At 39.1% G+C, this 288,358-nt stretch overlaps 2 protein-coding genes, 2 long non-coding RNA genes and 1 pseudogene across 5 annotated transcripts; 3 read left to right on the top strand and 2 right to left on the bottom strand.

Annotated features, from left to right (window-relative positions):
* Window positions 1-72,878: 72,878 nt before the first annotated feature.
* Window positions 72,879-85,612, bottom strand: LOC131920935 (uncharacterized). The gene is made up of 3 exons (XR_009381804.1): window positions 85,507-85,612; window positions 80,178-80,270; window positions 72,879-73,742 (listed from the first exon to the last, which is right to left on the bottom strand). It is a non-coding gene; the product is annotated as an uncharacterized LOC131920935 (long non-coding RNA).
* Window positions 85,613-101,619: 16,007 nt separating this feature from the next.
* LOC131920370 (uncharacterized) lies at window positions 101,620-223,381 on the bottom strand. Of its 2 annotated transcripts, none has more exons than XR_009381640.1 (4): window positions 223,341-223,381; window positions 221,697-221,791; window positions 124,333-124,460; window positions 101,620-101,696 (listed from the first exon to the last, which is right to left on the bottom strand). It is a non-coding gene; the product is annotated as an uncharacterized LOC131920370 (long non-coding RNA). The 2 variants fall into 2 exon arrangements; XR_009381641.1 differs by having other exon boundaries at window positions 124,333-124,411.
* LOC131920369 (mitochondrial import receptor subunit TOM22 homolog) lies at window positions 167,859-168,382 on the top strand (annotated as a pseudogene).
* Window positions 201,910-203,818, top strand: Gk2 (glycerol kinase 2). Its single transcript, XM_059274706.1, has one exon. It carries the CDS (start codon window positions 201,985-201,987, stop codon window positions 203,647-203,649), a length of 1,665 nt encoding a protein of 554 aa, XP_059130689.1. The 5' UTR covers window positions 201,910-201,984; the 3' UTR covers window positions 203,650-203,818.
* Window positions 223,382-263,987: 40,606 nt separating the features above from the next.
* On the top strand, window positions 263,988-275,058 carry Naa11 (N-alpha-acetyltransferase 11, NatA catalytic subunit). The gene is made up of 2 exons (XM_059274705.1): window positions 263,988-264,776; window positions 272,459-275,058. The coding sequence occupies exons 1-2, from the start codon at window positions 264,100-264,102 to the stop codon at window positions 272,496-272,498; spliced, it is 717 nt and encodes a 238-aa protein (XP_059130688.1). The 5' UTR covers window positions 263,988-264,099; the 3' UTR covers window positions 272,499-275,058.
* Window positions 275,059-288,358: the final 13,300 nt, after the last annotated feature.

Genomic DNA, 288,358 nt, shown 5'->3' with positions numbered 1-288,358 from the left:
ATTTTTTTTTACTGTTTGTTTAGTAAAGTAATCCCAAAAGATTTTGTAAAGAAAAACTTATCTTTCAACTATACATGGCAGACAATCTATACTGCCTTTGAGAAAAAAAGTTTAGTGAGGAAATTTTCAGAGTTTATGTAGGTTAATATCTGAGGCATCTTATATATTCCAAATCTATCTTAGATGCATGTAGGTATCTAAGACTACATATATACTTCACCTCTCCACCTTTTACCTTAGTCAATGACCAGCAAAGGGGAAGAGGCACAGCTCCACACTCTTGGCCACAGATGCCTGAGGAGTTCTCTTAGTCTTTTAGGGACCCAAACTCAAATGAAAACAGACCATTGACTTCGTTCCTCATGAGCCAGTATGAAACAGAGTTAGAGTTTATTAAAGGAATTTCCAGCATAGATTTAGGCATAGTTGTCAATGGGGAAAGGGCACTGAGAGAAAGACTAAGGCGCACCTCAGAGAATACCTGTGGGCTTCTCAAAGAAAAGCTGTACTTCCTTGCTTAACAATAGACGCCTATAGGATTTGGGTAGCTTTTGAGTTTCCTTCAAAGGATGACTAAGGAATATAAATGAGGATGTAAGATAGTCCCCAGGGGCACCTGGAAGGATTAAAATTGCCAGATAAAACTGTACCTAGCATACAGGAAGGCTGAGGCTAGCTTCCCATAAACAAATGTAACTGGTGGAGCATAAGATTCTGAGAAAATATCTGGGAGAAGAGTGAGGCCCAACCCTGGTCATCAACATTTGGATCTGAAGTATGTTCTACTGCTATTTTAGCATTTTGATTTGAAAATATTCTACATAAAGAAAAATATTGTTTTCGTGTGGACAATCTTCACAGAAAATGTTAATTGTGCCGGAATTCTTGGTTCCTAGCTGCCAAGAAGCTTCCCACAGACTCTGGTTCTGGGATTCTCTTCCTCCTCAGGTCTCTAAGTTTTCCTTCTTTGACCCTGTCTCAGTTCAACTTGTAAAACTATGTAAAGTATTACTCCAATTGGCCATTCATGATTGATGTCATCCTGATTCCCAAGAGAGTCTTCTGTGTTAAAGAAGCCCCACAGGTGACAAGCCAGTGGATGAGATTTTACACTCCATCCTTCAGCTGCCCCAATGCCTGAAAAGCCAGCACTGAAGTCCTTTGAAAAGTTTCAGTATCAAGCCTTTTCTTATGGAAGAAATGAAGATTCCAGAAGAAATGGGACTTTGCAATATTCTGATGACTATTTGGTTTTCTCCAAGGATTTTCTTATTAACAGACACTATATGTATACATTTTATTGACAAATTATTGCACAATTGCCAAATTAATATGCCTCTTTCTAATAATTCCCCACAAACAGCAAAAACATTGACTAGTGAGGGGGTCATCTTACACATAACTTAAGCATGTTTCTGAACAGAGAGGACAACTTGCTGGCTGCATGTGGACCACCTACCTAATGAGAAAATGAAAGGCACCAGCAGAGGACGTAAGGTGACAGACCTTGGGGAAACACCACTTTTCAGGATGTGAGATCCTACCGAATGTTTGATCAGAAGGTCCCATGTTAAACTTTTTGAGCACATGGAGGGGACGGCTCTGGTAAACTGCTGTGGCTCACTTTATATTTAATCACTGGCGATTGTTTTAATGAGACAGGGTAAACACCCAGCTTCAGTGAGCATTCACATTTGAATGTGCTCAAAAACGTTTAAGAGATTTAGACATCAGGAATTCAGAATTGGATAGGAAGAGTCCACCACAGGTGTCAGGGAAAACTCACCATGTTTTCAGTCCATTTTACCACTTGGTCTACTCCTGCCCTCAGTTTCTCCAAGTGCTGATTTTTTTTTCTTCAAGTGGACCCATAAAATAAGAAGATAGCATATAATCCTATCTATAGGGCTAATTTTCAGGCCTAGGTGGACCTAAGTCAGAGTTTACGCAAAGCATTTCTAAGATCAAAGTATTAGATTGTTTCTGGTGGAGGTAAGGAACTTCACTTCCAGTTTGTTTAAATGAAGCTGAAGGAAAGAGGAAATTTTTTTGACATTCATTAGGAATCTAAATGGACCGAGGAGGGCTGTAAAATACATTTTATTGGAGCTCATTTAGATTGGAAGCAGAGGAACATCTGTAAGTACTCTGACGGGAACTGTGGAAGAACTTTCTATGTGTAAACTGGGATCTTTGCTTTTAATTATTTGAGTGCATAGACTACTGAATTGTGTGTAAAGACTTATTTGGGCACCACCTCTAGGCCACGGCACTCAAATGCAAGCCTGCTCCATTCAGAGCACTTTGCTTGTACTCTGTTATTCAAAATAGGATCTTTTTTTCTGTTAAGAAATTTTTTATTAATTTTACATATCAACCACAGATCCCCCTCTTATCTCTCCTCCTGCTCCCCTGCCCAGCCTTCCCCGCTCCCCCCCCAACTCATCCCCCATCCCCTCCTCCAAAAGGTAAGGCCTCCCATGGAGAATTAGCAAAGCCTGGTACATTCAGTTGAGGCAGGTCCTTCCCCTGCACCAAGGCTGTGCAGGGAGGGTGTCCCACCATAGGCACTGGGCTCCAAAAAGCCTGCTCATGCATCAGGGATAGATCCTGATCCCACTGTCAGGGGCTGCTTAAACAGACCAAGCTACACAACTGTCTCACTTATGCAGAGGGCCTAGTCCAGTCCCATGGAGGCTCCACAGCCGTTGGTCTAAAGTTCATGAGTTCCCACTGGCTTGGTTCAGTTGTCTCTGTAGGTTTCCCCATCGTGATATTGATGCCCCTTGCTCATAGAATCCCTCTTCTCTCTCTTCGACTGAATTCCTGTGTCTGGCTGTGGATCTCTGCATCTGCTTCCATCAGTTACTGGATGAAGGCTCTATGATGATTGGTAGGGTATTCACCAATCTGATTTCCAAGGTAGGCCAGCTCAGTCATCCTCTCCACTATTGCTAGTAGGGGAAATAGATGAGATCTCCTGAGTAAACTGGGGGGTGGGGGGGACAATAGAGGGTAGGGGATGGGGGATGAGAACATGAGGAAATGAGATGGTCGAACTGGAACAGGGATGGAGTGAGAGCAATGTAAGAGATATCTAGAGGGAGACATCATAGGTATAGAGCAATGAAAGAGATATCTAGAGGGAGACATCATGAGAATAGGGAAAAACCTGGTACCAGGGAAGATCCCAGGAATCCACAAGGATGACCCAGCTTAGACTACTAGCAAAACAGGATCTTGAAAGCAAAAGAAGCAAGCAGAGGTTGATTTCTCTGCAGCTCTGGTTTGCGGAGGGTTCTCTTTGTGGATTTACTGTCCCAGGTGTGCATGCCTTCCTGAGAGCACCTAATCACAGCTCACTGGCTTTGTTCCACACCGCATTCTGAAGGCGTGAGAGCATTGTTTTCCTAAGAACCACACACATGTTAGCTTGTACTGGATTTCTCCTGAAGGAATTTCCACAAAGTGAATATGCCAAGCATTCTTGTGTTTGCAAAATGAAATCATATGCCATTTAAACTAAACTCTCACGAAGTATTTTGTTCCTCAGGAAGTTGACATCATGATTCCAACATTATAAAATTCCTTTAGTCTCTAATATAACATTGCAGAGGACTTCACAACCTCCACACACTTATTAACCATCTTTCTATATTGTTCCGTTGTTTATTGGATGGGAAAACATTTGAAGAATGAAAGGTCATCAAGGTTGAAAAGGCAAGACAGATAATGACACATGCTTCTCTTAGATGTAATTCAAATACTCACTCTTCTTTAGGGGGGCTGGATTCATCTAAATGATTTAGAATTATTCTAAAGGTAATGCTACATAGGAAAGCATCAATATTTTCAGAATAAAGCAAGGATAAAAGCATTCTCATTCCAAATTGAAGACGTTTATCACTTGGATATACTCACTAAACAGCCACTGAAGTCTGAAGTGAGCAGCTCACACAAGGCATAGCTAAAATGGGAATAATAATTTGTGAACAGTCATGAGTGATTTTTGCATAGACTTTTTTTAAAACTCCATTTAATTTGGAAATAACTTTGACAATTTACTAAATTATGTCTTTCGGTCCCCTCTGCTTAGTGGAACAATTAAGAAAGAAAATTTCAAAAGAACAAGCTTTAAATTGGTCACTCTGGCATGGCAGATTTTATTATGGATGGCTACGTGCTCCTCAGAAAGACACTTCTCGACTCCCTGGGAAGAAAGCATATGACTGAGTTTCAGCAGTTCAGCTTTCACATTAAAATATGGCCAGTGAGGAGTTCCAATCTGTCAGGGAAAAGTGGCCATGCGGCCAGAGTTATCATTTTACTTTGGGGGTCTTACATTTGCCAAGTGGTCAGCCAGCTGTCTATCTTTTTTTAAATGCCAAACTGAAAAATCCGAACAGTAAATTGCTTTGGAACATTTACTACCCATTGAACCCAAAGAATTTTTAAGAAAACTTTCAATAATGAATATTAAAGTTTTAGTACGTGTCCCAAGAGTCAGGTGAGAAGTCTAAGCCCCTCAGCTGTGGACATCTAGAGGGCATGCTGAGGTTGAGGAAGAAAGTAGATGCTGATGGACCCAACTTCCATGGTTATGCAAACATCTCTCTGAGCCTTAGTTCAGCCTATTATATCTGAAATGGAAATCACAGTAATAGCTCAAAATTTGTGTTGTACTTACAGGAACATATTCAAAGCCCCGACAGAAAATAGCAAATGACAATTCACTATTTAAATACACCTTCTAGGCTTGTCAGCCAAAGCAAACCATTTGAAAATAGATAGCTTTCCCTTGTTAGCGTATACTAAGAAAGGGCCACAGTTCCAGAACTTCAGTACGGAAAGCTACCAACAGTGCGTCTTTCTGTCTGCTTGAGGATGTGAGAAGCTACCTTTGGGGTGAGGGCTCCCAATCAATGAGTTTTCTGTTTCTTGATAAAAAGATTTGATTCGTCTTTCTGCTTTCCTGGGGGAGCCACGGGGAGGGCGGCAGGGGGAAGTGCCAGGCAGCCACGTTTACAGGAGATAAATAATCAGTCGTGAGCTCAGTGAGTGACTCTCGTTAAAAATCCAGACATTGGAACAGCTCCCGAAACACACTGCCGCCGCCGCCGCCACCAATCTCTTTTGCATCTCATTGGCATTTGAGGACGTTAATTGACTCATTATTGCAATTCATATTCAGGAAAGCAAGTTGATTAAGGAAGGCAGATGCAGAATCTCCAGACACAGCTATGGCTGCCTTGTTTGTCCCGGCAGTGTACTCGAGTTATTAGAACACTTAGGAAGCCCCAGCCAGAGGGAGAGGGAACGTGTCCCGCTCACGGTTGCCCTCACAGAACGGGGTTTCATAAAAGCATTAGCATTCCGCACAACCTTACCACAGTGTAAAGTTCGAATAGGTAAAGTTGGTTTCCAGCCCTTTTACACTAATATAACCACTTCACTTTATTTGAATTGCTTTGCAAAAAAAGGAAAACAACAACAACAACAAAAACCATGGTTTCTTTTACACATGTTTTTACCAAGAAATACATATTTTTAAGTTAGTAAGATACAGTATTCGATCCTGAGTTAAAGACATCCAACAATCATTATCAGTGGTAAATTTTGTAAGTGATTTCTAGTGTTTTCCAACATGGAAATTCTCAGTTTGAATAAAGACAGCTCCAATGAGTTTAGAGGTCAAACGTGTTTCATAATTCACTTGACTACCTGTTTTCTTCCTTTTTAAACAATTTTAGGTTCTTCTTTCATGTCTAATATCTTTGTGCACATAGATGCATGTATAAACATATGTATTAGTTAAATGTGCATTCTCCATGTTTAAATTTGGACTGACCAACATTTTGAGCATATCAAGATATGTTCTAAATGATTGGTGCTCACTATTCTGGAAAATGCTTAATCAGTGTGGGAGTCTGCTGGAGTCCACCTCCAACCTGTAAAAGGGTTCGTGGGGGGAGGAGAGATGAATGAGGAAATGATAGATAGGTAGAAAGAGACGATAAGAAAAAGAGAGACACAGGATAGCTTCAGGAGGGCCCTGAGTCAATAACCAGCTACCTCAAGGTTTATTCCAAAGGGCTTTTTGTACAATGCAAAGGGGAGAGGCAAAAGACCTCCCCCTTACAGGATCAAAACACAATGTACAGCCAAGTGTAGCCCCTTCAAAACACCTGGTAAACACACCCAATGACCAAATCATCCTATTACGCAGCCCTGCTGGGTAAAGCAAGCTCAGATTCTCTGACCCTGAGTAAGGCCTTACTAGGAAGCCTCTGTGGGCCACCACAGGTCAGCTGAACACAGAAGGTAGAGCTGACATATTCTTGATAGTGAATATCCTTAGTAATTATATTGAACCCTTTAAACTCTTCTTTCTACTTTATATGCCAGAGCATTGTTCAGACCTTGCTCTGAAGGGGGGAAAAAACAAACACAAAAACATAAAAAAAAAAAAAAACCTTTAAACCATGAGAAATGTATCTAAGAGAATTATTTATATAAATATTTTGCTGGGCATTAAGAATAATCAAATGGGATGGAAAAATGGCTTATCAGTTAAAAGTATGTATGCTCTTCCAGACAACACAAATTCGGTTCCCAGCACCCACTAGGCAGCTTATGGCCACATCTAAGTCCAGCTTCAGGGAGATCTGACACTTCTAACCTCTGCAGTAATCTGCACTCACGTAGCTGCCCCTCCACATACACACATAACAAAAATAATAATAAAAAGAAAAATGTATAAACAATAATCAGAGAGCTTAAGAGATAGCGAAGCAGTTAGGAACACTTGCTGTTCTTGCAAAGGACCTGGATTCAGTTCACAGCTCCCACATAGTGGCTCACAACCTCTGGTTCCAGAGAATGCTTTCTTCTAATTTCTATGGGCACAGGCACACATATGGTGCATTATATACTTGCAGCCAAAACACTAATGCACATAAAATAAAAATTAAAACACTTTCAAAAAATTAATAAAAAATTGGCATAGTGAGTAAACACACTGACCACTAAGCTGAATAACCTGAGTTCAAACCCCAGGACCCACACAGTGGAAGAAAAAAACTGATTCCAATTCCTGAAGATTGTCCTCTGACCTCCATATGCCTCCTGGTGTACTCATTCTACATATAATCAATTAATAAATAAAACATAGCAAAAATAATCATTGACATTTAATGATATTATTGCTTACCCAACTACCTATGAGAATTAGGTAATTTTAACTGTTTACTTGATTTGTATTTAGATTTAGATTAAAAATGTATAGATACATAGAGTTAATAAATTTTCTCATATAGATAGGTTGACTTATGTAGAACAGAAATGAATCACAGATTTATATCCTTTAAACCTCCTAATAGCTCACTTCCTTCACTGATTAATTTCTTTGGACATAATACAAAAATTCATATTCACGTTCTTCGTGTATTGGTTATTTTAAGCATTGACATTTCAAAGTATTTTTCTACAAAATATTGACTCAATATAAATTTTATGGTCAACTATCACATAAGTGACAGGAATTAGGGAAGGGACAAACGCCATAGATTAACACAACATGACACGCATTATCTTAGACTTAATGTTTCTTGAAGCATTGAGAGTGGCATAAAGCAATTGTATATGATACATGCACAACACAGTACTTTAGCTAAAGAATGCACAATTAATTGAAAACTTCAAGAAAAAAGCAATTCATTTTCAGCTATTTATAAAAATGTAAAGGAAACCCAGGGAATATTTGTACCCATACCTTCAAGTACATGCATGATTTTGATACAAGAGAAAAGAAATTCATTCCGGGTTAACATAATACTATGAACAGATTCACAAAACAGAATACAAGTCTGGGGAAAAAAGAAGTAGTTCTGTGTTACCTGAGCACAGAGTAAAAGGGAACCAGGAGTGTGACAGGAAGGCTGAGCAGGACTTGGACAGATACACCCAGGGGTTGACACTTCATTTCATACAGGACTTAGCATTGTAACAAATTTTAGCAGAGCTAAGGTGGACGTGAGGCATCACAGTTACTTGAGTAGATGATATCTCAATGAACTGATACTGGCCTAGGCAGGTTGATAAACTGTAACAGGAAAATTTTAAGATGAGTTATTAGGAGAGGCAGTTCGATAGCTCTGACAAAAGTCCAAAGAGGAGTTACCAGCCTCAGGAAAGAGGCAACCCGCATAGAACTCAGAGCATATGTGTCTGTAGTGATGGAGATACAGAACTCTTCGGTAACAGTAAGATGTTTGAAGAAGGAAGGTAGGGATAAAGTAGGGATACTGTAAATACTCCTAGCTTGAATTACTGGCCTTATGGCTGATAGAAGATGTAAAAAAATGTAGAGCAGAAAACAGAGACCGAGAGGACTCTAACACGCCTTTTATGAGGTGATGCCCAGCCAAGTACTGTCAGAGTGGTTGGGAAGACTGATGTAGAGTTAGTAGTCTCCATGAATGTCTGTCATGCGGGGGTTAGAATGGACATTATAGGAATTAGAATACTCACAACCTGGTCTTTTCAGGAACCAAAGCTGGAGGAGGGCATGTCACAAAATGTCTGAAAGCATGACGTGGCAGGTGAAAAGATAAAGCCAGTAAACCAGAGCCTTGCTGCTTTTATGAACTCTCGGTTTATGATGACCTAGAAAATGTGGTATGGAGTGAAAATCAGACCACAGAGACAGATAAAGAAAATGGAAAAACATCTCACTATTTTCTCTGATATGTGGTCATTTCCTCATTCATCATCATTTATGGATCTCTCTGTGGACCAAAAAAAAAAAAAAGTTACATATGGCTGTCCTAAAATCAGAGATTATTCTTGGCAATTTTGTCCAATCCTTTGTTTATTTTCTATTTTCCTCATATCTCCATACTAAAGAAGAAAAATCATTGAAGATTTTCCTCTTTTTTGGAAAAAAATAGCTATCATTGGTATGTGAGTACAATAAAAATAGTACTTGAATCCTAGATAATACTTTTCTAAACATTTTTCTCATTTAATCCTCCAAAGAATCTTGCAAGAAAATTTATCCAAGCATAGCTATTCCCACTTCATACACAAGTAACAAAAGTACCATGCAAAATGCTACATGTGGGACATATTCAATAAGAACTCATTGGCTGACTTTACAAATCAGTCATTTATTGCGAAAGTTTTATCAAGGAGCCATGGGGTGATTTTGAAGTACAGTATCTCCCCTCCCCCCACCCCGACTTTGATATGCTAAAACTTAGAACATGCAGGTGAGATGGTATCTGCTTGATTGTGTCATACCAAAGCAAGTCTCCACTGTCCTCACCATCACTAATTATTCCCAGACTGTCCTTGCTCCAGCTCTAACTTAAACAATATATCCAAAGAGCAAAGTTTTTGCCAGCAGGAGTTCATCACTGTCAAATGAAGACAAACTTGCCAATTGTCCTTCTGTTGGCTTCACCTTTCAATTTTCCTATGAGTAGCCACTCCCACCAATCTCCCTGTATTCTCTTCTAGATATAGCAAGTCAAATAACCTATAGTGATAATTTCTGAAAGACATCATTCGCTAGAATCCACTACAGCCTCATATTAAGGATGTATTTCATATTGCATTCCCTGGTCTGAAGAACAGCTCAGTAGTTCCAAACAATTGGTGAAGGCTTACTGAGAAGCATTTGAAAAGCTGTCTGGGTCTAGTGGGACTGAGTGCCACAGAGACCATGTGCTATAGACATGGGATAGAGAAAGGTACTGTATGCACTAAGCCTTATATTATCTTGTCCTGATGGAAATGGAGTCTGAGCATCTTCAGATCAGGCTATAGTATTTCCAAAGCAAATATTGTTATGTTCAGCTTTCTTAAGAACAACATTGGGCTTGTTAATGGTAGCTCCCTTGCCAACCAATATAAAATCTTAAGCAATTTCTTGTGATGCTGGGGATGGCAGCTGATGCTGTAATCAAACACAGAAGTAGACAGTTGTTTTAATCAAGCCTAACTACATGTTTGCAAACACTTTAAATAAGTATCAGAGAGCTTTGTGTGTTAATAAGCTTAGCATTCACCGCAAAAGGAAAATGATGGGAAACCCAATTCAATTCAATGAAAACTAAGTGATTGTTTCAAAGTTGAATAGCTTTTTCTTACAACTGTATGCTTTGAATACTGACTACTCTCACTTCCCACCTTCCTATCATTTCTGTTCAACTTCTTCCTTCCCCCACTAGTCTTTCTTACATTCATGTCTTTTAATTTTGTTTTGTAGTTCACCAAGGTTAACCCGGGCCATCTGCATGTCCATGGTTTATAGTTATACATTGGATCCTGGTGGTCTCAGCAGAAGGCAAACAACTAAAAATAGTAATTCCTTCTCTTCCCAAAATGAGCAGTAGCCAACAGTTTATAGGTAAAGGATAGGGCCCCATGAGTGCCTTCCATATCCTTGAATGATTGTTATAGATCCAGTCTTGTGGCATGAGTTAATGATTGCAATAATTGTATGCTTTCTAGAAAACAGCATTTCATAGCCTTTCACCCTATCTCCTGCTCATTCCTAATTCCTGCCTCCTCTTCCACAATGTCCCCTGAGCCTTAGAGAGGCGGTGTAAGTGACTTGTTCCAGTCTGGGTCCACATCCTCATTCATTTTTTTGCATCTTGAGAAGCTGTGTTTCTTTGCTTTCAACACTGTTTATGGCAAGGAGAGGAGAGGAGGCTTCTTTGAGTGAGGCAAGAGCTGCTTTTTGTCTGTCCCTGCAAGCATGGGTACTCAGAAGGATTTTGCTGCTCTGTCAGTTAATCATCAGAAATACATTTCCCCTCCAACCTACTTCCCTAGGCCTTGACTGTTTGCCAAGCTTACAGTTCCGGCATTGGTCTCCCACACCATCATGGAGAGGGGTTGGAATCCACTCAGAGGGAAATTGGTTTCTCCCCAATAGTCAAGCCATTATTGCCCAGGTGGCCATATCTTACTTTCCAAAAAATTTCTTTATACTCCTTTTATTCCAATTGATTTTCTTCCATTCCCCCATATACATCTTCACTGCCCCAAGCACCCTCACCTCTACCTAAAACGGATATTGCCCACAATAACCCTTCCCTTTAGCTTCCTCTTACCTGTATTCTTATCTCCCCTCTCTCTTAAAGGATCCTCTCCCCATTCCCTTCCTCATTTTCTGGTTTGCCCAAGTACTCCAGTTTACACACATTCTACTAAAGAGTAGAAACTTGGTCTTCATATACAGAGAACATGTGGCATTTGTCCTTTGAGAGGCTCATTGGGTCACTTGATTTAGTCTACTTTTCCTCCAAGTCCATGCTTCCCTGCAAATGTCTTAATTTCATTTTTCTTCATACTGGTGATATTTCATTGTGGACAAGTACCACATCTACTTTGTTCATTAATCAGGCATCTAGGCTACCTCCATTTCCTAGCTTTTGTGAAGAGGGCAGCAATAAACATGGATGTACAGGTATTCCCATTGTAGCGTATAGAGTCTTTTGAGCACCTATCCAGGAATAGATGGATGGATCATGTGGTACCTTTATTCATAAGTTTTTAGGAAACCTCCAGACTGATTTTGAAAGCAGTTGAACTAGTTTACATTCTCCCCCACATTGTCTAATCACACCCCTTCCCCACATCCACACCAGCATTCATCATTACTGGCATTCTTGATGACAGCCATTCTAACTGTGGTGAGATAGACTCCTAAAGGGATTTTAATCTGCATGTCCCTATTGGCTAAGAACGGTGAACACTTTCTAAAGTGTTTTGTAGCCATTTGTATTTCTTCTTTAAAGCATTTTTCTATTTAGTTTTGTCACCTGAATTTTAATTGGGTTGGGTTTAATTTTAATTTTAATAAAAACACCTTATTTTCTTGGTGTTTAGTCACTTGGATTCTTTGTATATTGTAGACACTAATATATTTCCGGGCAATACTTTCCCCAGTATTTAGGTCATATCTCTACTCAACTAACAGTTTCTCTGCTGCAAAGAAGAAGTTTCATTTCACTAGATCCCATGTTTAGATTGCTAGTCTTATTTCCTGTGCTACTTGGGTCCTATTCAGAAAACCATCACCTAGATGTTGAAGGTTTGTTTTAGGGGTCCTGGTGTGGTTAATGACAATAGATGACAGAAACATAAATGACCATGCATCAACACAAACAGAGATAAATAGCTCTAGCTGATTAACCTTGGTAGAAAAAATGCTCACAGGCCTTCATATACTGGACATGTCAAGTGTCATTTTCTTTGTTTAACTTTTGTTAGCCCTGACATTTCTGCTCTCTGCTTCAGTACAGATTGGATTGCTGTCTCAGACACTAGATTATTACTTCAAGACCGTCACCTCTGCTTCAGGTGACTCACTCAAGGTCGCTGAGCATGAGGGACAGATGGAGGATGTTTCAAAGGCTTTTTGGTTCCAGGCTATTGCTTATCCGTTGGAGCTTATAGAGGAAATGTTAGAAAAACCCACAGATCTATTTATCAGTAAATTTTTCTTTAGTTGAAATGGTACATTTATAAGATATGTGTGCTTGTGCTATGATCCATTTACTCACAAAAGTTGAAACTAGTTTTACTCCTTCCCAGAATTCATGCTTTTCAATTAGACTGGGACTCTGCATTTCAATATAGAACAAGCAGAGGATTTCGCAGTGCAAACGATAACAAGAAAATACTTGGGCAAATAAGAGTAACAGAGTAAAAACATCATTTTATATGTTTTTGATGTGTGTCAAGGAGTCTCCAAATTATTCTAAAAGGTTTGTTTTACATCTTAAATGACAACTCATATACCACCGTTTATCTTTTCTAACATTTCAGATCTATTTGCTTTCCAGAATTCCTATTCTGTTTCCATGTTTTGTCTGTAATGAAAACAGCATGTCAGCAAGTTCAAGAGTGTCAGAGTCCAAGCAGGAAAACAAACACCACTACGGACTTCTGAAGTTCAAGTACTGAATTTAAAGTTGCAGAACTATAGAAGAGTGAATGCTGAATAGGAAATGGGGACAAGAGGTCAGCACAGAGTTCAAGTACCATCCCCAGAGCTAGAGGAGCTGGACCTGGAGGAGTTACTTCTAAGACCCAGAAGCCAGAACCATCAAGTGTAACCGAAGCCACGTGAGGAGTGACCTAGGAGTCCCTGGAAGCATAGAATGCATGTCTCAGCTAGCACAATGGACAGAGACAGTTGTTGCTAGAAGCACTACAGGACAGTGGACTGGGGAGAATGTTTTCCCTTCCTTGTCTTACCCTCCAATCTTCTAGAAGACCGTAGTTTTACAAGAGCACAAGTGTACAGAAATATAGGGTGGAGAATAGGTATGTAGCATGCCTAAGAGCCATTGAACATCACTCAGCTAATAATTCTACCATTTAGATGAACCTAAAACCAAATTTTTGTGTTAAAAAGGGAAAAAGGGCTTAATTTTATCTCCAAAAATTTTCAATTTAATTTTTATGGTTTTCTCCTTCTCATCCAAAGTGCATTAGTAGGTCTCTATTTTTGAAGGATGTTAAACTGTAATAACATTTGGACAGAAGAAATGTTCAGAAATATCCAATGTAAAGATAATGAATAACACAAATTTTACCAGACTGAACACTTTACCACTATCAAAATGTTTTCTTTCTTGGCCTCTCAGTAGTCATGAGACTACTTTAATTAACAAGTATGTTTTGTTTAGAGGTTCTTTTAGATGCATTACAATAACAATAATAAAAGCCTGAATATTATTTATAGAATTTTCCATGAATTACCAGTGCTGAGGGCAGGGGCATATAAAAACACTGCCCTGTTCATGGTTGGCCCATAGCTATCTCCTTTTCAACTCTTTAGAGGACCATGAAAGGCCAGCAAACAAGATATAATGTTATAAGACTTCAAGGAGATTCTAGAAACATAGAGAAATTACATATAGAATGTTGTATGCAAATTTTTATGTTTTTTTAAAAAATATTTCTTTTACTTTTTTGAGATTATGATACAGCTGCATCATTTCCCCTTTCCCTTTTCTCTCTCCAAATACTCCTATGTATCCCTCCTTGTTTTCTTTCAAATTCAGAGCCTCTGTTTCCATTAATTGTTGTGATATATGTGATATATATGTATATATACATATATATATTCCTAAATATATAAATACAACATGCTCAGTCTGTATAATACTTCTTGTATGCATGTTTTCAAAAATAACCATTTAGTATTAGATAATAAAATTGGTCCTTTTGCTAAAGAAAAATTTAAAACTCAGAAATTCTTTAGAACTCTGTTCTATGTACTCCATGTGGTATATGAAATACATAAGTGTGCTATGCAAAACCACTTTAGGGAACCTACAGTATAAGAAAAAAATGACTTAAATTTTTTATTAAGTAAAGAAACTTCTATAAGAATAGATCTGTTACCCTCTCTTTTTATGGCCTTATAACAATCTCACTTTACAAACAAATGCAGACCCAAGCCAAACATTAGGCAGAGCTCAGGGAATATTTCAGAAGAGGGGGAGAAAAGATTGGAGGAGGAAGAGGGGTCGAGAACATCACAAGGAAACCCACAGAATCAACTAACCTGGGCTCATAGGGGCTCATGGAGACTGGACTGACAACCACGAAGCCTGCATGGGACTGACTTAGGCATTCTGTGTATATATGACACTTGTGTATTTTGGTCCTCTTGTGGGACTCCTAACATTGGGAGCAGAGGCTGTCGCTGACTTCTTCACCTGCTTTTGGGACCTTACTTCTCATACTGAGTCACCTTGCCCAGCCTTAATACATGGGGAGGCACTTAATCTTATGACAACTTGGTATGCCATGTTTTGTTGATATCCATGGGAGACCTGCCCTTTCCTGAATGAAAATGTAGGCGTGGATTAGGGAATGGGAACAGAGGAGGGAGTGGGAAGGAGTGTCTGGGATGAGAGGAGGGAGATGTGGCTGGGATGTAAAAATCAATCAATCAATCAATCAACTAATTAAATATCACCTTACTTCTTCAGGAACACAAGTAATATTCCTCTTAGTTTCTATGTTGAGTTACATAATGGTATTCCTTTCCAATCCGTGAAGTTTCTAGGCATGGTTTCAATTCCTATAAACACACACACACACACACACACACACACACACACACACACACACATACACACACACACAGAATGAACATACAATGAAGAGCTCATACATTTATCTGAGTTATGATTTTACATATCAAATTTTATGAATAAAAGCAAAAGACTGTAGTTTATGCTACTGAACACCGATCATGAAGTCATATATTATGAGTGCGGGCAAAGGTTTCAAGCCTATGCCTGCTGGTTGCTTGTTTATAGAAGGGTCACAGACACTATATGAGAGCATGAACAGCTCCCAGGAACTCCATCTTTCACATCTCCAGTTACGGCTCTTGACCATCATTCTGCCCCCCTACTAGAGCAAATTTATATTTTACAAAGATTTTCTATTTTGGGTTTCTGATTAATACAGCAGTTGACCAAAGCTATGTATGCTAAGAACAAATATCCAGCTATGCATTATGGTCTCTGTATAGCAAATGCTCTAGGCTGCTGGCTGTTGGGAAAGGTTGTGTTCTTACTCTGGTTCATAAAGGCCACACAGGACCTGTATGGTGCACAGAGTTGTCAAACTTCGTTAGGCTTCATTTTAGCTGTAACAAGGGGAGTAGAAGAAACCACTTTATTGTGAAGTGGAATAACTGGAAGTGTGTGGAGAGGTCACAGTGACTCCTAGCACACTGTGAACAAATGAGTGTAAGAATGCTGAATGCTTCCCGCGTCTACAAAAGAAACTAGAAAACTTTACTTTAACCATAAGCAATTTGAAGCACTAAACCTTAAAATCTGTCAAAATTTTTATCTGATTAAAGCCAGACAATTTCTCTGTTTAAAAAAAAAAGTTAAAGCAATTGTTGTACAAGAACTGGGTGACATAGGAAAATATGCTTTATCATCAATAGAGTTAATAATAAGGTAAAACAAATTGCTAGAAACATAGTCTTGAAGAAAAACTATACAGAATAACAAACAAATAAATTCTCCACAAGGTGTAGCCAAAAGCTCAAAGCCTGTTTTCTGTAAGGCATAGAAGAAAGAGTGCTGCAGGTACCAGGAGGGAAGGAAAATCCCATTGCACATCATCTCTATGGAAACAGAGTCTGCCCAGACATTTTTTTTTTTTTTTTTTTTTTTTTTTTATGATTGGGTTTGCTTGTTGTCTTCAGCTTGGCAGGATGTGGTCACCGGCCTGTGACTTCCTTCTCTGCCTCTCACTGCAGGATTCTCAAAGTCCTAAATCCCAAAGAGGGAAACTCTTGAAATCATTTCTCTCACTCTTAGGATTTTTTAAAAATCTCCCTTGCTTTGAAAAAAAATGCATTTATTCAAGCCCTGTCTCGTCAGCATTCTAGAAAAGCGATACCATTTTGCACTGAATTTTTAAATGAAAAAAAAAAAAGATTGGCCGATTAACAAATATAACTTCTTGGGATTCTGTTCCAATAATCTTGGCGAATTGTTACACTGTAAACCCAGAAAATTAACATTGCTCGATAAACAGTCTGATGATATCTGGCACTGTCAAGGTTCTGAAGCGAGAAAGCACAGCTTCCTGAGGCCTGTGACAGAAAGCCACTTGCAGACCTTTTCAAAGGCCTTCCAAAGTTCTTCCTGGAGATTGACTATGACATGAACAGAAAGGTTTCTTGTCTTGTTCAGAGCTAGCCCGTGGCCTTGAGTTAGCAAGTTCTCTCATAAAGGATCAGTAGCTGAGTTTGGGGTGCTAATGAGTGAAGGATAGCCAGAGGGACTGTGAGTGAAAGGAGCAAAGAACTAGATCTTTCTCTATGAGGAGGGGCCTAGAAGTAATAAAGTCTCAGGACGGTTCCATAGTCAAATTGTGTTTCAATCAATTCCTCCAGAATAAACTGACATAGTCTTCCTGACGCTCCCAGCTGTAAGAGTAGAAGTCTGCTTTCACATTTGCATGATTTTGAAGGTCAAATGCCTGCTATCCAAGTCTTACTGATCCATATGGACTAGAAATGCCACAATATGCAATCATCATGAAGGCAGATTGTCTCCTGTAAATCTGTCCTTTCTGTAACACATTCAAAATGTACCGTATTGGCTGGATTATAAATCCTTTCAGGAAATGTGCGCACATTTGTAGAAGCAGCTTCACATTGATGGATGAGGCCGTTGGTGTTCAGAGAACCCTTAAAATAATTTATCATATGTGTAAATCTGGTTTTGCATGTGTCTGGGTTTCCTGTGACCAGGTATACCTCTAACTCACAACCCTTTTTCAAGAAACGAATAAAATGATCTTCAGTTGCTTCCCATATTTTCTGAAGATGGGGGACCTGGGTATTTTATATTATTCTGGATCTAAACTTCATTAGCTAAGTAGAGACTCATGAAAATATATCCTTATCAATAATGCATTTACCAGAAACTTCCTTGTTCTCTGTATTGCTTACTTTCACCAAATAATCAACATTCTTCCTTGCTTTATTGAAAAATACATTTTACTTTATCATTATTTGAATATTCACATCTCCTGAAACACAATACTTTATAAAAGGAAGACAAGTTAACTAGATGATGGCCATTCCATTGTGTGTGTGGGGGGGGGGGAGTTAATAATCTCTGTGTATTTCTTCTTATGGATCCTTTGCAATGTATGTCCTAAACGGGCTTGAAGCCAACACCTATTAATATTCTCTATGGAGCTTCTCTATATTACTTAAAAAAATAACCCTTTCCCCTTAGATGCCAAGTACTTTTTTTCTTTAAAGGGAATAAGAGATAGTTTATTCTAGAGCCAAATTTGAGTGACCATGGCCCAGGAACACAGGTTTAGGTTACCCAAAATTCCATGTTCCAATGTGGAAGCAGTTTCATCAAGTTTTATAGTTTTACAGACAAAGAAAGTAATAAATTACAACAAGTTTAAAACACACTGGTGGATACATCACAGAAGTACTTACACCAAGATGGGGGAACATTTTTGTATAGGCCTTAGAAGCTATTTGATGGCATTCTTACCTTTGAGGTTGGTGGAAGCTGGGGTCTGCTAAATTAACAGGTTTCTAAAGATCTTAAAATATTCACCACAGGATGTTATTTCAGACACAGAGGTGGTCAAGGAATGGATATTGGAGTAGCTAAAGCTAGCCCAAGACAAGGTAATTAGTCTCTGGACCTGCAACATTCCAACCTCTCCACACCACTACAGTTCTGTCAGTCAAACAGTCTTCACAGACACAGCTTCTTTCCAGTGATTCTCATCCACAGTGATATCACGTACTTTTACAACACTGACAAAAACATTGTCCATGCACATAAGGAAATTAAAAAAAAATGAGTTACATTCCAGTAACAATTTGATAATAGTAACAAGGAGGGGGCACATGAATCTCTCTAGGTAGAGGAAATAGAATAGATATTATGGGTGCACTGCAGATGGGGGAGGAACAGGAAGGAAGAGGAGGGGTCAGGTGGGAGGAAGACTGGAGGAGAGATTACTAGGAGAGACAACTGGAATTTGGGGGAGTTTGGGGGTGAGGTAGAAACCTAGTGCAATGGAAACTCCCAGGAATCCACAAGGGTGACCCTAGCTAAGACTCCTAGTAAGGTGGGGTGAGAGATTACAGAGCCTAAATCAGCCATCTTTTGTAACCATACAAGACTTCCAGTGGAGAGATCGTGACACCAACCTAGCCACAAAACCTTCGACCTACAATTTGTCCTGCTTACAAGATGCGCTCGGGTAAAGGGGGTTGCTGAAATTGTGAGATTGATAACCTCCAACAGGTCCAACTTGAGACCCATACCATGAGAGGGAGCTCACCCCAACACTGCCTAGAGGGCCAAGAACTAGGGACCTAGGATAGAACCAAACATGACTAGGAAAAAGTCAATAAAAAGATTCCTAACGATATTCTGCTATACTCATAGATTGATGCCTAGCCCAGTTGTCATCTGAGAGAGGCCTCATCCAGCAACTGATGGAAACAGATGCAGACCCACAACCAAACAGGCTGAGCTGGGAGAATCCTGCAGAAGAGAGGGAGGAAGGATTGTAGGAGTCTGAGGGGTCAAGGACATCACAAGAAAACCCAGAGAATCAACTAACCTGGGCTCACAGGGACTCATAGTGACAATCAGGAAGCATGCATAGGTCTGACCTAGGCCCTCTGCATAGATGTTAGGGTTGTGTAGCTTGGAGTTCTTGTGGGACTCCTAACAGTGGGAGCAGGGGCTGCCTATGACTCTTCTACCTGCTTTTGGGACCCTTTTCCTTCTACTGGGTTGCCTTTTCCAAACTTAATGTGAGGGGAGGTACCTAGTCTTATTGCAACTTGATATGGATTGTTTGGTTGATATCTGTGGGAGGCCTGCCCCTGCCCTTTTCTGAGGAGAAACAAGGAAGAGTGGACTGGGGTAAGAGAATTTGAGGGGGGGGGGAGCTGGGAAGAAAAGAGGGAGGGCAAACTGTGGTTGATATGTAATATATGAGAGAATAAATTTTTAAAAGTTAGAACATAATATCATTCTTTTGAGAATATTATAATATCCGAATCAAGAGAGACTTCTTTCTAAATAATAACCCATATTTAATACTCAGAAAACTGAATCTCAGCCTGAATTTATTTATTTATCCCAAATAAAACCAACTTACTTGTGAGTCTGTGGGTCTCACCTGAGCTCAACTTGACTCAGATTAGCAACTGAGCCATGGAGGATGTGTCTTCCTGTAGCAGAAAAAGAAATGAAAAGGCAACTAGATGCTTCATGTGCTGATTGTTTTGTCCAACTGATGTCTTGTTTTGCTCACTAGTTAGCTTACTTCTGGTACTTCCAAGAAAGTAAAATTTCATTCATTCATTCACTCATTCATTCATTCATTCATTCCACAAATACTTCCTGAGAACCGTCTATATAACAGGCGCTCTCGAGAGTGTGACTGGAGAGCATTTCCAGGCTCGTAATACTACCCCACGTTAGGCAACTTAAGCACAGATGAACAAAGGAACTATAATGTCTCCTTAACTCCTTTCTCCAAGCAACTGAAATGTGGGATGCAGTCCTAGAACCACACTGACTTGTTCTACAGAACACCACTCTCCTCCTGGCCCTCACAAAAACTATTGTGTCTTTCGGCTGTAGATTTCTAATGTGCAAAAGGACAGTACTAGCTTTACAAAGTTGTTGTAATGAGCAATTAGATAAATTTTCGAATAACTTGAAAATTTCCAAGTCAACCAAACATAAATATTAGATAGAATATATCATAAACATTAGATAGAATCGTTGCTTATTACTTTTGCTTCCTTCAAAAAACGAAAGCCCTCCCTAGCCAGTCCCCACAGCAGCAACCATCTCCACTTGACCTCGTGTTATTTTAAGCCTTTTTTGGCTCCCCTGCATGTCTTTAATTCCCATAGAGTATCTCAATTTCAGGCACATTTGAGTGGCTATTTCTGCAAACAGAACATCTAGCAGTTTGGTGATAAAATCAGGGCAGTTTGAGACATCGCACGCTAACTAGTTACACTGTACAAAGCCTAACAGTTTGCTTTCTGTTTTTAAAGAAGCATTCCTTTAGCCAGACTTGTGGCAGCACATGTAATTGAAAAGAGGCATATGGAGACCAGCATGCGAAGCCTAACAAACACTTCAGAGTGGCTGAAAAACTATGCTAATCAGTTTGGAAAACCACGATATTTTTTAATCTAAAAAAAAAAAAAATCTTCCTCAAACCTGAGGTGATTTTTTTCACAAAATATAATCAATATAATCATTCTGGCATTATCTAACATTGGCTTTATTTTCTCTCTGCTCTGAAAGTCCTGGAAATTATAAAAGTGGAAGGAATGAGAACACCCATAGTTGTCTGGAGTACAGATGAATTCTTTAGGGAGACAAGCCAGGACACCAGCCTCTGATCAGGGTCAGAGTGCACACTGTCCCTGTCTATGACTTAGAGACCCTTCAGGGGCTCGCCAACACACCTCCCTCTGCAAGAAGATGCTGAGCATTACCTGAAAACAAGGAAGGCATCAGATGAACAGACCTTTATAACAGAATGTGCATCTGCCAAGACAAAAATACACCACAAGCTTCTGGTGCTGGCACGATGACAGTATGAGCAAGCTGTCTTAGTAGTGATTTTGCAAATCATTTGAGTTTAAATTCTATATAGGCCGTAGGGCCCCTGGAGCATCACTTTCTATATTTGTCCTCTCCATTTAGCTATGTTTGGAATAAATAGGCTACAGATCAAAATCATGGCCTTTGAGAGTTTTGCATACACTGACTAGTTCGGCATATGTACCATAGGTGGGTTGGGTGATGGATGCCAGTCTACGCACGCATACACATGCATTCACAGGCTTTTCAAATGTATTTTTAAATCCCCTCCCCTCAAGTTCAGCTCCCTGGCACTTAGTAACCCACAAGCTGCTGTTTCTTTTTCCAGAGAAGTTCAGCTCGATGGAGGGGCCAAAAAGAAAAAAAAAATGAGCCCAACTGATGACTGCAATCTCAGGAAAAAATATGCTTTTTATCAGGGACCACATGTTGCCAATGCCAATTAAAGTGAAGCTGGGCGATTTCATCAGCGTCCAACCTGGAGAGGAGAGACAACGTGCCAAGTGTAAGAAAGGAAAAGTATGCTTCAGGTTGTTCATTCAAGGTGAAATCTAAACATTGAAGGTGGAAAGCTCCATTGCAGATTGAGCAATTTGTTAAACACAAGATAAGAAATTGCAGAGCAGAGCTAACGTCATGAAGTTTGACTTCAGCTGACCTAGATGGAGTCCTGGCTCCGTCACTGACTTGCTTGAATGACCTTCCCATCCACAGTCCTTAGTTTCTTCATTTGTCAATCGGGGGGGGGGGGGGGGTGTGTGTGTGTGTGTCACTGAATACTATTTTAAAATAAAACTAATTTTTTAAACAATAATAATGTGAATCAAAGTATGAGTTTCATATTACTTCCTTAGGAAATATCAAGGACAAAGTTTATTGGTTTTCATGGAGAGATGCATCAACAACAAACCCATACTTTGCTTTTAAGGAAGTATTGATCTTTTCATCCCCAAACCACAGTAAATACTCTTTCCATTGTTCAAGTGTCTTCCCAAGATTTGCAAGCAGGGCAATAAAGCTATAACACGGTCTTGTAGTTTGGTTCCTGACATCAATGAGCATCGTATCTATGCCACCATTTCACTGCATCCCATCGGGAGACACAAGATGTCAAGTTTTAAAAGTTTAACCTTTGTGTTAGCTCCTTTCACATTGCAATGACAAAATGCCTGTAAGGGAGGAAAGATTCCCTTTGCCTAGGTTGGGCTTTCAGAGGATTTCAGTGTATTGTGGCCGAGAAGTTCTGCCAATGGCCGCAGGAACATGTCACAGACATTGTTCCCATCACACCACATAGCAGGGAGCAGGGTCCAGTTAACCTAGAAAGGCCTGCCCATCGTGATCCATTTCTACAAGCTAGCCACCATCATCCAGAGTTTCTAGTGCCTCCCAATACAGTGGATACCAACTGAAGACCAGAGAATCACAGTTAGAGTTTGAAGAAGACAGTCCAGATTAATAAACCATTCTGATCTTGAGGTCATAGTACTTTGAATTTTTTAACCACTCATAAAAAGTCTACATCAGCTCTTAAAGATTATCAAGTAAGTCAAGTCAGAAGAACCATGTAAAATTGATCATACCCATTAGAGGTACAGGTAAGTTTCTTTCTCCATTTCTGGTTAAACAGATTTTATGTTTTTAAGAGGAAAGGGCAGGAACATGGTTCAGTGACTGACAATGGGAATTTGATCACATAAGTCACACAGTAGATAGAGGCAACTATCTACTGTCTCTGACCTCCACACTTGCACCAAGGTGTATACACACACGGGGGCGGGGGGGGGGGAGAGAAACAGAAAGAGGAGAGAGACAGAGACAGAGAGTAGATGAATGTTTAAAAAAAATCCTGGTAGGAGTTTGTTACACAAATGAGCAAGCCCTTATGGCATAAGACATGTGTACAAGGAATGCAATTCACAAATACATTGCTGGAAATGTTTTTCTGCCTTCCCATGTGCTGCATTTATGAACCAATCATCTGCATGTTGTCTTCTATTAGTCTTAAAGCTCTAGAAATTACTCATTTTTTCATCTAAAAGATTCACCAGGCATATTTGTACAGCATGCGCAAATAAACCTCTTACTCAAAGTTTTCCTTCAAGCCAATTAAGGAGTTGGAAGTTTCAAGGAGCCAGCCTGTCACAAGCAGGCTTCTAGTGCTAAACCGGTCGTACATGTACTGACTTGGCAGAGCCTGGGGCACAGCAAAGGCCGGTGAAGGAAGAGGGTCTGTGCCGCTGCACTCCATAGCAGTTCCTGTTTGGATCACGTACATTCTGTCTACTTCTCCCGATGCTCTGCTCTCATCGCTGTGACTGGGATTCTACTGAGCTGCAAGCCTAGAAAACTGAAAACAGCGAATTCGCACTGCAGCTCTGTTGAAAAGAACGTTTCCTTTGGCTGAGAAGCTCTGTGTTTTCTTACCTTCTGGTCTTCTTACCCCTTTCCCCGTGCACCTTCAGCTTCCTGACATTGGATTTCTCTGGGAAATAATAGAAATTTCATTCATACTATTCATCAAAATTCGCCATGAAGAGCAATAGCTAGTTTAGTGCTTTTAATAAACAGATTTACATTATGTACATGCAAAGAGAATTATAACATCCAAGATTCAACCAATCCAGGCATTATTGGTAGGCATTGCTGGCACTCACACACTATTGCATGTATGCTTCACTATTATGCTAAGCAAAGGAAGTATGCACAAATTTGATGCAATCTTCATGCTTCCATTTATTCAGTATCCTCTGGTCATTGTCATCATTTTTATAGGAAAGCTAATCAATGGTTATTGGGATTGTGGGTGAGAAAATTTGACTTCAAAAGGGAATTACAAGTGTTTTAATCTTTTATTGTTTTATGGTTGCATATTCCCCCAAATTTGGAGCTATACATACAATAGTGAATTTTAAGATGTGTAAGATAAAATAATTAAGGAACTAGAAGGATCTTAAAAATGAAAAATAGGAGTGGTGAAGATAACTCTATGAGTGAAGCAGCTGTTTTACAATCACGAGGACTTGAGTTTGGGGTCCTCAGTATCCACATAAACAAACCAGCAAGGCAGCACCACATATCTGTGTCTTCAGCGCTTCAGAAGATGAAGACAACAGACAGACAGACAGATCCTCCAGACCTTGCAGGCCAGCCAGTTTAGTGAAATAGGTGAACGCTGGGACAGACCTTGCCTCAGACTCTTGAGATTCACTTCTAACCTCCACATATGGAAGCTTAGAAAAGACATCTTCAAAGACAAGCCCTCAAGCACTTTCTCCAGTCAAGTTTCCCCTAGCTCCTAATCCTCCATTCAGTAATGAATCCATCAATACATTAGTTTGTTGATTAGGTCAATGCTCTCATGATCTAGTATCTCCCCCACCTCTGACCATTACACTGTGGACTATGCCTTCAAACCATGGATCTTTAGGGGAAGCTCTTCATATTCAAACCATTGCAGGTAACATAGTAAACCTCTGGCCTCACAAAGAATCATAAGTCTAAAATAGATGTGGGAAAGCTACAATTTACCACATAAATTTATTTATATGATGTAATTATTTTTGGTTTTGTAGATACGGTCTTGTAATGGGGCTTAGGACTGTCTAGAATTCATAATGGCCATGTGTCCCGCTCATAATCCTCTTGTTTCAACCTCCTGAGTTCTGGTATTTCAGGCACAGGCCATCAAAACCAACTTATATGATATAAAGCTTAGGCATATTTTATCCAACTAGTTAATAGAAGAATTATAGTGAGATACAATAGTCACTGAATCATTCATAATTTGATAATTATTTTGAATGTTTAAAATAGAATAATGAGGGGAATATACATGCTTTAATTCATAGTACAAACTATCTGTACTTTTCTTAAGTAGAGACTATATGTTTTACTGCTGTTGCTTGGGTTGCCCATAAGAATTAGAAAGGCAATAGTATTTTTTATTTTACTAATATTTCCAATGTATCAAAGGCAAAATGTTTAAGGAAGATTATCTATCCCCAACATTCAAACTGCACAATAGAACAGGTTTTAGTCACATAAACTACTTCAATATTATTCACAAAGGCAAGAAGATGTCCAGTGTTTTCCAAGGTCTTACTCCATGGTAAGCAAAGAGGAGCTCAAGTTGCTAAGTGTTATCAATGTCTAAACCCTCACTCAAACACACAGAATTTATATTGGGAAAAAAAAAAAAGATGACCGACTTGTCTGAGTCTTAGTAATCTACAACACCAGTTGTCAGCAGGGATAACTTAGAAGCTGCTTCACGAGGCATACTTTCAAAGACAGGTGGCTAAGAAACTGCAGCATGAGCCAGCTCTGCTCCTGCTCATCTCACAGGGACATCCACTTGGTGTGACGCTTGCATTTGACCCACAAGCAGAGACTTTCACCTGATACAGGGTGACCCCATTAAAAATAAATACCTGTCTCTTTCATCTGAAGCTCCTTTGCTTTCCTAACACAGCTTCCATTAAAGGTATTACATGGAGGCTCAATCACTTGTCCAAAGTAGGTAATGAATTGAAAAGCGCTGCGAGGGTTGCTGTAGCATCTCATAGTTAACAAGAGACCCATCAGATTCAGTCAAAAGAGTCAAAGTGACAAAGCCAGTCCCTACTGACTACCAATTACCTCCAACAAAAATAGCAATGATGCTTGTGTGTGTGTGTGTGTGTGTGTGTGTGTGTGTGAGAGAGAGAGAGAGAGAGAGAGAGAGAGAGAGAGAGAGAGAGAGAGAGAGAGAGAGAGAGAGAGAGAGACTGCATTGAGCCAGGTCTCTAGCCTCAGACCAATGAACATCCTCTAAACCCAAATGCCCTTGGGTAAAACTGCAAAAATAGTAAATGCCTAACCCTAAACTATTCCTACTCCCTGGATTAAAAATTCTGTCACTGCCTCTTTGTGTAAGAAACATTCTGTTTCTTTTCTGTTTTTCCATTATAGAAATTGGATTAAGCAGCATGCTTTGTGAACAATAGATGGGAATGCTAATTAAAGGACAGACTTCACAGCCACAGAGAAAGCAGTTCTTTCTGCACAAGTCTATTTTGAAATGTGTATCAGCAATTTGGTCAGGCAGAGCTTATGTGAACTCTGTTCATTGGGGACAGATGCCAGTAGTCTTAGCAAGAAGGAAAGCCAAAGATTTAAGCAATGATTCCCCCACATTTCTATTATGATTGGCAGTATTTGATTGCTATGGGTAAAAGCTAATGTTTAGATTACAGATGCCAGCAAACTAAGTGTTAGAAAAATCCTGGGCACCGTCTGAGACAATAAAAAATATAATGTTTAAATGTGATCTGACTGCTGAAATTAAAATGCATGTTCTATTATTTGTTATTCTATAAAATGCTGGGTCAATTGTGATGAAGAAAGAGTCTTAACTGTGAAAGCATAAACACATCAAAGGCATAAATATATTCTAATCTTGGCTTTTGCTAATTTTTGTCTAATGTAGACTTCATTTATTCATTAAACAAGCTCATAGTTCATGATATTTGTAATGAGAATTCAAAGAAGATTAAATTATGTCTCCAACCCTGAACAACCAAGGCAACATTTACCCTGGCTAAGAATAGAGAGTAGTACACAAATACATTCAAAACAAGCCAATGAAGGCAACAATAATCAAATATATCAGGTATTCCAAAACCTTTCCTTAGGCTGAGCTGAGTGTGCATTGACACAGTTCACCGAGGAGAAAGGGTGATCAGGCACAACACGTGGGAAAGGACAAAGAGAAAGTAAAATACATTTCACATCAACAGGGTGAGAAACTGGGGAAGTATGATCTTGCATTAAGTAAAATGTGGTTTTCTTCAGTGTACAGATTTACAGGGCATTGCAGGAACTAATGCACAGGTTATAGGCACCAGCCAAATTAGGAAGCCCCCACTACATAATAGTAAGAAAATCAGTCTATGTTGCCTATGCTGGGAAGCTGGTCGCTATGGAGACTCTAGTCTGGGGCCGGTGTCTGCATGGTGAAGAACCCCAGGGGAATTTTTCATGCTCTCCTCACTCAGAACCACATACCCATTCATTGAATAGATAATTATCATGGGCTCACTTTCTGTCAAACAATGTTTGAGTATTGGGGATACAATATTGAATAAGGTAGCTATGGTCTTCCTCCTCATAGAGTAACTGAGAGTGAACAATACAATGACTTAAAATTATTTTTAGCTGTTACATGCAGGATTTATTTGATGAGAGCAAGTTTAGACACAAAGAGATGAATTAGGCAGCTTTAGAAAAAATGAATCCAGCAGGTTCTAGTTATGGGTTATAACATAATATTGTGCAGATAGAGGTGAATTCTAGTGACATTTGGACAGTAAAAGAAATACAACATGATTATTGGAGGTGAGACAGAATGGAATTAGGGAAAGTGGAGAAGGAGACAGGTCAGAATGAATCTGAAGTTCCTGGTTTGGATAGTGGATGGCTGGTGGCTCTACTGACCAAGATAAACAATGCATGAGAGGGATCCAGGCTTTAATCATGGCCAAATATAAAAAGAATAGGAAAAAAATCTAGCATTCCACGTGTGTTACATATGTTACTTGCATTGCATGTCAGATTAAAATAAGAATGGACACAACAGCTGTTGATCTACATTGTGCCAGAAAAAGATAAAACATTTAATGATATACCAATGGAATTTTAGAAACAGGACATTTCTATTTTTCCGCACTAGTAAAAATGCATTATCTCATTAGGAGAGGGCTTAAAGTAAGGATTTTAAAAGTTCTGAAATGTTCAATTTACTTTGTAACTCCTTTTTCATTTCTGTGAGGGTCATTGTTCATAGTGACGCTCGAAAGACAGCTCAGGTAAGAGAACAATGTGATAGTTATGTTCTCCTTTGCCAGCAGCTCAGGAGGGGAGGAAACCACAAATTAGGTTGACACATGGCGTCTAGAAAGAATTAATTCCCACTCGATTCTGGGCAGACATACAAGCTGGGCTCAGTCCATAAAGGCCAAAGGGAATTCTGGGGTTTGTCTGTGTGGTGATATTTTTTGATGCCATCAATAATCAGACAGAACACTTAGGACAGGAAAACACCTTGTTTTGCTGCTGTATACCTGGAGACACTTGGGAATTGTTTCCTATGTGGGTCTTTCTTGACTTTTTGCCATATTTGTCATCCTGATATCTTCTGGCAAGAGCATTTCAACATTTATTGGAAGACCTTTATCATGGGACAAAAATATTTTGGATATGCCAAATCAAATTACTGTGCCCTTGAATAGTTATCATCCATCTTGTATCCATGATTAGCCTTCATTTCACAGCACAAAAAAAGACCTATACCCAGATTCATAGGCATTGTATAAAAAATACACAATTTAAAGAATCCCTGCTCAAATCAGTAGTCCTTAAGGAGCAGTTATTCAGTAGAACTGGATTGATGATACACAGGGTAGTCTCCCAAATATTTCTGGCATGTACTGGCTAGAATTCAAATCAGTTTGGGGCAACATGATAAAGTAGGCCAAGTTTTATCTTAGAGTTTCCTTGTTTCTAATTTGCTCCCATTCATTTGAAAATTATTTTCCTAATACCTATTACACCTTAGATATGATTCCAAGGCAAAGTGTTCCACCTCCATGTAGATTACTTCAAATTTCTTCCAACTCCTCTAATTTCCAAACCTTAGTCTGTCTCTCAGCCACATTTTTTTCTAGAATCCTAACTATTCTTCCTTCTTTCTCTGTAAAAGTATATCCCATTCCTTAATTATTACAGTTACAAAGCCTTCTGGAGTGGGGTGGGGTGTACTCAGTGTGTAGCAATGTCTTTGAGAATAGGTTCTTCGCCCACCCCACCCCACTCCAGAAGGCTTTGTGGGACTATTGAGGATATGCAGTAAACACACAGCAAAGCCCCTCTATCAAATCATGGTGTCTGAACATCAGAGCACCCAGTTGAAGCCAAGCAGCTATGATGAGCAGGGTCAATGAAGACAAAGTTGAAGGCCTAGTGGTAACTTTCCTGGGACATGCTTGCCTAAGTTTTGATAATAAAGCTAAATAATTATTATAATTATATTTCCTTAAGATTAAATGAAGGGATATATCTACCATCTGTTCCCATTTTTTTTTCAGGGACTATCAGATGTAGGTTTGTCTTTGGGCTCATGGAACTCTGAATTGGCAATTTTTAAAGATGTATGTATTTTGAGGGAAAAGGATTGGTTTTAGATTTTGAAATAAATTTGTGAGGTTGGAGATTTGGTACAAAAAAAGTTTTTATTTTGCTGAGTAGTTTGTAAGTTGCTGAGCAGGCATGCTCTTGGGTCTTTAACAACTACTTCTTTCCTACAATGATACTTTTATCATAACCATCAAACCATCTACAGCCTTAGGTTGAAAGGAATACATTACAAACTTTAGCTGCTCAGGCTCCACTCAGGGTCCATGGTTTTTCCTATAATTTTCTTTGTCATAAATTATCCCATACAAAATAACATGAGACATTTACTAGTTGTGTTACTTTGGTTTTCTTTCCACCCCAAATGGTTTTTCAGTGTGCTTTTTTTTCTTTTTCCTGACTTTAACTAGTTTGAAGCTAACATGCAAGTTATTTGACTGAATCTCCTTCACCTTAATAGTGTTTAATATCTCCTTGTGTTTTCTCATGTTGTAGATCTTCAACAATATCACAGATATGATGTTATATTCTCATGACAGGCTATTGGGTGGAACAGTCTCTGTGGTGATTTGAAAGAAAATGACCCTCAAAGAGTGTGGCACTAATGGGAGGTGTGGCCTTGTTAGAGTAGGCGTGGTCTTGTTTCAGGAAGTGTGTCACTGTGGAGGAGGGCTTTGAGGTCTCAGATATGCTCAAGCCATGCCCAGTGTCACAGTCTACTTCCTGTTGTCTGCCTGTCAATATGTAGCATCTCCTTCTCCTGTACCATGTCTACCTGCATGCTGTCATGCTCCCTGTCACAATAATAGACTGAACCTCTGAACTGTAAGCAAGCAATCTCAAATGTTTTCCTTTATGAGAGTTGCTGTGGTCATGGTGTCTCTTTACAGCAATAGACACCCTAACTAAGACAGTCTCAAATTGTTCTATTCTAAGAACACTCACTTTATTTCAATGACCAATGTTGCCTCTTCTAGGTGCCACCACTAAGAAGATATTTGCTCTCTTTGACTCTGCAGAACAGTAATTTGAAACCGTTTTTCTCATACCTTGTAATAAAATATTTATTTATTTATTTTCACACAGATAGATTCTAATTTGATCTAATGTTTCATTATCTATTACTACCATTATTTATTGTAATGCTATAATTCCCCAATATTTGGCCAGTAGGTTCTAGGTCCTGTGGCCATCATTGCTCAGCACCATAGGATGCAGCAATCTCATCTTTCCCGTTCCATACTCAGCAATAAATGTTAATCCTTCCTTCAAGAGTGATGCTTTTTGTAGATTGTTCAGCAACGAAGTGCTTGAGTGGTGAGTGTGAAGATTGGGGTTCAGATTTCCAGCACAGGAGGTGAAACAAAAACTGCTCAGACCGAGCTGGCTGGCCAGACCAGCCAAAATTATGAGCTCGAGGTTCAGACAGAGACCCTGCTTAAGATAGAGAGAGATGGAAAAGAAAAGACATCACAGGTCAGCCATGGGCCACCCCATGCACATGCGTTCACATGTATGTTCATGTTCCACACATGCGAAAATATAAGCCCATATTCATGCACTGTGCACCACACATACATACACATACAAAACATACTAGGTTGTTTTTTTTTTTTTTTTTGTAGTCAGGTATGGTGGTACACCTTGCAATGCCACTGCTTGAAATTTTGAGGCAGGAAAAGTGCTACCAGTTCAAAGACAGCCTGAGCCTCATAATGAGTCTGAGATACACAACAAGGCTAAATAAATAAATAAATAAATAAATAAATAAATAAATAAATAAATAATTTTTTTAAAGGAATGGCTTTTTTGTAGAAAATACTATTGAGAAGACAATATTGAGTGCAGTTCTGGTGCTTCTAAGAACTTATCCATGGGCAATCACAACTATTATCTAAATATCAATAGTTATATATCATATTATAATTATCAGTAGGCCTAGATAGCCTATTTTCATCTTGTTTACATTAGTATATATTCATAAAACACACCCCGACAACCATCACATCTTGCCAGTATGTCTATATGTAGTGCAACAACACATTTAAACCTATCTAGCTGGAGACTGTGGTGGAAGCTTACTGTCCATACGACAGGATCTGGAAGCATCTGGGAGACAGGGCTCTGGGCATACCTGAGGAGGAATTATCTTAGTTACAGTAGTTTCTGGACATGGCAGAGAAGGATTGTATTGACTAGGTTAATTGAGGTGGAAAGCCCCACTCCAAAGCGATTGGCACCATTTCCTGAACTTGGGTCCTGGACTGCACAAAGGGGAGAAATCTGGCAGTAAAGATGGGATCACCACCCTTTTCTTCCTGTATGCTGGCACAACGTGATCAACCAGCTGTTTCAGCCCCCATTGCCCTGACATCCTCACCAGGGTGGGCTATAACTTCAAACTGTGATTCTAAACAAGCCCTTCCTTACTGAAGCTGCCTTTGAAAGGATATTTTATCACAGACACCAGGAAAGGAACTAAGACAAAAATGGATGGCAACACTGACCATCTCGGTTCTTCTAGGTAAGGCAACGCAAACATCCTACTCTCCGTTTGTTCTCCCTCCTCAGAGCTGCTGGTCTGCAAGATGTCCAGCTAATCTCTGTATTTACATCCTTCCAACATGATATATTCCTTTTCTGCTGTGAAAAAATTCCTTTCCAATAGAGTTTTCTAACTGTGCCTAGCTTACCAATCTTCAGTGTGTATACTCCCTCAATAATAAACTTCACTTCGGAGCATTAATTATTGTGGTAGAGTAATGAATGCTATGCACAGTTACAATGAATGGTTTCCTATATGCATATGTATGGATCTCTAATGTCATAATTTTCCCATTCTAACCATAGAATTGGTCATGTGACTTGCTGTTGCAGTGGACATTTTCGCATATAGAATAGCCACAGAGGTTTAAAAATGCATGTACACTGCTAAGCATTTTTTCAACTGCTGTGCTGTACCCCTCCCACTTCTAGTTGCATTCTTTGTTTGTTTGTTTGTTTGTTTTGAGACAAGGTTTCTCTGTATCCTGGATCTCACTTTGTAGACCAGGCTGGTCTCAGACTCACTGAGATCTGCCTGCCTCTGCCTCCCGAGTGCTGGGATTAAAGGCAGGCACCACCACCGCCCAGCCTCTAGTTGCATTCTTAACAGGTGAGCTTGCTCACTCTTGTACCTGTTTGTTCATGAAAACATGTGAAGGATTTCTAAGGCTACACTGAACTAGTCATTGGCCACTGGTCCCCAGATATCTGGCAGAGCACCACCGCACCCTCCACTGGGGGGAAATCATTCACTGGGTTAGAAAACAAAACAACAAGTTTTGAAGGCAGTGCCTATTTATGAGTGAAGAAATGGAGATAAAATTTTGCTTAACAGAAATCTTTAGTAGAGTTGTCCCCTTTAATAAAATTATTCATAAAAATAATTTCATAAATATAAGTATATAAATGAAGAAGCATAACAATAAAAGTGAAGTGGCAACACTGATGAGCCTGCCATTTTTAAAGATTTAATTTTTAATTATGCATACGTGTGGGGGTAGGATATGTGCAGGTATCCGTGGAGGCCAAGAGAGGTCATAGAACCCCCTATAACTGGAGTTACAGGCAGTTGTGAACCACCTGACATGGGTGTGGAAACCCAAACCTGAGTCTGCTACGGGAGTCGTATGAGTAACATGTACTCAACTGTTGGGCCATCTCTCCAATTTTCCATATAACTATCACAGCAAAAGGAAGAGTTAAGAAACACATTTTCCTAAAACAGTAGCCTACCTAGGACTTCTCAGGCAATATTTTCAATGAATGTTAAGGAAGTCTACCTAAGACGTCTTATTTATGTAAACAGGGCAATACTGCCTTAGAAGGGGATATATACATATACATATACATGTGTATACACACACATATATATGTATATATATAGATAGATGATATATAGATCTCCATTGAAATTAACTTGCTAGTATTTTTGAAAAGTAAATATAAAATCTTAGCTTTACTGTAACACACTCCAATTAATACCAGAATTTTAATAATTATTCCCAGAGACTCAATGATGTTGATACATTACTATGTTGGTATTTCTGGGTGATAGCAGTGATGTTTTGTGCTTGGATGGTAATAACTGTCAAAATTCAAGGGGTTAGTGAACAGGACCCATGGGGAATGGCAGGATGACACTTTATGCAAGACATTTTGCTAATAGGTCTGAGAGCAATTACTGTATGGTTTATGATCACAACACTTAACCCTCTCATTCTCAGGCTGTTGGAAGCCTAGCCAGAAAACTGCTTGAGAAAAATTCCAACACTCCATAATGTTTATCAGTAAAATTCATTAAGGAGTATGTTATGAAGGCTGCCAAATATGTTTATATATTACAAACATCAATTTGGTCTATACCATAACTGTGCTGCAGCAAATGAGCAAAGCGTAGAAGGCTTAGGTCTGAAGTCACCCCTCCTGAGCCAGTCTGTTCTGCTTGCTTGCACTCTGACCTCTGAGTTCAGCTGACCCCTTATAAGAGCTTTCATGAACTGCTACTTCACATCAGCACTGAGATCTCCTGGGTCTTTCTTGGGTCCTTTTAAGGCATTCTGCCAGCTCACACTTTCTCAGAGAAAATGTAATCGTGAATTATGTTTACAGAGGGTACCAGAAACCCTTGAGAATCATTTCACTCACTTATCTTTCAATAATCTCTCCAATGTTCCAAATATGCTCTGTCCCTTTGTGCCACACATTAAAATACCTGTCTTCTTGATGCCACTATTTTTCTATACACCAATACTGATTTTGTAATTTATTACATCTTCATTTGCCATGAAGAAAGAGGAACAAGTTTTCTTCAGACTAAACCATAGCAAGGATTGTGCAGGACATAAGCAAATGATAGTGATGAAAGGAAACTTCATACACTGGAGATGTAAATGACAAATGGTTCAGGCTCGATTTCCACTAAGATACTAAGTAATTTGGAGCCTGTGTAATTCAGATATGTGTCTAATTTCAGATAACATGCTCTCCATTATTTGATAATTTAAGAAAAAATTAAAATTTGATGATTACTTATTCAGAGGATATTTTTATCAAGTGCCATCATAAAGTCCTTCCAATAAATGCATATTTGGATCGATAAGGCCATCTATATTTTCTCTATAATATAAAACAGTAAGCTTAGCTTGCTTTTCTGTAGTATTCAAACCGTATCAATTTGCAAGACAGAAGTGTTATTGTTAGTAATAGCAGTTTTCATTGTAATTACATACTGTAAAAGGTGTTCACTTGACCAGTTCATAGATGGCTTGTTAGGACTTCTTAATATATTTGTGCAGTTTGTAAATCCAAAGTTTATCATTTTTCACTCATTATAGATCTACAATTTTTATTATAGATGTATTTCATGGTAAGTTCCTAACATCTACAAGAAGACTCTTGTGGGGTTTGCAGTTCTTTTTATGAGCACATAAAAGTGTGAACAGTGCACTCATTGAGAACAGCACTCTCCATGACTGTTTCTCTGGGAAGCTAAAACACAGAGACATGAGAAAGAGGCACTTTTACACCTTGGGATGAATGAGTCAAAGAAGCTAATAATCATAAAGATAACGGTAATACAAACACCAAGAAAGAGTCAGGAGGAAACTGGGGAAGAGGCAACCTTTCTGAGACGCAGCTGGCCTAGTTGCCCATCACTTTCCATCTCCTGATTCCACTCATTTACTAGAGTCAGACTGTTATTTGTCACCATGGCCTTTAGGAGATGATGTGACCATCATTTTCATAAAACAAATATCCTCTTTGTTTGAAATAATTAAATTTGAGTGAAGAACAGCAGCCCTATTCACAGAAAACTTTGTGATCTGGGAACAGTTGGACAGAGTGTGGCAAAAACCCTCAAAAGGGAGGGACCACGGAAGTTTCCTGGAGAAAATATTCAACATAAAAGCATATGGGAGAGGTGTTTCAATGATGAATGATTGAGAAAGGCCTCCAGAAAGCAAATAGAACAATAAAACTATTTCTCATCCCAGCGATGAAAAAGACAAAGGAGAAGTTGAGAAGGGAGAAGTAGTCCAGTGTGGTCAAAGAAGATGCTGAACAATTAAACTAAGTTTAGATTTAAGACAATTTGATAAACTATTGTAGAGAATTTGTACTTGACTTTGTCAATAAAGGAGAGAACAATAGACAGAGGCCATCTTGTCTCACGTATTTTGCTTTTATCCAATTGGCATAAAAATGTATTTCCATGTTATCATTTTTCCTGAAGAAACATTCCTCCCTTTTCTTCATGGACATATTGTGATAAAGTAGAAAAAGTAGCTGTTGAAAAAAGAGGCTGAAGATGTCTATATATCTATGAAACCTGCCCCATTTGAGAATACTTTCACAGGTCAAAGAAAACATTCAAGAAAGAGGTTATACTCTGGATGAATATGGGGAAGTGTTGCTGCCTTGAAACTTTGCTATGTATTGACAAAACATGCCAGTGTGGATTAATTTCTTTCTTAAATAAATATTTATTGAGTATCTACTCTTTGTATGGCGATATATTGGAAAACACAATGCACCAAGTTCCTGCACCCAGGGAGCTTGTAGACTACAAGAGGAGACAACCATTAATCAAACAACCTTTTAAAGCATTTACAGATTTGAGAATGTGGAGCACACTAATCTATGTGCTTTTGAGAACTCTTGCTCGAGGAACCAGAACTGAAAAGATATTACAGGTGAAATCTTACCTCCTTGAAGTCCTATGTTGAAGCCCTATTTACCCCTCAGTTTCAATAATAAAGTATTTGTTGAATAAGGGTAAGTCTGGCCGGAGTATGACCCATCAAGGCCAGACATGTACTCAGATAAGAAGCCTCTTGGAGGTTTGGAGCACTGAGAATCAGTGTGGGGAAGAAGAAGAAAGAAAGAAAGAAAGAGAGAGAGAGAGAGAGAGAGAGAGAGAGAGAGAGAGAGAGAGAGAGAGAGAGAGAGAGAAAGGAAGGAAGGAAGGAAGGAAGGAAGGAAGGAAGGAAGGAAGGAAGGAAGGAAGGAAGGAGACCATGGAGAACCTGCAGCCTTCAGTGCCAAATTACATTATTTAAGTGTTCTTTTTTTAAAATATATTGGAATTAAAAAAATGCTAAAAGATTCAAATTGAGGAGGTGGAATACTAGATTATCCTTTTAAAAATGTCATTCTGTCTTCAGCCAACACGATGGAACTGGTGCAAGGACAGAGGGGACGATGGTGGCACAATATCCAGGAGTGAAGGGATTTGAGATATGTGTGTGTGTGGGGGGGAGTGTTGTCCTTTTTGTGATCTGTACCATGCAGAACAATGAGTAGACAGAGACCAGAGAAGTCTTTGGTTTGGGAGCATGGATGCCTGGATGCACAGTGTTCTGATTTACTTAGATTTCAACCACAGAAGGCGTTGATAATGTCCAACTTTTTGTAGCTATTTGAAGCAAGAACAGGATGGGCCTTGGTATTATGTTTAGGGGCACAGAGGTGCACACAACAGGGAACTTTCAGCTGTGAAATAGTGAAGAAGCTGAACCAGTGCTCTATGTCTAACATAAAGTCTCCAAAGCAGAAAATCCTCAACCACGGCCACTGGCCACTGAGTCGGTGAGCATTGTGAAGGGAGACTTTGCTCTGTGATCACCTGCATAGACACTAAGCCTCTGGCAGAATAGCTATCTTAGCTCAGTCATTCTGAAGCACTCACAACCTCTAAATGGAGGCAGGATGGAATCAGAGTCAGGATGGGTCAAGGGAGGACTTGAGTGCTTCATTCTTGCCTGGCCTGCTTTCTGGACTTTGAAGCCAATGCAAGTTCTGCTCTTCATTGGAAATGCTTGCCTGGGAAGTTATGGTGAAAATTTATTTGTGCTGAAATGTGATTTTATTTGTATGTTAATAAATAAAGTTTGCCTGGAGATCAGACGTCATAGTGAGTCAGGAATAGCAGTCAGGTGGTGGTGGCCCACACCCTTAAAAGATCACATGGCAGGCAGAGTCTCTGTGTGGTCAAGGACACAGCCAAGTGTGGTGACATGAGCCTTTAATCCCAGTACCAACCATAGAGACCTGGAGGTCTGTGAGAAGGCAGAACAGAAAGGCAATAAAAAAGACAAGTTAGACAGGAAGAAACTCTCCTCTGGGGAAGCAATAGCAGCGAGGTGGTAAGACAAGGTAGTCGTGACTCTCTGATCTCTTTGGCTATTTCCTCTGTATTTGGCTCTGTTTTTCTTATTTACTAAGACTGTTTAGAATTTTGTCTACAGGAAGTAATGCTCAGCATCTACTAACTAACTGCAATCAGTAGGTTGCAGGTTTAGCAGGTAGATAAAAATTATCATTATATAGATGATATTGAAGAACAGAGAAATCTATTTCATTCAAGAAACTCTAACTAGTAAGCTACAGAGAGCTATGATTTCCCCTTGGAATGTTGGTCTCTGATTACCACATCCATTATAATACCATTGGTAATTTTTTTTCTTTTTAGATAATAAGACATGGCATGTCGTAGATGACTCAGGCATCTTGAGATTTGTTCCTACTCTTCAGTGACTCAAATGAGTTCCCAGAGTTGGACCCTAGGTAAGTTCTATTACCAATTCCCATGTTTTCAAAGACTTCTGGTTGAAAAAAACAATGCCATATGCCCTTTTAGAGGAATCCCAAGAATAATCCATGGTACGTACAGTGAAAGCCAGATGGGCTAAGCTAGAGACTGTGTCTGCTTAGGCAGGGAACACAGACAGCCCTGGCAGGAGAGAAGAACAAGCTGTCTTCTTGTGGCCTGATGAAAGAGCTGAAATTCCCCTGCCTGCTGTCCTCACCACCCCTGTGGGAGACCGGCATCATGCAAATCTGATGATTTGACAAGGTAGGATATGGAATTAGGAAGACCCCTTTGCATCTCAACCAGCTCTGTACCTTAGTTATTCTCTCTCTCTCTCTCTCTCTCTCTCTCTCTCTCTCTCTCTCTCTCTCTCTCTGTGTGTGTGTGTGTGTGTGTGTGTGTGTGTATGTGTGTGTGTTTCCTTTCCTTCCTCCCCTATCCTTTCTCTTTCTGTCTCTTGTTTTGGTAAACCATCATTCTGCCCTATATTCAATCCTTAATCAAGAATTTTATTCAGGGTCCATTTCAAATATTAACTTAACCTAGGAACACCTTAACAGAAACCTAGAAAAATGTTTGACCAGATGTTTAGGTGTACTATGACCCAGCCATCACATCATGTGAGTTTGTATTCAATTCCATCAACAATATGAAGTATTTCTCACCCTTTAATTTAGGTTATGCAACATGTGTTAAACACTGAAACAATAGCAGGCATGTGTGACCTGAGGCTTCCAAGCACATTCATGTTTCTACCTGTCCTTTTGCATATCTGACATGTCTGTGGGTTCCATGTCTAACCCAGTCTCCTGTTTCAAGAGGAAGATGAATAACTCAGGAAACACAGCCAAGCTGCCATAGTTGAACCAAGATCAAACCAGTCAGCTATAGCTACATTAGTTAAATAGGAGCCTACTGTAATATAGAGAACTTGTGGATTTTGCAATGTGACATGTCATTGAGATTCTAGGTAACCATTACACCATTTTTAATGGACTGTTTATCTACATCATGTGTTCGTTGATTTTTTGTGAACTGTTATGGATTTTTATAGTCTTCTTCCACAATACCCCATAGTAGCATAAATGTTTTACATAATATTGACATTAACTGCTTTAAGAGTATAATGCTCACCTTTAGTATGCACGCTGTATAGGACCAGTTAAATGAAGCTGTCAATTAAAAAGTACAGTATGAGAAAACCTATTCATTTTGGACCTTGTACAAATGTTTTATTCATATATTTTAATTGAATCAGTTTGCCAGAGGGAAATACTGTGGACTTAGTTTGCTTAAAGACAACCTAAGTTAAATTTTCCTTGATCAAAAAATTTGAAGCCAAGGGAGTGGTTTCTAATTGCTAAAGATAAGAACTTCAGTTTCCAAAAGAAACATGTAAACAAATAAACATTATAATAGAATAATAAGAAACAAAACATATAACTTTATTCAAAGACTGAAACTCTACCCGTGGACATGGTTCTGCAAGTCTACTGTTCAGAATTCTTTGATGTCTCTATACCAGATTATGAAATAAAATGCAGAATTCTTAGTCTGGCAGTCATGCCTCATATTATTATTTTGTCCAAATTATTTTGTCTTAGATACCTTTACATTGATCAAGATGATCCTCGGCGTGTAATTTCACAGATAATTCAATTTTTAGTGTTTTACAATGCCTTAGAAACTGTTCAGTACGAGCATGTAAACCAGTTATAAACTGAAATAATTCTATGACCTTTTACTTCTTCTTTAGATATGTTTCTTTCACTTACTCCCTTTAACGTGTAAGGATGATCTGAGTTTGGTGACCACGTTTGTCAGGGCACTGCATTGCTCAAGTGTATACAGTGAGAGAAAAGTTGGAGATGTTCCTTTCCCTATGTTGGACCTCGTGAGAAACTGCAGCTCACAGTAGAAAGGGTCCTTCACTGCCATTCTCTTTCCTCTTTGCTACTAACTACTCTTCCCAACCATGCCAAGGCAATGTCTAGAGGAAAGAGTGAGGAGAGAGGAAAGAAGTCCCTTTCGTCCTTACCAATGTTTGAAACTGCTTCTTCCATTTGCTGAGCCTCCCTAAATGCAAATTCCGCCATGGAAGTGGAACATCACTTGGCAGCTGTGTTAGCATTACCTGAGATAATTATCTTATAAACTAGAAAAGCAGGTTTATTTTCGTTTACAGTTTTGTAGGATCTGTTCCAATTGGATGGTCCCGTGCTTTTGAGTAAGAGGCAAGGAAGCACATAAGGACACAGAGATCATTTTGGTACAAAGCTGTGACCTTGTGATGGCCTGGAGACAGAAGAGTGGGACACCAAGGGCCCACACTCCTATTTTCTCCTTCATGAGAATGCCCTCAGTGAATTAACTTCCTAACGGGACCCAGCCACAAAGGTTTGGCGACCCTTCTAATAGCTCCTTAACTCACTGGAGCACCCTCATCTAAAACATAGCTAGCAGCTCTGAATTTCTTTCAGTTTCCAATGACACCTTACAGCCATTCATAACTGAAGATCCAGTCATGTTGTTAAGCCATCATTTGGAGCAAAATTCCCTTCAAAGCAGCTAATCTACCTTCATTTCATGGCTGGTCCTGGGAACTCATAAATATCTAACAAGCTAGAAGAAGAGAGTTGGTTATTCTGCTGGATTTTTTGCTGCACAGACCATTAGGCCAGAGTCCAGTAGAAGTCTTCCATGTCTGGGACAAAGGGGACCTCTGGGTCACCCCACTGGAGCTCTACTAAATATGTTCCAAGTAACAGGGCTACAGAGTACATTTTTCTCCAAACAAATCTTCCTCTCTAATTCTCCCTTTTTCCAGTTTCTTCATTCAACCTTTTCATGACTTGATGAACCAAGAATTTTATGACTCAGATAGTTGTTTTCAGCCAAACTTTTAAAGTTTTTCATATGGTCCAGCACCTCCATTATATTTGAATGCCTCAGTCAAAAATCTGAGTTTGTTGCTGATTTTATCATTTAACATCTGACTTGTGTCTTAGCTACTATTCTACTGCTTGAAGGGACTCCATGATCATGACAACTCATAAAGTAAAGCATTTAATTGGGCACTTGCTTACCGTTTCAGAGAGTTAGTCCATGGTCATCACGGCAGGAGAGCAGACAGGCTCAGCACTAGACAAGTTGCTGAAAGCTTTAAATCCTGATCTTCAAGCAGCAGGGAGAGGGAGAGAGAGAGAGAGAGACAGAGAGACATAGAGAGAGAGAGAGACAGAGAGACAGAGAGACAGAGACAGAGAGACAGAGAGAGACAGAGACAGAGAGAGAGACAGAGAGAGAGACAGAGAGAGAGAGAGACAGAGAGAGACAGACAGAGAGAGACAGACAGAGAGAGAGACAGACAGACAGACTGACTACTGGGCCTGGCATGGGCATTAGAAACCTCAAAGTCCACCTCCAGATAGACAACCTTCTTCCAATAAGTCCCCACCTCCTAATCTGTCTAATTCTTCTCAAAAAGTTCCATTCCTTGGTGGCTAAGCATTTAATCATATGAGCCTATAGAGGCCACTCTCATTCAAACCACCAAAACCTGTTTATGTTCATTATGTAGCCCACTCAAGTTTTAGGCATCTGTTTCCTCTCTTGAAAATGCTTCTAACCCATCCATCCTTTTAGCACAAGGCAAAACTGCAGCATTTTTTTTTTAAATCTACACCCTACTTTGCTCTTTGTGAAACACTGTGAACTGTCTAAAATCAATTCTTCCCTTAAGGCATGCTGCAGCTTCACTTCAATTTTAATGCTGCATAGCTTGGGTTAGAGTTCATGCCTACCATATTTCACAGATTATAGGATAAATAGTGTTCACACTAAAACATCTTTGAGACCAGCATGCACTTACAGTCGTTGCAGCAGCATCCCATGATGCTTGCCAGGGCTTTGTTTTGTTTTTCTTCTTTGTTATATGAAGTAATGGGGCATCTTGCCACTGATGGCATGTTGGTGGTTTGTGAATTCTTAAGTTTCAAAACGTTGTCTCATCCTTCCTCTCTCTCATCTCTGGTAATAAATTCAGTGCCTTGCATAAAGTAGAGCTCACAATTTGAGTGTTAAACTGAATATGTGTCCTATATAGTGCTGAGGGCCTGTGATTCTCTTCAGTGTCCACAACATTCCCAATTACAGTTTCATTCAAATTAAAAAGGCTTTGATGGGAGATTCATTACTTTAAAAATATCATTTATTAGTCTATGTGTTGTGATTGGAGCTTTAATGTCATCAGGAAGAAGTTTAATCTGACCTCATTTTTGCTCCATAAAAACCTTCTAACAATGTTCATAAATTATCTCTAGAGTCACAAAAGTATATGCCACAGCTCTAATCTGCACAGTTTTCACCACATTTGGGTACTTAGCACAGTTTTACATTGAGAAATCTCTACCATTGATATTTATTAATTTTTTCATGATTTTAATGAGGACATACAAAGATATAATTGCATAATTGCATCTGTCCTGTTGCCATCAACACCAATAATCCAGAGACACTTTGCAGCAATTAGTGTCCATCACTTTGCTTAAAACAAATACTTTCACAATATAAGTTTATCAAAAATTTAGCATTCTTACAGTGAATTATAATTAGAAATCATGAATAGAGTCAACTGGACATTATTTTAGGAAAGAATGGGAACTAAGGGAACAGGGGTAGCAAAGACAAACAGCTGATACTTAATGTTATGGCACAGCCATGGTTCATAGTACCCATCTACACAAATAATCTCATTACCAAGATTCTCAGTTCAGTCTTTCAAGAACATGAAAGTTACTAACATGTAGGTTATTTTACTTATTTATAGAAATCTATGAGGGCCTCAGAGTAAATGAGGAAAAACAACATATTGGATGCCAGTCTAAAGTTATTTGGGATGGAAGAACTTACTTCATGCATATAACTGAGTAAAAATTTTTGCATATGTTTAGTAGTTTTCTATCAACTCATTCATCATCTCATTGAGGATACTCTTCAGCACTTTCTGGAGCCTTACAGAAGCAAAAGGGAATTTGCACAGTTCCAGCAGAATATGGTGTAATTCATCAAAAGATGATTCCTAACTGGAAAATTCAATTTCTAGTGTATAAGGTTGTTGTAAGTAAATGCCTTTAGCTCTGAATAAAAAGTTACATTTCATAATGTGCAATTAGATTCACTAGGTAAACATTGCTCAAATTAACCCTGAAAAATAGATGTTGTCATACTCATTTCAGACAAGAAAACAGAGACTGGGTAATGGGAACGTATGTTGATGTCAAGATTTCTGTGTCCCTAAAGGACCTTCTGTCCCCAGCTCAATCATATGCAGATATGAAAGCTTGCTCTAACTTTGTTTGCTTTACCACATTTGTCCTTCAGTCTGTCTTGAGGCTATTGAAAACTTAAAACATTAAAAGCATAAAATCTGCATGGTATTAAGTTTTACCCCACTGATAAACATTCTGACTCAAACTTAGTTTCATATCTAAGAGGACATTGCAATGATTCAGAGCTTCCCAACAATGGGATGGAAATGACTCACATACAGGGACAGGACCCCTGAGGAGAGCTGTCACGTTTCCCTGCTTCAGAAGTTTGCCTGGCTTAAACTGGAGAAGCATTTTCTAATTTTGGCTACTTTGTGAAAATGTTGTAAAAGATCAATGTGATGAAGCAGGAGGGCAAAGGTTATGCATTCTAAGCCATGGAATCAGAAGTTGTGGGTTCAAGCAGTGATTTCTACTACAAAACTGTCTGAGACTTAATTTAGCCCAGTTTATTCAACTAAAAAGAACATGAGAACAGAATTGGCTGCTTCTCATAGTCATGATGATAGTTAATTCTTCTAAAGTAAAGACCTTTCATAAAACGCTCTTGTAGTTGTGTAAGTTTTCTTAGGTCCCTCCTGGCCCTGAAGTCCCTCAGCCACTTATAAAATAATCATTCAGAGGCTTAATATGAATTATCAACTGCAGGCCTCTTGCTAGCTAGCTCTTATAGTTTAACTCCACCCCTAACTATTAATCTATATATTGCTGCATGTTCCGTGGCTTTACCTGCGTCCCATTGCATGTTGCTCCTAGGATGGCAGTCTTGGGTCTCTCCTACTCCACCTTTCTCTTTCCTGTCTCTCTCCTTGGATTTCCTGCCTGCCTCTAAACTGCCTTGCCATAGGCCAAAGCAGCTTATTTATTAACCAATGGGAACAAAATATATTCACAGAGCACAGAAAGACATCCCATAGCACACACTAGACTGGCCACATACTCCACGCCGTATAAGGGACAGTAGGTATAGCGACGCACCAAGAACCTTTCTTTTTGTGTGGCACTGTGGACTGACCCTAGGGCCCCTCAGTGCTAAGCAGTGCTCCACCACTCCTGCTCCACCACTCAGTGACATTCTTAGCAAGAATCATTCTTTACTCAGAGCAATCTCTGTTAGGAACTCCACACAACTTTAAGGGGATAGATTTGTTTCCACTACAAAATCCTAGAACCCATGTAGTCTTTCAATCATTCTTTTCTCTTCCATTTTTTATTGAGATTGAAAATCCTGTGAATTCAATTTCTTTTTTTTTTTTTTTGTAGTGCTGTGTTTGATGATATTCAAGGATTCAATATGGGTGCTTTCTGCCAGAATAATTTCAACTTCCCTTAAGCAATTGCAATGGTTGTTCTATCAAAAAACTCAGGGCCTGTCAACCATTCTATTCCACAGCCATAAGAAGATAGATGCCGGTTTCCTATGTGAGGTTCAACCTGCCTCTTCTCTCTCACACACTTTTGGGAATGACTTCTTATTCCACATTGAGTGCATTATGATAGGCCATTGCTATAAAGAAGAAAAAGGGACCATCACAACTCTCTATCCATCAAGACACGTATGCACTACCCCCAACAACAGTGCTATTCAAATTCTGAACAAGTAGTTTCTTCCAAATGTTATTTAGAAACCTGTAAGATTGAATTGTCTTATGGTTCCTAAACCTATTCCATTTCTAGTATTCTAAGGATGGTATACAATGGAAAAGACAAATTTCATACCAACCTATATATTTATCTAACTCTTGTCATCATAGTATAATGCATCGAGATTATAATGAAAGAGAAATGCAAACATCCTAATAGGAGCCCATACCTTAGGTATTTAGCACACACAGGAAGGTGGGTCAATGGAAGCAAACAGCAGCAAGGGTGAAAGAACAGGACCAAGCCAGGCTCAGACTTATACCAGGGCATTAAAGGGCAAAACAGGCTGGGCAGTGGTGGTGCACGCCTTTAATCTCAGCACTCGGGAGGCAGAGCCAGGTGGATCTCTGTGAGTTCAAGGCCAGCCTGGTCTACAGAGCAAGATCCAGGATAGGCACCAAAACTATACGGAGAAACCCTGTCTCGAAAAACCAAAAAGGGGGTGGGGGGCAAAACTTAGCTCTTTGAAGTTGGAAGGAGGGACAGAGTAGTTAGGACCAGATGCTCAGTTAAGTTGACAGAAGAGCCCACAAAGACAGTATAGGGTAAAGCAAGCAGGGTCATAAGCAGGGACAGAAGCAAGGCCATATAGCAAGGTCATAAGCTGAGAGGTACTAGTTTGGGTTACAACAGTTTTTTAAGAGCTCCTGTGATGTTCTAGCCTCTTGTGTCTGCTTGACTGTCAGAATTCCCAGAGCAAGTTCTGTGGGTGCACAAAGCAAGATTTACTCTTGAGTGTGTAAGATTCGATCTTCACAACACCATCATCATCAGTTGTGTCTAGGTAAAGGGCAGACTGGATTGCCCAAGAGCACGATTCAACTGTGGCAGGGATAGCAGAATTCTCCAGACTTAAAATGAACCCTGAAACTACACATGCAGTTTTTCTAAAGGATAAACCACAATACAAACTCTGTATTGGTTTAATCACTAAAGTTAACGTGGCTATCTTGGAGATGGGAGTGTAGGCAGCAACAGCACCCACAGCCCAGACTCTTCTCTTCATACTAGTACACAGAATGACAACTTCACACACTGAAGGGAAATCAAATGAGCAGCAGGCTTCTCTTTCTGACTCCGAGAGAATAAGATCATTTATATTTTCAACCGATCTTATTAATATCTAAGGGAACAGCACACATTCGTCCCATTTGCAGGGCGGTGTCAAGTCATCCCGACTCGCTTCTTCCTTGGGTCTCTTCTGTGTCATTGGTGCTTTCACAGTGCCTGCTGGAATTGCCATAGTGAGCAGGCTGTCCAGGACTTAAAAATAAACACTTGTTGGCAAGGACTTCTATCTTCCAATTTGGGTTGTAATTTTGGCACATAAAATATCAGCTCCTTAAATGATTTTTATGGGTTTTTTTTTTGTGTGTGTGTGTATGATGAATTTGTTGTACTGAGTTCTCCTGTAAAGAAAGATAATATAGGGAAACCATAAAAAAGATCACTAATCCACCTCAATGATTGAAGATAATTCCTTCAAAGTATTTTTTGAATTTTGATGTGTCTGTGTCTGTGTGTATGTTTATGTGTTCGCATGCACGTATGGTTCCTGTGTTTACATGCTTGTGTGTGTAGGCTGTGGTGTGTGTGTGTGTGTGTGTGTGTGTGTGTGTGTGTGTGTTTGTGTGTGTGTGTGTGTGTGTAGTTTGCGCCTGTGTACACATGCCAAAGCTACAGAAGGGTGCTAAGTGTCTTCTTGTGCTCTGCGCCTTATTTATTTAAAGAATGTCTCTATGTCTCTCACTAAACCAAGCTCACCTTTTTGACTAGACTGGATCTGGGCCTCACCTGTCTCTTTCCCTCATCCCCTGCGTTCTGCTTCCTATTCAGAGGCTCCTAACACAAACAGCTTTGCACCAGTACTGGATATTTGAACTCACAGCTTCATCTTTCCAAGCAAGTGCTCTTACCCACCAAACCATCTCCCCAACACAAATACCATTTTTTATTTCAGTATGACTCCACAAGGGAACAGGTTACTGCTTCTCTTTCTTTGTACTGACAACTTTACTGTAATCATTTGAGACCTCTTTTCTCTTGTCATTAAAAATACATAATATTTATAAAGTAGAGTTTACTTTCAATATCATTCAATGATTCAATTGAAATGTAACTATATAAAATAATATTCTTACATGTGTATCGAAGAAAAGCCTATTAGTGAGAACTATCATTAAACCTGAAACACAAGTGGAAATGGGAAGTAGTGACTAAAGAAAATACAAACTAATCTTATTATAACTAGCATGGATTCATGGATTAAAGCATGATCAAAGAACAGAAGAATACAGGGTCACTTGTTGAAAATCAGTTCCCAGCAAAGCTTCCAGAAGAGGAGCCTTCCTCCTGAGAATATCCCCAGGAGACTTGCTACTATGAGGTTCTTAAGGCAACTTGATTAAGCCCACCCTAAAACCATCACCACGGTTGTCATCCAGAGGAGGCAGAGCTCCCCAAGCACGAACACTGGTGTGGCAAATGCAACAGCAAGCCCTCTCTGTCACTCAGCTCCACTCACTCTATGACTGTGACTAGAGCAGCAAGGAGGCTGCTTCCCCGCCAAATGGGTCTCCATCTTCAAGTTTTCTCAGAGGTCTCCACTATTGCACCCTGGCTCCTGTGTAGGGTAGGGAGTTGATGAGCACTTCTGTGATGATGTCAATCTCTCCAAAGACCAGAACTCAGTTTCTGGGTCTGTTCCAAAATGCACACACAGCTGAGGTCCCATCTCGTAATATGTTCTGGCAAATCATGTGTGAGCTGCCTGGACATGTGCTGTGCTGGCATGACAGAAACAGAACTACCTTATAACAACTGTCAACTGGGCTAGACACTTTGCCTTCACAATCGAATGAGGAAATGAGATTGTTTTGATTTTAAGGTTGGAGATTACAGTAAAAAGAGGCTAAATAACTTGTCCATGCTGACTTAGACAGTACCTGATGAGATGAAATTTTAGAGCCAAATTTTACTTAAAATCTGACTTTACAGTCTTACTCTGAACCTCTACAGTATTGTCTTATATTTCAAAATTTCAAAATAAAAGCAACTTAACCTCTCTTTTGTTAAGACATCAAGCACAGTTCCTTAAGTCTCATTTGACTGCACACAGTGATTGTTACGATAGCTGAAATCACAAAGGGAACTAGGTGTCGAATATTTGCAGTTGCCTTGAATAGAGAGGGAGAGGGGTTTGTTTAAAAATGATAAGTAAGACAAATAACTCATAAACAAAAGATTGTGTCCTTTTGGTTTGACACACACGCCTTAAGAGCAACAAAATTAGTATTGATACACATGCATTTATAAGCATGAAAGTTTTCAAATGACTGTGAGTCAGCCATAGATAAGACAATTTAATTATTATTGTGTTTATCTGAACTTTCTATTAAGTCTATTATGTTTAATCAAATAATAAGATCAAGGGTCTCATAACTACCAAACATTATTTATTTTAATAAACTTTTTCCACTCACTTTAGCAAAATCACCAATTATATATTTACAGTTAATATTTTCATATACCTGTGTATTATTTACAACGCTGACAGATTAACTAGTCTTTCTTGGGACATTGTAGCTCTTTGACGGGTTATTTTAATTAATTTCCACTTAGGAGAAATTTCATTTTGCTGACAAAGTAGCACCTGGAATTTTAAATGGCATTTTAAAGCAGTCCTTGTATTTGTAAATTAATCATGAATTTTACAAATCATGTTTAATCATTGTAATGGGGTCATATCTGATCATCATTACAGAATTTATTACAAAATATTTTAAATGTATCATATAACTCACTGTCAACTATGTAACATTTTTGCCTCCTCTTAAGGTAATAACTATCCCCAGAGTATTTAAGGCCTGTTTTATCAGATTTCAGTACCAAAATATTTTAAAAATAAATGTAGTACACAACTATTTTTTTCTAAATTTCTCTTTAATAAATATTATGTTTGGTCTATAGTTCAGAGAAAAAAATCTCTATGAAAATACTTAAAGGTTATTTGCATGTGAATTTTAACTTCAGTCATATAAATATTTTCAAATTTTTTCACATATTTTAAAGAATATCATTTATGATACACATTTTATTTGTAATTTACCAAAATAATGGAAAAAACAAATTGATTAGATTTTTTAAAAAGATTTTGTTTATTTTTATTTTTTGGGTATGCATGTTAGTCCACCGTGTGTGTGTGTGTGTGTGTGTGTGTGTGTGTGTGTGTGTCTGTATTGCCTAAATAAGCCAGAATGGAATTGAAGTTATTGGTAGTGATGAGCTATCATGTGGGTACTGAGAACTAAATCCAAGTTCTCTGCAAGAGCAGCAGTGTTCTTAACTGCTGAGCCATCTCTCCAACCTCTACATATTTTTAACATAATATTTAAGTAAAATAGTAAGAACTAGATCCCCTTTGCTTATTTCATAATCTGTCACTATGAACAGTGCAAATTTTAAATTAATTTTGTTTTTATGAAAGACTATGATTCATTATTTGACAATCTCTTATCTTTCAGCTTAATTCCTTATATTTTATATTTTCTAAATAGAGTTTGATTGCTTAAACTCTTGAGTTTTTTTTTTCTCATCTATCTCCAGAGTCCTTAGAAACACAGTCAGGAAAGAAGGAACTTTTGCTGATTTATACCTGTGCCCTCTTCAGGAGGATTACCCTTATTGTGCTGACTAGTTTTATGTCAATTTGACACAAGGTATAGACATTTTGGAAGAGGGAGCCTCAACTGAAGAAGTGCCCCCACCAGATGGGCCTGTGAGAAAGCCTGTGGTGTGTTTTCTTGATCAATGATTGATGATTCATGATGGATTTGGGAGGATCCAGCACACTGCGGATGATGCCACTCCTGGGAGTAGAAGAAAACAGACTGACAAAGCCATGAGGAACAAGACAGTAAGTGGCACTCCTCCATGGCCTCTGCATCACCTCCTGCCTCCAGGTTCCTGCTTTGAGTCCCTGCACTGACCTGTCTCAGTGATAGAATGTAACCTGAGGGTTGTAAAATGAAATAAACTCTTTCTTCCCTGATTTGCCTTTGGTCATAGTTTCATCACAACAATATAAACCCTAACTAAGACACCTTGAGTGACTGAAGTTACCTTGCTTAGAAGTGTCCAGGAGTTTTACCTCCTCTGCTTCCCAGCGGTCAATGACCAAAGGCTAACCTGCGAAGCATTCAAAATTCCTGCTCTCTTGTCTCAGGTTAGGAAAGACTTCATTTCAATTTATACTCCAGATGTCCCATGGGATGCTAAGGTAGACTTCACCAGCAACCACATTCTTCTGTGGTGCCTTCCCATTTCCCATCTGCCTCCCTAAGCCCCTGTTGTGTGTGTGGTTTATTTCTTTTTTAGCATCACTTCCTCAATATAGCCTGTCTACTTAAGTTAGAAAACTAACTTAAGGAAAGTATGCAGCCTTTGAATTAGGTAACATAGTCAAGACAGTTGGAGAGCTCTGAAAGGACAAATGGAAGATTCTGGAATACTGAAATATTGTGCAGTTGTAGTTTACATTAAACAGTATCATGTCATCCAGGCAGTGGTGGCACATGCCTTTAATCCCAGTACTCAGGAGGCAGATGAAGGTGGATCTTTGTGAGTTCAAGAGCAGCCTGGTCTACAAAGCGAGTTCCAGCAGGATGGCCAGGACTTACACAGAGAAACCCTGTCTCGAAAATCAAAACAAACAAACAAACAAACAGAAAGATCATTTCAAAGCAGATTTCTCCCAATTCTCCTTTTTAATGACTGTGATTGTGTAAAGTTTCTCAAAGTTTCTTGGAGCTAGGTATGGTTGTGTACCAGTTAGGCCACTGAGATATGGATAGAAGTCTCGAGGGAGATGGTGCCTTTCTAAGTAAAAAGTTCCTTTAGAAGAAGGACATTTCATCTTTCTCTCTCTCTCCTCTGTTTCAACCCTAGGACATAGGAGCTAGGAGCCTGGAAGAGCAAAAATAGCCTGGTGAACAGGATCAAAGAGGCAAAAATGAGAGACGCCATGTGGAGACAGCATAGTGAAGAGGTCTTAGAACTCTGCTGGATCTTTCCCTGCTACCAACTTTCCACAAGCCAAATAAACCCTTCCTCTTTTAAACCACTCCTTGTCAGATTTCATGTTCTATGTTGGTTTTGTTTGTTTTGTACTTGAACTCAGTTGTGTTACAATACCATTAGAAGATAAAACAGACCCTTACCAGAGCCCTAGGGTTTTCCTTTATTAGAAAAACTCACACTGACTATAGTTTCTACCTCTAAGTATTTACTATAATTTATAGCTTCTCGGTCAAGTAGTCTGAAAAAAAAAAAAAAAAAAGCTAAGAACTCTGGCCAGACATACTATTAATTTAATCATGCATAGAAGTGTGGTTCTGTGGCCTAAAACAAAATATCTGCATCAGAGAGAGCCCACTCAGAATACAGGGCGATTTTAATAGGTTAAAAAAAAATAGCCAAATGGAAATGGGCTGAACCTGAAGGTGGTTGTTTTGGTGTGTGTGTGTGTGTGTGTGTGTGTGTGTGTGTGTGTGTGTGTGTGCCTTGACCAAAAATCTGTCTGGGAATTATTGCCAATATAAATGCTTATGGCTCTGGTTTCAAATCTTGCACAAAAGAAGAAATAAGTCTTGTCACAACAAAGTATTCAAGAGCTGTTTTTGGCAGGTTTTGCCAATGCTTCCTAGGAAGAATTGGGTCAAGTAACATTTATATTACACAGACACGGACATAAGTGCCTTACCTAAATAGCAATATAAAATGTGATAAGTGCTAATACTTCTGACAAGTGTTAAATTGAGGACCTAGTTTTTTGAGCCTTGTGAGTAACATTCTTTGTCTTTGAAATATACACATAATTTTGTAGTCAAATGTCAGGCTCAAGAGCTCTGAGCTTGAATCGAATAATTTGGGAATAGGAAAAAGTATGAGAAATAAAGTAACAATGACCAGAAATAATTTATCACATTTTATATTAATGTGCAAAATTATAACTTTCCATAATTTTTATGCATAACTGATGAAATGCTGTTCTGTCCAAAGAAATGCCTCTACAAAGTGGAGAGCCAGACCATATGTCACACTACACATAAAGACACACACATAGCGTCACTACCACCCCTCCTGAGGCTTTTGTTGGCTTTGTAGCACATACCTAGTATTCTCTGCCTTTTAATAACAACTCTTTGTATATCTCATACTTGAAAACAAAATTAAGCCAATGTTTATATGGGAAAAATCCAAGCGTGAAAAAAGTAAGAACATTTGTCTCAGAGTCCACAATCTCTGGATGTGAAATGCAGTCTAAAGAAGAAATTTAAACTCTCTCCTTACACACTTTCAAAGCAACAAGTCTGACTGCCTTTGACTGGTGTACAACTTAAAACATCTTTGACTCATGCTTAACATAATCTATGACTACATGGAGAAGCAATTTGTTGAGAAACTTTCATTTTGGATAAGAGATTTTAAACTTCAGTTTACACAAACCCAGTTCTCTAAGGATTTTTATGTAAGGTATATATACAGTGAACCATGGAAAATGACGGTCATCTACTAGTCTAAGTAAGTTGCTCACTTCATGCCTATTCATTTAAGACGGATATTGAGCAATTATGTTTGACCACATAAGTATGGACTTGAAGGATATAAATGGCAATGTCCCTCAAAGAGCCTATACAAAACTTAGCACCAGATCCAAATCTTCAGACAAAAAATGACAGCTATGATTACACACATGCAAAACCATATGCAAATGACTGTGACATTATATAGCTCTAGAGGGAAAAGTAGAGAAAAGGAACATCAAGAAAAGGTTCATGAAAGATTTGGAAAGAATTCTAGAGACTCATCAAGAATTTATTAACTGAAGCTAAAGGTAAAAATTAAAACCAACAAAATGATTTCTGTAGAATATGTAAGTGGACAAGGAGACAACAACAAGCCCAATTCTACAAACAGGAGCATGGGTAGCACTTCCTCTATATGGTCTTGTTTGAGAGATTCATAGTGGGATTCACATTTAACAGGCAATACAATGTCATGGGTAATTTTAAAGATTAGTCATGGATATTGATATATTTTAAGAATCCAACTATCTTAGTTAGGGTTTCTATTGCTGTGAAGAGACTCCATGACCATGGCAACTCTCATAAAGGAAAACATTTAATTTGGGCTTGCTTACAGTTCAGAGGTTTAGTCCATTATCTTCATGGTGGGAAGCATGGCGGTATGCAGGCAGACATGGTACTGGAGAAGAAACTGCATGTTCTACATCTTGATCTGCAGGCAGCAGAAGAAGATTGTATGCCACTAGGCCTAGCTTGAGCATATAAGACCTCAACGCCCGCCTCCACATTGACATGCTTCTTCCAACAAGGCCATCCCTACTGCAACAAGGCCATACATCCTAATAGTGCTACTCCCTATGGGCCAAGCATTCAAATACATGAGTCTATGAGGGCCATTCTTATTCAAACCACCACACCTATTTTGATCAAAGTAGTCAAGTAGTCATTTTAGAGGAAAGGGTAGAAACAGAGACAGAGATAACGAGGCAATATCTCAGTGTAAAAGAAACCAGACAAATGTTGTGACTCCAATGGTAGGACAGACAATACTGAAAAATGCTTACATTTGGAAATTGATGCCAAAATGTTGATAGAGTATCTTAGAACCCTAACATGGATGGCCTGATGGATAAATGGGCCTGCATATTACAGCAAACACAAAGAAGGTAAAGATAAAGGGTGAAGCATAAATAGGATTCAATTACATGCAGGCACCTAGCATGCCTCGTAAAGCTTCCTGCTATACATTGCAACTATTGGCAAGAATAGAACTTTTAGTGAAAACTAAAAAGTCTCTAGAAGTAAAATTAGAATTTAAAGAAAAAGATTAAATGAAGCACATGGAGTACAGTAGTAAAAGGGAAATTCCTAAGGATAAATCCTTAGGGGAAAACTGTTGTTTAGGGGTTCGAACAAGGGACAATGTTAATTTTCGTTCTGAAAACTGTGTCCACTTTCTTGTTTATTTTTAATTTTCTTATTTTGTTTTGCTTTATTTTTTGCTTTTTAAATATTTTTTTCTTTTTGAAATTAAAACATAATTACATGACTTTCCCTTCTCCCTTTCCTCCCTCCAACTCTTTCCAGGCACATTCTCCCTCTCAAAGGCATGCTGCTTTCTCAAGTTGTTTTACACACCACCACCCCTACACACTTCTAAATATAAAATGTAACCATCTTAGTTTGCATAGTATTGTATGCATATGATTTCAAGTCTGATCACTTGGTATTGAATAACCAACTCATAATGACTGCCTAAGAAAGACTGGAATTATACCAATATAAATGCTAACAAAGAAGAGATAAATCATACTGGGCCCCACCCCTAGACAAAAAACTACAGGCAACTCAGGGAATATTGAGAGCAGAAGAAACAGTTTTCCATAGGGAAAGACTCCTCTCTCCTTTTAAATACACCATTATTTCTGTGAACATTACCATGTGCATGGAATTTAACTAGTAAAATGAGGGGGGGCGGGGATAGAATGTCATTTCAATAATTGTTCCAAATATTTTAAGTCTTATAAAATCAGTTCACATACATATTAACTATTATGTCTATTATTTTACATTTGCATCCAGAGTTCTAACACTTGCATAGAAAATTTATGACAGTTTATTCAAAGAACAATTCAAGCCTGCTAAAAATTTTTTTTAAAAAACTCTAAATGGTGTCTGATAGTTCTTTAGAATGACTCACACTAAATTACACACTCAACAATGACTAGAAATATTTCTGGGGAACATGAAAAGTATGTAAATCTGGCCATAGAAAATCTTACATCTTGGATTCAAGGAATATTTAGTACTGGGTTATTAGCCATTCACATTTTGAATCTTTTTTAGTGAATCTTAAGAGAGGAGATATGCTGAAATTGAAGCTTTTACTTCTGAAGAATGAAACACAGTGTATCATTTCCTGAAAAGGGAAATGTTGACTTGCAGCATTTACTTCATATATATGAACTAAACACTTTCATCTCAACTGAACTATTAATGCCAGACCATGTAGCCTTACCACTGACACGTGTTGATAGCTGAGCAACTAAATTAGGTCCCCAGTTTTACTCTGACACTATTTAAGCAGTAGATATCAGAAGACCCCAAGGCTAAGTCTGATCAGGCAAGACATTTTCCAAGTCTTATCATTGTGTGTGTGTGCTTGTTTATGTACAAGAAACTATTTAACAAACTTGCCTTTGATTTGTACAGTTTTATGTATCATGTCACCAAGTTTGATACTTCAAACAACTTGTAGCACAAAGATGAAATAGTTATTTTGCATTTGAAGGCAGGGAAGTCAGCCAACATAGTGTTAAATACATTTACAAATAATTACCGTTCAAAGCTTAGCAACGCATGAACACTCTGTTCCCGACTCCTCTTACATTCTCAGCCAACTATTAGATTAATACATTATTTGTATTACTCCTCCAAATGAGGAAATTGAGCTGTAGAGGGTTGGAACTGTGCCCAAAGTGACATAGCAAGTGAGTGTTAAAAATAGGACCAAACCAGCTCTGCCTTGTGTGGTCTGCTTTCTGTTCATGAGAGCATTTCTGTATAGTGCTGTCAGGGAAGAGGGGTGCAGAAACCCAGAGAATCCAAGTTACTCAAGCCAAGTTGTGGGACGCCACACCTCAATCTTTGCAGCCTTCCCTAAATACTGACACACTTGAGACACACAGAGGACCAAGGGCAGAGTTGCTCATTATCACGGCCAGAAAGGAATTACGTGCTTTGGGGTTTACATTTTCAGACCATTCTATGATAATCTATGCTGACACCTAGAGTAGTCAATTCATTTAGCAGTGACACAGATTCCATGAGTGACTCACGGACTATGGACAAAACCTCACTTAAATACCAAACCAGGAATCCTGACAACCATGAGACTCCATGGCACTTCTCGTGCTCTGTGCTTCTGCCTGCATGATCTTTAAACAGTACCTGTTTACTCTTAAAATACCCTTGTTGCAAGATTACTTTTCACTTGTTATTACACTATTGAATTATTTTTATAGACTTAAATTTCAAGAAGTATTGGTTTTATAAGAGAAATAATGTCCAGGAAAATGAACTTGGGCTTCAGATTGGGAAAAAAAAAAGAAGAAGAAGAAAAAAAAATGCCTAAGAAGTTTCTAGAAGCAATATTTGAGGATTTGCCATAGAACTTATTGAGACCAAATCAGTTACCTGTTGAAAATGTATTTGTCTTAATTAGGGTTTCTATTGCTGTGAAGAGACACCATGACCACAGCAATACTTATAGAAGGAAAACATTTCATTGGAACTGGGTTATAGTTTCAAAGGTTTAGTCCGTGATCAACATGGTGGGAAGCATGGCATCATGCAGGCAGACATGGTGCTGGAGGAGGAGCTGAGAGTTCTACATCTTGATCCACAGGCAACAAAAGGAGAGACTGCCACACTAGGCCTAGCTTGAGCATAGGAGACCCCAAAGCCCACCCCTACAGTGGCACACTTCCTCCAACAAGGCCACACCTAAATAGAGCCATTCCTTTTGGGCTGGGCCATCCATTCAAACACATGAGTCTGGCAGGGGGTGGGGGGGGCATTCCTAATAAAATCACCACGGTGTTCATGTCATTCCTGGATGAAGAAGGTGACTAAATACGCTTGGCTGAATTGCTCAGCCACGACCTTTCCTGGGCAGGGCATCTTTTCCCTGCGCTGTCTGTGCTTTGGGGCCAGAACAATGTTTTCAGTCTGATGATCTTCTGATACACGCTTTCTTGGCCATCAGCTTTTAGATTGGGAGAACCTTGCATTTAAAAAAAAATATCACAAAAGCAACAACATGGATGAAGAACAAAAATAGGCGTTCTGATTCAGTCTGACGGCAGGACAAAATATGTCAGAAATGTACAAGGTGACAGCCTGATTTTATTCAGCAGCCAACTGCATACTATGACGGAAATGCTTTGCTAACCCACTGGTTATATATGAAGAGGAGCAACAGCTTCTAAATTAAAATATACTGTTCTTTGGCTAGTGGATATGAACATAATATTCCATGGAACTTTTTCCCCAGACAGTTAAATTAACTCACTGGAAATGTAGCATGCTAAATGACTCCTTCCAAAAAGTAACAGAATCATTTCTTTTTCAGGCTTGATTAAATTCCCTCTGCCTCTGCAAATTTTATTTCTGTTCCCAAATTTTATGTATCCATTCCTGATGGTTGAACAAAGCATGACCCTGGAGGGTCTATCTCCAACACCAAGCAAACTCTAGCAACAGTAGCTCCAGGCATTGCCCCTTCCATGCACAGCAGCTGAATTTGGAGCTGTGCTATATGGAATGCTGTTCACATAGTCATATGAATGTGCACACTACCAACATATCACCCAACAGGATCTGTTTTTATATCACGATAGGCAAGCAATCCTAACTGAAGAACGGCATTCCTGTTAGTAAAGAGCTCAGTCACCTTAACTCGATCTCATCATAATCCTAATAGTCTCCCTTCCACAGCCTCCTTGGGACCGAAGAGAAGCCAGACATCTTGGATGCTCTTATCTCACTTCGTTCTTGCTCCCAACTAATTGCCTAACCCTCAGACTGTGTGCTGACCTGTGTGCAGTCTCAGCTTGATGATCAGCCAGGTTTGATGTGCAGATTTCTACAAAAAGGCGGAACCTGGATCCAAATCAAAACAGAATCCAGCAGACAAACCGGAATAAAAACAGGTATCAGAGAGGGTGGCAAATTAAACCATGCAAGAAATATTTGCATTCCGAGAGTCAGCAAGGCAGAGATGGGCTTAAACTGTGAATAGAATCGGAATCTGCTGCTGACACCCTGCTGAGGTGGCTATTTCCCTAGTCACATCACAGACTAGCCCTTCAGTCACATCAGAAGGACTGAGCATCAGGGTTTTGCTGAGGAATCACAGGCAAGTGACAAGAATAAAAAGCCTCATGTGAAACTCTCAGCACTTGTGATAGTTGATGACTGCGAACTCTTTAGTCAGAAAGCATCAGAAGCTGCATGGCAGGTTTATGCAAATCAGTCCTAGTTTGTGAAAAGATTTGAAATGTGTTTTTACTCAGATACATGGGGAAAATGTGAGGTCAAACCACTAAGCAGATTTTCAGCCCTAAAGAAACTAAAAACCAGCAGAAATCAATATCATTCAAATTTACTGTAGGTTCCTATTCACAGGCACATCAGTTGTTTTAGCTGTGCTGAGCTTACAAGGAACCTAGGAAAGGACCAACGCAAAAGAGAAACAAAACCATGGAGACTAAGAACACGGCACTCGAGAAGGCACAGGTCGGTCTTTAGACGGACTGTCTTTTCAATAGTCTCCTTTAATGCTTACCTTTGGAGAAGAGCTGTCATATGGAAGCAGAATACTAGCTGACGAACAGAAGAACATCCATGCCTATTTCTAATGAAGTCTGAGTGACTATTTGAATAAGAGAGTGGCACTTAATAGGCATCTCTATGGTGGTTGTTATGAACAGTAAACTGATCATCCTAAGTTTACACAGTATATCTTTTAATATTTTGTGCTCCAAAAAGGCTAAGGATCCACCTTAATACAAGAACTGCAAAAACAAACAAACAAACAACAACAAAAACCAACAGACAAAATATCCCGCAAATACCAGTGAGGAAGTGGACATCAGCATGGAAACAGCATCAATGCTGTGGCCAAATTCGACCCGTGTTAAAGCTAGAGCCCTCACATCCTACCAGTTATCACATGTTTCCTTCAAATGAAGCTTTTTGGAAACACAGAGTTTGGCAGCATGATAGAATCAGACCCACACTGAGGGTAAATGTCTACGGAAAGCAACGACTTCATGAAGTCCTCTTCAAATTCTTATAAAAATCGAGTGAAATTCCACGCAAATTTCTAAGAAATATATTAATTTCTCATTTAAAAACAAGAATGTTTACTATTCATATTATGCAATTACACAAAGTCATCGTGCTTCGGGAAAGGAAGGACAGTGACACCGTAATGCCCATTAGTCCAGTCACGCTGAAAATGATTGAAAGCATGTCTGATGGTGTTTCTTTTTCCCCTATTGATTTAAGTCTGTTAATCATTGTCCTGTAATGATTTTGTAAAAGCATGAAGCTAAAATTTGATAAATATGAAAGGAATTAAGCATCTAATTTGTCCATATGTAGGTCTTAGTGTACATTAATCTCCTAGCTATCTTTCTTCTGTTTCAGAAAAAAAAAGTATATAAAAAAATAAAACATCCACTAGGAAAAAAACACTTGATAAACCACGGTAATTGTCAAATGCTGTTATTTCTGTTTCATATTCTTATTATAGTCATGTAAACCTTTGTGATTTCATTGAAATAAATTAAAATCACCTCTGGAGTCAAAGGTGAGAGGAATTTACCTTTAGTGGAATTACGTGTACCTTTGCAGGTCTATGACTGATACCATCAATTCCTTGAAAAAAAGGATCTCCACTTAGGATCTGAAAAAGAAACAAGCAAAAGGAAATACAAGCGACGGACTAAAGGTAACCTTGCAGAGTTTTCATCTAGTACAGTTTCTAATCAGTAGAGGGCTCCCTCGCCTGTGCAAGACCTGAGGTGAAAAAGCACATTCTCACACACCACAGTCACACATTGTGCATGCACGTGTGCGCGCACACACTCGTATGCACACTGTCTACAGTAATAAAACTGTCATTTTTTATTGTTTTTAAATCACCTTTAATATCAGTTGATTTTAAAGCATAGGGAAATGAACACACAGGCAGCACCCACCAGCAATATGTTAGAACATTCTCTACCTAAAAATACCGATAGGTGTTTACAAGTTTCCTTCATCTTGCTGTGACGTTCCTCAGCTCTGATGCGCACTTGGCTGCTATCCTGAATTCACAGGTCTCTGGTTGCTCCTGTGCTTGTGCATTTTTGCAGAAACTTCATTACTCAAGCTTTGCAAAATAATGAAATCACCCAAGCGATACTGCTGAGGCTTCATCTCCATCATGACCTACCAAACAGAAAGGTACAAAAGCTCCCATATACATGCAATGCAACTAATGATTTTTGTTCTTGATTGAAGTCACTAAGATCAGCTATAGTTCCCTCCACTGTAAATTGGATGAAGACATCCTCACTAGGTTAACTTTCACTGGAGATTTTTATTCCCCTTTTCTTGGCCTGTAGGCTGATTCACTCACTAATCCACAATGAATATGCCAAAACTATACAAACCTCACCAGGGTGGAAATTTGTAGCAGAAAGAGAATTTCTGATTGTGCCAAAGCAGAGCTGGAACCATGTCCAGCTGCACCCCTAGGACAGTTTTCATGATACAGCTAAAAGCTGGCTGGGTTATCAGCAGAATTGACTGTTTAAACATCTTGCTGATTTTTCTAGTTGCTTACTAGCTGTTTAAAAACCCTGGCTTTAATGAACCTCTTGAGGGGTCCTCTTATGTTCAGCTGATCTGAAGTTACCACTCAGGAGTTTGCTCAGTAGCCAAGTTTCTGAGTCCATTTGGATGTTCTTATAAGAAGGAAGAAGAGGAAAGCCTATGTTTCTCTTCTAATTCTAGAATTACTACATCTGTGAAAGTCTTGCTGCTCACTTCCCATTCCACGTGAAATCCATTGCTTGCCTCTGTTTCAGATGCTCTGGCAGGTGCCTTCAGAATATTTTCATTTCTTTAGTATGTATCACATCTTCTCATCAGCCACTCTAGCTGGAGTTTTACATGGAGATACTTTACAAGTGATGTGCTGACACTTGCCCTCTGTCTCACCTTTTCTTTCTGAAACTGAATCCTTGAAAATCTCATCACCTAAGTATTTCTGCTCATATCCAGAAGGCATGTTATTTATGCCCCAGGCAAGTTAGCTCTCAGATGGAATCTACTCAATAATATCACCGCTTTGGCTCAGTCCTAGGGAGTTCAATTGTGCCACAGACCTGTACCTCCCTTCATGTCTAAGTCCTGCACTGCTCACTCACATGGTCTCAAAGCAGAGACAGAAAGAAATATGATTTATTCTGACTAGTACTCCTCCCCATTGTCACCAGCTACACACTCCCACCCTCATGGAGAAACAAAGGTTCTGAGAGGTTGAGCAACACAGAAAAGTCATCCACAGTACACAGCAGCCTTACATTCTAACCCACCCTCTCTAAATCCTGGGTTTGTTTTCACAGAAGCCGACCCTCACACAGCAGAGCTTCACAGAACGTCTAGTGTACTTCTATCTGAAACACATGAGGTCAAATATAAAGGTTCTGCAGACATTTGGGGACAAAGCTCATGTTAATACTCACTTGCCCACTCTTTATGACCATAGCTCCCTACTACAGATGCCCATGTTCTGACATCTTTGTCTATTAAATAAGATTTTCCTCTCCTTGGAGCCTTTCTGACACCGTACTGGGGAATCTTACCTGCATACTTCCTCTAATTACCTCAAGTTTTCTCCACGTCCCTCAGCTATTGATATAAACCTCTCCTGCTTTAAAGGGACCTTTGCATTATTTGAGAACCTTGCAAGCATACACACCATTCTTATGTGGTGGAAAGTCTTATATAAGTAGCTATTAAGTGGACTTGTTCATGTCACAATGGGCCACACAATCTCACCACTTACAATTTTCACTGCATTAATAAGCTAATGATCCCTTCCACGTAGACCTCAAGCTTTACAAGCAATCATCTCCAATACTCTTTCCATAACTACCAAACAGGCCTGTACCTTCTCTAGAGACTATAGATATAGTACAGAAATAAAGTGCTTAGGATGCCAAGGGTCCTGTGTTCAACCTTTAGCACCAAAACTAAACAAAAACTAAGTTAAATGAATTGCCCTGAAACATCAGAGCTGGAATAGTGTAAAGGGCAAAAAAGTGTATAACATTTTATTTCCTATAATTTTTTTTTTTTATCTCTAGAGGACATTCTAATTGTAAAATTTTAACCTTTTTTTGTCAAGACTAAGCTCATCCTCTTGATCATCAGTTAAAGAATACTGACACTTGATTTATTTCAAAGAATATATTGCTTTCATTAACCAACCAGACAAACATACATCCACAAACACACATGCACACACCAGAATGGCAACCAGACCTTAAGCTCAGATATTTAAACTTTTAGGGGAACTTACTAATTTTCCCTTTTTGGTCCTCATTTTAAGCCCATGACTCTATAAAGATTCATAAATTATAAAGGGTGGGAATATCAGGGAGGGAAATAAGAATTTCTGATTCTGAGATCCATAAAGAATTTCAACTCCTACACCAAGTCTGAATGCATAGCAGGGCTGTCCAGATCAGGGAGTACTTTGCTGATGAGGATTCTGGGGCTCAAGCCAGGTTTTGTCCTGTCAGGATGGATTAGTGATATCTGCCATGAATGGGGAATTGAAAAAGAAAGCTCATGTGCCATATGCTACATGGCTGCCCAGATGCCGAAAATCTATCATTGTGGGTTATTCTATGGGGTCCAGGAAAGGTTCAGACCTATGAATGTTGGCATCATAATGCCACAGGGACTCCATAACACAGAAAAACATATATGAAAATCTCAGTATTTGGAGGACTACTCATTCTGGGACAGGAGGGTAGTGGATCACAGGGAGTGCGCAGAAGCAAAAGATGGGTGAGGGAGGGATGAAAGACTTTTGTACTTTTCATGATACAAACACTTATGCTTTGGCTCATTTCAAGCTACCAATGCGAGGTCATTGACCGACCTCAGCTCTGAGAAGACATATACACAGTCAAAGGCAGGGGAAGGAGATGGTTGCATATGATGGATCAAAGTGAGACTTGGAGGATTGTGGGTGTTGAGGAAATCTTAGCTGACAGAATGGAGGGCAAGGACTAGGATGCATGGTAAAAGCAGGTTATTGACAAATAAATCAGTGTGGAATATTATCAACTATCAATTAGATCTTAGGCCAACTTATTGAAGCTATAACAACCTAAGAATCAGTTCACATCATCCTTCATATGAATACATTTTATATACTACTGACAACATGTGCATGTATTCCAGGGCCGTAAGCTGACCCAGCACAGTACTTAGGTAAAATTCATGGCTTCTGGAGGAGACAGACTCTAGGTTCTAGCTCTATCCTATCAACTCCACCACTCAGCAAAAATTCCTTAGCCTCCTTATACCTCAGTCACCTCAACTGCTAAACTAAGGATATAAATTATACCTATAGTACAAATTTATTTAAGATGAAATGAGGTAGACACTGCAAGCACATAGACCATGTGGTACATGGACAGTGTTGTTCATACATTTTAAGTCCATAAGTACTTATGTAGATTAGAGACATGCATCAAAGCAGTCTCAGAATAGAGCAATTGAACAGTTGTGTTAAGAGCATCCTTGAGGTCACAATTATATGCATAACAATATCATTTTTCCTTTGGTACCATGCCAATATTTTGAGATGATAACTAAGAATAATAATTATAATAGCAAATATGTAACATTTTAAAAGTCCCAACTTATAATAATTTTACTATTTGTGGCACATTTGGGGGAGGAAAGCCAAAATTAACTTATCCTTGTCTAACAAGCAAACTGCATTTTAAACTGAATAGGGCTCCCTTTTCTCTTGTATAAGAGCTACTGAAGGAAACTCATAATGAAAGAATCTTATGAGTTTTTAATGTAGACTCTAATATGAATATAATAAACAGTACTTTTCCTATTTGAAGTCTATAACAGCCTCCTATTTTAAACATAATCTCATAAAAATAAAATAAATGATAGTAGTGGTCAAGCTCATTTTTACCACAGTGGATCTGTTTCCCCCTGCACTGATACTCTTAACCTTCTAAGTCACTGTAAATTCTACATTTAGCTAAGTTTTAAAACTAAGCCAAGTTAAGATAGCACAAAAAGAGCCTTTGCTGCCAATTCTACTCAGTAGCATGTTAATCAGATTGCAGTAATAAGTATGAAACAATGCATGCAATTAGCAGTGGTTAATTTGAAACTACTTCATGTCAGTTTCTTTCAGAGCAATACGTTAGTAGAGTAATTATTTATTACCCCGAGGAAATGATCAATGATATCCCTCCATAATAATGTCTACAAAAGGAGTAGACATGCTCATTTGCATAAAAAGGAAGCCATAGAAACAAATTTTTTCTCAGCAAAATAAAGGCAGAAAATGGTTTCTAAGCTGCTTCCAACTATTTCATTAGTAATGACAGATAAGCAAATCATTTGCTACACTTCAACATTTTTATGGTGGCATAATGCTGGGGTAGGGGTAGAGCCAGCATTGATGATTTAAATCCCACAAAGACTGTCTTTATTGAGCAAAGGGAAAATGACCCATTTCTAAATGTCATCACAGTCACTAATGTGTGTGCCAGTCCTATTCACACACACAGTAATTCACTGGTTCTTTAACTGGAGATTGGAAAACAAAATATGAGAAGCCCTGAGTGATAACACATGCTCTACACAGCTGAGTCCTGGTTGTCCAAAGGCAAAGAGAGTTGCCAGGTAAACCAGGTGGCCATTGTTACATGGTGCACTGAAATAAGGCAGAAGTTAGTAGAGACTACTAACTTGGCTTTCTGAAGTCATTGAACATTTGTCAAGAAATCCTGCATCTTCATAGTCCACTGATTTAGATCCTTTATATAAAATGTCCATCTTTCTGGGGTTAAAAGTAATCACCCACTGTAGACACAGTACTAAGGACCACGGAAGAGATCATTCTGACTTCAGAATGGAGAGGGATGGAAAGGCTTCCAGAAACTGAACTTACAAGAAGTTATTTAGAATATGAGACAGGCCTCCATGCTGTACCACAGTTTAGGCCTCTATTCTTCTGGTTAGAATATGGATCGTACTACTCCACACAGCCACATGCAGGGACACAGTAATGATGTTGAGAAGAGCATACTTTGCATAGGTGCACACTTACTGTGATGTATGAGAAGCAGGCTAAGCTCAGCACCCAGAGAAGCAAGAACAAATGACTAACAGGAGCAGAATTGGGAACACGAGTGAATCTGAGGTCCACAAGTGCTGTGTGGTTGACCTCAATAGTTATCCACGGAGGGAAGGACCCCTGAGTTCTGATAAGGTAAAGCTAAACTACCAGCTATGCTGCCCCTACCTTACATGCAAAGTCAGCATGATGTCACGGCAAGACAAGAAGGGTGCTGTTAAGTTCTAAGCATATGAAACAGAAATTACGATGTTCAGCAAAACAAAGATGTCTGCTTTTATAGGTGGTGAAGGCATATAAGTTGTGTAGGTGATGGATGTTGACATTACTGCTGCCCAGCATTGTTCTCCAGCAACAGCTGGGTGCCTTCCTGTCTGTAATCTTTTACATCAAATAAGGACAGTCAGTGGAGCCTACTGTGGTAGCTGTGAAGGGTGAAAACCTGAGCTGTCAGAAGCCGTGGCTCCTGCCCAAGAGAGAAGGTGGTTCTGAGGCAGAGCACTGAGGGAGTAGATGTATAAAGAGGGAAGGAGGGAGGGAGGAAAGAAGGAGGGAAGGAAAGAGGGAGGGAGGGAGGGAGGAAAGAAGGAGGGAAGGAAAGAGGGAGGGAGGGAGGGAGGAAAGAAGGAGGAAAGGAAAGAGGGAGGGAGGGAGGGAGGGAGGGAGGGAGGGAGGGAGGGAGGGAGGAAGGGAGGGAGGGAGGGAGGGAGGGAAGGAAGGAGGGGAATCCAGTTCTCTTATTGACAGTTTCAAAATTCAAGATAAATCTTTGGTCTTCCTGCAGTCCAGTCAACTTGTCACTACAAACCCACATTTGTTTTGCTTTTTTGTTGTTATTGTTGTTTTGTTTTTATTTTGTTTGTTTGTTTGTTTGTTTGGTTTTCCCAAAGAATCCCCTTCTGGCCTTAAGGTGCTTGGACCTAGGTCTCAGAAAAAAAATCACAAAGTCACATATTTTGTTTCACTCTAAATGCATTCTGTATTGTGTTTTTGAAAAAGAAAGGAAGAGAGAGAGAAGGGGGAAAAAGGAAACATACTAAATATCAAATTCTTTTGAGCCTCTGGAAGTTCTTTGTAGGTGAGTACTTGTCTTTTAATTTTTTCCAGTGTGCCTCATTAAATAGTATTTGTCTCTTTGGAATAACATTTATTATAAATTCAGATAATCTCAAACAAAATCCAGGCTAAAAATAGCAGCTGAAAAAATATTTACTATCTAACTGTTTGACCTAGTTTGCTTACTATTGCTGTAAAAAAACGCTATGACCAAAAGCAACTTGGGAAGGAAAATGTTTATTTCATCTTACAGTTTATAATCCATCATGAAGGAAGCCAGAACAGGCACTCAAGGCAGGAACCTAGAGGCAGGAGCTGATGCAGGGACCATGGAGGGGTGCTGCCGCTGGCTTGCTTGCTCTGCTTTCTTACAGCAACTGCTAGTGGTGGCACAATCATTAATCAACGAAACACCCCCACAGACGTGCTCATGAGCAATCTGATGGAGGCATTTTCTTAATTGAGGTTCCTCTTCCCAAACGTGTCTAGCTTGTGTCAAGTTGGCACAATTCAAATAACTTACTTTAAAAATCATTCCTGTCTTATTTGCCTCAATTATTTGATATACTCAAAGTAATGAGTGCTCAATGTGTGCCAATGACACAAGACAAGACCTAAGACACCTCTGGAGAACCATGACCACTTTCCCGGTTAGACTGGGCACACTATTGATATCAGTTGGTGTGCTAATAATTAGGTAAGAAGAGTTTCACTTGAGGAAAAATAAGAAACTTAAAGCATAATTTTAGGCATTTTTGTTTGTTTTTCCCCCCAACAAATCAACAGTAAAATTTAGAATAATAGCCATATTTCAGAGATCCAAGCAGAAAAGTCCAAAGTTAAATTGTTGAGATTTTAGACTTCTCCATCTAGTAAATGCTGAAAGCACAGTTAGCAGCAATAGAAAAATGTTTCCTATTTTATTTTATTAACTGATTGATATGAATTAATGCATTAAGATATTTGATTGTGTCATAAAATGTGTATATGAGCATCATGATTCAATTTAATGTACCTATTACTGGTTGATGTGCCATTATATTAGGCTAAATTAAAAGAATTTTATGGAAACAAAATTACAATTAAAGACTTAAAATTGATTGCATTCATAACTTCAAAGAAGATATTCTGTTCCATTAATATTTTGAATAATTGTAATAATATATCAGAAAACAATGTGGAAAACTCAAGAGATAGACAAAGCAAAGCAATGATAAATAGATCAAAACTCAAAAACAAAGTTCACTTTCCATGCTAAATTTGACATTTTTGCAAGTTTCTAAGAACTCGAAGAGCATGAAGAAGTCGTGTGCAAAGCTTCTCAGCTGTAAGTAAGTTTTCAGGGCACATCGTCATAAAGGAGATGAATATTCTCTTCGTCTTCCAAATTGCAAAATAAATTATTTCCAACTAAATCATTTTAATTTTGTAAAATGCTGTTTTTGCAGAGAGATGGCACTTAGAGCAGACCAGAATGATTTCTCTACACAGCACGTGCCTTGTGAATGTCAGCCAACCTTCCCAGAATGCCTGAGATTGGATAGAGGGGAGCATTCTGGGTCAGAGGACAATCCATCTAAAAAACCAAGACTATCTTCCTAACACACTAAGGTGGTTGGTCATTCTGTATGTGCAAATAATTTGGATGTGCCAGTCAGGTTTCATGCCTAAAGACCTAGTAAGCCTCTCTGTTACTGGGAGAGCTGACTCCTAAAGAGAAATATAGCAATATTACATTGTAGTTATTCTAAGAAGTCTTACTGCTATTGCTTCTGAAGAACTGGGAAAATATTCAGATCAGTAAATATTCTATACATTGAAGTCTACAAACCAACAGCATCATCAGAATTACCCAGGATCCTTTCATAAGCTCTCGATGATCTCAAATGTGAACTCTGTCCTATTGACAACCTCAGATCTGTGTTAAATGCCCGGGTTATACATGTGAAGGTGGAATTTTGGAAGCACTAAGCTATAAACGTCAGAAAGAATTTTACAAATTGACTCCTGTTTTTCTTTCCTATCAGATTTTTATTGGATATCTCTCTAGCCCATTATAAAGCTACCAGAGTCTTGTCACCTCAGTTGCAGCGAATTTGGGATGTGCAATGATCTTCCCAGGATGTAGTCTGCCCTCCAACCTTTGCCCTACCTTTGAAGAAACATATGTAAACAAGAGGGCATAGTTAAACCTATGAAAAGCCCACCTCTTTAGTCTATAATACATTCTTCATAGAGTTCTGGCTTATATATGGAAACAAAGCATGCTTTTCTATCAGGGCCTTTATTTTAGAAAATTCTTAGGCAATTCAAATTAATAAAAGAAGAAAAGATGTACGATATTAATAATGTTCATATGGCTTTTATTCAGTTGCATAAATTTCGATATGTGTAGCCAGAAGTTTTCCTGTGTCCCACAGCCACTTGGTCCCAAATAAACACACAGAGGCTTATATTAATCACAAACTGTTTGGTCTATTTCTCAGGCTTATTGCTAACTAGCTCTTTTATCTTAAATTAACCCATTTCTATTAATCTATGTATCTCCATGTGTCTTGTGGCTTTACCTGTGTTACATTACATCTTGCTCCCCCAATGGCCTGCAGAGTCTTCTCCGACTCCACCTTTCTTCTCCCTGTGTCTTTGTTTGGATTTCCCACCCAGCTCTAACCTGTCTTGTCATAGGCCAGAGCAGCTTCTTTATTAACCAATGATAGCAACACATATTCACAGCATACAGAAAAACATCCCACAGCACTGAGATGTTCCATTGATGATTTAGTAAATTCTTGTCCTAGCAATGAAACTGATTTCACAGACTTCTCTTGCATGTTAAACTGCAAAACTGAGTCTCTTTTTAGGAACAAGCCATGTTTTTTCAGGTATCTGATTTGTCTTTTCCTTCTGCAATAAATCCTCTTTTGCTCACCCTATCACCACCACCACCACTCAATCCCGTTACTGTTGTCTGGTGGAAAACCCCTATTCATCCTTCACTTATCACTTTAAATATTACATCTCATGTGATCAATCTTCCAGGCTGGTCTTCTGTCATTCAGTAGCTTTAAAGGATTACTACATTTAATTCTGACCATCTTTATGCAAAACATCAAGTGTACTACCAAGTCATAAAGGAAAATGACCTTTGCAGGTAATTCTAATTTGGACTGTGTATAGTCTTTGAAGATAATTTCAGAATGCATGAATAAATAAATGAATGGATGAATTTTTAATTGATGGTACTTCACAGAGAATGGACATTTTTGATGTTTTTATGTGCTTTATCAATGAATTTTGCTAGTCCCAGAAGTACTAGAAGAGAAAATGGATAGCAACTTGTGCTTCTAGAATCCTAATGCAAGTTCATCATTTGGTTCTCATGAACATCTTATTTTTGAGGCTAAAATTCAAGTAAATTGATCTTCTGCACTGTTACTTCAAGTTTCCTTTCATTTAAAGAACCAATCCATTTTAGTACCACAATGCAGACACACGAGGGTGTTTCTAATAATTCTTATTTCTACTGTGTATTGATGACATGACGCATACTAACCTGTCTCTGTCACAACAATTTGAGTAATGTGAATTTAATCCTTGTAATTCAACTGAAGACTATAACTTAAGATTTGTTGACCTAGCAAGTATTACATTTTAAATGATCAAAGGCTTAGCATCTTCAAGGACAAAGGCTGAGACCTAATTTTAAATAAGTCACACCTTTGAAAAGATAAATTTAACATAAATTGTTAGTTGTGAATTTAAGTGAAATGTTTGTCCATGATTGTCCATAGTGAAGCACTGTTGTGGCACATAACAGAAGTTTGTGAACACTGGCTGTATCATATGCAGCAGCCTAGAAACATGGAAATAAGGCAAGAAAACACAATAGGAGAATGAGCTGTCTGGGAGTTCTCCAGAGCCCCCAAATAACTGGGAGTACACTGACAATCTAGTTCCTGGCAATCAGGCTTGAAAGAAAATAAATCCATAATCATGTATGGCCTCCCTGGGGATCCATGAGGGAATGTTTCCAAGACCCCCCACAATACCCAAATCTGCCAGAGCTCAATCCCTTACATATCAAATGATACAATATTCATTTATAATGTACATAATCCTCCTATGCACTTTAATTGCCTGCATATCACATATATCATGAACAATATAATATAAATACAATACAGTTTAGGGAATTGTGACAATAAACACTCTGTGCATGCTCAGCAAAGATGCAAGCAGCAACCTTTATAGGATCAGCTACACAGGAAATAGAAATAGCTCAGCACTTTCAATCCATAGTTGGGTAAATCTATTGAGGGGGAACCCGTGGTCACAAAGTGCTGACCATGTATGAAGGAATTGTGTCTCATATTGTATTTACAGGCTGAAGAGGTTTACATTATATAGCTTACTCTACCATATAAACATGTGAATGATATAATGCTTTGACTTTAGTGAAAATTCAATTAATGACTATACAGTGTAGCTAGAGTTTTCCTTCCTGGCCCACAGTCAGGAAAAATCTCTGTCACCCGCCAGTCCCACAGCTGCTCAGACCCAACCAAGTAAACACAGAGACTTATATTGCTTACAAACTGTATGGCCGTGGTAGGCTTCTTGCTAACTGTTCTTATATCTTAAATTAATCCATTTCTATAAATCTATCCCTTGCCACATGGCTCGTGGCTTACCGGCATCTTCACATGCTGCTTGTCATGGCAGTGGCTGGCAGTGTCTCCCTCTGCCTTCCTGTTCTCTCAGTTCTCCTCTCTGTTAATCCTGCCTATACTTCCTGCCTGGCCACTGGCCAATCAGTGTTTTATTTATTGACCAATCAGAGCACATACAGACCATCCCACAGCAATACAGCATTGCAAACTAACATTAGTATTTGCTAATAGCCTCAGGACTGCTCATGCTGATATTGTTTTTGTTTTGCAAGACAAGATTTCTCTGTGTAGTCCTGGCTATCATGGAACTCACTCTGTAGAGCAAGCTGGCCTTGAACTTGGAGATCTACATGACTTTGCCTCCCAAGTGTTGGGATTTAAGGCATGTGCCACTACCAACTGACTGCTCTTGCTGATATAAGGCAAGTGAAGTATATGGCAATCACCCTTGTTCCCTCCTTCTCCTGTTAGCTGGAGTTTCCCTAACATCTTAACACTCTAATAAACCAAAATAATCTTTGCTTCTCTATTGTTTCTCAGAATCCACTTGATACCACCCTATATCCAAGTCTCTAACCCAAGGTAACATTTTAAAGATAAAATTGAGTGACTTTTATGAATTACACAAAAGCAACACATAGCACAGGGCTTGTCCAAACCACGTCATTATAGTTCACAATATTGGCGCCATCACCATTGGCTTCTTTTTGTGTGTTTTATGGTTTGAGGATTTCATGCATTCATATAATGCATTTTGATAAAATCTAGTCCCTTCCTCTCTCTTCCAGTTTCTCCTCTATCTTCCCACTGTGTTCCTTTCCAACTTCATGTGCTCTTAAAAAAAAAAAAACCAAAAAAAAAAAACAGTAAAAAACAAAAACAAAACAACAAAAAACACTGAGTCTACTTAATAGGTGTAGGACAACCTATTGGGGCATGGGTAGCCTCTCTGGATATATTACTGAAGAAAACTGACGCTCTAACCTTCAGGAGCCATCAGTTACCTCAGTTACCTCAACAGATCCTCAGCTAATAGTGAAATTTCATGAGCCTCCCACCCCAACATCCTTACTGGTTGTTTGGTTGACTTGTTGGGTAAGGTCTTGTGCATGCAGTCAGAGCGGCTCTGAGTTCATGCATGTGATGGCACTGACATATCCAGTAAATAGTTTCCCTACAGTCATCCACTACCTCAGATCTTTTGATCTTTCTTCTGTGATAATCCCTGAGATTTGTGAGTAGCTGCCCTTTTAAAATCAAGTGCTCTACAGTCTATTCTCTGCATGTTGACTAGCTGTGGGTCTTCTCTACTACAGAAAGAAGCTTCTCTGATGAGAGTTGAGAGATGCACTGACCTATGATCTTTTGTTTCTTAACAATCACACTATTACTCCAGAATAGACATTATCACAAACTGGTCAATATGAGATTCATGTACTTACAGTGTACATCAGAAATGGCTGAGGGTCCTATTGAAACAGTTTCTGACTAAGATTTTTGGGCTGAACGTCTTCATGAATGAGTTCTATCTTCTCATTCCCTCTGCTTTTCCTTTTTCCAGGTAAAAAGACCAGGGTACCAGGGTACCCAGGGACAGGCAAAGTTGGAGGATGTTTTATATAAACATGCTAGAGTCTATGATGAAGAAAGACTTCATTACTCCTAGAGCCAGCTTCAATAAGTTCAAACAGCATATGACAATTTAGTGACATAAAGTATATCATACTAAATAGTTACAGTAACACAGTAAACAATTTGAGGGTTGGGTGGACATCATTTTCAATGCTTTCTCATGAACATAATTTGTGAAGATACAATTCTTCTGAAAGAGTCTCCCATGCGCACATAATTTCTCTATTAACAATCTGTGTGGAAGGCATGTGGGACATTACACTCTTTTTAACTTCTTTCTTATCTTTATAATGCTTGCCATTTATTCTATTAGAAGACTAATAAGAGATCTCTGTTCCCCTGTTTCTAGGAGACAAAATCAATTAAAAATGGAGCTCTAAATCCCAAGAGAAAACTACTCACAGGTCACTACCCACCACTCTGAGTGTTTAGATGTTATCTCTGTGTGACTCATCTGTCCTCACTGTGAAACCAGGGTGTACAGGGCTGAAGTTCTCATATGACTCTAAATGGCAACTGTCTTCTTCTGGGTGGCTATTTTTTATAGAACCTGTATTAGCTACCATTCAAAGCAAAGTTGAAAACCTTTCCTGTTTTCACTTGGGAGTGGAGGAGGGTGGCAAGTAGAGTTTCTTTCTATCCTAGCAACCATAAAAGACCAAGGTGACATTGATGAGGAAGTTGCCTTGTGATACTATCATTATCAGTAATTAGCCACAGTTAGTAAGCTTCTATTAATCAAATCCACATCTGGAAAGGTTTTAATTCTGTGAGATGAGCAGTGCTGTTTGCCAGTTTAAAGCATGGAAGGGAATATTGTACAACTTTGCAAGGGGATGCAGAGGAGAAAAGAAAACAGGATCATAGCACAGCAATCCTATTCTATTAAAGCTATAATTGATACATGACTATGGCATATATCTATGCATTGGAGGAAAGTTAGGATTATTCTTTTCAACAAAATCTAAATCTCAAAAACAGTTTTGAAACTGTTGTACATACATTACTTCTTATAAGATGTGATGTAATTCACTTCTTAATGAGATGCTGTAATAAAGGACTACGAATTTTATGAGTAAATACAAAGGGATGGAAAAAAATAGTGTCCATTTCAGGACCCTTAAGTCTAACCCCTTGATATGTGTAGGCCTAAAAAAAAAAAAAAGAGCAGTTCTGATGACGAATGGGAGAGTGAACAAAGGTCATCCAGGTATGTTTCCTCTGTGTGTAAAGGGGAGATGGGATATCTTGAAGTAAGAAGTTCACCAAAATTCATTTCCCTGTGCTTCTAATTGTGCATTCTGAGGACCTGGGCACCTCTGTAGAGATCCACCATATCCTGTAAGATGCAGAACACCTTAAAGAAAAACAAAATGAAAAGTTTTAAAATGACAATAGACCCCCATCTTCACAAAGAGTAAGTATTGAAGAAATGTAAAGAAGATGAAATATATATTCGCTTTTCAAAATGTTTTCTAAAGTATAGAAAGATATTAATGCAATAAAAAAAAGTCTAGGATTTGTGATTTAGACTTCCAGACATAGGTCAATTTTGTCTTGTGGCTAAACCTTGCTCTTGATCCACACTGATGTTAGCCAAATATATAACTTGGTGTTTTATTTAACTTTCTAGCACCTAATCAATAGACTTTCCAGCAGTATTATGTAGACCTAATGTTAATACAGAACCTATTTTATTGGCTTCTTGTTCTGGATAAAAATATAAAAAAGACCAGACAACTCAGATGACATGGATTTAAATCCTATGACCATAGTTTTTATGACCAGGGTACTCTGACCTATGGATTAATTACAGAGTGTTTTACTTGCCAAAGTGTTTTGCAGAAGTCAAAATACTTCATGATGTTAAATTCTTCTACAATAGTAGAATAGTAGACAGTCACAGTCTTACAAAAATAAAATAAAAATAGAGAAATTTATTCATACTAGGCACCAATTTCAGCCTCCTAGATTTCTCCAATCAGGACTTCAGATAAGCTCTGCACTTTCCCATCATACCAAGAATGGACAACAGCTAACTTTCCCAGGACTTGACCATTATCTGAATTTTCTCAGGGTCCCCTAAAGATTCCATGAACCCCAAACAGCAGGAAGTAATTTTAAGAACATGACACCCACATTCCCAAGAGGTGGAGTGGGTGGTTTTCAGCCATTTGGTGGATTTTTGTCATCATTTAGGGGGATTGGTTACAAGTTGTCATTGGTCTTTGTCAGAGAGGAAACTAAGAAAAGGAGATTAGATTCAGGAATTTTGTTCTGGAAATAAAAAGAGTGGAGGTATAAGAATGATAATATTAAAGGGTAGATTATTGAATCTACTTTTAAACTAAAAAAAACTACTAGTCTTAAATATTTTATATTGGTATGGATTTTTATATATTGATACAAATTTAAGGTTATTTTTGTTTTAACATAATTTATATATGTTTCTACTCTTATTTAAGATATTATACCTATGCAGCTCATTTTAAAATGTAGTATAAAAGTTCTAGACCTTAAAGGCTTTTATTACAAACTGTTTAGGATAATTAAGAAATGTAGGTCAGTAGTTAGTCATCTATAACAATCAAACTTGTAGTCATGTTAGGTATGTTTTCAAGGTAAAAAAGATATAGTTTAGATAGTTAGATGGTTTTCAAACACTTTAGAGACCTACAGAATATAGCTTTTAAAATGTTTTAATAACATAAGGCTTTTTATGACAGTTAAACAAGTCTGCTCCCAGAAGCACCAATTTACTTTAAAAAGGATAATGGGCATTGAAGAACATCCATATGGAGTTTGCTTTCAATGTGGCATAGCTAGTCATTTAGGTAAGAAACTTCCCTTTCCTTGACTGCTAACAGTATGCTATATAAATTGGACAAGCAGAACACAAAAGAAGGTGACTGCTGAACTTTGCCAAGACAAGGTAAGCCAGTCCTTTAAAATTCCCTGTAGGCCAAAGATGGACAACCCAATGATGCAGAGGAACCTTGGGCAACTGTCCAGGCAGCCAGCTGTTTCTGTTATTCCTATAGTTCTGGAAGTTGTTTGCACTGCACTTCCTTTACTCAGGTAATATTATATCCTTCTTGAGTCTCTGATGGGGTTGAAGAACAGATAGTTATAGTTTAACTGTTTTCCTTGTCACCAAATTCAGAAAAGAAACTTATATAAGAAATGCAAAGTTTATAAGGTTGAGAAACATAAAAGCTTAAGTTATTTATCTAAGAAAATTTTTTAAGGTCTAAAAAGGTATTTTTAGGATTTTGATACAACTTATAATAGAAAGTGGTTTAGGTATAAAACTTTGGACTCATCCAAAAGGATAGATAATAGAGTAATTTCTCCAAATTTTGCCAAACATAAATGGATTGCACATTGTGAATCTAATTCTTACCTGATAATTGTTCTTATTATAGAAAGTTGTTGTGTAATATTATTTTAACTAGGTAAAGATGTGATATTTGTTTATGCTGCATTTGTTTAGCCATGCAATGATGCGTTATATTTGTTTATGCTGCATTTGTTTAATGATGTAAAGATGTGTTGCTTTGCTTGCCTAAGGCACCTGATTGGTCTAATAAAAAGCTGAATGGCCAATAGCTAGGCAGTAGAGGGATAGGCAGGCTGTCAGGCATAGAGAATAAGTAGAAATATAGGCTTGAGAGAATGAGGGAGAAAGATAGGGAGATACCCAGGGTCAGCCAGCCAAGGAGCTGCCTGACAGACAGACACAGTGTCTGTCAAGGAAGCAGTGAAAGTAGGACATGCAGGATGAAAGAAAGATTAAAATACCCCAAGGCAAAATGTAGATGAGGAGAAACAGGTTAAATTAAGTTATAAGAGCAAGTGGGACAAGCTATAAGATAAGTCTGAGCATTCATAACTAATAATAAGTCTGTGTTGTTATTTGCAGGCTCTCAGTCCCAATGAAAAAGTACTACTGCAGGTAAGCTTCCAGGACTGAGGTTGCCAACAGTGAAGACCTCTTACTCATAGAGCTTGTCATCTGTATGAGATATGAGGTGTGTGTAAAACAAGCAATGTATTAAATAGGTACATTATTTAGGTTATTAGAAGATTTTAAAAGCTATGCAAACTACAGCAAAATAAGGGAATTAGAAGTTCCAAGTTGGACAGTGGTAGGAGAACACCAAGTGGTCCTTTGTTGAGACTGTCCCCATGTTGTGTAGATCTGAGCACAGATTGAGAGTGGCAAGAAGGGGTCCTCAAGGGTATTTGTACAGTGTAAGTGCAGTGAAGGGAATGATTGTAATATTTTATCAATAAACACTTGCTAAAGAAGAAAGTAAATATTAGGAAGAAGAATAAAGGGTAAGGAGTTAGTAAAGCAATAGATTGTCCATCCCAGTGTTCATGAAAACTTAGAACTTGGAACTCCTCCATGAGGAGCAACTGGAGGATGGTGCACTTAGAGCTGAGTGGAGAGGAGCACATTCGTGGTACTGACAATATGCTGAGTGTGTGTTGGGCTTCTTTTAGGAGTCAGTGGATGCTAAGGACTCAAGCAAGAAGATGATCCCTGGGAGAACATTTGGCAAGTTTCTGCAGCTAAATAGAAATCAGTAGTTCATGGTTTGCCTCTTCTCAGACAAGGCTCTGACTTCCAGAATATTCCCTCTTTGTGTTATGCACCTGCCTGAATCATTTTTCTTTTGATTCTCTAATTCTAGCTGACCCCCAGCTATCTTCCCAAACCTTTTATCACAGCACTGTCTCCCAGGTTTCCTCGTCGTCGTCGTCGTCGTCGTCGTCGTCGTCGTCGTAACCACAGAGTATGTCCCTTGCCGTTGACAGTCAGTCTCAGATTACTCTTCCATACCTCCTTGAAATCCTTGGCTTCAAGGATCAGGCATTTCGAAAAACTTTCTTGTATCCCTCCTGTTGCATGTGTAGATTCTTGGCCTGTTTTCTCCCATTTTAACAAGATTTAGTTCATGATTTGCCACCACTTTATTTTTCATATTTCAGCTGAAAGATTCTTGGGTTTTTTTTTTTTTTTTTTTTTTTTTTTTTTTTTTTTTTTTTTTTGGTTTTTCGAGACAGAGTTTCTCTGTGCAGGCTGGCCTTGAACTCACAGAGATCCGCCTGGCTCTGCCTCCCGAGTGCTAAGATTAAAGGCGTGTGCCACCACCGCCTGGCTCTCTTGGTTATTTTTAAATGAATAAAGATGATATTTCCAACCATCCACTCTTACATCCAGTTAGAAAATAATGTCTTCTGTCAGTAACAAAATAATGTCTAGTGTGTCAGTTAAATACATCAAAGACAAGCTCAGATGCAAAAGAAAGCATCAGTGTCACATTATGGAAAGTAAAGTCGGCACTTCTTGGATTAATTTGACTGAAAGAAAGCACAAGAGTGAATCCCCCACTTCCCTTTGTGTGTCTTCCATACATCTGTAGTTTGAGGGCTGGCTTGTCCATAGTCTGTCTACTGCATGTGTCCAATCTGTCCCAAAGCCTATGTCTATATTATGAATCTGTCCTAGCAAAGGGCCTAGCCCTGTAATTATTGAGCAGCACAAGAAGCATTACATGGGGAAGGAATAAGGGACCTTTTGCACCAATCTTTAGGAGAGTTTTAAAAAGGATTAAGTTATTTACTCCTACTGACCACAACTGATTCCAAAGCACTCAATACTCTAACCATACCATTTATCAGGCAATACTTTCAACATTTATGACAGATAATTATTGTGTAAGTCACTTTTGACCTGTTTGCTGTTTATCAGCAAATGATGACCATAACACACATACACACATGCATTTCTATCTGGGTCAGAGGCACAGAAGAATACATAACTTAAGAGTATAGCTGTGCTTTACATGGGGAAACCTAGTAAGGTTGCTTATTACCTTGTTCTCATAAAGGCATGTTAAACAAGCAAGCTGAGTACACATCAGGCTACCAGACTAAGTCTTAAGTGGCCACAAAGTGTATTATTAACTTGACTGTGAGGCCCAGTAGAAGTTCCAGTCTCTTAGAATGTAAGAGCTATTTTAATAAAATTGTATCATCACAGTCCAGTACCTAAGTTGCATTGAACAGCAGATGCTATAGAATAGAAGCAACAACAACAATATTTTTGCCTTTAAAGAGGTGGCATTTAAATAGGAAACATAGTAAATCCACAGAACTAAAACATACTGCTTCAGAGAATAGATGCTATGAATATGAAAAGAACAAGCCTACCCCGTGAATATCAGTATGTACGGTATGGATTCTGGGTGGGGAGGGGGAGGAAAGGCAGAAGTTTGAAATGTGAGAAAAGTAGTCAGAGAAGGACTCAGTGAAAAGATGGCTCATGAAGAAAGGTGTGAGGGAACATAGATATTAGCTCCCACATCTCTCTGCCATTATTCTTTTTCCTACCTCCCCATGTATCCCACAGCATTCCTTCTATCCTCTCAGTTCCCAGAATCATACTCCAGTGCTCTGCCTCATTGCCGCTACTCTGAGGGCCACTCTTGTTCCTGAACTTCCGGTAACAGTACTCAAGCGCAAACACACCTTCACTCTCACTGGGATCTAAGGCTAGTTAGTTGTCTTACCATGTGTGTGTGTGTGTGTGTGTGTGTGTGTGTGTGTGTGTGTGTGTGTGTGTGCTCTTCCCTTTAGGTATTCACTTCCCTCCTTAATTAGTTGTTATTTATGGATCATCATGACAATCACTCCCTTGTATACAGTTACCATTTAAGTACCTTGCCTACTCCCTTCATTGTGCCTACTTGGCAGAAACCCAATCTTAATTAAACTACTCAATCTTGCATCTCAATAACTAAATATGGTAATGACTCCTTGCAGTTTTTTTAGTCACTGTAAACCTCTGATAGTTCCTCTGGCCACCCCAGTCTCATTTCAGGGATCTATCTCCCACATTATTGAAAATATCAAATTCTGGATAGTGCCAACATAATATTTACCAAACAACCTGAACGTACCTGATTCATTGTACCTTATCTTTTTGCAACCAGGATGACACAATTTTCTTTAGGAAGAAATCCTCCATTAATAGATATCACTAGAGTAAGCATCCTCTAATTTTCCCTTTCATTAAGTTTCCACATCATCATACAAACATGTTGTAATGTCTCCCTTCAAACAAGAGACAGAGCTGGGCAAGATGGCACACACCTGCAATCCAGCACTCATGAAGCTAAAAGAAGAGGATTTTGAGTTCATGGCCAATCTGGACTACAAACAGAGGCCCCATCTGAAAGGAAGGAGGAAACAAGGAAGGAAAGAAATTTTTAATTGTATACCACTCTTCAACTTCTGTTCCCTTCCCTGCTTTCCTCTACAGAAAAAAACAAAAACCAAACCAAACCAAAACAAAAACAAAAACAAACAAACAAACAAAAAAACCTTTTGTTGCTGCCATTTTGTCTCCTGTTTTCCCAGTCTGGAAGCCATTAAAGCTAGACTGTTGTTTCCACAGGTCTGATAAAAAAGAACGCAACAACTTCCAACATGTTAACCCAAGTTAAGGCTCATATTTATTTTTCTCATCTTATTCTGGCTATCTGTGCATTCCACAAGGGGGTCATTCCCTCCATTATGAAGTACTATTTCACTTGGTTTACATAACATGTTTATTTTCTCTTCTTCTAATTCATTTAATATCTACTTCTTTACTACTCTTCTGGCTCCTTTATCTTATAATATTGAATTTCCACAGGGCTGAATCACCAGATGACTCCTCCTTTTAGCAAAACTCATTTTTTATTTGGTCATATGACAGTGAAGTCTATTTCATACTCACAATTTCAAAAATGGCATTTCTATGAGGTCCATTTTCTTGAATTCCATTTATTGCCCGTGGTATCTAATTGATGTTATCAAAAGAGCTCATGATCTGAAGAGGATAAGAAATAGTTTGTTTTGAGCCGAATATGAGTGACCATGGCCCAGGAACATAGTCATACTGTCCCAGGTGACACTTTTCATCCTAGAAAAGATTATATGAACTTTTATAGTCTCAGAGTAAAAAATAGGGCCCAAAGCAATGCATTTGACAAATACAAATATAGGCAAGTTTGATGGCTAATCTCGGTTGTCAACTTGACTACATCTGAATCAACTAAAACCCAAGCAGCTGGGAATGCCTTTGAGGGATTCCTTTGATTGGATCATTTCAGGTGAGAAACCTACCCTAAATCCGGGCCACATCTTCTACTGGTAGCCTCTAAAAGGACACGTAGGAGGGAAGCTTTAACTCTTTGCCTGCTTATCCTCAATATCATTGGCAATTTATTTACTTTGTTGTTGAAGTGCCTACTTCAGGATTCCACATTAGAATGAAGACCAGCAGCTCTCCAGGAATTCCCAAGGACACCAGCACAAGTTTACAACTGCTGAAACAGTCTCATGGACTCAACAACTACTAATTACTAGATTCTTGGTGTTTCTTTGGGAGACGGCCATTGTTTTATTGTTGGAATATGCACACTTGCGTACACACACACACACACACACACACACACACACACACACATATTAATTCTGTTGGTTATGTTCCTCTAGGGAATCCTAATTAACTGTTGCAAGTTATAAGAAAGTAGAGAAATCTCTGATATAGGTTTCAGATACTATCTGTGATGAATGATCTTGATGGTCAGTGTGATGAGATTTAGAATTATTTGGAACGCAAGTCTCTTGGTATGTCTATGATTGTTTTCTGAGAGAGTTTTCACTAAAGAGGGAAGACTGACCAGTAATTTGGGTGTCACTATCTCATGGAGTGAGGTTCTGAGCTGAATAAATAGAATATGTATGAGCTCCATGGTAAAGTATGTGTCCAGCATACCCAGGTTCAATTCCCAGTATTGACAATACACACACACACACACACACACACACACACACACACACACACACGAGACACCCATATGAGACAGAGAGAGAGAGAGAGAGAGAGAGAGAGAGAGAGAGAGAGAGAGAGAGAGCTGCCTTTGAAAGTGACTTGAACTTCTTCCAGAATCTAGTATCCTTTTCTTATTCTGTGTTTTTAATGTTTTCATGAAAAAAATAGTCATAATGAATTTATTTTCTGGTCCTATCTACTTGGAGTTCTGGCAGGGTCTTGTACTTGCATGGGTATCTTCTTCTCTAGGTGTGGAATTTTTTCTTGTAATTTTGTTCAAAATATATTCAATGACTTTGATATGAAACTCTCCTGCAATGTCCGTAATCCAAACGTTAAGCATTTTCATAGGGCTCAAACCCCATATTTGGTTCATGAATTTTTTTAATATAAGTTTACCATTGACTTTTGCTGAACAAATGACCCATTTCCTCTATCTTGTCTCCCAGCCCTGATAGTCTTGTGTTCCATATGATCCATTTGTCAATGAAGTTTTTATTTGGCTTACCAGCTTTTTTATTTCCAGCATCATTTCAACTTGGCTTTTCTTCAGTAATTCTAGTTATTGAATTCTGCTTTCATATCTTTTTTTTGCTTCCTTATTTTATTCCTATCTTCATTTTTGTCATCTTTGAATCGTTTGAACATACTTATAATCATTCTTTTGAATGCTTTGATGTCTTGACATACAGACAGAATGCAAACAATCAAGGTGGTAACTAATATCCTAGCTTTGTCCAAGACCAATGGATGGGGGAGTCCAGGCATGCAGGGCAGAAACTGCAATGAACACAGTGAGGCAGGGGCTTGGCACAATAGCTCAAACAGACTATGGAACTTCCTCGACTTCCTCGCAGCTGTATGTGAATGGATGTGAACCTAAGCAAGATCTCGAAGACTGAAACTGACTGCCAAATTCTAGATTGGCCTCCAAATGGAGCAGATGTGCAGAGTCTGAGCAGAACTACAAAGGCTCTGATAAAGAAACTGAGAAAGGAGTAACAGTCCTCAGAAAGCGTGTACACACTGGAGGGTTGACAGAAACAGGCCAGCCTGCTAACACCAAAAGCTTCAACATTTTTTGCATTCAAACAGATCTCAGAACTTTGCATTGTGTCTATCACAGCCAAAATATAATCTGCAATTTCTCAGCATAAGGAACCCAGGAGAGTCTCAGGGAACCCAGAGGAAGTGGAAAAAACTGAAGAAAAGAACAAAAAATGTAAAACATATCCAGCAAAATTGTCCAGTAGCTGAAATTAAGACACATTCAGATGAAAGAAAACCAAGAAGGTATGATATGACACGAAATCTAAATTGTCTTATAATAAAAACCTGCTGCCAGATATCGAGGTAAATGCTGAAAGATCAGAGAGACAAAGGAACAAGTCACAGCCACTTCTCACCTTGCCAATTCCACGAATCCTCTGAGTCCTCAGCTAAAAAGCCTCTGGTTCCTGTCTCCTCATGCCTTATATGCTTTTTTCCACCCAGCCATTTCACTTCCCATCTCAACCTTCCTAGTGCTGGAACTAATGGCGTACATGCTTCCCAAATACTGGGGTTAAAGTTGTGTGCCACCACCTGTTTCTCTCCTAGACTGGATCAAGCTCATGTAGCCCACTGTGGCCTTGAACTCACAGAGATCCAGATGGATCTCTGCCTCCCAAGTGCGAAGATTAAAGGTGTGTGTGCCACCATCTCCCAGCCTCTGTGGCTAAATCTGTAGCTAGCTCTGTCCTCTGATCTTCAGGCAAATTTTATTAGAGTACAACAAAATATCAACACAGTACAATGTCATTATGACCAGTTAAAATGAACTACTGAAGGATTTGCTCAGAGGAGAAATTATACCAAAAGTAACTTAGATGACCAAGAATGAAGGAGTAAAATAAAGAGAGAATATATGTATAAATGTTAGTATTTTTCTCAGCAGACATGGTGGCACAGTTTTATAATCCCAATATTTGAGATGTAGAAGAGGAGAATCAGGAGTTCTAGGCCTGCCTTGGATATACAGCAAGTTTGAGACTTGCTTGGACTACATGCAAATCCATTCCAAATAAATAAATAAATAATATTCTATATTTAAATTTGCAAAGAATATGTTGGGTGATCTGGCACTAATAAGATTTTTTAAGAGTTTATAAAGAAAATGAAGTTACAAAGAAAATTAAAGAGAAGATAGAAACTAGTGATATCTGGAATAAATGATGAATACCAATATGGACATGTGAGACCCCTAATGGATAATACATGAACATCACAAAGAAATCTATAGTCATAAATTTGAAAATTTACATGAAGTGGATCAATCTTCAAAAATTTGAAAACTGCTAAACCTCATCATGATGACATGGGGGACCTGAATAATTCTACTTGCCTTAAGCAATATAAAGTTGCAATTACATACCTTCCCCTCAATTGTCCTCGCGTGGTTTTGTAAGTGTATTCTACCAGATATGTGGAGAAAAAATAATAACAGCTAAGAGAGAAATCGCCACAGACAGTGCAAGGCCAGACAATGACTCTTGAGATGAGAAGGATGAGTGTGTCCTAACTGGTTTTTACTAAACCAGAATTGTCCTATTGGAGAAAACAAAGACTGTGTGAGCACACAAAACTACAGATGAACACATATAAAACAGTACTTAAAAGAACAGTTAACCAAATCCAAGAACATCTGAGCACCATTATGTAATATAATTTGATAAGGTTCAATTTTCATTAATCATAAACACTCTAAGGAAACTGAGAAGATAAGGGAACTTCTTTAACCTAGAGACACTCCCTCACTAAAACCACCTGTGGCTGACGACATATTCAATGGCAAAACCCACCGTCATTTCTCCCTAAGACCAGGATCTAAACAGGGTTATCTATTCTCATTATTCATGTTCAGTATTTAATTGAACTTCATTCAAAACAATACAGTAAGAAAGGAAATAAATGGTGCATGAGTTGAAATGAAACAAAGCCTCCAAGACTTTAAAAACAAAGAAAATTCATACGACTAAGCAAGACATGAAGACACAAGACCAATATACAAAAAAAGCTATACAGAATACTCAAATAACACTTTCCACTGAATATTAACAAAACAAATACCAAATTTAAAAAGCAGATAAAGATGTTAATAAACCCCAATGAAGGTATACAGATGACAAAGTGTGTGGATGATGCTCAGCAATACCTGTCATTTGAAAATGTCAAGGTCAAATGAGATATCAAATATATACTAGAATGAAAAAAATTTGAACCCTGATGATGTCAAATATTAGCGAGGATGTGGAGCAATGGTAACTGCCATTCGTTGTCAGTGGGAACATAAGATAATACAGCCAAATTGGAAGGTAATTTGGCAATGTATTAGAAAATTACAAGACACTCGTGTTCTGATTCAGCAGTCACATTCCTTAGTACTTATTCAAAAAACTTGAAAATAGGTCAATATAAAATTCTGTAGGCAGAAGTTTTGTCGCAGCTTTATCATAACTGCCAAATTTTCGAGGCAACTCAGGTGTCCCTCTATGGGTAAACAGAGATACTTGGAACATCCAGACAGTGAAATATTACTCAGTGCCACAAGAAAGTGACCTATCAGTCCATGAAAGGTCACTGAAGAAACAGAGATGCATATGACATGAAGGCATACAATTAAAATGAATATTTATTATTATTATTATTATTATTATTATTATTATTTCTCCTCAATGACATTGTAAGAAGGGAAAATCAATGGAGGCAGAAAAATACCAATGGCTTCAGGTCCTCAGAAAAGGGAGTGATTAGTAGGCAGAACACAAGAGAACTACAGGGGAGTGAGACTACACTCAATTGTGGAATAAGTTTACCCAAACCACGAAGCATGCAGTACCTACAATGAAAACTATGGATGGGCACTGAAACAGCAATATAGATTCTGTAGCTGCAAATGCTCCACCTGGGCAGTGGTGGCTGCTAGTGAGAAAAATACTATGTATGGGGGACAGAGGGAATTTGGGAATAACCTCAGTTGTATTTTTAATTTTGCAAAACACAAGACTTCTCAAAAAGTAAAGTCTAATTAGAATATCCTTGATAGCTGGTGGTGATGGAAAAGCAATAAAAATAGGCAAGACATTTGAACATAAAAACCACAAAAGGTAAAGTGCATAATGAGTGCTTAGAAAGCAGTGAATTAACTTTAGCCATCAGAAAATGGAAATGTTATAGATTTTCTACTTACCGATTGTGTTTGTGTGCACACTTGTGCAAGTGCGTGTGTCAGTGTGCACGCCCACATCTTCTTGATGAGAAAAAGATCTTTCTTCTTAGGCTGGCTTTGAAAATCTGTGGAAACATTTTATTAGCTCAACTTGCATCCTGTGACTAGCCACAGACCCGCCATAAAAAATCATTTATTGGAGTCAATGATTGCCTCTCACTGATGGATGATTCTTTAACCAGCATTGCGGTGAGAAAGGCCAACTTATAACTAGAGAAAATGGGTATATTTAGAAGATAATTAAAGTCGTAACCAGGGTAGAAGCATTTTTAGAAGCATATAACAAAAAAACAAAGGGTTACTGGCTAAGACTAAAAATCCACTCTTTTGCCGGGCGGTGGTGGCGCACGCCTTTAATCCCAGCACTCGGGAGGCAGAGACAGGCGGATCTCTGTGAGTTCGAGGCCAGCCTGGGCTACCAAGTGAGTTCCAGGAAAGGCGCAAAGCTACACAGAGAAACCCTGTCTCGAAAAACCAAAAAAAAAAAAAAGAAAAGAAAAAAAATCCACTCTTTCCTGTTTCTCTAGCACTGAACACTAAACAAAGATATTTTGAGCTCTCTAAGCCTGTGACCAATAGAGACAACCAATCCATGAGTTCATTTTCATCTCTAAACTTCTGTGTCAGCAATGCACACATTTTCCTTTGTCAAAAGATGATCAGGGTTTTCACATAGGCTGTGAAGGAAGAGATAAATCCATCCTATAACGGCTTCATTCAAGTAAAGAAGCAAATCACTGGGGTGTCATCAGCATCGGGTCCCCCTTTTATGTGGACACTGCAACATTGCTACACTGTAGGATTCCTTTCCCTGCCTGGGGTTCTATCTCTGCAGATGGTCCATTTGACTGTAGAGCAGGTGTCACAGGCCTGGCCCAAAGCAGCCTGATACTTAACGTTTGGGCATTTTCCAACCACAGCTTGGACTTGGAGCTGCTGAGGAGGTGGTCAGAGAATTTGGTCATGGTGGTTATGCTAGAAGTGCCCATGATAAATGATAGTTTTCTTCACTCTTCTCAAAATACAGAGTATGAGTCACAAGACTGTTCAGCTAAACCCAATGAGTGCCTCCTTCCATTATAGAGGGTGCCTAAATACACATTCACATCTGCTTCAGCAACTCACTGTTGGGTTATGGAAACCAAACTGAGTGCAATCCAAGATTTACAGACCTGACGGATACTTGTAGTAACATTCCTTCTGCGAGTCAGTTTGGCAACTACTACTTCTTACTTCCCCAGAGCTGTGTCAGACTTTGTTAATTAGATTAAGCTAGGCTGCAGTAACAAATAAAGCCTGAAATCTCAGCGCTAAACACATTACAATGCCATTGCTTGTTTGTCTAACACTCCAGCAGTATCAGTGGAAAGGGAGGAAAAGTGGGGAATCTGCACCAAGTGGGCTTTCAGAGAATGGAGTCCCAAACGAGGCACTCACCCTGATGAGCTAAATACAGTCTGGTGACTCACAGCCCATCTTTTAAGAAGAATTAAGAACGTTATATCATTTACCATGGGCAATTCTAAGCAGTTTCCTAGAATTACTATGAGAGAGGAAGAAATTAGCAGACTATATGTGATATGTTTATATGGAGGCAGGTCTGGAAGTAATATTTACCATTTCTACTATTTTATGCCCTAACACTGGGTTGTACATCCCTAACCTAACTACAAGGGATCAGAAAGGACTGTGTAGGTGTTTGTCAAGAGAGATGGAAGGAAAACTGGATGGTATGCATTATCAGCCATCTTTGCTATGCAGATGCTGCAGCCGTGTAAGGAAACAGCAAGTTGATTGAAAATCTAGGTAGGCTGGAAGGAAGCCTGTTATTTTCCATCTGCAGAAATATTGCGGTTTTATTTATTTATTTTTATTATAAATGGTTGATTTCTCTTTTTAAAGCAATAAACATCGTTTTTCAGAATGCAAATGAAAAACAGTATGAAAATCTTCAACATTTTAACATTTTTGAATTTGTATATATGCATTGTACTTGCTACAGAGCATCATAAAGACATTTTCATATAAGCATGTAATGTACTTAGAGTATATCTCCTTCTTAATTTTAATATCAGCAGTTCAGCTATTATTGAGAATGCCAAATAGCTTGCTAGACTTAAGCATTCATGCAGTTTGGAGGCAAATAAAATCCAATGATAAGATATATCAAGGGTGGATGAGCCAGCTTAGAGGTGAAGGTGCATTCTGCCCACACCTGATGACCTGACCTTGATGCCTGGAAGTCCTGAAAAAGAAAAGTGAACTGGTTCCACAAAACTGTTCTCTGACCTCCACAAGAATGCCATGCTATTGACAGCCACACATATCAAACACAAACACACATACTTTAATAAACATTTAGAAAAACAGATATGAAAATGCATGTCATAAAATTTCAGTTACTACAAGAGTAACCAGTAATATAAATTGTAAATGATAGATAATGAAGAAAAAATCATGTTAGTCTCTCCTTCTGTTCTCTCCATTTTCATTCCCCTAGATTTTCCAAACTTAGGAGTGTAGTGATTATTAATGGCCAAGTGTTGTGGGATGCTGGGTGCAATTTACTTCTTGAATATCAGAGGAAGCAGCCACCATGAGTGTTGGTGATCACAAGGAGGTGATGTCCATCCTGACTCTAGCTGTATTCAACAGTCTCCCTGGACTTAGGAGCTTCATTATCATACTCATCACCTTGATATCTATCCTTCTGCAAAAGAACTTTCCCAGACTATTTTCACAGGATTATGCTGTGGGTATCGCTCTATGTAAATAAGCACTGACTGGCCAGTGACCAGGCAGGAAGTAGAGGCGGGACAAGGAGAGAAGAGAATTGAGGAAGGAGGAAGGAAAGGGAGACCGGTTGGAGCCACTGCCGAGACAAGGAAGATGTAAAGTACCGGTAAGCCACGAGCCACGTGGCAAAGTAAAGATTAATAGAGATGGGCTGAATATAAGAGTGAGAGCTAGACAATGATAGGCCTGAGCTAATGGCCAAGCAGTTTAAATAATGTAAGAGTCTGTGTGTTTATTTTATAAGTGGGCTCCAGGACTGGCGGGACTTGGCGGTGGGAGCTGGAGAAAAATTCTCCAGCTACAGGATTATAGATTGTCTCAGTATCATTTCATTCACACAGGAGAAAATGTTGATTTTTAAAATGAACTTTGGAGGGAGGGAGAACACTCAACATGTATATTGATGCTATTACAGACTTAACATTTCTTATGCAAATTCAATCCACAGCTAGTAAAATGTAATAAAGTATCGTGTCCTGTATACTAAGTCTAAGCTCTTTCATGATGGCTTTCCTAACCTTCATGGTAGCTTGTCCTGACTTAAATTGAGGGCTTAAAGGTCAACAACAATGAAAGTTTCTGCTTTCATATTAAAGAATTTTCATTCATATTCATGTTTTCATTCAGACAACGAGTGTATTCTCTTCTACTTAGCTATGACATGTTACAAAGAACCAAATTATATTTTCCAGTAAACATACCACATAGCACACAGATTCTTTCAGCTGTGCCTGAAGTTCAGACAATGAAGATATATTGTGAAAGAGGTTGCCCAATCTGAACAAATCAAGTGTGTTGACTCTTAGGACCATAACCTCTGCTAAAATGCTGTACAAATCAGTACCAATGAGAGTCACAAAGCCTTCCCTAAGCAGCAATACCTTAATACTGTCCAGAACATACCTTGTTAATCAACTATACCTCTCCTTTTTAAAAAACAAAGCCCCCCAACACAGTAAGAGTGCAGAACAAAAAAACAGGAGCTTAGATTACTATTGACTTGGGCAACTTTATCCTGTGTCCACACCCATCAACTGTATTGATAAACAAAATCTGTGTTTGTAGACTTGCTTACCACCACTTTGAACTGTTGAATGCTAAAAGACCCTAATCTTTGCTCAACTGATAGTCTTGACTCTGCCTGCACATAAAACAGAAGGTACTTGTTGATTTTTGTTTTGTTTTTAAATAATTCTGTTCTCATGGGGATCTGTAAAGCCATTAGCAATTTAGAATTATGGCATTGAAACATAACCTGGAAGATTTCACTATAAGAAATGACTCAAAATGACTCATAAAATAAAATGATAGTTTATGACACAAAGCAATCAGAACAAAAGCCAGAATCACTAACACAGGGGAGGTACTACTATTTTGGGGGATCACTTTAATATAATTCTTTAAGAAATTATGTGGTCAATTATGTATTGCATTGAAGAATGAAGACTAAAACATGAAATCCTGAACTACAGTGGAGAGATTCTATCTATTACAAGTCTCTGCTCACATGTCTGGGTATGAAGTGTATGGTACCAAGTTTGATTGTGTCTACTTGCAACTCTCCTAGCAGAAAGGCATGCATGCTTGAAGAAACCGTCAGTCTGAATCTCATAAATCAGAGCAGCTGTGAATAAAAAGTAGGCTTTTACAAGACTGAACCCATTAACACTTCCTTGTGTAAGGTGGGGAGGTGCTCACACAGCTCATAAAGTGATAGGTTATGTAACCCAGTACACCTCTCAGGAGGACGTGGTATATCAAGACTTCTCCCCTCCCTAAGGCTGTCGCAGCCATTAATAATTTCTGGGGGAGAGGGAGGAGACTCTTCTCCAGTGGTATAGCTGCCCATCAGTTACCCATGCTCCTATAAGGAATCCCAACTAATTATATTGATTCAAAGTCTATGGTTGGGTAGAACTATTTCTTTGACCTGCCATTGGTGCACCATCCAGAATGAATGGAAGTCACTCAATGCCTTGCTATGATCTGACAAGGTTACTAACCAGTGTTACACTCTTGAGAGAACAGGAAGGGGCCTCACCTGTTAGAGGAGACAGCCCTGTGGTTTCACAGCTAGATAAGCAATCAAAGCGATAGTGAGTATATAGGAAAATGTGAGCCCTCTTCCCAGAAGACTTATATCACAGTGGGCTTCCAAGTAGAGTGTGTTACTTCCTACCTTGTTGCTGTGAGAAAAAGCTGGCAAGAAGCAAGCAAGGAAGGAAAGGTTTGTCGGGGCTCACCATTTTATATGAGCAAGAATTGTTGAGACCAAGGTTGGATAAAGCACAGGGACAAATAACCAAATGAATGGAAACACATGAACTATGAAACAACGGCTGAGGGGCCCTGCAACTGGATCAGGCCCTCTGAATAGGTGAGACAGTTGATTGGCTTGATCTGTTTGGGAGGCATCCAGGCAGTGGGACTGGGTCCTGTGCTCATTGCATGAGTTGGCTGTTTGAAACCTGGGGCTTATGCAGGGACACTTGGCTCAGCCTGGGAGGAGGGGACTGGATCTGCCTGGACTGAGTCTACCAGGTTGTTCTCAATCCTCGGGGGAGTCTTTGTCCTGGAGGAGATGGGAATGGGGGGTGGGCTAGGGGGAAGGGAAAGGGGGCGGGAGGGGGGAGAACAAGGGAATCCGTGGCTGATATGTAGAATTAAATTATATTGTAAAATAAAATAATAAAAAATAAATAAATAAAGAGAAAGTTCATCCCAGCATTGATATTTTACGTATTTATTTTCTTTCTGCATTGGCATTTTAAGTTTACTTTGAAATACTGGGTTTCTATGCTTATTCTTTAAATCTAAATATATTAAATCCCCATATGTAGATGTCTTTTGGTAAAAGATACTGGACATAAGGAAACTTCGGTGAAAGATACGGCCGTGTTCCTTAGGTGAATATACAACTTAGTGCACAAGGAGACAACTATGATGCAATCAATAGTAACACAACAGAGTATTTGCTTAGCTGGACAAACACAGCTCATCGATATAACTGGTTTGTAGAATACAATGGAAAAATAAAAAGTGTGTGAAATATGGAAATAAACTTTTACAAGTTGTACTTTAACATCAGTGGTTTTACTCAAAACTGTTACAAAATTATGTTTTTGCTAACATATTTTTCCACTGTCTATTTTATACCAGAATCTACTATATATCCACCCTTGAGATTTACCTACTATGTCATACAATTTCAAGACACGACCATAAACAATACTACCAAAATGCCTCTTTATAGAGCTTATATTTAATAAAGAAGAAGCCACTGTTCTGAGAGACAGGGCTGTGTGACAAGCCGGTGAGGAAGTGAAAAAGCAGAGTAAGTCCAGGAGGTTGGATAAGGTGGGGACCTGTGGTATTGTATTCCCCCAAATATTGTGCATGCTAATAAACTTATCTGGGGTCAGAGACAGAGCAGCCACAATATTAAACATAAAGGATAGGCAGTGGTAGCACACGCCTTTAATCCTAGCATTCCAGAGGCAGAAATCTATGTGTTCAAGGATACAGACAGGCATGGTGACTCATCACGCCTTTAATCCCAGAAAGCAAGCCTTTAATCCCAGGGAGTGGTGGTAGAAAGCATAAAGGTATATAAGGCGTGAGGACCAGAAACTAGAAGCATTTGGCTGGTTAAGCATTTGGCTGGTTAAGCCTTCAGGCTTTTGAGCAGCAATTCAGCTGAGACCCATTCTGGATGAGGACTGAGAGGCCTCCATTCTGAGGAGACAAGACCAGCTGAGGATCCGGCAAGGTGAGGTAGCTGTGGCTTGTTCTGGTTCTCTGATCTACCAGCATTGACCCCAGTAACTGGCCTTGGGTTTGATTTTATTAATAAGAACTCTTTAAGATTCATGCTACAGGGACCTGCACTTTATGTTCTACCAGGATGGGTGGGATTCAATAGGCTTTCTCTCCACTGAGAAATTAATTGGGCACGTGCCCCCCAATCAGTTGAACACCACACTGTCCACCCAGATACACACTTTGGAAATTCACAGCCCTAGATAACACCTTCAGGCTCTTTCCTTTCCATCAGTGGTTCTCAATCTTCCCAACGCTGTGATCCTTTAATAAGTTCCTCATGTTATGGTGGCCCCCCAACCATAAAGTTATTTTCATTGTTACTTCACAGCTGATATTTTGCTAATGTTTTGAGTGGCAATGTAAATATTGGCTCTGCGGGATATCGGACATGCAAGCTCTGTGAAAGAGTCCTTTGACTCCCCAGATGGGTCATGCCCCACAAGTCGAGAACCACTGTTTTCTACTCTCTCAGTCACTGCTCTTAGAACTGCATTTCTCCTTCAGGTAATCCAAGACTCATCTCTCCAGCACGGTCTGTTGGCCTTTATGTTTCTTCCACAACAAATTCTTTTTAAGTTTTCATCAGGATATTCATTAGAAATGACACTATACCACTTCTTTGTTCAAAACCTTTGCCATCTCTCTAATGTCCACACATAAGCATCCTAAATCCAGCCCCCACCCAAACACACACACACACACACACACACACACACACACACACACACACACACGCACACACTTCTGATCCATGGCTAGATGTGGTCTGTTTATTAAAGAGCTTCTCAAGTACCTTGCCAGATTAATGAAGTTTTGAACAAAGCCTGATGTTGCATGATTCCTAAATGGTCTTATAATAAAAACCCCGGAGCCAGATATTGGGGTAAATGATGAAAGATCAGAGGAAACAGGCCACAGCCACTTCTCACCTCATCAACTCTTCAGCTGATCCAATGTCCACAAATCCTCAGACTGAGTACCTCTGAGTCCTCAGCCAAAAAGGGCCCTAGTTCCTGTCTCCTCAGTCCTTATATGCCTTTCTCCACCCAGCCATTTCACTTCCTATGTCAACCTTCCTAGTGTTGGGATTAATGGCATGTGTGCTTCCCAAATACTGGGGTTGAAGGTGTGTACCACCACTGCCTGGCTCTGTTTCTCTCCTAGACTGGTTTAATCTCATGTAGCTCAGTGTGGCCTTGAACTCACAGAGATCCAAATGGACCTCTGTCTCCCTAGTGCTAGGGTTAAAGGTGTGTGTCACCGTTGCCTGACCTCTATGTTTAACTCTGTGGCTGGCTTTGTCCTCTGATGTCCAGGCAAGCTTTATTTCTTAGATTACAAATATCACCACAGCCTGAGCCTTTCCTACCAATGTCTTTAATGCCTCTCCCCCTCCCTCCTTCCTTTCTTCCATCTCCCTCCCTTCAGCCTCCTACACACCTACACATTGAAATCTTGAAGTCTCCTCTTCCCCAAGGACAACTCAAATTTTCCCTTATTAGTGGAGAATTTCCTACTTTACCCGGTCATTCCAAGTAAGTTTCATGGTTTGTGCTCTCTCATAATGTCCTGTTTATTCTTTATGGCATTCATGTTCTTGTATTTTTTGTTTTAAGTTAATATCCTTGCAATCATTGTACACAGAAGGCATTTCAGTTGATAGATTGTAAGCATCTTCAGGGCAGAGACACCTCCCCACCCCCCTTTCTTGGGACCAGACCTTCCTGTTCCATTTCTTGCTCAATAAATGTTGGATTTAAATTCATTTTCTTAAGCTCTATTTAGTCCAAAGAATTTTTCTGAAGGTCAATGCAGCAGCAATCTAAATCGTAGAATGAGCATGATGGATAAGAACATTTTTAACAAACATCTTTTAATAATTATAAATGCCAGATTTCATCAGAAGCCTAGAGCAAGTATTATCACTGTGAGACAAACTAAATGCTACATGTGTCAATATTTACACAAGCAGATTACAACAGTGTGGTCTCATCAGTTCAGATATTGTGTCTTGTGAGCTTAACTAAATTTCAAACTCCATAAGGAACTCCATTTTCCCCTGAAGTTATTAAAGGGTAGATTTCTTTTAATTAAACTCATTTGCATGACTAAATTAGATTTAATTACTCTCATTCATTTCACTAATACCTTTCTTTGATTGAAGAAAGAGAATTTTTATAATTGATTAAAATAGGATGCTCTTGCCTTCTATACTAATCTTAGCGAATAGTTCTCATTATGGTATTTAGTGACAAGGAGAATGATAGATTTTAAGTTAGTCCTATACTAACATGCTGCATGTGTGGTTTATATGGCACATATCATCCTCCTCAGTTTCTCCTAATAACCTGAAGAGCATTAGAGGTAATAATTATGTATTGTCCTGCCTTATAGTAAGTGAAGTTTTCAATATGAAAATGCTGCAAATATTTATATAAATTCTAAACTACGATTGTTATTGACATTACTAATATCAGAAATTGAGGTTTTTTTACTTTAAACTCTTCCTGAAAATGAGGCTCCTCTACATCTTTTGAGTAGAAGTCATTGCTATCGTATTTTCATATTATCAAAATTGGTTGTTGCATTCGTCCTTCACCCATGCCTACATGCGTTTTTTCAATGCAAATTTGTTTTCACACAATGTTCCAGACATTGTGACTGTCCCTGGATAGAATTCAATAATCACTTATTAAGTCCAACAAAGCATGTTCCTCCCTGAGGAGCTCAATCTTGAGAGGAAGACTGGTATGTAAACAAACCTATTTTCATAATTGAAGAAAAAAATCACATACAAGGTTCACAGCTGAAAAGGGGAAGCTTTCAACTGAGTTTGAAGCCACTCAAAGTAAACCTTTAAGTGAGACACATGAGAAAAATAGGTTAGAGGGATGGCAGGCAGGAGAAGATCCTCCTAGGACAGAGGAATTCTGTGTTCCAAGGCAGCCAACAAGAGCTTGCTTTGAGCTTACACTGAGATGGAACAAGTTTGGAGAAAAATCACCCGTGAATGCTTTGGCTTACATCAGGTAACTACCATGAATGTTTTATGTGTTATAAAGATAGTGAGGTGGCAATGTGGATAGTAGATTAGACTGTGGTATATAGGATTAGGAAATCCTTTAGTTCATGGATGACATATACTTGAAATACACAGTGGTTGTAAATTTGGGGAAACAAAAACAAAGAGAAACATATTTCATGGACATTTAGAAGATAGAGATGACAGGAGGGCACTTAATAAATCTGTGTTCCCAGCTCACATTATTATTTTTATGTAGTGGTGGCATTATCAAAACACATGAGATGAAAAATACATTTTAGGATGAGTAGGGGAAAAATCATGCATTACATCGCAGGGTTGTGGTTTTGAAAAGGAAGTGCGTGCAACAGGGGTGGAACAGCTAACAGAGTTGTTCTTCTCTCCAAGGTTATAGCCTGATTATAGTTTCTCCTTCCTCAACTCTTCCAAGGTCCTCCCCACCTCCCTTCCCCTCTGAGTCTACTCCTTTTCTGTCTCTGTTTAGAAAAGGACAGGATTCTAAGAGATAACAACAAAACATAACAAAATTAAATACAGTAAGATAGAAAAAAAGCCATCACATCGAAGTTGGCCAAGCCATACGTACATATAGCTTTCATATATATTCTGGTGTAGAACCATGTAGGCCCTGAACTTGCTGCTTCAGACTCAGTAAGTTCTTATGCATCTTGCTTAGTTGATTTAGAGGGCCTTGTTCTCCTAGTGTCCTCCATCTCCCTGAGTCTAACACTCTTTCTGCCTCCTCTTCCATTGGGCTCCCTGAGCTCTGAGGGAAGGAATTTGATGGAGACATCTCATTTGGAGGTGAGTGTTCCATGGCCTCCCTCCCTCCCTCCTTCCCTCCCTCCCTCCCCCCCCCCCCTCTCTCTCTCTCTCTCTCTCCCTCCCTCCCTCCCTCTCTCTCTCTCCTCTCTCTCTCTCTTTCTCTTCCTCTCTATAATGCCTGACTATGGGTCTCTGTATTTGTTTCCATCTGCTGCAGTACGAAGGTAGCAGAGGTTTTCATGTGTTGTTTTATTCTGCTTCATTTTGGACAAGTAAATTCTTGTGAAGCACTGCGTGCCTACACTGCTGATTGTGGCTTGACCATCAAAAATGCCTTGACTGCCCTGCTAAGGATAGAAGGACTTGATTTAAGGCAATCAGAAACAAAAATAAGTATTGGTGACAAGCTGTAAGAGTCACGAATAGAATACTACCCTGTGGGGTCACCGGCTATAAGAACACATGTGTACAAAGTAAAGGAGGTCTTTTTGTCTTAATAGAGGTAAAATTTGCAAGTGAAGCTAATATAATACAGAAGACTAGCTTAACAAAGCAAGAGAAACTGTAGTCTACTCATATTCTGGAATCACTGGAGTTAGCCAGACCTCTAGTTAAACTTTTCTTGAATCTTTAAGCATCACTAAATTTTAAGTTTTATTTCTTACATATATGTGTATTCTGTGATGGATCTGAACATCTGAATGGATCCCAGGATTTTCAGCAAGTATTTCATGTCAGGAGAATGAATTCTAGAGTTTAAGCTAATGCCTGGTAGGGCAGGAAGAATAATCAGGGTCATATGAAAACTAAAACGTAGGTGGATGACTAGTAGGTGGATCATAACGGAACTTGGAAAGACGAATTCAGAACTTGCTTAAGGGAAGTTAATAGAAGCTGAAGAAGTAAAGAGAACACCAGAAATCACAGAGAATCAATGAAGCTAGAATAAGGTATGACATCATTAAGAGCTGTTTGGGAAGAATGGTAGTCATAAAACACGAAGCAGGTTTGAGAAAGCAGCCAATGAAGACTCTAAGTGATAGAAAGCACAGAGACCAGTCAGACCATATGAGAATTTTGATTGGTAGAATCTAAACATATGCAGAAGAAGCTTGTGTCCTCCTGGCTCTGTTGTTTAAATATATGTAGATGTGGTACAGCAGAAGACACAGGGAAACTGAGTCAAGATAAACTACCAAATAGATAAGCATCATTGACAAACAGGAGTCTGAGGCCTGATGGTGTCTTTCATTCATTTATATAAGACTTACAGTTTCTCATATTGTGGTAATTCCATTTTCTTCCACACTGAAAAGTAGAAAATACTGATTTCCACAAAAATACCCATGCCAAGACACTGGGAGTCACAGTGTCCCCTAATGTATAATGTAGTTCCTACAGGAGCTAAGTTTTAAAGAAATACAGATTATCTGGGACAAGCTGCACTTTAGTATTGGGCAGAAACCTGTCATTGCCCATCTTTCCATATCTGTGTTAGCTGAAGATGAGAAAATGGATTTCAATAAATGAGTTAAAGCTTCACTTACATCCTTACTAGACAGCATCATTTTTAACCTTTTGTTACCCTGTGATAATTAATATATACCATGCCACTCAGGATATGAACCTGCTCATTAATTCATGTTTTCTAAGATACAAACTAAAACACAGCATTGTTTCTTAAGCATCGGTTTTTTCAGTAGATAACTTATTACTCATTAAAATGAAAATATCCTCAGATCTTACACTAAATAGTAATATTCTGGTGTTGTATTTTAGAACCTCTAGTCTATATGTAGAGTCTAGAGGAGTTCTCAAGGACAGATAGATTTAGAAGGCTATGGAGCTACCCAGAGTCCGATTGCAGACACCGGGCAGGGAGCGCCAGCAGTGAGTGCCTTCGCTTGCAGCCTGCATTTGGGTATTTGGCTCAGGCATCCACAGGCACAAAAGCGAATGTGTCACACAAGAAAAGAAATGGAAACAAACAAACCACAATACCAAAAGAAAGAAAAAAATCCACAAAGCACACTTTCACAGTCCTCTATTTATACTAGCACATTCTGGGAAAAATCACTCAAAAACCTGTTCCTAATCATTGAAACCTTAGGCTGTCGACATTTTTCTGCTTTGCTAGCCAAATAGTCATGTGCAGCAGCCAGAGGGTTAAAGAGCCAGATTTCCTGTCCCATACTGCAGCTTTGTGTGAGCAATATGGAGGACCTCATCGTCACTGCAGAGGCTCCTGTTGAACATGAAGGGTCTATCCAGGCAGAAATATGTGCAGCCTTCTGGGCCAGATTTGCTCCGGAAGGGCTTCTGAGTTGGCTGTGCAGTGAACTGAGCTGTCCAGACCTGCTGTTCCACAAAGGCCAAGCCTGTCTCTCTGAGAGTCTGGCTCTCCAGCCAGCAGACCATGCAAAGTCTGGGCTTCACCTGGCCCAGACTCTGGGCAGAGATACAAAAAGGGTTTGAGTTGTCATGAGGTATTCAAAATGTGACCTAATACACATTAGATTATTTAGATTTTGATAGACTAGAGACAGACATTTCAGTTATCATGGTGAAGTAAAATAAATGATACAGGGCTTATAATTTCTAAGATTTAGACAGCAGAAGAAATGGATTTTTCTATTTCTTAAAGTAAAATGTATTTTCAGTTAACTGTACCACAAATTATACCCTCAATTGCCTAGGACAGTGCTGTACTTGTAATATTTTAATGGAATATTTGTAATAAATTTTACTGAATTTATTTAATAATAAATATACTAGAAAAGCTCAATGTCAAGGAAATAAGAGAGTAGCCCTCTCATAACCCACTCACGAATCAACATCACATCTTGAAACAGAGTATTGAATAGTTTAATATTTTATTCTCTCTCTGCCGCTGTGTGTATGTGTGTGAATACATTTGTGTGTTGATACGCATGTGTGAGAGCGTGACAGGTAGAGGAGAAGCTCAGGTGTCAACCTCAGGACATCCTTCACCTCCTTTGAGACAGGGTTTCCTATTGGTCTGAAGTTCATTGTTCAGCAAGACTGGCTGCCTAGTGATCCCAGAAATCCTTGTCTCTATCTACCAAATGTTGGGCTCACAAGCACTGCATCTGCTACCAAGCCTAGTTGTGAGTAGGCTCTGGGGTTGATTTCAGGCTCTGGGATTTGCAAGGCAAGCAGTTTATTGACTGAGTCATTTCCCCAGCTCTGAACCTATTCTTTTTGGTGGTGGTGGTGGTGGTGGCGGGGCGCGCGGGGTGGGGGGTGGGGTTGTTTTGGTTTTTTGAAACAGAATTTCTCTGTGTAGCCCTGGCTGTCCCAGAACTTCCTCTGTAGATCAGACTGGCCTAGAACTCAGAAGATTTGCCTGCCTCTGGCTCCCAAGTGCTGGGATTAGAGGTGTGCACCACTACCATCCAACTTAAACTTTAATTCTTTCTAGTCCTTATTTATTTGACTCTTTCTCATCTGTGCTAAATTAACAAAACATCATCAAAATTCTGAAAGTAAACAATAGGTTATGGACAATTATTTATAATTTTACTTAATATTAAAACTTGAAGTTTGATTTGATGGGAACACTCATGATCATCTTCTGTCATTCTATAGAATTTTAATCTTCTGCAGTAAAGATAGCCTCGAACTACAAAGCCAGTAAGAGAATGTACAAGGTTTGCTTATACGCACGCTGTGCTGAAGGCTACTCTTATAAATACCCACTGTGATTTAGCTGTAATGAGTCTTTCTCTGTCCTGCCAGCCAGCTCCCAAATAATGACAGGGAGACTTGATATTAATTATGAAAGCTTGGCCTTAACTTAGGCTTTTTTTTACTAGCTCTTATAACTTAAGTTAACGCATTTTTATTAATCTATATTCTGTCACATACCACCCATCCAGCTTCTTTCATATCTCCTAGATTCATCTCTTCTTCCTTTCTCTCCCTGGTTCCCGCCTATACCTCTGCTATTGGCTGTTCGGCTTTTTATTACACCAATCACAGCAAATACATCATCACACAGTGTACAAATGTCCCACAACATTCAGACACTGTGAGATGAACATTGAAGATAAGCTTTGTAGATTAGAAAAAAGCCAATGAAACAGTTAAATTATTTCCGTCTGATATTATATCCTGGTCACTTAGAATCTGGTTAAACCGTGTCCATACATGCTGCATAGCCACAGCTTAGTGACTGGGGAGAGGTGGGGCTGACTCCAGATTAAATATAAGACACTGTGGATCTTTGTAGTCAAACTTAAAAACTTAGATTCCATCATGCCCTTAATTATCAAATGTGTTTCCTGTGAAGAAAGGAGTACTGTGTAAAATGTTTGATAATCTGACAAGGCCATAAGGCTTAATGGAATTGATGATTACACACAGATGGACGATTAACTCTCGAGGTTTAACGTTAAGAAAAAAAAAGTAGCTGTGCTGGATTGCTACTTAATGGAATTACACTGCCCATATGGAAAAGAACTCTACCCTAAATACACCCAGAATGACGGAACAGGTGGCAGGATCTGGGCAAGACTGCTTGGAATGCACAAAAGCATTCTGAACTTGTAACTGCCAGAAAGATTCCTGGAGGAAAAAGAAAAAGAGGAGACTCGTTCAAACTGTGTTAACTTTTCTACATTCTGGAAATATGAATTGCAAAATAATTAGAAAACTGAAATATAAAGTACTTTTTTTTCATACTGTCTCCTAGAAACCTATATAACCATGTCTGTTTGTGACTGAGGGAATATTATGGTATATGGATGATTATTTATGTACAACATAAAGTTAAGGAGGACAGTGACCTTATTTGTCTTAGCTATATCAACCAGAAGATGAAATTAAGGGAAGTGCATAAAGAATTCTAGCTAAAGTAAGGAGCAGACCTTACATCCTAACATGTTTCCCTGTTCTTTAATAACATCTTGCATTCCCAGGTCCATGGATAAAGAATCATTGTATGTGTGAAGACGATGGCATGATATGAACACCAGTAAGCATTTACATAGAAAGGAGTAAGTGATTAGGTGATGACATTCCAGTTTTAAAATCAGTGCTGAGCTTAGGATATGGCTCCAGTGGGCGAGAACTTGCGTAGCATCCACAAAGCCCTGGATTCAGTCCCCAGCACCAAATAAAAACAGGGCATACTTCTGCATGCCCCTAATTCCAGCACTCAAGAAGTTGAGGTTAGTGGATATGAAAGAAGTTCAAGGTCATCCACAGCTAACCTGCAGTTAGGCAGCAGCCTGGAATATAAAAGACCATGCCTCAAAACACAAACCAGAGTAGATAAAACATTTTTACTGCTAGAAGCTGAGTTACTTGTGATGTTCTGTTCTAGTGCAGGGGAGTTTTTATTTTAAATATTATTTACCTTTCCAGTCATCCAGACACTGTTTACCATGGGTGCACAGAAGTATAGAAATAGATCAGGAAGTTTGGGGTCATGATTTATTTTATTTTATTTTATTTTATTTTATTTTATTTTATTTTATTTATTGAATTCTGAACTTTAAGAGTATTCAAGTTTATACTGTTTGTCTAGACTACTGATGAGGAACTTGATACTGTGTGACACTTCTAAGGTCACAGAGTCAAAAGGTGATGACATTACCTACTTACAGCCTCTATTTCTCATGTGCTGTCCCTGGGCTGGTGCCCTCCAGTGCCTTCTCGGTCTTCACCGTTTGCCAGAGCTGTGCTAGAATCTTCAGAATAGCTGTAAAGATGGAAGGAAAAATAAAGTACCGTCCACCACAAAATAGTAAATGTGACTACTAAGTGATTTAAAATGGTAATGAAGAGGTCGCACATGTATTTCTCTTTAATAAAGTTCAAAGTTTATCTTCCTCATCTTTCTTTGAAGTATTCAATGTTAAAAATCCATGAAAATATGAAATTTTTTGATTGCCTTGTTTCATTGATACCATAAATATGTATTCATCATGCACACTGATTATTCAGTTAAACTCTGTCCCCACTACATAATTCCAGCTGCTCGAGGAGACAGCATTTAGAGGTGGGGCCTTTGGAAAATGGTCAAATCATGATTGTAGAGCTCATTTGAATGGGATCAGTGTCCTCATGAGAAGATACAAGAAAGCTATTCTCTGTCTCATCATGTGAGGTCCTTCAAGAGTGAAGTCATCTGCAGGAGAGTCATCACCAGGTACAACATTTGCTGTCACCTTTATCCTGTGTTTCTCAGACTCCAGAATAGTGGAAAACAGTCGAATTTCATTTGTTTAAGCTACCCCATCTATGGTATATTTGTTACAGAATTATGACCTGACCTAAGACAAATTTGCCTGAATGTGAAAAAATATCTTAGTTCAATTAATCAGTAGCCTTAATTATATGATTTCAGCAATTAATACTTTCAAACATCTATATGACTCTATTATAAAAATAAGACACACTAAGCTGTTTGCCATGGAAATAATCTTGGTTTCATCACACAAACCAAATGGTTACTGAATATAGGTCCACAGCTGCTTATCTTTCAATATGTTTTTGTCTGCTCCTTCTCTTTCAATATGTTCAGAATTTTATGCATTTTGCTAAATGTATATAATCATTTTTTTCACACTTTGTTCTGAGAAAATTTTCCAGAGAAATTTTATCACTATCAAGAGATAAGATAAACAGTGGAAACCCTTCTGGTCTGGCAAAAAGACCTTCCTTCAGTTTTAATGTTTTATTTTCAGCTAATTAGCTTTGAACCTTGTTCTCTGATATGCTTGTGTATTTTGTTTCTTTCCTAAGATATTTTTGTGCATGTTATATCATAGGAATTATGAATTATAACAAGTAAATATGGGAAATTGCTTGAACACGCGTGCACTGATGAAAATGAAGAAGCATGTTCTCTCTCTCTCTCTCTCTCTCTCTCTCTCTCTCTCTCTCTCTCTCTCTCTCTCTCTCTCCTCACAATATCCTGGGTGACATGGGTGGTCAGCTTGCCTCTCTGACTGAAGAATAAAGACAATTCTTGTCCTAATCTATTATAAAACTCCGAGGACAAGGTACATGCCTTTGGGTGGGGTTACAGAGAATGTCAACTTTACCAAGAAAGTACGCCAAGATAAAACTAATACAGTTATAAGGAGGGCAATCGATGGCGGGTCTTCTAAACCGGAAATACGTGTTTCACTCTTTGTCTTTGTCTGTTTTGAAGCCAGACTTTTAGCAGGGTGTCTTTGGTTATAAAGAGATTGTCATGGAAAACAAATAGAATTTCTGTCAAATGAATCTAAATTACCTGTGTCCATGACTATCATACGTACTCTGTGCTAAACTAAAATTATTTTAATTTAATTTAATTCTTAAATTGATCGAACATCATTTAGAAACTTTTTCCTAAGTTATTATACTTCGAACTCAACACAAGATGACTCTAACAGACAGCCTGTAGCTCTGATGATGTGGCATAGGAGAGATGTGTTGATGAAGATGATGGAAAAGTGGCAAATTATGTCTTTATCCTTCAGCAATAGCTATCTGTACTTTTAATATTATGTGTAAAATACCCCTTAAAATGTGATATTTACTCAAGTAGAACACACTTTACTAAATGTGCTCCTAGCAATTTTAAATAGCAGGGTTGTTCCATTGTTTCATTTTTAATCCGGTATATTTTCCTGATAGCATTGTGATTTAAAGTGAAGTGGTAATATTGAGCCTAACACAGAGAAAATGACCAAAGAGTAGAGAAGAAATTAGCTTACAATTTTATCATATTTAATACAAGGTCCCTAGTAAGGAAAATCTTCTAGTTGCCTGAGAAATGGAAGTCAGGCAATGACTCACACTGCAGGGAGACGAGTTAGCAGGGATGGTACAACTGCACAGACTCTAAAGGAAAGAGTGTGCATTCCTTTGGGACCGATAGCAGGGTCTCTCCTTAAAGGCACAGGTCTCCAAAATATATAAAGAACTCAAGAAACAAGATATCAAAATACCAAATGATCCAATTAGAAAATAGGGCATAGATCTAAACAGAGAATTCTCAACAGAAGAATCTCAAATTGCTGACATACACGTAAAGAATTGTTCAACATCCTTAGTGACCAGAAAAATGCAAATCAAAATGACTCTGAGATACCATCTTAAACCTGTCAGAATGGCTAAGATCAAAAATACTGATGACAGCTTATGTTGGAGAGAATGTGGAGTAAGGGGGACACTCTTCCACTGCTGGTGGGAGTGCAAACTTATACAGCCACTTTGGAAATCAATATGGTGGTTTCTCAGAAAATTGGGAATCAATCTACCCCAAAATGCAGCTATACCAATCTTGGGCATATATCCAAGGGATGCTCAAACATACCACAAGAACACTTGATCTACAACCTTCATAGCAGTGTTATTCATAATAGCCAGAACCTGAAAACAACATAGATGTCCCTCAACTTAAGAATGGGAAAAAATGTGGTACATTTATACAATGGAGTGTTACTCAGCTGTTAAAAAAATGGCATCATGAAATTTGCAGGGAAATGGATGGAACTAGAAAAAAATCATCTTGAGTGAGGTAACCCAGACTGAGAAAGACAAACATAGTGTGTACTCACTCATAAGTGGTTATTAGCTGTACAGTAAAGGATAAACATGTTACAATCTACAGTTCCAGAGAAGCTAGATAACAAGGAGGACCCTAAGAGGAATGCATAGATTTCCCTGGGAAGGTGAAATAGAAGAGATTTCCTGGATAAACTGGGGGTTGGTGGGGGAAGGGAACATGAGAGATTGGGTTGGGTGGGTTAGGAGCAGGATGGAGGGGGAAAATAATGAAAGAGCTGTCTTGATGTGGGGGGCATTTCGGGGTTAGGGAGAAACCTGGTGCCAGGGAAACTCCCAAGAACCCACAAGGACGACCCCAGCTAAGACTCTTAGCAATAGTGGAGAGGGTGCCTGAATTGGCCTTCTCCTGTTATCAGATTGGTGACCACCATGATAGTCATCACAGAACCTTCATCCAGTAAATGATGGAAGCAGATGCAGAGAACCTTAGCCAAACACTGGGCCGAGCTCTGGGAGTCCTGTTGAAGAGAGGGAAGAGGGATTGTATGAGTCAGGGGGGTCAAGGTCATGATGGGGGAACCCACAGAGACAACTGACCTAAGCTCATGGGAGCTCACAGACTCTGGACCCTCAGCTAGAAAGCCAACATGGGACTGACATAGGCCCTCTGCATGTGTGTGACAGTTGTGTAGCTTGGTCTGTTTGTAGGGCTCAAGTGGGATCAGGACCTGTCCCTGTTGCTTGAGTGGCTTTTCTGGAACCTATTCCCTCTGCTGGATTACCTAGCCCAGCCTTGATGCAGGGGGAGGAGTTTGGTCCTGCCTCAACTTGGTGTGCCATGCTTTGTTGACACCCATGAAAGGCCTGCCCCTTTCTGAAGGGAGACGGAGGAGGAGTGGATGTGGGGGAGGTAGATGGGAGGTGGGGTGAAGGAACAGAAAGAGAGGAGGGAGGAGAAACTTTGGTATGGATGTAAAATAAATGAAGAAAATTAATTAACTTAAAAAAGAAAACATTAAAAAAAAGAAATTTCAACACATTTCATCACTTAAAGGGTGTTGTCACTGTAGAACTAACCGTGGTCCTGAAAATGGTGTTTCATTACTTCCTGGACACTTCAGCTATAGGGCACCACTGCTTTTCAAAGATAGCAGAGGAAGAGTGGTCATGTTTATTACTGGATTGTGCCACAAAGCTGGACAATTAGAAGTGTCATCAAAAAGAATGGAAAATACAGGATCTCTCTTGTATAGGAGTCTGTTCTCACACTTAGACAGGAGACGAAGGGACTATATGAACAGCAAATCTAAGACCTGGGTTTTTTAGCATCTGGGAATGACACTCCAATATCTCACAGTGCTTCTAATCAGAGTGAAGGAAAGGCCATTATACCACCATGGTCACTCTGAGCTCAGCATGCTAACTTCAGAATACATGCTATTGGAAGGATAGGAATGTGGCACAAAATAGAAGCTTAAGCCAATAACAATGTTAAAATTTTTCTCGTGGCTGTTTATACCACACACTATGAAATATGATGATGAGCTAGGCATAAACTGGGCCTATGAGCTATAGCATATGTAAAATAGTCATAGCTTCAAAATACAAGTATGATTGCAACTTTGTCTTGATGATCCTTCTCTTGTAAGACAGAAAAGTAGACCAAAGCAGAACAGTCATGACTACATTAGAAAGAACCATACTGCCAATATCTGCTTTTATCCCACCCTCTAAATTTTCTCTTATCTGGGGTAGTTTTATGCCTTCTTTTTTCCTTCCTTTACTGCCATATCTACATTGCAGCTATATCCTTCCAACTGTATGTTAATACTTTAGTTTAACTCACTGAAAATTAACTACTAAAGTTAAATGTTTATATCTGTCTATATGTCCGTAAATATCTGTCAGTGTTCATATATATTCTGTTGTTCACCAAGGACCAAAACTGTATACACAGGACACAAACGTGCAGTCAATACATCATAAGAGAGAGAGAGAGAGAGAGAGAGAGAGAGAGAGAGAGAGAGAGAGAGAGAGAGAGAATGAGAATGGGATGTCTCAGGAAATCATCATTAGCAACTTCACAAAGGTAAGAAAGTCAAGAAGGGTCATCATCAAAAGGTTCCCTTTGCATCAGTTGCCTTTGAAGTTAAGCAGTCTGTAACTAAAGACTAATATCTGCTCTGTTCAAAAACCTGAAAAATGCTCTTCATCAACATGCCCTTAATGCTTTTTACATAGATGACTCTGGTATCATTTTAGATTTTCTGAAATTCATAGTCCATGAAATTGTTTCTTTTTTTTTTTTTTTTTTTTTTTTTTTTGGTTTTTCGAGACAGGGTTTCTCTGTGTAGCTTTGCGCCTTTCCTGGAACTCACTTGGTAGCCCAGGCTGGCCTCGAACTCACAGAGATCCGCCTGGCTCTGCCTCCCGAGTGCTGGGATTAAAGGCGTGCGCCACCACCGCCCGGCGAAATTGTTTCTTAATTCATATGACAGACAGTCTCTAAGGTAGGCTTTCTTTTGCTCCTAGTCAGAACCTGTAAGTTTCAGCTGGTTTCTATTTAAAACCTAGATTTTCCTCATTGTGAGGTCCTAGTAGAACAGATATTTCATGATAAAGTCGGAGTCCTTCCTTGAGACCTGACATTCTCATCTTAGTGATTAGTTAGAGAACCAGCAAGGACGTCAGTAATACCCTGAGAGACAGGGCAAAGGTAAAGCTCCATGGGTCCCACCGTATCTCTTATGGGCCAGTTTGCATACATACACAATTTATATATTTAAAATCTTCATTATTTTTAGTAGTACATTCTCAGAATTTCTTATTACTCCAAAAACTTCAGGGAACTAGTTATATAAGCCAGTCCAATATTGTACAAACTTCTCCTGGTGCTTCTGTTGTGCATACAGATCTTGTTGGGATGCTCAATCACACACGACATATAAAAGTAGACTATTATAGGATGAATATCCTGAAAAGTACTGTATCCACAAAATGTAACTGGTACCCTACAAGAAATCTGTTTGAAAGTAGAAGAGAAGGACTCAAAGATCCATGATACGCTCAGGAAGGAAAAGATCTCTATACATACCTTCCAAAGTATGTCAGGTCCATGAATATTACTTGAGATGACTATACTTATTCTTAGGTTGATTGGGTATTTTCTTTTGTTTTTAGGTTATTGTTGTTATTTTATTTGGAGATGTATTTACTCCATGTTATTTACTCAGAGGGTTTTTTAAAATTATTTTTCATTTTTATAGCTATTGGCTATTAAAAGTCAGTCCTCAGCTTATGTATGAAGTGAAAGAAGTTATGTACATGGGGTCAGATCACAAGATATACTACTGTGTTACAGCCAGGGCATGTGCCTCCTAGGCAGCTAACAATGTGCACACAAGAAACAAGTTCCAGTAGATGCAGGGTTACTTAGCATGCTGAATCACTTCTGTGTCTAAGTTTAAATAATTCAATCGTTAGTTAGCAATCAAGAAACAGAGAAGGAGCCTGGTGTGGTGGCACACGCCTTTAATCCCAGCACTCAGGAGGCAGAGGCAGGTGGATTTCTGTGAGTTCGAGGCCAGCCTGGTCTACAGAGTAAGTTCCAGGAGAGGCTCCAAAGCTACACAGAGAAACCATGTCTTGAAAAAGAAAAAAAGGAAAAGGAACAGAGAAGGGAAATTATCCACTTCATGCATGTATCATAATTTCCTATTGAGATGCATACAACTCATGTAGCAAACATCAGTTAGGAATGCAGTTCATTAACACATCTCAAAATGATTACTACAAAATCAGAAAAACTGAAGCCCTCACTTTAGCTGTCATGTGCTCTGATCTTCATTCAACCCATCCTTTTGTGTGAAAGTGCATTTTTGTCTGTGTCAGTGTTCTTCAAAATTTACTCAATTAATTTAGAATTTGCTGAACATTTTTTTCATGCCATGTCATCAGTGAAGCAAGGCATCTGTATTATAACTTATAGATGCTAGAAAGATATATAAATATCAATGTAGGTAGAGAGATTGGCTTAAACCAAATGCAGAGGCACACACATAAGGTTAAAAATGCAGTATGGGTGATTACAATACCAAGTTTATTTGTAAGTGACTTTAAAAACCCAATACATTTATATTAGTGACTAACATATATGCATTCATAAATCCGGCAATAAAGTTTCCATAGTTTATAATATAGATCATAAATTATTCGTACACAAAACTAAGAACACGTCTTATCTTTGATGACAATATCTTATTTTCAGGAACTCAAACAAGTGATTTCTACTCACTAAATCCAAAAGTAAATCTGGTCATTCATTTGTTTTGAAAACAGCTTCCCTATTTAAGCTTTTTTTTATATTATAATATCATTCTTTACTCCCAGGTAACTCTCATTCACTTTTCAAAAATTAGTTTCTTCCTTTACTTTTTTTTCTCCAAATAGTTAATTTTTTTGTTTGATGAGCAGAAAACTGATACTGTTAAATAAAATGATTGACATTTCCGACATTGCTCACAATGTTCTCTGGTTTTGTATGTATTATTCCAGTTGCCCTTCCTTGATAAAAATAAGAGATGACCAATCTCACAACATAGCACGTGGACAAGAAGAGTGGCTGGACTTTTGCCACCTGCAGTAAAACCACTGGGACAGAACTTCTTGGGAGGTATTCTTCCCAGACCACTGGCAGTCATAATACCTGTTACTGTCTTGACGGAGAGCTCCTGACCTCAGTTCTTAATGAAGCTCATCTGGCCGCTTTATAATGAATTATTGGAAAAGCTATTAATAGGTTCATTATAAACCCACCAAACAATTTCAAGGCCTGTCACAGTTCCATCAGCTTTGGACTCATTGAAAATGCAAATTATAAACTGTTCACAGGGAAAATATGTAATCCAATTTTAGTATATGCCAAAATGTTCAGAAAGATGCTGGGAAACTAGAAATAAGACATTGATTTTAAAATTTCACAATATATATTCTGGAGTCACTATTAGATATAATAGATTGAAAACCTGCAAAGGTAACTGCGTGAGGCCTTCCTCTCAAAGGTGGAAGAGATGTCAAAATGGCGGTGTGGAAATGATCCTGAGAGGTGTGTTTGGATCCAATAAAAATGCAGTGATGGAACATTCCGTTAAAGCCAGGCAACCACAATCAAAGTTTCAAACACATGTGGTATCTGGGTTTGGTCTTCAGGGATAAGTAGTAGACGGGCAATATTCTAAGCATCAGGAATCAAGTAAATGGTAATAATAGAAAGATACAAGTACCTGTTAAGTAGTTACTGACTTAAATGTCCTAGTGACAGTAAAATTTCCATCCTTCCTTCTTGGCAATATGGTTGAATTTCTCTATTTTTGAACTATGAAATGTATTTGAGGGTTAAGTATGCTTTATTACCTTTGAGTAACTGATTTCTGGGGATGAAGTGGCTCTTTTCACATCCATCTACCTGCTAATCTGGGATCATTTTGAAATTGAGGATACAGAAAAAGAAAAGAAAAGGAGACCACAAAGCTTGAAATTTATTACACTATAAAAACAAAAAACAATAAGAACATATTCCAAATGACTCATTTGTTTTTTAGTACTCCACCACTTAGTAACAATAGCTAGGAGTATAAAGAGGTCTCAGGGTCACCCTGGTGGTATATAGTGTTACTGTAAGAACACTGTAAGAACACAACTCCATCTCCTTCAACCTCACCATGAAAATAACTTATTTGTTTCTAATTAAGGAGGACATTTTCTCTTGTTCTGTGTGTCTGGACAGGGTAGATGTGTATGGGTACCCACCAATTTGCGAGATTCTGGATCAGAACTCCGTGGCTTTGCAACAGCGTTAACCCAACTTCTGGCCACTGTGTATTTGTGTTCCACAGTGACACAGACCACCCAGTAACATGCCACAAAAAAGGAGCAATAACAGGGTCAAGATTTGGGCAGTCTTTAGAGATCAGTAGCTCTAATGTTTGATGGCCAGTGATCAAAAAGATCTGAGAAAACTTTTTTTTCCTTCTTAGTGGAACAAAAAACTCAGATTAATAATGCAGAGTGCAGAGAAAAGAAAGCAAATTCTAAGGAACATGAGAATCGAACTGAGAGCTACCTGAAGTCCAGTTCTAGTTTTCCAACAAACACAGTGTCTGAATCAGGGCATGGGTATTAGTCAGAATGTACACTGGGAAGAGACACTGGTGGGCAGGATGGATATGAGTCTTCTCAGGTTCCTCCACATTCATGTCATAGAGTATAATAGTGCAGAAAGTCTCTAGAACTTCTTATTACTCCATCATTAGGTAATTAGGAATGCATACACTATTTGGGGAATGCAAAAGAATGTGCTAGATTTGGTAGTAAAATATTAAGCTCTAGGAGAGGCTGAGCCTCTCCAGGGCAGGGAGTTCTCTCCCTCAGTAATACGATGGGAAGTTCAGTTCAATGTATACCAGCTAGGTGCCCCACTGCTGCTCAGACTTGGCCTACACTAAATTTGCTTTCCAACAAGCCAAATGCTTAAATAATGGTTGTGCAAAGAGGCAAGAAGCTAAGGCAAAATGGAGAGCAAACGTTTGAGAGAAAACCTTGGGTGAAGGTAACAGATGCACTTTGTAAAAATCATTAAGACTATTACCTTTCTGAGTGTTTAGAAAAGAATTATTTTAAAATGCAACACCTCTTTCTCTCTTTCCCCTAGTCAAACCAGTCGACAGAATTTAGCACTGGGAAGAAGCCCAGAAGGTTTGAAATTCTGTAAGAAAAAAAAATAAAGAGTATATTTTTAGAATTCTGGTAGCAGCTGCTAAGAAATGTATTTCTATTTGTGGTTAGTCTGAGCTGCCGAGCATGAGTGTGTGGTAGAGAAAGATAACGCGGACAAGGCAAGCGGAGAATACAGCAAAGTGAGCACCGCCTTTGCTTGTTGTGGAGGGGAAAAAAGGAATACTAAAGATGGCATTTCATCAAAATAAAACTCCAAATTACATATTCAAGAGCTAGAATTAGATATCTAGCCTTCCCCACTCCCGAATCTTTCTGTTTCTTAACTATTTTTAAGTCTTTCCTAATGGGAGCTTAGGGAACATTTACATGATAATATAGGTCTTATTTAAAAATCAACTTCAGATGTCCCTATATATGCAACCACTTGTCAAGTAAGCAATCTATCAAAAACTTCACCTTAAAAATAGTATAATATGCTTAAATAAAGCTTCCATTGACTTAGTAGGTGAACTCTTGCAAATGACTAATTTGCATTGATTGATTATTTATTTTTCTGAATTGATCATTGTTTTTTTTTATGGGTTAACTTTTGCTTCTTGGGTTTATTAATAAAACATTAAATGACTAGAAACAGTGTGCACTGTAGACTTTTCATGTGTTGAAATGGGTACCATAGTCAAGATTGTGCTTTTCCTATGATTGGCTGTTCTGAAAAATAATGACATCATTACATGTCTGGGAAATGATTTTCAATTATGAAATATAGTATATATGTATGCTGTTTCTGGTTCTTAGGCTTCTTTCTCCTTTGAAATTGGAGGCAGAGTCCCTTCTTCAAATGAAAACAAATATACTTTTGCTACCAATCTCTTCCAAACCCAGAGCCAACCTAGCACTAATATCAAAATAAGATACCACAAATGTGGTCGGTGATCTAGGTACTGTTATACAAAATTAATTTATTGTTTAAAAGGTAAATAATATTAATAACATGTTATTGCTATGATATAAGCCACTAAATGTATATTTGTGAGAGGCAGTGTATTACAATGTTCAGTCTTTTTTAGTTTTATTTGATCCTTAGTTTTATTTTTCCTAAATTGTTCTGGATATGTTCTGTGACTTTATAGATTAGGCAATTAACCTGGATTTAATCCAATATATGATATTTTTCTAATTCTTATTGTCTTGGTTTCCTTTTAGTTGCTGTGATAGAACATTGACCACGACCTGCTGTAGAATGTCTTTCTGTATGCTATAAATATGTGTGGCTCCCATTGGATAATAAATAAAGCCGTTTTGTCCTATGGCAAGAGAGCTTACAGTCAGGCAGGATATCTAAGCAGAGATGCAGAGAGAAGAAGGACAGAGTCCAGAGAGATACCAGCCTGCTGCTGAAGGAGCAACAAGATGCCAGCCTACTGGTAACACCACAGCCACATGGCAACATGTAGATTAATAGGAATGGATTAATTTAAGATGAAAGCGCTATCTAGCAAGAAGCTGAAGCCATAGGCCATACAGTTTGTAATTAATATAAGCCTCTGTGTAATTATTTTATAAGCAGCTGTGGGACTGCTAGTGAGAGAGATTTGTCCAGACCACAGGGCCAGGCGGGACACAGAGAAACTTCCCTCTATAACAACCAGCTTGAGGAGAAAATTCATTTCACCTTACAGGTTACAGTCCATCATCAAGGGAAGGCAGAAACCCGGAGGCAGGAACTGAAACAGATCAGGGAGTAATGCTGCTTACTGGCTTGCCCTTTATTCCTTGCTCATGCTCAGCTTGCTTTCTCCTACAATTTAGGACCACCTAACCCGGAGTGGTATCTTCCATAGTGCGCTGGACCCTCCCACATCCATTAATCAAGGAAATGACTCACAGATATATGCCCCAAGCCAGTCTGATGGAGGCACATCCTAAACTGAGGTTCTCTCTCCCCGGGTCTCTCTAATTTATGTCAAGTTACAAGAACTACTCAGTAAATTTTTATTAGAAGAGGGACCTAATCTCAACCACCAGTGACCCTTTTTCCCATAGTCCCAGTTTGAATTCAGATAGATATTCTTGCTTTCTTTCTCTCTCACTCCATCCTTCTGATAACTACCTGCTTCTCTTTGTCCCCTTACCTTTTCCCCCACCTCCACACTGTGGTACATACCAGAGATCCAGAATGGCATGCTACAGAAAGCACAAAATGTTCACAATCGGGTTAACATCAGCTGACATCAGTCACTTGTCTAACCTAGTCTATACTTGAATATCTTTCACCTCTATTGACAAGCAAGGAAAAACTACATAGTGCTACTAGTTTACCAAATAAGGTTGTGGTGGTTAGTTTTAATTGTGAGCAATGGATAAAGCAGGTGGAACACTAGAATTCACATCTGTATGACTGCAAAAAAAAAAAAAATGTTGCCAGTTTCCTCAAGCTCCTGTGGCCACAGCCAGAGCTGCTGTTACCACCTCTCCTTCCTGCTGCACTAGACGAGATCTTCAAGCTGTGAACCAAAATGAGGCCTTCCTTCCTTAAGTTCTCTTGTTGTGTGTTGTGTCACTGAAAGTGACAAATGTAACTAAAACAGAACATGACATGATAAACTCACCACAGGGTTCCTAGGCTTTTGGAACTAGTTTGGAGGAAGGTTTAGAAGGGTTTGGAGCTACAGGCTAGACAGAAGTCCAAGAATGCTGTAAGCAGAGCCTGATGGACCATGCCAGGGAGCGTTTGGAAGACCAGAATGCCAACAGAAATGGGAACAGCGGTGTTGTGGCTCATAGAGCTTCAGAGTGGAACAGGACCCTGCTGGGAACTAGTCTAGAGGCTGTTTATGTTAGATTCCAGTGAAGAACTTGGCTTCATTCCTGAAAACTTGGAAAAGGCTGAATTTAAAAGTACATAAACTCAGTTCTTTGATGGAGGGAATTTCATGACAGGATAACACCCGACAGTGGCATGGTTACTTCTCGTTGCTGTTATTCAGATGTACAGAGAGGAAGATGAGGGAGAGGACAGAATGATGTAAAAATATGCCCTGTGGTGAGGAAAGGAGCATGAGTGGATGGAGCGGCAGACAGGGACAGTGCAGACCAACTATGTGCAAATACGAAGGAGAGAGTGTTAGGAGGCAGACATCTCTTGTTCTGCACCGAGACTGGGAAAGGTGCCCAGAGGAGAAGGCTGTACCTAGTAATGGCTTCAGCTTGTGAAGTGATTTGACAGGGCCTAGAGTGAGAACGCCATCAGAGGGGCCCCCTGCTTGAAAACAACTGTCTGGAGCAGTCCTCTGGAGACTCTGCCTTCAAGGTGCGTAGAGACTGTGGTCAAAGCAGGCGAGGCTACACCTTGAGCTGACAGGACTTGCCAACATCATCCATAGAACCCATTTCACAGAAATCAGATATGTGAGAGGTGTGAATAATGGAGGCATGTAGTTAAGGTCCAGAGAGTCACGAAGGGCAGGCTATGTGTAGCAAGGTTGGATTGCTTGCAGGAAACCCTAAGAGGCCACTGTGTAAAGCTGTGAAGATAAAGTCCAAACTGTAATAGAGACCCAAGGATTTGAGAGAAAGTAGGACAGTGGAGCATCTTTCATGGAAAGCTGCAGGCATGGAACAGAGCCAGCCCAACATAAAAGGTTACTTGTGTTACAGGTGACAAACCTAAAGATGTGCTATTTCCCAAACCGTTCCATCATGAACCCAAATCGCTGAACTTGGAGCTGCTGGGTTTGGCGCTTGCCCTGCTGGGTTTCAAGTTTGTTTTGACCTGGTTTCCCTCCTTCACCCCCATTCCTTCATTTGGAATGAAAATATTTCTTCTGTACCATTACATACTGATAGTACAAAAGCTGTGTTTTGATTTCATAAGGGTTCAAAATAGAGTTCAAGTTGAGCCAAAGAAGAGACTTTGGACTTTTTTTTTAACAGTGTTAGGACTGATAAAGACTATGGAGGCTTTCAGAAATGAGTAGTTCACTTTATATTATGAAATAAACATGAGACATTCGGGACTAGCAGTGGAATGCATTGACTTAAAACTGATGGGGTTGAGTGTCAGTCGGCAAGGTATGGACTTGTGATGGTTGGTCTTGTCAACTTCAGGGGATTTAAAATAAACCTAGGATAAAGACCTCTGGACATAATCTGTTTGAAAGCATTTTCAGAGAGGTTTAAATTAGGAGGAGAGACTCACCCTAAATGTGGATGGTACCATTTCATGAGTTTGGGTCCCAGACTGAATAGAAGTAAGAAAGTGAGCAGGCCACTGACATTCATTTCCTTCATGACTGTGATGCCATGTGACAGACCAGCCTCAGTTCCAGCTGCTGAATCTTAATTTTCTGGGAACAGAATTGCCATATAATTCATGAAGATGTTTACAACATAAGTCTCAACTTTGTGAATCAAACCATTTAAGTTGGTTTGCTCACTGTGTCATGAAGAGGTTTTCCATGTTTCTTCCTCTTCAAGCTTTATCTACAACCATCTCCATGAGCAAGCCATTGGCCAACATGTCAAATGTTAGCAGAGATAGCATCCAGTGTTCTCATCAACCCATCCAATAACCACTCAGTTTTCAGATGCTAGCTTTTCAGTTGTAAGAGACTGAGCTAGTCTAAGCAAGATCAACCAGTGCTGTGGGATGTTCTGTATGTCAAATGTGTTGCTCTGATTGGTTAGTAAATAAAACACTGATTGGCCAGTAGCCAGGCAGGAAGGATAGGTGGGACAAGCAGAGAAGAGAATTCTGGGAAGTGGAAGGCTGAGAGAGGGAGACACTGCCAGCCGCCACCATGACAAGCCGCATGTGAAGATGCCGGTAAGCCACGAGCCATGTGGCAAGGTATAGGTTAATAGAAATGGATTAATTTAAGCTGTAAGAACAGTTAGCAAGAAGCCTGCCACGGCCATACAGTTTGTAACCAATATAAGTCTCTGTGTTTACTTGGTTGGGTCTGAATGGCTGTGGGACTGGTGGGTGACAGAGATTTGTCCTGAGGTGGGCCAGGCAGGAAAACTCTAGCTACAAACCAGGCCACTTATAGATTTACTGTTGGAGCCCACAGAGGTTTCCTGGTGAGATATGAACTTTCTTTACCAGCAGGGCTGTATAAGAGGATGATTGGAGCATGGGCCTGGGTGCCAGATGTTTGGAAGGGTCTACACTTGGCTGTATCTAGCAATAGGCAGGTCTTTTGCCTCATTCCTTGGCATTGTCATAAAAGCCCTTTTGAACAAAGTTTTGGACTGGTGGATAAGGATCCAGGCCCTCCCAAGGCTATCCTGTGTTTTTGTCTTTCTCTTTCCCCTCTGTACTTCTATCTAAATCTCTTATCTCTCACTCTTCAAGAGTACCCTGGGGTAAAAAGTAGGGCAGGTCCCACACAATTTACACACACACACACACACACACACACACACACACACACACACAGAGAGAGAGAGAGAGAGAGAGAGACAGAGAGACAGAGACAGAGACAGAGAGAAACAGAGAGAGAGAGAGACAGAGACAGACAGAGAGATGAAAAATAATAAATGGCTTAGTTTGCATTTATTTAGTGTGCTCATGTTCCACAGCATGTGAATGGAGGTCAGAGGCCAACTCTGGAGAGCTGGTTCTCTCCTTCCACAGCATGGGTCCCAGAACTGAACTCAGAGTGTCAGCCTCTGCAGAAAGCACATTTACCTACTGAGCCATCTTAGCAACCCCAAATAACGCTATTTAAAGACTTTAGAGAGGTTGTTACATACTAGCAGATAATGACACAGCACATAGAAGAGTTGTTTAGAGACTAGTGGAGCTGCTCTAAGGTAAAACTGTGCCTGCTGTAATCAAGCAATGCTGTGACTTTGTCTTACTCAGTTTTAGATGCTATAGCTTTCCTTAAAAACACCAAAGTTGGCTTTTGTGACAAATTTTTAGCTTTGCTGTCTATGGAAGTGGCATTGCAAATAATGATTTGTCATGCAATTTTATTTTTAAAGCTCAAAATTAATTATAAACATGAAACAAATCATAGTTTAAGGCATGCATTAAAAACAAATTACAATCTCAAAATGGATAATTTACAACTTAGAAAATTAATGGATTAAACCTAAATTGCTTACAAATTATTGGGAAAACTGAAGAGTGGACAAGCCAATGACAATGTTATCTAACTAAATAGAATAATGTACAGCGAACACAAGCCACAGATAAAGTATCACTAGTCCTAATCAAACCTTAACACCCCAAATAGAGATGGTTGAAACCCAAATGCTGCAGTATCTCTACCTTGCAAGTGATGGGCAGATAACAAAAGAAATCATATTCTCTTCTCTTAGCAAAATAAAAACAGATACTATAGCTTTGGCATCAAAAGAGTCAAAAACGTAGTATAAAAGATAATGCATATCCCACTTTTGAAAGGCTACAAAATTCTGAGTACTTGAAGGTGTGTGCTCCTTCAAACAGCTGTCACATTCTAGTCCATAGTATTTTTGAAGGCTGACTTTTGTGCAATCTATACGTATTAAAAATCATTCATAATATTATTAACAATCTAGAAATAATAGGACAAATAAAGTAAATAATAATAGAGCATTTCCACCAAAACAAGGTTTGTTCTAAGCTTTATATATTTGTTCTTTGCTTTAAGAATGGGGATTTGGATTTGATATTCAGAACAAATATAAGGCACCTAAGAATGCGTGATGGCCAAAGCCTGTTTGGACTGTTGTCTATATATATTAAGGAAGGTCTCAGGTGACCAAGTCTCCAGCTTACCATGTCATATGTACTTGGTCACAAACATCTCCCACAGAACAATGGTATAAACCCAACACTGTAAGCACTATAACTTGCAAGAAGCAACTCTCAATTTTGCCACCACTGTAAAATGAATTAGACTCGATTTTCATTCACATTGTCAAGAAAAGCTTCTATGCATTCAACTATTACCAAATAATTAAATACTTTATTTCTAGGTATTCCCTTGGTCACAGCTATAACATGAATTCTAAAAAGATCTTGCAATAAAAATCCTGGTACCAGATATTAGGGTAAATGCTGAAAGATCAGAGAGACAAAGGAACAAGCCACAGCCACCACCTCTTACCTCATCAACTCCTCAGACTGAAAAACCCTCTAGCTCCTGTCTCCTCACACCTTATATTCCTTTCTCTGCCCAGCCATCACTTCCTTGGATTAAAGGCTTGCATGCTTCCCAGGCAAAGGCTTGAGATCTCAAGTTCTGGGATTAAAGGTGTGTGCCACAACTGCTTGCCTCTGTTTCTCTCCTAGACTGAGTCAACCTCATGTAGTCCAGGGTGGCTTTGAACTCACAGAGAGACAGACTGATCTCTGCCTCCTGAGTGCTAGGTTAAAGGTGTGTGCCACCACTGCCTAGCCTCTGTGTTTAATCTAGTGGCTTGTTCTGTCCTCTGATCTTCATTCGGGTAAAGTTTATTATGGTACACAATATATCACCACACAGCAGAGTAGCTTTTCAGAATTACGTTAGTAATTCACCCATGCTGTCATAGATTACAGCTCATACTTAAATCATTGGGATTGATCCAGGAACAAAAGTGTAGGGAAAATGACCATTAAGAAGTGCAAGCAGCCGGGCGGTGGTGGCGCACGCCTTTAATCCCAGCACTCGGGAGGCAGAGCCAGGCGGATCTCTGTGAGTTCGAGGCCAGCCTGGGCTACCAAGTGAGTTCCAGGAAAAGGCGCAAAGCTACACAGAGAAACCCTGTCTCGAAAAACCAAAAAAAAAAAAAAAAAAAAGTGCAAGCAAGCAATGCACACACGCATATGGACATGTGTATACACACATACACCCATGCACAGACATCACAGACATACAAACACACCACATGCGTCCTCTCTCTCTCTCTCTCTCTCTCTCTCTTTCTCTCTCTCTCTCTCTCTCTCTCTCTCTCTCTCTCTCTCTCTCTCTCTCTCTCTCTCTCTCACACACACACACACACACACACACACACACACCCCACCTCAAATCACATTTTATTACTCTTGGTACCTGACACCCAATCTTACAGAAATTCTTAGGAACTTTATAAAATACAGGGTCCAAAAAAAAAGTCCTAAAATCCCCTAGACTCCCTGGGTCTTCTCTTGCTGTGTCCAACACAGTGAATGCTAAATAAAGAGTATTTAAATCCACAGTTACAAATAAAGGAATGACCATCTTAGAAGGATGAAAAATAGTGACCTACACATGCTAGTGAAATATTTCCATGTTCATTTGTTCATTCACTTCCTCACAATCATTTTCTAAGGGTCATTATGCCCAAAGATATTAACATCTTTGGTCATCAACAAATTTATGTTTGCTGGGAAGACCTATAAACAATTATTCTGTACCTGATAGAACTACTTATAAATGGGTTCCTGATTTTTATCCTGGTAAGCAGATCTCATCTAGCAGATATCTGTTTTCTGTAAACTGCTGTAAAGAATTCTGCTGTGAAAACAATCCAGCCATGGAAGAGTAATCTCTTCAAGAAACAGTGACAAGTGGTTGTCCACAGGCAAAGAGAAAAGTTTTAGGTTGTCTTACACTCTATTAAAAAACTGAGGTTGATAAAACTTTGAGATGAAAACTAAGGAAAAGAGTCTTCGTGAGTCTCTGGGTTAGGCAAAAAAAAATGAGAATATGCGAAAAGAATGATTCATGAAAAGTGAAATCACAATGGCTGGAAAGATCGCTCATTTGGGATTGTGTTTACTAACGCAAGCATAAAGATCTGAGTTAAGACTCATAGAACCTGCTCCAGCTCAACCATCCCTGGAGCAGGGACAGAGTGGGGAGCAGTGAGGGAGATACCATGATGGAAGGTGATGTCATGGGGATGAAGAGAGGCCAGGTGCTGGGGAGGTTCCCAGGAATCCACAAGGATGACCCCAACTTAGATTACTAGCAATACTAGAGAGGGCGCCTGAACTAGCTTACCCCAATAATCAGATCAGCGAGTACCCTAACTGTCATCACAGAGCCTTCATCCAGTAACTGATGGAGGCAGATTCAGAGATCCACACCCAAGCACCAGGCCAAGCTCTAGGAGTCCAGTCAAAGAGAAAGAAGAGAGATTTTATGAGCAAGGGGCATCAAGATCATGATGGGGAAGCCTACAGAGATAACCAAACCAAATTAGTGGGAATCATGAACTTTAGACCAACAGCTGTGGAGCCTGCATGGGACTGGACAAGGCCCTCTGCATAAGCCAGACAGTTATGTAGCTTGTTCTGCTTAAGGGGCCCTCTGGTAGTGGGATCAGGATCTATCCCTGGTGCATGAGCTGGCTTTTTTGGAGCTCCCTACCTATGGTGGGACACCTTGCACAGCCTTGATTCAGGGGGAGAGCCTTGAACCTGCCTCAACTGAATGTACCAGGCTCTATAGACTCCCCATGGGAGACCTTGCCTTGTTGGAGGAATGTAATGTCAATACAGAAATTTCTAAATGTGCATATGATGACTTCTTTGCTTTCGAACCGGAAATAGGATGTGGTAAATAACAGTGTAGTCAATGGCGTCACTTCTGAGATGATTCATGATGGCTCCTGTCACTCAGGATGCATCCTGTCCTCCCTTGGAAATCAGTCAGTTCAACCTGCTCAAATGACTCACCAGACCACTGTGCTCAGTAGCTGACCCTGAGAGAGTGTTCCTTTACACAGGACTGTAAAACTTTAAAACCGCTCTGCCTCATCCTGGTGTCAACTCAGACACCCTTTTCTCTTTTAGCTAAGGCTCGTTCTTCTATTTAATCTGCCTTCAGCCTTCCAGACAGAGTGCTATCCCATATATTGCTGTTAAATATGAAAAATGATAGGATCTCTACCCTTTTGCAAGAGTCATTGTCAAATTATACCCACCAATAGGTAATATACCACTTGAGTTGGTAATTTCAACTATTTGTATGCATTTCAGGTTTGCCAATTACCCTTCCAAGCTGTAAATTGCCTATTTTGAGAGCATAATTTGATTTTTAATGTTTGTCTTAACAGGCTGATTTGTTTTATCTTTTGATTTGTTTCACATTTAAGTAATTAATTTTAAACTGACACCATCTCTCCTAAAAGGAAGGTGGGGACCGCAAACCCTTGAGAGCTAGAGCCATCTGATACTGATAGAAATTTTGATCTAGTCATAGATAATAAGTGAACCATATCAGGCTACCTTTGTTTTCTTTGGAGGCAACTCATCACGTCTTTTAAAGGAAATGTGCTAACTCAACTCTCAATGCACACTGCAGAATCTCTCAAGCGTAAACACATGTGAGTAAGCAAAGTTGGACCTACGAAGTACACTTAAAATGTAGGATTTTTCTAAATATTAGTCTGAAAGTAAAGGCTAAAGTGTTGGGGTTTTTTTTTTGGGGGGGGGTGCATAAATGCCTTCTTCTTGGGGATTTATCCTGAATCTTTATCTTGCTGACAAAAACTAAAATAAGTGAGTTTCTCATTCTCAGACATACCCTGTGAAACTTTTGCTACAGTAACTTGAGAAACATAAAAATGTCTGGCTTAGCTGATCTTACAATCTCTCTGTTTACCCCACAGTGATCCCTGAGCCTGGTAAGGACAAGATGTGATATAGATGTGTCCATTTGTAGCTGAACACTCCACGGTCTCTTATACTCTGCACATTGGCCAGTTTGTGGTCTCTGTACTGATTACCATCTGCTGTAAAAAGAAGCTTCTCTGGTAAGAGTTGGCTAATCTATGAGTATAAAGATAAGAACTTGTGGGGCAATTTATAACCATGTCCATTTAGCAGAATGATAGTGTTGGGTTTTCCCTGAGGGTCGATGATCTAGACAGCCACAGGCTTTTGTCTCAGTCTATATTTTTGTCTCATGAACATTCCATATGATTTGTTGAAGAACCTTTGTTTTCTGATTTATTTTAAATCTTTGCTACATAATTTTAGAAACTCTGAGATTTCTGTTTTAAATTTTATTATTTGCTTTTTAGGCTAAAGTTGAGATTGTTCTGGTTCCCAACGGCATGAGTAATTTCCAATTAGAACCTGGAGATTTTAACTACTATGCCATGAATTGAACCTTATATGACTTTCAGTTTTATCCTTATTTCTTTGACATCACTCCATAAAACAGTTGGGTAAAGTCCATCCTTAGATGTGACGGGGAGTTTGGCTCTCTACTAAGCTTTACACAGAAGACACAGGAGTGCTTCATGACTCCTAATACAGCTCCCAACACAGCTTCTACAGATTCTGGGGGAGGGGCAGAATGGTTGCCTTATTGTTGCTGGACTGTACTGAGAGTCATGGCTTTCTGCTTCTCTGCTATGACCCAGGAGGGAACAGATCTCTCCTTACTTGCTACTTAGGAAAGGAGTATGGGTTTGTCTGATGAGTTTTCTCTTACAACATTCAAGCAAAGGAAGTTCCCACGTGACCTTTGCTGGAATGGATGAGATGGCATCACAGTTTAGCTACGATATTTAGCTGAGGTCAGAGTATTTATTGCCTGAAAGATTTCTGCCTCTCTACTCTATATTCGTTATGGCCTTTTGGCAAAAGAAAGGTGGCTTTTACTGAAGCTATGCTTTTTCTCTCCCCTCTTTTGGTTAATGGTCACTACTGGCCCAAGTCTCAGATATGTGAGACATAAACAAAAATGGGGAATAATGTTAGCAAGTGGGCTAGAGACTATTCTTGTGATACTTTGACAAAGACTGAAGATGCTTTTTCCCTTGTCCTGTGAATTCACCTGAGGCTAAATTGAAAAGTATTGAATTAACTTGACTGTTGCTTGCTTATTAGTAATCACTCTTATGAAGAACTACTATGGAAATGAGCAAACAGGGAAAAAAGCAAAAAAGTGTACAGTGTAAAGTGAAAAAGAGAACCAGAGAATTTAATGTTAGAGCCACGGCTTATGCTGAAAGAGATAAGGACAGACCTAATCCTACATGGAATAAAGGGAGGGGTGCCCTCGGGAAAAGCCCTCAGCCAGTTATGCTTCCAACTTGAGGGGAAAAAGACCTCTGTTCCTAAAAAACAATTATCAAAACTTCTGGAAATATGATTTAAGGGTTCCAGTCTCCACCCCAAGACGTCAAGCATCATGGCAGTGTTGTCCACGAGGTTCTGTCCTTAGAGGCACGAAGGATATAATACTAAAGGTATTGTGGAATCTTCCTCCATAGTTAAGAACAGCCTGTGAGAAAGGCATTTGGAAAGGAAGTTCCTGCCTGGAGGCCTTAAGAGGCCATTGCATGAAGCTGTGAAAGTGAAGCCTGGATTGTGTTGGAGACCACAAGATACTGGAGATGTCACAGCCATGGGACACCTGCCAAAAAATGCTCCACATGGGGAATGAAACCAGCCCAAAAGAGACAAGAGTGTTGCAGTCAACAAAACTGAGAGAATGGAGTCATCAAAACCTTTTTACATTTGACACAGAGCTATAGGCTTTGTAGTTTGCCTTGCTGGGTTTCAATCTTGTTTTAGCCCTGCATTTCCTCACTATGTCCCTAGTCTTTTCTTTTGGAATGATAATGTGTATTCTGGGCCATTTTATGTTGAAAGTATGTAATTTTTTTTAACAGGGGGATACAAAGCTTTGAGTCTCAGAAGAGAATTTGGACTTTGGATTTTTAAACAGTATAGAGATTATGAAAGAATGGAGACTTTTGAAGATGATCTAGACACATTTTACATTATGATATGGACACAAGCCTATGGGGACCAGGGAGTGGAATTTGACAGTTTGAATGAGAATGGTCCCTATAGGCTCATATGTTTGAATATTTGGTCTCCAGTTTGTGGAGCTGTTTGAGAAAGATTAGAAAGTGTGGCCTTGTTGGAGGAGGTGTGTCTCTGTGGGCAAGCTTTTGTGACATCCCCAGTCTTTCTCTATCTCAGTCTCTCTCTCTCATTACACCTCAAAATGTCTGCCTGCTTCTGTGCTTCTTGCCCTGATGATCATTGGTACAAGAGCAGAGGATTTGGAAGAACATTCAAAGGTCGCATGCCTACTCTTTTAGTTACTTTTGTATTACTGTGATAAAATCAAGGTAACGTATAAGAAGAAAGCATTGAATTTGGGGCTTACGGTTTCAGAGGGTCAGAGTCCGAGACAATGGTGAAAGCCGTTTGTTAATGTGTCTCCAATGTCAGTCATCTTCCAGAATCTGCAAGGACACGAACAGCAAGCATCTCAGAGACAAAGACTGTGTTCACCTGGTGACAGGGAAAGCACAGCAAAGTGAGGGAAAGACACAGAGAGCCTACTATTTCAAGACTAGCTTCAACTGCTTCATGGGAGACATGGATATCACAGGGGTGACAGAATGACTACATTGGGGATAAAATGAATGGCAAACCTTCCTTGAAGCTTAAATCCACTTTCCCTTTTTGACTTTTCCCCCTGACCCAAGTAGTTAAAGAAAATGGAACAACTTAGAGATCAGAAGTAACTATTAAACTAAAAGCAAATGTGGTAGTATGAATGTAATTGGCCCCCATAAGCTCACAGGGAGTGGTGCTGTTGGGAGGTGTGGCGTTGTTGGAGGAAATGTGTCACTCTGGAGGTAGGCATTGAGTTCTTCTATGCCTAAGCTACTCTCAGTGTCACAGTCTACTTCCTGTTACCTGCATACCAACATGTAGAAGCTCCTTCTCCAGCACATCTCCCTGCATGCTGCCACACTCCCATCATGATGATAATGGACTGAACCTCTGAACTGTAAGGGAGCCACCCCAATTAAATGTTTTCTTTTATAAGAGTTGCTGTAATCATGATGTCTTTTCAGAGCAATAGAAACCTTAACTAGGACAGCAAATAATAGGAAAATTGTAAAAATATGGTACCCTTTTCAATTTTTGTTACTTCTACACCTGTATACTTAATGCTATTAAATTTCAGTATTCAAAAGGGAGAGATGTCATGATTTGAGATGCCCCAATATAAATGAAGTAGATTAATATGAATGTCTGAGACATGCCAATGCTTGGCTGTAATGGAAACTTTTCTTTTAATTTTTATTTTGCAATACAATTCAGTTCTACATATCAGCCACGGATTCCCTTGTTCTCCCCCCTCCCGCCCCCCTCACCTTCCCCCCAGCCCGCCCCCGATTCCCATCTTCTCCAGGGCAAAGCCTTCCCCGCGGACTGAGATCAACCTGGTAGACTCAGTCCAGGTAGGTCCAGTCCCCTCCTCCCAGGCCGAGCCAAGCGACCCTGCATAGGCCCCAGGTTTCAAACAGCCGACTCATGCAATGAGCACAGGACCCGGTCCCACTGCCTGGATGCCTCCCAAACAGATCAGGCCAATCAACTGTCTCACCCACTCAGAGGGCCTGATCCAGTTGGTGACCCCTCAGCCATTGGTTCATATTTCATGTGTTTCTGTTCATTTGGCTATTTGTCCCTGTGCTTTATCCAACCTTGGTCTCAACAATTCTCGCTCATATAAACCCTCCTCATTCTCGCTGATTGGACTCCCAGAGATCCACCCGGGGCCTAGTCATGGATCTCTGCATCCAGATCCCTCAGTAGTTGGATGAGGTTTCTAGCTCGACAATTAGGATGTTTGGCCATCCCATCACCAGAGTAGGTCAGTTCGGGCTGTCTCTCAACCATTGCCAGCAGTCTGTTGTGGGGGTATCTTTGTGGATTTCTGTGGGCCTCTCTAGCACTTTGCTTCTTCCTATTCTCATGTGGTCTTCATGTAATGGAAACTTAATAATGGCTCAGTTAAGTCTTTGTTTTAGTCTGTATTTCCTATGGATGAGAAGAAAAATACATGTCTTTGCTCCAAGTGGTTTCATTTTCATTGGTTGATTTCTTCAGTTAAGGAGCAATTTTAACTTTCTTCAAACAAAAGTGAAAATGAATCTCTCATTGACACTCTCCTGAGTTAATCATTCTCTGGGGCAAAGTGAAATGTATATTCATCACTTTTCATAAACTACTGCATTTATTTCAGTGTGTGTGCATGGCTGTGAGAGGACAAAGCCCATCACACCATCTTCCTTCTAAACAGAAGCATGAAGAAGCTGACTTCTGGTGAAAATTTTTTCATTTCTGAGCACACAATTCCCCTGAACCAACACCCTTTCACACAGAGGACACATGGCATCAGACCCTCACTCCTGAGTCTTTCCCACCTCATTCACCTGACAGCCTTCTCCACAACAGACATCTTATCAGACGTGACTGATTGCTGTAATCTGTACTCTGGGCAGCCATTAAGCAAATTACCTGAATCATTGCAAGGATTAGTCTCATTAACACATGATTAGCATCAAATTAAAATAATGAGTGTTTAACTTCTGATGTCTTCCAGTTGTTTGAACAGCTTGATCAGCCACACCAGGCTGGCAGAAAGGTGGGGAGGCTGCACTGTGCGAGCCATTGTGCAGTTAGCCAGCGGAAGGAAGTGAGATCAGCCCCAAACTATCTGGATGAAAGCTTTCTTCCTAAGAGCAAAGAAGCAGTGTCTAAACAGAGGTCCTTCTGCTTGCCAGCCATTCATCTGGAGTGAGGCTTTGCATAATAATGGCATACTAGCTCACCCCTCCACATCCTGGATGCTCATTTCTTTCCAGTTTTCTTGTCTCAGAAAGTACAAAAAGCAGCTTTTCTCCTTCCTGTCCCAAACTTAGCAGCCTTATGAAGAATGCCTTTGAAGTGTGAGAGATTAGAGTGGACTAACCATCTAAGATCAGATCCTCCATGGTCCCCATGTTTTTCCTTGAATTGATGACTAATCAATTATCAAAATTAGGAAAAGCTTGAATTATTTCTGGTGGTTATTCAGAGGACTATCTACATGTAGAAGATGTTATACTTCCGTGGGAAATCTGATGGAGGATGAGAGGACCAATTTAGTGTAGTCTTGTCTATCAACTAGCAGGATTAGAGGAAGACAGCTGGACAGCTGAGAATGGTTCTTTCATTCCTGAAGTGTTGGCCATGTTGAAAGCAACTCGAGAGTCTGCAAATGATCAGACTTCCTGTGTAAGGAAGTGAATGAAATAACAAAGACCTACTATGTCTTACTCTTATTTACTTGGGGACTGCACACAGTTTCAGAAGTTTAGTACATTATCATGGCAGGAAACATGGCAGTGTGCAGGCAGACATGATACTAGAGAAGCAGCTGATAATTCTACATCAGATCCACAGGCATCAGGATGAGAGAGCCACTGAGCCTGGATTGGGCTTTTGAAACCTCAAGCCCACCCCCAGAGACACATTTTCTCCCACAAGGCCATATCTATCCAACAAGACCACAGCAACTCCAACAAGGCCACACCCCCGATCCTTTCAAATAATGCCACTCCCAGGTGACCACACATTCAAATCTATGAGCCCATGGGGGCTGTTCTCATTCAAACCACCACATACTGTGGTGAATTCCTCTACCATGCCCATGAAAAAGATTAATATGAGTACAATATTAAGGAAAAACATAAAGTTAAAATCATGAAAGCTAAATATTAGTGCTTGCTGTTATTACAAGAAAAACAAAGGATTTTCCTCTACTCCTCTTAGATTCTCCACTTTGAGTCTCATGAACTAGAAAGGTCAAAAGCAGGACAATTAGAGAAAAACAAGTGGAAGTGTCCAGTGGTATATGTGAGGGATAGATACAAACACAAAAATCATACTAAATACACCATCTGAACTGGAACAAAGACAATTGTTACTGTTTAGTCTCCTTCTTGCTGAAGATAGGAGAGAAAATAAATTCAAGCAGGTTTTTAAGTGTGTAACATAGTTTTCAGAAGTGATATCAGAAGGAAATGAAGAAATGGTATCAAAGCAGAGGTTGAATCCTTAAGAACCAATATTCTCTAGGGATAAGGGTAGCAAGGGCAGTGTAACATTGGACCAAGTCACTTAAATGGCTGTAATATTTATACACTTTATGTCAGTTACTAGATAAAGTTAGATGTAAGGAGACTACACATACTTGAGCATTTATGTTGTATTTCCTAAAGCAAATAACAAAAATAATTCCAGGAGAAATAGATGAAAATAAAATAAACTAAATGGAATTTTGAGAAGACTGAAACAATCCAAGCTGGAGAAATATATAACTCTATAATTGTGAGAGTTAATATTGTTTTCTCTTAGCAATTGATAGAATTAGGTAAAAAGTAAAATGATGACGATTTACTGGTTTTATTAACTATTCTGATCTACATGATATAAGTCACATATTCATCAATTACACATATTTTTTAAGATATAAATTGAGCATAAAACTATCTGTTAATTTAAATAAATTGCAAACACAGACATTTTCTCTAACCGAGAAATGTGAAAACTAAAAAACATTCCTAAGTAAGCAGTGGTCAAGAAAGACATAAAAAAAAAAGAAATCTGAAAATACCTGTAGATTAAAAATGTAACATACAAAACGTATTTTAAATATGAATTCAGAAAGGGAAAGACAAAATAGCCCAGTGCCTATGGTGGGACACCTTATACAGCCTTGGTGCAGAGGGAGGGGCTTGGACCTGCCTCAGCAGACTGTACCACGCTCTGCTGACTCCCATGGGAGGCCTTGTGTTGGAGGAGGTGGGAATGGAGGGTGGGCATGGGGCAGGGAGGCTGCATGGGTGGAAGGAGGGAGGAGAGGGGGATCTGTGGTTGGTATGTTAAATGAATAGAAAAATTCTTAATAATAAAATTAAAAATATTGAACAGCAAAGACCTCATATCAATAACCTAAACTTACACCTTAATAAACTAGAAAAAAAGTTCATCAGAAGAAATCAAGTGCATATAGAGAACAGATAAAAAACAAACTATAAACTGAGCACAAAATGAAGAAAATGAAAAAATAAGCAAAAAACAATGAGTGTTGTTCCAAAAGGCCACAACCACAAATCAGGGACTAAACTAGCCAAAAATTTGAAATGGTCATTAAAATTGAAATGAGAGCATGTCATTAACGCCCTTACTGAAATAAAAGTTCAATGGAATACTAGCAACAATGTCCAGCAAGAGGGTGTACATGTTGCACAAAGGAAGTGGTCTTCCTAGAAGACCCAGTGAGGACGGAAGAAAGGGAACATGCAAGCAGACCCAAAGCCACCAAAGACATCAAATCCGACAGTCACCGAGCATCTCCACAGAGGAAAACCCGGGACAGAGAAAATTAGGGAGAACCGTGATTCAGTACTGTGTTCAATGAAAGTTCAGTTTTTTTTCTCAAAAATACATTAAAAAAATGATATAAAATCAACAAGAGTCATTTAGTATTATTTTAACTGTGTGTGCAGTTTCATGTCCAAGTTTGAGGGGAGGTGTGTGGAGAACAGAAGTCAACCTCAAGTGTGATTCTCCAGGAGCAATCCATTTCAATGTTTTTTGGATTTTTTTTCTCTTTTGATTTTTAAATTTTTGGAACTTTATTTATTTATATGTTAAAGTGCTTTGACCATACACACACACACACACACACACACACACACACACACACACACACACACACATTGTGTTTGTGCCTGGTATTATAGGAGGTCAGAAGAGGGTGTTCGGTTCCAGGAAAGGCAGTTAAGGGTGGTTGTGATTAACCTTGTAGGTGGAAAGATCTAAACTCCATCCTCTGCAAAAGCAGCCAGTGCACTAAGCCATTGAGCACTCTCTCCACCTGCCACTTTGGGTTTTGAGAGACACTTTCTAACTGGGACCTGGAGTTCAACAGTGAAACTGGGCTGGGATCCACCTGTCTCTGTCTCCCAAGTTCTGGGATTATCAACATGTGCCACCATGGCTTATTATATGAGTTCTGGGAATCATACTCGGGGGTGGGGGGGTCTTCATGCTTTTACATCGAGTACTTTAATACTACTGAGCTCTTTCCCTAGCCCCTCCTGTAGCGTTATTTGTAATTATTACAATCAACATCTCTGTAAAGGCTGGAGAAACTCCCACACTGAGTAAATAATCTTCTCAAATGGTGACTGTCTTATTACCATGGTAAAAATGAGCTAATTCTTTAATGACAACATGGTTGTGAACAACTGGAAATTAGAAAGATACAGGTCACTGATTCTGAAGTAATAATGAAAACTGAATAGTTTATTAATGCACATTTATAATTTTACTAATACATATTTATAAATCATATTAATATATATGAATCAACACGAGTCAGTTGTATATAGTCATCTTGTAGTATGGCTTAAGTTTGTGAGTTTACTACAATAGATCTGAATACCAATCAAATTTGTATTGCCGGCAGTGATAATAATTATCAGCTCTCCTGAGGGCTTTTGTGAGATTAAATCAACTCTGATTTCTAGAATTGGATACAGATGCAAACTGGAAGCCAGAATGAAAGAAACAACTGCATCTTGCTACTGATGTACATGTGAAAGCGGACACCAGAGACAAAGCAAGTGAAGCATTTCAGGAAGAAATTGCTACTTGATATTACATTGAAATTGAGTTCGTGAAATGGAACAATCACTTTAAAAATTACATTTTTTTCCATAAAAACCAAGACCGTTCCTTTTTCAAAAGAAATTAAAGATAGCACTAATTAAGGCTCACAGTCCTTTGTACCATGAAACAGTACAACTCACAAATAACAGAAGCACGCACAAACTTTGCGCTGTGGTCACATATATAGCAAACGACTGCTTTGAGCAGGAAAAAGTGTTCAGTGTCTGCTGCTGCACTAAATATTCATGGGCGGAAGACATTAAAACTAGATCTGGAAGCTCTCTTGTCACCACGAGAGCCTTGATATGTCTTCATTGCCTGAAAATGTAAGTGCTGGAAAAGGCAGACTGTGTCTGCAAAAGGAACGTGGCTACGTCAGCCGCCCACCCTCTTTCTTACCCATTTTAGTGTATGGTAGCATGTCATTTGACCTCTCAGCTCTTCATCCTCTCTTTATTATCCTGTCTGAGTACAGATGTCACACATGATAGTCCTATATTATATTTCAATCTGAAAACAAAATTAGTGTTTATCAGATTCATAAGGAAATGAAGCTACTTTGCTCTAGTTAAAGCAGGGACATGAGGTTGTTATATCAACTACAATCCAAAGTCACTTGTGGATAGGGCTTTCTTTCTATTTCTAGAATTGTTCTAGATTTCCCAACTCTAACTATACACTAATATATTCATCACCCAGAGTAACTTGCCCTCACTGATTAGAAAACAGTAGGAATGTTGGGTGCAAAACTGTGCTTCAAAACACTTTAAAGTACATCAAAAATTTTGATCTCTGAAAAATCCCAGAGTGTTTGGATGAAGCCAAAAAACTCACTTAAAATGTTCAAGAGCCAGAGTAGAAGTTTTGCAAACTAAGACTCACAGTAAAGACAAATTACAAAGGATTCTAATATGACTCTCCTTCCTCCAACAAGATATTATGTGAGGAGATAAGATATGTACAGGTTAAAAATATCATATAAAAATTTACATCAAAAGGTCCTCCCACTGAAACACTTTCAACTGATGAGCCATAGTAAAGATGGAGGAAAAAGGAACTCTGAAACAGATATTAAGAACGTACCCATTTCATAGATGCTTAAGCCACCTTCTATAAATAAGACTGCATCTAGAGTTCAGTTCAAAATGAAAACCATGCATTCTCTCTACACTAATTCAGTCTTCAGTGTTAGAGTAAATACAATTCTAATGAGTGTAAGAAAATTTCAGTAAATAACTACACTGCATTTTTTCCACATATCTAGAGTTCAGAGTAAGGGAGAATTAGGGATGATTTAGTGCAATCTTCTAAATAAAAGTAGAATATTCAAGACTAAGGAAGTCAAGGACCTAGTCCTTAGTCATATGTTAAACAAAAAAATAATCAAATTCTCGAGGATTAAAGAAAGCTATTAGTAATCTAATCTAATATTGTTTATTTCCAGTGATTATATTACTCATTCTGAAACATTAGTCTATGTATATATAGTAATTTCTGCTAGCTGAGAACCATTTTCTTAAATACTAAAAGCATCAAACCAATTATAAGATGGTGAAATATAAATGGGGGTAGAAAAAAATATCTAGGACTTTAATTCCAGAACTGAAGCACAGTCCGGCTCAGTAGGACACATATGGATCTGCTAAAAACATTTGACAATTTGAACACATTTTCAGTGTTTCTTTTTATTTAGCCTAGAATTCTCCTAGATCTGGCTCTGACTAAAACAGGCCTGGAGAGGTGCATCTGGAGAGTCCAATTCAAACATGAGAAGCATAATTCTCTCTCCACCAATTCAGTTTTCCATGTTAGATCAAATGAAGCTCCAATTATGAGTATAAGGAGAATTTAGCAAACAGCAGTGCTACGGGATTTATGTTCTGTCCCACAAACTCCACTATTCCCATGGGGGAAATCTTGGTCCTTCCCCTTTGTTTTATCTGTCAGTCTTGCCAAGTCTCAGAATGGTTGCAGAAGTTATATAAATGACACCAAATTATTCCACAAAGGAATGGGACAATTTTACCAGCTTTTTTGTTTCTTTGTTTGTTTGTCTGTTTCTTCATTATAGGACATAAAACCCTCTTCAGATTCCCACACCCTATTTTCATGGTGTTCTCCCTCTCTTTACCACTCCCTTTTCCATCTGTTTCCCATGACTGGAAACACATCACAACTAGATTAAAATTATCTCCATCTTCAGAGATGCGCCCATATATGACAAAAGTGAATAGTTTTAGTGATAAACACTCACGGGTGAACATCTGACCTTAAATAGTACACTATACAGATGAATTGATATTTCCACAGCCCTAGTTTTGTTGGTAGGCTTTGAAAAAAAGCAAGAAGTTTGTGAGAAGGGTCAGGAAGAAATCCTTAAAACTAATTGCTAGAGAAAAAAAGAAATGTCTGTTTCTGAAATTTGATATTTCAATAATCCAAAGATGACTGAATCTAGATGTTGCCATAGTCTATAAGAGTTATGCATGGCCATCATCTGGGCTAGCTACATACTCAGTTTGTCTTCTATGAAAAACTTCTCAAACTAAATCTGTGGCTTATTGACGTTACCTAAGATCTACCAGAACTACCTATACTTATTCCTGGCAATCCTATACAACCCAGTATGCTTTACTAATGAGGGTTTTTATACTTTTAAAAATAGAGGGCTTAGTATGGCAGTGTTCATAGCAGCAATAGCCACATTACTCAAGAGCAAGAAACAAGTGTTCTTCAGAGATTAATGGACAATCTAGATGTGGTAGATACCGACAATGGTTATTATTCAGCCTTGAATGTAAGTGGGATTCTAACCTATGCTACCTTACAGATAAGCCTTGAAGCAATTCTGTTATCAAAGTAGACCACACACAGAGGACACATAACACACAATCCCACTTTTGTGAGATGTCTAACGAGGAAGTACAGCAGTGGTTGCCAGTACTTGGGGAAGGAGTGTGGAGTTGTTTCATGAAGACAGAGGTTCAATGTAGGGAGATGGGAATGTTCTGGAGATGGATGGTGATAACAGATGACATAATTTAGTGAAGTAAATGACCTAGTATCACTAAACTACACACTTAAATGGTTAATAGAACACTTCATACCACATATTCTATGTGTATTTTATGCAGCTTGATGGTTAATAAATTAATAAGGTTTCATATTTTAAAACTCACTGACTCCAATAATACCTCTAGTCACTATCACCTGTAACAAGGAACATGTTATAAATGACCTGTCTCATGGTTAAGAGTATGGAAACAGCATGATAGCCTCCAGGAAACCCCAGAGAACATCTTAAGTAAGAGCAGAACTGGAGAGACTAGAGCAAAGGGACACATGCTCATAACCCCAAACGTAAGACTCATCCTTCACAGAGTTAAGTTGGTCTGTGTTCAGTCCACTTCCAGAAAACCCTGTCTTCTGTCCTCCCAGACCCTGGAACCAACCCAGCACTTTCCTAGTCTCACACTTAATCCTGCCCATACTCGTCAAGTAAAATCACTCCAGCTCCATCTGCCTAAATGAATCTAATAAATTTGACTGGCTTCTATCAGTGAACAATAATAAGATAATATGGGGACTCTTTCTGTGAAATGCCTTTTTCTTTTAAGACTCTCAATATTTTGGACCCAAGGCCAAGTTAACTTCAGGATTCTCTCTGGTGAGACAGTTTTCCTAAGAGGAGATGTTTTGTGCATAAAAGACAGTTAGCACTGTCTCCAGAAAGATAAGACCTTAGATTCAAGACCAAATTTACACACAGAGTTCTTCCTTGGTGTCCATTAACCTTATTTATGTAGTTCATTTGATGCCATGTTGGGAACCCATCATGATCAAGGAAACCCATGCCGAATGGCTTTTAGAATCCTACAAGCATAACTGACAGCATATGTACATCAAAACTAAAGTGAGAGATATCATAAGAAGGATGTAGATAGCACATTACTGGTTATTAGATCAGTGATCTTTGCTATGTAAATCCAGGAATAGAGAGCTAGGGGGATGCTTCAGTCAATAAGCTGCCAAGAAATTATGAAGACCTGGGCTCAGATTCTTAGCACCAACATAAAAAGCCAGGCATGGAGGATTACTATAATCCCAGCATGGGGAGGTAGAGTCAGGAAGGACCCCTGGAACTCATTGGCACATCAGACAAGGCGAATCAGCAAGCTACAGGTTCAGTAAAAGTCCTCTCCAAAACTTATGGGAAGAGCAATTGTGGAATACAGCTAACATTAATCTATTACTCTCACATATACATGCACATACCTGAACCCATATATAAGCATACACTATACATAAATATATACATACATACATACATACATACATAAATATTGAAAGAATTTGTGATTATTACCTGTATTATTCTATAATCTCAAAATATTTTTGAATTTTACCTACACTTAAATCTAAGCTAAAGATATTCTATTAAAGATATTTGAGCCTATACAAAATGAAAACTTTCTTTATTCTTTCTATTGCTCAAAAATATTTTGAAAATTCATGAATTATATTTTATTTCATCTTATTTTGAATTCCATGTTATTTAAATAAAATTTTACAGGAAACTGACAAGTACCCATATTCAATTTTAATAAAAATAAGCTGACAGCTTCTACTAATGTCTAGCATTCCTTTCACACTTTTCAATGACTAGAGAATATATGTAAATGCACCTGAGTGTATTTGTACAAGACAGTAGAGAATGCATGCATGCACATACAAATATGAGTCTCATTAAGTTTACATATACTTATGTTTATATAAATTACTACGTATGCAAACAAAGTCTATGTATACAATATTTTAAAGGGTTCTTTATCTTAACATTGTTTTAAATTTTGAATAAATGTGGAACATCTTCAAAATTTCATCATATGTATATACATATTATAATGTGCTTTGACCATTTTCTCCAATTATTTTTTCTTATTTCCCTCCCTCTCTCCACCCATGCTCATGCTTGCAACCCCAATTAAGCACAGTAGGGCCACAAACACCAACAAAAAAGAGGTGGCACAACATTTTACTTACTCTTAAGTTATTTATACTCCCTTATCTATGAGCAACCCCATCAAGAATGTCCTTCTTTCTACCAGAAAAGTGAAGACTTTAGAAAAGACAAGAGACATTCTACAATCTTCTTTAAAATATCTTTATCAAAAAAAATCAAAACTGAATCTAATGTCAATGAGATATCTCAGTGGGTAAGTATACTTGCCACAACACCTAATAACCTGAATTCCATCCCTGGGACCCACATGGTGGAAGGAAAGAACCAACTCCTGCAAGTTGTCTTGTGATGTCCATTCACACTTGCATGCTCCCTCAACACACACACATGATGGCACTATAAAAATAAATAGAATTTTAACCATCAGCATTTTAGCATTCATCCAAAGAACTGTCTTCCCTTTAAGAAGCACCACAATGAAGTTTGGGGAATTCCACATCTACTCACATCCATGTGGATGTGAGGCATTTTAAGGTGATGTGACCTTAGAAAGAAGCAATCGTGATTATGGGAGGAGGCAGGACAGGGCAATGGGAAGAGACTTCAAGGAATGGAAGATAAAGAAAGCAGGAGAGAACAGTAAGAGGATATAAAGGGAAGAAATAAGACAGACAGAGAAGGGAAGATGTGTGGGAAAGAGGAGAGACAAAGGCAGGGGTGGCCTGGTGAAATCTCAGTTGCTTCTGTCCAACAGAAGAGTGTGAATATTGCACACAATGATTTCATGTGTCTACTTTTGAATTTACTCTTCAGGATAAGGCTGCAATACTGGGAGTTTTAGTGTATAATCATCACTTACTTTGTATTCAATAAACACACAGTATTCACTGAAACAATAAGAAAGTACAGTTTGGGCATCTTTTGTGAACATAACATATTTTCCAGTAGATTCCTCTTATACACTTGTATTCAAGTTATTATGGATGGGGGTCAAAGAACAACTCATTGTAGATTGCATTCAAGCCAAGAGCAAAGTGTGTTAGGAAAAGTCCAGTTCATCATTATAATTAGGGTATTGCTATAATTAATTTCATATTAAAGCAGGAGTTTAGTCACTTTTAGATAACTTTCAATGCTTACTGGTTTTTGTCAAACTCTGACCATTTTAACAGTTCATCTATTGCTTGAGGTTCTCCCTAATTGCTCCATCATGTGTTTCTGTTTTATTAAGCACACGACAGAAGCGGCAACAGCATGAGGTCCATAGCAGATCCACCTGTGCTTTGCAGAAGCCCAGGACGGTTCCAAGAACAATGCATTTCTGAAGAGCAACATTAACTGTGAAAGGAAAAATAATTAGTAGCCCAGAGAAAGAAAATTAGGATAATAATAAACCTAAAAAGAAATATTTAATTGGTGAAAAATATTTAAAGTTCTGCAAAAATTCATTTTAGAGAAAGCATCCAAGATATTAAGATATAATCCTACATTAATATGTGCATGGGAATGTAGCAGTTGTTTGTATAATTAATTAAAGATAGTAAGATTTAGGAAAGTATCAAGTTATTTGGAAACTTCACTGAAATAACTAAGAAATTATTATACAGTCAATGTTAAAAGGGTAGTTTGTATGCTCTGTAAAATAATATAGTTTTAGATTTTTTTATAATATTTTATAAGGACAGTATTTCATAAATAAAAAAAAAACTCTGCTGGTAAGTGTAGCATGAATCTTAAAAGGTCTTATTAATAAAAACAAACCTGGAGCCAGGTATCGGGGTGAATGCTGGAAGATTAGAGAAGCAGAACAAGCCACAGCTACCTCACCTCACCAATTCCTCAGCTGATCCTGTTTCCTCAGACTGGAAGTCTCTGAGTCCTCATCCGAATGTGTCTCAGCTGAACTGCTGCTCAAAAGCCTAAAAGCTTAACAGGATCTAGTTCCTGGTCCTCACGCCTTATATACCTTTCTGCTTCCTGCCATCACTTCCTGGGATTAAAAGTGTGTGTCACCATGCCTGGCTATTTCCAGCATGACACTGAACTCACAGAGATCCAGACAATCTCTGCCTCCAGAATGTTAAGATTAAAGGTGTGTGTGCCACCATTTTCTGGCCTCTGTATCTAGTGGCTGTTCTGTTCTCTGACCCCAGATAAGTTTATTAGGGTGCACAATATATTGGGGAACACAATATCATCATATTTCCCCTTTTTTTCTAAAATTAAAAAAAGCTTATAATACAAGAAAACTATATCCAATAAGTATAAACAAAATATACAGTCAAGAATTACATTAACAATGTATAGTCCATTAAAATTGACAGATTCAGACAAAAAATCTCTATCATATATATTAACAATGTCCAGTCCATTAACATTTGAAAAATTCAGATAAAAAAATTTCACTACTTATCCTATTTAAAACAAGTAATTCCTTTCAAAAAGTAGATTCAATAATCTTCCTTTTTATCTTATCATATCCATATTCTCTTTTTTTCTGAGTAGATCCAAAAATCTACCTTTTATCTTATCATTTCTATATCTTCCCTTTTTTCAGAGTAAATTCAATGATTTACCCTTTTCTATATCTTCTTTTTTATCTTTCTTTTTTTAAACAAGAACCCTGTATCTAATCTCCTTTGTTTAGCCTTTTTTTGTTTTTTTGACCATTAACAAATAACAACTTGTAACCAACCATTATAAACAATAACAATTACCAAAGAACACCCACCCCACCTCTTGGGAATGCAGGCATCATTTTCTTAAAATTACTTCCTGCTTTCTGGAGGCGAAGACATCTTTAGGGGATACTGAAAAGAAAAATTTTGGGTTAATTGTCAAGTCCTGGGAGAGGTAACTGTATCATTTGTTGTTCAGTCTCTGCATAATGGGAAAATGTAGGGCTCGTCTCAAGTCCTTACTCAAGTTGTCTGTGAATCTGGATCATCTCAGCTAGCCATCTCAAAACTGTCCTGAGCAGTTTGTAGTCCAAAGCCGATCTTTCCTGGTGTTAATCAGCTTAATGGCTTTACCACAGTTCATGTGGAGTCAACGTTGTGGCGTCCCATCATCCTTTTGAAGATTTCAAAGTTGCTGTTAGGCATGGTCATGGTTCTCTGCAGATTTGTTTGTTTGTTTTGTGCCTCCTTTGTGGTTTGGAGCAATCACAGTTTGATAAATGTCTGTCTCTCGGAACCATGAACATTCTTCCCTAGAACAGAAAATCTTCACAGCAATTTCTCCCCACCATTTGTCTTGCCAAACGTTTCCAAACTGACCTTTGCCAATGCTTTCTTATAACACGAAGGTCTTGGCAATTCTTCTCTGAACAAGCAGCAGTAAGCCCTTCATCCCAGGTAGCAGCATCACCACAGTCACCAACATGATGAGAAGCAGCCAGCAACTCAGAGAAGCAGCTCCTGCCTCCATAGTCCCACTGCCACCATTTGTGGCTCAGCCCTGGCTGGAGCTTCTCCTTAGCAAGCCTCCTAGGCTGGCCTCAAACTTGGGATCCTCCTACCTCTGCCTACTTCAGTAAATCCAACCAGTGTGCCTCCACAACCAGTAATGTGTAGCTCGGGTCTGAACTGGGGCCCAGAAGGCCACAGGCAAGTAGCTTTTTCTTAAATTTGTACCACAAACATTGGGCGCCAGATGTAGCACGAATTGTTAGAAGGTCTTATTGTGCACCCTACTCTGGGGTCAGAGAACAAAACAGCCACTAGATACAGAGGCCAGAAAATGGTGGCACACCATTTAATCCTAATATTCTGGAGGCAGAGATCCATCTGGATCTCTGTGAGTTCAATGTCACACTGGAAATAGTCAGGTGTGGTGACACACGCCTTTAATCCCGGAAGTGATGGCAGGAAGCAGAAAGGTATATAAGGTGTGAGGACCAGGAACTAGAGCCTGTTAAGCTTTTAGGCTTTTGAGCAGCAGTTCAGCTGAGATCCATTCTGGATGAGGACTCAGAGACTTCCAGTCTGAGGAAACAGGATCAGCTGAGAAATTGGCAAGGTAAGGAAGCTGTGGCTTGTTCTGCTTCTCTGATCTTCCAGCATTAACCCCGATACCTGGCTTCAGGTTTGTTTTTATTAATAAGACCTTTTATAATTCATGCTACAGGTAAGTTGATATATATATTTATTTACAGATATATGTTATACACACACACACACAATCCGCAGAAAGATTGTAGAATGCAGGGACTTCTTGTACTTCCTGGCTGGCTGCTTTCCTGCTTGGCAGGTCTCACCACTGTTTGTCTCTCCTGCCACAGACACAAAAACATCACACCCAAATGGAGCATAGGCTCTAAACTCTAGAACCATGACGTGAGTGAACTCTGTCACATACCAGTTATAGTGAAGCAGAGCTAACAGCACGGCTTACATTTTTCTTAGATAATCTGATAAAAATAAAGGTCTTCATAACAAAGAAGCCACCTTAGTTTTCATGCAAAGCTGCCTACTCCAGCTCACTGGGACAAGAGTCCTTTGAAAGGAGCGTGTTGGACATGTCTCAAAGGGAACCTGTGATGACACTGACTTCAGACTGCTAGGGACACTTATTTAGAACAGCTAGTTCAGAAAGTTGGTATTTATTTATCAAATGATGTCAGATCAGTATTTAGATCACTAGCACATAGTTATCAAAGGACAACAGTTATAAGAGTATTTTTTGGAGAGATCCACTCTTAGAGGAAACAGGGATGACATTCAAGCTTTGGTTTTGTTTGTTTGTTTTTTAAAATTTCCCCCTTTTATTGAACATAGATTCTTTTCCCACACAATATATCCTGGTGTCAGTTTTCCCTCCCTCTACTCCTTCCAATTCGCCCCTGACTCCCCTCCCATCTAGACCCACTCCCTTTCATTCTCTCATTAGAAAAGAACAGGCTTCTAAGAGACAACAACCAAACAGGACAAAATAAAATATAACAAGATAAAACAGTAACCATCACATGGAAGTCAGAGACGGCAAACAAAGAAAATGAAAAGAGCCCAAGAGAAGGCACAAGAATCAGAGACCCACTCATTCTCACACTCAGGAGTCCCATAAAAACACTAAACTGAGAGCTGTAATATATACACAGAGGACCTGGTGCAGACCCACGCAGGCCCTGGCTTGCTGCTTCAGTCTCTGGGAGTTCATATGAGCCCTGCTCAGTTGATGCAGAGGGCCTTGTTCTGATGTCCTCCATCCCCTCTGGCTCACACACTTTCTGCCTCCTCTTCTGTAGGGTTCCCTGAGCTCTGAGGGGAGGGATTTGATGGACATATCCCATTCAAAACTGTGCGTTCCAAGTTTTCTCTCTGCTAAAGTCTGGCTTTAAGTCTCCCTATCAGGCTTTGTTTTTAGCTTTTGTGTCTTTCATCAACTAGAGACATGGCCTTGAATAGCCACTTCATTTGTAAATTATAGGAGTCAGAAAAACAACTGATACCTGAAGTCAGTGCCTTGAAAGACTTTATAGAAAATGTTTTCAAAGGAAGCCATCCTTGGAAATATATAATGTGTGAAATAAGGGAATGATTCGGGAAAACCCTTCAGGAGAGATGCAGAAGGATTCACTCCCTAGCTCCCTATTCTCACACTTGCTTGATCTACAGTCCTCTTCATGAATAGACTTCATGTCTCCTGCAAATATTGATTGAAAACAATGGATGGACAAGGAATTATGAGATCTTTTCCCACTAAACTTCTACAATTTAGAAGTTGTACAAGTACAATCTACTATCAAATGTTGAAATATAGCATGATAATTTTTAAATAACAGGACCAGTCATAATAATTATGCATGTAAAAATCAAAAGGATTTATATAAAAATTAATTCTAATCATAATCTTGTCAGCTTGACATAATGTGCTCACAGATGAGCTCCTTGGGTACCCCAGAATCAAGACACAGACACACATCTACTTACAAGAACCTCATTTTAAAATAATCTAACACACTCAAGAATTCTGTTTTGCAAAGGCACAAAATGAAGAGATTCTTCACAGCAAACTAAGTGGTAAGTTGTACATTACAAACACTGGAATTCCCAACTCTGTCTCGCATGCTTTCCTGGAGCCGGCCCTCTGCCATCACGTCTGTGGCGGTTACATGAATCAAAAACTGCCCCTATCAGACATTTATAGTACAGGTTCTTAATTACAGAGCACAGACTCCACTGAGGAAAGACCTGTGGGTGCTAAAGGCTAATCAGAATCTCAGACAGTCTCAGAACGTCTTTTCTGACTGACATTTAACACTCAAGCATGCATTAGCCATAAATTACACATTCAGTTTCTGCCATCCTTGGAGCAGTTTGGAAGCACAGGCTAGCTATTTATAATTTTTGACCTGCTCTGAAACAGTACAGTCTTCTTGCAGAAAATAAAAGTTGAAGTGACTGACACTTAGATGTGATGTGAATTTAAACTTTAGTGTTTCTATATATTTGTATTTAGTCTCCAATCAGTGGTATCCCCAAATTTCTTCCAAAGCTATATAAAAATAAATCAAAGCTATCCTAGCCACATATTCATGTGTTCCTGACTAAGCTAAAACACTCAACTGTGTTTAAGCTGTAATGGGTATGTATGCCATAAATAACCCCAGAGAGTCAAATTCCAGATCCACAGGTGCCATGGAGCCTGGTTTGCTCTCTTTGTGGATCTTTCACGAAACAGCTGCTTTCCCCAGACGTCTTTTCATAAGTCATATTCATATTCAAAAACCAAATGAGCCAGTGAGATGGCTCAGGTGGTAAAGGGGCTCATTACCAAGGATGGTGGCCGAAATTCAATCCCAGAATCCCGTGTGGTGGAAAAAGAGAAATGACTCTCAAGTTGTCCTCTGCTTCCACCCCCTTATGTTGCCAAGTATGAGCCCCCAATAATGAAATATTTGAAGGTAAACGCATGGGAAACAGAAAGAACACACAAATAACCTGATTTTTACAAAAACTCCCTATTACAATCTTCCCCATCTTACTGGATGAACAAATATAAGAAATTTTAGTGAATTTCTGTATTGCTAATATCAGTTGATTGGGGGAAGAGAATAGAAAGCACAGAAGTGATAACAGAATAGTCACTAAAATCAATTAAGTGTGAAATGTGAGATGACTCACTCGGTACAGACACTTATCTTCAAGCCTGATGATCTGAGTTTGATTCCAGGTAACCCACGAGGTAGTAGAGAACCTATTCCTGAAAGCTCTGACCTCCACATTTGTGCCATGGTGTACATACGTACACACACATATAAATAAGTGCATTGAAAATTTTAAATCAGATAAATGACTTGTTTGAGACCCAAGGCTAAAATCTCATAGACTGCCAAATTTTACTCAGTCTTTTCATATATACCACATTCTTTGAGAGCTCACACTGTCTTATCTGTCCTACTTCATTGAGATGTATATCTCGGTTTGGGTACTTACTACTTTCTGTCTGAATTATAGCATAGACCCATCATTTTTTTTTCCAAAGGCCAACTTCTCCCACCTCTGATTTAACTACTTCAAATTTATTCTTAACATGCTATTTTTTCAATCCATGCCTGAAATTGAAAGAGAGTTGTGTTGATTAATACACACTGCAAATTCCTCACACATGGGAATATATTCAAATCCAAATTGATAGTAATTCCAGTCACTCCTACCTCTCATCCATATGCAGTTATAGTAAACTGCTACCCTCCTTCCTCTATGCCTACTGCTGCTCCTTAAAACAGATTTCTCTGCATTTCCCAACCCATCTTAACAGGAAAGCTGAAGTTGTAACTAAAATGAATTAGTGTGAGGATTTGCTGTTACGAATTTACCGGCATGAACTACAATTATTTCCATCTCCTCCACCATTGAAGGAACAATGCCCCTCTTTTTATGAATTACCAACTTCTCTTTGGAATGTGATTCACATCAAATTCAGAACAACTACTGGCCTCTATCCACTGTCTTCTCTTTGTACTCCAGTAGTCCCTTCTTGTCTGGTTAACCCACTAGCATTCTCCAATCATTAAAAGGCTTCCTTTTCTTAATATTCTGATTTTTAGTGAAGATTAAGTCAGCCAGAGACTGCAGTTAGCTCCTTCCTCGTGTGAAAGAACTAAGAGTCTCACACCAACAAGCTATGAGCAACTAATTCTGCCCGCCAGCATTATGAAGTTGTCATTGGTATCATACGTAAATGGTATCATATCAATCTCAATCAAAGTAGTTGTCTTGACACTAAAATCATCTAAAGAACACTTCTCTAAGACTCATGCTCTTATTTCTGACCCAGAAAAATTATGAAGAAATAATTGTATTGCTTTGAGTTGCTACATTTGGGGGTGATTTATTACTACACAGCAGAAAAAGATTTATGCACTAGCAATTCTATACCATCACATTGATAAAACATCTCCCAGATTTAATCTAATAATTTTCATAATTGCTTCTCCTTTCTTGAATTCCTCTCCCACCCCTCCATGTCTACATCTCCACTATCTAATTCTTTGTCCTTAATCTTTCTTAGTCTCCAGATACTATCAGTTTTAGTCAGTTAACTCTCTTCTGTGAACAGCTTAGTGTTAATAAGGCCCAATCATTTGTCTTCTTACATTTTCCCAACCCACTGTCTTCTTGGAGACTTAGGATCTTATATTTTGAACTAATGTTTTTATTTGGTTTCTATACTTATTTTCCAGATGCTTCTACTTCAAACTCAAAATACACAAAATTAAATACTCCTAGTGGGTTGACAATTCTGTCTCTTGTATCCAAACTTTGCCCACCATCCCCATTGCTTCTGCCATTGTTCTGACTCATATCCCCTTTCCTTTTCACTATTTTAGCAATTCTTACTAAAGTCTTGCTTGAGTCATTATCCTACAAATGTCATTATGCGATAGCTTTTCCTGTCCAAAAGATAAACCAGATCACATCACAGCCCAGAATAATAAAACTCTTTAGTGAGCTGAAAAACCTTTCTTGAATGAGAGACCTTTATCTAATCTCAAGCTTTGTATTTTCCTCTCTCTCTCTCTCTCTCTCTCTCTCTCTCTCTCTCTCTCTCTCTCTCTCTCTCCCTCCCTCCCTTTCTCCCTCCCTCCCTTTCTCCCTCCCTCCCTTTCTCCCTCCCTCCCTCTCTCTCTCTGTCTCCCTTTCTCTTCCCTAATTCTATGAAACTATTTTAGTTGTCTAAATACAGTTCATTTGTAAGTTCCATTTCCTTTAATTCCTTGAAAAACTTCTTGATAACACAACCTTTTCCATTTACTTTATCAGAATTAAATACACACATGTAATCAAGTATTTGCATTAGGATTGAGATTAAGCAAAATTGCAATAACCTCTTAAAGTATTCAAAAACTAAAAGTTCCATGGTATCAAAATAACCAGAACTCTGGATAAACCTTATACTAGCCCAGACAAGCAGTTTAATGAAAAACCTTGTAGAAGATTTCATCACCATTAAAGTGCCAGACACAAACAAGCAGAGTAGTTAAAATCCTATAAGCAGTTTAGTAATTGGACCTTTCCTTCCCACAGGTCCATCTCCAGTCTCCTAGTTGTCAGCACTTTCCTTTTATGTATTTGCTCACTAAAGTGCCTACCCTTTGTTGGAATTACTTTATTCTTTGTTAGCTTTAATCCAGTAGTTTCAACAATTAGTACAATTTTGATCATTTTACACATAGATGTTCAGTAATTGCCTCTTTTACTTAAAATTTGATTTTTATGTGTAATTTGTGTAAGTAAAGTGAAATTGATGTACAGTTAAATGAAAATGATTTGGCTATATTTCAATGATTTTTGTAGTTGCCTTTTGATTAAATTAATTTTGGATGCTGCAAATGCATCTCGGCCATAAAGTTCTCACCTAGCATGTATGAGACTATGTTCTAGCCACAGCACTACACATGCATCAGCATCTGTGCAAGTGTGCATACACACATACACAAAATGTTTTAATAAAAGAATAAACTCATGAATATTCTTACTTAATAATTGGTTACAAGGAGAGAAAAATATCAAAACTTCTGTAATTGAAGTTTAAAAATAAAACAAGAAAAATCACCTAGTGGTGTTACAGCACACAACAACTCATTCCAAAGAACAAAAAGAAAATAATTTTCTTACAGCAGAAGCATTTAAAACTCAAAATGGAATTCTTTGGCATTTGTAGTTTTATATAGTTGCTTGTGGGTTGCTTCAGAATCAAAATATCACTTACTGTCTGCTAACCAAAATCTTGGAAATTATTCACAAACAATTAGTTAAGTCACAAGTCACCTACAAAAATCTAGGCATGGCATTTGCCAACCACTTTGCCAATTAATTACCCTAGAGAGCCTGGTTGGGGCTGACTCATGGACATGCAAGGTCACTACTGTCCAAAAGAAAGGAGGGAATGTAAGCTTGGTTGGAGAAGGACTGGTAGAAGAGGAAAGGTGTTTACTTAATGTTTATTGGATTCTCACAAATCTCTAGGACTCTAGTCCCACTTGAATGACCACCATTGGCACACAGACTCATCCTGCAGATGGATCAAGCCAAGGAAAGCAGAGACCGTATCTGCCACGCAGGTGTTTGGTACTGGGTCTGCCCTCAAACAGAAGGTAGCCTTTGGTGATGGTAGTAGAAGGAAAGAAATGAACCTAGTGGCATAAATCATAATTTTTTCAAAGTGAAATGTGTGTCAAACTCCCATTCAAGATAAACGGATGCTGAGAGCCAGGACGCTTTGGGCTTAATCATTCCTGGACTCACCATGCACTTTTGTTACAACAGAAGTTTCTGGCTTAAACTCTATCTGCTTTCTTTTTTATCTGCTGCAAGAATTAAATGATATCTTTCTTTCTCTCAGTGTATTAAGTGCTCTCATTTGTCCAGAGCACAGCTGCATACCAGCATTGTTTAGGTTTAAAGTGAATACATATTTTTCCAGAGCCTCTGTTTTCATTAAATATCCCAATGATGTCTTGAAAAGAAATGATAAAGTCACTGGAAACCTGAAATAATGCAACAACTCTGGCCATTTAACTCCTGTTCCTCTAAGATGAAAACTACGGAGGAATCCAAACAAACACAAGTTTATAGGAAACTCATAATTTTGTTTATAAAATGACAAATACATAAGAGCAAATCAATGGGTGACTCTTGAAGCTTTATTTCACAAGTATAGTATTTTTAATTTGTTGGGAATTTCATACACACATACAGTAGAGTTTGGTCATATTCACTCCCTCTCCTCTTCCCTATAACTCTTCCAATCCCCTCAAAACTTTATCTTCCCTTTTCATGTATACTATAACCCACTGAGTCCAATTTGTGTTACCCATATCTGCGTGGTTGTGGGACAGCCCACCAGGGCCCAGTTTATCTAGCAAGGGTCAAATCTTTAAAGAAAACTTATTCTTCCTCCTCTAGCAGCCATCAACTATCAATAGCACCTCATCTGGAGGCAGAGGCTCATGAGCACCACCCCTTCCTCATTCTGGAATGTTAATTGGCTTGATCTTACACAGGTCTTGTGCAGGTAATAGCTTGTTATGAGTTCATGAGTGCAGCATATCCAGAAAACACAATTTCACCTTCCCTCCCAGAATCATTAGGATGTACAATCTCTCTACTTCCTCTTCTACTGAAGTACCCTAAGCCTGGGACAGGATAGGAGTGATATAGAGGTCCTTTTTATGGCTAAACAGATCATAGATGTTTATTCTCTACACTTTGATCTAATGTGAGTTTCTACATTATCCACCATCCACAGCCAAAGAAGCTTGTCTGATGAGGAATGAAGACTGCATCTTATTTTTAGTCAGAATAACATTAAATATGTAACTTCTTGTACTATCAAAATCTTACCCCTAACAAGTAACCTTTAGGGCATGGAGAGACTCTATTGTCAAACTTCAGTGTTTTAAATGAAGAAGTATCATGTCCCTGGCTTTTTCACTGCAGCTGAAGCAAATAGATATTAAGTACATGTGGAAACATCAGCACTGGAATCTCTGCCAGTCAGTGCCCCAACCCATCATGCTGTCATAGTTACTACAGGGAATGAACTTATAAGACGAAGGACTCACTCCAGCTCAAATTTTCAGAGGTCTCAGACGGGTCTGGTTTGCTCCATCAATTGTGGCCAAGTGTGGATTATCTGTGGAGGAACATATGATGAGCAAAATTGCTAAACTTATAGTGGTCCACAAAAAGGAGCGGTGGAGAAGGGGGTCCAGGTGTCCCAACGTCTCCTTCCCAGCTGGTCCTTGGGGATTGAACATCCTTCAACTACAGCTTACTCTCTAGTGGTCTCATCTCCTCCCAGAAGTGCCACAGGTCAGTGACCAAACCTAATATCAAGCCTTGGGGAAACATTTAAGATCCTAACCAAAATATGCATATTATTTAAAGAGAAATAGGCTGTGTTTCTTTATACAACAAGAAAGTGAAATTGAATAACATGTTGCATAAATCCAAGACAAACAAGACCCAGTAAGTTTTATGGAAATTATCTTTTGTTATTAGATGTGTTTTACTTTATATTTACTTAGCCAAATGGCCTATGACTGCCTCAACACACACACACACACACACACACACACACACACACACATACACACACACACACACACACACACATACACAAACACAAATTCGATATACCCTTTTGTTTTACTCAAAAGAAATTTCTGTTTAATATTTGATTGGGAAATAAGTTTATAAGTTTGGCATCTAATCCCAGAAATATGTCTTCTTTTTATTTTTATATAAATTCTGCAAATGCACAAAAATATTACCCACACTGAATGAATCATATAATAAGCATCTGAATTGTCATAAAAATTAAAATCATCAAACAGTTAGAAAAGAAATTCCTGGGGATTAATTCATTGACAAAGCTTGAGAGAACAAGAGCCAAAACCAAGACCCCTATTCAGAAGAAGCCAAGTGGGTCAGAATCCAAAGACATACAGGAAGACAGGCACAGCAATTAGAATTTCAGATAGTAACACACATAAAACTTAAAAGATTCAAACATTATGGCAAAGACATGAAGAAATCACAGGTTCTAGAGCAGAGCCATTGCTTATATAGCAGCATTGGTGAGAAATACTAAGCAAGTTTAGTCCAACATACGTTATTTACTTCAGAAAGGAAGGTAATTAGCTAACTTGAGTCATAAAACAAGCAAAAAGCATAGGTAGAGTGAAGTTAAGCCAAGAATCACACAGTCAGCTTTTATCAGGTCAGAAATGGACAGGCTGAAGCAGAAAACAAAACCCATTAACAGAGGAAGAAGAGTAGTTTAGGTTCAGTAAAAACGCAGTGGAGGGGACTCAACAGGTGTAGTAAAAGTCATTCCATCCCTCTCCGTCAACCCTTTTTATTATTCCAGAAAAGAGTCAAAAGCCAGAACTCAATGAGAATCCCTTCACACCAAAGGACCACTGCCCTCCTCAACCAGAGACAGAAATGTGCCCTTTCGGTGAACTAGGACTGGAAACATACTTGATGGCGGTTTGAGGCACTATTTCCTGAAACTGTAACTGTCTTCTGGTGAAGTCTGAGAAAGATATATTGAAGCTATAAGCCATGACATGAGGGTGATTAGCAGCCATTACAGGCCGTGTTGAAGCATTCATAAGGGATCTTACTGCACACACACACACACACACACACACACACACACACACACACACACAAAACAATCTGCAAAGAAAACCTCTGCTAAGGATGATCTAGTACAGAACACCTCATTTGCCTGAAAAAAAAAATCTTACATTGACGTTTTCACCCAATGATTTAGTACAACGTCTCAAGAACCCTGCGAGCTCATTTGTGTTAGACTTTAAAACACCAGCACGCCAGGGGGAGAAACAGGCTCTATTTAAAAACCTGAAACTGAAATGAACTGTCTGGAATTTCTACTTCGAGAAAGTCAGGGATACTCAGGAACAAATGGACAAATTCCAACCACACAACTTTCTTGTACAGTCGACTGTACAAACACTGCTACCTAAAATAACATTAAAGCAGGCTTGTAAAATAAATAGATGGAACACTTACATGAGCTAAACATGTGGGTCATTGATGTTGAATGTTTTGTTTAAAAAGGAAAGTGTACCTGCTGATTTTTTATTTCTAGAATCTCACCAATGATGGCATTATGGTACCCCTCCTTCAAATGGGGGAATCTGTCCTCATCCTCATTCGGCTTTTTATTTCCTTTCTATAAAGCAAACCGTTTGCTGAGATGGCTCCTCAGTGACTGTTTTAGGAAAGCAAGCCTGGATAGACGTTAGGGACTTACTTTTAGAATCAGAATACCTGAGTTTGTGCCCACTTCCCTCAGTATGTGGGGACAACTCAGTATATGGGGAAGTCACTTAGTGGCTGCAACTTTATGTTGGTGGTGAACAATTTTAGGCATTCTGTAAGGAATAGTTATTATCTTATTACCAGATACCACAGGCTAAAGACACAATATGATGTAGTAGTTTGCGTCTGCCTTCCTCATCTGCTGAAGTTTGACACATATAACCAAATGTGGCCAGGCCTGGCGGCACAAGACTGCAATCAGATCAGAGAGCTGAGGTTTTGACTTAGTTTTTATTTTGAAGGAAACTCAGAGGAGGAGAGTGAAGCATAGGAGGGCCCCTAGAAAGGACATCATAATAATATTTTGAATCTGAATTGCCTGTCAGATTCAAAATATTATTATGATGTATGCTGCTAGTTCGCAAAGTAAGTCTGGTGATGATCTCCAGCATTAAGCTGTAGCTGATTGGGTTGACTTGCTAATAGAAAGTGAGTTTTGTGATGCATACCTCTTACTTCAGGTTCTGTTCCACCTCTGGTGTCCTTGCACACTGTTTATCTTCTCTCCTTGGAACTTGTCCCCACTTTATGACAAACCCACTTCCATTGCAAAACTGCTTCTGTGGAGAAGCATTCTCTTCCTCTCCTCCCCATTCCGTCTAACTTACAGTTTCTAGCTAAGTGGAAAAACAAACTCCTAAGTGCTTCTGCTTTAAGGTGTGGGCACATAAATTCCACTGGCAACATCTGCATCTTTAAGCCTAAATGCTTTCACCCATAGAATGATGGGAAACCCAGATGCTCATGGGCACAACAGGGTGAAAATTTCATGGAGAGGGGCTGAGTACATGAGTCTCCACCCCAGCTGAAGAGCGGTCTTAGTTACTGTCCTATTGCTGTGAAGAGACACCAAAACCAAGGAAACTTAGAAGTATTTCATTGGGGTTTGCTCACAGTTTCAGAGGGCGACCATCACAGTGGAGAGAAGGCAGGTATGGTGCTGGAACAGTAGCTAAGAGCTTAAATGTTGTGACAGCCACCACTTTGTGAAGAGAGACAGAGGCAGACAGACAGACAGAGAGAAAGAGGGAGAGAGAGGAGAGAGGGAGAGAACTGGAATGGTGTAGACTTTTGAAACTTCAAAAGCCAACCCCAGTGACACATCTCTTCCAGCAAGGCCACACCTTCTGTTCCCTCCTAAACAGTTCCACACACTGGGGGCCAAACACTCAAATATATGAGCCTGTAGGGGCCATTCTCATTCAAACCACCACAGGAGTCATTGTCTATTGACAGGCACTAAGGGAAGGAAGCTGTCTGTATTCATGTGGACACACAGTGCTAACTGGACTCAGTGGTTTATATAAATGGAGAGGAGAAGAGGAGGAGGAGGAGAGGGAGGGGAGAGAGGGGAGGAGGAGGAGGAGGAGGAAGACAACGACATGAAATTGGGAGAGCTATACAGGACAGGGAGGGAGAGTCTAGGAGCAGCAGAGGAGGGAGGAAGAGATTATGTAAATACATAGTATTTGTGTATGAAATTATGAAAGAATAAATATTTTTTCAAATGTCAAGTATTGACATTCTTACTAGAAACTTGAAACCAAAGCCTCTTGGAAACACACATAATTGTCCCAGACCCCTTCTCTGCTGTTAGAATAAATTTAAGCCATGGATTTTATAATCCCCAAGGAGATTGTCTGGGACTAAATTTTAGTTGCCTACTGTGGCAACTGCTGAGCTGGAACCCCGCTTTGGCCCACTCCTCGCTCTCCAGACCCCGCCCTCAGAAAAGCAGTGGCTCCTCCCCCAGAACTCCTCAATACCATGCCTACAGGGTATTTAAGGTCCTGTCCATAGACCTTCCGTGTGATTTCTCCTGTTCCCCTAAGATCATCTGGACTTTTAATTTGGCTTAATTTGGCTTACTGGTGGCAAAGTCACCCACTACTGGGAATTTTCAAAATACTTATCAGTAACTGGCTTAAAAATGTTCCTTTTGAAAATTCTGCATCTCTCCTTTCCTGTTGGTATAAAACGTACTTCCTAGTGGAGTCCCCACACTTAGTCCCCTTCTCCCAAAACAGTTCTGGGAAAAACCAACAAAGAATATCATTTGGTGGAAATAATGATCATTAAGAATGTTGTATAAGACCGCTGCTTTGGATGGCATTGGATGCCTTATGAAAGATTAAATTGTAAAAATAATTAACTGATGGTTAAGGTGCACCAGGAAAGCCTGAAGGCATCTGGAGTAGCTCCTGTTCTCCGAGCTGGAGTTGATGAGATGACGATGTGGGACTGGGGTGCCTCATACTCGCGGCTCTTAATTGATATGCCATGGATATAAGCGCAAGGTACCTTGGTAAGATCTCTGATTTTTAACAGGAGTGTAAATCACATGGGAAAACTGATCAGATGGTTTACTTTGTAAAATGGAAGGTTGACAGTTTCAACTGTGTTGAGATTAAGAGTGAGAGTTTAGTTCAAATCTTGTTACAAGCCTCCCTTTGTTCAGACCACATCAGGGACTGTAATAGTCATGTTACAGACAGCCACACAATCTCCAAACTACACAGTGAGAAACAGACAATGCTGACACTGAGAATCCAAGGGTGAGGCCAAGCTTTCTGTGGCCAGACCTAGCTATCATGGTGGTAAATGCAAATTACCATGTGGTGGAAATTCCCCCAAACCGCTCCATGTTAAATTCCACTGAACCACCCCGCCTCACTCCCAGCATCTCCTAGAACCAAGGCACTGAGGAAGTAGGGTAATTGAGTTTTAACCCTGCCCAGCCACCATCCATGCTCTGGTATTCATATTTCCTGTTTATTCCCTTCTGCTTTCTGAATAATAAAAAACTGTTGAACCTGAGGCTGGTTGCTATTGACATTGTGAAGTGATCTGTGGCCCAGCATCCCAGAAATTCTCACAACAGTCATGCTGCAGACTGAAAGAGCTTTAACAAGCAATGGACATGAAGATAATTGTGTTGAGATTATTTATTTATGTTCTTGGCACTTCTATAATGAACAGGACAGACATGACCTCCATGTTCTAAATTAGAGACCAGAGTTGGTGCTTTGTGAAGGTTAAGGTGTGATCCATTACCTGCCTTCAAAGGGAAGAATTTAGCAGGAAATGAATGAAGAGACATTCTCTTTCTAGTCCTGCCCCAGATTCTCATAGCCTCTGCTTGCCCCCTTCCTGCCTAGAATCTTCCTTCCTCTGTTTGATAACGGCAGTTTGGCTCCTACAGAGAATCCAAAAGGATTTGTATATAAACTGATTGCATGACTGCCCCATGATATGGTTAAGGTGAAGTTTGAAGGTTTTACTTTAGATGAGATGGAGAGAGAGAGGGCAGCCAGATGCATCTGGAAGAGTCCAGAGCAGAGAGAAAACAAAGAGACTTAACCTGGCCATGAGAAAGCAGGAGGTGATCAGAAAAATAGTGAGACGAGGGGAGTGGCCAAGAGAGAGGATGAAGAGAGAGAGACAGAGAGAGAGAGAGAGAGAGAGAGAGAGAGAGAGAGAGAGAGAGAGAGCAGAGGAGAGGAGAGCAGAGGGAAATGTCTATAATTAGCAGGGTTATAAGGAAAATGAGTAGCTGGAGGAAGGTAAGTGTTTAGCTGAAAAGAGTTTAGGGTATAGGAGGAGGTGAGAAGAGCTAGGATGTCATCAAGGACTTTGAAAAGTGGAACAGGTGCTTGTGATACTAAGGGAGCCTAGAGGCCAACATGGGCTTTGGCATGCTAATGGGTAGCAAAAAGAACCATTTATCCCTTCTGCCTTTTGGAATTTGGAGAAATGGAGTTTCCTTGGGACCCAAAGATTTGGAGGGTTTTTAGGTTCCTACCTGGGAGATTTGAGAGTTAGTAATACTCCCTTCCCCTCACACGGAAGACAGAGATCAGCAAATAAGCAAGGGCCATGTGTAAAACCTTGTCTACTCCAGAGACAAGAGAATTGTGCCAGGGATCTTAAGGAGGTGACCCTGGGAAACCAAGTTGATAGCTTTAGGCCCTGTTGACTCTAGGCTCTGAAACAACACTACAAGAAACATTGAAAGATATCCTGAGGAAAAGCATGGGAGTATGACACTACCACCATGCTTCCTCCAGACCCACCTGAGTCTGAAGGATGCATTTGACTCCTTATGTATGTATTCCTCACTCTTATTTAACTCCTTCCTCCCCTCCCTCGCACACGCTTTTCCATCCTTCTCTCCCTCCTAGTTCATCCCACTAGATGAAAACAAAAGACACATTTGCAACTGACCTACTGATAAGTACTCCAGTTCCATTGTGTTCTTTGTGGCATGATGACACTTATTCTTAGGGGAGTCAATGAGAAGACAGAAAGAAACAAGACACAAAGCAAAAGCAGGACATCTTCCCAGATATTTCAAAGACTTTTGTTTCTCCTTTCAAGGTCATTCATTGTATGCACGTGTGTATTGTCAGTTGCTTGCAATGTGATAGCCTCCTGCTCCCTGGTGCTTTCTTAAGTTTAAATTAGTTTTCAATCAAGAGGCTCTTGCACCTTGCAGGGGAAAGCATTGTTTTTAATACACTTGTAACTAATGTGCTGGTCCTTGGGGAGTTTCAAAGGACCTCAAAGGCAATAGTTCTCTACCCGGGAGCAAAGAAGCCATTACAGCTTGTAGCGGAAGATTTAATAGGTGTCATAATTTATCATGTAAACTGAAAAGTGTTTCTTAATTAAGTGCGTACGTTAATGAATTTTTTAATTTGATCCCTGTAAGTACCTTGCTATACTAATTGCGATATTCTACACATTAGTCATCCGCTGTTGCCCTTGGCTATTTTGTACCCTGAGAGGAAAAGAAAGGGAGCTTTTCAGTTAAAGTTCATTTAACTCTTTCCACCCAACAAATTAGACTCAGTCTTACTCACATCGGAGTGACAGCTATGATTGAATTTCTGGGAGCTTCTTTAGGAGTTGTATGTGTACAAACAGGTGACACGACTGCTCCATGGTATGGTTGCGGGGGACGTTTTCATTGTAGATATGAGAGAGAAAGAACAGCCAGAGGCATCTGGAAGTGTCCAGAGCAGAGAGAGAGAGTAGACTGAACATGGCCAGCAGTCTGGACCTGGCGTGCTCTATCTGTGAGAGAGGGGAGAATACCAGGGGATGGAGAAAACGTAGTGAGAGAAGGAGCAGAGCAGAGAGAGAATGAGAACGTATGGGGAACAGCAGGTTTATACGCAGTGTGAGTAGTAGGGAAACGGAAGCCTGGGAGCTGAAGGAATGGGTGGGGAGGGCTAGGATACGAGCATGGACTTTGAAATATGTAACAGATACTTGATACTTTGGGAGCCTGGAGGCCAGCATGGGCTTTCATAGGCACCACAGATAGTCATTTGTCCCTCTGCCAATGGTAAGGGAAATAACTCCCTTTGGTAGATGGGAACACTTTTCACAAATTCCTGAGGAATGCTGGCTTTTATCTGACTGGCAGAAATCATCCTGTAGTTCATTGTAGCCCATTGGACTGCCTTTTGGAGTTACCTTTGGACCTGACAGTCTGTAGAAAACAACTAAACTTTTTGATAGTTTTCAAATAAAAGGAAGCTGGGGTATCTGACTAGAATCCCAGGGGAACACATTCTTCACTTCTCCAAAGACTGGGCACATCTGTATGACAAGACGGAGGGGTTGGGAGCCATGTTTGCTTCTGCTTGCCATGCAATGTGGATTCACAAATGGCATAGATTTGAATAATACTTCCCAAACTCAAAACAATTAAAGAAAAAATTAAAACTATTGTAGCCACTTGCCTACCTATTATATAAATATAAATGTAATGATAAATAAATAATAAATGTAATGATAAAGTGCATATGATACAATATCAAATCTGAAAGCACAATATTATTATACAGCATGGTAAAGTATTACTAAAACTATGAAAAAAAGTTTTCAGAGAAAATATTTGGAAGCTGAACTGCTCAGTCATTTTGGTGGTTGCTTGCCAGTAGTTCTAGGTAACTATTGTAGCTGCCTGTGGTATAGCACCCAACCACACTAAATGTTCATAAAATATTTAAAGAGAAAAAACTCGCCAACTATTACTCTATAAGGAAGCTTTTGCTTCGAAATTTATTTCAGTAAGAAATGTTCTTTAAATATCTATTACGTAACTGTTTAACTTTTAATATGCTCAAATTTGTCTTGAGTTAAGTGAAACAAAATGTACAAAAATTATTAAAGGAGAATTAAGGATATAAACTCTCTAATTCTTGGCTTTTTTATTAAATGGACACATCAGATTATTCATGAGGATGACTGCATTGTAATAAATTGTATTTGGTTTACTGATTTAGAGACATACAATTTCCTCTCATGTGCTACCGCCAATGACTGATTTACAATACTGAATGGTACATGAAAATGTATAAATTAAGAAACATGAAATATGACAGTTTGCAAGGTACCAACCCCTGGGTCTTTATGTAGTTACATATTACAAAGAATCCCCCCACTCAGGACTTGTTTTAAATCTTAGCTCTAGAATGGTTGACAGTGCAGGTTTTATAAAGCCATTTCAGCTGAGTTTCTGATATGTCAATGAATAGTATTGCTAGAGAATACTCAGTTTAGTTTGAATGTCAAATAAACAACGAATGATTTTAATGCGAACCTATTGTCAGTTCAGTTCACTATTTCTGGCAGCCCTCCAGCTGGAGGGAGGAAGATGCACCAGAATCAAGTGGACAGCCCTTGTTTATCTGTTTGTTTGCTTGCTTAGGATATATACGATGTGTTTCAGTACTCTATTCTTTGGGCAGGTCTGGGAAGTGGAAGGCTGAGTGGGAGAGACACTGCCAGCCGCCGCCATGACAAGCAGCATGTGAAGATGCCAGTAAGCCACAAGCCACGTGGCAAGGTATAGATTTATAGAAATGGATTAATTTAAGATGTAAGAACTAAATAGCTAGAAGCCTGAGCCATTAGGCCAAACAGTTTAAATAATATAAGCGTCTGTGTGTTTATTTTATAAGTGGGCTGTCGGACTGCCGGGGCTTGGTGAGACCTGGAGAGGAAATTCTCCATCTACAGGCAGGTGATGAAGTACAGTAACAAAAACTAAAAAACAGTAATTCCTGTTCCAATTGTCCTTCATTCAGACTGCAAAAGCTAATGTCTGGGATTTCTGTTACAATGCAGGGCCTCTCAAGCACTTTGTGTGCATAAGTCATCAGGGAATTCTTTCTTTGAGGGATGAGTTGGGGGACTGGAACTGTGCCTTTTAATCAAGTTCCAGGCCTGTACTGGTACTACTGACTCTTGAAACAGATTTAAGGTAGGAAGAACATACATGTTTTCTAACTGAGGTCTCTGTTGGGTTGAGAATATGAGTCAGTGATTCTATTTTGAACACATTTTTTTTAATTAGCATTTCCCTTTCAATAAAAAGAGGTAAATTTTCTGAGAGCCAAGTGTTAGCCAGAAGATTAGAACTCATATGATTCAGTACAGTATTATAATCGCACTCTTGTCTGAAGAAGGCAGTAACAGTAAGTCTGTAGAAACATCAGAACTTTAATGCCATTTTCATTTACAAGATTTGGTTCTGGTCCATTAGTTCATTTAATGAGCACTTATTAAAGGTCTACCATATACCAGGTACCACTGCAGATCAACAAGGAAAGTGTTTCAGTATGATCCATGAGCATATTTAAACTAGGAACTCTGTCCATGTGATTACTTATAATCATACAAGGCAGAGCCGTCATCTTTACGGCTGAGTTGGCCTCTCCTTAGACCCTCCAAGTAGAGGCTGCCTGTGACTCGAGGGCTTTAGATGTTGGCTCGTCCCATCACTGAAATCTCAGGTCAAATGTCAGCTCCTGAAGACTGTCTTACTTGTCTCTCCTAAGAAGTCAGTGTTTTGTGTTATTGCCATTTTATGTGAGCCAAGCTTTTCTTACTTACTCTTTATACATTATTTTCAGTAACCTACCCAACAAGACTAAGACACTTACCAATAACAAGCTTCTGTGTTTTTCCATGGAGATATACCCTAAGAACTTATGAATTGAAATTTTTTGTTCTTAATCTAAACCTCAAACCAATCAAAATATGCATTTCTGCAAGTACTTGTAAACACTTAAAAAAAGACAAGTTCTAAAGAGTGTGGTTTCTTTGCATAAATCTATCTGGAAAATTTAGGAACCATTCTCACCTAGGAGAACATTATTATTAGAGCCACAGTCAAGTAGTATTTATATTAAATTGGTCCTGAATATTCTTTATGCTTAAATGGTTTATGTAATATCTTTCTAAATGTTTCTTTAAAAAGAACTGAGGAAGTCACAGTATATGATGACATAGAGATCAAACTGTTTTTCCTTACACTCAAAAAAAAGAGAATTAGATGTGGTATACAGGGAAAATTAGTAGAAGAAAATAAAAAAGAGAAGAGAAAGGGGATAATACAACATAAAGTCATTAACATATCTTTTCAAATAATAAGTCAGGAAAAGATTGTGTAGAGTCTCAATGAGTGCAGGAAAGCACAGTCCACTTAGGATGCATCTGAAAGCTTTTTCATTGCTGTACATATGTTATAAAACATTTAAAAGTCATCCTATGATCTTCAGTTGTATAGTTGACATTCATTATTCTTTCTAGAATTGAAGCTATGAGTTTGATGATTAACTGGACTAACCAGTCTCCACATTACAATTAAGGCTAGCCTCTGTGGAAGCTGGATTGCTAATTCACTCACACTGTCACCTAATCAGAATCTGTATCTCAAATCCTGACCACGAAGCCCCAGAAGTTATTGGTCTAATTATTGATCAGGCTAACAAGACTCAGAAGCAAATCGGCCAGCACACTCTGGGCAGCTGAAAACTCCATTACCAGTGCCTCCCCACTGTGCTCTGAATACATTATCGATTTGCTTTAGCTGGAGGTTTTCCTGACACGCTTGTGCATGTAATTAAGTGATCACATGGGACATGTTAAACAGCCTAAAAACTTCCTAGGCTGGAAAAGCTTTGAACACAGCACTGACTCTCTAACTCAACTCTCCCACTCCCAAGCAGGACCTAGGGGATCAATGGCAGCAACACCACATCCTGTACTCAATGGGGAAGAAGTTCTCAGGGCTATGGCTGAATCTCACTTTGCAGAAATTCAAACCTTCTGACCCCACATATTCAGAAAGATAGTGATACCACCTGTTATACTAATAAAATAGTAGTAACAATACCTTAAAAGTATGCACCAAAGAAATCTATACTACTTTTGTTCCTATTCCAAAACACCACCTAGGCTGTCTAGATGTTTGATATGCAATTTACTGTTTCCTGGAAAACAATTTCCCCATTTGCTTTCTAAGTACTTTAATGAGTCCTTTTTTTTTTTTCATTTTTGCAAATAGTCACAAGGTATTTCTCAGTAGATTAATGTAAGGCATCATTGAGACTAAACAGAAGTGTAGATGATTTTGGTTAAGGATTCTCACATGACATAGCCCATACCAACTCTCTCTTATCTGCACCTATAAGCAAATTGTGAATAATACAACGGCATTAAATTGACCTATGTTATTAAAATTAAGCACTGATACAGACTAAGGTAATGTGAGGTCTTCAGAGCACATGTTAAACATTATTGAAAAGTCAGAGTATTATGTGAAGAAAGCTTCATTGACACCAATAAATAAATCTTCAGAAAACTCCATAGAAGCCAGGCAAAGGTGGTACATGCCTTTAATGCTAGCACTCAGAAGGCAGAGGGCAGGTGAATCTCTGTGAGTTCAAAGTCAGCCTAGTTCAAGATCCATGCCATCCAGGGATACATAGAGAGACTGTGTCTTACAATAAATATATGTACCAATGAATGAATGAATCCCATAGAAAAAGTTAAGACTGTCAACATCTTTAGACACAGTGACAGTGCCTAGGAATACCCTAGGAATAATACTACTGTTGTTATTTAATATAGTATAAGATGAAAAGTGAAAATCAGTCATCAGCAGCATGTTAACACACGTCTACTTATCTAAACTGTGTTGAAAGAGTAACCACAGTAGCTATAGCCAACAGGAAGCTCCTTAAACCCTAGGGAAACAATACAACTTCTTTTTTGTTTTACTTCAGTTCTAGGTGAAATGGTATGACCTGTAATTTAAAATACAACACAATGTTAAAATAATGAATAATAATAATGCAACTATTGCAATCGAAAAGAGACGGGATTAGGGGAGAAAATAACTGTGGCTTGGGTGTCTATGCTGTGGTCTTTTCCCTACAGTGAGACCAGAAAAGGATCAAAGGAGTTAGCAGTGAGCATGCCCTCCTCAGTGCTCTGAGGGGTAAGGCTTTAACACCATGAAAAAGTCTTGGGTTCTTCTCTTACCTACTCAGAAAACAGTTGCTATTGATTTAGTTACTGTCAGTCATTTGGATGGATTATGCATATGTGAATTATTATGTGGATATAGTATTGGAGAACCAAGATCCAGAATAGAAGTTAAAAACAAATAGGTTTTTCTTCAATTAACTTGTACACACACACACACACACACACACACACACACACACACACACACTTCAAAAATTGAGTTTCAATTTTAAATAAGGAAATAAGATGATTTCTCATTAAATTATAAAACAAAGTGGTGGGGACATAGTTTGGCAGGTAAAGTGTTTGCTGCACAATATTGAGGATCTGAGTGTGAATTACCAGCACCTATGAAAAAAAAAACAACCTAGTGGTAGGTAGCACCCCAGATTTAGCCAGCTAAACTAGTTGAATTGTTTGTACTTCATAATGAATGAGAAACCAAGTAAAACATACAGTGGAGGGCAGCTAAAGGAGACATCTAACATTGACTTCCAGCCTCTGGACTGGAATTCATTGACATGCACACTTGTGCACACATGTATACACATGTATACACAATATAAAAATATAGAAAACAGTAAGTAGGAACAAAAGACATCTCTGCTTACATTGCCCCATCACTGAAAGGTAAGTTTTATTAGGGAGGAAACTCCTCAACTTACTCACCACTGTATTTCTTAAATGAAGACTTTGGTATTAAATGAGGTTTAAGCAAATAATTTTTATGGTAGATAGTTCTGTATATTAGTGCAAGCAAAATGAAGCACAAACACCAGATTTAAATGTTGTTTTTTAATTAACCTTGGTTTAGCATTCAGACTTAATAGGGCATTATGTAGTCTTCTGCAAGAACATAAGAAGTTATTAAAGTCAGCATATTGGCAAAGAAACTGCTTTCATTAGCACTAACTTAATCATTTGCTATGTTAGTTACTTTCCGTTGCCCTGATAAAATTCCATGACCAAAAGCAACTTAAGGAAGAAAGAGTTTATTTTGACTTACAGTTCCAGAGGGTGAGAGTCCATAATTGTGGGAAAGGTGTGGCATAGCAGTAGGAGCAGAAGGCTAGATGATCACATTTTCATGCATACACAGTAATGCGGAGAAGGGTGAAGCTATAAACCCTCAAGCCCTGCCCACTATGACACATGCAGCAGCAAGGCTTCACCTCCTAGAGGTTCCATAGACTCCCCAAACAGCAGCACCCACTGTGAACCAAGTGATCAAACACGGGAGGCTAAGGGCACCTTTCTCATTTAAAGTACAGTGTAGATCTACTTCTACCTACCAAGACCAATGAAAACTGGTTATTGGCACAGAATTGATGAATATGGGGTTTGACAGGAATGTATTCATTCAGAGTCCTTCTCTCACTAGCCTCTGTAAAAATCCATCTCCACCACACCAGAGAGCCACTTCTCCTCACAAACCATTAGGAGGCATTGTTTCAACAGAGCTGAGTTCAATCTCTCCCTCCATTTCAATAGCATCTAACATAAACCTTCTTTGTTTGCCTATTTAATTCTGTGCAGTATGATTTTTCCTCTATTGTTGCTCTAAAGTACTTCTTTCAAATTATATGTCCTGGGAATGGGACAAAATGAGATGGGAATGGAATTGGGATAGTGAGGATTCTCCGGAAGAGAGAAAACAGCTATCTCATGTTTACAGACACTAAGTCTCAAAATCTGCAAAACTGGCTAGCTAGAGCCCCAAGAGAGCTGAGGAAACAATTCCAGTCTCAAAACTGTGTACTTCCAAATCCAAAGCAGGTGGCCTCAACCTCAGAAGGTCTGATGTTTCAGTTCAAGTTAGAAGACAAGGAAAACGAACAATCCCAGGAGAGCGAGGGGCTTTGTTCTAGTCAAGAAAACCCTGTGTGACCTCAGGAGGAAGGGCAAACTGCTTACTTCAAGCAGATATCACTTCAGGAGTCAATCTTATCTAGAGAAGCCCTCAGTCAGATTCAGAATGACAATGTCTAAGTATCTCGTACTCCATGACCCAGTCAGAAGGATACTACATTAACCATCTTGGCTCTCATCAAGTAAAGCTAGTTTGATTTTTCCTTCCATAAAATATGTGGAATTTTTTGAAAAAAATATCAGAGCAAAGCTCTTCACTCATGACAGACATTTCCAATTTGCAAAGCTACAACAGAAGTATCTGCAGAGCCTTTAAGGAAAAATAGGAGACTGAATGACATGAATACGTACTAGGAAATGTATGTAAATGGCTCAAGAAATCATTTCCTGTCCTTTTGGTAACAGAAAACTCATTGCAGTGTATGCTAATTGTTCTTTTCTATTACAGCTTCCCTTAATTTATGGCAACTGTGACTAAAATCCTTTAAATACATCAATACAATCCACTGTCTCCTGTACAATATGGCTACTTACACATCACTCACACAATCTGTGCTCATTCCTAAAGTCTGGTGGAGATTACATACAATCTCTAAAACCTATGAGCAATGACAACAAAAACATTTTGATATATAGTTCTCATGTGACTAGTTTCCTCACCCTCTCTGGGACATTAAGATGAAATTAACCATTGAATCATATTTGCTGTGGAAACAAGCAAAGCCCAGGTTAGAAACTGATATCAATAGATGAATGCTACTATGTTCAAAATCACTGAAAATCATTGTTCACCCATGTTTTGCTACAAATTCTCATGAAAGGGAGAATTTCCCTTTGCTTACTACAAATCAAGGCTACATTGGTCATCTTTCTTGGTGCTTTTTAACTTTCCCTTCCAATTTTATGCCATAGAAATTACTTACAGCTCCCTTCCATGCCAAGGACTTGAGAAAATTATCTAGTCCCAATTTGCCTACAGCAGTAACTTTCTTAACTCATGTTTCCTTCTATCTTTTCTGATTATTGGGGAGAGAAGAGAGTTTTCAGTTCTGTTCCCATTAATGTTTTATTTCCCAAGTTCTCTATCATATAGACTTGACAAATTGTGTTTGTCCCTGATTTAGGCTAAATCACATTTGTGAAGCTAACAACAAATGTACCTACACATATATCTTGTGCCACCCTTTGTTTCTTGGCAATCTGGTCACTGCTCTGTTAGTGCAAAAAGAAGAGGAAGGTCACTTGCAAGTTTAGATGGCAATATACATAAATCTTTCTTTTAAGTTAATAAAAGGAGAACAAAGTATTGACTCTGCATAGACCAAAGGAACACTAACGGGCCGTGTAGAGATAAATATTTAAGGAGATTGTCCTTGCTCTACTTCTCAACACCATTGGCCAAAGTCTCCTTTAACTCCTGAGAGTTTACTACCCCCTGTGGATCCTGCAGACCCAAAGTCTCTGCACGGTGATTAACAGATTCCGTGCAGTGCTGGGCCTGAATCCAATAATTCTCTTCTTGAAAATTGCTGAACCTTGATGCATCGGCACAGCACAGAAAAGAACCTGTCGCTGGGGCTTGGTCCTCATTACAGCACAGAGAACTCAGGAGATTGTTTACATGGCTGGGGCATCTTCCTTGAGGGTGGCTAATTAGTGTTTCCCTGGGGCTTCTGATTTGTGAATACATAAGGGCAGTCATCACCAGCTAACTGCGGGGGGAGTGTACCTAAGCAATTTCACCCAGTCAACTGACAACAGCTTGAAGCGATATTAGCCCCGTTACATGAAGACAAGTGCTCTCCACCCAACGACACTGTAGACTGGCACCACTCAATAAATCACTGCAGCATCCTTGAAAGCTGAGCATCGGTTCTAAGTCATTAATTTTAGCGAGGTGTTTTGACAGGATGTTTTGAGAGCATGAGAGAACACATTCAAAGTGTGCATTCTTGAACTAAATTACAAAGAGCAAATTCTTCTAAGTTACTGTCCTGGCAAACCATTAAGTCCTACAATTATCAAATAAAACCCCTGACAGTATCTTCTCACTCAGGATGTGACAATGTAATACTGACGCTACTCAGCCTCTACCTCCATAGCATTATCAAAAGCTTCAAAGGCAGGTCTCTGAATACTTGAATAAAACTAAGCATACAAACAAGTTTCCCCTTATTGGCCAAAAACTAACTAATGTTACCCAAATTGCCACATGATGATCAAACCAATACACTTAGGAAATTGAAAGTGAAATACAAAATAAATTTATGAAAGCTATATTTTAAATACAATATGGGAAAGAGCAGTGTCACGTGACAGCACCCTCTAGTAATCTAATATTTGAGTAGCATTTTGTTGTTATTCCACGAACTTACTGCCAACAGACATTCTAGTAGGTACTGGGATGTTCAACATTTCAAGGAATACTACAAACGACATGTGCTGTTCCAGGAAGTCATGTGACAATATTCTCTAAAAAGAAGCCGTTCTTTTTTATTTCATGAGACTCCATTAAGAGAGTAGACCACTGTCAATACACAATAAGATGTGTAAACATTTTTTCATTTATTTATTTTTACTTAGGGGTGTGTGTGTGTGTGTGTGTGTGTGTGTGTGTGTGTGTGTGTGCCACATGTATACGGGTGCTTTTAGAAGCCAGAAGAGAATGTCAGATCCCCTGGAGTTGGAGTTACATGCATATGTGACCTGTTTGATGTGGGTGCTGGGAACAGAACTCAGGTCCTCTGAAAAAGCAATGAGTACTCTTAACCTCTGAGCCATCTTCCCAGCCCAATATGTAAAAATTTTGATGGCAGAGAATTGAAGATTTCTAAAGAAGCCAGAGAAATAGGATACAAGTCTATCAAATGATGTTATTCTCTAATGAAGTAGAATTAAATTATCAAAAAAAACTGTTGAACACAAAAGAAAAATTATTGTTTTATTTAAAATATTCTTCAAAGACATTTTATTGATTTAATAAAGAAAAGTTTAAATTAAACTGTATTCAAATTTAGAAATTATTATCCACATACCCCTTGATTCCATGGTGTTTGAAAAGCTTCCAACACAATTCCCTGTGTTCTTGTAACCTCTCAGAAATCCACTCTCTCCACCGATAAGTCATAATAAGCACAGTGTATCTGGGACAAGTAAAGATTCCTGTACTTAGTGCTATTCTCTGCACATACGCTCCATACACTGAGCTTTTCTTACAAAATGCCCGAGGCTGGCTACACACAACCCTGATAGCGGCTCAGACGCCCTGCATCTCCCCACTAAACTTCACTGCTCCTAAGTCAAAAGCATGTGACAAACAAGGTTAAAGAGCAGCCGTGCACTTTCCCGTGTCTGTTTTACATTTGCTGCTGTAGTTACTATGGCTGCAGGATTAACAGTGGGATCAGGACACAGACCCTTCTCTCTAGGCAGACAAATTTATGCGGCCAGACTTGCTGAAGTCGCAGTTTATAAGCATGCAAGTTAGGATGATATGTGATTAAAAAAATCAATAAACCCCAAATATCAATTTAATTGACTTCTTTATGTGACACCTATCATTTTCTTGCATGAACGGTTGCTTGTTTCATTATGTATCACTGGATGAGCTGAGGGTACAAGGCTCACATTAAAAAACATGTTTTACAACATTTCCTTTTTTACTTTTCAAAATATTTCATCTAGAAATTGAACACTTTTCAAGAATGAACTATAAATTCATAAGTAGAAATAGTTCTTGTCCTTTGTTTTTTGACTCTGATTTCCAGAAACTCCAAAATTTCCCTCTAATCAAAGACAAAATAGACTTGGCTCCACTTTAAACAGAAACTGTTGTTTTACAAGAAATAAACTTTTCAACTGTGAATTTTGCATATATTAAATTTTCACCATTTTAAGTGAACAGATGATAACGTACCAGCAGATTTCTCCTCCACATGCAATGATTTTAACTGTCTCACCTCTTTCATGCTTTTTGAATTTTCTTGAATTTTTATTCCAATTATAAATTCCTTATGCCTCTATTTATTCTTCTCAATAATTGAATTTTTGTTTGAAATACGATGATGTCTTATATTTTAGGTGACCATATGTTACTATTTTCTAGGACACTCCCAGATTAAATCTAATGTCCAGGCATTAATCCAGTGTAGCACTTCTTCCTTAATTTTATATTTTTCAAAGCAAGTATTGTCACTAAAAGTTGCATAAAATAAAGAAGAATGACTTTTAACATCACCAGATTTTTTCATTTCTTGCCGTAATTTCACCTAGTTTGTGCAAGAAGCATGTGCAACATAACATAACCATAACAACCTTATGGTTAAATATAAAAACTGTTCCATAGTAACCCATCTCTTCCCAGTATTTTCTACATACATTGTAACAAACAGCATTATGAGCCAAACTCCACCCATTGTAGTAGATAGCATTCTGAGGCCAAAAAGAGCTTGAGTTGAAATACCAATGGCTAGTCAACTCCTCTGGTCTTGACCAATAAATAGTAGAGAAATAGCGTCATGGCTATTCACTTTGGGTCCTATCCAAGTGTGGTAGAGGCCATGCAGGAAGTCATCAGGTCACTAGTAGTTGAACTTTGAGCAAAGATACAACAAGTAAGTCATGCAAGGAAACAGCCTCTAATTACAGTGTTCATAGGAAGCAAGATGAGTAAACTTAATAGAGTTGATCTTTCCAATAGGAAGTCATTATTACTATTCAAATTTAAATCACTAAAATTAAATACAATTAAAAACGCAATTCCTCAGTCACACTAACCACATTTCAAGTGCACAAGAGCCGTATCTGACAAATAGCTACAGTAGTAGACTGCGGGATCACAGGCCTTTTCTATAAATTACCAAATCTCTAGTGAGCACAGCTGATGCAATGCACAGTCTGCAGCACCCTACACCTGGCCGTTTAAATATATAAAGCATTTACTGGTGGAGCTGGAAGGAGAAAGAACAATGAAATAAAGGGAGGACAGTGCAATGTTCTGCTTTTAACTGTGGACAGATCATCTGGAAAGCATACCAATAAAGTGTGGACTCAGCAGTCTAGAGTGGAGAGGAAAGGAGTTCATGAGACTCCATCCCTAACTGAGGAGCTACGGAGAGCTTTAGCTCTAGAGAAGAGGGAGTCCATTTTCGTTAAGAGTATGGTCCGCCTTTCTCTGTGGGTTGATTCCACACCCTGTACGATATGAGCAGCACAAACTGGATTCAATAGTTTACTTTTAAAAAAGGGAAAAAAACACACAAGGTGGGGCGGTGATGGGGTGTATCTTAGAGGAGTTAGGGAGAAGAGAGGAGGTGAATATGATTAAAAGTAATTTATAAAATTCTCAACTTTAATTATTCTTAATTAAATACTTTAATGTGGACCTGAACAACACTATAGGTAGTATACAACAGACATTAACAGTCTCCACATGGACTAATATCTTAAACAATTCAATAGCAAGAAAACAAATAGACAAATTGAAAAATGGGCAAAAGACCTGAACAAAGATTTCTGTAAATAAATAAGACAAATGACCGAAAGTTATATGGGAAAATGCTCAATATCACTCACTTCTCAGGAAATGCAAACTGCAACCACAGTGAGATATTCTTTCCTATTTGTTAGAATACTTTTCATCAAGCCATGGCCGCTGCCGTCGCTGCAGCTGGTGCTGGGGAGCCTTTGTCCCCAGAAGAATTGCTCCCGAAAGCCGAAAGCCGAGGCGGAGAAGGCCGAGGAGGAGCTGGAAGAGGACTAAGAGGACGAGCTAGATGAGACCCTGTCGGAGAGACTCTGGGGTCTGACGGAGATGTTTCCGGAGAGGGTCCGGTCTGCCGCCGGAGCCGCCTTTGATCTCTCGCTCTTCGTGGCTCAGAAGATGTACCGGTTTTCCAGGGCAGCTTTGTGGATTGGGACCACTTCCTTTATGATCCTGGTTCTTCCTGTTGTCTTTGAGACAGAGAAGTTGCAAATGGAGCAACAGCAGCAACTGCAGCAGCGGCAGATACTTTTGGGGCCTAACACAGGGCAGTCAGGAGGAATGCCCAGGGCTCTACCTCCACTTCCTGGAAAGATCTAGACCGTTACTTCGATATTTGTCCTGGTGGGAGAACTTTGAAATCAGTTGTGTTTGAACTGCTGGTTGTTTGGACTTTTTAGTCTTTTTTTTTTTTTTTTTTTTTTAAAACTTTGGCACATGGATCTATTTAAACCTGGTGGGAACTTTCTCCGTTTCTCATGGGGAGACTCCACTTGCACCTGTGCCCTTCATAATGCTCTCACTTACTTCCTGTTCTCAATCTGATACTAGAGTACAGCCATGGGAAGGTTACTCCACGTTATCCCTTTAGAAAATTGCTCCTATTGAAGTTCTCACAGGTCCCTTGTGGGGAAGAAGTAAGCACCCCTGACCATTAAGGCCTTTTTTTTTTTTTTAAACGAATGGAGATGTCTGGGCCCTGTAAACAATGTGAAGCTGACAAAATCCATTACAGCTGCCGTTAAAAACAGTCCCCAGGAATCGCTGTATGTTGGAGAGAAGCGAGGCTGGCTGTAGCTTTAGCCAGACGGGAATGAGAACAGAGCGGGCACCCATTTCCTCTGCACATGTGGCTGTTAGAGACCTGTGTGTTGTGTAAAAAAAGAAGTCAGTGCTCACTTTTTGTATTTAAATATTAAAAGACCTCCAACTGAAAGTGTCAAAAAAAAAAGAATACTTTTCATCAATATGATAAAAGATAACAAGTACTGATATGTGTGGACAAAAAGAAATTGTTATACAGTGTTAATGGGATGTAAATTAATATAGCCATCATAGAAAAAGTATGGAGGTTCCTCAAAATTTTAAATGATCTATTAACTTCTTTCAAATATATTCAAAGGCTACAAAGTCAATATATTGAAGAAATAAATGTACTTCTGTGTTTACTACACATAATTCACAATAACCAAGATACAGAATTTACCTACAAGCCTATCAGTGGATGAATGGATAAAGAAAGTATATTGAATGTATGCAGTAGAGTACTCATCATCCATAAAAAAGAATTCTACAGTATGGGACAATGTAGGTCAACCCAGGAGACTGGTGTAGTAGAATAAGGCAGGCAAAGCAAGGTAACTATAACATGACCTCACTTGTACATGGAATCTACAAATGTTGAACTGGTAAAGGCAGAAGCAAGGTCTAGGGAGATTAGGAAGATGCAATCTAAGAATGTAAACTTTAAACTAGATAGGACAAATAAGGTCAATAAATCTATTATATGGCAGGATGTGGGTAAATTTAATAATATATTGTATACTTAAAATGGTTAAAGCTACAGATTTCTAACTGTTCTTTCCACAAAATTAAGTACATGAGACAATGAATATTGCACTTAGTTAGATTTAATCATTGAACAAGTGCACAAGTATCAAAACAGGGTTGCATATTAAAAATACATATTTTTTTCTTAAACTAAGTGTGATGTGGCTCACAAATATGTTTAGACTTCATGAGTAATACGCTTGAACAAGTCTTTTGTGGACACGTTTTAACAGCTCTTCAGCAAAACGTAAGGGCAGAGTTGTAAAGCAGAGAGGGGCTCTGTACAATCTCAACATCATGGAAAGCTTGCCCACATCTTCAGTATGCACTATTGGTACGCAACATGCCTCACTAAGACCTTGGTAATCAGTAACAGGAAATGCTTTTTCATGTATTATTTGCCACAGTAGTCTTGAACTCATAGTCCTCCTGCCTCCACCCTCTGAGCACTTACACTTACCTTTAACTAACATACCCAATCTTTTGTCTAACAGGCATGGAAACATTGTAACAACGTTGCAACTATTTTTAAAACAACCTGATCAAAAGCAACCTGAAGAGGAATGGGTTTATGTACCATACACTCCCAGGTCACAGTTCATCATGTCAAGAAATCCGGACAGGAATTCAAGGTAGGAACCATGGATGTTCAAGGAGGGATGTTGCCCACTGGCTCACTCTCCAGCTCACTCCTTCACTTAAGCTTGGCCAGCTTTCTTACACAGTCCAGGGCAACTTAGAGATTGTGCTGTCTACAATAGACTGTACTCTCCTACATCAATTAGCAATCAAGACAGTGTCTTATGGACATGCCGACTGGCCAATCTGATCTAGGTGACTCCTTAATTGAGATTTTTTTCCCCTTAGATGGCTCTAGGCTGTGTCAGGATGACAAAGCTAATTAAGACACTGCCTTGGATATTTTATCTTAGGAATCTTAAAAATTGCCAAAAATAAAATAATACCTCTGTGATACTAGCAAAACATCTTTAGATTTTTTCAGGAATTCTAACTCTATCTATCTATCTATATCTATCTATCTATCTATCTATCTATCTATCTATCTATCTATCCATCTGGTTCCTGGGATCAGAGGATTGAAGCCCAGTTCACCCTGCACATGGTAGACAAGTGCTCATTCCCTGACCTACATTTCAACCCTTCTAATTTTCTTGTGGTTGAAAATGACTTTCAAAGTCTCTCTTACATTATTTCACACCAACTATTTGCATATCATGGTTCACATTCTCATATTCTTCAAACTTGTGAAAATTAAAGCAACACAAAATTCTCCTCTTGATGTTTTAAATTCCATAAAGTCAGATATTTTTCTAGGACCTAACACCAACTTCAGTTGGAGTGAGTATGTGTATGGTGTGTGTGTGTGTGTGTGTGTGTGTGTGTGTGTGTGTGTGTGTGTCCTCTGAGAAATTACACAGCTCATTGAGTATCTTTCAACTTGGGGTAAAGTAAAAGGTATTCTGATAAAGGCGAGAGTAACACTCAAGGCAAGAATACATTGAGGAGAAGAGATGAATGTCTGAAAAGGTGCCAAAACCAAAAATCTTGCCTTGAGTAAGAGGAAGTAGGAAATTTGTAAACACAGAAGTCGTCAACATTACTCCATACTGCTTTGTAAATTGTAAAACGCCTGTGATGAAGTTGTGCCAAAAGCAAGCATTTCAAAGTAACAGTTTACATTGTGTCTCTCCATGCATTCACTGTATTTACGATATCATGCAAGTAAGTATCCCAGAAATACCAGTGGGCTGGAATTTCCCAGCTGTACGTCTCTCTATGGGAACATAGCTTATATTTCTCAGCCGTACATCTCTCTGTTGGAACATAGCTTATATTTTTGTTCCTAACAAGTTATTTGAAGGGGACCATCAGAAAAAGATGAATATTAAAGAGAGGTAAATGATAGAACACCACTGCTTTGATGGAACTGAAGATTTTTCTTTTTTTCTGAAAAAGAAAAATCAAATTAGATTATCCCTTCCATTAAGAATGTAGTATTCTAAACATTTGTTTAGAATTGTCTCAAGAAAGTACTAGCATCAGACTGGGATAAAAAAGAAATTCCAGATGAGATGTGGAACTAGTAAGTTGTCCTTTGTGTCTTAATTTCTGGTCTTTAGTGCTCCTGTTGGGAGGGAGACTGAGTTCAGTACCTGGAATCCAGCTCCCAGCACTGCTGTGCAGTCTATCTGCCAAGTCACCAGGGCTTCTCTATACCGCTCTTCTTCAGTTTTTCATTGAGAATAATAATAACACTCTTGGTCTGGATTTGCTTCTGTTGCTATGAAAAATACCATGCCCACAAGCAACTCGGGGAGGAAAGGGTTAATTATGCTATCTGTTCCAGTCACAATTCATCACTGAAGGAAGTCAGGACAGGGATCTGAGCAGAAGTGGTGTGGAGGAACACTGCTTATGACTTGCTCATAGTGTCTTGCTCAGATCACTTTCTTATACAACCAGGACTACCTGGCAGGGGACGGCATTCCCCACAGTGGACTGGGTTCTCCATAACAATCATTAATTAAGAAAATGTCTTTGTTTGTGTCAAGTAGATAAAAACTAACCAGCACCCACAGTGCTGGGAGCTGGATTCCAGGTACTGAACTCAGTCTCCCTCCCAACAGGAGCACTAAAGACCAGAAATTAAGACACAAAGGACAACTTACTAGTTCCACATCTCATCTGGAATTTCTTTTTTATTTTTAGCTCAAAGTAGTTATATGAAGAGTAAGAAATGTAGAGAGCAGAGTAAGAGATTAAGGAAGTATTACATTTCCAGAACTCAGAAGCAGGCCTTGAACCCACAGCAGAGTCCAATATATTGTGGCCACTCAATAAACCTGTCAGGTTCTTCTAATAAATTACTTACTACTAAGATTTGAAAACAAAAATGAGATAAAATGATTTCCATGTTCTGGTCTCTGGTGACAGTGGGATAATTAAATAATGCAGAATTAAAAGTCAGCCATTATCCAAAAAGCAACTTTTTACACTTAGCATTTAACTTGAATAGATATACAACTATGCATTTTACTTTTTTGTTAACTATAAGATTCATGTAATCATGACCCAAACCATGAGAAGTTGAGACAGATAAAACAAGGCCAGAATTAACTTTCAGAAGAACTAGAATCAGTTAATAAATGGCTATAAAAAAAGTAATTCTGCAGTCCCTTGTTCTGAAGCCAAAGATGAAAATACAAAGGGAGAAGGGAGCCAGAGAAGGGATTTACAGACCGCCAAATGGAATTTGATTCAGTAGATTGAATGACAATCCCTAATGACTAGATAGAATATGCACAGAGCAGAGTACACAGCTGATGGTCATTCAGTCACAAGCTCTCTAGAGGTGACCACCAGAGCAGACAACAACAGTTGGGTGGAAATGTAAATGGTGGCCAGATACTGGCTAGCTTATTCAATCCTCTAAGAACCGAGGATCAGACAGGAGCTAAGAGACTGAAGAAATGGGATTCACAACTAGTAGGCCACCAAATGAGACCCAAGATTGCCACTCATACTGGGAGAGCAAGAACAAAATCTACCACAGAACTGATTGGGGCTGACCAATGTGCCACCTTCCTATGTCTTTTAAATGTAGGACAGTGTCAATCTTTAGATCTAGAAGAGGCAAGAACCACAGAGGAGAGGTATCCCGGTAAAAATGCTGGGCTATAGGTTATCACAGGGTCTCTTTCAAAAAATTTCAGAAGCAAGAGGTTTTATATAAAAGGTCGGCTACTGTCATGAGAAAAATGAGATGGGAAAAGGAAAGTAATCATAAATGTTCTCACTAATACAGGAGGAAAAACAATACTTTAGTTGTAAGTAACAACCTTCTGCTCAATATTATTCTAAGGAAAAAGTTTATTTATAGCTAATAATAATGTATTTTTAGATAACCACTCATACCATAGGAATGTATTCTTACTCATGCTGTGAACATTTTATTGAATATCTTCAGAGAGGTTCTTTAGACTAGTGATTAAAAATACGAACTTGGGACTTGAACATCCTAGGTAGTGATGTGAGATTCATAATTTACCACTTGTATGATCCTGAACAAATGGCATAACATCTCTGTACCATAGCTTTCTAATGTGCAAAATGGGCATCAACCATAGCACTTGCCTGAAAAAGTTGGTGGAACTCATATACATTGTATGATTCTGGTACCAATGGTACCAGGCTCATCCTAAGCACTATCATGCTGCTTATCACTATGGTCAAGTGCCTAACATATATTTTCAAGAAATATCTGTTGAGTTCTTTTTGGGATAGATATTGCAGACAGAACTCTCTAAAAACAGATAGTGAGACATTATTTGATATATGGCATTTTTTAACCATATTCAACTTGGCCGAAGAGAAGAAGAAATGAATATGACCGAGCAGAAAGAGGAAAGGTACAAACCAAGCCCAACAAAGCTTTCAGACAATTCCATAAGAAACCTACATATTGTAAAAGACCTGGACATTTTCTCAACATGAGCAGAAGTGATTAAGCCTTTATCCCCGACCACAAGTAGATATTACATGGGTGTGGTGATTTGAATGAGACTGTCCCCCATAGGCTCAGATGTTTGAATACTTGGTCTCCAGTTGATAGAATGGTTTAGCAAGGATTGGGGGGTGTGGTCTTGTTGGAGGTGGTGTTACTGGGGGTGGGCTTTGAGTTTTAAAGCCCATGCCATTCCCCTCAAGCTTTCTCTGTCTCTTGTTTGTGGGTTAAGTTTTAAGCTCCTAACTACTGCTATAGCACAATACCTGCCTGCCTTCTCCCATGCTCCCTGCCATGGTGGCCATAGATTCTAACCCACTGAAACTTTCAGCCCCAAATAAACCCCTCTCTAAGTTGTCTTGGTCACAGTGTCTTAACACAGCAGTAGAAAAATAACTAAGACCATGGGGAAACAAGTGTTCAGCAGTAGAGAAGAGAGGAAGCCTTGAGTGAATGTGTAAAGAGAAGGTGAAGTCCTGGGTGAATGTGCGTTATTGACAAGGACTAATGCCTCAGACTCATGGAAATTGGTAAACTCTTCCTCTAGTCAAGTTCATGAAATTGTCAAAGACTTCCTCTGGTCCATGTGTTGAGAGTTGGCAGTGTGTGCAAAAACTAGCAACCTCAACCTCTTCCCCCTAGACAGATGTATACAGTCTAAGAACTATAGAGACCTCCCACTGAGACTAGCTAATTACATGTCCCTTTGCTATCCCTAATAAATGTGCTGAGGATACAGGTTTGTTGCTGGTAGTTGATGCTGCTGCATCAGAGAAAACAAGACCTACCCAATCCCAGTTTTTCTGTGTGTTTCTGTGTCCGTCCTTTCTTTATGCCCACATCACCCTCCTCAAGTTTCCAAGATCAAGATATTCTGAACACAGAAAATGGCAACCTTACTACTAGAACTCTCATGGTCAAATGAGGGGATGTTCCTGAGAGAAATGTGCAAATAAAGGTAAAGATAAAAATAAAGAGTCGGAAGCTGGCTGGTGGTGCACGCCTTTAATCCCAGCAGTACTCGGGAGGCAGAGGCCGGAGGAGTTTGAGGCCAACCTGGTCTACAAAGTGAGTTCCAGGACAGGCTCCAAAGCTATACAGAGAAACCGTGTCTCAAAAAAACAACAAAAAAAAGATAGATAGATAGATAGATAGATAGATAGATAGATAGATAGATAGATAAAAATAAAGGAAGAGGGGGCTCAATTCTAAGCATTGGTTTTAAAACACGGGACCAGTAGAATCTAGAGAAAGGCAGATTACATATTAGTACTAGTGAGATTTTGAGGAGTCTTGGAGGTGGGTGGAGATACTGCTGCTTCATAGTTTTCTAGACTATGTTTGGGAGACACGCCTTTGGTTTCCAGAGGAAGAGACAGTGGATCTGGCTGCTTGGAAAGAAATGGGAGAAGGATTGAGGGATGGAATGCATGTCTGAGGAAACCATATTCCCATTTTCACTTTTGGTTTATGCAGTGTTTTACACCATAGATCCATTTCCTCACAAAAGGGCAGGCTCTGTGAAATTGGATCCCAGAAGGGGCCAGCAACCAATTACACTAGTCTTTGCAAGCTTATCAATGAATTAATGTATCTGTCGTAAGGGCATGGAGAGCATTGTCCACCAACAGAGAAAACCTTGTTGCTAACTGAGATTTACCAGGCCTGGGAGTAGGAAATGTAGCCACACGTGGTGGACCACCTCCTCCCTACCCTTGGCTACGGTGCTGTTCTTGGCTGAGGCCCCAGGGTCCTCTTGGGTGGTAACACATTGAGAGGACCTGGGGGCCACTGAAGGGCTGACTGAGCTCCACCTTGGGGAAGGAGCTCCAGCCCTTCCTCTTAGTGGAATCAAGGCCAACGGTGGCTGCTTATGGTTACCCAGCTCTTACAAGTATCATGGAAAGACATATTGCAAGCAGAAGACATTTCTGGTTTTCTAGTGTTTCCAGTTTTAAGCAGGATGACCCAAATAACCCAGGCCAGAGGCCATATTGTTTTCTTTTCCTCTTCTCAGGATGGTGTCCAGCATTCCAGTGAACTTCCCCTGGACCAAACATGAAGATATGTCATGAACATCTAAGAAATCAGACAGGGGTACTTAGCTAGAGATCACTCTTGACCCTCTGCCATACACATAAATATTTAAATCATAAAACAAATGAACTAACTAATAAAGTGTGATCTATATTATTCTACCATGCCAAATACATGTTAGAACAACCTGGAATGCTGAGCTCCAATCTGAAATTCATAAGTGTCTCAGATTTTCCTGAAGAGCATGGAGGAATGGGGGAATTTTTATTTCTGAACCACAGGCCTTCTGTTACTATTCACCATTCCTATCCAAAATATGAGGTGCCTTGAGTCACCTGTGAGGATTTTGGGCCCAGATCTAAGTTCAGTGTCCTGTCATTCAGATATAGTTGCTCAAGATACACAGAAGTATGATCTAGGTTCACTGAGGCAGAGATTCCTAAAAAATGTTAGAGAATGGAGAAATAGAGCTCAATACAAGCAAGCTGCCAAGCACTGAGTGTACATGCATTCATTTCTCTATGCTCTCAGCTGGGGATGTGATGTGTCTAGCTATTAGAAGTTCCTTCCTTGACTTGCCCACAATGATGGCTTGTAACTAGAATTGTAAGCTGATACAAAGCCCCTTCTCTCCTGTTACAAAGATGGACTGAGCAGAGTTGGGCCCAGGAGTGGACAAGGCTGTGTTCACAAGGTAAATCACTCAGTATCAATCTAAGGAACACTACCAGATATAATTAAGAACATTGATGTTTATCTTACTAATTTATAGTTGTGGGTATCAAACAGAAAATTATTTTAAACACTGTTGTAAACTTCCTTGATACGTTGTGTAAGAGGTATTGCTCTAGATGATCGTAACTGTCATTGCTGTGTATTGCCCTTTCTGCGTTGTGAATATATGTGGTTCTGAAACTATTAGATATGTGAACTTAGGAAACTACTTCACAGATCTGGGTCTGGAATTCCTCTTTCAAGCTTCTTTTCTATACTTCATAGAACTGTATTATAATTGCCAATTTTCTTTATTCAATTAGGCACTATTTCTGCTGCCATTCATCCGTGCTTTCTCATTCTGTCCCTTTCTTGCCTCTTTGTTAAAAATGGCATGCATTTTGTTTCGTTATTTTTATACTTCTGAAGGAAAATTAAAAAATAAAATGCCTTTTTTAACGTTTGAAACCAAATGCTAGGCAAGGGGCTGTGGAGTTGGAGGCCAAAAAATCTAATCAGGAGTACTTGACCACATGCCTTTCAAGGGCAAATCCATGACTGACTTGTCCTTGTAAACACTGGCACTTAGCTCTTTAGCTTGTAAGTAAGGGGACTTCACGGGTCTGCACCAGGTCCTCTGTCTATGTGTTATGGCTGTTAGTTTGGTGGTTTTGTGGGATTCTTAACAGTGGGAATGGGTGAATCTCTGATTCTTTTGCCTGCTCTTGGGACTCTATTCCCCCATTGGGTACCTTGTACAGCCTTGATATGAGGGGTTTTTTTTAGCTTTCTTGTTGTATCTTGTTTTGTCCTGTTTGGCTTCATTTCTTGGAGGCCTGCTCTTTTCTGAAGAGGAAATGGAGAGGGAATGGATCTGGGGAAGAAGGGAGGTGGGGAGGGGGAGCTGGGAGGAATAGAGGCAGGGGAAACAGTGATTGGGATATATTGTCTGAGAGAAGAATTTATTTTCAATAATAATAATTTTAAAAAGACTTAAATAGTACCTAGAAGACTATACTTTCAGAGATCATTTCTCTAGTTTGTAAAATAGCAATTAGATCTTAAACAAATGATTGGATAATTCTTTCCATGATTAACAAAAAGATAAATGCCAACTCTTATTCATATACTACGCTACATAATTATAGTGCAATCAAAATCACAACGGTCAAAGCAGAAAATAAAAAGAGAAACTGGAAGCTTAGACAGGGGGAGACCTGTTAGAAAAGGGTGCAGTGGTTTGAGAAAGGATGGCCCCCATAGGGCCCATAGGCTCACATATTTGAATACTAAGTCATCAGGAACTAGCATTAGTAGAGAAAGATGGGATTATGAGATGTGACCTTGGGAGGAAATTTGTCGTTGGAGGCAGGCTTTGGGTTTTAAAAGCCCAATCTAGACAAAGTATCTCTCTTGGCCTATGGATCAAGATGTAGCTCTTAGCTACTTCTCAAGCACCTTGCCTGCCCACCACCATGCTCCCTGCCATGATTAATGGAGTAAGTCTCAGAAGCAGTAAGCAAGCCCAGCCCCATTAAATTCTTTCCTTTATAAGAGTTGCTGTGGTCATGATACCTCTTCACAATAATGGAACAATGACCAAGGCTGATGCCCTTGGCTAGGTAGAGAAAAGGTAGAGGAAAGATGCTATCAGCTGAGAAAACAACATCTACAGAACTCAGAGAGGACAAAGGGTAATACTTCTGAACACAGTGATATGAAGAGATGAAATATGCCCACAGAGTAGCAGGGTGTAGTACTAACTAGAAAGGAAGAAAGCCCCCACATACAGAGTGTTATATGGCATTCAAAAAAGCTTAGTTTCATGGGTAGTTGATGAAGGAGGAGCCTGTGAGAGGTCGAAGCAGGAGGGATGCATAACTAAACTCCACACAGGCTTTCTGCTGTGGTCCAGAGTGAAGAAGGAGTCAACTGCAAGCAGAGAGGACCTCACTTAGAGCCTTGGGGGTGGTGAAAGGTAAACCAGAGCAGAGAAAAGGTTTAATGAAGGGGCCCATGTGCCAGAAAATGTGGATCTTAGAATAGGAATTCACCAGAGTTGGAGATTCATTGAGTTTGAAGTATAGGAAAAAGGAGAATCAAGAATGACTCATAGCAACCTGGTTGGTTGGTTTATAAGTCCATGATTTCATCAAAAAGTAATGAGGAGGAGGCAGGCTGATAAAATGATGAGAGTGTTTGGATATATTGATTTTTAAATGGCAGTTATGCCCATATGAATAAACACTGGACACTGCTGCACAATTTTGTGGATAGGTTGTAATTTGTAAATGGAGACTGTTTTGTCCTGCTCTGTCCCATGGCCACTTGTAAATAATCACTCAGAAGCTTAATATTACATATAGATGCTTGGCCTATTGCTCAGACTCATTGTTAAGTAGCTCTTACAACTTAAATTAACCCATTTCTATTAATCTTTGTATTGCCACATGGCCGTGGCAATACCGATCTGCTGGCATCTTGCTCCTTGGTTGGCTGGATGGTGTCTGCTCAACTCTGCCCTTCTTTCTCCCTATATTCAGTTTGGCTTTCCCACCTAGCTATATTCTGTCTTGCCATAGGCCAAAGCAGCTTTATTCATCAACCAATAAAAGCAACACATATTTGCAGCATACAGAAGGACACCCCACAGTTATATCAGGTTTATGAGCATATGTATATCAATATTAAAACCTTGGAACTGAAGAAAACCACCATATGACACATAGTGGGATATGTGTAGTGTGACAGGACCTAAAACAGGGACAGATGAAGGAACTTCCTGCAAGGAGACAGGAAGCTGAGAAATCAGGAGGAGGTAGTGTTTTTACAGTCCAGGGCTGGGAAGTTTCAAGGACCAGTGATTAACTCTGAATACCATAGAAAGATTAGAGAACACAAACACCAGAAAACATGGCTGAATGTGGGAATTGAGACACCACTGATGACCTTTCAGAGAGAATTTTCAGAAGATTAGTTAAAGGTGAGATGCAAACAGAATGCATTAAAGAGGGAACAATTAAAAGAGTGAAACCATGAGACACTGAGAACAGACAAACTGGGAAGGGAGGGAAAGTGGAATAGGAAAGAAAGTCTCCAAGGAGTGGCACAGGGTCATGGAGACTATTGTTTTCTTATTTTAGATGAAAGAGGCTTTGGCTTTTGGAAGTTAGAGTTATGGTTGTTAAAATTTCATTATGTATATATATTCTTTTGGTTTTTTGAGAAAGGGTTTCTCTGTGTACTGTTGGTGCCTGTCCTATATCTCACTCTGTAGACCAGGCTGGCCTCAAACTCACAGACATTCACCTGCCTCTGCCTTCCAAGTGCTGGGATTAAAGGTTTGTGCTACCACTGCCCAGCTCATTATATTTTTGAAACAGCTAAGTTATATTAGACACACTTCGAGCACTGTGCTATGTTCTTACATGTCTGCTTGTATTCAATGTTTACAACAGTCTTATGAACAATTACTCTTACAAAGGTGAACACTGAGCTTAGTAAAAGTTAAGGGAAATTGCTAATGGTTACAGTGTTAGTAAATACTGGGAGGTAGTCTGAGTCTAGGTGGCCAGATTTCATAATTACAGATCCATTTTCAATGTCTTTAGAAAGGGGATTGCAGAGTGAATAGGTGAGAGCAGATGATGGTGAAGACATATGTGAGATATACACCCTTAAAATACTCTCAGTGGAATGGTGAAGCATCATCCCTAGTCTAGGGTGCAGTGAGGATGCTGACACCTGAGGGAGCTAGTGACATCGGCAGTCAATGCTAAGTGAACAGAAAAAGGGAACAGAGCAAGCGCAAGTGAAAGGAGAAGGTGGCCCTGTGACACATTAACCAACATGGCAGCGTTTCTACCAGCGGAGCTGAGCCTCCTGAGTTTAAAGAAAAGGTGGGAATATCTTTTCTGTAATGAGCGAGACAGTAATTATTGGAGGCTGGGTTGTCCTGAGGTCTTTTTGACAACTGGTCAACTCCACTGTTGTAATGCAAAAACAACTAGAGACAATATGTCATTATTAAACATGACAATGTTCCATTAAAGCTTTGTTTATGGACACTGAAAAATATAATTTCATAGATACATTTTTTTGTATCATAGTATATAGTCTTCTTTTGAATTTTTTCAACCATTACAAATACGTTAAAAGCAATGAGCTTGGTTAGACCACAGTTTGCCATCATCTGGGTAATTGCTTAGAAGTTAGACTGCATTTTAATATGTGTATATTAATCTATATATATGAGTAGGACTTTAATTATCCAAGCAGTAGAAAATATCATTGTGCTGGCTAGTTTTATGTCATCTTGTCACAAACTAGAGTCATCTAAGAGGAGGGAACCCCAAGCAAGAAAATGCCTCAATAAGATTGGGCTGTAGGCAGGCAAGCCTATAGTGAGGTGGTATTGTGTTCCCTGAAATATTGTACACCCTAATAAACTTATCTGGGGTCAGAGACAGAACAGCCACAATATTAATAGGCAGTGGTAGCACACACCTTTAATCCTAGCATTCCAGAGGCAGAAATCCATGTGTTCAAGGATACAGCCAAGCATGGTGACTCATCACGCCTTTAATCCCAGAAAGCGAGCCTTTAATCCCAGGGAGTGGTAGTAGAAAGCAGAAAGGTATATAAGGCGTGAGGACCAGAAACTAGAAGCATTTGGCTGGTTAAGCTTTCAGGCTTTGGAGCAGCACAGTTCAGCTGAGATTCATTCTGGATAAGGACTCAGAGGCTTCCAGTTGGAGGAAACAGGATCAGCTGAGAAACTGGCGAGGTGAGGTGGCTGTGGCCTGTTCTGTCTCTCTGACCTTCCAGCGTTCAACCCAATAACTGGCCTCAGGTTTGATTTTATTAATAAGAACTTTTAAGATTCCTGCTACACTATAGAGCATTTTTGTAATTATTGATTGATAAAGGAGGGACCTTTAGCACGAAATGTTAGAAGGTCTTACTAATAAAAACAAACCTGGAGCCAGGTATTGGAGCAAATGCTGAAAGATCAGAGAGGCAGAACAGACCACAGCTAACCTCACTTCGCCAACTTCTCAGCCAATCCTGTTTCCTCAAACTGGAAGCCTCTGTGTCCTCATCCAAATGGATCTCAGCTGAACTGCTGCTCAAAAGCATAAAAGCTTAACCAGGCTCTAGTTCCTGGTCTTCATGCCTTCTATACCTTTCTGCTTCCTGCCATCACTTCCTGGGATTAAAGGTGTGTGTCACCATGCCTGGCTGTTTCCAGTGTGGCTTTGAACTCACAGAGATCCAGACAGATCTCTGCCTTCAGAATGCTAGGATTAAAGGTGTGTGTGTCACCATTTTCTGGCCTCTGTATCTAGTAGCTGTTCTGTTCTCTGACCTCAGATAAGTTCATTAGGGTGCACAATATTTGGGGGAACACAATATCACCAGAGGGACCAGCTGATTATAGGTGGGTATACCCCTTGAGCTGATGGCCCTGGATTCTATAAGAAAGCAGGGTAAGCAAGCCATGAGGAGCAAGCCAGTAAGCAACACTCCTCCATGGCCTCTGCATCAGCTCCTGCCTCCAGGTTCCTGACCTGCTTGAGTTCCTGCCTTTACTACCCTCTGTGATGGACTATAACCCAAAGTAAAAGGAAAGTAAACCCTGTCCTCCCAAAGTTACTTTCGGTCATGGTGTTCCATCACAGCAGTAAAGAATCCAAGGCAATCCTAAAAGAATAAAAGTATTGACAGGCTAGTCATCCACCTGTTGTTCTCAGGCTACTTCCTGCTCCTCCCAGGGTAACTGAACTCTGGCTCTGAGTAGGTTTAGTCAGTGGGAGATGGAGAGTGTAAAATGTGGGTAGCAGTAGTCACCTATAATTCCTCAGACTCACACTACCCCTCACTATTCTGCTCTGTCATGATAAAGCCATTCCTCTACAAGCTACATTTGTCCTTACCAAGTGTCTTTGTCCATAAAGACACACTAGATGAGTCTTGGAGGTCAGAGAGGTGGAGAGGCGAGTTCTGTCCTCTTTGCTTTCATTGGTGTCCCTGTTTTCACAGTGATGTTCTGTATCTACACAACAGAAATCGATTCTAAGTTCTAGGGTTTGACTGCGCTTCCAGAAACAGTCTCAGCACACCTGCACCAAGACCAGCACCCACTGGCTAGGACTTTCTCCCGTCCCAGGTGCAGCTCCCGAAGCTGAGGCTGCAGCCCTGCATCACTCCTCTCTAGAGGACTGGATCCTGCTCTGCCACATCTGTCCTCACATTTCCAGCACTCTCTGCCTTTTCCCTGGGCTCCCCCAGCCCAGGGCTTCGGGGTGCTTTCCTTGGTTGTCACCTTACCATTTTCTTTCTGCATGGTCTGCACTGAAGTGCCTCTGTGAAACTTAATTGGCATGGTTATTATGTTTTCTGACTGGATTCATTTATAAGAGCAGGGCTGTTACCAGCCTGCGCCCCGCCCCCATCCTGTTCCGCTTTGAAAGCAAGTGTGTCCTGTCTGGGGCTTCACTCATATGCGCTCTAGTCATTAAAAACCAGCACTGCCAAGAAGCACTCGACTTAGTGCAACACGGTGCAGTTGGTCCCGACTTTGGAACTATGCCAAAGCCACACCTAGTGCCTTCCAACCACGGATGATAAATACGCAGGTTACTAGTGACAGCACCACCTCACCCTTCTCCGCTTCTCAGCCTAACTATCACACGCCATTAATGCTGTCCATTAAACCCCACATTTCAAATATTTAATATTGCCTCCGTTTTTACAACAATGACAGACTGATGCAGCCTGTGAAGCATACTGAACGATCAGACATGAGATTCAGGCCAGGTGGGAGAAAGAGACAAACAAGGAGGGACCACTAGCTTACGAGAATATGTGAAAACCTCACTAATGACAACTTTCATGGGTCAAATGACAGCAAGGAAAAATAATCAGGGGGTTTTGACAATAGGTAGATTTTGTAAGAAAGTAAGGCATCTGAGGTTGTGTTTTACAAAAATGATACATAATTTGGAAATTTTTTCTATCAAGCTCATATAAGGAAATTTTATTTTGAAGCCAGGAGACTAACCTAAGCATTTAGAGTAAATAGGAATAAAATTGCTTCTCTGAAAAGACAATTTAAAGTTAAAATAGTTATTTTCCAGCTTCATGAAACTGCCAATTAAAACATATTGAAAAGAAAACCATTCCCTGTTCTTACCAGATGTTCTGAGAATACGCACATCACTTTCTGTTAAGTCATCGGGAAAAGGTATAAGTTGGTCTCCGAGTTGCCTCTCTCCAAAATTCTCAAAGATTTGTCTGTTATCACTTTTAGTTATGTGTACGCATGTGTGTCCGTGTGGGGGCATGTGCAAGTAAGTACCAAATTCCTGAACTTGAGTCACACATGGGTGCTGGGAATCAAACCTGGGTCCTCTTGGAGAACAGTATTCTTAAACACTGAGCCATCTCTTTAGCCCCCATGCTAAATTTTTTCTTAATGTTGAAACAAAACTTTCTATCCGAACTGTTACGACCATCTTTAACTAACTCGTAAAATAATTTTTAAGATTTATTGTAGAATATCACTACATACTATTAATAAACTACAAAATCAAGCACCACTGTGATAAAATTCGAGGAGGAAAAACTTGTTTGGGCTCCTGGTTTCTGAAATTTCCCTCCATGATCAGCGTGCTTCATTGCTGGGGGATGTGTGGTATAGTAGAACATCGTGGCAGAAAGCCTGAAGAGGAATGTTGCTCACTTAATGGTAGCCAGTAAACACAAAGGCAGAGAGGGTAAAACAGAGGTAAATAGACAGACAGGGTCCAGAGACAAGATATAATGTCCCTCAACTAGATCGTACCTACTAAGTTTTCATCATCTCCCTGCAGCCCACAAATTGCAAACACACCAATGATTTAACTTGCTTAACTTAGTGAGGTCGGAGCCTTCATGATCAAATCATTTTCTGAAATTCCCGTCTCCAAACTTTGAAGCATTGTGGGCCAAGCCTTCAGCATATGAGCCCTTCAGACCCAAACCATAAGACTGCAGCTCTGGTTTTTCTCATGCATTGTCCGGAGTAGTTTTATGTTAATTGGACACAAGCTAGAGTCATCTGAAAAGAGGGACCCTCAATTGAGAAAATGGGTCCTTAAGAGGCAGCTGTAAGGCATTTTCTTAATTAGTGATTGATGGAGGAGGGCCTACCTCATTTTGGTGGTGTCATTCCTGGGCTGGTGGTCCTGGGTTCTATAAGAAAGCAGGCTGAGCAAGCCATGAGAGCAAGCCAGTAAGTAGCACTCCTCCATGGCCTCTGCATCAGCTCCTGCCTCCAGGTTCCTGCTCTGCTTGAGTTCCTGTTCTGACTTCCTTTAGTGATGGACTATAATGTGGAAGTGTAAGCCAAGTAAACCCTTTCCTCCCCAGCTTGCTTTTGGGAAGAATGTTTTATCACAGCAACAGAAAGCAGAACAGGTTCTGAATTACAGAAAATAGACACAGGAAATAGGGCTGAGGAGGTAGCTTGATTGGTAAAGTATTTATGGCAAAGCCATGAGCACCGGAGTTTAGATACTGAGCACCCAAATAAAAGCTGTGCATAGCAGCACACATCTGGAGTATTAGGACTTGGGGAGCAGTGCAGATGGAGACAGGTAGACAGGCAGATCCGAAAGCAAGTCTCCAGGAAACAGCAATCTCCAGTGTGGTGGTTGGAATAAGAATGGTCCTCATAAGCTGTTGTATTTGAATGCTTAGCCACCAGGGAGGGGAACTCTTTGAAAAGATTAGTAAGGATGGCCTTGTTGGAGGAAATGTGTCACTGGGGGTGGGCTTTGAGGTTTCAAAAAGTCTATTCCAGGCCCAGTCTCTCTCTGTTTCTGTCTCTCTCTCTCTCTCTCTCTCTCTCTCTCTCTCTCTCTCTCTCTCTCTGTCTCTCTCTCTCTCTCTCTGTCTCTCTCTTCCTACAGATCAGGATGTAGCTCTCAGCTTCTGCTCCAGCGCCTACCTATATGCTGCAATGTTTCCCACCATAATAATAATGGACTGACCCTCTGAAGCTAATCAAGCCCCCAATTAAATGCTTTCTTTCAGAAGAGTTGCCTTAATCATGGTGTCTCTTCACAGCAATAGAAGAGTGACTAAGACATCCAGGTTCAGAGAGAGACCTTGTCTCAAAAAAAGAAGGTAGAAAAAAAATACAGAAGGACACCCGGCATTGACCTTTGTCTTCCACATATACATGCACCTATGTAAGTACAGGTGCATACTCACACAAACACACAGAGACTTCATGGATAGATAGATAGATAGATAGATAGATAGATAGATAGATAGATAGATAGAATGATAGATAGATAGATACATGACAGATAAACAAGACAGACAGACAGAGACAGTTAGGCACATAGATAGAAAATCCCCTGTAGTCTCTAAATTTTATTATGCAGAACAGCAAAGGATGACAGAAAATTTGTAGGAGGGGTAATCACATCAGAAATTGTGAATGTGACTGATGTACCAGGCAAGCCATGCCTACTGGAGCAATTGTAGCATGACTGCTATGGAAATAAGTATCTGCTTTTTCATTTGATTTGAGGCCGATCCAAAGGAGTTCATGCCTGGTGCTGTCAATCTGGTCAAAAGCCTGTACTTTGGGAGGCCATAGGCCCTAGGGGGAACTTACTACTATTGTTTTGCTAAACTGACATGTTATCAAACTGCCTTCATAATACATATTTATGTTTCTGACCATAGATTATTGCCGTTCTCAACCTTGGTTGGAGAAGCTTTTGTTTGCAGTATGCAGTAGTCAATTTCAAGACTCCTAACTAGTCAAAGTGCTGAGAATAAGTGATTGTGAGTTCTCATCCCTAAAGGGGACACCTATATTAATCCCCCACCCCAAGGCCCAGGGAGCATGGAGGTAAGAGTGTAAGAGCCGGAAGATGAGGAGGAGTGATGTGAAATGCTGTCTTCTAGATGTGACAGTAAGGAACTCCCTTACTGATGAACTCACAGCTACTATGGTTACCTGTGTGAGACCTACATAAGATCAATCCAGTCAACATTCCAGCATGATGGGGGAGGGGCTCATGAGACCTCACCAATAGCTGAGGAGCTATTGGCAATCGATGGTTTCTGAGGGAGAAGGAGTCATCACTCTTTGAACTCTGTCCACTTGTAGGTTGCCTGTGCACCAGTGGATGGTCCCACGCTCATGTGCATGTAGGCAGTGCTAACTAAAATCAATGGTTTATAAACAACAAAACAGAAAAGGTGAAGATGAGGGGGAGTATTGTAGGGATCTTAGGGAAGTAAGAGAGGAGATTTTGATAGGATGTCATTGAAATACCTTATAAACAAGCACTGAATTGTCAAAGACTAAATTTAAAAAATGGTCTAAAGTAAAACAAAATGAAAATTTTGACTGAGAATAATGTTAATCTGTAAAATCTTATAACAACTATTTACTGGATATATTTATTAACTTTTAAAACTGCACAAGCTACACTATTAAAAAGTGAAATGTGAACACTCAACCACCATGTTCAAAATGTGTCTATCAACAGTTGTTGATTTAGATAAGAAAATCATTACTGCCTCCAGACCAGTACAGATAGGATGTAATGGGAAGTAAGAAACAGGAATAAAGGAGAACTGGGGAAACATCAAGTTTAATTTAAGCAAAGGTTTAAGCCTTTAGAATATACATATTGTAGTGTAGGACAGGAAATGGATCTTCCAAGCAACAAACAGGAAGAAATATATGTTTAAAGTCATTTCAAAGACAAACTAACATATCTTCTTTAGCCAGTTGTGAATAAACTCATGTGACAATCAATAACCATAAATATATATATATAGTTGCCTTCATTTAGTTAACGGTCAATTTGGCTTTCACTTTATAGTATTCTCTTTTCTTTGGAACTTGTACAAGTCTTCTCAAGGATGTAATTCCTAGGTTCTTGCATAAACAGGTATTCTAGTTCATGGTATTTCTTCACAGCAATAGAAACCCTAACTAATTCTCTTCCCTGACTTCTACTTCAATTTCTGCCCCCAGGTTCCTGCCTTAGGTTCCTGTCTTGACTTCCCTCAGTGATGGAGTATGACCTGAAAGTTGTAAGATGAAATAATTTTTTTTGTCCTCAAGTTGCTTTTAGTCATGGTGTTTTATCATAGCAATAGAAACTCTAAGACAACTTATATACACCTTGAAGAGGTGTTGTGGAAAGAAAAAGAATATTAGAGGTATTAGCCTTTCATAATCTGTGTTACTTGGACATATACCCAGCTAAAAGAAGTGATTTTTAATATTTGCATGGGAGAGGAGAGGGGCAGACAAGAGAGGCAAAGAAGAATAGCAAGAGAAAATCGCTTCCCTCAGTGCAGTTATTATCGGTCTTAGCCTTTGTTCCATTTTAATACACGTTACAATCTGCTACTAGTTTACCTTTATTACTCAGTTTTCGTGTGGCTTATGTATTATTTGACTGTTACAAGAACAAGAACTGCTGTCTGTATAGTTCAAAACTGTATTTTAGAAGTTAGCTCCATGACTATTAATTTAATTGACATTAGTGTTCTGGCTAGCTTTATGTCAACTTGACACAAGCTAGTGTCATTTGGGAAGAAGGACTCTCAACTGAGAGAATGTCTTCATAAGACTGGCCTGTAGGCAAGTCTATAGTACATTTTCTTAATTAATGACTGATATGAGAGGAACCAGCCCATTTTGTGTGGTGTCATCCCAGTCCTAGTTGGGTTACTAATGTTGTGATGAAACACTGTGACCAAAAGCAAGCTGGAAAAGACAGAGTTCATTTGGCTTACTCTTCCACATCACTGTTCATCATCAAGGAAACTCAGACAGGAACTCACAGGGCAGGAACCTAGAGGCAAGAGCTGATACAGAGGCCATGGAGGGGTGCTGTTTACTGGCTTGCTTCCCAAGGCTTACTCAACCTGCTTTCTTATAGAACCCAGAACTTCCAGGCCAGGGTTGGCACAACCTACAATGTGTTGGGTCCTCCAAAGTGGATCACTAATTAAGAAAATGCCCCATAGGCTTGCCTACAACCCAATCTCATGGAAGCACTTTTTAAGTCCAGGCTTCCTACTCTCTGATGGCACTAGCTTGTGTCAAGTTGACATAAAACTAGTCAGCACACACCCCTGAGCTGTGGGTATGTGTAAGAAATTATACTTAGTAAGCTTGAAGAGCAATCTAGTAAGCAGCACTCCTCCATAGCTTCTGCATCAGCTCCTGCTTCCAGGTTCTTGCCCTGACTTCCTGCCCTCAGTGAAGGACTGTGCTGTGGAACTGTAACCTGAAATAAATCCTTTCCTCTCCAAGTTGATTTTGGTCAATGGTGTTCTAGCACAGCAATAGAAACTGTAAGGCAAGTAATATTTCCTTATTGGATGAAAGAAGATAAAAAGATTAACTGAACTATAAGATGTACAGGTCAGTCACCTTCTCAGGTATCTTACATTCTAATGAGAAAAAACATACTAGATGTTAAAAAGGGAATCAATGGTGATTCCTTTTTTAATGGCATGGCCTTAGAAGTTCAGAGAAAGAAATTGGAATTACTGGCAAAATGAAAAACTAGCAGGAGAGGTGGGGGATGGGCTTGTTCTACCAGCAACAAGTCTGAATTGTTTGTGTACTGCAACCCCATTGTCTCTAATAACACAACATTATGTCAAACCCTGACTGTCATAGTGAAAAGGTCATTTTCAATGCTCTCTGTGAAACCAGGGTTGACATGCAGCCTACCAGGCACCTCAGTGAAAACCACCTGCAAGACCCACTAGGGTATCACTGAACTCCTGGGCTCTGTGGGTCTATTAGAACATCTGATAAAAAGGGAGAATCTCAGAGCACATAGTGCTCCGAAGTATGTTATTCCTGTCCCCTCAGGCTGACTGGAGTGCCCATCTGCCTTCCTTTTCAACAACTGCAAAGAAGTCCAGCATGCAGGGAATGAAATATCTACTGGGTGAGGGAGAATGTCAATTCTTAAAATGCTTGTCAGTTAGTACAATTGCCTCTCAGGGTCTGAGGTAATTTTTATGCAAAGTGGCAAAATATTTCCAACACAGGTCCAAGCATTTGGCAACTTCCTACAGAATATATTTTAGCAACATTAACTTTGATGACTTCCTAATTTTATTTACCTTTTTAGATGATTATCACAGACTTTTCATACAGTAGCTGCTTCTTGCCATACATTCCATTTACAAAACAGCAGGAAAAAATGTATGTCAGAGCATTGAGATTATTGACTATTAATAACAATTTTAAGTAAATATATATACTAATTATCTCATAAGTTAAATATCTATACTTTTATAAAATGCATGTTACTCTATCAATACAGCAGTGCTTACAATAGTTTGACATTTGACCAGACACTGGTAATTCATTTCACCATTTCAAATTTTGCTGAATCATTTGGTCAACTCATTTTTTCATAAACATTATAGCAAGGTAAGACCACACACACACACACACACACACACACACACACACACACACACTCCAGAGAACACTGCCGGACTGCGCCACACCTTTCCCAGACCCTGTTACCTATCCCTTCACTTGTAAGTTACCCTACAAAATAAACCTCCCTTTTAACTACGTGGAGTGGCCATAATAATTTCACCAATATACATATATATGCCTTGCTTGGTATTATTAAAAACTGGCAAATTCTCCTCTCTGTGAAATTAAACTTAATTGTTATGTCAGTTTCTTTTCTATTACTATAACAAAACACCATGTTCAGAAACAACTTTAGGGAGAGTGTTTATTTTAGCTTTCCAGTTCCAGGACATCTATGTCTATAATGGTAGATACCAGGGCAGTGGGCAGCAGGAAGCTGGCTAATCACATTTCCTTGGCACATTAGGAAAGAGAGAGAATGAAGTGTCGCAAGGCTATAAACTCTCAAGGCCTGTGGTAGTTTGAAGGAAAATAGTAGTATTACTAGGAGCTGTGGTCTTATTGGAGGAAATGTGTCACTGTGGGGGTGGGCTTTAAGGTGTCCTGTGCTCAAGCTACTCCCCATGAGACAGACCACTTCCTGTTGCCTGCAAGATATGGGACTCTCAGTCACTTCTCCAGCACCATGTCTTCCTGCACACTACTATGTTCCCTGCCATGATAATGGACTGAACCTCTGAACTGTAATTGAGCCACCCAGATCAAAAGCTTTCCTTTGTAAGACTTGCCATGGTCATGGTGTTTCTTCACACTAGTAAAAAATCCTAAGTAAGACAGTGCCTATCCCCAGTGACATACTTCCTCCAGCAAGACTCCATGTCCTAAAACTTCCAAAATCTCTCCAAACAGCACACTAACTTGAGACCAAATGCTCAAATAGTTCAGTCTATGGTGGGCATTTCTTATTAAACCCCCAACAGTTTGTCTAAACAGAATGAAATTTGGTGAAATGACAATTTGAAGAGTAGCTCATCCATGGTTTGACTTAACTGCTATAATGGTTCAGAAAATTTCTAAGGATACAAAGAAATTTACAAAACTTTGTCATTCAATATAACTGATATCTAGAATGGATCCTACATATTCTGAAACACTCTACATTACAAACAGACATGCTGTCTCAGAAGCAACTAAAATTGTATAAAGCATGTTATTCACATTTGGGGAAATATGCTTTTCAGTAACTTACAGAGATGAATTTAAGAGCTTTGGAACACCAATGAACTATTTTGATTTTGATGTACATCCTAATTGTATGACAGAAATCCTAAAACATTTCTACCCATGCCTCCAAGAAGAATGATGACCTCTGGACCAGTTCTCTACTGTCACCTGAGAGTTCACAGGTGCAATGCTGAAGATGTTAAAGACCCACTCTGTTTTCAACTAAACTTGGTTAAAAAAAAATAAAGTTGGGTGGGCTATCTATTAAATATCTCTCTCTCCCTCTCTCTCTCTCTCTCTCTCTCTCTCTCTCTCTCTCTCTCTCTCTCTCTCTCTCTCTCTTTCTCTCCCTGTCATGTCATTACTTACTGGTGGCCCACACAGGCAGTCTTCCTGGGGCTTATACCCCAACAGAGATGTCATACACTGAACAATTACTTTTCAAATGATGACTATTAGAGAAAGAAGGAAGATGCACAGTGGGGCACTACATCATTGCTAAGGAACCATGCTATGGATAAAAGCTATGAGGAAGGAAAATGAACTCCAGCTCCCTTGGAAAGGAAAAGAGGAGGAGGGCTGGAATTGAAGTAAGTGGTCACATGGCCCAAGAGAGCTGGAGAACAGGAGCAGGCTTACAACTGTTCCTTAGGAGACAGCTGACGCGGTGGTCAGCACTCCAGGAGGACAGTACTTTGCTCTTCCTGGGGATTGTTCCTAAGAGAAGACAGCATGGAAATCTCCGTCACATCTATCTCCACTACTTCAAGTGACCTGGAATGAAGCAAAGATGACTAGAGAGAGTGGGCAAAGTAAAACCTGAGTCAAGTTCAAGCCTCAACTTTCCCCTTCAGGGACATATGTCCCAACAGCCCACCCCCAAAACAGCAGGCCTCTGTCATCATAACCTGCCTCCCACTGCCTGGATGAAAGATGGCCAACCTAATTCACACACTACATCCCAGCATAATTCCATTTCATTAAGTAAACACCAAACCAACTGCTTCTTAAATATCATTTCACTTCTGCTAACTTAAAATAAATATCAAATGTTACTGGATAGCACTCTTAAAATCTTCACATTTTGAATAAAAGATGTTCACTTCAAGATTACATTAACTTTACTCCTGGGGGAAAAATAACCAGAGGAATAATTTGATCCCCAAAAGATGTTAAAGCTAGTTAAAATCAAAGCTGAAACTAAAATCCTGATTGCAATTCCAATGTTCCTTTCCTGAACACAAATATTTTTAAGTTATCTTTATATAGCTGTTCTCAGGAACTCAAAAAATGAATGAATAAAGACCAACAACCATGAACAAGGAACTACTTTTGATCATGTAACTAAACAGAATCTACCAGGAACAACTATTTAACTTTCTAATATTCTGTGGCTTAGATATTCATGTTAAAAATAATAATGTGGGTTAGTCACATTTTCAGGTATAGTAGCAGTGACTTAGATATTGGAAAGCACAAGGTTACTACAGGTCAGTGTTTCTCAACATGTGGGTCATGACCCCGTTGGGGTCAATCTTTTCACAGGGGATGCATATCAGAAATCCTGCATATCAGATATTTACACTATGATTCATAACAGTAGCAAAATTATAGTCATGATGTAACAAGGAAATAATTTTATGGTTGGGGTCACCAAAACATGAGGAATTGTATTTAAAGGGGCATAGCATTAGGAAGGTTGAGAACCACTGCTACAGGTGTTTAAATATAACTCTAATTGCAACTCAGTGACAGTTAATAGTGTGGGGTCTTTTCCCAAGTTCATTTTGACCTCCAGTATCTGTGGCTTTTTTATTTAATTGGAATATGTAGACATCACATGCACAAGAAAAAGTGGAAGGAGTCTTTCCTATCATGTTGCTTTAACACATGTGATCTCTCAGAAATTATGCAAAGGCTTTTAGTAGCAAAGTCATCAGAAAAACACTCTGCAGGAACACTTTATGCATTAAAGGTACATTTAAATGCCCATCAAAGAGAGGCAACAGACACCGATCCTCCCCTAGTAGCACCCTGCCAACTAGGCACCTGTCACAGGAGGCTTGCATTTCCCACATCTTCTGTACAGAGTATCATCAAGTCACTTACACACTTATGTCTCTGGGTCTCCATCCAGGTAAGGAGTTCTAGAGCAACGGGGCAGACTCATGTGGAAGGCCACGTCACTCAGTCAACAACAATGGGCCATAACACAGCTTTAGAATGAAATGCTTCTCTTCTGCACTCCCCTCTCCCTCAAAGAAGCATTTCAAACTTGAATTTTTTTGTTCTCTAAAATATACGTAAATAAATGAGATGGGGGTAGGCAAGAATGAGCATCTTCCACATTCTGCAATTTCAGAGTAAGTATCCAATGCGACTTGCCTTGATAACTAAATTTATTATTAACTGTGTGTTTCATGATGTTAGTGACAATATGTTAATGTGATTTTTCACGTCCTCCTGCAGTGAACAGATGGCTCCTTTTACTTTACTTTCCACATCAAGTGTGATTATTTCTTGGTGCCAAAAGCCACCTGCCGCTCTTCGGTCTCCGGTCTAATTTTTTATGTTGGTAAAACACAGCAGGACTTGTTATCAGTTGGATGGCATCTTAATAAAAGGAGACATGCCAACATATTGACATCATGTTCAAGGGGAAATTTCAGCCCCTTCAAACCCTTAACCCTTTTCCCCACCCCCTTTTCAAAAAATGAGGGATGAAAACAAACAAACAAACAAATAAAATGCAAAGATCCCACTAGTTTCAAGATATGCAATTACAATTGTTGGGCCCAGAGCCAAGATGCCGAATTGGGCTCCCTTTGTTCATAAACCCAAGCACCTCACTCAGGCCTCTGATCTTTCATCCCGTGTAATAATTAGCTGTAACATATTCCAAAGTCAAATGTAAGCAGGAATACATTAACATTGAGATCAGTGTCAGGGCAATTTTCACTGGGAAAACAACATAGAACATGCATGTGCACACAAGCAGAGACACTCAAAAATTCCAAGATTCAAATATTTAGAGAATTCCTTTTAGATCTGAGAATAATAAACTTATTGGCTTGCCTGTCATGAATGCTAACCTAGAATGCCAGGGCTTCTGAATGTGAATTGCAGTGACTCCCATGGCCCATACTTAACAGAGAACACGAGTAATAAACCACAGTAGATTGCTTTAAATTTTCCATTCTTCATTAGAACAAAGAGGGAGAGTGTGTGAGGTGATTTGTGGTCCAAGAAGAGGTCTTCCAGGCGATTGGATGGCATGGCTCTCAACAGCTGGTCCAGCACATTTGGGAACAGCATGTAGAAAAATGCATCAGTGTTTTGAAGATTGCCAACTGTGATGATGCGTCAGTTAGGACACAGTATGAAATAGTCAGATGGCCGAGCCACAAACAATGTGAACAAATGCCCTTATCATCCGGCCACACACTTAAATCAACACTAAAAGGAGTCTCAACTTTTAGTAAAATCTAACCTGTCACACTGAGTCCTACTCTTGTGATAAAATCAAGAAGTGGTACAGATACTTGGGTATCTGAAATGGTGGCTAGGAGCCAACAGTTAAAACAGGCAGCTGTTAGTTGTTTTTTTTTTTTTTCCTGAGATTTACAAAATTTATAAAAAGCAAAAGAAAATGCCTACAGTAAAATGACAAGTATCTTAATAAAAATGCTACAGAGCGGATACTTTTAACTCGATTATGCTACACTGAATCTCTGAGTGACTTTGTGCCTCTCAGTTGCCCAAGAACAAGAAGTTGCATGGAATGGATTTGCATTCATTATGTTTTGTGGCCCCCATCAGCTTATTTTCCCTGTTTCCCCCTATTTTCCCATCAGCTGTAGTTTCCCAGCTGCTGTGTTATTGAGGCTAATTGTCTTTCAAAGGTCCACGGGTTAAAGTGGTACTACGGGAAGAGAGAGAGATTTAGGAGGTAGAGCCTGGTGGGAGGCGCTTAGGTCATTTGATGACAGGATAACGGGAGGTTCCATTATCATAGCCCAGGGGGACAGTTTACTCTGCTCTGCATTCATCCACAATTGCTACACAGAAAGCCCCTTAAGAGCACAAGCAATGGATGCACCCAATCAGACTGGACTCTCTAAAACTTAGCCAAAATAAATCATTTCTCTTTGAAAGTTAGTTATCTCAGACACTTTGTTACAGAGATGAAATAACAGTATACCGACATTTTATTATGGACATTAGCAAACAAATAAAAAAACTGAAAGAACTTCATCACCACCACCACTGTAAGCACCATGTAGATCCCACAACCAACATTTCCTTACTATAATAACTTCCTTACATCTTTCCATCTACCTACTCTCCTCCTAGTCATTATTCAACCTGTCTTAATATGTTAGATTACAAAACTACTAGCCTACAGTTCATCCAGAAAGCAAAATTTAAATTATCTTGATTCAAGAGATGGAGGTCCTCAGTAATGCATGATGGACAGGGCAGGTGGGCAGTTGGAGCACTAACCTTTATACAGAAGTGGTTTGGTTACACATGGTGGTTCGGCTTTTATGTTTGGTCACTGCCCACTCCTATGATGTCTTCAGGAAGAGGCTGTCCATACACACTGCCCGTCTTCTTCAACCTGGCCTAGTGGCTGTCCATCAACTTCTCCTATATCTATGCCATGGCTTCTGTGATGCTCAGTATACAATTACAAATTGATACTGAGATCTACTGAAGACCATCTTCTTACAGATGGGTGTCACTTTGGGCTCCACTAAGAAAAGACTAATGAGTCCAAAAGCAGCACATTACCTTGGATGACAGCATTCCAAAAGAGAGCTGTGGGTGTCAGGATGGCTGAGCCATTTAAAACAGATGCCAATGGGATTCACTGAAGATAAAATGCCAGGCACTTTTCCAGAAAGGCCAGGTGCTAAGTTGAAACTGTCTTGTGATGTCCTGAGCTACCAGCAACACCATCCACTCTTCCTGATACTCTCCCAGTGGTGAGATGTTTCCCTTGACTGTGTAAAGTCCATATTTTCAGAGTACACAACAGAACACAAGAAAAGCAAGAATTAAAAGTACCTCCAAGGGCTTCTACTGGGTTTAATATCTCTACGACTTTTCAAATTAGCAAATCACCAAAGCCATAGGTAAAGTGCAAGCTCAGCAGTAAAGTTGGTATACTAACTTCAGAAGTTATCTTAGAACCGTTTATTTCATCAGACAAACCTGGACAAAGGCTTGATAAGGATAGGAATTTTGTTATCATTTTAAACTTGCTGGAAAGATATTTTTAATTGGGAAACTCATGACATTATTGATTATTCAGTGTAATACAGGTAAGAACATAATGATGGGACAGCAAGGTCTTTGTGAAGCCCAGATACCCTTTTGAAAGAGACCCTGGTCTCCAGCTGAACTACACTAACCATGCCTGAGCTCATCACCAGGCTACGATCCCAGATGCCATCTGTCTCAGCTTGTCTCTGATAACCTCATGGAAGTGAATATTTGTGAACCCCACCTGCTCTACTTTTATTAACCTCTTGCTGTGTTCATGGTGAGCTCTTAATACTTCTGCATTTTATAGATAATTTTAATCTGCACAGAAATTTAATTTCCCTTCTCACACCTTTGTGTACAAATTTAAATAACCTTCTCCAACTAGAAGGCCAAGCAGTTTCCCCCAGCCAACAGGAGCTCAAGATCATTTTCTGAGGCTCAGACATGGAGAAGCAAATCAAGCGTTTTCCTTGCAGAAGTTCCCAGGTCCTAGAAGTTGAGATTTCTTTCATATTATAGTTTTTTTTTTTCTGAAATAATGCCCTCCCTCTGTCTTTTGTTGATAAACCTAATAAAGGTAATTAACCAACAAACATATATTTCTAGGAAACTCCCAAAGTGAAACTTCAAAATTGGGTGATAACTGATTGCATATAACCATTTATAACGTATGCTAAACTATTATGTAAAAATAAATACAAATAAATTATCTTGACTTTATTGTAATTACTTAACTAAGCAAGGACCATAACTAGTGGTGCTCATTAATTCATTTAACAAATTTTTTGAGTTTGTAGGATTTGAGACAGGCTATAAATAAAAGATTAAATATAATAGCCCAGTTCCATGTCCTCATTGAACATATAATGTAGGGGAGTAGATAGGGAAAAAAAAATATTCAAATAAATTGATCTCTAAAACAGGGTGTGTACTGGAAGATAATTCGTTAATGACAAGTACATTTACTTGGTATGGTTCTAACCTAAAAGCTGTAGTAAGGATGATATTTTCTGTATCACTGTATTATTGCCTACAATAAAACTCATGTATAACAACCCTCAAAACATATTTGTTAAATTATTGAATGAATGGATGAATTTAAAACTTTATAATGTGGATACAGATAAAGACTTTAAATTCCGAAGAAGTTGTAGCTGAGTGTGCTGTTACCTACTATAATCTGATCATTTGGGAAGTTTAAACTTTTTAATTTTCAGTTCAGTTGTCTGAAAAGCATTCTTTGTCAGCCAATTAGTCAATTTTTAAAACTAATTGTGACATTTATCTGATCATTTAATGGCTATAACTTATCATCAGTGAAATTGTATAAACCATTTCTTTATAATCAGAACAGAAGGCTTTATAGTGAAGTACATAAAGAGAAATTTTTTTCTTTTCTTTTTTAAGTATTTATTTGTTATGTATAACAGCCAGAAGAAGATACCAGACCTCATTACAGATCATTGTGAGCCACCATGTGGTTGCTAGGAATTGAACTCAGGACCTCTGGAAGAGTAACCAGTGCTCTTAACCTCTGAGTCATCTCTCCAGCCCCAAGAAAAATTTCTTAAAGGCAGTCTAAGACTTAATAACTAATGGGGATGAGAACATTGTTTGCATATTTTGGTGTGAATAGGAAGAAGGGATATAAAAAAATGGATTAAATCATTTTCTTATATATTTATAATTTTGTACCTGAAATGTCTTACTACCATCGAACACATGAGGAGAAAAATTAATGCAATTTACACACTATATGGCATAAAAATTCAGACAGACATAGTACAGTAAACTCACAAGTGGCTCTGGTAGACTTTTTTGAAAAGTGAATGGAGACACAATGGACAAAGTCTGGACCATTCCTGATCCTTCCTTACCATCCAAACTGCATTGGAATGCTACCTTTCTTTGTCTCACTTTATAATCACTGAGGGGTTTACTTAAATGGAGAATAGATCCAGTTAAAATAGTGAAATAATAGTACCACAGTTCATTTTGTTATTTTTCTATATTGCTCTGTTTGGTTTTCATTAGGAATAAATCGGTCTTATCTTTAAGCTAAGTCAGATGTAATCTATGCCCTAGTATACAAATTGCTACCATTAATTGACTGTTAAATAAATTTTAATAGGTAATTAAATATTTTTTGTTTTGTGTCTTTGTTTTTTGAGACAGAGTTTCTCTGAGTAGCCCTGGCTGTCCTGGAACTCCCTCTGTAGACCAGGCAGGCCTCGAACTTGGAGATCCACCTGCCTCTGTCTCCCAAGTGCTGGGGATTAAAGGTGTGTACCACCACCACTCAGGAAATTAAATATTTTTTTAATCACCAACTTCACAGATAAAAAATTTTAAGTTTTCATTCAGTGGATATTTACTCTGGCCAACATGGAATAAAAGTGAACAAAAATATAAGAAATCATTTATAAAATTCATGACAGTTCTGCATAAAGTGCTGAATGCCAGGGAATGAAATGAGTCTTAAGAGGTGAGAACCAGGTGGTGTGGGCACTACTAGCTCGCTGTCTTGTTTTGAGCCACAACATAGGGATGTGTCACCCAGGTGGAGCCCAGTGGAAGGGAATAACAAGGATGCTGAGCTGATCCTTCAGAGACACTGAGGTACTTAGTTCAGAGCACACAGAGGGAAAGAGAGCTGTGTAGGGCAAACATCTGGGGCTCTTTCAGAGAGCACCCAAAGTATTCAGCTGAGTACTGATCAGTGTTCTTTTGTGAAGAAATCGCTTGATGCCGCGAAAAGATGCACAGGAGAAGGCTAGAAAGAACAGGGTCTGGTATCAGTCCAGGACTGGGAGCTAAGACCATTCTCACCATACAAAACATCATTTGCTTTGGACCCTGTGTAGAGTTCAGAGAAAAATGTCTTTAGCCCAAGGAGAACAATCAGTCACAGACTGAGCAGGGCCCATATTTCTTCTAACAATTTTTCACAGTAAAGCTGGAATGTTATGGACTTGAACTTGTGCAGCTCTAAGCAGGGAACCCAAACAGCTGTTTGGTTTTGGTGTGTGTGTGTGTGTGTGTGTGTGTGTGTGTGTGTGTGTGTGTGTGCGTGTGTGTGAGATACCCAGAAGAGATGGTTGTGTAGCCATTCCCCATCACGCTCTATGATGTTTTCACGCTCCCCCTCTTCTATGGTGATTTTTTAACCTTGGGAGAGACAGGGTGTGATGAACACCCCACAGTCACTTTTTCTCTGTGCGGAGGCCAGTTTTGAATCTCTGTCTTAGCCACTGTACACTGCCAAAAGCAGCTCTTCTGATGAGCAATTCGACCTGCACTAGAGAGAGATGAATTCAGAGGGGAGTCTGATACTATGTCCATTTAGAAAAAAAAAAAGTAGGTTCTTCTTAGAACCTATGGCCTGAGCTATGGCTTCTTGGGCAGGTTTATAGTTCTAAGCATGAGTTACATCCTGAGCGGTAGCCCTTAAAATCCCATTTGAAAACTGTTGCTTCCCCTCATAATGTGTACATCACTATTGCCCCAAAGTTCATATCTGCCTAAATGTGCCATTATTCTAGCATTCTAAGTTCCCAGACAGGTTAAGACTTGATAATTTTTCTCCCCCAGCAACCTATGTAGGACCATCTCATTCTAAGGCACCCAGAGGGAAGGAACTTCCAGGTCATTTCCATCTTGATTTCTTCAGATCCTGGGACCAAGTTGAGTGGAAGGGGTTCATGTGGTGTCACTCCTAACTGAAGAGAAAATGTCAACCAATGGTTACTGGAGAGGAAGAACGAGTTTTCTTTATGAGGATGGTCTAAGATAAGTTGCTTATAGTGTAATGGAATACCCTACATCCATGAACCTATATAGGCAGGATTAATTTTAGACTCAATGGGTTATTAAAAGAAGATAAAGTCAGAAGAGGGATGGTGTGATTGGAGAAGAGTCTGAGTGGAACAAGTGGATATGATCTAAGCATATTGTTTATGTGTATGAAGCAATCAAAGAATAATTAAAATAAAACAGGACAGCTGGGAAGAAGCAACTGTTTCCAGGTGACTTACTTACATCTCAAAACAGAACAAGGAGCGAGTGTGCCCAGCAGCCAGGTAAGCAATCCACAGTGGCATTTAATTAAAAATTATCAGACATGCAAAGAATCATGGAAATACAAGTCATAAGAAGACAATCAATAAATCAAAACTGAATAGAAACTGACACAGGTTTTAGCAGAAAATGAAGTTAAAAGCTATTCTAACCATATCCCACACGTGAAAGAAAAGTTCAGTAGATATTTTAAAATCTCCAAGATAAACTTCTAGGAATGAAAGCTACACATAAAGTGGAAAAATACAGCAGATGAACTAACTTCAGATCTAGACACTGGAGGTTAGTGGGCTTGAAGACAGAGCAATTATAAACTGTAAATTTAAATACAGACAGAAAAGATCTTTTTATAACAAAGAGAATGCCAGCGAACTTGTAAGACAGATTCAACATGAGGTTTGAGACATTAAAGGAGCAAGCACAGCAAAGAAACTATTTGGAGAAATAATAGCCAGAATTTCCCAAACTTGATGGAAGCTGTGAATCTGCAAATAGGCGACACGGTGAACACCAAGCACAGAAAGGACACAAAACTAAACAAAAGCAAACAACAAAAACGCCATAATGCACACCACAATAAAACTAATGGAAAATACCTGCTACACACACACACACACACACACACACACACCCCAAAACCAAACAGCAACGATGAAAACCCTGCACCCTGCAAGCAGTCAGAGTAAAAGCAAGCAAACTAAAAACAAGAATGACAGAAACACACCTAAAACAGGAAGTGAAGTTATTGGAGTAACTGCTCCATGGTTCTTAAAGGGAAGGCATGAGAGAGGAAATTAGAATTCTATACCCAAAACAAATTAGCTTTCAGTATTAAGAGAAAATGGTTTTCAATGTTGGAGGAATCTGTGTCCCATGTATTTGCTCTATAAGAAATGTTAAGGATATTCCACAGGTAGAAAGGGAGAGAGAACAGATATACAGATCCACACACGCAAGAGTGAAGCACTTACTAAATATTTTGTTATAAATCCCTGGAAATGACATGGAGAAGCGAAGAGCGGGGCTTGGGCGAGGGACTAATAGGTTAGCTAAAGCTGTTAGGCAGGCAGCTGCGCCTGCGCACTCCAGCGTCTCTGACTGGCTGTTGTGCCTCCTCCAAACTGGCATCACCAGGGAAACGGTCCCTGAGCTGCAGACTCCACTAACCACGTTCATGGCCGCCTCGAAGCAAACAGCTGTGGGGCCGTTGGTGGGAGCGGTGGTCCAGGGCACCAACTCCACTCGCTTTCTAGTTTTCAACTCGAAAACATCAGAACTTCTTAGCCATCATCGTGTGGAACTGACACAAGAGTATCCACAAGAAGGATGGGTGGAGCAAGACCCCAAGGAAATCCTTCAGTCTGTCTATGAATGCATAGCGAGAGCTTGCGAGAAACTTGCTGGAGTGAACATTGATATCTCCAACATCAAGGCTGTCGGCGTGAGCAACCAGCGGGAAACCACTGTGATGTGGGACAAGTTCACGGGAGAGCCTCTCTACAATGCTGTGGTGTGGCTCGATCTCAGAACCCAGTCTACTGTGGAGAGTCTCAGTAAGAAAATCCCAGGAAATAGCAACTTTGTCAAGTCTAAGACAGGCCTCCCCCTGAGCACTTATTTCAGTGCGGTGAAACTGCGGTGGATGCTTGACAACCTAAGACCCATTCAGAAGGCTGTTGAGGAAGGCAGAGCCCTGTTCGGAACCATCGACTCGTGGCTCATCTGGTGTATGACCGGAGGCGTCAACGGAGGCGTCCATTGCACAGATGTAACAAATGCTAGTAGAACGATGCTCTTCAACATCCACTCTTTGGAATGGGATAAAGACCTCTGTGACTTTTTTGAAATTCCAATGAACATTCTCCCAAACGTATGCAGTTCTTCTGAGATTTATGGCCTGATGACATCAGGGGCCTTGGAAGGCGTGCCAATATCTGGATGTTTGGGGGACCAATCTGCTGCCTTAGTAGGACAAATGTGTTTCCAGGAAGGTCAAGCCAAAAACACATATGGAACAGGATGTTTCTTACTATGTAATACAGGCCAGAAATGTGTGTTTTCTGAACATGGCCTTCTGACCACAGTGGCTTACAAACTAGGCAAAAAGAAGCCAGCATGTTATGCATTAGAAGGTTCTGTGGCAATAGCTGGTGCTGTTATTCGCTGGCTAAGAGACAAGTTTGAAATTATAACGACCGCAGACGAAGTTGAAAAACTTGCAAAAGAGGCAGGCACTTCCTATGGCTGCTACTTCGTCCCAGCCTTTTCAGGGTTATATGCACCTTACTGGGAACCCAGTGCAAGAGGGATCATCTGCGGTCTCACTCAGTTCACCAATAAATGCCATATTGCCTTTGCTACGTTAGAAGCTGTTTGCTTCCAAACTCGAGAGATTGTGGATGCCATGAACCGCGACTGTGGAATTCCACTCAGTCATTTGCAGGTAGATGGAGGAATGACCAGCAACAAAATTCTTATGCAACTACAGGCAGATATTCTACGCATTCCGATAGTGAAGTCTGTTATGCCTGAAACAACTGCCCTGGGAGTCGCCATGGCGGCTGGAGCTGCAGAAGGGATAGATGTTTGGAGTCTTGAACCTGAGGATATGTCTGCAGTCTTGATGGAACGGTATGAACCACAAATCCAAGCCACAGAAAGTGAAATTCGTTATTCAACATGGAAGAGAGCGGTGATGAAATCAATGGGTTGGGTTACAGCCAAGGCTCCTGAAAATAGCAACAGTGCTGTCTTCTCTTGTCTGCCCTTGGGTTTTTTTATAGTGACTAGCATGACATTATTAATTGGAGCAAGATATGTTGCAAGTTTTGAAGAGTAATTTCAACCACAGATTCCTAAGATGTGACAGCTTCTTATAGAATGAATTCTGTCTTTTAGTGTGAGGTCACTATTATAGGCTTACTTTTTATTTATAAACCACTTGCTACAGGACCAATGAGGACCCTACAAATATAATTTAAAATAAAGAGATCACATTAGAAAAAGAATATGTAAAATCTCATGTGTTTTTAACATCAATAGTTAAGGTTGTCATGATGGGAGAAAATCACTTTACTGTTTTTCTTTTCTTTTTTGGTATTTATTTGACATATAACATGTACCTCTATCTCATATGGAGAAGCCCATTTATAAATTCAAAGCACATGGCAGCCAGTAAGTCAGAGAAGGGATGTCTTGACCACTACTGATGCAATTCCTTTGGGTTAAATAGGCATATATATGTAAAGTAATGTACACATATTATTTACCAAGAAAAAAGAGTCTCCTAAAATGGTAGTACTTTATCTTAAACATATGTGTCACATCCTAGCATCAAAATTTAAAAAATAGAATATATAATTTATGTTGAAATAATATGATTTCATTACTATTTCTTATGTACTGTACTTTTTATTGACTATCTTAGATCTAAGCAGAAAAATAAAAGTCTGTAGATTACTGTAGCAAGTATTATTTTCCAGAAGGAGATTATTGAAACAGTTAGTATCTAAGAATAAAAAGAAAGGTTGCAGAATAATAAATGTAAGTGTAAGTTTTAAACTCCCCATGCTTTGTAGTATGGTATTTTAAATTATACTTTAAAATGCATATTACAATCCATAAAGTAAAAGGAAATTTTTATCAATCACTTAAATATGTAAGTTAGAGCCATAAAATATTCAATTGATCCTAAAAACAGTATAAAACAGTTAAAAAAGAATATATAATAGGTAGGAAAACATTTAAACATAAGCATACTGAAGAACACATTAACTGTAAATGGTCCAATTATTCAAAATCAAAAGCAAGATTATCAAATTAAGACAAGCCTCAACTATGTACGTTCATCCAGAAAGCATTACACATATATAGAAACAAATATTAAAAGAGGAAGGATTGAAAAGATACAACATGTTAAAATTAATCAAAAGAAATCTGAAGTGCTTATTTCTGTGCTTAAAGGCAAATTTCAGAACAATGAATGTTACCAATCATAAACAAGATCATTTTACAGTGATAAAGACAAAAAGGTATACTCATCATAGTTCATAAAAATCCTAAATATTTAAACACTTCATGATTAAGCTTCAAAATGTATTAAAGCATAAATGTAGTAGATAGGAAAGAAATAAAATATTAATTGCAGCAAGTGATTTCAACAACATCTCTTCTGTGTCCAATATCACAATAGGACATGCAAATGAGAATTGGAAAGTATAGAATATTTTAATAACACCATCAATTTGACTTAGTGGACATTCATAGAACATGCCAACTGACAATGATTTTTTTTTCAAGTGTGAATATTTGCCACCAAAGACCATGTTGAAACTAACCCAATTTGCTTCCAACTTTGTATAGATTTAAGTACATGTAAATTCACAAAAGAAATATCTTTGAAAAATTCCTAAATGATTGGAAACTATATGAAAAAAAAGAGAGAGAAGAAGGATTTTTAGTTGCATGAAAATTCATCATATCATTGCCATAACAAGCCTTATGCAGCAAAATTTACCAGACCCAGACTCTATACACCTCTTGAGCTTCTACACATTTAGAACAGACATTCTGAAGCTATGTGGTCTTGTTCATGTAAAATTTTAGAGAGTACAAACTAGAAGCTGCAGAGACAGCTGAGCAGTTAAGAGCATCAGCTGCTTTTCCAGAGGACCTGGGTTCGATTCCCAGCACCCACAATGGCAGCTCACAACCATCTGTAACTCTAGTTCCAGAGGATCTGATGCCTTTTCTGGCCTCGAAGGGAATATATGGTTTACAGACATACATGCAGGCCAAACACTTGTTTTAGAAATACACAATAAAATATAAACACTTTTCGGAGTAGCCACAAACTCTTGGACAGTGACAGAAAGCAAACCAGTGGCTGTTTTGGAACTGGGAAAAGGGAGGCGTGAACAAGCAAAGGTAGAGGCCACGATCATAACAGGGCACACAGAAAATTGAAGGGGTGGCTGACATGTTTGTGACATCAGAGGGAATGATGGCTGCAGGAATGAATACATTTAAAGAGTTGATCAAGTACAGTTTATTAAACAATTAAAACTCAAAAACTATTTTTAAAAATGATACTCTGAATAAACATAAGCAAATCTTGCTCAGAGAAAACAATCTTTGCTCTCCTCTTATGTGCTCACTGAGGGGTCTTCACCAAGTCTTCTGGCTGACTGGTGTGCAGTATGCTCATTTCTATCTGTGTGATTAGGCTGGTGAAATATACAAAAATATCTAGGATTTAAAACTAATTTCTCATTTTATCTTAATTTTCTTACTGCAAATGACCTAATGAAGATTTGCAAAGATTTTTTTATTTTAATTAAGTATATAGTGTGTGTATATATATATTATATAAATGTGTGTGTGCATGTGTGTTATCTGTCTGTACATGTGAATACAGTGCCTGCAGAGTCCAGAAGATACCCTGGAGCTGGTGTTACCAGCAGTTGTGAACCACTTGACATGGATACTGGCAACACAACTCATATGCTCTGGAAAAGCAGTATGAACTCTTGAATGCTGGATCATTATCCAGCCCATTACAAAATTTTTGGTTTAATTTTTTACACTTATTTATCAATTTTTAAAGATTTATTTTATGTATGTGTGTGTGCCTGAGTGTATGTATGTGTAGCAGATACATATAGGTGCTGGTGGACGCCAAAGAAGGCAACAGATCCCCTGTTACAGGAAGTTGTGAGCTGCCAAATGTGGGTGCTGGGAACAAAACTCAGCTCCTCTCCAAGAGCACCAAGTATTCTTGTCCACTGAACTGGTCTTCAGCTCCTTCACAAAGATGTTGCATGAGTCAAGTTTCTCTGGAAGAACAGAACTTACAGAATATACACATGTATATTATATATATATATATATATATATATATATATATATATATATATCCTGTAATAAATTCCATGTATATATTTAAATTGCTTATAGGATGTAGTACAGCTAGTCTAACTACAGCTGTCCACCTGTCCACCAATGGAAAAATCCAAGAATCCAGTAGTAGTTCAGTCCATGAGGCTGCATGTCTCAGCTGCTCTTCAGTGTATGCCAGAATCCTGAAGAAGCATGCTCTAAAGCCAGTGAAGGAATGGATTTCCAGTGGAAACAATCAGGCCAAGAGAGCAAGCTTCCTTCTCCCATGTCCTTTATATAGGCTGCCAGCAGAAGATGTGGCTCATATTAAATGTGGATCTTCCCACCTCAAAAGATTCAGATTAAAAGTGGGTCTTCCCACTTCAAATTGTTTAGTTGACAAAAAAAAATCCCAACAGGTGTACCCAGCTGCTTAGGTTTCAGTAATTCCAGATATAGTCAAGCTGACAATCAAGAATTGTTATCACAGGTGTTAAGAAAAACATCAAGTTCAGCCGTGTCTCAGTCATATTCCTTCCATGAACACCCTTCTGTGATTATCAGCTTTCCTCTTTTTTAAGAAACACCTTTGCCTTTGCATATCTTGTTTCATAATTTATCTTATATGATACTGGCAACTATAGTACTTCACCCTCAAACTATAATGGAGCTTCTGTGTTTTCTATTACAAAAACAGCTAGTAGGTAATTTCTCTATATGGGCACTAAACAGAATTTCCTGGTTAAAGTGTGGTGGTGGGGTCCTGTTGCACATGTGCTGAGACTGTCATCCTTTAATGTGAGGCACATGTGTGTGAGTGAGAAAGGTTGAGCTGAAACAGGAAGCATGAACATAAGTAGCATCTAGATACAATTTCTCAAGGGCATGTTTTGTACATCAAACCAAGTGAGTGCAGACTGCAAAGAAAGGAAATAGTTGAGGATGGAGAGAGAGACGGAGACCTGGAGAGGTAAGAGAAACAAAGGAGAGCAAGGAAAGGGAGGGAGCTAAAGGTCTCTAAAGAGAGGCAAGATGCACTATTAAATCTACTTAAAGACAAACACAGTATTTTAATATCATAGGGGAGAGTCATTAAGTAGCTACATAATTTCTGATTTAGCTCTAGGAATGTAAACTATACACACTGGACAAAGAGATAAGCATCCCCAACCTGCAACTTGCCTCTGCTCAGAGTCCTGAATTATGTGTCTGTCTGATCTGCAATGCTTCATTATCATAGTGATGGAAGTGCCCATAACGTCCCAGGGAAGCTGTTGTACTCACAGATGCCTCAGTGTCTGGGTCTAACTGTTATATTCAGCAATCTCCATTTAGGTAGAACATTATGTACCCACTCTATGGCTATTAGATATGGAAATTTTGCTCCTGTGTTTTTTTAAGAACATAGGAACTAATAAGATCTACAGTAATCATTCAGCCAAGTCCAGATACAATATCATCTCAATCAGTAGCTTACTTTAGCTTCCCACTGAAATGATGACTCTATACTCTATTCTGATTTTTTCAATCAAAACTTAATAAACTTAATATTTAAATATTCACTGTAGTTCCTATCAACAATCTTTATTGCCCAATTTATTTGAGCTTTGAAGAAATTATGTGTGACACTTGCCCTTTTTGTGTTTAGCATACATCACTGCTCATTAGCATGTCAACTCTCACCAAAGACTTTATTTTAGCAAATAAAAGAGAAAGAAGGCCTTGATAGACCCTTGGTGAGAAAGAAGTAGACGGCACTAAGACTGTGTTAATTATCTTGTTTCAAACCATCTGAAATTCAGCTCAGTGTGAACAATCCACAAATCTCTTATATTTAGTTATGAAAGTATATTTTTCAAATAACAGAAAAGCCAAACTCTGAAATGTTTATAAAGCCAAAATTAGTAAGAAGACATTATGTCTCTATTAGTAACTCCAAAGAAAATGGGGCAAAATCCAGGAGAAAGAACCATTCTAGAGACTGCAAATAAGAGCTATTCTGGTTTGTCTACAGAGCTTTTCCTCTGAACTGCAGAAGGCCGTGTGAGCAGCTGCCCTTCCAAGTTTCCACACCAGTGCAGCCTGGGCAATAAGATCAGAGCAGGAGATGAAGAGAGCCCCTGAAGGATACTGTAGATGCTTGTCTCTCTTCTGTCTTGTTCTCACATTATCAATAAGGTTTGTCTGGTCTTGAACGTATTTCACTGAAACAACTAACTGATCACTTCTTCCCAATTATCTTTCCAGTGGGCCACAGTTCCCACAATCGGTACTGTTTTCTGTTTTTCTATTAAGAACACTGGGCAAAATGAACAAGAAAATCATCTTCTTGATCCGAAATGGGTATGGTTCTAGAATTATGGAAAGAATTATAGTAGTCTCAAAAATAGTATTCTCAAAGAAAACCCCAAGAAGTGGCTAGAACTGGAGCCCAATATCATCTACAAATAAAAGTAAATAGACAATGGAATCCTTATTTCATAAATATATATTGGAAAAATAGTCGAAATGTAGTTTTAATTTTTTTACATTGTTTCAAACAATACTGTGATACATTTTACAAGACGAAGGCAAAGGCAATAATAAACACATCTGTGAGATTTATTGTGAAATTTAAATTTTCATCTTGGCAAATGAGCAATTTAGAGGATGCATACATACATAGATACATACATACATACAGTTTAATTACAAATTATTCCAGGCACACTCTAGAAGATTCTAAATTATAATAAAATAATCCTTTATTTAAAAATGATTTTCAATTTCTAAAAAGAAAATGCTTACAGATTTTTTGAGAAGTTGTTTTCTTAGTCACAAAACATAAATCTGGGAAAGAACTGCTGAAGACAAAATTCTTCTCTACACAGAATGCTTGCTACTCATTTTCACAACATGTAGTCACCCAGGAAATCCTTTCATCAGGGGGACAGATAAAAACTTCTGTCCTATGAATCCTGTGCATGCCCACCCTCCTCTCCCCTGATCCTGTGCATCCCCACCCTCCTCTCCCCTGACCCTGTGCATCCCCACCCTCCTCTCCCCTGACCCTGTGCATCCCCACCCTCCTCTCCCCTGACCCTGTGCATCCCCACCCTCCTCTCCCCTGATCCTGTGCATCCCCACTCTCCTCTCCCCTGACCCTGTGCATCCCCACCCTCCTCTCCCCTGACCCTGTGCATCCCCACCCTCCTCTCCTCTGACCCTGTGCATCCCCACCCTCCTCTCCCCTGATCCTGTGCATCCCCACTCTCCTCTCCCCTGACCCTGTGCATCCCCACCCTCCTCTCCCCTGATCCTGTGCATCCCCACCCTCCTCTCCTCTGACCCTGTGCATCCCCACCCTCCTCTCCTCTGACCCTGTGCATCCCCCCCTCCTCTCCCCTGACCCTGTGCATCCCCACCCTCCTCTCCTCTGACCCTGTGCATCCCCACCCTCCTCTCCTCTGACCCTGTGCATCCCCACCCTCCTCTTACCCTTCCTCCCCTTGTTCCTTGATTCTTACACCACCTCCCTTTTTTAATCTCCCATTTTGTCTTTTCCCTGAAACAAAATCCACTGAGTCATATCGTAACTACTTGTATTCATAAACATCAAAAGGATGGCAGCCCGTTTAGTATCCTGCAGATGAACATGCACTAGAAAGTGGCACTGGCAACTGGGCGCTTGCTGCCCACTGGGCACCAAGCAGCGATGTGCTAAAGCTCCAGCATGCTGCTCCATAGAGAAGAATGGCATTCATTACAGTTGTATCAAAACCAAATCATGTACCAACTGTCTGTCTCTGTGAGTATTTGGACAATCATTTATCTAGCTTTCATTCATCCCGTCACAGCCTCTACCCTTCAGTTCTAACCAATGTCCAGTTTTCCCCTTGTCTGTGTATGCGTTCTCCTCTCCTTTCTGTTTTAGTTTCATTTTCTCATACCAGCCCAAAGGACACTATGAAAATGAAGCAATGCCTATGTAAAGAGGAACATGAAGAAAGCATATATGCATTTTATAAAACTTCCCTGCAGCTTTTGATGATGTTTCGTTTCTGACACGCGATTGATAGCTATCACTAGAGAACTAGAGTTATGGACTCTTCATTTGCCAAGGACCTAAAAACGTACTCCTAATGAATTTCAACTAAAACTTACAGGCCATATATGGGAACTCAGGGTTCAAAGAAAGTTATATAACCCCAGTTCTCAGAGCTGGTTTGTGTCTGGAAGCTCTGTGATCCAAGGAACTTTCCAAATTTTCTTTGAAAATTTCAATTTTCTAAATAATATTTTATTAATTCTTTAAGAATATCATATAACTTATTTTGATCATATGCTTCTCTCCCCAACTCCTCTCATAGGCATCCTCTACAGCCTCCTTGCCTACCCACCCACTCCTCTTTTTTCTTGCCCCATCTGATCTAGTTTGTGTGCCCAATAACTCTTGGGAGTGTGGTTTTCCCTGGAGTGTTTCATCCTACCAGGAGACCTGTCATAAAGGAAAGCTGACTTTCCCTCTCCCAGTACTAGAATTCTGCTAAAATGTACGTAATAGTAAAAAGACTTTTAATGACTTACAGCTATGTTATCTCCCAACCCTCACCAGAGGAGTCTCTTCTTGCAATAGATGGCATCTAACATAGAGGATCTTAATTGATTAATGTACAGAGAGTAAAATTTCAATCTTAAGTATACAAAACACCACTAGCTTCCTCGGTGTTCAGATTTACAATGACTGAGGAATAAGGCTGCAATTGCATAGTTTCCTATCCAGCATTCACCAATGTCCTAAGGAAATGGCAATTCACAGCCTCTCATTTCACACTTCATTCACACTCATAATGCAGAGGTATCCTGCCCCCATCTACTGCCCAGATACACTCTAACTTGTTATGCTAGCCATCTCTCTAGTTTACCCTCTGCACTCCCAGCGTGCCTCATCTCATTTTAACTTTCCCCAGCACCTCAGCAATGAAATGGAAATGGTGGCTAAGTACGACATTCCACCAAAGAGGGTCTGGCCTTCCCATCTACAGACAGAACCTTTTAGGTTTGTTAGCAAATGGGAGCAGCTCCGAAAGGAAGGCTAGAATTCAAGTTACTCCTCCCCCCAATGCATTTTAGTAGTCTAGACTTCGTTCTTCATGTGGTCTTAAGAATTTCATGTTCCATGGGGTCAAAGCAACAAATAGCTGATCACAGGCATCCTCTGTGTCCGTGGCACTGCCTTATTTGATGGCAGAGGGCAGGACACTGGCACTGTCTTGCTGGTTCTGCCTGGTTCTGAAAATGGAAGTCTGGCTATTTTACCCTACAGCTTTAGGAGAAGAAGACAATAATCTAACAAGCATGGTGTTAAGGTCAACCTTCAAACTGGGTCTGCATTCACTGACGATGACCCTCCCACCGTTAAACCCCTAGCCTCTCCCACATCTTGTAGGAATGTCAAGCAGCCAGGGTTAGAGCCCTGAAGTCTGCTCTTGCTGTATTCTCTACAATAGTGTGAAGAGAATTTAATTCCACTTTATGAAGGCCATGTTATCCTCCATATCTAGAGGGGGAAGAAATGGAATTACATGATGCAATGATGTGTACCTGTGATTTCAGCATTTGGGAAGTGGAGAATAAAAAGTTTGAGATCATCCTTGCCTGCACAGAGACTTCCAAAACAGTGTAGGCTGTTAAGGTCTGGCCTCAAAAATCCCAAAAAAGACAGAATGGATTCTTCGGTGAATTTAAATCTGGAAAGCTTGATATCAACTGTATTTTAGAAGTCAATTGTTGCACTATAAATTTTCAAAATTCTTCTAAAGGTCCAGTTATTTCAATCAAATTATTTCTAGAATATGAAAACATGTTTTTTGTAAATCTTTACATTGCATTTGGCGATCAACAAATTGCATTCACACATTCCTTTACCAACACTGTTTTCAAATATTGCTGCATTATGATTAAGCTTCCTAGGTCCAGTGCAAAGCCATAGACAACCAGAAGAGAGTAATTAGACTATGAAAATTTAAGATTTTAGTCCTACAAAGGATGATGACAAGAGGATAAAAAGTTGATACTTCCAAACAAGAGAGTTCGTAAGGAATTAACTTTCAAAATATAAGCAAGTATCAGTCAGTAACAAAAACCAAAAAGAAAATGGAAAATAAGTGAAGAATGTCAATAGACACTTCTCTAAAGAAGATACGATCAATGGTAAATAAGCACATGACAGTATTTTTCTTGTTCCCATAGGGAACTACAGATAAGAATGTAGTTAAAATGTCTGTTGTAAAAAATAAACAATATTGAAAATAAGAGCTGGGGAGGATGAGGAAAATTGGGGACCCTTGTGCAATTGTTGATGGGAATGTAAAATGATACATCTGCTATGGAAGACAGAACGGCAAGTCCTTAAAACTTAAATTTAGAATTGCCACATGAACCAGCAATGCTACTGCTAGCTACACTCCAAAATGAATAGGAAGCATGGGCTCAAACAGATATGTGTACGCTAATGTTCACAGTAGCATTACACACAGTAGTCAAAGTTGGAAACAAGCCAAATGTCCATCAACAGATACATGGATACACAAAACATGGTGTGCACATGCTGCCTGAAAAAACGGTGGAATTCTGCTACAGCATGGATGATCTTCATGAGCAATATGCTAGTGAAATATGTCATGCACAAAAGGACAGCCACTGTATGATTTGACTCATACAAGGTAGCTGGAAGAATCAAATTCATACAAACAGAGTATAGAATAGTATTACCAAGGCTGTGGAAAGGGGGTAACAGGAGTCAAGTTTAAGATATAAACAGTTCTAGAAATGAATGGTAATGACAGTTATACAACATGAAGGTGCACAATGCCACTGAGCTGTTACTATAAGACTGCTTAGGTTGTACATGTCCTGTCACAGCAAACAAGTCTGTCCTGTGGATATCCACCACCTTGAGCTAGTACAACTACATCTAATACTGCATCATACAACATACTTTTCATCTAACATACAACCATTAGCGTGTATGTTAACTATTAACCCTAATACTGTTAGCCCTTCTCCAAATCCACATATCTCACATGTCTTCTACTTGTTTGTTTGGTTTTTTTTTTTTTAATTTTTTAGAAAACCCGAATTGATAGTATTCAGAGTCACTTGGTTTTCAACACAATTTAGATATTCCTAAAATACACACCAATATTTTTATAACTTTAACAACTTTAAAATCCAGTGATCAAGAGTCTAAAGTTGTCTCATTACTCCCATGTGACATCAGTGTATTGTATAAACAGGAAGTGATGGATGAATATGAACAATTCAAGAACAAAAGAGAGATAGTGAATGATACATGGCAAGAGTCTCCTTAGAAAGCCCCCAAAACAGTCTTAATGTAGATTTTTATCTTGCTACCAAGAGAACAAATAACAATAAAGAATATGCATTTTTATGCTGATACACCCTTGATAACCAGGTTATTTATCATTAAATGTGACGTATTATCTATAAAGCAATACTACCAAGTTTCTCTATTCCATGCCTAAACAACTAAAATCATATTCATTTTAATCTTTAGAATCTTCGATAATCTAAAAAGATTTTTTTAACCACTGAGATTGATGCTTTTCTCACTAGCCCCTGTCTGTCCTCTTTGTCACATCTCTGTTAGAAAAATGGGCATGACCCCAAGTGCAGTTCTGAGATCATTGCACTGTAAAGATATCCATCTGCTCTTTCATTGTCTTTCTTCCATATCTCACTGGGCTTGGGACTTCCAGACACATTTCTGTTACTGCCACTGCTACAGAGCCAAGAACTCCATGGACAAACAAACTGTAGTACAAGCTACTGCCTTATGTGTGCTCCAAAGACTTGTCCTTGCCTGGATCCAGAACTTTTACTGTAGAGAGAGTGTAGAATGTTCACCAGGAAGTAAAATGTACCTGATATTGGATTTGGTACCAAAACAGCTTTTTAAAAGATGAATATCAGGTATCATAAAACAAAGTTCATCAAATTTTTAATGAATATGGCATTTAAAACCCTCCCACACCTAATGTGGTGATACTTCAGAAATGGTTATTTTTCGTGAATGTTTTAAACAGCTTCAACCTCATATATTCTACTTGACATAAAATTGAGGACAAACAGTATATATGATACATGAAAAGACATTATTTTGTTTATTCTTTTCTAGGGTATAGTTGCAGGGCAGTTCATAGAGTAACAGCATCCCTGTTGAGATGAAGTGTATTTTCTTTCCCAATGAGTAGACACTCCACAAAGGATTCTGGATCAATTACTTCTGAGTTCCTAGCTCTTAAAAGCAAATGTCTGTAGAATGTGTGTGTGTGTGTGTGTGTGTGTGTGTGTGTGTGTGTTATTTTTACATTTAACTATGTGTAGATATATGCATGTGAGTGCAGCTAGTTGAGAAGGTAGAAGAGGGCATTAGCTTCCCTGAAGCTGGAGTTATAGGTGATTGGACTTGCTAGATCTGAGTGCCGAGACCTGAACTCGGGTCCTGTGCGAAAGCCATAGATGCACTTAATTACTGAACCACCTCTCCAACCCCCAGAAGAGTATTCCTTGATATCATCTATTTTCAAAACCAGGAAACTATGCAGGTTTTCCAATTAACCAGATGTCTATAGAACAGAAAAGTGAAATAGCAGTTGTGAGATTAGATTGGGCCAACTTCACACAAACTAAAGTCTTTTAAAAAGAGGAATCTTCAATCGAGGAACTGACTACATCACATTGACCTGGGGACGTAACTGTGGGGCATTTTCTTGGCTGCTGATTGATGTGGAAGGGCCCGTCTTACTGTGGGCACTGACCTCTGGGAGCGTGGTCCTGGGGTTTATGAGGAAGAAAGCTGAGCAAGCCATGGAAAGGCAGCATAGTCTCCGCTTTAGTTCTCTCTTCTGGGTTCCGCCTTGGCTTCCCTCAGTGACGGGCTGTAACCTGGAAGTCAAATCAACCTTTTCCTCTCCTAGTTACTTTTGGTCATGGTATTTTATCACAGAAACAGACAGTAAACTAAGACAGTGCTGTGTCCTGAAATACATTTATCCAAGTATCACAAAGTGTTCTGAACATGTCATGGAGTAGATCAGCTAGACTTGGGAACCGAAACCGAACAAGATATCTTTTAAAAATGTGTAATTTCATGGCATAAAGAGGCAAGTGTAAAAATGTGATGGCAATTTCCCCGGGGCTACTATGAATAAAACCCAAATCAATAACACACTCTTGCACTGTGGATGAAACAACAGATGTCATTCCTTGAGTGCACCTTGTGGAGTGTGCTCCCCCAGCTGCACCTGGTGGAGTGTGCTCCCCGAGCTGCACCTGGTGGAGTGTGCTCCCCGAGTTGCACCTGGTGGAGTGTGCTCCCTGAGCTGCAGCTTGTGCAGTGTGCTCCCCGAGCTGCACCTTGTGGAGTGTGCTCCCCCAGCTGCACCTTGTGGAGTGTGCTCCCCGAGCTGCACCTTGTGGAGTGTGCTCCCCGAGCTGCACCTGGTGGAGTGTGCTCCCCGAGCTGCACCTGGTGGAGTGTGCTCCCCGAGCTCTCGCCTGACTCCAGCTTCCCACTGCGTCACTGCTGAGAATGAGGCCAGTGGAGACTGTGGCCCTTCACAGGACGGTGCTGTTGGCTTGGGTCGCCATCCCTTCTACCACCTCAGAAGTACCCTTGCCTCTACAGACAAGCAACGTCTACATCTGCAGCAAGAGTCACCACAAAGCTCTTTTTCCTTTCGCCATCTCAGGAATAGGTTTAATTATCCAGTCCTGAGCCCTGCCAGCAGAGATGTGTCTACATTGGTGTACTTTTTTAAATTATAGAAGTTATTTCATCCTGCAGCCAAGTTTGGAAACTGCTGATCCAAGAAACTTCCACTGTGATTGATTCCACCCAGCTAAGCTAGTGAACAGTCAAGCACAACACCTGAACTGGGGGCGGGAGGTGGGGGTGGATTGAGAAGATTCCTGGTCCCTGATCTTTTCCACCCTTGTGTCTCTGGAATGACTTTTCAATAAGACAAGAAAGGGACTACGTCAGAAGGTTAGCCATCATTCATCTGGTCAATCCAAGTGAATGACAGTATTTCTTTCTCTGCACAGTGTCCAGTCTCAGCAGAAGCCGTTCATTCCAAGTTCACACAGGTCAATTGATAAGCTGTGTTATAATAATTCTGGAACACTATTACATGGGAATGAAGTATCCACCTAATATAACCTCCTTCCTGGGCAGGATTTTATGTTACCTCATTTAGGCTTTCCATAGGCCTACTCTTCTTGGAGTGATTAATAATTAACATCTTGGGGCTAGAGTGACAGCTCATCGGCTGCTCTATAGAAGACTCAGGTTCGATTCCCAGCACCCACAGGGCAGCTCACATCTGTCTGCAACACCAGTCCAAGGGGATCTGAGATCCTCTTCTGTTCTCCTCAGGTACTAGGCATGCACATGGTACACAGATCCACATGCAAGCAAAACATCAACATACATTAAAATAAATAAAAGCAATTTTTGAAATTAACATTTCAATTATGTTTTACTGTCTTTTTTTCTTAAGACCAGAAGTTTCTTTAACGTGAGAGCTCTTTTCTTTCTTCTCCCTGATCTCCTCTCCCATTTTATTCCCTTCTAGCTGAGTTTTGTAGAAACATAGGTGCTCAGTTAAGAACAAATCAAAATATGACATGAATCACATATTCAAAGTTTTGTATTCTTTTTTCAATGAAAATAAGGCCCAAAATTCCAAAAATCAATCCAAATACACTCTTTTCAGTTAAAAAAAAAAAACCAAATTCAAAATCTAGTATTATCACTGCTCTCACATCCACAGGGCATCAAAACTGTTCCCTAGCTACTCATAGCCAGAGTGCTCTTTATTGTGCAGCAGAAGTGAATGTCCGTCAGAATGCTGGCAATACTTTAAGTCAGGTGGGAAACATGCTACAATAAAGCCAAATATAGACTCCCAAAGGCTCCAGACTGCATAGATTAATAAGTATTTTGTGCTTTGAAGATTTGCACCAGTCACTGAAGACTTCTTCTACTGGTTCTTCTTGATTTACCCTTAATAGGAGAATGAAATTATGGTCATTCATGAACAGAAGAAATTTGATACTTACTAGTCTGTTTTGTGTGTGCTCAGTTTTGTCTGAATCACTTTTATTCAATATGTAACTAGCTTCCATATGGTGGACTTTGGGTTGGATTAAAAAACCACCACAACCAGGCTTGATGGTGTATGTCTGCAATCATAGTCCTTGGGAAGCAGAGGTAGAAGGACCAGAAGTTTGAGGCCACCCTCAGCTTCTTACCAAGTTTAACGCCTGCATAGGCTGCATGAAAAAGTCCCACCTCACCCTTCCCTAATAAGGAATCACTATGATTTTTTAAAGCCTATTTTTAAAAATTAATATTAATAAGGATTAAACTACTGAGTAGTATTGGCAGTGATGTTCTCTGTAATTTAAAACTCAAAAATACAAATTCTTCCATGACATAAACTTCAAAATAATTTTATGTGTCATGCTAGATCATCAGTCTCTTGAGGCAACTCAAGACAAGCTCTCAGAATGCCGACAGAGGACAGGTCGACAATGAAACCGAGTAATGAGTAAGCTCTGAAAATATGTAGTTCAGTTTGGTTCCAACTGACAACAACAACAATAACAACAACAAAATAATGTAATAATAGTAGTAACAAATGTTCAGCTGTAATGAACTGAAAATCAGTGGCCCTTCCCTTCATATAAATGTTAAAATCTCAACCCTATTGAGATAGTAATAGGAGGCTTGGCCTCTGGTGAGTGATTGGGTAACATCAGTAGGGCCCTTATAAATGGAATTAATATTTCAATAAAAGGGCCCCAGAGAGTTCCATCGCCCTGTCAGAAACAACAGTCTGAAACCTGGCAGAGAATCTTTGGAAGTCAACTGAATCAGAGTCCTAACTACTGATTTGTAACCCCCGGAACCAAGAGAAATAAAATTCTGTTATTTATGTTACTTGGTCTATAATATTTTGTTGCTATAAACTGAACTGGCTAAGATACAGGACTCACTAAAAATTTTTCTAAGTTTTGCACTTATGTCTTAAATTTATTGTGGACTTATACTTTAGACATTTAAAAAATTATATTAAAAATAGACTATCAAAATATTCAAACGGGTGAAATAAAATACTCATGTGTTCACTTGTTGAATATTTTTGTTATAATTATTTTATTAAAATTGATATAACAATGGGAGATTTTTAAATCCCTTCTTCTCTGTCTTTTTTTTTCAATCTTTTAAAACAAGTGAGAGAGGGTCCTAATTTTATAAAGAGGAGAAATCTGGCAAACAATGACAAAGCCTGACACATTGTAAACATTTGATATGAGAGAATGAGAAAAGGAGAAGCTACAGCGAACTTGGTGGTTTTGTTCCTGATATAATTCTGTTGCTATGGTTTTACTCTGTCTCTGTGAATGGTACATCCAGACGGTCCTTGGAGTGCCACTTAGCATCTCTCTCTTCCTCCCCACATACCTCCTCCTTCTCTAGACTGTACCCAGGTTACAGTAAATTCTTCCTGGTATTATATGAGAAATACTGCTCACACAATTCACAATTCTTCAGCTCTGTTATTAATACCCTCATTTGACTGTCCACTATTTCTCAGGTATTTCACATAGACAGCATCTCAAATATGGTTCTGTCTTCTTGCTAGATTTTATTCCAGAGTATTTTTCTCCTTCAGAATCAAGGATTTACAATTTGAGATAGAAATTTAATCATGTCTCAGCTCTCCTCTGTTTTCAAGGTAATTCCAAAATGTCTGTCATGAATTTAGGGGTTCAACATTGTCTGGCCTTGCCACCAACAGCTGCCTTGTTCCCTGCATTTACACACATGACTGTTCTTTAATTTATGGACCACAGGATTTATTTCTAGGATCTAGTTATATACCTGAACCATGTCTGGCACATCACTACACACAAAGTAATGGGTGATAAATTTATCTTAGTGGATGTACAGAAGAAATAGATGAATGAAATGTAACATAACAATATAATGGCATAGCAGATGGAAATCTAGATAGACTGTTCCTGATACGCCATGTAAAATACGTGATCATTTGCCTCAAGAAATAACCACTAGTCAGTACCATTGCATAATATCTAAAGAACTTGACACCACATACTTCCATCACAGAACACAGAAGAATCAAGGTGGTACTGACAAGAAAGTTTCCTCTTCAATTGCCTACCTATGAACCCTGCATGCTACAATAATGATCAGCATGGCAAAATGTGTCCATGGGTAAAATAGTGGCATGGATGTTATTAGGTAACCAACAATGATCTGAATGGAAAGCCCATTTCATAGGAGGAAACACATGCCTGGCTGTGTACATACGACCAAAAACCAATGGTTAGGGATCGATCTCATATGTCAGATGAACCTACTATTATTATCTTGTTAAATGGACATAGTATCAAACTATCCTCTAAATATGTATCTCTATACCCATAGGACAGAGCTCTCAAATGTTATCAGAGAAAATCCTTCGTGCAGTGGATAGTGGCAAATGCAGAAACTCACAAGTGGTAAAAGTGTAAAGAAAGAGTAAGTGCCAGTGGAGTTCTCAACAACAAAGGTTACATCTATATCACAACCCTTCCCCCAAGGTGCAGAGGCCAACTCAGAGGAGTAGGCAGAAAGACTGTTAGAACAAGAGGTCAGGGAGCACCAGAGTGAAGGTGTCTCATGGACATGACAGAATCACTACTCTCATGAACTCACAGCAGCTGGGGTTGTCTATACAAGATCCATACAAGACCAAGCCAGAAAACATTCCAGCATGGAGAGGGAGGAGGCTTATCAGCCTCCACTCCTAGCTGCAAAGCTACTGATAAGTAAGAACTTCTTGCGAGGAAGAGTCAGTTTTGTTTAAGGTTGTGGGTCCTTATAGGTCAACCAAGCTCCAGTGGATGGCCTCACACCTGAGTACATGGGCAGCACACATTGAACTCAGTTGGCAATGAGCAACTGGGGAGGGAGAGGGAGGGAGAAGGAGCATGGAGGATGGATCTGAGAGGAGTTAGGAGGTAGAATGAGGATGAATATAATCACCATACATAGTATGCATTATGAAATTCTCAAAGAATTAATAAAAATGTTATGTTTTGTTTTTTAATACGGAAAATGCTTCAATATCAGAACTCTTTAGGCATCTCAAATTAAAACAGGAAACTTCTCTTTTACAAGATATGATGTAGTGTATGGGTTGACTATATAGCTTCAAAAGATGTGTTGAAGTTCTGGGGTTTCTATTCAGAATGTGACCTTCCTTAGGAATAGTCATTGCAGACAGTTGAGATAAGGTCACACAGAAGGAGGACAATCATGTAATTCGGGTAACTGGTGTCTGCACAGAACACCTTGTAAAGATCAAAGCAGAGACTGGAGTGACAGAGCTGCAAACTGAAGAAAGGAAACGTTGAGAGCCGCCATCAGATGCTGAAAGGCAGACTGTACCAAAATCTCAGGGCATGTATGGTCCGCCCGACCCTTGATTTTAGAATCCTGGTCTGTAGTCTATGACTGAGAGAATAAATCGCTGTTGTTTTAAGCAACCCAGTTTATTTGTACCTTGTTCAGCAGGCCTCGGAAGCTAACACAAACATTACTAAACATAGGAGAAACTTTTAAGAGGAGGTCGGATGAGCAAGAGGACACGGGTGGTGTGGTCATGTAGGAAAAGGGTCTCACTGAGATCAACAGGTTCTCGGGAGAAGCTGGCAAAGATGAGGTTCTACTCTGCAATGCTTGCTAAGCTTGGAGAGCAGAGGAGCCTGGGGACTAAAGTTTAGTGTGGAAACAAAAGAAACCCATGTTTGTGATCATTCCGGAAGAATTAAATAGATTTTCTCTGAACTTCAATGGAAACGTTATCGAGTGAAACTCAGGGTTTATTGAAATTCAGATGTGAGGGCTGCTGATTGGTCCCCAGTACCAACCTCTTAGGGTTCATAACCTCCTGTAGCTCTGGCTCCAGGACATCTGGTACATTCTCTGGACTCCGTGGCATCTGTGCATGCACATACACACACAACTAAAATTAAAGATAAATTTTAAAAAAACTGAAATTAAGATGTTTACCATGAAGCATTTAAATTTCCAAATGCTTCCCTGAAGCATGTTTTATATAATATCAGTTTACGGTTTTGTTTTGTAACAAGGGAATACAACATGAGTGTCTCCTACTGGGCTGCGGGGAACTGAGGTTTAGCTCACCTATGGTTGTTTTTCATCCCAGGGGAGTGATAGGTGGAGTTTTGATTTTACATTGCCAAATTTTAGAACTTGTACACAGTTTCTACAATTCTTCACTAGTTAATTGGCCACATGACATCCCTTTCTGAATTATTTATTCTCATCCATCTTTAGGTTGGCTGAATTTTCTCAATAAAAGTGTCTTTCCTCCTTTCCTGTATTAGTAGCCCAATTGTTCTAAGTTTCTACATTCTTGGTCATAGTTCCTCTCTAATATTTAAACTTGAAACATAATTTAGCTAGAAATATGATTCTTTGGTCATACTTGGTTTTTCTCAAAATACCACAGATGTTGCTATGGTAGCTGTTACTCACTGAAATTAGATCATATTTATTCCCCTGGTTTTTAAAAAGCATCCAGGATAATGTTATGTTTTTTTTTTCATTATTCTCTTAGTTTAGTAAATTTATTAAGAAGTAATTTGGTATCAGTCATTAGATCTCAGTCTGTCCTGGGTCACCACATGCCATTTTGATTTGAAAATTCAATTATATTTTCTTTTAAAGAAAAAACATATTCACTTATCTTTATACATATTCTCTTTTTCTGGAGTTACAGTTATGCACAGGTTTGTGCCCATGACATTATTATATTTGTGCATATTCTAAGTTTCTGTAGTTCCAATACATCTACCCATGTTTACTCTCATCTTCCATTATTCCTTTAATTTATTTACATAATTAATTAATTTAATTACTTCTTCCATTATTTCTTTTATAATTCTAAGTCTTTTTGTTGTTTTATAATTTTTGTATCATTGTGTCTCCTTTGAATGCTCTCTTTTTTTGTAAATGTTACATATGACTATATATAGCTATAGATAAGTATATATAAGTAAATATACATGCAATTTTCAGTTTGAGAATATGGACAACTGTGTGTCAGATAATTATCTGTCTTTTGGATGACTATTTCTGTGATATATGTCTAACATTTATAAGCATTTGCTATTTGCAGACACAGTTTCTGCTAATTATCTCATTTACTATAGATGCTTCATTTGCTTTGCATATGTTATTTTACTTCTTTATATTTGCATATTCTGTCCTGATTATTAGTCATCTTTGAAGGAGTGGGATGCACTACTTCTTAGAGATTATAAAGCTACTTGGCCAGAGTGAAGTTTAAACATACTCTGTGGGTCTCGTATTCAACATACTTCCAAAAAACTACAATGATTTATTATGCTGTCAGACTACTTACTTCTGTGTTTCTGTGGTCAGGATGACACTTCAAAGCTTCAATTTATTGCAACCTATAGCCTTTACTACGTCTTATCCCCTCTGCATTCTATTCTACTTCTAGCTGTGACAAATTCATTACTCACCTCTCTTGCCTTTGTGCCAAGTTCAGTCTCAGAACAGGGGCTGCAAAGGCAAACACAGAAGGACCATACATATAACAGTAAAAGCATATAATTAAAAGTAAAACATATAATAGATGCAAGTGACAAATAATACAAAGTCCAGAAATTTTGTTCATGTTTCATACAGTCAATGAAATAGTTACTAAAACATTTGATAAAATACAGTTTAGGTTATAGCTATCTTGAAAAATAAAATGAGTTTAAAATTACATTTTCATTGTCTTGCCTCCAGAAATATAGAATATATGCATAAAATAATGCCAGTGGGAAGTGTGCAACATGTTAATTGTGATGACCTCTGAGCCCCATAAAAATTATAGGCGACATTTAATTTTCTTCATTATGATTTCATTGAATCTTCTAAGCTGTTACCATTAGACGTGAGTCTTAAAATATGGACAAGTAAAATTCTATGAACAGTGGAAAAGAAAAAAAACATAGTTCTTTAGAGTGAACATTTTTATTTATTACTGTAATGTTACTTTGGAAATCAGAAAAGGAAAGACAGAAATATTCATCTCATGACATGCTTTCAGGATGATGAGTCCTGAACCTCCTGTTTAAACAGGCCCCTTCACCAATCACATGGTTACATTATCAGGCTAGAAGAACAGTCAATCTAAACATGAGGAGATGTGACGTGCCTAGTATGATTATGAAAAAGAGTGGCAAATTAAAATTATCAAATATCAAAGAAATCATATATTTTAAGGTTATAAATTTTCTCCCTTTGTATTTTATATTTTAGTATGTTAAATAAAATATAGTAAACTAAGCACTTGGATACTCAATACCTCCAACACACATGCCAAAAATACTAACAATAGCAGTAAGTATAATAAATAAGTGTCTGAAGCACTTTCATAATGAAATTTATTCTATAACTTAGTCTTAAGCAGCCAGAAATTGTTAGATATAATATGATTTTCAGCAAAACAAAAGACCATCTAGTAAAGAAATAATTTAGTTCCTAGTTGATTGTATTATAGAATACCAAACATTGATATTATAGAAAAACAAATGAGTTCTCAGTTTAATAAAACTGGTACTGCATGCTCAGGTTTTAGATGAAGAATTGTAGAGACTCAGATTTATTTTTAATTTCTATTTTATTTATTATTATTGTGTATGTGTCAGAGAGAGTGTGGGCATACATGTGCCATTGTGTCTATGTAGAAATCAGAGGCCAACTTTAAAGAGTCTGTTCTCTCCTTGCACTGTGGGGATGTGGGGTATCAAACTCAGGTTTCCAAGCTCATACACCCAGCACTTTTCCCACTGAGCTATCCCATCAGCTCCAGTCTTATCAACACTCTCAAAACAATACTTGGATAAAATTGTAGAAGACAGAAGTTAGCACCATTTATTACTGTGCTGGATATCAGTCAAACTTCATAATTCCATAATACCTCTGCAAAGCATTGAATTAGCTTTCTGAAAGAAATTCTTCAAACATCTAATTGTCTTAGAAAAGCATCTAAGATATATTTCTCACATTATCTTTAAAAACAGCTGTTTTATTTCAGAGATTGCTTTTAAGAGCTATTGTGAACCATTTCACTATTAAAATGTCCTATACACTTACTTCCACATCATAGGTATATACACAGAATTTTTCACAGCCTGAGTTCTTCTCCGGGAGCCTACACCTTAATGCTCTCTGGTGCTGTCCAGAGGTGCCTGCTCTCCTTCACAGAGGTGAGGTCAGCTAAGAGATCCTCAACCCACCGAGCACTCAGGTCTGTGTCAGCAACCACCAACGGCAGGGTTTATGACAAATGAGGAGCCCGGCTTCCAGCTGAATTTAGTTTAGTTATTTTTGTTTTAATGTATGTGTGAATCAATTAATCCTGTCATAGAAGGGCATCGTAAACTGTGTGCCAGAGTTAATGACTCAGACATTATCACATCATTACACCAGCTGGCATCATGTAGCATGTGTTGTTTGTCATAATATACGCTGCCATGCCTAACAACCATTAATTGTTTACACGAACAGTCATATTTTTCTTCAAAGAACCTTCAGCGACTGGTTAATATTTTGAAGGCTTTTTAAGTGAATAACTATTTTGAGGAAAAGATACCCTTACCAAAATAGCCCACAATGTAAAAACCTGTAACAGGGGAAGAGATTTAGAAGAGGGGAATGTCTTCAGGACCTTTCAAAGAAAGGCATTTCAAAGAAAATCCCCATGCTATGAAACCAGCTGAACCAGGCTCACCCAACTACTGCTAGAATCCGAAATACATGGAACGATTCCTTCTGAAGTAAAAGTTGGTGTTGTTCCCTACCAGCATGCTTTTCAGGGGAATACTGGGGAATGTGCCTGAATTATCACCTGTACTTCCTGAGAGAAGATACAGTCCTGCATTTAAACGTTTCTAAAAATCATTATAGGAAGCTCAGCTATTGTGTTTCTCTTGGCTGAAGAAAGGAAGCATGTGGCCACCACAGCCCAAAGTCGTAGTTTACCAGCTTTCTGTGAAATGGTTTTAGGCAGCCTCTTAACAATGTCATTGGCCATATGGCTTTCCCCACCCAAACATGGCCACCACCATGAGTTAATGTGAAGTTCCAAAAGTTAGAATAATAAATCACAGTGACTGTTATCTCCTCTAATTCATAGCTTTTCCACTTTGGTTCATATTCCTAACAAAGTCTAAATTAGTCAAAACTACTCAGTAGAAATACAAATGTGATGAAAACATGAATGATTTTGCAAATAAGAAGCAAAAAATATAAACAGAACACAGGTAGTGCACACAGGAAAAGAGTTAAGCTGATGACCATGAGGAAAGACCCAAGTACTCAAAAGCACTTTGCAAAATGTACAAACTGCTTTACAACTGCAGTGTGCCACTTCAGCTCTGAGTACAACTGAATCCAAGGGTTAGTTTGTTTGTTTGTTTGTTTGTTTTCTAATTTGGTGATAAAGAAGAGGTCAAAGGATCTCGCTACAGGTAAAAGAATTATTTCTGATTTTTGTGGTTGGGCGCCAATTGTAGATGTAATTCAGTGTAGATGTAGCCAACGGTTTTATCAGACAAAAAACACAGAGCCGATTCAGAGAAGAAAGCCAAGAGGTCAGAGCCAAGAGCCTCACCCTTTCTGATTCAGGGATCCTCCTCAACCAAGAGAGCTCTCTGAAAGAAAAGCCCTCCTTCCTGTGTGTCTGTCTCTATAGTCTCTCTGTTCTGGCTTCTGATTGGTTGTAAACCCAATCATGTGACTGCCTTGTCACTGCCTGTATGTACCGCCCTCCAGGTCCTTAAAGGCATACACCACCACTGCCACGCACTTGCTATGGCTCTAATAGCTCTGACCCCAGGCAACTTTATTTATTAACATAAAATACCACCACAATACTGTGTTCCCCAAAATATTGTGTACCCTAATAAACTTATCTAGAGTCAGAGAACAGAACAGCCACTAGATAGACATATAGGCCAGAAAATGGTGGTACACATACCTTTAATCCTAGCATTCCAAAGGTGGAGATCTGTCTGGATCTCTGTGAGTTCAAAGCCACATTGGAAACAGCCAGGCCTGGTGACATACACCTTTAATCCCAGGAAGTGATGGCAGGAAGCAGAAAAGTATTTAAGATGTGAGGACTAGGAACTAGAGCTGGTTAAGCTTTTAGGCTTTTAGCAGCAGTTCAGCTGAGATCCATTTGGATGAGGACGCAGAGGCTTCTAGTCTGAGGAACAGCTTAGGAATTGGCGAGGTGAGGTGGCTGTGGCTTGTTCTGTCTCTCTGATCTTTCAGCATTCACCCCAATACCTGGCTCCAGGTTTGTTTTTATTAATAAGACCTTTTAAGATTCGTGTTACAGAAAGAATGCTTTGAAATTTTTAATTTTCAGGACTTGGAAGTGTATACTATAAAATGCATCATGTATTTTTTATTATTGTAAGCATAAACACAAATGAACATCTTTTCATTTTGAAGTAATGAAGTGAGATGTCCTCTGTCGTCTGACTACCATTATATTTTATCCTTACATGTTTATATTCTTTAGTGATTTAGGAGCCATACTTTAAAAAAGAAACAAAGAAAATTCAATATGCATTTATCTATGATTCATGTGAATGGAGAAGTTTTTCTTTGACGTCTTGAATAATTGGCTATGGTGATGAAATGAAATACAGATTCTCAAAGATTCTAGCTCAGTCATTGTCAATTAGCCCACCTGTAATCCCAGCTTTCAGGGTGGAATTTCAGGGTGGAATGTCCTCAGTGGGTTTTTACCAAATGCACACATTGGAAATGTAATCGCACTTTTAAAAAGAATCTCACATGTTTAATTTGACGAGTAGTTCACAAGTATTATATTGTGTCACATATTATATGATTCTTTTTCAGAAAGATATTTTGTCATCTACAAAAAAAGATACATTGTCCTCAAAACTTGGGAAGGTTCATAGCAGTTTAAAGAGAAAAAAGGCTATCAAAAATGAGCAAGATGAACTTACTTTGCAAAATAAAAATAAATTAAATTTAGCACTTTTTATTATTATCAGTTGGTTGAAGGATATGGATTGTCGAGCCACCTCCTACATGATGCCTTTCTAGAGATTATCATATAATATGTCCTATGGGAAGCCTATCTAGGGATATCATACAATATATCCTATGGGATGTATACCTAGGGATATCATACAATATATCTTATGGGATGCCTATCTAGGGATATCATACAATATATCCTATGGGATGCCTATCTAGGGATATCATACAATATATCCTATGGGATGCCTATCTAGGGGTATCATACAATGTAGTTCATACACAGCCTAGGGTATGTGTCAAAAGTGAGGTTGATGTGCATATAGCTGCTCTCCTGGAACTTCCTCAAATCAGATATGTCTTGCAGATAAACAGAAAGACACAAACACACACAAAAGAAAGCTTAAAAGCATGGGAGGAGGAAGGAGAGGGGAGAAGGAGAAAGGGAGAGAGGAGGAAGAAGAAAAATGATCGCTATTCAAACACTGATAGCATGAAAACACATAAGTACATGATATCCTTTGTAATGTTTTAAGAATGATTGAGTTAAATATACAGTATTTAATTGATTCAAGAAAAATAATGATCTTAATAAATTTGATACCTTATTGTTCTATTTACATATATGGAACCTTTAAAAGCTGTCCTAATAATTCTCGTTGGCCATTTGTTAAACAAGATCTCCCCTATTCCAGGCTGACTTCGGCCTCACAGCTAAGGATTACCTTGAAATTCTGATCCTCGCAGCTCTAGAGCTGGGATCCCAGGCCTGTGCCATCAAACCTGGTTTATGTGATGCTGAGGACCAATCCTAGGGCTTCATGAACACACAGCAAACGCTCCACCAACTGAGTTATGTCCCCAGTGCCCATGTAGCCCAGGTTAATCATGCTGTATTTAAGTAACACCACAATGACTTTCCATAATGACTCCTACAAATGTTTATAAAATACTCTTATTGGAATTTTTAGAAAATCAATATTTTTTTAGAAAAACAGTATAAAGTTGACATGAACCATATTAAAAACCATTTTCACGAAAATCATTTTTCAAAACCTAATTTTACAATGATAGATTGGTTTGTGGAGTTTGGATCTACATTCTCACATGCTCCTTTATGAAGCTTGTGTTTCATTAGCATACTCAATTGTGTCAGTTTTATTAACAGCACATCCATTTACTCAACATCAAAAATGTGGGAAAGAGCATTGAGATGAGAGCCTGAGGTAGGCAGAACTTGGGAGTTTAGGGTGTCCACTCATCACACATCTGTGGCTTTGTCACATGGCTTTTTGTTCATTCTTTGTGATGCTTAAGACAATAATCCTGGATATATTATTAGAACATACTAAAAATTTAGCATTCTGCTTAGAAGCCAGGCTCCTCACATGTGGCAATGTCAAAAGGCTCCCACTCACCATACACAGAGATTGTCTGAATTCTCATTATTGCTATGGAAATTTTTAGATTCTGACACATGATCAGGGTTGTTGCTAGTTCACGGTAAACTACTAGTGCTTTGGGTGTGATCATTATCAATCAAGTATAATTTGCATAAATGCTGGTGCATATTTTTTCATAAAGAATCTCTTTGTCCTTTTATGGGTTTTATCCTATCATTTTCCAAAAGGAGATATGTTTTAAGAATGTGAACCATCAGGCATATAAATAAAAACCACTAAATTCATGAAAGGTTTCCTACAGAGGGGAAGGAAATATCCCTAATAAAAACAGACAAGTAAGAAACTACAAGAATATATTAAGAATACCTATAAGTAACTAAAAAAAATAGGTAAAAAGTAGTTCGCCCTTTTAGACACTTCACAGAGAAGATATTGAAATGCCTAACAAATGTAGGAAAATGTCTGACATCATTAGTCATGAATTAAATAAACATTAAAACGAGATGTGGTACCACTGCATATACACTCCAGAATGGCAGGAATATAAAAAGCTTTAACACCAACACTGATAGAATGTAAAGCAATCAACTTTCATGAATGGCTACTGTGACTTCAAAAAACTATTGAACAGTATCCTTTAAAGCTGGTCATATGTATACTCATGACAGCAATTCTATTCCTGGTTATATGTTTGTTAGAAATTGGTTCATATGCATGTCTATAAAATTATACTACAGAACTATCTTAGCAATATTATTTCACAGAAGAATTATTTTTATTATTTAAGACAACAAAAGTTTTCCAAATTCCAATCAACAACCAAACAGATTTTTTTAATTGTCATGTATTCCCACAGTGGAGTCTTAAGAAATTCCATCTTTAAAGGATAAAATTACTGCAAGTAAGTGCTACAATAGAGTTGATTCTCTCTAATATGACTTTGAATGAAAAATAATAGATACAGAAGAGTACACATAGTATCACCACATTTATATAAAAGTATGCAAAGTAGTTTATGCTGCTAAAAGTTGGGATATTTTACTTGGGGTAGCAGAATAGCAAAGGACAGGGGCACAAGGAAGGATATACATTTTTTAATAGTTAGTTACTAGTGTGTTTGATTTGTGAGAGTTCTTAGGAATGTACCCTGTAATATAATTATCTATAATAATTCTTACTGTATTGAAGTGCTACACATAGCAGGCAGAACCCAACACAAACACATGCACATTCATATTTAGTCCCCCTACACACACACACACACACACACACACACACACACACACACTTCACTGTAGGATGAACTTTTCCAGCCTGCAAAAGAGCACTTCTTGAGACTACAGATGAAAAGGTTGATGGTGACATCAGAGCTTATTTCATGGATGTGTATGGCTGGTACATCATAAGGAACCAGGGATTATTTATTTTTAAAGGTTTGTTTTTACTTTTATGTGGTGTGTGTGTGTGTGTGTGTGTGTGTGTGTGTGTGTGTTATGTGTACAGGCCAGAAGAGGGTGTTGAATCACCTGGAATTGGGATACAAGCTGTTTTGAGCTACCTAAAGCAGATGCTGAAAACCAAATTTGGGAAACAGAGTTTTGATTGCCCTTGTATTTGGTTTAAAACTCTGATGAAGCTATTTTGAAAGTTCAAATGTTTTTTAATATAGAGTCTTGCACATTCATTTTGAGCTGGGTTCTGCAATTTGTATGACAGTCCTTGGTACATTATTTACCTTTAAAAGAATTCTAAAGGCAATCTTGTTAAAACATTTAGAAAAACAAACTTCTACATTAGGAGATACATTAGGAGATACTTTGGTAGAAAAATAAAATTGTGTCCCACATGTAAGGCCACTCAAATAGACACATAAAGATTAATTCATAGAAGAAATACATTGCTGGAATAAATACTAAAATAATTATTAGAGAATGGGACTGGTAGCATAGACCTGGAATCCTAACTCTCCAGGAAGCTGAAACAGTAGGGTTACAAGTTCAAGGCCTGTCTGGGCCATAGAGCAACTTCTTGGCCAGCCTAGGAAACTTAGTAAAATTCTGTCTCGGAAAAAAGGAGCAGCCATGGTAGTATATGTCATTAATCCCATCAACTGGAAAATGGAGGCTGGAAGATTGGTAGTTCAAGGCCACCTAGTGAGCTTGAGTCTAGCCTAGATGACATGAGACTCCATTTCTAAATACAAGAGAGATACAAAGATAGAGTTAGAGACAGTGACAGAGAGAATGAGAACAAGTGGGAGAAAACTTGCCTAGTATGTGCAAATCCTTAGGCTGTTTAATTCTCAATTACACTATATATACATACATACATACATACATACATATGTATATATGTATATATATATGCATGTATACTATCTATTCCACTTAACAGTCAATTATATATGTGTATATAATTATTACAGAATGGTTATTAGAAATTATTGTGAAACAACAGGAAGACAAATAATGTCTGATGTATAATCTTACAATAAAATTCAGTTACTTCCCATTAATTCATCTTAGTGAATCAAAAAAAAAAGATTTCAGGAAACATCCTTGGGAATACTGAAACTGTGAGTTATAGGTATGCATCAATTCAAAAGTATGAGATTTACTCATACATATGCTCATCTGTTCATTCTCCAACCATCTATCTACTCATTCTGTTAACATCACAAAAGTAAATCAAGCTGGGATTCCACCATAAAAGGTGTCTAGCATATCTACAAATAAATGTTAGACAAGATAGAAAATGTGTCCTAGGAGACATATTTGTTATTCATAACATTAAAAAATATCTGTTGAAATACGTAGATGTGTAGAGAGGTCAGAACAGTATTTTTATTCTTATTCTCTTGTTCTTCAATGTCTAACTCAAGTATAAATTGTTGGAGGAAAATTTCTTCCATCCTCTATTCACTGTCATACATAGTTTGAGCTTTGGATTTAAATATAAAAATGGGATAATTAGGGGTAGCAAAATAATGGGAAACTCATAAATCTGAGTTGGAAATTTGAAAGTTATATAAGTTATAAACCAAAAATTCCATAAACTTGGCCGACAGACTTTAGTCAAATTCTTCACTTTGGAGTGTAGTGTACTGAGTGGTTAGGGGCAGACTCTAGAACTTCTGGTCTACCTGGGATTTCAGTTTAGCTCAGTTCTGCAAACCTAAGCAGTCTGGATTAAGCTACTTCATTTCTACAGCTCTATTTCTTCATTGTGATGTACAAATCATGGTATCCCTTTTCTAATAGGATTATTGTGATGATGGAATGGATTAACATATTTTACATGTTAAATATGCTTTGTATGCCATTATTGCAGGAGGTCTAGTCTAACTTTTATGCATAGTTTGTACATTATATAATTTCAAAGACAGAGGCATTAGTAAGGAGTACTTTTATAAAACAGACCTTTCCTTCACTTCACTATCCATCATAGGTTTATTTTGTTCTTAAATCATGGATGTCTATTAAAATTAATATTCATATTTGAAGATTGAAGGAATGGGTTATGTTTGATTTACCTCCTTCAGTTCCTATTACATTTTCCTCACCTTTGTCCTTATTTATACAAAATGACTAGTATGATCAAGTTTTATTGTTTACTGTTTATTGGCTATCAAAGTTAATCAAACTAACCAAACACTTAGTAATTAAAAGCACAATTAATTCTTCTTTCTCATGATCCCATGGGTTGGATGAGATGGTCATCCATTAGCTTCATGGAGGTAAGTAAGTCTGGGATGTCTAAGACAACCTTATTTACAGATTAAGCAATGCATGTGGTTGTTGGATGGGGAGCCTCAGTTCTCTGAACAGTTCTCCTCCAGTCCACACCAGCTAGATCTTTCCATTTTGAAGAATGAGCCACAAAAACAATGTGACTATGCCTTTTAATCTACCATAGTTTACCAAAATAAAAAGTATTTGCATTCCTCACATACACACACTAAAAGCGTATACCTCTCTACCTCTCGTATCACACACACTACCCCTGTATCAAATGGCTCAAAATGCACACTCTCCCAATCTGTACTGGTCCAAACTAAACATAACTAATTAGCTGAATTCTTTTGATGCATAGATCCTAGACAAAAGACTAATTATTAATATAAGCAATATGGTGAGAGAAAAGACAGGAGAAATCTATTAGACAAAGCCTTTTCAAGAGGAACAACAGAAAATGGTCAGTCATCTTCATTTATGATGATGCTGAGACAGAACTGGGCACATGCTTCCAATAGGTTCAACATGGATTCTGGGATGCCTTGGTTGTACTTCATATGATTACCCATCTGGTTCCGGATATGATGACATCAGTTAACATTCAAAACAGCCAAAAGCAAAAGATGGTTCTTGATTTTTAGCGCGGAGAGTCAAGCAAATCATGTAGTCAGTCCAGTTGCAAATGTGAGGAAGAGTCTTTGTTGGTTTCTAGCAATTTTCTCTTAGACAAAAACCTGACTGTTCTATAATCTGATGGCTCTCTAAGGATCTGGGATGAAGATGATGATATGAGATGTGGCCAGCACACACACATACAAAAGGGACTGGTACATGAAAAAACTGAAGTGAGAGGAGGAGAGTGTGTGAGGAGTGGGGGAAGCCCTGAGTGAATGTGTAAGGAGTGGAGAGGAACTCTTGAGTAAATGTGTCTTGTCTTGGGCACAACCATGTCAAGAACCCCAGCAACTCAGACCTCAGACCCATATGAGTGAAAAAACCTTGCCCAGGTGAGGCTCAAAAGGACAACAAAGCCTTCTTTTATCTTAGTGTAAATGTTGACAGTGTGTGCAGAAACTATTAGAAAGTGTAGCTTCCTCTCCTGGGATGACAGCTTGAGACTGCTTCCCTGCAGAGAACTCCCACTGAGATCAGCTGAGCCCGCTTCCTTGTTTGGCTGCATATCACAAATCTGCCTCCTTGATTCAGATGTATAAAATAAACTCACTGAGTATCTGGGTTGCTGCTGCACTTGGTGCCTCCATAGTAGAAGGTACCACTCACCTAACCCCAGCTTTTCTGGGATGTGTCTGTGTGTCTGTCCTTTCTCCATTCGCTTGTCACCCCTGTCAGGTCATTATTTGAATGGAGAGTGAGGCAAAGGAACTTGCTTGGTTTTCACGTGGTTTGCCTGTCAATTTACCATTAGCCTCATCCACACCTCCAGCAGCATGCAGTATCATCACCAGGACTTTCAAAGATACCAACAAATCTAGCTAGCATTCACTCCTCTGGGTCTGATGTATTCAACTCCAATATCTGTCTCCTTTAAATAGTTTTGTCTCTTTCTCCAGATGCCAGGGATGGCATATAAGATGACTGACATGCTACCAGCAGAGATTGGAGATGAGGGACCCGAGATTGTGGACCATCAACCCTATGTGTGTTCCCCTCCAGATCTTCTGCTTAGCATGCCTCTAGAGGGCCAAAGCCGAAATGCCTACGTGTCCCGAGGTCATGTTTTATGGCATGCACATGTTATGTCCTCCTCCATATAATTACTTCTTGTAATGCTAGTCTTTTTCTTCTATCTCATCTTCATGTTCTTTGTTCCTAGATCAATGGTGATTTCTGTGATACAGGGAAAGAGTGAAGTAAATTTCACAGGAAATTATACAGAGATGATCACCCAGGCTGGGGTTAAGGCAGTTATGCAGGTCATTGCTGTGGGATGTTCTGTATGGCAAATGTGTTGCTAATTAGTCAATAAATAAAACACTGATTGGCCATTGGCTAGGCAGGAAGTGTAGGTGGGACAAGGAGGAGAATAAAGCTGGGAAGTGGAAGGCTGAGTCAGAGAGACACTGCCAGCTGCCACAATGACAAACAGCATGTGAAGATGCCGGTAAGCCACGAGCCATGTGGCAAGGTATAGAGTAATGGAAATGGATTAATTTAAGCTGTAAGAACAGTTAGCAAGAAGCCTGCCACGGCCATACAGTTTGTAAGCAATATAAGTCTCTGTGTTTACTTGGTTGGGTCTGAAGGATTGTGGGGCTGGCAGGTGACAGAGATTTGTCCTGACTGTGGGCCAGGCAGGAAAACTCAAGCTACAGGTCATGGGAAAAGAACCTGCAGCCTAGGGAAGCTTTTCAGGCTTGGATAAACTGTACCAAATGTGTGGTCAACTATAGCACATGGTATGATGTGTATCAACACACTGGACTCAAATTGGCCATGATGAGTAATTCAGTTTCTGAGGGTATTCCAAGGGCATTGTGTAAAACTTGAGACACTAAGGGGTATTGGCTGAAGACTGTGGATGGAGTAACATATAGATGGGATGACAAACTAAAAGTGTGAGAACCTAGAATAGGAGGAAAATGGTGGCCTCCACCAAGAAAGGGAGATGGCAACTTTAATCCAGATATTTTGATTCCTCCTGAAGGAGTGTGGAGACAATGTGGCAATGGTTAAAGTGATTGCTGCAAGTTTTATTGGATTCCTAGATTGAAAAGAGCTAGGAAAGGTGAGCTTCCTTTTATGGAAGCTCTGAAAATTGGATCAGGTCTTCCTTGGAATTGTTGGGATAAGAAGGACAAAAGTTGTTGACTTGCAGGGACAGATTTCTTATCTGAGGTCATTGTGGCCCACCAGTTACAGGGCTTTGTGTTTACAGAGGGCTGAGGAGGAACTTAGGCAGCTGCAGGGGTCTTGAGGTTGGAGCAGGTTGTGTGAGAAGGAAATGACTGTCTGATACATTAACTACTGTTCTTTTTTGAGAAATTGCATGTTGCTAGCCTCTGGGTCAAGTGCTCAGAAGATTGTATAATCATTAATAATAAAAATAGATTATGCTTGCTTTGGTGTTAAGTCTGTGATAGTTCCTGTGTTTAATCAAAGATGATGAAGAACATATTGGTGATTTTTAAGAATAACCTTTGAAATCATGAGAATATTTTGTATCGGGTGATTTCTCCTTTTCTTTCTGTTTCCCCTTGCTTATGATAATAAAAGACTGAGGTTATCAAGGCAAAAGCAGAAGCTAAAGAAACTGTAGCAAAGAAGCTACTTAGCAACTGCAGAAGCCCAAAGTGACCTGTCAGCTTGCACAAGCACTGTCTCTGAGTCGTTACTGCACCTTCTAGGTATCCCGTCCTTCGGACCCCTGAAACTGCTGAGGCTGGTCCCCAGCAAGTAGCGCCCAATGTGGGGCTCAAACTCATGACCCTGGGATTAAGAGTCTCATGCTCCACCAACTGCGCTAGACAGCTACCTCAGAGACACCTTACAGTTCTTTGGTGTACCCATTACATGACCTGGTTATACTTCTATACATTTGTAGAAGCTAATTCTCTCAAATAAATAACATAGCTTTAATCACTAGCCTGGAACTTGATGTTAGGAGATTCTATCTCTGGCTGGGAGGAGCTACAAAAATATCAGTAACATGTTTTTCAACATAGCAAGAACTTGTAGACAGGTTTTTCTTTGGGCCACCAGCACATACACACACACAAAAAAAATCAAAAAACAAAAAACATGGAGAGTTTTATTAATTATAAAAGCTTAGCCTATAGCTTAGGCTTGTACTTATAAGGTAGCTCTTATAACTTAAATTAACTCATGGCTTTTAATCTGCGTTCTTTTATATGGCTCCATTACCTTTACTTTGTAATGTCTGTTCTGCTTACTCTCCATCTGTCTGGCAATTCCACCTTTCTTCTTCCCAGAGCTCTTTCTGTCCAGAAGTCCATGCTATATCTTCTGCCTAGCTATTGGCCATTTAGTTTTTTATTAAACCAATCATAGTGACATATCTTTACACAGTGTAATCAAATATCTCACAACAGAAGCTGATCAGATGAATTGTGACATTCTTTTATTCAGTCCCTCCAGTGACTTCGTGTCACTCAGAGAAAAACTTCAAGGCCTCACAAAAGCTCAACTGCAATCCTTGTCCTTTGATGTGCTGTACTTTTGTCTCTGAAGACTTATGCTTGATCTCCCATCACCGTGGAAGACTGCTACTCCAGATGCCCATAGAATTTGCTTCCCTACTACATCATGTCATTGCTCACATGTGGTTAGCTATCAAAGCTTCCTTGATCACATTCTTAAAATTGAACCAATTCCTTATAACCCAAGTCTTCTAGTTCTGATCCCTCTTTCTTCCACAGCACATATAACCACTCAACATAATTTACAACTAATATCTAGCCTCTCTCTACTTGCCCCGCCTCAAAAACTGAAGTTCTACAAAGGTAATGTTTTCGATTGGTTTGGTTCTGTGGTTTTGTACTTAAGATCTGGAAAAGTGCTTGTCCTAGGAGAGATTCTCCACAAATTCACAAGTAATTTGTCATTAGACTCATTGAAATAAAATTGTTTGTGCCATATTAAATAATAAACACTGCAGTATAAATAAGGCCATGAGATCCTCTTAAGACATACTGAAAGGATGAAATGGAGATAACACAGCAGCAGGATTCAAGATAGAGAAGAAAACAAAAGCATGCAAGGGAGTCATATGATATTCCTTTGTTTCTCCTTCATGATGCACAGGAGCTTGAGGAAAGGAACAATAAACACACACAGCCAATCCTCAATGCCAATTAAAAAGTAGGAAGGAGGAAATACCAGGACCATGCTAGAATACAGGACAACTACAATCAGAATAACTATCTAATTTTTCAAGCCTACTTTGCTCCTTGTAATGAATAAAATTTGGAAAACTTATATCTTCTTCCTTTGCTTAAAAAAATAATTTTAGCATACTTTGCTCAGTGGATATAACAACCAAATGAGAATGTGTGTCTATATTTGCAAAAGTTAAACACATGATAATGGTGATGATAACATGACCTCCAAGAGTGGGACTAGCAGAGCTACCAAGGCAGACTATGCCAAAGAAGTCCCCGGTAAGCCCTCTGCCAAGAAAAATTGAGGCATAGCCATCTTCAGCTTCAAGGTTACTGACTCTTCATCTGCTATGTAATTAGGATGGTTGGTTTTTAAATCTGTTATGTATTTAGAACATGCCATGCCCTTCCCATTGAGTTGGAATTCAACTGTAATCATTTACCCTATTTAATTAATTTTATTTTATTTTGCATATTTGGAATTAGTGATTCAGGAATGTCATATGCAAATATATGCAAAATAGCACATGAGTTGGTACTGAAAGCCAAAAGCCAGTTTTTTATTAATATTTTTTTAAATAGGAATATATCATTGGAAAACAGGTCCTTCTAGCTGGCCTACTAAGCTTGCGTTTCTTAGAAAAGTCTTCATAGTTTAATAGGTGCTTATAGATACACATGAAAAGAATAAACCTGGGAGCTATAAGTGTAGTTGGGTTGGTAGACTGCTTGTCAAGCAAGCACAAAGACTCTAGTTTAATCCCTAGCAGCATATAAACCAGGTGATGCATATTACAGGTGGTGCATGCCTGTAATCCCAGCACTCAGAAGGTGGAGGCCGGAGGATCATGAGTTCCAGTTCATCCTCAGCTACACAGTGAGTTAAGTTCAGCCTGGGATATATGAGACAGTCTCAAAAGAATGTAAGAAAATCTGGGAAAATAGCTTAGTGGTCAGAGTTCTTGCCATGCAAATGTAAGGACTAGAGTTTGGATCTCTAGAACTTATATAAATGCCGGGTGGGCAGTCATGGCCTCTCTGTAATTCCAGCCTCAGAAAATAGAAACAGGGGATCCCCAGAGCAAGCTGGCTAGCAGGTCTAGCCATATCCATGAGCTCTGAGATTGATGAGAGCCTCCTGCAATGAAAAGCAGTGGAGGATAATTCCTGACATCAACCTTTGGCCTCTACCTGCAATCACACACCACTGCATGAGCACCCCAAAACACATACATACCAAAAACAGGAAAAGAAAGAGAAAACTATACAACAGTTAATATTGAGAAATTCATAAAGCTGACAATTTTAGTGTATTGACCTAGTTCTCCTTACAGAAGGAACATTTGGGAGCTTATGTGAAGGTATGGGGTACAGACAGATGTACAGTAGGAGCAAGATGTGAAGTGGCCACTGTCTCACAAGCTCAGCATGGCATATATATATATATATATATATATATATATATATATATATATATATATCTCAAGCCATCAATTCCCACCCTTCCATGGCAGGAAGGGAGAAACTCATTAGTGCATAACTAAATGAAGTCTAAGAAAGAAAGAATATGTCAGTGAGCTTCCATGCTCTGTGTTGAGGAAATGATCTTATTCCACAGCTGGATTTATAGTAACTATTAAAATCCACTTAATCTCTGGGAATTGTCATGAATCTGTAATGCTAAATTAACTTTAGAAGTGGTGCTATTATTTGAGTATATTTTAATTTATTTATTTATTAAACCTTATTTGGTTTTTTCCTAAAGTTCAAAGCAGTGCAGAGTTTTGATATGACATACCCAAAACAGTCAATTAAACTAAAAGATGTAAAAGGAAATAAATATGGGTATTTAATAAATTCTGAGAAGTTCTTTAAGATGTAGTAGATAAGGGCTGTATATCAACTCTAAGGAAGATTGGCATCAACATGCTTTTGAAAAAATTTTAAATTACAAGAAATTGACTTCACATAGCACTTCATAATTTCCCTCGTCAAATCCTAAAGACGATATTAAAACATCTGTTTTTTAAATATCTTGCTGACAGTAGAATGCTATAACCCCAGGGAGTCTCCTAATTTTGCATAAAATTTACATACTCATAAATAAATTAACATGGGGGAATAAGGATATCATTTGCAAACAATGCAGGTATGTTCAACATACTCTCTTAATAACTAGCTTAGGGCAGAGAATAATAGTTTAAAAATACATTTCCCTTTCATAAGCATAAGAATTTTTTATAATATTTTATATTGCTCAATTTTCTCTTATTTACTCTCAAAAGTTCAAAGATATCTCAGCTGCTTCAAAATTCACTGCTAGATACATTGCAATTATGTAACAATGGTATTTAAAGGGTGCCGTATATGGTAGGCTCTAATATCAAATTGTCTAGCAAACATATAGTGGACCTGGATATGAGACATAGAGGGTAAGATGGACCCTTATCTTCTCTTAGCCTGTCACAAAACAACATTAAATACATGTAACCTAAGCAACCACATTTCATTTAAATACCAACATCATGCATCCTTCATTTAGTTAACTGTGCACCCTTAATACTGAAGTGAAAAAAAAAATCTTCTCCAATGTTGATTTTATTCTCACACATACTTAAAAACCAATGGAGTAGGCTAGGAAAACCTCTCCATACAGGTAACTGTCAAATCTGCTTTCAACAGTCTTCATTATTGTTATTATTAATGGAACCTACTTGTTACATTGTTACAGAAAATCATTATTCTAATACAATTAAAAACTAGCATCTTCATCCCCACTGACTCTTGCTGTCATAGCTGGGAAGAAGAGAACAGGGGAGACTTGGCTCACTGTGGTTTCAAGGAAGACAAAAGATGTCTCTGTCCAAATTACACCAGGCCCCTGGGCAGCTCACAAATGTATACAATTGGAGAAATACCTTTTATTTTCAAATATAGTTACTTCAAGCACTATGGTGGGTGCTATATTAACACATCACATTATTATGATAATATCCATCATCATAGTCTGGTGAAGGAGTTCCTTAGCTGGCACTCATGTGCCAGAGATAAGAGGTACAGAAATAATAATGCTTTGGATACTATATTCAAAGCTTTATCTAAATGCATTTATATGAATATTGAAAGGAAATGGGGCTCTTAGATTTTGACATCTTCCCAAGCAATAACACTAACACACACACACACACACACACACACACACACACACACACAAACTAGTGCTTTGGTGTGAATGACATCGTTGAAAACAAGATTGGCAAGGGTTTAGAGAGAAAGAATGTAAGTACCTCGCAGCTGAGCAGGATATAACAAAGCAGATTGCAGCATGGCTGCAGAGAGGAAAGGGGGACAAAGAGAACAGTTGTTGTTAGGCCATAGCACCAACTGTATTGGCTTCAAAATCTAACTCAAACCAGAGAGAGGGAAACGTGAACTCACTGGGTGAAGTTGTCTTCCCAGAATGGCTCTTCATCTATGACCTTTTATAACTGACTTTTTAAAATAATTACCCTTTAGAATGATCCTCCTAGACCCATGTAGAACATGAACTAAACCAATAGCAGGACTAAGATCCCAAAAGACTGAGTCCAGGCCATTGATGCCATCTCTGTTAAATAATATTAAGTAGAATACTTTCCTAATTTGTAACAGAACACCAGAGAGAGAGAGAGAGAGAGAGAGAGAGAGAGAGAGAGAGAGAGAGAGAGAGAGAGAGATATGCTTACAGTTATTTGAATGAAAATGTCATTAATAGGTCAAGTAATGAACAAAGGAATTATGTGATCATGAACTCTTTGCCTCTGTCTGCTCTAACTCTTCCCATCTGTTGATGGTCACAAGATGTTTGGGACAATTTCGATGTTCATATCCATTAAGTCCTATTCAGCATAACCAGAAAAATACCTGAGATTAATGCTAATAGACTCACTAAGTTATAGGTCCATTCTGGGATCATTGTAGAATATGGGCTGTAAAACACAGTGATTAGCTTAGTCAATCAGGGGCCATTGTTGGACTTTAGGATAGAACTAATCTGGTTCAATTAATTGGAAAGAAAAGAGAGTTTGTGCTGTTTTCACTGGGGCTGGGTGTTGGGCATGGGGGCATGTTCTACCAGAAGAACACCAGATTTCAAATGAAATGGGCTTTGATCAAATCGTAACATGAGATCCAGGGGCAAAGGAGAAGCGCTAGGTTCAAATAAGATTTAAAACAGCAGTTTTTTGATTAATGGTTAAGCTTCCTGGAGCTGTTGATCTGTGGTAAGGGGCCATTGTTGTGTGGTGGATGAGGCCAGTTTAAGATGCAGGAGCAAATCTTTATCCCTGGCCCTTCCCCAAGATATCACCGTCACCAACACTGTCAACTCGTAACTTCTCATCAGCAGGAGAAGACAGTGAACTTACACACGCCTCCATTCTTCCTTGTCTTCCAATTCTTCCATTTCAAAGCCAGACCCCATCACACAAATATTTGGTCATATAAGATCCCAGTCACATTGAGTCAGAAACATAGTGGATGAGTAAAATAAAAAAAAATCTGTCAAAAAGAGTAAAGTGTCTAAGATTTTTACAGTCCTGGGAATCTAACATCGTAGACAACAATAGTATCATAGGTGCTGGCAGGGGACACAAGACTCCTTGGTCAAACACAAAGGGTGGCTTATTATTCACTGCTCCAACAGCTAGAGGATCAGTAACTAAGCTATCCACCCCCTACACACACACACACACACACACACACACACACACACACACACACACACACAAGGTGGTCCAAGATAGGTTGAATGAAACCTGTCCATGCTGTGCAGTGCATTCCATAGAGGCTCTCAAAAGCCTACAGAACAGAGCCTGAATGGCAGCAAACAGACATGTCCATTGTTTGGGGGGAAGGTTCTCACCTCCCCAGGATGTTCACTATTAACAACAAAATCTTTAAAGACAGCAAAGAACCAAAGCAGCCAGCTTCCCCATTCACAGCAAGTGCAGAAACACAAGAGCACCAAAGAAGTGCCTCTCAACTTTCTTCCCAGTACCTAATCAAAAACTTATTTCTAAAAATCACAGCCACCATCTAATCCTCAGTGAGAAGGAAAAGGAGAAAAGTAACAATGGAAAGTGAGAAAGAAAAGCTGTAATTGCCGAAAAATTCTCTTGCTTTGTTGTCCAAGGGGACCTTACCACTGCAATACATAAACATCTTTAGAGGAGCAAGCCAATGTTAGGGGTAGCAAATTCTCTAGTTCTGAATTTCAAAGTAATAGTGCTTTATTTTGCCTTTGTGACAAAGCTGTTTGATAAGCAAGTGTGTTCTGCTGTCTTTTGGGTGGAGTGAGACATGGAGGAGGTAAGGCCACACCGGTTATATCTGGATAATTTAATTACAAGGTAGCATCATTAGTAATAGAAAAAATAAAATTTGCTACATGATTTTAAATATATGTCATATAAGTAATAATACAGACATATTCTTACACATATGTAAGGATACATGTGCCAGATATAATTGAGTGCTCTATGCATAATGTAATGGATTGGGAGTGATTATTTTATTATAGCTCTTTCATACAGCATGAAGTTTTCAAAAGACAAATCCTTAAACTGTTACCCTGGTTAATATTTCCTGATTAGAAAGACTATTAATCACATTGTCTAAACTCTGTCACAACTTTTAAAAAAGATTATTGATGCAAGTATTTGTTCTTTTTATGAGCTGCTTCAAAATATTCTAATTATACATACTTTCTCAGTAACATAATGTACACTGCACTGCAATACTCAAACCACTCTACAAATGAGATTGTTTCTTTTTTATCATTTAAATAAGGGATATTAATGACCTGATGCAAGAAAGATTTATAAAGTGGGTATATTCAAAACACATGGCAAAAAGCTGTTAAAAAGAGCAGATAAAAGCTCTTCAAGGGGTGGGGGTGTTTTCATATCTGAGACGCAGCCTGTCATACAGTACCACACTCATGAGTTTCATTTTAATCTGTAACGTGGTAGCAGATTGTCAAAGGGGTTAAGGATGATGTCAACCATGCCTCCTTTCAGCTCTCAAGAGTGTGGCAAAATGTATGATTTGGCATAGTCATGACACAGATCTGCATGTGTATGTCTTCAATAATTCATGTTGCAGCTTGTCTCACTGTGGGGACAGATGTCAGTGAAACCAGTGACAGCCGATCATGCTGATCCCACATGCAATCACGTGGGGCCAATCCCACAGCGACACTGAGCTTGCTGGATACTTGCTCCACTCCACTGGCACTGAGAAAATACAGTCCAGCAAGCTCAGGTCTAGGGATCCCTGTATTATTACACAAGGAGCACATACTTACATGTGTGTGTGTTTTCATATAATTTCTCAAAAAATTGGAAGTTTTTATAATTTTGACTGGATATGTATGATAACATTTTTGACCCTTGAATGTCATATGTACCAGGGCATTAATACACACACACACACACACACACACACACACACACACACACACACATACACACACACACACACACACACACACACACACACACACACGGCAAGTAGAAATCTCTGAATACAAGGCCAGCCTAGTCTATAAAGCAAGTTCCTGACCAAATTCCATGCCAGCTAGGCTTATACAGTGAGACAGTGTCTCTGAAAAACACACATACACATAAATTCCTAACAAAATCAATTATTTGCAATAATGCATAGAAATATATGTCTCTTACAGGTGATTATGTAATACCAATTTTGACTAATCCGTCATTGCTACTTCATAGTAATTATATGTAACCAATGTGACATATTCAAAAGATTACAACAGCCGTGTGTGTGTGTGTGTGTGTGTGTGTGTGTGTGTGTGTGTGTGTGGTTTTTGAGACAGGGTTTCTCTGTTAATAGACTTGGCTGTCTTGGAAATCATTTTGTAGACCAGGCTGGCCTCGAACTCAGAGATCCTCCTGCCTCTGACTCCTGAGTGCTGGGATTAAAGGCATGTGCACATGCCCAGCCTACAACAGCTATTTTGACCTCAACAACTTATCTTCATTTCTCATCAAGAATAGTATTTTCTTTTAATATTAAACATTAATAAATGTGATCAAAGCAATTCTGATTCTATCCTCATAGCAGTACAAGAACAAAACAAACAAAAAACCACCACACATGCACAGAAACAAAACATACATAGAGGATGAAATCAACTAATCCTACTTTCTGACATTTCTTCTTTTCTTTGCAAAAAGAGAGAAGTGGGGTTGGTGGGAAGACAGACATAGAGAAAAAGAAGGGTTCACTTTTATTAGTCAACTCTAAAATGCGGTGGACTCGAAAGAAGATGTGGACTTGACCCCACATCTGTCTGTAACACTATGAAGCATGACAGAGCACATACTGAATGCCAAGTGAAGCCAGAATACTTCTCATCCCATACACTTTTATAAACATCATAAAAGCACCTGAGAACTAACCTAGAAGCTGCAGACTACAGATCTTCCAAAGGGGGTGAAGTGGGACTTGTTCTAAAGTTCTTTTTCTTTTTAAATTTCCAATGTATTTTTATATGTTTGGAAGACATAATATAGCTGACTTGTTAAAAAGTAAGACAAATAACATTTAAGTCTAAATACATTCAATTCCATGTATATAAAATAAAAAACATTAATAAAAGAGATTGTTTCAAATACTGTGAGAGCAATACAAACACTTATTTTTCATTACTTAAATATGGACAATAAAATGTAAGATAGGGAAACTCCCTCCTACCCAGATTAGTGTAACCCTTATGTATTCACCTCTGATATGTTTCAAGGCAAGGGAGCCAGAATAAGAAAATATAGCTGAAGTCATGTAAGTCTAGTTTCTAGCTCAAAGTACTGATTTTCTATTTGCACATAAGTCCTTAAAAGTCCAAATGTTGTTTAATATTTCTAAATCCCAAGAAGAGCTCTGATTATTAACTTCTTAAATAACATAAGAAAAAATGTTAACTTCCATTTAGAAACTGCATTATCTCTAACAACTAGAAACACTATGTGTATGTGTACATGAGTAAATACGTGTTTGTGTGTGCATTCACATATATATGTATATATAGATATAGATATATAGATATATAGATATAAACTCACATGTATATTCATGTATTTCTGAAAGAAAAAATACATGAAACACTGATGGATTTTTGTGGTTACATCATATGTTCTTTTGCCATTGCTATCTTATCTTTAGACATAAGGCTCTAAAAAAAACAAAAAACAGTGTCTCAATATGTAGCCCTGCATGCCTCTGCTTCCTGAATGCTGCTGAAAGGCCTGAACCACCACTCCTGGCCTAAACATAAGGCATTTTAGTTAGCTTTTGAGTCATTTCATTTTTTCATGATGATTTTATTGTTTTGCAGAAGAAGTCGCAGGGTCCCTTCTAAGGGATCCTACATCTGTTCTTTCTATTCTAAACCCAACTCCTTTAGGAAAAGATCGTGTCTGTCAGGGAGTGGTGACTCACACCTCTAATCCTAGCACTTAGGAAGTGAAGGGCGGAGGATGCTGCAATTTCAAAGCAAGTGAGTGAGTTCTGAACCAGTCTGGTTTCCTAGCCTCAAAGGGAGACTTTGTTTAAAAAAAAAAAAAAAAAAAAATGATTTTTCTTTGTCAGAGGATTAGGTTGTTTCTGAGAAATACTCTGACTAAGCAAGGGAGTTTGTCTGCGCTACCATGCAAACTGTTGCCCAACCCTGGGTACCTCCCCCCACCCGTACTAGAGGTACATTTACATAAACATTTCCAATCACAGCTCTGTAAAGAGACGGTATAATAATTCATGACTTTTAGGTAATATGTCATATGAATCTTAACATATGGCATTGCACTCCACAATGGCAGTCTTGGCTTCCAAAGGGACCTGGAAAACATCCAGGGAGATGAGAGAAAGCCAAACTTGATAGAAAACCGTATCGATGCTAATCCAGGTTTACACCTTTCATTCAGACTCAGAACTCTCTAGCAGATGGTTCAGTGTTGAAGCACTAATGTTAGCAAAATGTCAAAACTATTTTGCTAGACTCCCCAATTGTTCATACAGAATATTTTTCAAGTGCTGGATATCAAAACTGCATTAATGAATCATAGCATCCAGGTCTCTGATCACAAGTGCAGGGTTTTAGTTTCAATTTCCAAAGACAATCTGGCTTTGCTCTCTTGGAGGATAGCCAATCGGCTTTTACAAAAGAAAATAAAATTTCAGAAATTTCTGCCATGATTCTTGAGTCAACAAGGACCTACTCAAAGAAGACAAAAGAATGCAAGAATCATTTGGCAGGTTGCATTGTTAGGGGCTGTTGTATCAATTTAATGATTGGAGAAAAATGTCGAAAGATAGAATCTCTAATCGAATATTTTAATCCTGAAATTCATAAAGAAAGGAGAATATGAAGATCAGAGTCCACAACTATCAGAATCTGGAGGCAGATATACAAGGGATGAGTGGGCACCAGTCCTTTGTTAACATGTCTGTACACTGGATATGCAAGGGGAAGAAATAACCAAAGAGGACTCACATTAGGAGTTAACATAGCTTCTGTGTGTTATAGGGTAGAATTCCTGGAACACAATGTGAGCTCATCTGCATCCAAGGACCTAGCTAAGCATTATCACCTGACGCTTGTTTATAGCTCTTCTATTTTCAATGCAATTTTTTCTTCCAGTATCTAAAATTTTTATGTAATTTTGCAAATATCTAATCCACAAATGCCCTGAGGTATGTCAGGGGTTGCCCATAGCTACTTCACATTTGACTTTCCTGACCCCAATGTCATACCTTTCATTTTAAGTCACACCTCCCTCCTTTACTAACGCTTTCCATGTGAAGTGTAACCCCACTATGTTCCCAAACGTTTGAAAGAGGTAGCAAATTCTATGATAGCATGAGAAGAAATAGAACCACATTAATATGGACAAATATTGTGTGTTAACCAAAAATTGTTAAATGTTTAAAGGGAGGAAATGTTAACTACTCTGCTTTTATCATTAGATGCTGTATAAATGCATCAAATTATACTGTACTTCCAAAAGTTATACAATAAAAATTTTAGAAAAAAATAAAGACATACAAATAGGGATCTAGGTTCATAAAACATTCTTGCTTTCAAGATGTTTTGATGTAAATCTGTAGGATAAGAATAGTACCACTAGAATCATGTTTTCCTGTGCAGGTTTCTTCAGCCACTGTAGTGGTACAGCCAATCAATCAACACTAACTGTTACAACAATGAGGGTTTTGTTTTTTTAACACATCTGTTCAAATCCTGCCCATTAGCACAAGGCAAACTATGTAGGTGACCCACCCTGTGATCCAGTTCACATCATCTATCCTGTTCTCCAGTGACTTGTATTCCCAAGAATGAGGTCACTTACAGATACACCCATATGTTACACTTAAGAGGCTAGGGAAGATCAAAACCAAAAATGGTCATTAAACTTACCTGAGGAATTTGAGAGTTCAAAACCAATGTCATGTCCATATTACATCAAACTATCCCAAACTGAACTGGAACAGTAGACCTATACAGTCTGTCATTATATGTTACTTCCTACAGGATTGTAAGTCAGACTAGAAACATTCTCCTAACTATGTAATTTTTACACGAATGACTACTTAACGATTTCCCTCATTTCTAAGTCCTAATACTCATCTGCATCTCTTATGATTAATCATTTTATGTTCATATTTGTTCTTTATCAATTGCACTGCTGAAGACTGTCCATATTTCCTGAATGTTGTGACAGGAATTCTTTGCTGAAGCTTAAAAAAAACAAACAAGAATGAAACAAACTAAGAGAATAACACTGTATTCCATTTTGTTCATTTAAAATATGTTACAAAACAGCTTTCAGTTTAAAAAATTTTGACAGTGTATATTAAATTTTTCAACTAACAGATGCACGTACATAAAATTATATGATTGAAATTCAGTGTCAGGGGCTTTAGTCATTTAATCTGGGCAAACTCACAGCATTGGTTTATAATATTGCCCTTGAAATATCTCTATTTACTAATGAGAGGGTAGGATATCTATGAAATGATAACACAGAAATGCTTGTAAATTTTTAAATATAGTTTATGTGTTCTAAGAAGAGAATTACTGGGTTCCTTTTAAATGGAAATTGCTTCCTTTTTTTAAGAAATAAAGTCATAAATCAATGAATGTATCTCATTTTACTATGGAAAGAAATCAGCTCTTGTCCTAATACTGTTGTTTAGAGTTCTTCAATCCAAAACCCAAACTTAGGTCTTCAGAGTGCTCACAATTACTCAATGCAGGTGGATGAGGGCATCTGTCAGGAGTATTTATGAGGCTTGCTTCACATTTTCATCCAGGTTCTAAGTTGACCTTAAAAAGAGCAACAGACGCATGATTTCAGCAAAGGCAACCCAGCAGGGAACCAATTCTAAATTGCAAAGTCTAGTTCAACAGGGTCCAGCATCCTACTCAAGTGCCTCTCTGGGGTGTGAATCACCTGCACTGAAAACATATTCAGCTTCAGCTACCTGTCTTTCTTTTCATTCCAAGACATTTCTCAATGAAATTATTTTTTCAATAATTTTCATTTTCAATGAATCCATGTATTGATTTCCATTCTGGAGCAAGCTCTCTAGTACATGGTGGACCACTCCTCACCGGTTAGAGACTGTCACCAGTTGGTAACCACGCTTTATAGAGCAGATGTAAGGCATTGCCATGGTTGAATATGTGGTTTGGAGATTTAACAATCACTCATGAAAATCCTGAGGCTTTAAAAATAGGTAACTGGCATTTTTTCTAGTCAATCTTATTTTCTTGTACATAAGTAACTACAAGAATTAAAGAAAATATATTACTGCTCAGCAAAAAAAAAAAAAAAAAAAAAAAAAAAAAAAAAAAAAAATGCTTGCAATAGGAGAAAAAGAAAAAGCACAAAAGACCGAAAGTTCACCATTCGCTTTATTTGTATTGTCCTTCCTGGTCTTCTAAGGGGCTGGAACAGAGCGACTGTCAGAGTTCATTTTCTCCCCATTGTGGAGTGAGTCACTTCACAACCAGGACTCAAAGAGGAGGATCAGCCATTTTCCACCGAAAGATGAGGGACTTGAATTTATATTGGCTTAGGACATTTTGTTTGAATGATGCCAATAAAGTGAAGGGCATTTAAAAGGTATTGGTCTACATACAGGATCAAATCTGTTGAGAATATATGTCTTTCAAGCTAATGATATGTTATGATAGTTGTAGGTGGGAAATGCAACTTTTCTAAATGGAGAAAGAGACTCTTCACAAATCTTAAGATTTAATAAGTTAACCAAGAATGCCTCCTACAAGCCAAACTTCTCACACTTGCTTAAAACCAAACACATTTAGAATTAAAAGGCCTACGTATGTCCTTTTACATGCCACACAAACTCTTTCCCAGCACTCTTTTTACTTTATGCTTTGAGACGCTTTCACTAAATTACTCAAACTGACAGGGAACTCACTATATAGCCCAGGTGGGTCTTGAACTTGTGACTCTCCTGCCTCAGGCTCCTGAGTAGCTGGGATTTCAGGCCTATGGCACAGACCCAGCTTTCTCACCTTTTTAATATCCATAAATACCAGACATACCATGTCCATAAAAACTAAGTTTGAGGCCATCAGTTAATTCCCTATAGAGCAATAACTGGGCACCCAGGGTCAGATGCCTATGTCTCAGCCCCATCTAAATTCCAGCACCGAAGATGGACTTAGGTAAATGACTTTGTCTTTTTCTGTTCAGTTCATCAAGCTATGAAATAAAGATGACCACAGAATTGACTTTTGGAGTAAGAATTGCATGCAACGATTGAGTACAGGGTGTAACCCAGCAAAAACAGTAAACACTTAATATAAGTATCTATAATTATTGGATAGAACAGGAAACTTGGGTTTACAAAAGGGCCACTTTAGTTACGATCCCAGAGTCCTAGGAAAGAGTATCAGGCATTAGTATTTTTGTTTGTTTTGTTTGTTGGAAAAGGGAAGGTTGTGTTAGTCTGGCCCAGACTCTATGTAGACCAGGCTGGCATTCAATTCACAGAGCTCTACCTTCCTGTCTCCCAATGCCACATTATTATTTTTACAGATGTGTTGACCTTAAGGAAGTATGTTTTCATTCCAAATAGGACAGGGTCATTTACAAATATTATTAAACACAGAATATTCTTAAAGCAAAATATAAATGTATTTTACCCAGAGCTTTCTGACCATTTTTTCAAACAGGGCTCTATTGGTAATAATGGCTTTGTCATAAGACATTTAATTCTAGGAAAGATGGCTGTGAATATTCAGTAGGGCTCCAGGCTAGCGGCTCTGTGGATAGTTTCCTTGTCTTCTATGAAGCCCTTGACAAAGGTCACAAACAATCTGCTCGTTTTTCTTATTAAAATAAAGATGGAAAGCATTGATGGTAACTCTGCCCAGCAGCTAACTTCATCATCTGTAGCAGTTCCAACATATGCTTGTAAGATAATGAAAAATATAGCATTAAATACAGCGGCAGATTGAATCTTGTTTCAGGGTAAATATAGTAAGTCATTTTTTTCCCTCCTCATTTCCTCAGAACCTGTTTAGCATTACACTGTTAATATCATCACTGATACATGACAAAAAACATTGCATAATATACTGCATCTCAGACCAAGCCCTGCATAAAAGTGAGCAACAGAAAACTACGAACATTAATCTAGCATTCAAAATAATGAAGTGCTCCCAGCCAGCCCTCTTCCAAAGACTTTCACTTGTATGGTATTGTAGGAACAAATGGTTTTATAAATCTGACATGCTTTTCTGGTCTCAATTAATATTATGAAAACCTCATTTTTCTTCACAGTAGTCTATGTTGAAAAAATTTAAGGATCTATTCTGCAAGCAATTGGAAAAATCTCCTATGCAATTTTTATGATGTAATAATTTCTAAAAAGCAAATTTTTATTATAAAAAATTAATTTTGTCGATACCATTAATCTTCAAGAAGCAGGAAAATAGACATAATCATTTTGAGTGACAACATCCTGCTACAGCAAGTTATTGCTTTGGAAAATTACAGCTGTTCAGAAGACTATTTATGATGTGTATTTTAATTTCATAATAATTTTCACTTTCTAGTAATAAAAATATTTAGCCATTAATTTGAAAGACAAATCAGGTGGGCTAGCAATAATTGGATATATACTTGTATTAAGGGGCATATCTCCAGAATTTTTTTATATAGTAACACACACAAAATTCTAAAAACCTTATCATATTTAAATGAAGATATTATTTAAGAATATAACTATTCATTTATGAAGATGAAAACTCATTTGCTGGCTGGCATTTGATACTATTTACCCCTGAGTGGTGACATTGGGGAACTCTGGGTGCTTCTGGCTTTGGTGTCAGTGGGGTTTCTTTCCCCACACTCTAACCATTGGGTCCTGACCATGCTTGATCTCTCAGGCTATTTGCATCACAGCAGAGGACACCCTGCTTTCCTCTCCTAGCAGGTTCTACCTATGTTTCTGGCATCATAGGCCCCATTCAGAAGTGACATTAGGAAGAGCATCTTCCCTCTACTGGCTCTCATTTACAGAAGCAATAAATGGCTCAGCTGCAGCCATTACTTCAGGATCTAATTAAAACAGGGGGTTGCAGATGCTGTGATTTTTTTTTTTTTTTTTTGATGCCTAATGATACAAGCAATGGCATGGAGCACATATGCTCACTTTCTATTCTTCAACAAAGACCACAGCGAACCTGAATGTGTGGTGCTCTTCCTCGCAGTGTTATAGTTGAATGCTTTCAGAAGAAATAACGATGACAAACAACAATTAATCATGTGACTGTGCAGTGTAGCCTAAGATTTAATGTCTTCTTTTCTTTTTATTTGATTTTTAAGTATTTTAGATGTATTTATTTTCTTTTATGTGCTCAAGTGTTTTGCCTGCATGTATGTATGTGCACCACACGCATGCCTGGTGTCCTCAGAGATCAGAAAAGGGGTTCAGGTCCCCTGGGAACTGGAGTTACAGATGGTTGTGAGCCATCATGTGGGTGTTGGGAACTGAACCTGGGTCCTCTGTAAGAGTAGCAAGTACTCTGAAACACTGACCCATCTCTCTAGCCTCCATCCTCTTTTCTTAAAGCTTGAAAACCAGTGATGTGGAAGCAGCTAGGCCAAAAGTACTCAAAATTACACCTACACAGGCATTTCACAAGGAATAAAGTGTTTAGCTTATACTCTATGCATCCTTGAGAATTGTGCATCATTGCACAAACTGAGGTGGATATATAAGATACACTAAAGCTAAAAATCATAATAATAAATGCCATGTTAACCCACCACCCAATTTAAGAATAATTTCACAAACATCACTGATACTTTTTAAAAGTTTTACTATATTCATTCCAAGATACTCACTTTGCCTCTGATAGTCCTCAAGTCAGAGATTATTTGGAAACAAGCTATATAATTTCTGAATAGTTGGTTTTTGGTCGGTGTCTTACGTGATCAAGTACTATTTTGATTCCATTATGAAGAATTTAGTGGATACCATTTGAATCCACTTGACTTTATTGACCTGTTTCATGGCACAGAAGACGGTCTATTTTGGTAATTACATCTTGTAGACTTCTGCCATTTAAGGTAAATGGTTGCGTAAATTACACTCAGGTAAAGCTGGCTCTTAGTCTTGTTCGAGTATTTTATACATTTATTGATTTAATAACGATAGTATTTTATCAGTTATTGAGGGTAAGACATTGAATAATCAAACATTTATCAATCACACTTACATACAGTTTACTCCCTGCATTTTCAATGTATATTATTAGGCATATAAAATAAAACCTTCAGAACTGATGCTTCTTATGAAATGATCCTCTTTTTCTCTAATATTAAGTTTCGTTTGGAGCTAGGTATGATGGGGCATGCCTGGAATTCTAGCACTAGAGAGACTCAGGCAGGAACACTTCCACAACCACAAGGAATCTGAATTCCATAACAAGACGCTTGTGGTAGTTTGAATGTAATTGGCCCCCATAAGCTCTTAGGGAGTGGCACTAGTAGGAGGTATGACTTTGTTGGAGTAGGTGTGGCTTTGTTGGAGGAAATGTGTCACTGTGGAGGTGGGCTTTGAGGTCTCATAGATGCTTAAGATACCGTCCAGTGTCTCAGTTCACTTCCTGTTGCCTCTGGATAAAGATCTAGAATTCTCCAGCACCATACCTACCTGCACACCACCGTACTGCAAGCTACCAATGCTCCCTGCCACGATGGTAATGGACTAAACTTCTGAAAATGTAAGCTGCCATCTCAATTAAATGTCTTCCTTTATAAGAGTTGCCATGGTCATGATGTCTCTTCATAGCAATATAAACCCTAAGGTAACATTCTATTTTTTTAATATTTCATTTATGTATGTATGTATGTATTTTATGTATGAGTGTTCTATGTGCATTATGCTTTTATGCCAGAAGAGGGCATCAGATCCAACTGTAGATGGTTGTGAGCCACCATGTGGTTGCTGGGAATTGAACTCAGGACCTCTAGAAGCACAGACAGTGCTCTTAAGTGCTGAGCCATCTCTCCAGCTCCCAATAGTCTTATTTATAAATCAGAAATGAGGGACCAGGATGATAACTTAGCCAGAAAACAAGCAAGAGGAACTGAGTTCAGTCCTATCAGTGACCACTCATAATCCCAGTGTGAAGGAGCTGAAACTGTTGGATTCCTGGGGCTCTGCCAACCAGCTTAACTTAGTCATCAAGCCCCAGGTCCCAATGTGAGTGTCTGGGTGGACACATACACACATACACACACACACACACACACACACACACACACACCACCACCACCACCACCAAAACCACTACTAACACACATACGCCAACACCACACACACACACACACACACACACACACACACACCATACACATACCACACACACATCACACATATTCCACACCACACCATATCACACACCACACACCAGACACATTCGCACACACCACACACCACACACTAGACACATTCACACACACCATACCACACACCACATACCATACATAACACACATGTACACACACACACACACACACACACACACACACACTCCAAAGTAAAAGGGGAAAAGCAAACACTGATTCTAATAGGTCATGATTCCATACTTTTTTTTCTCCATTTGTATCTTGGGTGTTCTACATCCTCCACACTTCCATAGATAATCTAAAATTATCAGTTTCTTTAAACTACTCAGAAATATTCATTTTTAAATATTTAAAATACTTAAAATATTCATTTAGAAAAAACTGTGGTAGGCAGAATTCCAGAATAACTCCCAAGATTTCCACTTCCTGGAATATCACAAAATTGTTAATGGGGCTTTAATTAGAATTCATTTGCAATTTTAGATAGATTTGTGAAGACAGGGCGAGAACCGGATGCAAGTTATGTACCCAAAATACATAGTAAACAGATCCCACAGCAGAGCATTAACAGCTTTGTCTCTAGAACTGGAATGGGAACAAAGATGATTCCTGTTAATATTTCTATTCAACATCAGATTGGAGAACATAGTAAGTTCAATAAGGCATGAAAGGTTAATCTAAGCTATCAGACTAAGATAAGAAAAACTAAATCTGCTATTATTACTTAAATGACATTTCTCATTGGAAGGAAACTAAAAATACAAATAAATTACTAGAAATTATAAAACAGAGCCAAGCAGTGGTGATGCATGCCTTTAATCCAGCACTCAGGAGGCAGAGGCAGGTGGATCTCTGTGAGTTCAAAGCTAGCCTGTGCCAAGGCTCTTACAAAGAGAACTCTTGTCTCAAAAAAAAAAATATTGATAATAAAACAGCTTAATTTCAGTATGACATTAATGTACAAATATTTTTCTTCAACAAACTATTGAAAATATAATTTAATTATTGCAATGTCCTCGTTTGCTTTTGTTGCTCTGATAAAACATTGACCAAAACCAATATGGGGAGGAGGGTCTATTTGGCTTATACTTTACAATCTGTAATCAAGGGAAACCAAGACAGGAACATAGATGTAGAAACTGAAACAGAAACCATCGGAGAATGTGGTTTACTGTCTTGCTCTCCACGGCTTGCTCAGCCTGCTTTCTTTATACAACCCAGGAGCCCTGCCCAGGATAACACAATCCACATGCTCCACAGACATGCACACAGACTAGTCTGATATAAGTAATTATTCAGTTGAGGTTCCCACTTTCCAAGTGTCTCTGATTTATGCCAAGTTGACAAAAACTAACAGCACACACAATATTGACAAAAAATAGAATACCTATGAGTAAGTCCAAGAAATGGTAGTTAATACTTTAATAAAGGAAATTATTTTTAGTTGTGAGCCTAGACTTTAACAGCTGAGCCACTGATTTTTTTTTAATTTTGTTTTGTTTGTGTGGGGGGTTGCAAGGGCAGAAGGCAGATACAAGGGGACAGAGAGATAAGGGGGATCGGGATACATGATGTGAAATCCACAAAGAATCAAAAAATTTAAAAGAAAAAAAATCACTGGAATACAAAAAGGTTCAGTGGGAATAGAAGGGAATCAGAGAGGATATAAGTATATTTTATATATATAAGTATATTATATATACATATATAATAGTATATATTATATATACACATAAGTATACTATATATAATATTATTATTATATTATAATATTATTAAACAATAAGAAATAAAGAGAAAAGAAAATCAAAAACATTGAAAATGAATTTCAACTGTTGGGGGTGACATATATAAGAAAAATTGTCATATCTTAGTGATGGCTGCATGTGGTAAATACATTTTTAGAAACCCTTTAGCCAAATTTAGTAGAGGAGTAAAATATATAAAGAATCCCTACAATTGCAAGAAAATAGGCAAGAGATATACTCAGGTTACTTTTCTGTAGCTATGATAAAATGCCATGACCAAAACAAAACCACTTATGGAACAAAAAGCTTTTTGTGGCTTACTGTTGAGAATCCATTGTGGTGGGGAGGCAAGGCAGCGGGAGCAGGAAACTAAGAGATCAAGTCTTCAACTGCAAACACGAAGCAGGGAGAAACTGGAAGTCGGGAGAGGCTAAAAGCTCTCAAAGTCCAGTGATGTACTCCCTCTAGCAAGGCTGTATGTCCATAGCCTCCCCAGACAGTGCCACTGACAAGGGTCTAAATGTCCAAATACACGAGCCTATGGAGGGATATTTCTCATTCAAAATACTACTCAGAAACAATGCATTAAAGGAAATGGTGGTAGGCAGAATTCCAAAATAATGCCCAAGATTTCTACCTCTCAGTGTGACATCCTGCACAATGACATCAACTGACTGTGAGTGGGGCTTCTCAATATGATGTTTCACTCCATTGTTGGCACTGCCATGTAGCAGAAAGGATTTTGCAGAAATCAGCAAGATCTCTCACAGATGACTTACTCAAAGACAATAATACCCTCAGTGGCTTAATATAATCAGAGGGAATGTAAGAGATTTAGTGGAGATTCAAAACTAGTGATATCTCTGATAACTCCAAGTAAGCAAATTTCCATATTGTAGAATGGCTCCCACAGCAGGCGATAATGAGTAATTCCAAAAGACCTAAGAAAATTCTTCTTTGGTTAGTGTTATCAACCTGAGAAAATCTAAAATCACCCAAAAGATGAGCTTCTGGGAATGCCTGTGGGAAATTATTTTGATTGCCTTAATTCAAGCAGAAAGATCCAGCCACTGTGGGAGGCACCATCCCCTACCCTGGACTGGTAGTGGAGAAAGAGAGCTGACCAGCAGAATGAATTCATGCACTGTAAGCTTCCTGATTCTGGATGTCATGTGACCAGCTACTTCAAGCTCTTGCTGTCTTGACTTCCTGCCATGACAGACTCTGTCTTTGAACAGAGAGCCAGGATAAACCCATTTTCCCTTAAGATGCTTTTGTTTGGGTATTTCATTACAGCAACAAGAAAACTAAGACAGTGTGCAACAATAACATGGGAACCTGGGGCTTACAACTGCAAGGAATTGACTTCTAACAACAGGAATCTGAGGCTAATAGGAGCCTCAGCCTCACAGGAGATGGCAACTCTGATTGGAAGCTGCATTTTTGCCTTACAATCCTCAGCAAAGCAGCCTACCTAAGCATACACTTCTGAATGACAAAATTATAAGGTAACACATTTATGTTGCTTTAAGCTTCTAAGTTTGCTGTGGCAACACAAAATTAAGGCAGTTTGTATTGTTAAAAATATTAGAAATAAAGAAAATGTCTAAAGGGAAACTAATTATTATTCCATTTAAAGCACACAATGGTGTATGTGGTATGCCTAAACAGTGCTAAAATTAAATACTTTATGAGTGTGTATGCTGACACTGGATAGAGCTCAAAAATAAACAAACAAATAGGCATTGAAAACCAGATATGATGGCACATACTTCTAATCCCAGCACTTGGAGGGGAAAAGCTCTTTGATTTTAAGACCACTCTGCTCTACAGGATGAGTTCCAGGCCAACTGGGAGTATATAAGGAAATCCTGGCTCAGAGAAAGAAAATAAATAAATTGGGGAAGATGGTGACATAGTTCAGTTGTTTGAGCATGTGCATCAGCACGCCTGAAGCCCAAGTCTGATCTCAGGCATTGCAGAGATTGGGCCACCTGCAGGGAGGAGTGAGTGCATGTCTGGAATCTCAGAACTCAAGAACTAGAGGCAGGAAGATCAGGAGTTCAATGGCATCATTGTCAGCCTGACATCAACCTGTGATATATGAAACCCAGTCTCTAAAAGACAAAGAAAACCCTAAACCAGAAAACATACACCCAAATTTTAAAAGTTAAAATCCTGTTCAAAATATATAAATCACAGGTTGGGGATTTAGCTCAGTGGTAGAGCACTTGCCTCGCAAGCACAAGGCCCTGGGTTCAGTCCTCAGCTCCGGAAAATTAAAAAACAAACAAAAAATATATATAAATCACTAAATATAAGTATTTAATTCTATTTATTAAAATGATAAAACTTGTATAATTTTTATTTAAGGATACATATAAATAAGAAATATTTAATTATACAAGTTAAGGTTGAAACATACACATACAATAATACATATTCTAATATTCATGTGTGTGCATGCACATACTAATATATATTCTAATTCTACGTCCTAATATATATAGTCTAATATATATTCTAAAATATATTGGCATGGATTATGACTAGAATTCAGAAGTATTGGCATTATCCTATTTCTTAGCTCAGTGCTGAATACCTGGGTATTTATTTAATTATTTTTTAAAGATCATCTATTACTATATACATTTACATGGGTAGCATATTTCACCTATTTAAAAAGTCCCCAATTCCTGAAATACAACCTCTTGTCTTCCTACATTATGTGCTAAATAATAAGTTCATCAAGTGAAACATGCATGTATGACTCTCCAAGTGCATTTCAATACAGTAACAGCCATGGTGGGAGCCATCGCTTCATCCTAATTGGTGATGGCAGTTGAGGCAGATTAGCAGAGTGAGCCAGGAGAACAGAGACCCACGTGTCATCATTCTTCTGTGCTTTATGCTTTGCATGTTTAATCTGCTACGTTGGGGAAGTGAAGCAGAGAGAAATCCCAAGAGCTAATGACAGTGGGACAGAAAGACACAGCAGAAGATTGAAAATATGTTTTGTATTTCTTGAAATAATTAGAGAGTGAATTGCAAAGTGGTGCTTAACTGGCAGCTTCATTGTGGGGGAGTTACTTCTCCAGCTGAACATTCAGCCTACCGTCATGGAGCTGTTCTGCTCATCCATCTTGAACATATTTGGGCTCCCCTTGAACCAAGACATCACCTTAGTGAGAACCCTAGAAACTCCAGCTAATCTGCATCCCTGAAAGTTCTCGAAGAAATACGAAATGTCAGATACTCCTATGATTTTTATATTAATCCTCAAAACCTACTTCTACTTCTATACATCCAGTTCTGAATATCACTGGCATGAGTGATCTGAATGCCAGGAAAGCACTTTGCAGTGAGACTCTGAATAGATAGAACTATGTGTCATATATTCATCTCATAACAAAGTAACGCTAAATTTCCCAAAGCTTATGTCTCGTTAAATCAGTTTGCAAGGAAAAGAGTACCCCCAAAATAAGATACACTTTTAGCATCATCTTGCTTGCAAAATTGGGTACAAACAGGGAAGAACTATTTAACACTTGGCCAAAGCTTGAAAAGAGAGCATCACATTCCACTCTACGGATAGGTACAATTAATACAAGTTAATATAAAAGCAAAACAAAAACATTATTATTAACATAGTAGGAAGGCAAATTCACCAATTTCTCTTTATTAATGTAAAAAAATGTGTGTAACTATTTGTTGTCAGATTAGTAAAATGTAATTTCACTTATTGAATTCTAGTTTAATATTGACGATCTAGTTTAATATTAATATTCAGATCTCCATTCTGAATCCCACCACTCCATCCCCCAAAGAAGAAAAATTTCATCTGTATTAGACTAATACAGAATTTTAGACCTAGGTAAGATTAACACATCACATGGCTGAGCCTAACAACAAATTGTTTGGCATAGTTATTAAATAAGATGCCCTTTTGAAAAAGTCACATAACTCCAAATATTCTCCTTAAACAATCACTGGAAAACTCCCCAAGTTTAAGGGGGAAAGTCATTTTTTAGGCAACTAACATTTGGCATTTATACACAAAATAGTTAAGCCAACTACCAAAGTGCCAAGACCATGTAGAATGGATATAATAAAGAATTGGCAATCATTGTACACCAGGAAACCAAAAGCCAGGTATCTGGGAGCTTACCATCGTAGAAACTCTAAAACTTCCATAATAAACTTTGTTTATTTCATTTCCCGGTCTCAGTCTCTCTCCTTTCTACTTCACAGGGTAGGTTAAAGGTAGTTGGCCACTCCCCATGCTCAAGGGGGCCATGCAATACACCGTATCTATGGACTTTCTAAATGGATGGTTCTATAATTGACAATAGATATTATAAGATTTAAGTGGAAGAATGTGGGATAAATCCATTGCTGTTTGTTTTTCCTCTTGAGTCCTTTCAAAAGTTAAGAGATTATTATTGATGCATCCTGCTGTCCTCCTAGTTCCTCCTTCCCTAATTTAAATGTGTTGAAAACCACTCATAATCACTACTCTTCTTTTTTTGTTGTTGTTTATTTTGTTTGTTTGTTTGTTTGTTTTTTGTTTTTTGAGACACGGTTTCTCTGTGTAGCTTTTGGAGCCTGTCCTGGAACTCACTCTGTAGACCAGGCTGGCCTCGAACTCACAGAGATTCACCTGCCTCTGCCTCCCAAGTGCTGGGATTAAAGGCATGAGCCACCACCGCCCAGCAATCACTACTCTTCTATACCTGCTACATTGCCTTCTCTTTGAGCAATTCTTTCTTCTTATTCAGTATGTCTATCAGCCAGCCAATCAGCATCTCAGGGTTCAGGATGAGTTCTTTAAAAAAAATTTTACATCAATCATCCTTTATACAAAGCTCTCATATACATTACCCCCATTTCATTCTCAAAACAAAATAGGAGAGCTGTTGCATGGAGTTTTAGCATTCATAGAAGAAAACACAGATGCCTAGAACACTGAAGTGGTCTGTTCAAGATCATAGTTAACAAGCCATAAGGTAAGAATGTAAGTCAAGTTTATGCTGACCATGCCCATGGTTCATAAATGCTACCTTACTCCCTCTGTCACAACAGCCAGCCCCTGTTCATCACTTTCCATCCATTGTCACATTTCACTCCCACACATACTCATATCTATCGTACAAAACTATCATTGATTTCTATCTCTAGTATTTTACTGTCCAATGACACATGGGGACAGTCGGGACACTGATAGGGAACTAATCTGGCAATAATGGACAGTTTATGGTGCCTCCTCAAGCAAAATTACTGTAAGTTTAAAGTGAATTATCTCTTCCTTTGGATATTTTGCCTTATTAAACCATTCATTAGTGGCTAGATTGAATTATAAATGTATGGCCAATAGCTCAGGCTTATTACTAACTAGCTCTTACATTTTAAGTTAACAGATATTCCTTATTTACACTCTGCCACATGGCAGTACCTTTATTAGCATGGCACATTCATCTCCTGCTGCCTCTGCATCTACTGGTGACTCCTGACTCCACCCTTCTCCTTCCCAGCATTCTCAATTTTACTTTCCCACCTAACTTTATACTGTTCAGCTATTAGCCAGTCAGCTTCCTTATTAAACCAATCACAATAACAAATCTTCACAGTGTACAAAAGGATTATCTCACAGCACTTCCCCCTTTTTATCAAATTAAAAAGGAAGGTTTTAATTTTAACATAGTAAAATTATATACATCAAAAACAGTTATTAAGTAAGAATTACAATCACAATATTCAGTCCATTTGTCTGACAAACTTAGAGATAATATTCTATTATTTATCTTATCTTTGTGACTCCAAAATTTTGTACCTAATTTACCTTCTATTATAACTAAGGAAAACTATAACCAAGCATGCTTGTTAAAAGGAAAATCTAAAATCTCTGTCTCATGTTAGAGGAGCACCTGATATGGGACAGAAGAAAAACCAAGGGACTATTAAGGGACTATTCTATTGCTACTAATCTCATAATACTTTGGTTTAATTTTGACTCTTTAAAACTTTTCTTAAGGTATAAATATTATCTCAAAATTTATAAGATTATTATATATACATATTTTTGAATTTTTTGTCATGATATTAATGGTCACATAGAGAACTAATTCTAGAAAAAGGTTTCATCTAACTTCTTGTACATGATTTCAGGTTTGAATCTCTATCAGGTAACTAGGAAATAAGTTTTTATACCCTGAATATATATAACAAACATGGTACTTTAACCTCTTCAAGATCTGCTGCATATGATAATGTTTAAGTTTTCTGCAGTATGATTTGTTATTATTAAGTTTTTAAATTTATTTTATATACAAACCACAGTTTCCCCTCCCTTCTCTCTTTCTGTTCCCGACCCCCATCATCTTTCTAGCCCCCCATCCACTCCTCAGAAAGGGTAAGGCTTCCCATGGGAGTCAATGATGCATGGCATATCAAGTTGAGGCAGGACCAAGCTCCTCCCCTCTACATCACAGCTAAGTGAAGCATCCCACCTAAGTGAAGCATCCCACCATAGGGAATAGGTTCCAAAAAGTCAGCTCATGTGCCAGGGACAGATCCTGGTGCCACTGCTAGGTGCCCCACAAACAAGACTAAGCTACACAACTGTCCCCCACACACAAAGGGCCTAGGTCGGTCCCATGCAGGCTCTCTAGCTGTAGGTCTAAGAGTCCGTGAGCTCCCACAAGCTCTGGTCAGCTGTCTTTGTGAGTTTCCCTGCCATGACCTTGATCCCCCACCCCCTCCTTATATAAAATCCCTCCTCCTTCTCTTCAACGGGACCCCTGGAGCTTGGACCAGTGCTTGGCTGTGGGTCTCTGCATGCAGTACGATTTCATTATATGAAAACTGCTAGGTAGCAGTCTACGGGGTAAGGGGCAGGTCAGGCAGGCTACCTGGGATGGCACTGATATACTGGTTGGTTTGTTCTAGTTACATAGGGCTGTTCAGATGTAGACAGGCTAAAACTGAGTCCAAAGAGATGGCTCATTGAGTATAGAGCATATTGGCGCTTGCTGACAAATTCAGGGCTTGAGTTCAATACATGGGACCCACGTCTTGGAAAGTGAGACTCCTACAGGTTGCCTTCTGACCTCTACATGCACTATGGTACACACACATACATTTACATATATGTTACACACATACAGCGAGAGAATAAGTAAATTTAAAAGGATAAAAAAACTTAAGTTAAAATTGAAACAAATACAAGATACAGGAAGCAATGGGCCACACTTACTTTTTAAACAGAGCAGGACTCAGCGAACTCCTCTCGCTCCGCCCCCTCCCCAGTGTGCGCAGGTGCAGGCTTGTCACCCCGGAAGCCTCATTGGCTGGGCCTGCGGGCTTCCGGAAGCTCGCTTAGCCCCACCCCTTCCGCCTTCCGGCCTTCCTGCCTTCCCGCCACCGGTCTCCAGCACCCTTGCCGCGCGGCTGGGCCTGCTGAAGTCAATTCCCGAGGCAACCGGCGTGGTGTGGGCCTCCTGGGCCGGGCCGCCAGGATGAACATCCGCAATGCCCGGCCCGACGACCTCATGAACATGCAGCACTGCAACCTGCTCTGCCTGCCGGAGAACTACCAGATGAAGTACTACTTCTACCACGGCCTCTCGTGGCCCCAGCTCTCCTACATCGCCGAGGACGAGGACGGCAAGATCGTGGGCTATGTCCTGGCTAAGATGGAGGAGGACCCCGATGACGTCCCCCACGGACACATCACCTCGCTGGCCGTGAAGCGCTCGCACCGGCGCCTCGGGCTGGCGCAGAAGCTGATGGACCAGGCCTCACGGGCCATGATCGAGAATTTCGGCGCCAAGTACGTGTCCCTGCACGTCAGGAAGAGCAACAGGGCGGCCCTGCACCTCTACTCCAACACCCTCCACTTCCAGGTTAGTGAGGTGGAACCCAAGTACTATGCCGACGGGGAAGATGCTTACGCCATGAAGCGCGATCTCTCCCAGATGGCGGATGAGCTGAGACGGCAGCTGGTGCTGAAGAAGGGCAGATATGTGGTTCTGGGCTCCGGGGAGAACCAGGAGGCCCAGGGCAGCACACTTCCTGGTGCCGAAGAGGCGTGTCAGCTGGAGAACCCTGCAGGGGAAGACAAGGGCGGTGACAGCTCTGACGTCCAGGACAACTCAGAGGGCTTGGATTCTACCTCCTTAGAGCCTTGCCCAAGGTATTCTCTTCCCTGGCGGGCCCCCCCTCTGTACCCCTTTGCGTCGTATCTTGTCCTACCCCGTCCCAACCTGTCCCACCCTGTTGTACTTTTGCTAGGTTTCTTGGTGACCACTCCCTACCAACTTTGACAGCAAAGATTCAGGACTCCCTGTTCGAAACAAGCAATGCACAAGAACTCACATGCTGAACGTATGTTAAATTCAGACAAAGGGGGCATTCATCCTGCCCTTTGGTATGAGTTGTGTTTCTGGGTAACCTTGTACTTTATGCAAGGAATTTTATCTTCTGAGAATTCCAGTTAATAATTTGGAGTGATGAAATTCGAAAATCACCATTTTACAGCTCTTGATAAAGTAGTAACTCTAGAGCCGATGGTCATTAATAGTTAAAAGGGGAAACTTTCCAACACTTTGTAATGATAGGTCAGACCTAGAACATACAAAGTCAGCCATTATTCTCATACCAACATTACTTTTTTTTCTTGAATGCAGTGAAGGTACCCATATTGTCACCTATGCCATCCATATTCTTGCTAAAAGAAAATTAGATTTCTCTTTTAGATCCCACGAGTGTCTTTATAGACAATAGAGGGACATGTTGAACAGTAAACAATGCAGTCAGTAAAATCCAGAATGAGAATGAAGGAATTTTGACAAAAGAATGTCCTGGCTTCTTCAGCAAATAAGTGGCATTTTAAAGAGGGAGAGAGATGGGCAGCTGGGCCTGTAGCTCAGCAGTACTGCTCCTGCCTAGCAGTTCCATTACCACCACCAAAACAAACCAACAACAAAAGAATTCTTTATTAACCTGAAGATAATAGCAACCAAATAACCACTAGGAGGACTTTTGTGATCCTCGTTCAAACAAACCAACGAGACATTTGTAGACACCCAGGCAAAATTCAAACATGGACTCTCTTCCAATAAGTGTGCTAAATGTGAAGTAAAGTAATTATCCTACAAAAATATTTTTTAGTCAAATTAACTAATGCAATGCCTAGAATTGGTTTTAAAAATACATCAGCAAAAAATAAAGGGGAAAAAAAAACAGTCCTAATGGAGAAATCAAATCAGAATAGCCTAAAAGGGGCAAGGGTGGGGTGGGGTGGGGTGGGAGTATGTGCCTGTGAATGGCCTGGGTTTGATTTTAAGGACTGAAACGGGGGGGGGGGGGGGGGAACTAAGAATAAAATAAGAATGGCAGCATGTAATAGTTGTTGAAAGTGAGATATGTACTTGTGGATTCCTTATGCTGGTTTTTTTTTTTTCCACTCTTGGATTTGTGAAAATTCACACAAAAACTTAGAACAAAGTATTATACTTGCTAAAACATTCTAAGATGCCGATAATGCCACACATAGTAACACATGGCTGTAATCCCAGTTTGGGAGAGGTAGGAGGATCTTGAGTTTGAGGCCATCCTGGGCTAGTGAGATATTATTATTATTTTAAGAAATTTAAAAAAAAAAGAGCGGAGCTGGCCCAGAGGTTAAAGGTACTTGCAGCCAAGCCCTGGTGAATTTAATTTCAATCCCTGGGACCCGTACGGTAGAAGAGAACCAATTCCCAAAAGTTGTCCTCTGACTTCTATACATGTGCCTATAAATACACACACACACACACACACACACACACACACACACACACACACACCAACACCAACACCAACAAGTACTTTTTACACACACACCAACACCAACACCAACAAGTACTTTTTAAAAGCTACTAATTTAGGGACAGGCTCAGTTGTAATAATAAAATACCACAGTATTTCTTCCAGGAAGAATTGTGTCATATAATTCTAGGGTCTATGTGCTAAGGACAGTTTTAAAGTTTCAGTGGGATTCATCTGATCCAAGATCAAGGCAGCAGAAGAATGTAAAGGGAGCAGTAAAACTGGGCAAAACGTAATGCCTTCAGAGCTATGTCATCAGATTCTACCTGTCTCAAACCATCTGGCCAGTGACAGACCTTCACTGCCTAATGTGCACAAGGCCCTGGGTTCTAGACACAGTACTGTGTTTATAAAATAAGAAGAAAGGTAACATCAAACACAAAGGAGTTTTTATCACTGAAGATTTTATTTAATCTAAAGAGATTTTTTGTAATTATTTCTTTAAAAATCTATGGAAGGACATAGGCAATATTGATCACATCTCTGTTAATTTGCTTCTCTTCAGTGTTAAATTACTTGAGAACAGAGCTAATAAGAGTGTTTTAAAACTCTACGTATGAAGTATAGTAAATTCAAAAGCCCTTAGGATCTGAGAAATAAAGTAAATAAAAACATCTGCTCATCTTAGATGAAGAGAAAAATACCAAAGAAGATTCCTTCTTACATGGCAGTTATAACTCTTGTTGTACAAATACAGTTACAGTTGAACTATCTGCTTATGCCACATAGTTGAATCTTAGGTTCCTTTAGTCAACTTCCTCTTCCTTACAGGTTGATGTTTTCCCTTCTTCCCTTCCTTCCTTGACCTCCCTCCCTCCATCTCTCCCTCCCTCCTTCCCTCCCTCCCTTCCTGTCTTTCTTTTGGCATGGTCAGCCCAGGCTGCCCTTGAATTTGATGCTATTTACCTAATTTTGGTTCTGAGACATTCCTATGACCCCATCTAGTGCTTGCTCCTCAGTCTTCAGTTTTGAGTCATATCCAACCAGAGGCCACTGTGGATCTTGTTGGGGTCACTTCAGTAGTTAGGATATAGTACTCTGCATAAAGTAACTGAACTGTTAAATAAAAGTGCCCCTGACTGAGTGGCTCACAAATTATAGTCTTTCTTCATCATAAAGCAGTATGGATCCTCAGGGTGGTAAAGACTAGGTAGAGAGGGAAAGGCTTTGCTCCACATAAATCACTCTAGGGTCCACCTACAACAGGTCTCTGTAGCCCCTTGGCAACCTGGTAAAGCTTAAGGACCTCATAGGGGAAGAAAAAAAAATTCCTGAAGGCATCATTGTCATATGGATTATAAGAAAAAAAAATATTGAATAGGATTGTAAAGGTTTTTAAATGTGTGTAACAATATTTATGCTTCAGTAGCATAAGAAATAAAAGTCTAGCAGTATGTGTATTGATTAGTTATCTTTAAGCAGGTTTGATTCTAGTATAAATGAATTTGAGATGCCTAAAATAACTATAATATGATGTGAACTTACTATGATTTTATTGTGACAAAGCCCTAAGTATAGCAAGTACTCCTACATACATTCACAATAGAAACAAATACAAAATTTCAGTTCCTTGCTCACTGACTCCCATTTTCTAGAATAATGTCTTCCACCAGTTCATGCACATTTCGATAGTGGAGAAAGGAAGAAGGTAAATATACAGGCTTTAAAACTCAGGACCAGTTTTCCAGGTAATGGCACAGGAGATAAAGAAATGTGGTTTAGCTTGCCCTAGGAAAGAAAAGAAGGTATTCTGGCAAAGAACAATGTTCCTTCCACAACAGGAAACATCCTAGTTATGCTGTGGATGTGGGAAGCTGCTTCATGCCCAGCCAGGAACAGGGGATCCCTATGCTCCCCTTCAAGACATGCCACAGGGGTTTCTGGGAGTCCACCTAGGGTTTTTACATAAATATATAGCATATTTATTCTGCTTTTATACAAACTTGGGCAAGTTAACAATGGGATTCTACCACCTTCTGCCATTGTCTCTTTCAACTCTGAAAGAGATGAGCCCTCTACTCTGATATTCCCCCATGCTACCAGAAGTCTTACTGTGTCCCTTTCAACTGTCACCAGCTCATAGTTTTACTTGCCTAAATGGGAAAAGGCAATGGTGAAGCAACAAAGAACATGGGAGAAATAAGGTTATATTGTGAAAGCATACTACACTGTTGTATTGTGATACTCTCTCCTATGAAGCTAGAGTTGAGACACATACAGAAAATGCCATAGAGTGATTTTTCATTTTTTCTTATTTTCATTTTCATGTGAGTAGGACAGTTGGTGAATTGGGACTGGGTATCTTCAGCCTAAAAATAGTAATAAAAATTACTGCTTTTCCTGTAGCTCTTATTGTGCTGCTACAGCTGTTCTCAGGACTGTTCCTGAGTGTCTCCTTCAGTCATGCTATCCCTATAAGGTCAGCAGGAAGAATACTCCATTTTACAGGTCCATCACATTGCAGAAAGCAGTGCATCCTTCAGTTCATGAGGGAAGAATGGGCGGGAGGTGGGGGCGGGGGAAGATGGGGCAGACTTAGCTACTCAGGTTCCCCAAATGTGAAGATGAAATAAGATGGTTCCAGTCCTGCTAAGTACAACTCATACTGTAGATTTTGCCAGTAGAGGCTAATAGTAACTGTTCAGCTCCCTTCCTTCACAGTAATCAAATGGTGAACGTTGTGTCTGAGCAGCAACAGTTTGCAGTCTTGGATGAGAGATGCAGTTGAGGACTAAAATAGCTTTCACTGACAAGCTCAACATCAAAGCACTCAGCTGAATCCATGCTCAGCAGCAGCAGTGTTTCTAGGGAGCCATAGCAATGAAGACAGGTCAGTTCAAAACATACTGGTTGAGGCAGGAATGCCATCAAACTGTGGCTTGTATTCTGGCAAGAAGAATGTGCCTGATGCTTAATAACAAAAAGGGAAAATCACGAAGTCTCAGCATTTTCAGTTGAGCTGGCATTGTTGAGTGAACTGAGGTTCCTCCGGTGACTTTTGCTTTTCTAGTTTATTCTTTCTGTCGTGAAGCTGTCATTCTAACACAAAGTTGTTAAATGTTCACATGAGCATTCACTGAAATAGACTGTTCTTAATTCTACCAGACAACTAATTATAACTGGAATGATATAATGAAATGTGGGAGAAAGTTAAGGAGACTGACAGGGTCGGTAAGTTCCTACTATAACCTTAGCCCAGATATGCCAAGAACTATAGATTTCAAATGCAACTGCACACTAGGACCATAAAGAACACTGAGAGGAGATGAAATACTGTTGGGAAGAGCTAGTCAGATAGTCTGTTTGTTGAATTATTTATAATCTCTAACAGTGTCACCTTTCAATCAATGTGTGATATACACAGGCTGGCTGAAACACTGACTTTGTCAGAGGTAACACATAAAAGCAGAAACGGGTTTTCTTCTACATCACTGTGTACTCCCCATGCACTAGTATTTAAAGCCAAATATATTTAGTGATGAACAAGATAAGAAAAGAATGTGACAATTGTTTTAAAAAAGTCAGTGTAAGTATTTCTAAAAATATTCTACAGTGCCATTTTATCAATGAATATCTCCAGAATGTCATGGACATCTTTTTATTATAAAACCATAGCATTCACTTCTATGTTCCTAAGGTCTTGTTAACAATTCATGCTGCAGGTTCCTTTTCATGGCCTACTGTTCAGAAAGCCTAGTGATGTAGGGCTGCAGACTGACTTAGCAGTTAAGAACATGCAGTCCTCTTGCAGAGGACCTGAGTTTGGTTCCCAGCACAATCTATAACTTCAGTCCCAGGGCATCTAACACCCTCCTGTGGTCTCCAAGGGCATCTGCACTCACATGTATATACAGAAATATACATAACTAAAAATGAAGTCATAAAAATAAAAGAATGCCTGGTAATATAAAAATTTGAACTTAATAAATCAAGGGATGCAATACATCTTTTGAAGAAAATCTTCATGAAAAGTATCTGTACCCTGATACAAAAAATGCTTTAGAGCATTTATTACAGTGTTACTTGACTTTTCCACATTAGTTTCTTAAAATTGTCAAGCAATATTTGCTGAGATAACTAAAACAGCCATAAAATCTTTGTTTTATATAGTTTTGTATACCTGTGTGTATCTAAGTTTTTCTGTGTCCCGCCTGGTCCCCAGCCACTCAGACCCAAGTAAACACACAGAGGCTTATATTAATTAAAACTGTTTGGCCATTAGCATAGGCTAACTACTAACTAGCTCTTACACTTAAACTCAGCCCATTTTTGTTAATCTATATGTTGCCACGTTTTCCATGGCTTTACCTGTGTGCCGTTACATGCTGCTCCTTGGATGGCGGGCTGACGTCTGCTGACTCAGCCTATTCCTCATCCCAGCATTCCTTTAGTCTGCTCGCCCCACCTATACTTCCTGCCTGGTTATTGGCCAATCAGTGTTTTATTTAACCAGTGTACAACAGCATTATCCCACAGCACCTATGCTAACGATGTTCATTAAAAACTGAGCAAGGTAATGCTAGTGTTTGTAATCTATTCCTTCACATCTTGTTCCTCTTCTAGTAGACCAAGTATACTTCTTTTTATAAAAATGTATTTTGATTGTTTTTAATCACATGTATGTCTGTATGTGGTTGAGGGCAGGTGCCCGTGGAAGCCAGAGGCATAGGGTGCCCCTGGAGGTAGAATTACAAGTGATTGTCAGCCACCTGGGATGGTGCTGGGAACCAAACTCGGGGCCTCTGAAAGAACAATATGCACTCTTAACCACTGAGCCATCTCTCCAAACCCCAAATATAAATTTTAAACATCAGACTTTGCATAATATTGCTTCCTACTTGATTCTTTGTCATTCTAGAAATAGACTTTTCTGTAATGATGATTTTTTATAACAAAAGAATCCTTTATAACTGCTCTGTGCACAAGAATAACCTATTTGACTACTTCTATGTATGGTAGATGGAAAAAGATAATTCATTTTTTATAGTTTTGATAGTTTACTACTGTTAGTTTTTTTTTAACTCAGTCTATTTACAGATCACACAAACCTCATCAAGGATAAAGCATATGTCTTATCTTTTTAAAGATTTAAAATATGTAAAAATTTATCTTTTTAAATATTAAGACATGTTGTTAATTCTTGGTAGATACTCAGCAGATATCCATTGACTGTATGAACAAGGCTTTATTTATGTGGAATACTCAAAATCCTAACTTTGGATTCTTGTCCAAGTCTCAGTAAAGAAAAGATGACTCACAGAACAGAACACTGCCTCTCATTAACCAGGAACTAAAGCTTCCCGTTCATTTCTGCTGTGTTAAATCCTTTCTTCTTTCTCTTATAAGTGGTTTGGTTTTTTAAATAGTATTCCACTCTATATTCTAGGCTGGCCTGGAAACAGAGCTTTCTGTCTGCTCAACCCTCTAGTGCTGAGATTCCAGGCTTGTGCCTCATGCCCTGCATCGAAAATCCTTCTGAGTAAAATAGGATGGGAAGAAGACAGAAGTACCTCAGTTGCTTTAGGTCTGAAATATGTTCTGTAGGGCAGGTCACCTTGTGTGTCCACCCTGCCTCCCTTTCTTAGAGGAGACTGGCCTGCCATTATTAGGAAATGCTATGGATCCTGCTGTGTGGGGAGGGGCAGCAGAAAAACCTCAGGGCTGTGGGAACTTGATGCTCTTCTGTGATTCCCGCTAACTTCCATGGGGATCATGTAGAGCAAACAGAGTAGTGTTTTCTTCACCAATCTGCTGTTGAACTCTTAGTGTATAATGCACTTTGATCAGTACATCCCACTCTCCTGTCCCCCACCATCACCTACCCTCTTGACTTCATGTGAAAAAAAAAAACAAAAACAACTTAGTGCTGCTTATATGTCCATGGGCATAGGATCCTCTACTAGAGCATGGGTAGCCTGTCAGGGACCACATCTGGGAAGAAAACTGACATTCTTCCATAGCTCTTTCAGAGTCGTCCGCTGCTCACATACTCTCTTTTCTCAACAGCATTGCTGGTCTACATGTCTCAACCACATCTATCTTGTGAACCCTGGCTTAGCTGTCTACTCTGCAATGTCTTCTCTGGGGTTACTTCACAGTGACTTGAATGGCTTCTCATTTTCAACTCTCCATGACCTTCCACATAAAGCTACTGTGATCATGAAGGAATACCTCGGCACAAGAGCCTGCTGTGCAAGAGCCAAGGAAGCTTGAGGCCTGCTGTGACAGAGCATCCCTGGCCTCCTCTCACCATGCTGCCATTTTACTGTTTGCAGTGGTCTTACTTTGGCCTGTGGTCATGCGGCACAGTTGTCTCCTAGAAATGCCCAACAGAAAGTGGGGACAACTCTTGGCATCACAGAGACATCACTAAGGGGGTAGTTGGCACCATCAAGTTAGACCTCATTCCCCCTTCCTCTTCTAGTGCAAGTTGTTTGTTTACTCTCGCTTTCTCTGGAACTCCCTGTGTCCTGTCCTCTGCCTTCAAGGGGTATTTTTCCCCCTTTCCCAGTGGGAGAATGTGATAAAGAAGAGCTCTACTACAGCACACGAGCAGATGTATGGATTTTAAGAAAAGAACAAGCAGTAATTAAATTGGACAGTCATCTGCTTGCTCGCATCAGTTGCTTTCTGTCTCTTTGTTTGCCTTCTTTGTAATGATGTCACTTGCCAGTCTTGAGGTTGGAGAGTGCACACGCAGTGCTACGGCATTTACTAACAAGTATCCTGTGGGTAACCCTGTGAGGTGGACGTTATTAATTCTCTCTGTTTTACAGATAGATAAACAGAAGCAGTGCGGCAAATAGCTCTTCGGGACTTCAGCCCAACCTGGTTCCTGTTGCTCCTGTTCAGATTCTGCCTTTATGTGCAAAACAATGTTAAAATGTCACAGAAAGGAGACCGCTGTTTAAAACTGTTCAGTGTTGTTAATCTATGACAACCACATGTCAATTGTAAATATCTAACCTTCAGTTGTAGTCCCTGTTTAGTGACTTAGGAAATACAAGTGAAGGCAAAGGGCTTTGACGCTGCAGAAGTCACAGGTAGATCAGTTTAGAACTGAGTAATGTTTTCATGTTCTCTGAATGTTAATTACCAAAATATCCGTTTATGTTTAGATTTTTATGAAACTGGAGTGTATGGATTTACATCTAAGCCTGACATTAACCAGCTGATGACAAGAGATAAGTCTGTTCTCTGTAATCCATATCAGCCCTGATAAGTACTTCTTACAGATCTCCCTCAGTGTGTGGAGGATGCCTGTCTAAGGGTGAAGGGCTGCCTGAGGCAGAGCTCCAACTCCATTTTGTGTGTCCACATGGTCCTCTCTGTCTTTCCATTTTCCTTTTTAATTTTCGCCCTTACTTCTTTCCCCTCAAGCATGTGATTATCTCTTTATTTTTAAATATTACCGCTTCCTAACATCTGTCTCTAGGGCAGCATAATCTTACTGATGAAACATTCCATGTCTTCCTTGAGCCCTTGTCAATGTGTCTTCGTGTTAACAGCTCAGCAGATGGAGAAACAGAAGGAGTAGCTTCAGCTTACCTGAGTGATTTCTCTCCAGCCCAGCACCAGCCACACTGAGTCTCTAGTAACCTGATGTTAATCATCGGAGCAATTGAGAAATAAGAAAGGCTTCCAGACATTTGCAGTGCCACTGACTAAAACTATTGGCACTTTCCTTTGTTACCAGGAGACAACAGAAACCCAGCAGTGCAGCAGCCTACCTAGTTTGGGTTATGCCTGTTTAGATAATAAGAGTAAACAGCATTTAACATTGTTTAGGGCGTGAATTAACAAGTTCTGGGTGATCCCACAAGAGTGCTGCTGACTGAGCAGAAGCAGCGGTTGCTCCCAACTCCGGGGGTGGGCGCCTCTCGCGGCTTTTCTAACAGCATCATTCTTTTCCGACAGAGCAAATTATGATTTTTTTTTTCTGAATAGACTGCTTACTTTTTACTTAAGCCTGGTCCTAGAGAGACCAAAGCAAGGATGTAGAATAGTTCATGGTATGAATACAGTTGTGCTGGCTATAGAGAATGATTCAAATCCCTTCTTAATGTGTGGCTTTACCGAAACTATTGGGTGGACCTGCCTGTCAGCAAATTGTTCAAATGTATTACTCACCAGGTTGTAAAGTTTTGTTTAGTTGTGGCATCAACTTGTGAATGAAGCCTGTGAGTTACGTGGTTAAGAATTTGGTTTCCCTTTGAGATAAGAGCAATAAGTAAGAGATGATGATATGAAATAAAATAATGGAATATGAGGGTGAATGAGACACATGGAGTACTACTGGAAATTGAATCAAAGCTGGTAAGCTTTGAAAGGATCAAGAAATAAAGGAATTTTTCTCATTAGTTCTGTGTAATGCTAATGTTGACTAGTACAGGTCATAAAACTCAGCTTCTAACCAGTCTAAGACATCTGTAACTACTTGTTAGATTAGTTGGAATTGGACTCTAAATAAGTCAGAATCTCATTCCTAAATATTCATTCACATAAATGTTGTTTGTGATGCTGTGTCAAGAGGTTGATGACCAAGTAATTTCAGTAATAAGTTCCAAACATCAAAATACATATAATAAAGATGTTTTTATATGGTGTATGAAGTAATTAATTATAACCAACATTACATCATTGAATTGCTTTGATGTGCTTACATGGCTTCCAGGGACTTGACCTGACTCGGTGGTAAGGGAATGAAGAAAAGACAAATGCAGGTGCACTGAGAAGCTGGGATTGGGTGGTCTGGGCTCTCTGATGGAGAAGCTGCAGTATAGCAGAAGTTCAGCATGTTTATTATATAGAGTTGAAAAGAGGTACAGAGAGGTGGGGTTACTGCATGCTGAACAAGAGACAGGTCTGATGGTACACAGCTGGACTGAAGAGGCAGGTTTACCTAATACAATAGGAGAAGTCTGTTGTAGAATATTATTTTAAGATGTGTTACATCTGTTTATGTCGTGGAATATTTGTTTAATGGTGCAAAGATGTGTTGCATCTTCTGTGCTGCCTTTGTTGAACTCTGTGAAGTTGTATTACTTTGCTTGTCTAAAACATCTGATTGGCCTAATTAAGAACTGAACAGGCAATAGCCAGGCAGGAGAAAGGATAGGCAGGTTGGGCAGGCAGAGAGAATAAGTAGGAGGAGAAATCTAGGAAGAGAACATCGGGGAGCAAGAGAAGGAGGAGAGGAGGACATCAGGGGCCAGCCACCCAGCTACACAGCAAGCCATGGAGTAAGAAGTAAAAAAAAGGTATACAGAAATAAAGATAAAAGCCCAGAGGCAAAAGGTAGATGGATAATTTAAGTTAAGAAAAGCTGGCTAGAAACAAGCCAAGCTAAGGCTGGGCATTCATAAGAAAGATAAGCCTTCGTGGATTTATTTGGGAGCTGGGTGGCAGAGCTCAAACTCCATTTTGTGTGTCCACATAAATTTTGTGCAGGCCCTCAAAGAGCAAAGAATAAAGAAGGCTACAGCAGTCCCTGTAAAGGAGCAGTCTTCAGGCCATAAATATCTTGAGGGAGAAGGCTATGGTGGGCAGACCTTTTCTATCAACAGATGTAAACAGACCAGAGGATGGCTTTGCCATCTTTATTTGTTACCCACGTGGCCACACCCATGTCAATACATAGTCATTCAGAGTATCCATACTCTCCACATTGCTGAATTAGTTCTTCCACACATCTTTAGAAACCTGGTCTGTGGGATTTCTTTAAGATTTCACTTTAATTTTTTTTTAATATTTATTCTGTTTGGGTGGGCACATGTGCTATGATGGTGCCATGTGCAGGTCCAGGGACAACTTGTGGCAACTGGTTCTTCCTTCTACCATGTGGGTCCCAGGGACTGAAGGAACAAGTGTCTTTACCAGTCAAGCCATGTTGCTGGCCATAGAAATATCTTGATAGCCCTAACGATTTCACTTTATTTCTCACTTTAATTGTTCTGTTCACTGACAGTAAATTAGCCCAGACACTAAAATTGTTTTTCATTCTAACCTATTACAGGAATTTGAAAAGACTGTTAAGTACCACCTCCCCCTTTCAAGGAGAGTTTCTAGCCTATGCTTTTCCATTCACGCAATTGCTTCAGAGTCAAACAGGCACCCTCTCAAAAGGCGTCCTTTCCTTAGCTCTGGTCCAGTTTTGGGAAGTCGGGACCTGGTGGTGTGAACATTTTCCTGGCAGTTGCTTTGCACATCACTGTCTCAAAGTCACTGATTAGTGCAAGGCATCATATCTGTGTAAAGATGAATTAAAAGGAGAGGTTTCCATAAGAATTCCATTTACACATTTCAAAGGAGGCTGGGGAGTCAACTGATTCAATAAATCTTTGTATACTATAAACGCAGGAGGGATTAAGGAATCTACTTTTTGCTCTTTTCTGTAAACCTAAAGTGGTTCTCTAATAATTTTACAAGATTTTCCATAGGTGAGCATTTGAGACACAGATACACTTGCACGTGTTTACATGATGTGATTGTCCCATGTCTTTCTAGGAGTTTGTCATCACTACTTTCTGCCCCCTCTCCACCCTTACTTCTCAAGCAAACACTAACTCCAGCTCGGCCTTGCTTGTCTATGGCACACGCCTGAAGGGAGTGCTTGAAAGTCACACTGAAACTTCCCCAATTTGTTTATAGAACAAAGAAAAATCCAATTCTGCACAGCCCTATCAGGAGCCAGACATCTGGCTGGTCTGGAACTGCTGCATGCCTTTCCACTCTTGTCCCCAGCTCCTTTTATCCATCACCATCTGGGTGTTCTGTGTTTGAACTTTGATTGACACAGAACCTGGCCAGATTCTGTGAACAGACCAAGTGCATTGTCATGGTTCTGTATACTTTCAGCAGGAATACTTCTTCAGAATTTCAAAGGATATAGATCATTTCCTTGAGGTGCACTCGAAGGGCTATCTAAAAACTTCTGCTTTATGTGGACGTGGGAATTACATTTTCAAGTCCCCACAAAAAACCTGTCACTAATAAACCACACAGATATTGCTTTCCAGACTTATATATATATATCACCTTTGGAATGGGATCATCCCCTCCACTGAATATTACAAGAACTTACCTTTACAAGTTGAGCAGTTTTCATAAGAGAGGATTTAATAACATGGGAAGTCAGTGGTTAATTAGTCAGCATCCAGTGGTGTAAATTTTCATCTTAGGTAGGCTTATTACCTACCACCTGGACAGCCTCTGGCACACCAGTTTTCTCATTTACAAAACAGAGATAAAGACAAATCTTGCCTTCCATGCTTTGTTGTAATGAAGCAGTCTAAGGAGTTTTCATGTTATTTTTTCAATTGACACATACACATTCATGCTAATAGCTTTCCTATTGAGGTTCTTTAGCCTCAAACTTAAATGTATATAAAACCTATGATGATTTTCTTTTTTCTCTCTGGTGACCTGGGGGCGGGGGGCAGGGGGGGCAGGCGGGAGAAAATCAGTGTTTCATAGAACTTATCACTAGAACAATAACTTTGTGTGTGGTTAAGGGGTGGACTATAAAGGAATTGAGTTCCTGTAATTGGAACAAATCGACTCTATTGTTCTTTTACAAGGAGAAGATGCCTTGACAAGAGTTGTCATCTCTTGGTATTGGTAAATGCTCATATAATAAATTGTTCCTGTTAATGAGATTGTACTTATTCTCCCATTCACAAGTTTTGAGTGTGAAGGGAACAGTGAGAATGTATTATGGCCATGGTTATAATCCAGCACTTGAGAGGTGGAGCCAGAAGGATCAAGACATCAAGGTCATCATTACCTACATACAGAATTTAAGGGATATATGAGACCCTGTCTCAAAAGAAAAAGAAATCAGCACCATTGAAGTCTCTCAGGGAGATCATTTGGGAAGGTGTACTAATGAACTTGATAGAGAATTGAGTTCCCTAAAATCACTTGTACCTGTGCACACCCTTTGAAAGCAACAAGCTCTACTATAGTCTTCAATGTTTCATACATTTCTTTGACTTTATTCTCTTTCTTCTGTTGAGGTGGTAGGAAGTAGGTTGCTTTATGAACACTCAATGTCTAGGGCTGAAGAATTCAGCTTTTGTACCCAGGTTTACCATCTTTGTCTATAACTGCATTCAGTTAATGAATGATAGTATTGCATAGTGTTTAAACTCAATTCACTCTGGGTTGCACTTTGAGTTATACCTTGAGGCACCTATTTTGGGAAATGCAAAGAATTATATATACCCCACTTTATAGATATGCCGACTATAAAAAAATTGCCTCTGGGGTAAAAATTGCTTGCCATGCAATCCTGACAACTTTGACCCCAGAAATTCAAGGTGGAAGGAACAGAACCGACTCCTGAAAGTTGTCCTCTGACCTTGTCTTAGGGTTTCTATTGCTGTGCAGAGACACCATGACCATGACAACTCTTATAAAGGAAAACATTTCATTGGAGGTGGCTTACAGTTTCAGAGGTTTAATCCATTATTGTCACAGTGGGACATGGCAGAGTGCAGGCAGAAATGGTGCTAGAGAAGGAGCTGAGAGTTCTACATCTTGATCTGTGGCCAACAAGAAGTGACTGTCACACTAGGCATGGCTGAGCGTATGAGATCTCAAAGCTCACCCCAACAGTGACACAGTTCCTTCAACAAGGCCACACCTCTTAATAGTGCCACTCCCTATGGGCCAATGGGGACCATTTTCTTTCAAACCACCACAGACCTCCACACATTCTTTGTGGCACATGTGTGCCTGAACTCATGTGCACAATAATAACAAAAAAAGGCAATGTTTTAAAATAAAAATTAGTAATAACCAATGAAATACAATGCTTTAAAATAAAATATAGGGGCTAACAAGATAGCTTAGTGAATAAAGTGCTTGCTACAAAAGCCTGGAAGCCTGAGTTTGATCCTGGAAACCTGCTCTGAGAGGAGATAATTGTCTTTGAGACATTTTCCTCTGACCTCGCACGTGCATGGGGGAAATTTTCAGGTGATAAAAGGCCAAAGATGGGTTATAAAACCTGTGTTGTGGTCCCTAATCCACACCTAATTAAAGCATAGACTTTTTGGTTTTTTTGAGACAGAGTCTCATGTATTCTAACCTGGCCTTGAACTCCTAATCCTCTGTCTCTACCTCCCAAGCACTAGAATTACAGGTACACACCATCACACCCAGCTAGATCTTTTAAAATATTAATTGGAAGGAATTTTATGTGCACAATGAAAGGAAGTAGCTTTAAACGTAATTGAGCACTCTGAATAAGGGAGAAAGGTTGCATTTATGTTTGCATTTTGATAAGCCAGAATAGCTAGGATTATCAAACACTGTGTCACTGTCACCAAAACACTGCGGTTCCCATCTTGAAAGACAGAAGTGCTTAATACTGGCTTACTTCCAAATGTAAAGCTTCTAAAAATTGTCTGGTAATTTAGGTTTATTCCCTGAGAAGTCACAGCCTTGTAAATTATAAACCTTGTCCCCTAGCATGGCACATGCCATCTCCTGTCTGTGTCTTAGGACAGAGCTAAGGCAAAGGCACAAGGGAATTCTTCCTTCAGCTCTGATACCCAACATTCTGTCCCTCGGCACTGGCTTCCATATCCACCCCTGGCTGAGACTAGATACCCTTCAAATTAGTCCACATCCCATATTCTTTGCCTTCTTTTCCCATCTACCCTTCTTCTACACAAATATATCAGTTAATCTATCAACTAGATCTACATCATAACAGATAAGAGATTTTTCAAAAATTCATGCTGAATTATTAGTAACTGTTGGGCTTCCTCCTACAATGAATATTTTGGGGTACCTATATAATATACTTAAATCACTCCAGTCTTAGTTAGGATAAGCCTACTTTATCAACGTCATTATTAGCCCTCCTACTGGAATATTTAAACTGGGATGCCAAGAGATAGTCTTGCCAGCTTGGGCGAGATCTCTAAGGAAAGGAAGAAGGCTTTTCCTATCTGTGAGCCAATGATATAGCAGGGTACCATACAAGCAATGTCATCTGAAGCCCTGAAACCACTTCTTCTATGATTTCCTTTTTCTCTCACATCTTTCACAATTTTAGACTCTTGACTTCCACATCCATTAGTAATAATTGCAGTGTCCCATAAGGAATTGATCTGAAGGTTAAATAAGAAAATAGAAAGTGTACAAATGTATTAGCTTAGCCATGCCCTGGGTTGTAAATGCTTTAATAAAGCTCATCATTACAATAGAGGATTGTACATGTGGGAGTCAGTGAGAGCTGAAAGATGATTCTGGGATCATGGCTAGTTCTACCTCCCTACTCTCTTCTTAAGTGTGTTACTGTGGGTGCCCAGACAACAGGCAGGTACAGAGGTAAAACACAAGAGCCAATAATGGAGCCAATAAAAACTATTCCAAATATTCCTTATCAGTATTAGTAGAACAAGCATTCTTTGCAGCCAAACAGTCATTCATATTTTAAAGACAGCACCGCCCTGGCATTTTCTGCAGTAAGAAAGCACTTCTGTTCTGCCCACATTTTCAAAGCCAAAAGCCAAATATTTCCCTACATATCCTTACAAAAAAAGGTAAAAATAAGAGATGCATGCAAGTGAAGAACACGTCAAAGCTCTAAGATGTGTTTCTCTAGATACTAAAATAAGAAAGCCTGGTGCCTACCCATGATATGCTGAGCAATGCACTCTCAGTGTTCACTATGGAACTGCATCAAAAATGATAAGTGGCCTGGCTTGAAAATACCTCAGCGCAATGTGGTTTTGATGGGTGTTTCTTGATGCTGTTATAAGAAAGCTATAGCTAAAGTACCATTTCATTCTCACAGCAAAGTCTGCTTTATCTATGGTTAAGAAATAAGCAAGTGACAATCTCCAAGAAATCATCTTGACCAGCATTAATGACTAGTTTGATAGTTAACAGCCCCAGGCACACCTAGAGGCCGTTAAAGTTCTTGGGGTAAGGAGAAGTTGGAGGGTTGTAGTTTACCAGTAATTAACTATAGGTATGAATTAAAACTCGATAAGGAAAGAGATGAAAGTAACTCTGGATGGTTCTGTGTCTGTTTGTCTTTTCACATATTATCAGTACCACCTCCCCCAAATCTTTTTTTTTTTTAATAAATAGGAAAAAAAGATAATAGCATCATTTCACATAACAAGTTGGAATGGAAATGATTCATGTGATGAAATGGGGATGCTTGGGGGACCAATTAATTCCTTTTCAAGCTTGAACTATATAACTATAAGAACCACTATATAAAAAAAAAACTCATTCTACCACATTAGTTGATTGTTGCTGAATTGAAACTCAATCATGAGATCATAAGGATTTTGGAAGCTTTTTTTTTAAGTTTTTAATCCTATCTCAATAAAAGTAAATACATAAGGATTATAAATAAACCAAATCTGAAGTAATATAGATTGAGAGACCCTCAAGAGGGTCAGGAGATAATGAAGATTATACCTCAATATTGGGATTATGATGTTAGTTCTTTATTTCAATAAAAGTGGATAGAGATCTTTCATATCAGGGACAGGGCTTAGCTGTAAGGACAAAGTAATCTTCTGGGAATTATGCATACAGGCTTGACATCATTTTTATTGGATGGCTGATGAACTGGAAAACTCCAGGATAGTCAGGCTTTAATTTGTAATCTTAATTTTCATATAAATTGGACCATTTCGGGGGGAGGGAGTGGGGGATGCTGGACGTTGATGCTTGCTAGCCTGTGGTACTAAGAGAGCCCTGAAGCATAGGCTGCAGCACTAATTCATCCTGAATCAGATTTTGTCTCCTCCTCTATCCATCTGTCTTCCATCTTTGTATCTATCATTTAACAAAATTTACAGCTTACAAATACCAGCGGAGCTAATGTTAGTGCAGTGTCTCCACTACCTCCTCTTAGAATGATCTATAATAATCTACTTATCATAGACAGGCACACTATAATGCACAATAATTTAGTCTTCAGCTGGGAAAATGACTGCACTTGTTTCACAAGCATACATTAATAAGGTTGCCCCTTCTATTTTGATTGTTTTAAAAACTGTAGGACATGAGAGAGCAATAGTTTCCCTTCACAAAATGATTATCTTAGTGATTCCCATACATAATTTCATGTCCATGGGGTTCCATGGGCAGGACATTATTAAACCAGAATATGGTGGTTATTTGTTTGGACATACAGAAACTTGACCAGGACATTTGCAATTAAATGGTAGATACCTTTCGCTGTTTAAAAGTGCTATTATATTGAGTATGTCATAAATATGTCAGTGAAACAGAATAGTCTCTCTAAATTATATTAAATCATGTTGCAGGTAAAAATGAATTTTTTTTTTACAAAATTATCTTTTTTCTCTCTTGGCCAAGCCATGGAAAACAATATACTTCTTTCCTACTTTACCGCAGCTTCATGTGTGTCCCAGGTCTACCACAAGCAACTTTCCACTAGCCTCGTCTCCGCTCTTCTTGGGTTTTGAGCATTTTCTTACAAAGAGAGAGAGAGAGAGTAGAAGAGAGAGAGAGAGTAGAAGAGAGAGAGAGTAGAAGAGAGAGAGAGAGAGAGAGAGAGAGAGAGAGAGAGAGAGAGAGAAATAGGAAACTTTATAAGTTGTCATTCCATCATTTTAAAAAACAGAAATCACATGTAATCTTATGATCTTCTAATAACCACACACATAAAGTACTCTATAAATTTGAAAATCATTAGGCGCTAATAAAATAATGAAAGAACAAGAACATACAAAACTCGTGTTTTGTGAGTTCAAAGGACAACACAGCTGCCACAGCTCCTCACACAGAGTGTGTTGGGCATAAGAACATATTCTGAGGTTTGAATCTATCTGAATGGTCTTGGTGTAATACTTTCCTATGATTTAGGAGTGCTTTCATTTGGTAGAGGTAAGTCATCCACTCGCAAGACCATTTTCTTTGTGTTCTAGTGTCTTCCCAGATGCACAGCCTTCTGAAATGTCAAGAGGCTACCTTCAGAGCAGAGGATGGATGCTCCCAATCACATCTCCTTATCCCACAAAGCTCCCCATTTGACAGTGAAGTAACATGATAGTTGATAAAGATAGATACTGAGCCCCTAATCCCAATTGGGAGCACGCTCATCCCTTAACCAGTTCTGTCAGCTTGGATTTATCTGCACAGAAGGCATATAAAACATCGTTTACATAAATAACATGGAGTCTGCATTGGGCAAATATCAGGGATGAGTAACTGCTCTGGGGTAGACCTATTAAATCAATCATTGAGCCCAATCAGAGAAGCATTGACTACAGCCAGACAGAAGTTGATCACAGCATAATCTTCCTCTGCTTCTTGATGAACTAACAAAATATGCTGCGCTCATTGAACAGCTGCTTTCATAAGAGCTATAAGGAAACGGACTCCAGGAACCTTCAGCACTGCACACGAAACAAGATTTCCAGAGAGAAAATTAAAATGCCAACAAGATTTATACTTAAGTATGTAGATGTTCTATGGTTTAAAATAGATCCTATTCCTTTTTAAAGTATAAGAAAGAGGGGCAATGCCATTTGTAACAGTGCTATTATTGGAAAATAAAAGCAATAAGGCTGAGTTCGTGTTATGGGCTGAATTGCATTCACCCAGGCTGCAGTTCTGACCCCATCACTTCAGAATGTGATCTTGAAGAAGTAACTAATTAAAAATGATGTCATTAGGATGGATCACTGGGATGTCGTTGGTTATAAATGACAAATATCCTAACAAGAAGAGCAAATTAAGACACAGATGAATAGAGAAGAAAGACAGAGTGAAGATACAGGGAGAAGGATGCTTTCCTGCAAGCTGGGGAGGGAGCCTCTAAAAACCATTTCTGCAAAGCCATGATGTCTGAGTCTTCTGGCATCCAGATGTCTCCTGTCTCAGCAGAACCAGCAGATGTACACAGCTCATATGCTGTTTTTTAAAGACAAGTAAGGGAGCAAACACGGAAGGCACAGAGGTAAGTCATCTCTACCTCACTAAGAAAATCCTGGCAGGTTGGAATTAGAAAGATGGTCCAATGGTTAAGAACACCTGTCGCTCTTCCAGAGGACTCAGGTTCAATTCCCAAAACCCACATTGACAGCTCACAACCATCTGTAAATCCAAATTCGGGGGATCTGATACCTTCTTTTGGCCTCCTTAGGCACCAGGCATGCACATGGTACACAAATACATGTAGGCAAGATACCTGTACACATAAAAATAACAAAACAAAAATGTTAAATTTACAAATATTATGTTCTCCTCTTAATTGTTCTGACTGTTACTAATTTCCCATCGCAGCTTCTCTGGTATGAAGCGTGAAATGGCACAGCTCACTGGGAAGGGATTTTCCAGAGCTGTTCCTATAAGCAAGGGAGTGCATTCCCCTGGGAGCATCTGCTTGTACAAATGGACCAGTTGTGAAGAAGTAGATGCATAAGGATCACTTACCAATTGGAATCCCAAAGGTGATGTCAACAAGAAAAAAAAATGTGGAAGGGAAGTGAGTAGTGCACTTGCCTGGAAACCATGAGGACCAGAGTTTGGATCCTCGGAACACACATGAGCCAGGCAGGCATGGTGGCATTGTCTGCGCCTGCGCCTTGGATGGGAAGAGAGGAGGTAGGACGGGACAGTCCTCAGAAGCTCGTGGGCCAGCTAGCACGGCCTCTGAAGCAGAAAACAACAGGGTACTCCACTCCAAACAAGGTGGGGATCAACTCCTAAGGCTGTTCCCAGGCCTCCATATGAGTGTTGACACACATGTACAGTAGAACTCACACACATGAACACGCACACATGTACCATAAAGCTCATACAGATGTCATATACACACAGGTTTTTAAAAGAGGGAAAATGTGCAAGTAAGAGGCAGAAAACATGAAAAGGATTAGTGTGTCGTCCAATTTCACATTCTTTTAATATTCTTAGAAATTGAGGAAGACACCCTGTCTGAGACCCCGTATTAAAGATGATGAGTTTTCTTTCCTTAAACAGTCTGTCCCTCTGTGTTCTTACAGTCTCCTGTAAGGGACAGGGTCACATGTCCACCTCTCTTTGCTTCCTCATCTCATGGCTTCTTAGCAGATGAGCGGAGAAGTGAACTAAAGCCACTGAGGACCAAGACCTCAGTCAGATAAACAATTTGGGTGCACATCTCAGGAATGGAGCTCTGGTCATTGATACATCCTGGCTTTTCCACAGCAAATGATGTAATGACTTGGAAAAGTTTAGGCACACCAAACCATTAGATGAAAATCATACTTCCTTACTATAGATTTCAGAACACCTAAAGTGAACTGAGGACTATGTGGCTCTATCCACTCTAATGTTTACGGAAAAATATATAGAATATCAGGCAAAAAGTCAGTATAGTAATGTGGTGGTTGGAATAGGAATGGCCTCTGTGAACTCATGTGTTTGAATGTTTGAACTATAGAGAGTGGCACTATTAGGAGGTGTGGCCTGTTGGAGAAAGTCTGTCAGTGTGAAGGTGGGCTTTGAGGTCTCTTATATGCTCAAGCTATGCCCAGAGCAGTAGACAGTTCACTTCCTGTTGCCTGCAGATGAAGATGTAGAACTCTCAGCTCCTTCTCCAGCATTGTATATGTCGGTATGCTGTCATACTTCTTACCATGATGATAATGGACTGAACGTCTGAGCCTATACACCAGCCCCAATTAAATGTTTTCCTTTATAAAAGTTGTCATGAAAAAAAAAAGTTGTCATGGTCATGGGGTTTCTTCCCAGCAATAGAAACCCTAACTAAGATAAATAATAATAACTTTGTTTTCCAATATGTAGACAAACCATAAGATGTAAAAATGGACAAGAGATTAGACAGAGCCCTCCCTCACTGTACAGTCTTACTGAAGCCTCTCACCAGCTGAAAATCGAGAATTCCACCACAATTAACATTTGCTGTGATAACTGCTTATATAAAAAGAGTATTCCTTTGTAGAGAGATATTTTACTCAAAAAGGCAATGAACCAGGCTTAAGGCCTCTATGTATATGACTTTGGGTAACACCTCATTCCTACCCCCAGACATTCCCTAGGGAATCTCACACAGAAGAGTTAACTTTGTTTGCCATAAAGACAGCCCATCTTCCTGTATCCCTGTGATTTAGACTGTGCCTATTAACATATCAAAGCAGACATGGGCCAGCTCTCCCAGCATCATTCATTGCCTGTTGCTCCTCCCAGCATTTCTCACCCAACCCCCTACCCTACCCTAAACCTCTCCAGCCCAGAGGCTGGGCTTCTGCTTCCCTTCTTCCAGCCTCAGAGATATATCATACATACAAACATACATATATATGATATATTATTATATAGCCTCCACCATTTTGGCTATGTGGTCTCTTAGCTCCTGGTTAGCTCTGCTCCTGGATCTCTCTTGGTCTGCTTACCTCCCCTTTCTCACTCTCCTGCCCCCTCCTCTCATGGTGTAAGAGCCAAAGTTAACCTTCAAGCCCCACTTCCTCAAGGACAAGATAACTTCCTGGAATGCTGGGAGCAGTAGTCCTTGGGAAATAACAGAGCATGTGTTTTTACTTCCCCAAAAAAGTTTGTTTATACCAGATGTAGTTGAATGACTGTAGTTGTGTGTGTGGCGGGGGGAATGTGGGCAGAAAATATGTCAGGATGTATGCTTTCCCCCGATCGGACCTGATGGGAAATGCAATGAGTTGTGGTTTTTTGCCTTTTTAAGCCACTGTAAAAATGTGACTCATGGCCATTCCCTGGGAATACAGGGGTGGACTTGGCCACAACCAGGCCAGTATTTAATTAAAGCTTGCTTCAAATTTGGCTCAAAATTGTGAAACTGGTTTTTCTCTTGCAAATTTCAGGATTGACATTTGGAGGCCCCAGCAAGATAAGAAAGAAAAAAAAAATCCACCCAAATTCTAGAGCTGGACTTTTCACTCTGGAACTGGTGAGCTATGCCTGTAAGAAATTACAGGGTAAGACCAAAGAGAGTGATTCTGAAAGGGTTAAGGTCCATGTCTTAGCAGCCCAGCAGAGTTGTGCTTAAATTAAATGGAGCAAAGAGCAGGAGAACACATATCTGGAATTTCTACTTTTAAAAAGCTAGATCATTGAGATGACCTGGCAGGTAAAGGCACTTGACACCAAGTCCTACAACCTTAGTTTGATCCCTAGAACCCATACGGTTGAAAGGAGAGGACGGGCCCATAAGTTGTCTCTGACCTACACACACGGGGGCTGGGAGAGAGTAAATAAATAAAACAAGAAAGAAATCCGTAGGGGAAAAAAAAAGACCAGGTGCTTATTTAATTTCTCCTTTAGTCTTTACATATTCTTTTTTTTTTAACCCCCTTGAGACAAAGTCTTGCTGTATATCCCTGACTGTTCTGGAACTGTGGAACTCACAATGTAGATCAGGCTGGCCTGGAATTCAGGAACCTACCAGCCTCTGCCTCCCTAGTGCTAGGATTAAAGGTGTGTGACCATGCCTGGCTTTGGCACATTAGAGTGATTTTAATTTCATTTGTATAATTTCTTGGGTGAGTGGCAAGCAGCTTTCTGGCTGTAAACTATCATAATGATCCTGATAGTCCTAAGCATACACTGGAACTTGTTTCCCAAGTTTGGGCCATGGTTGTGGTATCTAGGATTGAGCAGTTTTCTAAAACACTCTGCATCTTTGTTTCCTCATTTGTATAAAGAAGTAACAGTATCAACTTTGTAAGGCTGCTGTGAGAATTAGCTAAATGAATTATAAAAACTGATAAATTTAGCACAATGTCTATCTCATTCCAAGCATCTAAAGACTTCGCTGTTGCCTTTGCTATCGTAACTTATAATAATGACAGGATCCCTTCTTGCAACTTTCTCCTTTCTTACCGAAAAACCAGCAATGTAAGAGGGAAGAACAGAGTATCTCCAGTT

Source organism: Peromyscus eremicus, chromosome 10, assembly GCF_949786415.1.
Source record: "Peromyscus eremicus chromosome 10, PerEre_H2_v1, whole genome shotgun sequence".
Taxonomy (NCBI): domain Eukaryota; kingdom Metazoa; phylum Chordata; class Mammalia; order Rodentia; family Cricetidae; genus Peromyscus; species Peromyscus eremicus.
Note: the sequence above shows the minus strand (reverse complement) of the source record. Positions and strands in the feature narration are given on the sequence as shown.

Coding starts and splice junctions, on each gene's coding strand:
- Gk2 (XM_059274706.1), top strand. CDS start 201,985: ATGGCCGCCTCGAAGCAAACAGCTGTGGGGCCGTTGGTGGGAGCGGTG.
- Naa11 (XM_059274705.1), top strand. CDS start 264,100: ATGAACATCCGCAATGCCCGGCCCGACGACCTCATGAACATGCAGCAC. Junction 264,777..272,458: donor TCCTTAGAGCCTTGCCCAAG/GTATTCTCTTCC, acceptor TTTTCTCAACAG/CATTGCTGGTCTACATGTCT.